General features: G+C 47.2%; 1 protein-coding gene across 4 annotated transcripts; it reads right to left on the bottom strand.

The window, feature by feature from the left end:
• Window positions 1-99716: 99716 nt before the first annotated feature.
• On the bottom strand, window positions 99717-210992 carry KDM1A (lysine demethylase 1A). 4 transcript variants are annotated; one of them, XM_063954187.1, is made up of 19 exons: window positions 210414-210992; window positions 141782-141947; window positions 141255-141388; window positions 139953-140031; window positions 139705-139797; window positions 139343-139449; window positions 132959-133040; window positions 132016-132110; window positions 130569-130711; window positions 130216-130306; window positions 120526-120660; window positions 120366-120439; window positions 118355-118466; window positions 118119-118251; window positions 117222-117409; window positions 101647-101761; window positions 101273-101400; window positions 101036-101182; window positions 99717-100190 (listed from the first exon to the last, which is right to left on the bottom strand). In XM_063954187.1, exons 1-19 carry the CDS (start codon window positions 210702-210704, stop codon window positions 100014-100016), a joined length of 2490 nt encoding a protein of 829 aa, XP_063810257.1. In that variant the 5' UTR covers window positions 210705-210992; the 3' UTR covers window positions 99717-100013. The 4 variants fall into 4 exon arrangements, with proteins under 4 accessions (XP_063810257.1, XP_063810256.1, XP_063810255.1 ...); XM_063954186.1 differs by having other exon boundaries at window positions 141776-141947; window positions 210414-210991; XM_063954185.1 differs by having other exon boundaries at window positions 130569-130717; window positions 210414-210990.
• Window positions 210993-288358: the final 77366 nt, after the last annotated feature.

The following is a 288358-nucleotide window of genomic DNA, read 5'->3' as shown; positions in this document are numbered from 1 at the left end:
AAATTCTTACCTCTCAAGTTCCTGTCCAAGCTGTCACTACGCTCCAGGTCCGGTTGCTATCAGCGTGGTCTACGTCTGCTGCATAATGTGGCAGATCTGCAGCCACATGTGACACAAACATAGTTTCCCTCCTAAACCAAACATGGGTGCTGCTATGTTTGATCCGGTCATCTGATTCCAGTGAGCCTATCCTGAGCATCCTGCTGTCCAGCTGATCATCCCAGCCAATCCTTGCACACTGGCTCCTGTAAGAATGCTGGGTAAGGACTGCCTAATCACCAGTGCTATGATTGTCATATACTGTATGGTTGTTTGCTCTCAGCTGCTTCCAGGTTACCTTGCTCCAGGAGATTCCACTCTGTCCTGAGACCTGAGTTCCATCCAGCTTGCAGCTCTGCCTGGCTCATCGGTGTTCCGCCATTGATACTCGGCTCCATTGGTGTTCCGCCATTGGTACTCAGCTCCATCGGTGTTCCGCCATTGATACTCGGCTCCATTGGGGTTCCGCCATTGATACTCGGCTCCATCGGTGTTCCGCTGTTGATACTCGGCTCCATCGGTGTTCTGCCATTGATACTCGGCTCCATTGGTGTTCCGCCATTGATACTCGGCTCCATTGGTGTTCCGCCATCAATTCTCGGCTCCATCAGTGTTCTGCCATCAATACTCGGTTCCATCGGTATCCATCTCACTTCCAGTGGTCAGTAACGTTGTGCTCATACATATTGGGATTTCATCAGTGGTTTACACTGCATCTAAAGTCTATTGTTGTGTGCTCACTCATATTGAGACTTCATTAGTGGGTCACACTACATCTGATATTACATCTTGGCATCAATGTTACATCTGCTACAGCATTGCCTCAGTTCCTATGCCTATGTTACTGCATTATCTGTGATACCGATTCTATTACCATCTGCTGCTATCGGCACCATCTTGCGTGCTGAATGAAAAGACTTATTTTATTTTACAATCTTCTCTGTTCTGGTCACGCCTTCGGGCCTACGCTCAAGTACACCACATCCTGGTCAATGTACAAGAACTTAATCAAAGCTCCCAGGTTCACATACCAGTCAGCCCCTTACGCCGGAGATCTCTACTGGTCAGAGTCAGACCTCAGGCGTTACAGGGGAGTTGCAATCAAATCTGTGCAAGTTATGCACTGTGATTGTGGGCTTTCTATAGGGGGTAATTCCAAGTTGATCGCAACAGGATTTTTGTTAGCAATTGGGCAAAACCATGTGCACTGCAGGGGAGGCAGATATAACATGTGCAGAGAGAGTTAGATTTGGGTGTGGTGAGTTCAATCTGCAATCTAAATTGCAGTGTAAAAATAAAGCAGCCAGTATATACCCTGCACAGAAATAAAATAACCCACCCAAATCTAACTCTTTCTGCACATGTTATATCTGCCTCCCCTGCAGTGCACATGGTTTTGCCCAATTGCTATCAAAAATCCTGCTGCGATCAACTCAGAATTACCCCCATAGTGTAGACAGCACTGATACAGAGGGGCATATTCATCATGTTAATTATCGGGGGCTGGGTGGCCCCCGACAATTAAAATTTCTGACTGCAGTGAGCGCCAGAGCAATTCATCATCGCTCTGGCGTGGAGACAGCTGTCTCCGGAAATTGACAGGGCTAGCACTAGTGCGCCTGTGTGAAGGGTGTAGTAGGGTATGCCGGCGGCCGGGCTCCTGGCGACCAGCATACCGGCGCCGGAATCCCGACTGCCAGCATAATGACAGCTGGGTGAGTGCAAATGAGCACCTTGCGGGCTCGCTGCGCTGGCCACGCTGCGGGCACCGTGGCGCGTGCCACGCTATCTATTCTCCCTCCAGGGGGATCGTGGGCCCCCAAGAGGGAGAAAAAGTGTCGGTATGCCGGCTTTCGGGATTCCGGCGCTGGTAAACTGTGCGTCGGGATCCCGACAGCCGGCAAACTGAAGACCACCCTGCGTGAACTAGGGTTCAAATCCCCAGCATTCAGCGGAAGAAGCAAGCCAGGACTGCAAAGGTGCAGGAGCATTTGACATCTGTATTGTATTTTTGGAGCTTGTGAATGAGGTTCCCATACTAGTGTATGGGAACAGCGAGCCAGTTTGGGAGTGAAAGGTAAGCAGGCAATTATCTGTGATATCTCCTGTGCTACCTTCATGATGAATGGCTCCAATGTTCATTTTCACCTACTTTTGTAGAAATTCAGTGATGATGAATATGGCTAAGAGACTTTAGTGTGGTTATTTGAACTGGTGAAATTAGCATGGCTTATAAGAAAAATGTGAAAAAACTGGCAGGTATATGGACATACAGTAGAGGGTTATTCAGGTAGCATCGCAATGCACAGCGACCGCAATTTCCCCATTCTTGCCGCTAATGTACATGCGCAGGTCTCATCCTGTGTGCACAGCCCAGTTTGCACTGGCTGCGAACACCTCTCCCTGATTGACAGGAGGTGTCTGCGGGGTAGGCGGGGGCGGCCCAGGGAAAAGGGGGGGCAGTTTGGTGGCATTAAACTGGTGGCTTGTTAACCTGTAGATTCCAAGGGCCCAGAATCTATGGGTTACCCTGAACATTAAGCTCCAGAGTGTGCATTTAACGCATATTTTTCCTCACAGCTACTGAGACTGCCCCTAGGAGTGAAAGCAAAGCCTGATTTTCTTGTAGGTAAAATAAATCAGAAAAGGGCATTTACTGGTTACACTAAATTGTGTCTGATGAAAAGGCAATTACTGACACCTATAAATCCAGCATAGTATAGTCATTTTTAAATATAAACTGTGTTGTGCCTTTTTATTGAACATGAAACAAATTGTCTTTGGAGCATACAGTATACACAGTATTTTTTAATTTTTTATTTTCTGAGCATTGACTGTGCTATGCAACAGCCCTGGTAATCCGAGTGATTATATTTGCTGAATTCTATTCTGCACATAGGCAGTTAAGTGGAACATATGGAGAGGGAGAGTGCAGGCTGAACTCACATTAAAGGGTGATTTATTATCCTGTCTAATATCCATTGTGTTTGCAATAAGCAAACTACTTTTTATTTTATTTTTAAATCCTGGAGAAGTGTAGACACCCTGCCATTGTCTGATGTACTGGACTTGTAGTTCTCTACTACTAGGGGGCTGGGTTGATTATGGCTGGACTTGCGTAGGCTATTGTCTACTACTAAAGAGTGCTGTGTAACGTCAATAACCAGTCCTCCATGCGCCTATGGTAACAACATATCATCCTGACACGACCAATATACATAAGGACGGATGATGGAGGTCATTGGAGGTAGAGTTAGGATACACACTAACAGGAATTTACATGGAATAACTGAGTTGCAAATGAGCACTTGGTAATTATCTGAAGCTTCTTTTAGGAATGTATTGAGGCACGCTATTAACCTTAATCAGTAACTCACTGCTTACTAGGAGTAATTTATAAACATGCAAACAACACTGTGATCAACAATTATCCATGTGCTCAAAGCATCATACCTCACAACATCTATGATTCAGGACAGAGCGTATGAGACAGCAGCGTCATAACTCACATTGTGGACACGCCCTGCACTTTGGAACTGCTGTGACCAGCTCTCCTCCCCTCTACAGAACACACCCATTCAAAGCCTAAAGCAATGAGCTGGAGGTGGGAAGCATTTCTGGGAAGGTGATCAGAGAAGAGAGTGGAATGAACACGGAAGCCCTGGAGCTTAGAAGACAGTGGGTATTAGTAAACTATCTATCTGAGGGGAAGATGTATTAAGCCTGGAGAAGTGATAAGTGTAAGGTGATAACGCACCAGCCAATCATTACGGGTTTGAAAAATTACAGTTAGGAGCTGATTGGCTGGGGCTTTATCACCTTACACTTATCACTGCTTTATCACTTCTCCAGGCTTAATACATCTGCCCCTATCTATCTATAGAAAAGTGAAAAACAAATATCAGCACAACTGGGAGCACTGCAGCATCAAGAGTACTAACAGGTGGCACGTGAAACACCACCCAAACTATGAGAAAGAAAAACAACTGTTACAACACTGTGCATATTAATAGTGTATCACAAACAAATGACACACAAATGTGCATAAAGGGAAACATGCATCCTTCAACCACTGGCGTAACTCCCAGAGACAACAGAGACATTTGCCGCCGGGATTCAGCTGTCAGAGGGGCCCTAAGAAAGAAAGAGGTGGGCTTCTGAACTAGAAAAGATCTCTCTCCACTCATTTCATAGTGACTTGCTGCAGTCACTGCTGACTGCTGTCCAAGCTCAGAAACCTCCTTTGAAGACCCCTACAGCTGAAGAGTTGGAATGTGTCTGATAACAGATCATAGTGTGTACAATAATCTACAGCTCTGCTGCTGTGTCTTATATGAGGAAAGAAGTTGGCTTTAAGAAACTACACTAATAATTATAATAAAACTTGTAAGGGGGGTATTTCTCAGAGTTTGGAGAGAGATAAAATTGTGAGAAAAAAATACCAACCAATCCGCTCCTGTCATTTTTCAAACACAGCCTATAACATGTAAGGCAGAAGCTGACTACCTGGTAGTTTATCTCTCACAATTTTCTCTCTCTCTGAGATCTGATAAACACCTCAGGGCTCTATTTATTATCATTTGCAGATAGCACCTGAAAATAAAGATTCATTATCGCCACAATTAACTGCAATAAGGAATCTTTATTCTCCCAGATGTACCATTGGCAAGTCGCTAGGACATCCGCACATGTGCAAGCCAGAACCACCTTCACCACCTTCTATTTTGCCTCTGGGCGCTTGTCATGAACTTACGCCCTTGCCTTCAACCAATAGAAGAAACCAGCGCCGGACTGGCCCACAGGGATACGGCGGGAAACCCCCAGTGAGCCCCACTGCCTGAGGGCCCACCCCCTCCTCTAGGGATTAGGTTCCAGACTCTGCATTTGAATGATACATTATACATATGTTACATTATGCAGCACAGGACTATGGTATAATTTTTACAGTACATTAATGTTGTAAATTATTATGCATGGAATATATATAAAGGGGCCCAGACCATACACTCTCTAATGGTTAGCCAACCCTCTGTGTTGGCTGGCCACACCCCCTCTGCAGGCTGTCCACACGTCTAATCATGGGCCCCTATTACTGCATTTCCCCAGTGGGCCCTTCATGCCCCAGTCCGACACTGGAAGAAATCCTTCACCACAAGATTCTTCTATATAATCTAGAAGCAACATATTCCATGCATGTGTAGCCAAATTTAATACTTTTAGGGATTCAATTGTTTTGTGTGTCCATAGCTCCTGTCTAAAGTGACAGTAGTTATTCAATTGTTTGTGCTACCAGCCCTGCGCTGATTGCTGCAAGTGCATTCTTCACCCAAAATGCATGGGATTAGCAACGTAAAGCAGTATCTCCTCTGCTAAATGCTGGGTGCACTGAAGTTAAAAAGTTGCACTTACAAGTAAATAATAAAATAGAACACAAAGGTCCAGCATCAGGCTTCACCAGGCGCTGAAAAGTTCATCCTCCGGAGTTAGTAATGGCGATTCCACCTTCCCACATGTGCTTAACAATTGTCAGTATAATACACTTTTATCATAGATGAGTATTGGGTTGAATCCACTTGGCCTCCTTTTAGTACATATGCTGGCCAATCGTTATGTGTCACGGTGGTCATGAGATAAACACAGCCAAGGCGAAATGGTGTGAAAATTTCGATCACACAGCTGTTTGCAAGGTAATTGACAGGAAGAGGACGTTTGGCACGCTAAAGCTGCGCTGGCCGGGAGCTACTCTTGAAGTGCAAAGGCATCGCCGCTGTGCAATGTCTTTGCACTTTTGCGGGGAAGGGGGGGGCGGCACTGACATGCGGGGCGGACTAGCCCTGTGCTGGGCGTCCTCCAGCATGTCTGAGTTCATGATTGTAGCTGTGCTAAATTTAGCACAGCTACGATCAACTCGGAATGGCCCCCCAAAAGCGGTATAATTGGCTGTTTACCATTCTCGATTAAGATGAAAGTTTTCCGTATGTCTGAATTTAGCCTAAATACATATTTATTAACCATCTGGTTTTTGCACCTTCATTTATCGAGGCTTTATTATTTATTTATTACCAGTTATTTATATAGTGCACACATATTCCGCAGCGCTTTACAGAGAGAATATTTGCCCATTCACATCAGTCCCTGCCCCAGTGGAGCTTAAAATCTATATTCACTATCACATGTACACACACACACACACACACATTCACGCTAAGATTAACTTTGTTGGGAGCCAATTAACCTACCAGTATATTTTTGGATTGTGGGAGTAAGCCAGAGTACCCGGAGGAAACCCACGCAAGTACGGGGATACTATATAAACTCCACACAGTTAGGGCCATGGTTGGAATGGAAACCATGACCTCAGTGCTGTGAGGCAGTAATACTAACCATCACACCATCCGTACTTTTATCAAAGTAAACTCAATGAGCCTTAAGCTAGGTATACTGTCCAATTTTTTGAATGTCCCGATTTTTCTGCAAATCGAAGGCCCCAATATACTGTATAAGCTACACACTAAGGGGGGGGTATCCTTTTACCCGTGGTAATTTGCTCACGATAAAATCCTGATGGTCATTATCAAACTATTAAATTACTAGGTGATTCATCGTGCCCTACTGGCGCTCTTCACACCATTGTAAGGGGCTATGCCCCCTTAACCCTTACACGCCCTTGGGGGAGGGGCGGGTGCATGGGTGCCGCAGGTGGGGGAGGAGTGGTTGCGGGGGTGCTGCAGTTGGGGTAGGGGCGAATGCAAGGGTGCTGCAGGTGCGGGAGAGGGTCCGGAGACACCCTGGGTGGTGGAGGGGGGGTGTGGGGGTGCCACGGATGGGGCCCGGAGGTACTGCGAGTGGAGGAGGGGCAGGTATTGCTTCTCCTGCTTCTCCTCCTGGAGCAGCTATGCTGCTGTCCTCCCTTAGGCAGTGGCTCCACAACACAACACCTGGGCTGCCAGCCTGGAAGCCCCGAGATGGCTAATGTAACGGATAGAGTGGGTGATATTGCAGAGGGTCATGTCTGGACACTGAATCAATGTAAAAGGTGACAGTGCTGTGCAGTGCAGTGGGTGTGCAGTGTCACTGACACTGCACAGCACTCTCACCTTTTACATTAATTCAGCGAGTCAGTCAGTTCTGCCAGCCAGTCACTATTGTTAGCGCTGGTGTCCTAACGCGCCGCATTACAGGGAAGAAGAGGCACTCAATAAACTACAGCTCCCAGCAGCACTTAGCGCCAGAATGCTTCTGCGCTGAGGACTGCTGGTAGCTGTAGTTTATTTAGTGCGTCTACTTCCCTGTAATGCGGCGCGTTAGGACACCAGCGCTAACAATAGTGACTGGCTGGCAGAACTGACTGACTCGCTGAATTAATGTAAAAGGTGAGAGTGCTGTGCAGTGTCAGTGACACTGCACACCCACTGCACTGCACAGCACTGTCACCTTTTACATTGATTCAGTGTCCAGACATGACCCTCTGCAATATCACCCACTCTATCCGTTACATTAGCCATCTCTGGGCTTCCAGACTGGCAGCCCAGGTGTTGTGTTGTGGAGTCAGGGCCTCTGGGGATCTGGGCGTGGCTGTGGCGGGAGGCACTTCTGTGATATCACGCACAGAGGAGGCTCTGGGGCTTAGAGAGTATGCAGCGCAGGGAGGGCTATGAAGGCCTTCTGCTGCGCCGCTTTCATACACATCTATGCCGGTGGCTGCAGCAGCTTTTGTTCCACCTGCGCCGCGGCTAGGGAGTGGGGATTGTTGATGCTGGATGGGACAGGTGGACTGGGAGTAAGACATAGGACGCTACAGTAAAAGGTTTTTTGCCCCCCCTATCTACATCACAGAGACTTGCTGCAGATGCAATGGCATATCCTCCAACTGTACCTTTTTTGCAGGTACAGTATCTTTTTTTTATGCTCTGTACCGATTTTTGGCTCTACAAACTTCCTTTGAAAGTATAGGAAAAGGGCCATGGACACGTCCCTTTACCTGTGGGCCTATTTGGGGTGTGGACCTGGAGCTGCAGCTCCATCAGCCCCATTATTAATCCTGCTATGGGAACACACAGCAGCCAAAGGGCAGAGCCTCCCATTGAATGTAACCTGTGTGGGAGGGTGTTTCTCGCCCAGTCAGCTGTGGACTGGTGTGATAGACCTGCTGCTAACCCAATGAGAGCTCCTAGTCACGCCCAGCATTATCCACACAGTCACAGAGTGACAGATCTGGGCTATTATACAGGAGATAGGCTGTTAGCTTCATGCAACAAATTGCCCTATATTGCACAAAGCACATAGCTTTGTGGCAGCTCTCATGGAAAAAATGGTACTTAACAGGGGTTTTTGCCTGCCTGAGTGCTAGCATCAGGGCTCATAGGATAGCCCTGGGCGAGTCGGTTAGCTTACTGTGGCTAATTACATAATGCCCTAACTGATTTAAAAAATAAAATAAACCTGCCTTTTGGATACTACGGGGGAAATTTACTAAGCTCCCGATTTTGACCGAGATGCCGTTTTTTCATCAAAGTGTCATCTCGGTAATTTACTAAACACTAATCACGGCAGAGATGAGGGCATTCGTAATTTTTTGCAAGTCCAAGTAAAAAATTACGAATGAATACACCATCGGTCAAAACGCGGCTGTTTAAGTATGAATCTCGGTCATTTACTAAGAAGTGCAAAGCAAAAAACAAACAAACACTGCCGTGAAAAATTACAACTCGTAAAAAAGTGCTAAAAAAAAACAGACCTTTTTTTTTTATTCGTGATTGGATAGGCATGCACGGATCCATGAGATCCGTGCATGTATATCAGTGGGAAGGGGTGGGAAAGTGCTTATTTTTTCAAAAAAAATTGCGTGGGGTCCCCCCTCCTAAGCATAACCAGCCTCGGGCTCTTTGAGCCGATCCTGGTTGCAGAAATATGGGGAAAAAAATGACAGGGGTTCCCCCATATTTAAGCAACCAGCATGGGGCTCTGCGCCTGGTCCTGGTCCCAAAAATACGGGGGACAAAAAGAGTAGGGGTCCCCCGTATTTTTAAAACCAGCACCGGGCTCCACTAGCTGGACAGATAATGCCACAGCCGGGGGTCACTTTTATATAGTGCCCTGCGGCCGTGGCATAAAAAATCCAACTAGTCACTCCTGGCCGGGGTACCCTGGGGGAGTGGGGACCCCTTCAATCAAGGGGTCCCCCCCCCCCAGCCACCCAAGGGCCAGGGGTGAAGCCCGAGGCTGTCCCCCCCCATCCAATGGGCTGCGGATGGGGAGGCTGATAGCCTTTGTTGTAAAAGAAAAGATATTGTTTTTAGTAGCAGTACTACAAGGCCCAGCAAGCCTCCCCTGCATGCTGGTACTTGGAGAACCACAAGTACCAGCATGCGACGGAAAAACGGGCCCGCTGGTACCTGTAGTACTACTACTAAAAAAATACCCCAAAAAAGACAAGACACACACACCGTGAAAGTATAATTTTATTACATACATACACACATACATACATACTTACCTTAAGTTCCCACGCAGGTCGGTCCTCTTCTCCAGTAGAATCCAAGGGGTACCTGTTGAAGAAATTATACTCACGAGATCCAGGGGTCCAGGCTCCTCGGGAAATCCAGGGGTAATCCACGTACTTGAAAAAAATAACAAAACGGTGTCCCGACCACGAACTGAAAGGGGACCCATGTTTGCACATGGGTCACCTTTCCACGAATGCCAGAAACCCACTTTGACTTCTGTCTAAGTGGGTTTCTTCAGCCAATCAGGGAGCGCCACGTTGTAGCACTCTCCTGATCAGCTGTGTGCTCCTGTCCTCACTGACAGGCAGCACACGGCAGTGTTACAATGTAGCGCCTATGCGCTACATTGTAACCAATGATGGGAACTTTCTGCCCTGCGGTTGACCTAAAGTGACGTCACCGCTGAGCAGAAAGTTCCCAGCATTGGTTACTATGTAGCGCATAGGCGCTTCATTGTAACACTGCCGTGTGCTGCCTGTCAGTGAGGACAGGAGCACACAGCTGATCAGGAGAGTGCTACAACGTGGCGCTCCCTGATTGGCTGAAGAAACCCACTTAGACAGAAGTCAAAGTGGGTTTCTGGCATTCGTGGAAAGGTGACCCATGTGCAAACATGGGTCCCCTTTCAGTTCGTGGTCGGGACACCGTTTTGTTATTTTTTTCAAGTACGTGGATTACCCCTGGATTTCCCGAGGAGCCTGGACCCCTGGATCTCGTGAGTATAATTTCTTCAACAGGTACCCCTTGGATTCTACTGGAGAAGAGGACCGACCTGCGTGGGAACTTAAGGTAAGTATGTATGTATGTGTGTATGTATGTAATAAAATTATACTTTCACGGTGTGTGTGTCTTGTCTTTTTTTGGGTATTTTTTTAGTAGTAGTACTACAGGTACCAGCGGGCCCGTTTTTCCGTCGCATGCTGGTACTTGTGGTTCTCCAAGTACCAGCATGCGGGGGAGGCTTGCTGGGCCTTGTAGTACTGCTACTAAAAACAATATCTTTTCTTTTACAACAAAGGCTATCAGCCTCCCCATCCGCAGCCCATTGGATGGGGGGGACAGCCTCGGGCTTCACCCCTGGCCCTTGGGTGGCTGGGGGGGGGGGACCCCTTGATTGAAGGGGTCCCCACTCCCCCAGGGTACCCCGGCCAGGAGTGACTAGTTGGATTTTTGATGCCACGGCCGCAGGGCACTATATAAAAGTGACCCCCGGCTGTGGCATTATCTGTCCAGCTAGTGGAGCCCGGTGCTGGTTTTAAAAATACGGGGGACCCCTACTCTTTTTGTCCCCCGTATTTTTGGGACCAGGACCAGGCGCAGAGCCCGATGCTGGTTGCTTAAATATGGGGGAACCCCTGTCATTTTTTCCCCCATATTTCGGCAACCAGGATCGGCTCAAAGAGCCCGAGGCTGGTTATGCTTAGGAGGGGGGACCCCACGCAATTTTTTTTTTTTATTTTACAGTGTTTAATTAAAAAAAAATAGAACCCCAGCACGGATCACACAGATCCGGCCGAGATTAATTGTAAAAAAGTCGGCAGTGTTTTGCTAATCACTGCCGTAAAAAACACAAAAAAAACACGAATGACATCGACATCGGAAGAAAAGAAAAACCCGAATACGACAGCTTAGTAAATCCATCGTAACAAATTCAAAAAGTTGCAGTTTTACACTTTCGATGTCATTCGTGATTGAACTTTGACCTGAAATGGGAAAATACGAATCTTAGTAAATTTACCCCTACGTCTGCTTTTTTCATTTTGTTTTTTCTCCCTCTCCCTCTCTTTCAGATTTTTGCTACAGTTTGAGTGTAAGTTGTCATATCTGCATTTACAATTAGATACTGTATATTCTTTTGTCTTTATTGTTATTAGTATATTGAATTGTACATTTCTATTTTTCTCTTTTATCTTTTTTTTTCTTCTTTTTCTCTCATTTACTTTAGCAGAGTCCGAAGCCCTATCGGTTTCCAGCAGCTTACTGCCTCGTCTTTCTTCAATCATGCCGCTCACGTGCCTGTCCATCAATGTTAAGGGGCTGAACACCCCCCAGAAGCGCTCTCATCTACACAGGTCTCTTAAAACTTTAAAAGGTGACGTGATTTTTTTACAGGAGACACATTTAAAATCGGCCTCCCATCCCTCCCTGACATCTAAACGATTTCCCATGGCCTGGTACTCCAATAATACAGCAAAAAGAAATGGGGTAGCTATCTTAGTCAGAGGGTCAGTTCCTAGACTGTAAATGTGACACTGAAGGTCGTTATATAATGGTGAGAGGAAAAATTGGACACGAGGAGGTTACGTTGGCTAATCTGTATTCTCCAAACACAGCCCAATCTAAATTTTTCCGCAAGTTCTTCCACGATCTTTACTCATATAGACAGGGTAAGACACTTGTCGGTGGAGATTTCAATATGGCTCTTACATACATGGATAAATCTAGCCCCTTGCGTAAGGGTCGAACCCAAAACTCTTCTGTACTGCACAGGGGTATGGCCGAGGCTGGTCTGTTTGATGTCTGGCGTTTCATCAATCCGACCACTAGGGATTACACTTTTTATTCCAATCTGCATGATGTGTATTCTCGCATTGATATGTTCTTGAGCTGTGCACCTCTCTCCCAGACGGCCCGCGCTTCCTCTATAGTCCCACTTACTTGGACTGACCACGCGGCTTTGACTGCGATATTTGACATATTTGATATCCCTGACGGCAGACCGACATGGAGACTTAACGAAACCCTATTGAAGATTCCTAAGTTTCAGGATTTAATAAAAACTAAGCTCCAGGAATATTTTGATATTAATGTAGAAGACGACTGCACTATAGCTACAATATGGGAAGCTCATAAGGCGGTTATTAGAGGTTCAATTATTCAATTTGCGTCCCGCCGCAAGAGGAACCAGGAAAACCAAATTGCTTTATTAACAGACAACATTGCAAAACTAGATCGGGAACATAAACGCACACACTCTAAGAAAATACTAGCTGAACTTTCTAAGGCTCGTGCTGACCTACAATCTCTTTTGGCGGAAAATATTGAGCGCTCACTTCGCTGGGCTAATCAATCGTTTTACGACAAAAGCAACAAAGCTCACACTTTGTTGGCTAATCGCTTACTCGCCAAGAAGGCTAACCAATGCATCCATACTATTAGGGAACCCTCAGGCAACGTTACCTATGACCCTAAGAAAATTAATAGTATCTTTTCTGACTATTATAGAGCACTCTATAACCTTGACCCTCCGTCCGACCCCTTGGCACATGCCGTTCAGGTTCAACAATATCTAGATTCATGCGCTCTCCCTCGATTAGATGAAGCGACTAACTCTGCTCTCAGTGCAGATATTTCTGCTGAAGAAATCGAAGCGGCACATAAAACCCAGAAACCTTCTAAGGCTCCTGGCCCGGACGGCTACCCGATGGTGTACTACAAAACTTTCGCCCCTCAGCTCATTCCCCATATGGTCTTTTTGTTTAACAAAATAATGCAGGGTACCCCTTTTCACACTGATTCCACGACCTCTCGCATTATAGTTATCCCGAAACCCGAAAAGGACCCCACGTATTGCTCAAATTATAGACCCATTTCATTGATAAATACCGATCTCAAGCTTTTTGCCAAGGTACTGGCGTCTCGCCTGAATACTGTGTTGCCGTCATTAATAGACCCTGATCAAGTAGGATTTATTCCCGGCCGCAAGGCCTCGGACAACACCAGACGTATTGTTGACTTAATTCATCATATAAACTCAACGAAAACACCAACGATTGCTTTGGCACTTGACGCCGAAAAGGCGTTTGATCGTATTTCTTGGCCTTTTTTGTTTTCTACATTATCCACGTTTGGCCTTCATGGTCATTTCATCACTGCAGTAGCGGCCCTATATTCTAACCCCTCGTCTATGGTCCTGACCAATGGATTAAGCTCACCTTGGTTTAGTTTAAAGAACGGCACTCGACAGGGTTGCCCTCTCTCACCCCTACTTTTCGCCTTATGTATTGAACCTCTTGCAGCACGTATCAGACTCAACACTGATATTGGGGGTATTACTGTGGGGCAGAGCTTGTATAAAATATCTCTGTTTGCGGATGACGTGCTCGTGACTCTTTCTAATCCTCTGATTTCTCTCCCTAACCTACAGAAGGAACTACTTTTGTACGGTTCCCTTTCTGGTTATAAAATAAATCATACCAAATCTGAGGCCCTTGCGTTTAACGTTTCATCCCATACTAATTTGGCTTTGACCTCCTCTTTCCCCTTTCTCTGGAGACCCTCGGCTATCAAGTACCTTGGCATATTTATCACTAAATCCTACACTAGCCTCTATCGGGCTAATTATGTTCCTATAATTAAAACGCTCACTCAAGACCTAGATAAATGGGATCGATTATATATCTCATGGATTGGACGGATTAACGCCCTAAAAATGAATTTCCTTCCCCGTATCCTCTACTTGTTCCAAACCGTTCCGACAATGGTGTCCCGAGTGACTTTGGCTTCCCTGCAAACACTGTGCAACAAATTTATTTGGGCTCATCGTAAATCTCGAATAAGACGAACCATATTGACCAAGAGCGCAACCTCAGGCGGTTTGGGATATCCTAATCTTCAGGCTTATTTCTCTAACGTCCTAAGTGGATGCTGGGGACTCCGTAAGGACCATGGGGAATAGCGGCTCCGCAGGAGACTGGGCACATCTAAAGAAAGCTTTAGGACTATCTGGTGTGCACTGGCTCCTCCCCCTATGACCCTCCTCCAAGCCTCAGTTAGATCTTTGTGCCCGAACGAGAAGGGTGCACACTAGGGGCTCTCCTGAGCTTCTTAGTGAAAGTTTTAGTTTAGGTTTTTTATTTTCAGTGAGACCTGCTGGCAAAAGGCTCACTGCATCGAGGGACTAAGGGGAGAAGAAGCGAACTCACCTGCGTGCAGAGTGGATTGGGCTTCTTAGGCTACTGGACATTAGCTCCAGAGGGACGATCACAGGCCCAGCCTGGATGGGTCCCAGAGCCGCGCCGCCGGCCCCCTTACAGAGCCAGAAGGCAGAAGAGGTCCGGAAAATCGGCGGCAGAAGACGTCCTGTCTTCAACAAGGTAGCGCACAGCACTGCAGCTGTGCGCCATTGCTCTCAGCACACTTCACACTCCGGTCACTGAGGGTGCAGGGCGCTGGGGGGGGGGCGCCCTGAGACGCAATAATAAACACCTTGGATGGCAAAAAATGCATCACATATAGCTCCTGGGCTATATGGATGCATTTAACCCCTGCCAAAATACATAGAAAAACGGGAGATAAGGCCGCCGATAAGGGGGCGGAGCCTATCTCCTCAGCACACTGGCGCCATTTTCCCTCACAGCTCCGTTGGAGGGAAGCTCCCTGTCTCTCCCCTGCAGTCACTACACTACAGAAAGGGTTAAAAAAGAGAGGGGGGGCACTAATTACGCGCAGTATTAAAGATACAGCAGCTATAAGGGGAAAAACACTTATATAAGGTTATCCCTGTATATATATAGCGCTCTGGTGTGTGCTGGCAAACTCTCCCTCTGTCTCCCCAAAGGGCTAGTCGGGTCCTGTCCTCTATCAGAGCATTCCCTGTGTGTGTGCTGTATGTCGGTACATTTGTGTCGACATGTATGAGGAGAAAAATGATGTGGAGACGGAGCAGATTGCCTGTAATAGTGATGTCACCCCCTAGGGGGTCGACACCTGAGTGGATGAACTGTTGGAAGGAATTACATGACAGTGTCAGCTCTGTATAAAAGACAGTGGTTGACATGAGACAGCCGGCTACTCAGCTTGTGCCTGTCCAGACGTCTCATAGGCCGTCAGGGGCTCTAAAGCGCCCGTTACCTCAGATGGCAGATATAGACGCCGACACGGATACTGACTCCAGTGTCGACGGTGAAGAGACAAATGTGACTTCCAGTAGGGCCACACGTTACATGATTGAGGCAATGAAAAATGTTTTTACACATTTCTGATAATACGAGTACCACCAAAAAGGGGTATTATGTTCGGTGAGGAAAAACTACCTGTAGTTTTCCTGAATCTGAGAAATTAAATGAGGTGTGTGATGATGCGTGGTTTTCCCCCGATAACAACTGATAATTTCTAAAATGTTATTGGCATTATATCCTTTCCCGCCAGAGGTTAGGGTGCGTTGGGAAACACCCCCTAGGGTGGATAAAGCGCTCACACGCTTGTAAGGGCTCTACCCTCTCCTGAGATGGCCGCCCTTAAGGATCCTGCTGATAGAAAGCAGGAGGGTATCCTAAAATGTATTTACACACATACTGGTGTTATACTGCGACCAGCAATCGCCTCAGCCTGGATGTGCAGTGCTGGGTTGGCGTGGTCGGATTCCCTGACTGAAAATATTGATACCCTAGATAGGGACAGTATATTTTTGCCTATAGAGCATTTAAAAGATGCATTTCTATATATGCGTGATGCACAGCGGAATATTTGCCGACTGGCATCAAGTCAAAGTGCGTTGTCCATTTCTACCAGTAGAGGGTTATGGACACGTCAGTGGTCAGGTGATGCGTATTCCAAATGGCATTTGGAAGTATTGCCTTATTAAAGGGAGGAGTTATTTGGGGTTGGTCTTTCAGACCTGGTGGCCACGGCAACAGCTGGGAAATCCACGTTTGTACCCCAGGTCGCCTCTCAACATGAGAAGACGCCGTATTATCAGGCGCAGTCTTTTCGTGGACAAGCGGGCAAAAGATTCCTCATTTCTGCCCCGTGACAGAGGGAGAGGAAAAAGGCTGCAGAAATCAGCCAGTTCCCAGGAACAGAAACCCTCTCCCGCCTCTGCCAAGCCCTCAGTATGACGCTGGGGCTTTACAAGCAGAATCAGGCACGGTGGGGGGCCCGTCTCAATGAATTTCAGCGCGCAGTGGGCTCACTCGCAAGTAGACCCCTGGATCCTTCAGGTGATATCTCAGGGGTACAAATTAGAATTCGAGACGTCTCCCCCTCGCCGTTTCCTAAAGTCGGCTTTACCGATGTCTCCTTCTGACAGGGAGACTGTTTTGGAAGCCATTCACAAGCTGTATTCCCAGCAGGTGATAACAAGGTACCCCTCCTGCAACAGGGAACGGGGTATTATTCCACACTGTTGTGGTACCGAAGCCGGACGGCTCGGTGAGACCGATTCGAAATCTAAAATCTTTGAACACTTACATACAGAGGTTCAAATTCAAGATTGAGTCACTCAGAGCAGTGATTGCGAACCTGGAAGAAGGGGACTACATGATGTCTCGGGACATCAAGGATGCTTACCTTCATGTCAAAATTTACCCTTCTCATCAAGGGTACCTCAGGTTTATGGTACAGAACTGTCACTATCAGTTCAGACGCTGCCGTATGGATGGTCCACGGCACCCCGGGTCTTTACCAAGGTAATGGCCGAAATGATGATATTCCTTCGAAGGAAGGGAATTTTAGTTATCCTTTACTTGGACGATTCCCTGATAAGGGTAAGATCCAGGGAACAGTTGGAGGTCGGTGTAGCACTATTTCAGGTAGTGTTGCGGCAGCACGATTGGATTCTCAATATTCCAAAATCGCAGCTGGTTCCGACGACTTGTCTTCTGTTCCTAGGGATGATCCTGGACACAGTCCAGAAAAAGGCTTTTCTCCCGGAGGACAAAGCCAGGGAGTTATCCGAGCTAGTCAGGAACCTCCTAAAACCGAGCCAAGTCTCAGTGCATCAATGCACAAGGGTTCTGGGTAAAATGGTGGCTTCCTAAGAAGCAATCCCATTCGGCAGATTCCACGCAAGAACTTTCCAGTGGGACCTGCTGGACAAATGGTCCGGGTCGCATCTTCAGATGCATCAGCGGATAACCCTGTCACCAAGGACAAGGGTGTCCCTCCTGTGGTGGTTGCAGAGTGCTCATCTTCTAGAGGGCTGCAGATTCGGCATTCAGGACTGGGTCCTGGTGACCACGGATGCCAGCCTGCGAGGCTGGGGAGCAGTCACACAGGGAAGGAATATCCAGGGCTTATGGTCAAGTCTGGAGACATCACTTCACATAAATATCCTGAAGCTAAGGGCCATTTACAATGCTCTAAGCTTAGCAAGACCTCTGCTTCAAGGTCAGCCGGTGTTGATCCAGTCGGACAACATCACGGCAGTCACCCACGTAAACAGACAGGGTGGCACAAGAAGCAGGAGGGCAATGGCAGAAGCTGCAAGGATTCTTCGCTGGGCGGAAAATCATGTGATAGCACTGTCAGCAGTATTCATTCCGGGAGTGGACAACTGGGAAGCAGACTTCCTCAGCACGACCTCCACCCGGGAGAGTGGGGACTTCACCCAGAAGTCTTCCACATGATTATAAACCGTTGGGAAAAACTCGACAGGTATTGCGCCAGGTCAAGGGACCCTCAGGCAATAGCTGTAGACGTTCTGGTAACACCGTGGGTGTACCAGTCAGTGTATGTGTTCCCTCCTCTGCCTCTCATACCCAAGGTACTGAGATTGATAAGATGGAGAGGAGTAAGCACTATATTCGTGGCTCCGGATTGGCCAAGAAGGACTTGGTAACCGGAACTTCAAGAGATGCTCACGGAGGATCCGTGGCCTCTACCTCTAAGAAGGGACCTGCTCCAGCAAGGACCCTGTCTGTTCCAAGACTTACCACGGCTGCGTTTGACGGCATGGCGGTTGAACGCCGGATCCTGAAAAGGCATTCCGGATGAAGTCATCCGTATCCTGATCAAAGCCAGGAAGGATGTAACCGAAAAAACATTATCACCGCATTTGGCGAAAATATGTTGCGTGGTGCGAGGCCAGTAAGGCCCGACGGAGGAAATTCAACTGGGTCGTTTCCTACATTTCCTGCAAACAGGAGTGTCTATGGGCCTGAAATTGGGGTCCATTAAGGTTCAAATTTCGGCCCTGTCAATTTTCTTCCAAAAAGAACTAGCTTCAGTCCCTGAAGTTCAGACGTTTGTAAAAGGGGTACTGCATATACAGCCTCCTTTTGTGCCTTCAGTGGCACTTTGGGATCTCAATGTAGTTTTTGGGTTCCAAAAGTCACATTGGTTTGAACCACTTAAATCTGTGGAGTTAAAATATCTCACATGGAAAGTGGTCATGCTGTTGGCCCTGGCCTGGGCCAGGCGCGTGTCAGAATTGGCGGCTTTATCCTGTAAAAGCCCTTATCTGATTTTCCATTCGGACAGGGCGGAATTGAGGACTCGTCCTCAGTTTCTCCCTAAGGTGGTTTCAGCGTTTCACCTGAACCAACCTATTGTGGTGCCTGCGGCTACTAGGGACTTGGAGGACTCCAAGTTGCTAGACGTTGTCAGGGCCCTGAAAATATATGTTTCCAGGACGGCTGGAGTCAGGAAAACTGACTCGCTGTTTATCCTGTATGCACCCAACAAGCTGGGTGCTCCTGCTTCTAAGCAGACTATTGCTCGTTGGATTTGTAGTACAATTCAGCTTGCACATTCGGTGGCAGGCCTGCCACAGCCAAAAATCTGTAAATGCCCACTCCACAAGGAAGGTGGGCTCATCTTGGGCGGCTGCCCGAGGGGTCTCGGCTTTACAACTTTGCCGAGCAGCTACTTGGTCAGGAGCAAATACGTTTGTAAAATTCTACAAAATTGATACCCTGGCTGAGGAGGACCTGGAGTTCTCTCATTTGGTGCTGCAAAGTCATCCGCACTCTCCCGCCCGTTTGGGAGCTTTGGTATAATCCCCATGGTCCTTACGGAGTCCCCAGCATCCACTTAGGACGTTAGAGAAAATAAGAATTTACTTACCGATAATTCTATTTCTCGTAGTCCGTAGTGGATACTGGGCGCCCATCCCAAGTGCGGATTGTCTGCAATACTGGTACATAGTTATTGTTACCAAAAAATCGGGTTATTGCTGTAGTGAGCCATCTTTTCTAGAGGCTCCTCTGTTATCATGCTGTTAACTGGGTTCAGATCACAAGTTGTACGGTGTGATTGGTGTGGCTGGTATGAGTCTTACCCGGGATTCAAGATCCTTCCTTATTGTGTACGCTCGTCCGGGCACAGTATCCTAACTGAGGCTTGGAGGAGGGTCATAGGGGGAGGAGCCAGTGCACACCAGATAGTCCTAAAGCTTTCTTTAGATGTGCCCAGTCTCCTGCGGAGCCGCTATTCCCCATGGTCCTTACGGAGTCCCCAGTATCCACTACGGACTACGAGAAATAGAATTATCGGTAAGTAAATTCTTATTTTTAACGCCTGTCAACTTTACCACGTAGTGTCCTGGCATTCCCCCCGAGGGATCAGAAAATGGGTCGATATTGAGAAGTCAATGTATCAGGGTATTCCCCTCGACTCCCTTCTGTGGCTCCCCAGGTCCTGCAGACCAGCCTCGGCCTATTCAGTCCCCACGATTAAATTCACCCTCGGACTATGGGAAAAACTCCGTGCCACTTATAATCTTTCTTCATACCCCTCACCGCTGTCACCTATCTGGGGCCACCCCGCCTCCCCCCCGGGAAGCGAACGAAACGTGGCAGCCCCATGGCAAATTCAGGGTGTCACGAGATTTATCCATGTTAAAGGCCATTCTGCACCGACTTCTTTTAGAGATTTTCAAGAACGCTTCGGTATTCCATCCTCGTGTCACTACCATTATATTCAAATTCTTAGCTTTCTTAAATCACAACTTAAAACTACTCCTCTGAGACCACCCACCTCCTTTGAACATATGTGTTTACTTTCAATTGGCAAAAAGGGGAACATCTCAACAATTTATAACTCTATTTTGGCTTCAGTTCCTCCTCCCCGAGAACCCCATGAATTGGCTTGGGAATCAGATCTCTCCCATCCATTGGAAGACGATCAATGGGAAGACATTAGATTGCGTACTGCTAAAGCTTCTATTAGTGTGGCACTTAAGGAGACATGTTACAAAGTTTATACCAGATGGTATCTAGTCCCCTCTAGGCTTCATTCCATTTTCCCTGCGACCTCGAATTTATGCTGGAGACTCTGTGGAGAGGAGGGCACCTTTTTCCACGTCTGGTGGACTTGCCCCTCTATTCGCCCCTTCTGGAACACAGTTGGAGCGCTCATCGCTCAAACTTGCGGACATAACATAGACCTCTCTCCTGAAATTGCTTTACTTCATGCCCCTGTGCCGTCACTACCCAAACTCCATGATAAGCTTGTTATGCACTTCTGCATGGTGGCTAAATCTCTGATTGCTAAAAGTTGGAAGGACCATAAACCACCCTCCAAGGCAAAACTGATGGCTAGGATTAATTATATAGCCAATATGGAATATATTACCAGTCTGAGGAATAACACTGTGGCCCAATTCCACAACATTTGGTCCCCGTGGTACCTCGCGCGCTCTTTATTAATACCCGGATTCTGCTAATACCTCTGCTATCCTCCTCTTCTATTGTCTCTGCTTGGAATTGCAACCGACTTCCCGTTTCCTTATCTATAACCTTCTCAACTTTCCCCTTCTATTCTTACACTTTTTCTTTCTCTTTCCTCTTTTCTCTTTTTGTTTTTACTTTTAACAAGTTTTCTCTCTGTTTTGGTATAGGTTCTAAACTATAAATATAAAATAAAGAGAGACTGATCATGTACACCTTTGCATTTACACAAGGTATATACTGCTATCACTTGATAGCCTATATTGTCATGGAACTGTATATTTCCTCCTAATATTATCTGGAAATTTTTATTTTTATTTTTTATTTATCTTTTTTGTGTTATAATTCTATGGCAATATGTGGACGAATCTTTTATCTGCATATTCAACATCTTGACCTGTACATGTATAACTTCGATATTGTTTCGGTTATTGATCACTCTCAATAAAAATCCTAACTTTAAAAAAATAAAAATAAACCAACTTTCTGCCATACTACAGTGAATTTGCTTATATAGTAACATAGTTACTGAGGTTGAAAAAAGACAATTTGTCCATTGGGTTCGACCTGTTAGGGATCTCCTACACTGATATTTTTAAGACTAATTTTAACTGTGGTGAATGTTTAGCAGCTATGTCAGGAAGATGATGTAGTCATGGAAAAATGTTGGAAATACGGTTAAATTATCGAAAACGCCCACACACTGCAAGATATGAGGTAATTGAGACTGAGATTTTCTGCCTTGCCAGACTGATCCAATAACCGAAGGAGCATGTTTTTTACCCTGATTTCTCTGATTTATCAGGCAAAATGCCGACACGATCAATCATACACACTATACAGAAAAATAGGCTGTGCACCAGATTATTGCCAAATTAGTCTAATAGTATAGTGTGTTCCTAATTTATGCTGGATTTACAAGGTCAGCTGAAATACCTGTCAGAACAACAGGCATTTATGTGACATCCTGACACTCATGAGATAGCCATAGTGTATGTGGCCACAATATCTGGGTTCCTGCCATGTGACGAAAGAGGGGAAATGTCGACTGCGTCGACAGTGCCTGATGCAGCCAACTTGCAAAAATGTCCAGTCGGATGGGCATGCTGGTCGATTCAGCACGACCGACTGTTCAATAGCACACAGTACAATTATGTATATGTATAATTAGCTGAATACCCGTACTTTGCTACTGGATGAGGATGGTAAATTAGAATTATAGTTGTTCGTTAATTTACTGTTGGTTGGAGATCTAGAATATAGGCATATCATGCTTCCCTGACCCACTTTGTGTAGTGGCCGGACTCCTTTTTGGTCCCCCAAGGGACCCTGCTCTTTCCACTATACAACTCTGTCTGTGGATTCTTGCTGCCTCCATTCCCCTCCTCACATCATGTCAGTGCCCCTGTGAAATGATCGATTTATTTACAGTTCCTTATATAGCGCAGCACATTATGCATCTCCTGATATACTGTTTGCTGCTGGGGGACCCTGCTACTTCCACTTTATAATTCTCAGTGTGTGGGTTTGTGATACCTCCATTCCCCTCCTCACATCATGTCACTGCCACTGTCACATGCAGCCCTGTCCTGCCCGACATTTCATGCATCTCCTAATATACTCTATTCTGTTGTGGACCCTGCTCCTCCCACTATATAACTGTCAACGTGTGGCTTCCTGCTACCTCCATTCCCCTCCTCACATCATGTTACTGCCACATGCAGCCCTGTCGTCACTGACATATCATGCATGTCCTGATATAGTCTGTGGTGCTGGCCCACCTCTAGGGATGCCAGGAATGTGTTACCCCCACAGTGTTTGTTCCCAGATTGTAAGTCATATGTGTACCAAGTTTGGTGTAAATTGCACCAGGCATTCCAGAGTTATGCTGTCTGCTGAAATACTCTGTGCTGCTGCCTCACCCCTAGGGGTGCTAGGAGTGTCTTACCCCCACAGTGCTTGTTCCCAGCTTGTAAGTCATATGTGTACCAAGTTTGGTGTAAATTGGTCCATTCATTCCGGAGCTATGCTGTCTCCTGATATACTCTGTGCTGCTGTACCACCTATGGGTGCTAGGGGTGTCTTACCCCCCACAGTGTTTGTTCTCAGATTGTAAGTCATATGTGTACCAAGTTTGGTGTAAATTGGTCCAGGCATTCCGGAGCTACGCTGTCTCCTGATTTACTCTGTGCTGCTGTCCGCACCCTAGGGGTGCTAGGAGTGTGTTACTCCCACAGTGTTTGTTCCCAGATTGTAAGTCATATGTGTACCAAGTTTGGTGTAAATTGGTCCAGGCATTCCAGAGTTATGCTGTCTCCTGATATAATCTGTGCTGCTGTACCCCCTATGGGTGCTAGGGGTGTCTTACCCACACAGTATTTGTTCTCAGAATGCAAGTCATATGTGTACCAAGTTTGGTGTAAATTGCTATAGGCATTCTGGAGTTATGCTGGAACATACATACATACACACATACATTTTTGCCAATTTCCGTGGATGGACAGTGACATTTGTAAAACCGGTTCTTAGCAAGCACCTGGGACCTAAGGAGAAGCTACCTGCCAAGTTTCAAGATTGTAGGCCTTGTGGTATGTATGTATGTATGTATATCTATATATATATATATATATATATATATATATATATATCAAACACATATGCCCCGGCACTCAAATTACCTATCTTGGTCGTGCTGTGCTCCGGTGCCCTCCTTAAGTGGAATGCGCCCCTAAATATGCATTGTTTGGAGGGAGGCGGCACTCTGGAGACTGTAAACAGTCAAATCTCACCAAACAACAGTGTTTATTCTGTCAACGTTTCAGGGCTCCAGCCCCTTCCTCAGGACATAACACACAGCAAAACAGTGTGCATATTTATAGTTACACTTATGATTGCTACTATAAATATGTGCACTGTTTTGCTGTGTGTTATGTCCTGAGGAAGGGGCTGGAGCCCCACATATATATATATATACAAACAGAAAGTTCAGCACTCACCAAAGCAAGCTCACTTATTTTCACAACATCAATAAATAAATGATGGGGGTTTAGTTAGTGAATTGGCCAATGCACGAAAGCCTGCAAACCGCTCGCCAAGGTACCCCAACTAGAGATGAGCGGATTCGGTTTTACTCGGTTTTACTCGGTTCTCAAAACGGCATCTTATTGGCTCACGGATGTCACGTGTTTTGGATAGCCAATAAGATGCCGTTTTGAGAACCGAGTAAAACCGAGTAAAACCGAATCCGCTCATCTCTAACCCCAACTTCATGCAGGTCCTACACTATCACGGAGTCTCAAAAATTAAAACCTCGCATCTTTGTCACACATAATATAACTGCAAATATGCCCACTTGGTTTAATGTGTATCTGCCAAATACTCCATGGCTTTTAAAGGTACACTAGTCACTTGACACTGGCTGATAAATTACTAAATAAAAGCTGACTCAGGTTTAAGATAATTGGGCTTGCATAGGGGTGCATGAACAAACCTTATGGCCACAGTTAATGAGTTAACCAAAGATTAACCCTACAATATACAACAAATATAAAACCACAGCACTCACCACCCCAGAAGCGGGGTGCAGTGTCTATGAGTGGTGAGGGCAGACACTGCACCCCGCTTCTGGGGTGGTGAGTACTGTGGTTTTATATTTGTTATATATATATCTATATCTATATATATCTATATATAGCTATAAGACATAAAAATTAAAATTTGTCCTTCTGTCGTTCTATACAAATCCACAGTTTACAAGCGATGATCGTGAAATTTTACATACGAGCGTATTAAAACATGGCAGAGGCAACTAAAACAATTCGAAATCCCTAGCACCCCTAGGGAGCAGACAGCAGGACAGAGTATATCAGGCGACAGCATATCTCCCAAATTGTTGGAGCAATGTATTCAAAAATTGGTACACATAAGCCTTACAATCTGGCAACAAACACTGTGGGGGAAGACACCTCTAGAGGTGGGACAGCAGCACAGAGTATTTCAGCAGACGGCATAACGCTGGAATGCCTGCAGAAATTTACAACAAACTTGGTACACATATGACTTACACTCTGGAAACAAACACTGTGGGGGTCAGACACCCCTAGCACCCCTAGGGGTGGGACAGCAGCACAGAGTATGTCAGCAGACAGCAAAACTGTGGAAGGCATGGAGCAATTTACACCAAACTTGGTACACATCTGATTTACAATCTGGGAACAAACTCTGTGGGGGTTAGACACCACTAGCACCCCAAGGGGGTGGGAAAGCAGCACAGAGTATTTCAGGAGACAGCATAACTCCGGAATGCCTGGACCAATTTACAACAAACTTGGTACACATATGACTTACAAGCTGGGAACAAACACTGTGGGGGTAAGACACCCCTAGCACCCCTAGGGTTGAGGCAGCAGCACAGAGTATGTCAGCAGACAGCAAAACTGTGGAAGGCCTGGAGCAATTTACACCAAACTTGGTACACATCTGATTTACAATCTGGGAATAAACTCTGTGGGGGTTAGACACCACTAGCACCCCTAGGGGGTGGGAACGCAGCACAGAGTATTTCAGGAGACAGCATAACTCCGGAATGCCTGGACCAATTTACAACAAACTTGGTACACATATGACTTACAAGCTGGGAACAAACACTGTGGGGGTAAGACACCCCTAGCACCCCTAGGGGTGAGGCAGCAGCACAGAGTTTTTCAGCAGACAGTATAACTCTGGAATGCCTGAAGCAATTTACACCAAACTTGCTACACATATGGCTTACACTCTGGGAACAAACACTGAGGGGGTAACACACCACTAGCACCCCTAGGGGTGGGTCAGCAGCACAGACTATATCAGGACATGCATGATATGTCAGTGATGACTGGGCTGCATGTGACAGGGGCAGTAACATGATGTGAGGAGGGGAATGGTGGTAGCAGGAACCCACACAATGAGAGTTATATAGTGGAAGTAGCACGGTCCCCCAACAGCACAGAGTATATCAGGAGATACATAATGTGCTGGGCTATATAAGAGACTGTAAAAAAAATCGATAATTTCACAGAGGCACTGACATGATGTGAGGAGGGGAATGGAGACAGCAGGAAGCCGCAGACTGAGAGTTGTATAGTGGGAAGAGCAGGGTACCTTGGGGGACCAAAAAGGGGTCCGGCCACTATACAAAGTGCGTCAGGGAGCAAGATATGCCCATTCTCATTTACCATCCTCATCCCGTAGTGAAGCACGGGTATTCAGCTATCTACAATGTTATTTATACTGTGTGGTTAATATTTACATTTATTTTTGTAAACAGACATTCTTAAAATCCCGGGCAACGCCGGGTACTCCAGCTAGTGTGTATATATATTAGTGATGAGCGGGTTCGGATCCTCGGGATCCGAACCCGCCCGAACTTCACCTTTTTTTTGCACGGGTCCGAGCAACTCGGATCCTCCCGCCTTGCTCGGTTAACCCGAGCGCACCCGAACGTCATCATCCCGCGGTCGGATTCTCGCGAGATTCGTATTCTATAGAAGGAGCCGCGCGTCGCCGCCATTTTTCACTCGTGCATTGGAGATGATCGTGAGAGGACGTGGCTGGAGTCCTCTCAGTTTCTATGTTCGGTGGGCTGCAAATATCTGTGCTCAGTGTGCTGCAAATATCTGTGCTCAGTGTGCTGCAAATATCTGTGCTCAGTGTGCTGCAAGTGCAAATATCTACGTTCTCTGCCTGAAAACGCTCCATATCTGTGCTCAGTGTGCTGCAAATATCTGTGCTCAGTGTGCTAATTGCTTTATTGTGGGGTCTGGGGACCAGCAGTATTATATAGTAGGAGGACAGTGCAGAGTTTTGCTGACCAGTGACCACCAGTATTATACGTTCTCTGCCTGAAAAACGCTCCATATCTGTGCTGCATTGTAGTATATAGTAGGAGGACAGTGCAGAATTTTGCTGACCACCAGTATAACTATATATATAGCAGTACGGTACAGTAGTCCACTGCTCTACCTCTGTGTCGTCAAGTATACTATCCATCCATACCTGTGGTGAATTTCAGTTTTGCACAGTTTGCTGACCACCAGTATATAATATATAGCAGTACGGTACAGTAGGCCACTCCTCTACCTACCTCTGTGTCGTCAAGTATACTATCCATCCATCACCTTTTTTTTGCACGGGTCCGAGCAACTCGGATCCTCCCGCCTTGCTCGGTTAACCCGAGCGCACCCGAACGTCATCATCCCGCGGTCGGATTCTCGCGAGATTCGTATTCTATAGAAGGAGCCGCGCGTCGCCGCCATTTTTCACTCGTGCATTGGAGATGATCGTGAGAGGACGTGGCTGGAGTCCTCTCAGTTTCTATGTTCGGTGGGCTGCAAATATCTGTGCTCAGTGTGCTGCAAATATCTGTGCTCAGTGTGCTGCAAATATCTGTGCTCAGTGTGCTGCAAGTGCAAATATCTACGTTCTCTGCCTGAAAACGCTCCATATCTGTGCTCAGTGTGCTGCAAATATCTGTGCTCAGTGTGCTAATTGCTTTATTGTGGGGGCTGGGGACCAGCAGTATTATATAGTAGGAGGACAGTGCAGAGTTTTGCTGACCAGTGACCACCAGTATTATACGTTCTCTGCCTGAAAAACGCTCCATATCTGTGCTGCATTGTAGTATATAGTAGGAGGACAGTGCAGAATTTTGCTGACCACCAGTATAACTATATATATAGCAGTACGGTACAGTAGTCCACTGCTCTACCTCTGTGTCGTCAAGTATACTATCCATCCATACCTGTGGTGAATTTCAGTTTTGCACAGTTTGCTGACCACCAGTATATAATATATAGCAGTACGGTACAGTAGGCCACTGCTCTACCTACCTCTGTGTCGTCAAGTATACTATCCATCCATACCTGTGGTGCATTTCAGTTTTGCACAGTTTGCTGACCACCAGTATATAATATATAGCATTACGGTACAGTAGGCCACTGCTCTACCTACCTCTGTGTCATCAAGTATACTATCCATCCATACCTGTGGTGCATTTCAGTTTTGCACAGTTTGCTGACCACCAGTATATAATGTATAGCAGTACGGTACAGTAGGCCACTGCTCTACCTACCTCTGTGTCGTCAAGTATACTATCCATCCATACCTGTGGTGCATTTCAGTTTTGCACAGTTTGCTGACCACCAGTATATATAATATATAGCAGTACGGTACAGTAGGCCACTGCTCTACCTACCTCTATGTCGTCAAGTATACTATCCATCCATACCTGTGGTGCATTTCAGTTTTGCACAGTTTGCTGACCACCAGTATATAATATATAGCAGTACGGTACAGAAGGCCACTGCTCTACCTACCTCTGTGTCGTCAAGTATACTATCCATCCATACCTGTGGTGCATTTCAGTTTTGCACAGTTTGCTGACCACCAGTATATATAATATATAGCAGTACGGTACAGTAGGCCACTGCTCTACCTACCTCTGTGTCGTCAAGTATACTATCCATCCATACCTGTGGTGCATTTCAGTTTTGCACAGTTTGCTGACCACCAGTATGTAATATATAGCAGTACGGTACAGAAGGCCACTGCTCTACCTACCTCTGTGTCGTCAAGTATACTATCCATCCATACCTGTGGTGCATTTCAGTTTTGCACAGTTTGCTGACCACCAGTATATAATATATAGCAGTACAGTACAGAAGGCCACTGCTCTACCTACCTGTGTCGTCAAGTATACTATCCATCCATACCTGTGGTGCATTTCAGTTTTGCACAGTTTGCTGACCACCAGTATATATAATATATAGCAGTACGGTACAGTAGGCCACTGCTCTACCTACCTCTGTGTCGTCAAGTATACTATCCATCCATACCTGTGGTGCATTTCAGTTTTTGTGCGCAGTATATATAGTAGTAGGCCATTGCTATTGATAAATATATTACTGGCATATAATTCCACACATTAAAAAATGGAGAACAAAAATGTGGAGGTAAAATAGGGAAAGATCAAGATCCACTTCCACCTCATGCTGAAGCTGCTGCCACTAGTCATGGCCGAGACGATGAAATGCCATCAGGTGTCACGCGTGTACGTACACACGTGTGTGTGTGTCAGGTGTCGCGCGTGTATGTACACATGTGCGTGTGTGTCAGGTGTCGCGCGTGTACGTACACGTGTGTGTCAGGTGTCGTGCGTGAACGACACTGATGTGTCAGGTGTCGCACGTGTGTGACAGGTGTCACACGTGTAAGTACACGTGTGTGTGTGTGTCTAGGGTCACACGTGTACGTACACGCGTGTGTGTGTCTAGTGTCACAAGGGTACGTACACGCATGTGTGTGTAAGGTGTCACTCGTGTACGTACACAAGTGTGAGTGTCAGGTGTCGCGCGTGTACGTACGCGTGTGTCAGGTGTCGCGCGTGTACGTACGCGTGTGTCAGGTGTCGCGCGTGTCTGTACACGTGTGTGTCAGGTGCCGCGCGCGTACCTACACGTGTGTGTCAGGTGTTGCATGTGTACGTACACGTGTGTGTGTGTCAGGTGTCGCGCGTGTATGTACACGTGTGTGTGTGTCAGGTGTCGTGCGTGTATGTACGCGTGTGTCAGGTGTCGCGCGCGTATGTACACGTGTGTGTCAGGTGCGGCGCACGTACGTACACGGGTGTGACAGGTGTCGCGCGCGTACCGACGCGTGTGTGTCAGGTGTCGCGCGCGTACCGACGCGTGTGTGTCAGGTGTCGCGCGCGTAACGAAGCGTGTGTGTCAGGTGTCGCGCGCGTACCTACGCGTGTCTGTCAGGTGTCGCGCGCGTACCTACGCGTGTGTGTCAGGTGTCGCGCACGTACCTACGCGTGTGTGTCAGGTGTCGCGCGCGTACCTACGCGTGTGTGTCAGGTGTCGCGCGCGTACCTACGCGTGTGTGTCAGGTGTCGCGCGCGTACCTACGCGTGTGTCAGGTGTTGCGAGCGTACCTACGCGTGTGTGTCAGGTGTCGCGCGCGTACCTACGCGTGTGTGTCAGGTGTCGCGCGCGTACCTACGCGTGTGTGTCAGGTGTCGCGCGCGTACCTACACGTGTGTGTCAGGTGGCGCGTGCGTACCTACGCGTGTGTGTCAGGTGGCGCGCGCGTATGTACGCGTGTGTGTGTGCCAGGTGTCACGCGCATTCGTATGCATGTGTGTCAGGTGTAGCGCGTGTTCGTACGCGTGTGTGTCAGGTGTCGCGCGTGTACGTACGCGTGTGTGTCAGGTGTCGCGCGTGTACGTACGCGTGTGTGTCAGGTGCCGCGCGTGTACGTATGAGTGTGTGTCACGCGCGACACCTAACACACACGTGTAGGTACACGGGCGACACCTGACACACACGTGTAGGTACATGGGCGACTCCTGACACACGCGTGTTGGTACACGCGTGACACCTGACACACGCGTGTTGGTACACGCGCTACACCTGACACACGCGTGTTGGTACACGCGCAACACCTGACAGACGCGTGTTGGTACACGCGCGACACCTGACACATGCGTGTTGGTACAAGCGCGACACCTGACACATGCGTGTTGGTACACGCGCGACACCTGACACACACGTGTTGGTACACGCGCGACACCTGACACACACGTGTAGGTACACGCGCGAAACCTGACACACGTGTAGGTACACGCGCGACACCTGACACACGTGTAGGTAAACGTTCAACACCTGACACACACGTGTACGTATGTGCGCGGCACCTGACACACACGTGTAGGTACGCGCGTGGCACCTGACACACGTGTACAGACACGCGCAGCACCTGACACACACGTGTACAGACACGCGCGACACCTGACACACGCGTACAGACACGCACGACACCTGACACACACACTTGTGTGTGTGCGTGTGTGTCAGGTGTCGTGCGTGAACATACACATGTGTGTCAGGTGTCGCATGTGTGTCAGGTGTCACACGTGTACGTACACACGTGTGTGTGTCTAGGGTCACACGTGTACGTACACGTGGGTGTGTGTGTCTAGTGTCACGCGTGTACGTACACGTGTGTGTGTGTAAGGTGTCGCGCGTGTACGTACACAAGTGTGTGTGTATCAGGTGTCGCACGTGTACGTACGCGTGTGTGTCAGGTGTCGCGCGCGTACCTACACGTCTGTGTCAGGTGTCGCGCGTGTACCTACACGTGTGTCAGGTGTTTTGCACGCGCGTCCGTGTGTGTGTGTGTGTCAGGCGTCAGGCGTGTACCTACACGTGTGCATCAGGCGTTGCGCGTGTACCTACACGTGTGTGTGTGCCAGGTGTCTCGCGTGTACGTACACGTGTGTGTGTGCCAGGTGTCGCACGCGTGTGTGTGTGCCAGGTGTCGCGCGTGTGTACGTACGCGTGTGTGTGTGCCAGGTGTCGCGTGTGTACGTACGCGTGTGTTTGCCAGGTGTCGCGCGTGTACGTATGCGTGTGTGTGCCAGGTGTCGCGCGTGTACGTACGCGTGTGCGCCAGGTGTCGCGCGTGTACGTACACGTGTGCGCCAGGTGTCGCGCGTGTACGTACGCGTGTGCGCCAGGTGTCGTACGCGTGTGCGCCAGGTGTCGCGCGCGTACGTACGCGTGTGCGCCAGGTGTCGCGCGCGTACGTACGCGTGTGCGCCAGGTGTCGCGCGTGTACGTACGCGTGTGTGCCAGGTGTCGCGCGTGTGTGTCAGGTATGTGTGACTTGAAGGGCGCAGGGGACAGTACCGGGTAAAGCAACACGCAGGGGACTGTACTGAAGGGGGGGCGACATGCAGGGTGCAGGGGACAGTACCGGGGGAAAGCGACACTCAGGGTGCAGGGGACTGTACTGAAGGGGGGACTGTATGGGGGAGCGGCATGCAGGGCGCAGGGGACTGTGCGGGGGCTGACACGCAGGGCGCAGGGGACTGTATGGGAGGTGACACGCAGGGCTCAGAGTACTGTACAGGGGGGGTGACATGCAGGGCGCAGGGGACAGTACAAGAGGAAAGGAACACGCAGAGCGCAAGGGACTGTACTGAAGGGGTTGACACGCAGGGTGCTGACTGTACAGGGGTGGGCAACATGAAGGGCGCAGGGGACTGTACGGTGGAGGTGACACACATAGGGCGCAGGGGACTGTACCAGGGGAAAGGGACACGCAGGGCACAGGACTGGGTGAAAGCGACATGCAGTGGACTGTACGGGGGCGACAGGCAGGGTACAGAGTACTGTATGGGTGGGAGAACAACACACAGGGTAGTGTACGGGGGTAGAGTGACATTCAGGACACAGAGGACTGTACATGTAAGGGGGGGTGTGGCACGCAGGGAACAGTGCAGGGGAAAACGACGCGCAGGGCACAGGACATGGAGAAAGCAACATGCAGGGTGCAGAGGACTGTACTGAAAAGGGGGCCACGCTGGCTGCAGGGAACTGTGTAGGGGGGGGGGGGACACGCAGGGAGCAGGGGACTGTATGGGGAGCGACACCTAGGGTGCAAGGAACTGTATGGGGAGCAACACACAGGGCGCAGGGGCAGAGCTGGATTAAGACTTCGGGGGGCCCGGGGAACGTAAAACAGGGGGGGCCCTCAGGTCTAAAATTAAAACCACAATACAAATGCATACATTACATACATATATATATATATATACACACACACACATACATACACATATATATATATATACACACACACACACACACACACACACATATATATATTTATATATATATATATCCATTAGGTCCACACTCACTGCTGCAGTCCACATATATATATATATATATATATATATATATATATATATATATATACATACATACATACATACATACATACATACAGGTTGAGTATCCCTTATCCAAAATTCGCACATTTTTGATTCCCCTACTGAGACACTGACATATATTTATACAGGTTGAGTATCCCTTATCCAAAGTGCTTGGGACCAGAGGTATTTTGGATATCGGATTTTTCCGTATTTTGGAATAATTGCATACCATAATGAGATATCATGGTGATGGGACCCAAGTCTAAGCACAGAATGCATTTTATGTTTCATATACACCTTATACACACAGCCTGAAGGTCATTTTAGCCAATATTTTTAATAACGTTGTGCATTACACAAAGTGTGTGTACATTCACACAATTCATTTATGTTTCATATACACCTTGGCCCTCATTCCGAGTTGATCGGTCGCAAGGCGAATTTAGCAGAGTTACACACGCTAAGCCTACGCCTACTGGGAGTGTATCTTAGCATCTTAAAATTGCGACCGATGTATTCGCAATATTGCGATCACAAACTACTTAGCAGTTTTAGAGTAGCTCCACACTTACTCTGCCAGTGCGATCAGTTCAGTGCTTGTCGTTCCTGGTTTGACGTCACAAACACACCCAGCGTTCGCCCAACCACTCCCCCGTTTCTCCGGCCACTCCTGCGTTTTTTCCGGAAACGGTAGCGTTTTCAGCCACACGCCCATAAAACGCCGTGTTTCCGCCCAGTAACACCCATTTCCTGTCAATCACATTACGATCGCCGGAGCGAGGAAAAAGCCGTGAGTAAAAATACTATCTTCATAGCAAAGATACTTGGCGCAGTCGCAGTGCGAATATTGCGCATGCGCACTATGCGGAATTTCACTGCGATGCGATGAAAAATACCGAGCGAACGACTCGGAATGAGGGCCCTTATACACACAGCCTAAAGGTCATTTAATACAATATTTTTAATAACTTTGTGTATTAAATAGAGATGAGCGGGTTCGGTTTCTCTGAAACCGAACCCGCACGAACTTCATGTTTTTTTCACGGGTCCGAGCAGACTCGGATCCTCCCGCCTTGCTCGGTTAACCCGAGCGCGCCCGAACGTCATCATGACGCTGTCGGATTCTCGCGAGACTCGGATTCTATATAAGGAGCCGCGCGTCGCCGCCATTTTCACACGTGCATTGAGATTGATAGGGAGAGGACGTGGCTGGCGTCCTCTCCATTAGAAATTAGATTAGAAGAGAGAGAGAGATTGTGCAGAGTCAGACAGAGTTTACCACAGTGACCAGTGCAGTTGTTGTTAGTTAACTTTTATTTATTTTAATATATATCCGTTCTCTGCTATATCCGTTCTCTGCCTGAAAAAAAACGATACACAGCAGCAGCCAGTCACACAGTGTGACTCAGTCTGTGTGCACTCAGCTCAGCCCAGTGTGCTGCACATCAATGTATAAAAGGCAAAGCTTATAATAATTGTGGGGGAGACTGGGGAGCACTGCAGGTTGTTATAGCAGGAGCCCCCAGGAGTACATAATATTATATTAATTTAAAATTAAACAGTGCACACTTTTGCTGCAGGAGTGCCACTGCCAGTGTGACTAGTGGTGACCACAGTGCCTGACCACCAGTATAGTAGTATATTCATTGTTGTATGTATTGTATACTATCTCTTTATCAACCAGTCTATATTAGCAGCAGACACAGTACAGTGCGGTAGTTCACGGCTGTGGCTACCTCTGTGTCGGCAGTCGGAACTCGGCAGGCAGTCCGTCCATCCATAATTGTATTACAATATATACCACCTAACCGTGGTATTTTTTTTTCTTTCTTTATACCGTCATAGTGTCATACTAGTTGTTACGAGTATACTACTATCTCTTTATCAACCAGTGTACAGTGCGGTAGTTCACGGCTGTGGCTACCTCTGTGTCGGCAGTCGGCAGGCAGTCCGTCCATCCATAATTGTATTATTATTATAATATATACCACCTAACCGTGGTTTTTTTTCCATTCTTTATACCGTCGTCATAGTGTCATACTAGTTGTTACGAGTATACTACTATCTCTTTATCAACCAGTGTACAGTGCGGTAGTTCACGGCTGTGGCTACCTCTGTGTCGGCAGTCGGCAGGCAGTCCGTCCATCCATGATTGTATTATTATTATAATATATACCACCTAACCGTGGTTTTTTTTCCATTCTTTATACCGTCGTCATAGTGTCATACTAGTTGTTACGAGTATACTACTATCTCTTTATCAACCAGTGTACAGTGCGGTAGTTCACGGCTGTGGCTACCTCTGTGTCGGCAGTCGGCAGGCAGTCCGTCCATCCATAATTGTATTATTATTATAATATATACCACCTAACCGTGGTTTTTTTTCCATTCTTTATACCGTCGTCATAGTGTCATACTAGTTGTTACGAGTATACTACTATCTCTTTATCAACCAGTGTACAGTGCGGTAGTTCACGGCTGTGGCTACCTCTGTGTCGGCAGTCGGCAGGCAGTCCGTCCATCCATAATTGTATTATTATTATAATATATACCACCTAACCGTGGTTTTTTTTCCATTCTTTATACCGTCGTCATAGTGTCATACTAGTTGTTACGAGTATACTACTATCTCTTTATCAACCAGTGTACAGTGCGGTAGTTCACGGCTGTGGCTACCTCTGTGTCGGCAGTCGGCAGGCAGTCCGTCCATCCATAATTGTATTATTATTATAATATATACCACCTAACCGTGGTTTTTTTTTCATTCTTTATACCGTCGTCATAGTGTCATACTAGTTGTTACGAGTATACTACTATCTCTTTATCAACCAGTGTACAGTGCGGTAGTTCACGGCTGTGGCTACCTCTGTGTCGGCAGTCGGCAGGCAGTCCGTCCATCCATAATTGTATTATTATTATAATATATACCACCTAACCGTGGTTTTTTTTCCATTCTTTATACCGTCGTCATAGTGTCATACTAGTTGTTACGAGTATACTACTATCTCTTTATCAACCAGTGTACAGTGCGGTAGTTCACGGCTGTGGCTACCTCTGTGTCGGCAGTCGGCAGGCAGTCCGTCCATCCATAATTGTATTATTATTATAATATATACCACCTAACCGTGGTTTTTTTTCCATTCTTTATACCGTCGTCATAGTGTCATACTAGTTGTTACGAGTATACTACTATCTCTTTATCAACCAGTGTACAGTGCGGTAGTTCACGGCTGTGGCTACCTCTGTGTCGGCAGTCGGCAGGCAGTCCGTCCATCCATAATTGTATTATTATTATAATATATACCACCTAACCGTGGTTTTTTTTCCATTCTTTATACCGTCGTCATAGTGTCATGCTAGTTGTTACGAGTATACTACTATCTCTTTATCAACCAGTGTACAGTGCGGTAGTTCACGGCTGTGGCTACCTCTGTGTCGGCAGTCGGCAGGCAGTCCGTCCATCCATAATTGTATTATTATTATAATATATACCACCTAACCGTGGTTTTTTTATACCACCTAACCGTGGCAGTCCGTCCATAATTGTATACTAGTAAACTATCCAATCCATCCATCTCCATTGTTTACCTGAGGTGCCTTTTAGTTCTGCCTATAAAATATGGAGAACAAAAAAGTTGAGGTTCCAAAATTAGGGAAAGATCAAGATCCACTTCCACCTCGTGCTGAAGCTGCTGCCACTAGTCATGGCCGAGACGATGAAATGCCAGCAACGTCGTCTGCCAAGGCCGATGCCCAATGTCATAGTACAGAGCATGTCAAATCCAAAACACCAAATATCAGAAAAAAAAGGACTCCAAAACCTAAAATAAAATTGTCGGAGGAGAAGCGTAAACTTGCCAATATGCCATTTACCACACGGAGTGGCAAGGAACGGCTGAGGCCCTGGCCTATGTTCATGGCTAGTGGTTCAGCTTCACATGAGGATGGAAGCACTCAGCCTCTCGCTAGAAAACTGAAAAGACTCAAGCTGGCAAAAGCACCGCAAAGAACTGTGCGTTCTTTGAAATCCCAAATCCACAAGGAGAGTCCAATTGTGTCGTTTGCGATGCCTGACCTTCCCAACACTGGACGTGAAGAGCATGCGCCTTCCACTATTTGCACGCCCCCTGCAAGTGCTGGAAGGAGCACCCGCAGTCCAGTTCCTGATAGTCAGATTGAAGATGTCAGTGTTGAAGTACACCAGGATGAGGAGGATATGGGTGTTGCTGGCGCTGGGGAGGAAATTGACCAGGAGGATTCTGATGGTGAGGTGGTTTGTTTAAGTCAGGCACCCGGGGAGACACCTGTTGTCCGTGGGAGGAATATGGCCGTTGACATGCCAGGTGAAAATACCAAAAAAATCAGCTCTTCGGTGTGGAGGTATTTCACCAGAAATGCGGACAACAGGTGTCAAGCCGTGTGTTCCCTTTGTCAAGCTGTAATAAGTAGGGGTAAGGACGTTAACCACCTCGGAACATCCTCCCTTATACGTCACCTGCAGCGCATTCATAATAAGTCAGTGACAAGTTCAAAAACTTTGGGTGACAGCGGAAGCAGTCCACTGACCAGTAAATCCCTTCCTCTTGTAACCAAGCTCACGCAAACCACCCCACCAACTCCCTCAGTGTCAATTTCCTCCTTCCCCAGGAATGCCAATAGTCCTGCAGGCCATGTCACTGGCAAGTCTGACGAGTCCTTTCCTGCCTGGGATTCCTCCGATGCATCCTTGCGTGTAACGCCTACTGCTGCTGGCGCTGCTGTTGTTGCCGCTGGGAGTCGATGGTCATCCCAGAGGGGAAGTCGTAAGCCCACTTGTACTACTTCCAGTAAGCAATTGACTGTTCAACAGTCCTTTGCGAGGAAGATGAAATATCACAGCAGTCATCCTACTGCAAAGCGGATAACTGAGTCCTTGACAACTATGTTGGTGTTAGACGTGCGTCCGGTATCCGCCGTTAGTTCACAGGGAACTAGACAATTTATTGAGGCAGTGTGCCCCCGTTACCAAATACCATCTAGGTTCCACTTCTCTAGGCAGGCGATACCGAGAATGTACACGGACGTCAGAAAAAGACTCACCAGTGTCCTAAAAAATGCAGTTGTACCCAATGTCCACTTAACCACGGACATGTGGACAAGTGGAGCAGGGCAGGGTCAGGACTATATGACTGTGACAGCCCACTGGGTAGATGTATGGACTCCCGCCGCAAGAACAGCAGCGGCGGCACCAGTAGCAGCATCTCGCAAACGCCAACTCTTTCCTAGGCAGGCTACGCTTTGTATCACCGCTTTCCAGAATACGCACACAGCTGAAAACCTCTTACGGCAACTGAGGAAGATCATCGCGGAATGGCTTACCCCAATTGGACTCTCCTGTGGATTTGTGGCATCGGACAACGCCAGCAATATTGTGTGTGCATTAAATATGGGCAAATTCCAGCACGTCCCATGTTTTGCACATACCTTGAATTTGGTGGTGCAGAATTTTTTAAAAAACGACAGGGGCGTGCAAGAGATGCTGTCGGTGGCCAGAAAAATTGCGGGACACTTTCGGCGTACAGGCACCACGTACAGAAGACTGGAGCACCACCAAAAACTACTGAACCTGCCCTGCCATCATCTGAAGCAAGAAGTGGTAACGAGGTGGAATTCAACCCTCTATATGCTTCAGAGGTTGGAGGAGCAGCAAAAGGCCATTCAAGCCTATACAATTGAGCACGATATAGGAGATGGAATGCACCTGTCTCAAGTGCAGTGGAGAATGATTTCAACGTTGTGCAAGGTTCTGATGCCCTTTGAACTTGCCACACGTGAAGTCAGTTCAGACACTGCCAGCCTGAGTCAGGTCATTCCCCTCATCAGGCTTTTGCAGAAGAAGCTGGAGGCATTGAAGAAGGAGCTAACACGGAGCGATTCCGCTAGGCATGTGGGACTTGTGGATGCAGCCCTTAATTCGCTTAACAAGGATTCACGGGTGGTCAATCTGTTGAAATCAGAGCACTACATTTTGGCCACCGTGCTCGATCCTAGATTTAAAGCCTACCTTGGATCTCTCTTTCCGGCAGACACAGGTCTGCTGGGGTTGAAAGACCTGCTGGTGACAAAATTGTCAAGTCAAGCGGAACGCGACCTGTCAACATCTCCTCCTTCACATTCTCCCGCAACTGGGGGTGCGAGGAAAAGGCTCAGAATTCCGAGCCCACCCGCTGGCGGTGATGCAGGGCAGTCTGGAGCGACTGCTGATGCTGACATCTGGTCCGGACTGAAGGACCTGACAACGATTACGGACATGTCGTCTACTGTCACTGCATATGATTCTCTCAACATTGATAGAATGGTGGAGGATTATATGAGTGACCGCATCCAAGTAGGCACGTCACACAGTCCGTACTTATACTGGCAGGAAAAAGAGGCAATTTGGAGGCCCTTGCACAAACTGGCTTTATTCTACCTAAGTTGCCCTCCCACAAGTGTGTACTCCGAAAGAGTGTTTAGTGCCGCCGCTCACCTTGTCAGCAATCGGCGTACGAGGTTACATCCAGAAAATGTGGAGAAGATGATGTTCATTAAAATGAATTATAATCAATTCCTCCGCGGAGACATTGACCAGCAGCAATTGCCTCCATAAAGTACACAGGGAGCTGAGATGGTGGATTCCAGTGGGGACGAATTGATAATCTGTGAGGAGGGGGATGTACACGGTGATATATCGGAGGGTGAAGATGAGGTGGACATCTTGCCTCTGTAGAGCCAGTTTGTGCAAGGAGAGATTAATTGCTTCTTTTTTGGGGGGGGTCCAAACCAACCCGTCATATCAGTCACAGTCGTGTGGCAGACCCTGTCACTGAAATGATGGGTTGGTTAAAGGGTGCATGTCCTGTTTTGTTTATACAACATAAGGGTGGGTGGGAGGGCCCAAGGATAATTCCATCTTGCACCTCTTTTTTCTTTTCTTTTTCTTTGCATCATGTGCTGATTGGGGAGGGTTTTTTGGAAGGGACATCCTGCGTGACACTGCAGTGCCACTCCTAGATGGGCCCGGTGTTTGTGTCGGCCACTAGGGTCGCTAATCTTACTCACACAGCTACCTCATTGCGCCTCTTTTTTTCTTTGCGTCATGTGCTGTTTGGGGAGGGTTTTTTGGAAGGGACATCCTGCGTGACACTGCAGTGCCACTCCTAGATGTGCCCGGTGTTTGTGTCGGCCACTAGGGTCGCTAATCTTACTCACACAGTCAGCTACCTCATTGCGCCTCTTTTTTTCTTTGCGTCATGTGCTGTTTGGGGAGGGTTTTTTGGAAGGGCCATCCTGCGTGACACTGCAGTGCCACTCCTAGATGGGCCCGGTGTTTGTGTCGGCCACTAGGGTCGCTAATCTTACTCACACAGCTACCTCATTGCGCCTCTTTTTTTCTTTGCGTCATGTGCTGTTTGGGGAGGGTTTTTTGGAAGGGCCATCCTGCGTGACACTGCAGTGCCACTCCTAGATGGGCCCGGTGTTTGTGTCGGCCACTAGGGTCGCTAATCTTACTCACACAGCTACCTCATTGCGCCTCTTTTTTTCTTTGCGTCATGTGCTGTTTGGGGAGGGTTTTTTGGAAGGGACATCCTGCGTGACACTGCAGTGCCACTCCTAGATGGGCCCGGTGTTTGTGTCGGCCACTAGGGTCGCTTATCTTACTCACACAGCGACCTCGGTGCAAATTTTAGGACTAAAAATAATATTGTGAGGTGTGATGTGTTCAGAATAGGCTGAAAATGAGTGTAAATTATGTTTTTTGAGGTTAATAATACTTTGGGATCAAAATTACCCCCAAATTCTATGATTTAAGCTGTTTTTTTAGGGTTTTTTGAAAAAAACACCCGAATCCAAAACACACCTGAATCCGACAAAAATAATTCGGTGAGGTTTTGCCAAAACGCGTTCGAACCCAAAACACGGCCGCGGAACCGAACACAAAACCAAAACACAAAACCCGAAAAATTTCAGGCGCTCATCTCTAGTATTAAACAAACTTTGTGTACACTGAGCCATCAGAAAACAAAGGTTTCACTATCTCTATTCTACTCTAAACATTCCGTATTTCGGAATATTCCGTATTTCGGAATATTTGGATATGGGATACTCAACCTGTATTATATTATATATCTATATAATATATCTACATATACACATAATATATAATATATATGTCATTATCTCAGTAGGGGACCCAAAAATGTGGGATTTTGGATAAGGGATACTCAACCTGTATGTATATGTGTGTATGTATATATATATATACAGGTTGAGTCTCCCTTATCCAAAACGCTTGGGACCAGAGGTATTTTGGATATGGGATTTTTCCGTATTTTGGAATAATTGCATACCATAATGAGATATCATGGTGATGGGACCTAAATCTAAGCACAGAATTCATTTATGTTACATATACACCTTATACACACAGCCTGAAGGTCATTTAATACAATATTTTTAATAACTTTGTGTATTAAACAAAGTTTGTGTACATTGAGCCATCAAAAAACAAAGGTTTCACTATCTCACTCTCACTCAAAAAAGTCCGTATTTCGGAATATTCCGTATTTCGGAATATTTGGATATGGGATACTCAACCTGTATATATATATATATATATATATATATATATATATATGATACACACTGTATAATTTGATCTAGGGGAGTACCGGGCACTTTGGAGATAGCTAGATAGATAGATAGATAGATAGATAGATAGATAGATAGATAGATAGATAGACATACAGTAGTACATACATATAAATCGATATTTGGGACTTGGTCTCTTAATTACCGCCACTGTTTAATTCCTGGAAGTGCCGCCTGTCTCTGCCAGTTGTATTTGTGTTAACAGTGGAGAACTGAGTGCTAATTTTCTACAACTTTATACACACACATAAAAAAAAATATATATATATTTATATAGACACACACATTTATACATACACGTACGTACGTACGTACGTACGTACGTACGTACGTACGTACGTACGTATATATATATACACATACACACACACTTATATGCACACATGTATTCTTTATATATATATATATATATATATATATATATATGTGTGTGTACTGTATATAGGAACCTCAACTTCAAATTTAATTAATAACAAAATACAGCCTGTCTTACGTTTGCTTGATGGCAAAGACTCACAGAACAGTAGGAGAAGAGCTTGAAGTTCTCTCCTCCGACAAACACATCCACATAGCATGCTGTGACTGTGTGCAGTGCACGGCACGCTTGAAATCCTGCTTCCCCTGGCTGCCGAGTGACAGCTCAGCTGTCCAATGGTATGTGCAGCAGCAACCTGCGGCTCCGTGACTGGCTGGAGTGTAGGCTGCAGATACACACACCATTGGACAGCTGAGCTGTCACTCGGCAGGCAGCCCAGCAAAGCTCTGCAGCTGTGTGTTAAGCGGTGTCAGAGGGGAGTGCCGTGCTGCGGATCATATCAGTACATTGATCCGATCTGTGGCTTGTGGTGGGGGGCCCTTTCAGATTGGGGGGCCCGGGGTACTTAACCCCAGAACCCCCCCCCCCCTTAATCCGGCTCTGCGCAGGGGTAGCCAACACGCAGAGGGCTGTATGGCGAGGCAACACACAGGCGTAACGCAGGGCGCAGGGGACTTTATGTGGGTAGCGACACGCAAGGAGCAGGGGATTGTACAGAGGACGACACACAGGGAGCAGGGGACTCAATGGGGGCGACATGCAGGGGACTGTATGGGGGGGTGACATGCAGGGCGCAGGGGAGAGTACTGGAGGAAAGCGACATGCAGGGCGCAGAGGTCAGTACCGGGGGAAAGGGACACGCAGGGCGAAGATGGCGACATGTAGGACGCAGGGGACTGTACTGAAGGGGGCGAAACACAGAGCACAGGGGACCGTACAGGAGGGCGCAGGGGACTGTATGGGGGGCAGCATGCAGGGCGCAGGGGACTGTACTGGGGGGGTGACACGCAGGGGACTGTACGGGACAACACGCAGGGCATAGGGGACTGTATGGGGAGGTGACACACAGGGCACTGTATGGGTGGGGGAGACGCGCAGGGGACTACCAGGGTGAGCGACATGCAGGAGACTGTTTGGGGGGCCATACACATGGGGGAGGGGATGGCACACAGGGGGCGATTTGTAACAATCTGGGCAGCACTCACCTGGTGAGAAGGAACTCTTTAGAGTGATCCCAGGTGCGCCCTGTCACCGGCTCTGCTGTAAGCATTCTTCGACGACTCCTGTCAGCATGCACTGCTTGCATGACTGCAGATCAGTGGTTCTCCTCACACCCCTATATAAAAAATGTTTTATATATATATATATATATATATAGTGGAACGCAACACTCAGGGCACAGGGGACTGTACTGAAGGGGGCAACAAGCAAGCAGGGGACTGGACGGGGGCGGCACGCAGGCACGGGACTGTACGGGGGATCGACACTCAGGGGATCAGTACTAAATCCCGCTGGACGGGATCCCAGCGGTCGAAATACCGACGCTGGAATCCCGACCACAGAATCCCGACAGGGGTGGCGAGCGGAGCCGGACACACAGCGGGAGGAGGGAGGAGTGGCCGGACACACAGTGGCGGGGAGGTTGGCCGGACACACAACGGGAGAGATGTGGAGGGGGGGGGGGGAGTGTGGCCGGACACACAGCGGCAGGGGGCGGTGGCTGGACACACAACGGGAGAGGGTGGCCGGACACACAGCGGCAGGGGTGTGTGGCCGGACACACAATGGTAGAGGAGGGGAGGGTGGCCGGACACACAGCGGGGGGGGGGGGGGGGGGGCGGACACATATCGGGAGGAGTGGCCGGACACACAGCGGCAGGGGGGGGTGGCCGGACACACAACGGGAGAGGAGGGGAGGGGGGGAGGGTGTCCAGACACACAGCGGCAGGGGGCGGTGGCCGGACACACAACGGGAGAGGAGATGAGGGAGGGGGTGACCAGACACACAGCGGCAGGGGTGTGTGGCCGGACACACAATGGTAGAGGAGGGGAGGGTGGCCGGACACACAGCAGGGGGGGGGGAGTGGACACACAGCGGGAGGAGTGGCCAGACACACAGTGGCGGTGGGCGGCGGCCGGACACACAACGCGAGAGGAGATGAGGGAGAGGGTGGCCGAGCACACAGCGGCAGGGGTGTGTAGCCGGACACACAATGGTAGAGGAGGGGATGGTGGCCGGTAACACACGGGGGGGGGGCTACACACAGCGGGAGCAGTGGCCGGACACACAGCGGGGAAGGCCAAGATGGCAGGCGGCGTCCACAGCAGGAGACATAGACGGTACTGCGGGAGCTCCCGGTCGGGCCGTGAGGAGAGGAACGGAGCCCGGCGGTCAGTGGCTGTCCGAGACGCCTCCTACTCCCAGCCGCACCCCGTCAGGAGCGAGATGAGGGAGGGGTGGCAGAACATACAGCAGCAGGAGTGTGTGGCCGGACACACAATGGTAGAGGAGGGGAGGGTGGCCGGACACACAGCAGGGAGGGGGTGGTGGTTGCCGGACACAGCGGGAGGAGGCGGGGGTGGCCAGACACACAGCAGGGGAGGGGAGGGAGGCCGGACACACAGCAGGGAGGGGGGTGGTGGCCGGACACACAGCAGGGAGGGGGGGGGTGGCCGGACACAGCGGGAGGAGGCGGGGGGTGTCCGGACACAGCGGGAGGAGTGGCCGGACACACAGCGGGGGGGCCAAGATGGCGGGCGGCGTCCACAGCAGGAGACATAGACAGTACTGCGGGAGCTCCCAGTCGGGCCGTGAGGAGAGGAACGGAGCCCGGCGGTCAGTGGCTGTCCGAGACGCCTCCTACTCCCAGCCGCACCCCGTCAGGAGCGAGATGAGGGAGGGGTGGCAGAACACACAGCAGCAGGAGTGTGTGGCCGGACACACAATGGTAGAGGAGGGGAGGGTGGCCGGACACACAGCTGGGAGGGGGGGGTGGCCGGACACAGCGGGAGGAGGCGGGGGTGGCCAGACACACAGCAGGGGAGGGGAGGGAGGCCGGACACACAGCAGGGAGGGGGTGGTGGCCGGACACACAGCAGGGAGGGGGGGTGGCCGGACACAGCGGGAGGAGGAGTGGGGGTGGCCGAAAACAGCAGGAGGAGTGGCCGGACACACAGCAGGGGGGGGCAAGATGGCGGGCGGCGTCCACAGCAGGAGACATAGACAGTACTGCGGGAGCTCCCAGTCGGGCCGTGAGGAGAGGAACGGAGCCCGGCGGTCAGCGGCTGTCCGAGACGCCTCCTACTGCCAGCCGCACCCCGTCAGGAGCGACAGCAGCGTGCAGCCCACGGCACCACAGACCCGGAGAGGAGACGCAGGCAGCCGCCAGGGATGGTCCAGCGGTATGGCGGGCGGCCGGACACACAGCGGGAGGGGAGGGTGGCTGGACACACAGCAGGGGAGGGGAGGGTGGCCAGACACATTCAGGGGAGGGGAGGGGGGGTGGCCGGACACACAGCAGGGAGGAGGGGGGTTGGCTGGACACACAGCAGGGAGGAGGGTGAGGTGGCCGGACACACAGCAGGGAGGAGGGGGGGTGGCCGGACACACAGCAGGGGAGGGGGGGTGGCCTGGACACACAGCAGGTAGGAGGGGGGGTGGCCGGACACAGCAGGGGAGGGGAGGGTGGCCAGACACACAGCAGGGGAGGGGAGGGTGGCCGGACACACAGCAGGGGGGGGGGGCGGACACACAGCAGGGAGGAGGGGGGTTGGCTGGACACACAGCAGGGAGGAGGGGGGGTGGCCGGACACACAGCAGGGAGGAGGGGGGTGGCCGGACACACAGCAGGGGAGGGGGGGTGACCGGACACACAGCAGGGAGGAGGGGGGGTGGCCGGACACAGCATGGGAGGGGAGGGTGGCCGGACACACAGCAGGGGAGGGGAGGGTGGCCGGACACACAGCAGGGGAGGGTGGCCGGACACACAGCAGGGGAGGGGAGGGTGGCCAGACACACAGTAGGGGGGGGGGCGGACATACAGCAGGGAGGGGGGGGTGGCTGGACACAGCGGAGGAGGGGGGGTGGCCGGACACAGCGGGAGGAGGGGGGGTGGCCAGACACACGGGAGGGGAGGGTGGCCGGACACACAGCAGGGAGGGGGGGTACCTGGACACAGCGGGAGGAGGAGGGGGGTGGCCGGACACAGCGGGAGGAGTGGCCGGACACACACAGCAGGGCGGGGGGACACAGCAGGGAGGAGGGGGGGCGGCCAGACACAGCGGGAGGAGGGGAGGGTGGGCGGACAAACAGCAGGGAGGGGGGGCAGACACACAGCAGGGGAGGGGGTGGACGGACACACAGCAGGGGAGGGGGTGGCCGGACACACAGCAGGGGAGGGGGTGGCCGGACACACAGCAGGGGAGGGAGGGGGTGGCCGGACACACAGCAGGAAGGGGAGGGGGCCAGACACACAGCAGGGAGGGGGGGGGGCGGACACACAGCAGGGAGGGGGGGGGCGGACACACAGCAGGGAGGGCGGGAGGGGTTTCACACAGTGGAAGTGGAAGCTGGGTACACAGTGGGGGGCTGCCTGACAGAACTCACCCAGCGCTGCGCAGCTCCGGCTATCTCCTCCCGCTTCATGGACCTCAGTGAACTCACAGCCTCACACCTCGGGAACCGCTGTCTGTCCTCCTGCAGCTCCATGTGACTCCTTCCCTCTCTGTCTCCTCGTGCCCAACTGCCAGTGTATAGGCTACTAGAGCTACTCTCTGTACACCCCCTACTGGCGGCCACTGCGCAGGCGCAACAAATTGAAATGCCCTATCTCTATAATTGGGCATATTTCTCTTAATTAAAAAAAACCTATAACTTTCTGAAAAACCACAACCCCAAAAGGCACTACCCTGGGGCATACTCTATCTAATAAAACAAACCCCAAGTCTTTCTTTGTCCTCTACCCTGAGTTATGCCTTCCCAAAAATCTTTCCATTGACTATATGGGGAAACCATCATCAAAAGCCACACAGGAAGTCGCAGAAAAAAACTGACAGTTGAAACTTTAGGTTACTCCCAATTCCTCATTTTTTATTATTTTGCCCTGAAATTTGGCATGCAGCACCGGGTGACGATTCTATGCTCCCATGTCAAATTTCAGCTCAGTACGTCCAATCACTTTTGAGGTGTAGCCCCTCAAACACCATGCCCCCATCTCAGAAGTTCCCTATGGGAGAATTCCGTTTGTTCGATTCAGCCTTATTATAAGGGCACGACCGTGCCCTTATAATATATATATATATATATATATATATATATATAAAAGAAAGAGGAACGGCGGCACTCAGAGTCTTTCACTTCCAGGTATATTAAAGCAAAAGGTGCATTTATTCGTCAACGTTTCGGGGGACGAACCCCCCTTCCTCAGGACACTGCAAATATATATTTATATACATACAGTCAGGTCCATAAATATTGGGACATCGACACAATTCTCATATTTTGGGCTCTATACACCACCACAATGGATTTGAAATGAAAAAAAAAAACAAGATGTGCTTTAACTGCAGACTTTCCGCTTTAATTTGAGGGTATATATACATCCAAATCAGGTGAACGGTATAGGAATTACAATGGTTTCTATATGTGCCTCCCGCTTTTTAAGGGATCAAAAGTAATGGGACAAACTAAACATTCCTAAATCAAACTTTCACTGTTAGGATTACTAGGTTTCTCTGTGTGTGCATACCTGAAATGAGGTCAGCTGAAGCCAGGTGAAAATTAAACAAGGTTTATTGTAGAAAAGAACCAGTAAAATATCAGCATACAGAAACCGGATCCTTGATTAACATGGAACAGAACACAATATTCCCAGATAATTGTAATGGCTTGTTATAGAAACAGGGAGGATGATTATGCTCGAGTATAGGTATAGTCCAGGTTAATTACAGAGGTGAAATGAACATGAAGAAATCCGGGTTTAAACCAAGCAGGGGGAAAATTACATACCAAAACGTAGTAATCAGGCAGGGGTGGAAACAGACTGCAAATAATAATTCAGGAATGCAGATGTTGATCCAGCAGGGTTAGAAGTCTTGTAGCAAGGCATATGTAACGGCAAACTGCAGGAAATGTCTCCAAGATGTAGGTATGGCAGAAGCAGGACAGGATTACTGGAGAGAGCCTAGTCACACTCCAGACGGAACCACAATGATCTGAACATGAATGCTGGTGAGCTGGAGCTAAATAGCAGCACAAGGTGTTGGCCACAGCTGCTCACAATCAGGTAATCAACCTGCAGGGACAGAGTGTGCAACTGCCATTCAGACCTAAGGCAGCAAATGAGACCCCTAAAGGCAGGAATGAGACAATGCAAGGCAACAGAAACACACAGACATTCCTAACATTATCCCCCCCTTAAACAGGCAGATTCCAGATGCCTAAAAGTTCACCTTCTCTTCTTTTTTCCTCTCCTCTTTTTGGGTTGCCTAGACCTATTTGAAGGTGTCACAAAGACACTACTCGGCAGTACAGGTCCATCAATTATAAGTCTAGAATCCTCCAGAAGCTCGCTCTCAGAATCAGAGCCACAACCCAACGGCAGTAGTGACCCCTTATTTTCTTGGATCGTATCAAGAGCGGTTGGTAAATTTGTAGAAGCCAAACTTGCCGAGCAATCTGCGTGAACACCTAAAGATACGTGCCCACATCTCAAAAACTGAGGGTGCTGCCCACACTGCAAAGGCAGGTTCTCAGACGGGCACACTTTAATAGATTCATCCAGGAGAGCGTGGACAGTTGGTGGACTGAATCTTTGGGACACTGCCTTGAGGAAAGCGGGCAAATCTCGTAAAACTGGATCTTCCGCATCTACAAGACCGCTTACCCACTTCAAGGCCCCCCCTCTGAACCTCATACATATGTTAGCAATGATATCAATAGGTGAAAAGTCATCAAAACTCAGATAGTACTTGAAGAGAGCTATACACTGAGAGATATCTCCATCAAAGTAAGGCAGTTCCTCAACGGCTTGGCTTTCCAAATTAGATGTTACATCAGGGAGGATAGACAACCATGGCCTCTCAGACAAGATGGACTCTTCTTGGACCTTAGACAGGGAAGTCTCAGATGGCCCCGGCAGGGCAGACACCTCGGGCAAATCTTGGATCTCGGGCATGGCAGGCACCTCTATCTGGGGCTGAACAGGCGGAGCCCCCTCCTGGGGCTGGACAGGCAGAGCCCCCTCCTGGGGCTGGACAGGCAGAGCCCCCTCCTGGGGATGGACAGGCAGAGCCCCCTCCTGGGGCTGGACAGGCAGAGCCCCCTCCTGGGGCTGGACAGGCCTTGGCACGACCTCTGGCAAGGCGGACACCTCTCGGACCTCTGGCAAGGCGGACACCTCTCGGACCTCTGGCAAGGCGGACACCTCTCGGACCTCTGGTAAGGCGGACACCTCTCGGACCTCTGGCAAGGCGGACACCTCACGGACCTCTGGCAAGGCGGACACCTCACGGACCTCTGGCATAGCAGACTTGGATGACTGAGTGACCCTGAAAGACAAAATAACATTTGGACTAACCATTGACACGGCAGTGCTTATTTGCCCAATAGACGGAAAAACAGCGTCCTCATGCCATGAGGCAAGGGCAGACAGGTCCTCATGCCGTTAGGCAAGGGCAACAGAGACCTCATGCCGTGAGGCAAGGGCAACAGAGACCTCATGCCGGGAGGCAAGGGCAACAGAGACCTCATGCCGTGAGGCAAGGGCAACAGAGACCTCATGCCGTGAGGCAAGGACAACAGAGACCTCATGCCGTGAGGCAAGGGCAACAGGGACCTCATGCCGTGAGGCAAGGGCAGCAGGGACCTCATGCCGTGAGGCAAGGGCAGCAGGGACCTCGTGCCGTGAGGCAAGGGCAGCAGGGACCTCATGCCCAAAGGCAAGGGCAGCAGGGACCTCATGCCCAAAGGCAAGGGCAGCAGGGACCTCATGCCCAAAGGCAAGGGCAGTAGAGTCCTCATGCCCAAAGGCAAGGGCAGTAGAGTCCTCATGCCCAAAGGCAAGGGCAGTAGAGTCCTCATGCCCAAAGGCAAGGGCAGTAGAGTCCTCATGCCCAAAGGCAAGGGCAGTAGAGTCCTCATGCCTAAAGGTAAGGGCAGTAGAGTCCTCATGCCCAAAGGCAAGGGCAGCAGGGCCGGACACCCCTCCTGGGGTCGCTGGGCCGGACACCCCTCCTGGGGTCGCTGGGCCGGACACCCCTCCTTTTGAAATTTGAGTGCCACAATGGCATAACTGAGCAGAATTAGGCACTATGGCAGAATGAGGAAAGTTCTTTTTAGGTTTGCGAGCAGGACATAATTGAATAAAGTGTCCAGACCTGCCACAATAAAAACAAAGTTTTTTATCCCTTCTGTGTCTTTTTTCTTCCTCAGAGAGGCTGGGTCGTGGAAAGCTACAGAACTTGCCTTTGCTTGGGATTGGAAAACAGCGGCCAGAATTGAGAGCACCAGACTCATATTTTTCCCTTTTCCCCTGCATCTCCTTAAAGGGAACTGGTAATCTTATTGAATATTCAGGCAGAGCAGACAGTATCTCTGAAGACAGGGTTTGAATATTCTCCAGTTTCTCTCTGAAATCCACTAGCAATGAAGAACCCACGAACGGCATAAACTCGAGAGGCAGGGAATTTTTTTTAAATGAAGCCATTTTATGAAATTCAGCTATACCTCAAACTCCTGCACACGTTTATTTGGGCAGATCATTCTGTTAGGATTACTAGGTTTCTCTGTGTGTGCATACCTGAAATGAGGTCAGCTGAAGCTAGGTGAAAATTAAACAAGGTTTATTGTAGAAAAGAACCAGTAAAATATCAGCATACAGAAACTGGATCCTTGATTAACATGGAACAGAACACAATATTCCCAGATAATTGTAATGGCTTGTTATAGAAACAGGGAGGATGATTATGCTCGAGTATAGGTATAGTCCAGGTTAATTACAGAGGTGAAATGAACATGAAGAAATCCGGGTTTAAACCAAGCAGGGGGAAAATAACATACACTTTTTAATAAATTGTTGCAAATCCTTTGCAGTCAATTACAGCCTGTAGTCTGGAATGCATAGACATCACCAGATGCTGGGTTTCATCCCTGGTGATGCTCTGCCAGGCCTCTACTGCAAATGTCTTCAGTTCCTGCTTGTTCCTGGGAACTTTCCCTTCAGTTTTGTCTCCATCAAGTGAAATGTATGCCTAATCGGATTCAGGTCAGGTGATTGACTTGGCCATTGCATAACATTCCACTTATTTGCCTTAAAAAACTCTTTGGTTGCTTTCGCAGTATGCTTCGGGTCATTGTCCATCTGCACTGTGAAGCGCCGTCCAATGATTTCTGAAGCATTTGACTGAATATGAACAGATAATATTGCCCGAAACACTTCAGAATTCATCCTGCTGCTTTTGTCAGCAGTCACATTATCAATAAATACAAGGGAACCAGATCCATTGGCAACCATAGATGCCCATGGCTGTAGACCTCCGAGACAGGATTGTCTCGAGACACAAATCTGAGGAAGGGTACAGAAAAATATCTGCTGCTTTGAAGGTCCCAATGAGTACAGTCATTCGTAAATGGAAGAAGTTCGAAACCACCAGGACTCTTCCTAGAGCTGGCCGGCCGTATTACCTGAACTACCGGGGGAGAAGGGCCCTAGTCAGGTAGGTGACCAAGAACCCGATGGCCACTCTGTCAGAGCTACAGCATTCCTCTGTGGAGAGAGGAGAACCTTCCAGAAGGATAACCATCTCTGCAGCAATCCACCAATCAGGCCTGTATGGTAGAGTGGCCAGACGAAAGCCACTCCTTAGTAAAAAGCACATGGCAGCCTGCCTGGAGTTTGCCAAAATGCACCTGGAAGAACTCTCAGACCATGAGAAACCAAATTCTCTGATCTGATGAGACAAAGGTTGAACTCCTTGGTGTGAATGCCAGGCGTCATGTTTGGAGGAAACCAGGCACCGCTCATCACCAGGCCAATAACATCCCTACAGTGAAGCATGGTGGTCCCAGCAACATGCTGTGGGTATGTTTTTCAGTGGCAGGAACTGGGAGACTAGTCAGGATAGAGGGAAAGATGAATACAGCAATGTACAGAGGCATCCTGGGTGAAAACCTGCTCCAGAGTGCTCTTGACCTCAGACTGTGGCGACGGTTCATCTTTCAGCAGGACAATGACCCTAAGCACACAGCCAAGATATCAAAGGAGTGGCTTCAGGACAACTCTGTGAACGTCCTTGAGTGGCCCAGCCAGAGCCCAAACTTGAATCCTTGAATCTTTGGAGAGATCTGAAAATGGCTGTGCACCAACGCTTCCCATCCAACCTGATGGAGCTTGAGAGGTGCTGCAAAGAGGAATGGGCGAAACTGCCCAAAGATAGGTGTGCCAAGCTTGTGGCATTATATTCAAAATGACTTGAGGCTGTAATTGCGGCCAAAGGTGCATCAACAAAGTATTGAGCAAAGGCTGAGAATACTTATTTACTGTACATGTGATTTCTTAGTCTTTTATTTTTAATAAATTTGCAAAAATCTAAAAAAAAACTTTTTCATGTTGTCATTATGGGGTATTGTGTGTAGAATTTTGAGGGGAAAATTAATTTATTCCAGTTTGGAATAAGGCTGTAACATAACAAAATGTAGAAAAAGTTCAGCGCTGTGAATACTTTCTGGATGCACTGTATATACAAAATTTATAAAATGCAGACACAATAGAAGATAGTGGGACTGTACCTGTAAAACATGCACAGCAAGTAGAGGGGGGAGGATAGACTATACCAGAGGTTCTCAAACACGGTGCTCTATGCACCCTAACTGTCCAGGTTGCAAGTATATCCATGGTTGCACAGATGGTTAAATCAAATTGAGAACTAATTAAGTCACCTGTGGCACAACAGATATACACTGCTCAAAAAATAAAGGGAACACTAAAATAACACATCCTAGATCTGAATGAATGAAATATTCTTATTAAATACTTTGTTCTTTACATAGTTGAATGTGCTGACAACAAAATCACACAAAAATTATCAATGGGAATCAAATTTATTAACCCATGGAGGTCTGGATTTGGAGTCACACTCAAAATTAAGTGGAAAAATACACTACAGGCTGATCCAACTTTGATGTAATGTCCTTAAAACAAGTCAAAATGAGGCTCAGTAGTGTGTGTGGCCTCCACGTGCCTGTATGACCTCCCTACAACACCTGGGCATGCTCCTGATGAGGTGGCGGATGGTCTCCTGAGAGATCTCCTCCCAGACCTGGACTAAAGCATCCACCAACTCCTGGACAGTCTGGCGTTGGTGGATGGAGCGAGACATGATGTCCCAGATGTGCTCAATTGGATTCAGGTCTGGGGAACGGGCGGGCCAGTCCATAGCATCAATGCCTTCGTCTTGCAGGAACTGCTGACACACTCCAGCCACATGAGGTCTAGCATTGTCTTGCATTAGGAGGAACCCGGGGCCTACCGCACCAGCATATGGTCTCACAAGGGGTCTGAGGATCTCATCTCTGTACCTAATGGCAGTCAGGCTACCTCTGGCAAGCACATGGAGGGCTGTGCGGCCCCCCAAAGAAATGCCACCCCACACCATTACTGACCCACTGCCAAACCGGTCATGCTGGAGGATGTTGCAGGCAGCAGAATGTTCTCCTTGGCATCTCCAGACCCTGTCACGTCTGTCACATGTGCTCAGTGAGAACCTGCTTTCATCTGTGAAGAGCACAGGGCGCCAGTTGCGAATTTGCCAATCTTGGTGTTCTCTGGCAAATGCCAAACGTCCTGCACGGTGTTGGGCTGTAAGCACAACCCCCACCTGTGGACGTCGGGCCCTCATACCACCCTCATGGAGTCTGTTTCTGATCATTTGAGTAGACACATGCACATTTGTGGCTTGCTGGAGGTCATTTTGCAGGGCTCTAGCAGTGCTCCTCCTGTTCCTCCTTGCACAAAGGCGGAGGTAGCAGTCCTGCTGCTGGGTTGTTGCCCTCCTACGGCCTCCTCCACGTCTCCTGATATACTGACCTGTCTCCTGGAAGCGCCTCCATGCTCTGGACACTACGCTGACAGACACAGCAAACCTTCTTGCCACAGCTCGCATTGATATGCCATCCTGGTTAAGCTGCACTACCTGAGCCACTTGTGTGGGTTGTAGACTCCGTCTCATGCTACCACTAGAGTGAAAGCACCGCCTGCTTTCAAAAGTGACCAAAACATCAGCCAGAAAGCATAGGAGCTGAGAAGTGGTCTGTGGTCACCACCTGCAGAACAACTCCTTTATTGGGGGTGTCTTGCTAATTGCCTATAATTCCCACCTGTTGTCTATTCCATTTGCACAACAGCATGTGAAATTGATTGTCAATCAGTGTTGCTTCCTAAGTGGACAGTTTGATTTCACAGAAGTGTGATTGACTTGGAGTTACATTGTGTTGTTTAAGTGTTCCCTTTATTTTTTTGAGCAGTGTATTTAAAACCTGGATCACTAGGATGCCTTTAGGACCGCGTTTGTGAAACTCTGGACTATACTGAAGAAGTGGGTTTTGGGAGAGTCCTAGAAAGATGCAAAGTTGAGAAGAGTCTGGTCAAGCAAGGTAGAGAGTTCTATAAATTTGAAGCAGCGGGTGAGAAGTCTTGGAGGTAGGAGTGAGAAGTTATCCGTGAGCAGAGGCATAGGTCAAATCAAAGAGAGCGATTGTATGGTGTGATGATGTCAGACATGTATGTTTGTAATTGGTATGAGTTTTGCAGATATGGGTAATAAGCTTGAACTGTTTCTGGAGGTATTGGGGAGCCAGTGTAGGAAATTGCAGAGTGGTGGGGCAGTGAGAGGTCAGTCTCATTGCAGCATCTAGGATGGATTGTAGAGGGAGGGAAAGACTTCAGGAGGTTGCAGTAGCCAAGATAATGAGAACAGTTTTGGACATATTAAATTTAGTTAAGAGGTGGGACATCCAATGGAGGTGTAGTTAAATATAAAGGATTAAAACAAAAGGACAAAGATCAGTGGAGGAGATGAAGGTGTGTGTGTCATTGAATGGAAGTGGTAGTGGAGGCCAATGAAGCATCTTAGTTCACAGGGGGAAGGGGTATAAAGATCAAAAAGCAGAAAGCATGAACATAGGCTTGTAAGACCCAGACAGATAGTGAAAAACAGAGAGAATGTGCCAGTAGTAGAAACACTGAAGTAGCATTCGGAAAGGAAGTGAACCTGGAAAAAGCAGTGCTGTGGTGGCCAAGGGAGTGAAATATCATTGGTCTCTCTGGTGAGGGCAGTCTCTGTAGAGTTTAGAGGCTATAATACCAATTGCTTAGGGTCAAGGAGAGAGAGTGACTTGAGAGAAATAGGTCAGGTAGTTGTACACAAGCCAAGACAGTGTGTTGTATCTTACAGACTTGGGTAGGTATATGCAACCAAGCAGTCACACACACGCTGAGAAGGGGTAATTGGGGGGGATGAGGAGACAGAGGAGGAATGTCATATGTTGAGGAGTCAGGGACACAGCTATCCCAGGACTCGCATCAAAAATTGTGATTTGGACACAGACAAAATTTCTCCAGTCATGCGTCTAGGGCGCACTGTACATGCATCCCGATGTCAACCGCCGGCTGGAACACATCAAAGCTATTCCTGGGTGGTGACTTTAATTGGGGGCGTGTGTTGTAAGATGATGCTCCACTGGCCCCCAGTGGCCATTGAACATTCTGAGCAACCACAGTTACATAGTAACATAGTTGGTGAGGTTGAAAAAAGACTAGTAGTCCATCGAGTTCAACCTGAATTATATTGCATGCCCTATTCTATTTAGGTTAAAAGGCTATATCCTCATATATCTTTTTCCGTTAGGAATTTGTCTAACCCATTTTTAAACGCGTTGACTGAGTCCGCCATTCCAACCTTCTCTGGCAGTGTATTCCATATTCGTATTGCCCTTACAGTGAAGAATCCCTTCCTGCACTGAGTATGAAATTTCCTCTCCTCAAGCCTTAGCGCCTGTCCGCGCATTTTGTGTAGCGGTCTCTTAGTAAACAACTCACATGATAGCTCCGCATACTGCCCCTTTATATATTTGTAAATATTAATCATATCTGTCCTTAGTCATCTCATTTCTAGTGTAAACATATCTGACATAGAAAACCTCTCCTCATAGTCCAGTGTTTCGAACGGGATCCGGTCTGAAGGTCGACACTGTCTAGGTCGACAATGTTTAGGTCGACCACTATAGGTTGACAGTCACTAGGTCGACATGGATGGAAGGTCGACAGGGTTTCTAGGTCGACATGTGCTAGGTCGACAGGTCTAAAGGTCAACATGAGTTTTTCACATTTTTTTCTTTTTTTAAATTTTTTCATACTACGATTGGAACGGTAATCTGTGCCGAGCGAAGCGAAGGCACCATGCCTGAAGCATGGCGAGCGAAGCGAGCCATGCGAGGGGACGCGGTGCACTAATTGGGGTTCCCGGTCACTCTACGAAGAAAATGACACCAAAAATAAAATTAAACCTCATGTCGACCTTTAGACCTGTCGACCTAGAAACCCTGTCGACCTTCCATCCATGTCGACCTAGTGACTGTTGACCTATAGTGGTCGACCTAAACATTGTCGACCTAGATACTGTCGATTTGATGAACCACACCCGTCTCGAACACCTTAATCAATTTGGTAGCTCCCCTCTGAACCTTTTCAAGTTCTAATATGTCTCTTTTATAGTGTGGTGCCCAGAACTGTACACAATACTCAAGATGCAGCCGTACCAATGATTTGTACAGTGGCAGGATTACGCTCTCATCCCTTATCTCAATTCCCCTTTAAATGCATGCTAACACCTTATTTGCCTTTGTTGCTGCACTTTGACATTGTGTGATGCCGCTAAATCTACTATCAATCAACATCCCCAAATCCTTTTCTCATACAGTTTCCCCTATTTTTCCCCCTTTTAATTGGTAGGTTGCATGTTTATTCTTAGTACCAAAGTGCATAACTTTAAATTTTTCCACATTAAGGGGTTTATTTACTAAGCCTTGGATGGAGATAAAGTACCAGCCAATCGGCTCCTAACTACCGTGTCACAGGCTGTGTTTGAAAAATGACAGTTAGGAGCCGATTGGCTGGTACTTTATCTCCATCCAAGGCTTAGTAAATAGACCTCTTTACCTCATACACCATTTCATTGCCCAAACTTCCAGTTTAAATAAATTGCTCTGAAGAGATTCCACATCTGACTTTATTACCCTACATATTTTAGTATCGTCTGCAAAAATTGACACTGTGCTTTCTAGTCCTTCTCCTAAATCATTAATATATTAAATAATCGTGGCCCCAGCACAGAACCCTGCGGTATTCCACTAATTACGTTAGCCCAGGTGGAAAACATCCCATTAAACGCCTCTCGCTGTTCCGTTATCAAGCCAATTACTCACCCATGTACAAATAGTGGCTGCTTTACAGAGCTCCCTTAATTTGAAAATCAGCCTCCTGTGAGGTACTGTGTTGAAAGCTTTTGCAAAATCCAGATAAACCACATCTATTGTGTTACCCTGGTCGAGACTGTTGCTATCTCATAGAAGCTAATCAAATTAGTTTGGCATGACCTATTTCTCACAAAACCATGCTGGTTCTTATTAATAGCATGGGAGTTCTCCAAGTAGTCCTGTATGCTGTCCCTTAGTATACTTTCCAATAGTTTTACCCCTATTGATGTCAGACTAACCGGTCTATAGTTACCAGGATGAAGTTTAATACTCTTTTTAAATATTGGGACTACATCCGCTATACGCCAGTCATTTGGTACCATGCCTGATCTAAGTGATTCAGTGAAAATCAGATACAGCGGCCTTGCAATTTCAGTATTTAGCTCCATCAGAACCCTTGGATGTTGGCCATCTGGACCAGGAGATTTATTAGTCTTAATTTTTTTTTAATCGTTCACGGACTATTCCCTCAGACATATAAGTATTAAGCAATTGGCCTTTATCAATACTATTGTTATTCACTAATCCCACAATCTGGTCCTCTCTAGTAAACACTGATGAGAAAAATTTGTTCAATATTTTAGCTTTTTCATTGTCGTCATTTATCAGGAATCCCGGTTCGTTTTTTAATGGTCCTATATTTTCTTTTTTTTAGCCTCTTACCATTTATGTACTTAAAGAATTTTTTAGGGTTAGTGTTACTTTCCTTAGCGATTTGCTTTTTGTTTTCTATTTTAGCTGCCGATTTCCTTTTTGTATTTTTTGTTACTTTCTTTGTAGCACTAGAATGACTCCACCTTCCCGTCTGATTTGAAAGCTTTGAATGTTCGCCTCTTTTTATTAATTTCTTCCTTAACTTTTTTTTTTTTAGATTCTTTATTTTCAATTTTTCAGCAGACAAGAGAAAAGAAAAGCACAAATAGTTTGGACATCTCAGATACAAGGCATTAAACAATGTGACTATTTGTCTCTTGTATAACAAATGTTTAACAAATAGGTTTCTGTGTGATTTACAAAAACAGAAAATAACAATACTGAATCAAATAATAAGAGGTGGGAGGGAAGGATGGGTAAGACGAGGGTTGGGGTACAGGTAAGTCAGTTAGTGTGTGATACTCGGGGGGCTGACATTAAGCATGGTTCGTTGGTGTCAGCGCGGTATATTCTCGCGTGGTCTTAAATTCAAGCCATGGATACCAGGTCGATGTATATGTGGAATTTTTTCTAGAGCAGTGTGGTGGATGTCCTCCATATGCATGTAAAAGTCCACTCATTGACACCATTCCCAAATCGTAGGTTCTGCTGTTGAGCGCCAGTGTACTGGGATCACCGCTCTCGCAGCGTTACTTTAATGTTTCAGTAGGGAGTTTTATATCTGGTCAGAGGAATATCGGAGTGTGACAGCAGCCAGAAGTCAGGACCGTTTGGTACATCACACCCCACTATTTTGGATGACATTTTTATAATTTCGTGCCAGAACGGGCTTATGGGGGAACAATCCCACCAGATATGTGTGCCCCTGTCTCCTACACATCTCCAAAACAAAGGTGATACAGATGGTTAACATTTATGGAGTAAAGTGGGGCACCTATACCACCTTGTTAATAGCTTGTACTGAGTTTCACTGACTTCCAGGCTAGTGGAACATTACGTTATCATAGTACTGTACATTCTAAAAACAGAAGGTTGTGTAACAAGATCAAATGCACCTATGAGCAGCCTGTTAGATAAGTAGGTGTAGTAGCTTCACTCAAACTACCAAACAATAGACAAAAGGAACAAAATCACCACTTTTTCCTTCGGAACTGTTGCCAAGACAAAAGACAATTTCAAGATTCCACCTCCTCCAGTGTTCCTCCAAGCAGTAAATCTCTTACAGCTCCCAAGTACACTCAAAAATAGAAGGAAAGAGATCTCACAGTGTATCACCCCTTCATAAAATTAAAATGCAGGGTTTAATGATATAGCCCCCTACCGGAAATGGGGGTCTACTAAATATGTAGACAATAACACATTCACTGGAGCGGCTTCAGCCAATCATGATCCTACTTCTTCCATCAATGAACTGTCAATATTCACCCGTTGTATATGTGGGATAAAGGAAAAGCTTCCACTAATAAATTTCATAAAAAAGAACAATATTTAAAATGGACTCTCACCAGGTTATATGGTCTACCCAGCAAAAAAGTAGACAAATGCACATAGATTTTAACAGTGTCACAGGCGTCCCCAGGATATCCACTGTACCATCTGACCATGAGAGAACTTCATACAACAGTCCTCATCCAACGCGTTTCGATATCAAAATATCTTCCTCAAGGCATGAGGAGGAAGTGTAGGTAAGGAAAAGTAGGAAAGTGTATCAAATGGCGCAATGCAGCTAGAGTACTTGAAGGTTTAAAAATAAATGTCACCACATTTAAAGACTATAATCGAATACAACAAGTATAAACCTTCCTAGTACATACAGCGCAAAAAGAGAAAAATAAAAAGGGGGATACGTTCCTGGTTCAATGTGCAGGATCAGATGTCTCTGGCTGGATCCTCCAAATAGGTAATATCCAGTTTGAATATTCCAAATATGAATCATAAAATAAAAAAACAACCAATGTGTAGTAATTCACAATAATAAACTGTAAAAAGTCTCTGAAGAAAAGGGAAAGCAAGGGTCTAGATCCAGCGTACCCCACTCACTCAATAAATGGTGGATATATATATATCAAGGTATCTTTGTGCAGTGAACTGCCGTATCCATACACCCTTAAAGTGCGCAGTGAGGGTAGGTATAGAGTAATTCGTCTGATACAGTGCGTACCCCGAAACTCACAGGAGACAAGAAGATATGAAGTACATCAAGGTATCTTTAGAGTGTGTGATTTCTCATACACAGCGTACCCCAACTCACTCTTAACGATGTGGAAAAATTCCTATCAAGGTATTTTTAAACGATTTCCTCGAACAATATTTCTTTCTCAAGAGAATCCCATATATCCTCGATGTAATGTATACAGGGAGAAACAAAAAGGAAAGGCCAATGTGTAGGATGTATTCAATAATGCAGGAACTTTTAAAACAATATCCTCTTTAACTATTTTAATTAAGCTGTTAGAGTGATATGTATTGACCTTATAAATTGGATCCTTAATATAGAAATGTTAAGTGGAAAAACAGATGGAGTGGCGTACCCCAACACTCACAGCAACACCACAAGTGTCAAACACATCACGGTTTCTTTATAATGTGCAACAATCTTCATATATTGCGTACCAGGACTCACACATGCAAATGAGGCGCCGTTCCTCTCAAGGTATCTTTATGCGGTATATCAGGCACTTCCAATCCAAATCACGGTTTTTCCATAAAAACATAGGTTTATTGAACTACATAGAGCTCCACACCGGAGTATACAAAAAGTACAAAAGCACAAATGGAAAAAGAGTCCAATAAAAATTATTCCACAAATAAAAAATAAAAAAACTTTGAAACAAAAAAAGTAAAATCCATGTAGGTTCTATAAAAAAAGGCTACTCACACTCCTTGGGATATAATCAACGCGTTTCGGTCTATTGGACCTTTATCAAGATATAACAGGAGTGTCTGGGAGTGCAATATTTAAAGTACAGGCAGCCAATGAATATCCACCAGAAATGACATCATTCAATTAAATTGGTATAAACTTGTTTATAGTTAAACAGATATGTCATCGCAGATGCTAACTACATACTTTTACTCTCCTTTAAACAAACATCTAGTCCGCCATCCTGTTCGTAACACAAACTCACATATACATAAGTATTTAACTACACTTTATTTATCCGCGCCGGGCGGAAGTTCCGGTCCACCGAAGGTAGTTGGGAGATGTAGTTCTTTAGAGTAATGGTACACTGTTCTCCTGCGCGACTTCCGGTAAACGTAGTGCCGCGTGATCGGTGGAACTTGAGTTCTGCTGGGGTTTCATGGGAAGTGTAGTTTATGTCGCTATTCAAAGCGGAAGTAGAGTCCGTGGATGTTGTCTGAGAATTATGGGAAAAGTAGTGAGAGCACCTTGCGTTAAAAGAGGATAATCCATAGAATACATTTATAGATCACATAATACTTTATGTTAAAATATATATGGAAAATATCTTACATGAAATAGAAGTTAATAGTGTTAAAAAAATAGGCATGAATTATTTACTTTAAAAATTAAACGCAACGGAAGAACATCACAGCTAGTGCCAACATAAATTAATTACAAAAAAACCACTTGAGTTCAAAGTCGCAATTGAGACCGTGCGGGCTCAAGGTGTTGTAATTATAAATATAACTCATTTCTGTTTTGGCCAAGGCACAGGCTGTATTCCTGTTTCTCAAAGACCCTTTTATATATCTTATACCAAAAAAAACCTGTAATATCAGATACCAAACAGTTATGTGTGTTCTTAAAATGTAAAGATAATGAATGGGTATCCAGTCCCTTCTTTACATTTCTAATGTGTTCCCCCATTCTCACTTTTAGGGGGCGTGATGTTCTTCCAATATAAAATAAATTACATTTGCACCTAATGGCATAAATGATGTTTTTGGTGTTGCATGTTATAAAATCACCAATATCAATATCCATGTTGTTGATGGAAACATTGGTGATTTTACTGCATCCCTCACTTTTAATATTTTTGCAACCGATGCAGCTTCCACACCTGAAAAAACCTTTGGAAAGGATTTTTGGTCCAGAAGGTGAAGAAGGGAGTACACTAGAAACCAATTTGTTTTTTAAATTGGGCGCTCTCCGATATATATAAACCGGTTTGTCAGGTACAAGGGATCCAATAATCGGATATCTTTTTATAAGGCCCCAATGTTTCTTAAAGATATGTTCAATGGACTTATATTGAATGTTAAACTCCGTAATAAACGCCCATTCGTATCTATCACTCTTTGTATTCTTTATATTGTGCGCTAAAAGGTCCTTACGCTCTACTTCATTAGTCCTTTCTCTGGCTTCCTTTATTTTATCTTTATTATAGCCACATATTTCGAATTTTTGAACCAGACTTGATGCTTGGCTTTGAAAAGTAGCTTCATCACTACAATTTCTTTTTAGCCTCTTCAATTGACTCACAGGGATTGAATTGAGCCAGTTTTCATGGTGACAACTGGTGGCTGTAATATACGCTCCACAATCCGTGGGCTTAGAAAAAGTTTTAGTGTTGATTTTCTGTTCCTTAATGTAGACCGTAATGTCCAAAAAGTGTATAGTCTGTTGATCCATCTCAAAAGTAAGGTTAATATTCCTATCATTTGAGTTAAGTATTGTACAGAAATTCTTTAATGAAGTCTCGTCTCCCCTCCATATGAAAAAGATATCATCTATATATCGTGCATAGGACACCAGGTTCACTCCGAGAACGTGGTTGGACCAGATGGATTTAGTCTCCCACAACCCCATAAAGAGGTTGGCGTAACTCGGAGCGAACCTGGTGCCATTTGCAGTCCCTGTCTTCTGAATGTAAAATTGATCCTTGAAAAGGAAAAAATTATTGTAAAGAATAAATTGGATCCCCTCAATAACAAGGTTTTTCATGTCTCCTGATAAATCAGACTGATTCAGAAAAAAAGATACCGCCTCTACTCCATGTTTGTGATCTATAATAGTGTAGAGGGAGCTAACGTCGGCTGTTACAAGCCAATCACCGTCCCTCCATTCAATGGTTTCTAGCATGGTAAGAAAATCTTTAGTATCTTTTAAGTGTGATTTATTGGGAAGTACCATTAATTGCAATAAGAAATCAATAAACTGCGATAAGTTGGCTGTTATAGACCCAACTCCTGAAATTATAGGCCTTCCTGGCGGGTCAATCAGGCTTTTATGGACCTTTGGAAGAATATAGATCACAGGAGTCACTGGATTTTCAGACAGAATGAATTTGGCTTCCTTATCACTAATAGTGCCACTCCTTTCATATTTATCAATTAGGTCTTTTAGTTTGGACAGAGTCGATTCAGTTGGATTATTTCTCAACTTCCTATAAGTAGAGGAATCATCGAGGTGCCGCATAACTTCATCCTCGTATTTATTCAGATCCATTACGACTACCCCACCCCCCTTATCAGCGGGTTTAATGATAATGTTCTTATTCTTCTTCAAATCACCCAGGGCCTTTCTTTCCTTTAAAGTCATATTAAACTTTTTTTTAGGTTTGGACTGCAACCCTTTTAAATCCTCCAAAACAAGCGCTATAAATGATTCTATAAAAGGACCCTGTACATGTCTAGGAAAAAAGACCGATTTGGGTTTAAAAGGGGTGATGGAGTTCTGGGCCTGGGTGATTTGAAGAAGTTGAGGAAGTCCCGAGAATTGACGGGACGAAACGCGTTGACGTCATCACCCGTTTTCAACCGCTGCATGTGTGACTGTGTCTTTGGCCGCTCTCGCCTCTCCTGCCGTTCTCAGCTGTGCCGGTTTCCTGCCGCTCACCTGTGCCGCATCCTCTGTGCCATTTGGCTGCCGCTCACAGTGTGCCTTATACACTCAGGATACTTACACCTACGGCTCATTGCTACTGTGGCTCCCTGAACGCTGCTTATTGCAGCGCCGACAACTTGTCAAAGTCTCCACTACCGCGGACTGTGTGCTTGTAAACGCTGCCCATCAGCCGGGAACTCCAAAAGGTATTTACCTTAAAACCAATCCTTGCACTTGTGCTATAGTGCTTAAACGGAGGACATTCCCAGGAAAGGGTAAATATAACCCCATTTGATCGGGCAAAACACATCAGGAAGGACTAATCCTGCACTGGGACGCAAGTGATAGGTTAAGTGGAGACCTTTATATTATCATCTATATATTTATAAACTGGCATATAGTGATGAGAAAAATGTGGCACTAACGGCAAACTAAACAGATGATCATTGTTTCATACTAATTGGTTACCTTTGTAAGGAATACGGGTTTAATTAAGTTAAAGCGGCTTTACGTTATAATATTCTATTAAATAAGGAATGCATTCCGGTTGAAATATACTACCAATTGAGCTGATACATTTTATTGTATGTTTTAACAAATGTATTTATTTAAGTGTAATGTGATTTGTTTCTAGTAAAAGAATAGAATTTAACAAGTCTCTTGGTTTTCAGTAAAGGCAAATACTCACTTTTCATCACTGTATTTGGAGTCACTGAAGCGCACAGACACATCCTATTGTATTCCAGTGTGTTTTCCAGGCTCTTGCAAAGCTCTAGTTTGTGCAGCTAGTGTCCACCTAATACAAGTGAATTAATTTAACATAGTATTTTGCGCCTGGGATTTGGGTGTCAAGCACATCCACTTGTTGTTTTTTGACTATTATAGATCACAAACATGGAGTAGAGGCGGTATCTTTTTTTCTGAATCAGTCTGATTTATCAGGAGACATGAAAAACCTTGTTATTGAGGGGATCCAATTTATTCTTTACAATATTTTTTTCCTTTTCAAGGATCAATTTTACATTCAGAAGACAGGGACTGCAATGGGCACCAGGTTCGCTCCGAGTTACGCCAACCTCTTTATGGGGTTGTGGGAGACTAAATCCATCTGGTCCAACCACGTTCTCAGAGTGAACCTGGTGCCCTATGCACGATATATAGGTGATATCTTTTTCATATGGAGGGGAGACGAGACTTCATTAAAGAATTTCTGTACAACACTTAACTCAAATGATAGGAATATTAACCTTACTTTTGAGATGGATCAACAGACTATACACTTTTTGGACATTACGGTCTACATTAAGGAACAGAAAATCAACACTAAAACTTTTTCTAAGCCCACGGATTGTGGAGCGTATATTACAGCCACCAGTTGTCACCATGAAAACTGGCTCAATTCAATCCCTGTGAGTCAATTGAAGAGGCTAAAAAGAAATTGTGGAGGGTTACCACCTGCGCACTGAGGTAATGTCAACCCCCTATTGGGTGTGGCGAGCTGCTGATGTTTGTAGGTGATCTAACCTACTGGAAAAGTTTGCAGAGTATAAACAACACAGCGCTCAACCCCTGATAAGAACTAATGCAGTATCGGTGTTCACTTTATCTATGTGTTCTTATTCATGATAATAATAATAATAATAAATCACAAGTGTAAATCATACTCTGTATTGATGTTGAAAAAGTGCTGATATCAGTTTGATGTAACAATTAAACTTTTATTTCTGGAGTCACAGTGCTCCTTGTAGATACTTAGTAAATATAAGGTTAACTTTATAACTAATTGGGGTTATTTCAGTCCATGCAATTGCGTGAAATTTCTCCTGTAAAATAATTATCAGGAGTACTTGACCTCTTTCAAAGGTCCAAATTAATGTGTCCAGATTAACTAGCCGAAAAAAGCATGAAAACAACATAAAAATAAAATTAAGAATAATGAAAAAATAAAATAAAAATAAAAACGAAAAATAGAAATAAAAAGGGTCCAATTGCTGATCGCAAAAGTCAATATTAAATGTGTTATCACTGCCCTAATTAGGGTCGTCTTTTAGTCCTGCTGATCGCAGTAAATTTCCTGGTATAAATGTCAATGGAGATGTGAGTTGGGGGATATATGTTCTGGGAGTGCGGCGTCCCGTAACCCTCAGGTGCATATACTTACCCTTCTTCTTCTTGTCGTCTTAGCCTCTCGTCCCCCGCTGTGTCCGTTCGTCTGTCCCTCCGTCTCTCTCCCCGCGGCCGGCGCAGAGCCCCTGTGTGCAGCCTGCTCCCAGAGGAAGGCCAATTAAGGCTGAAACGCATTGGAGAAAAATGACACATCCAACACATCTAACACCTAGCATCATTCGAACACCCGCTGTAAAGATCAGCCGCTTCCAGATCCCACAGTCTCCTTCACTGGCCAGTGAAGTAGAGCCGCCGTCGGTACTGCAGCGCGCCGGGGACCGAACGCCCGTAACAGGCTGACAGTGCCCGGAAGTGCCGTAGCCGCCGGTGATTCCGTCGCCCCGAAGGTCCGTGCCTCGGTGTGCAGGCTGCACACAGGGGCTCTGCGCCGGCCGCGGGGAGAGAGACGGAGGGACAGACGCACCCCCAGAACATATATCCCCCAACTCACATCTCCATTGACATTTTACCAGGAAATTTACTGCGATCAGCAGGACTAAAAGACGGCCCTAATTAGGGCAGTGATAACACATTTAATATTGACTTTTGCGATCAGCAAATGGACCCTTTTTATTTCTATTTTTCGTTTTTATTTTCATTTTATTTTTTCATTATTCTTAATTTTATTTTTATGTTGTTTTCATGCTTTTTTCGGCTAGTTAATCTGGACACATTAATTTGGACCTTTGAAAGAGGTCAAGTACTCCTGATAATTATTTTACAGGAGAAATTTCACGCAATTGCATGGACTGAAATAACCCCAATTAGTTATAAAGTTAACCTTATATTTACTAAGTATCTACAAGGAGCACTGTGACTCCAGAAATAAAAGTTTAATTGTTACATCAAACTGATATCAGCACTTTTTCAACATCAATACAGAGTATGATTTACACTTGTGATTTATTATTATTATTATCATGAATAAGAACACATATATAAAGTGAACACCGATACTGCATTAGTTCTTATCAGGGGTTGAGCGCTGTGTTGTTTATACTCTAAAAAGAAATTGTAGTGATGAAGCTACTTTTCAAAGCCAAGCATCAAGTCTGGTTCAAAAATTCGAAATATGTGGCTATAATAAAGATAAAATAAAGGAAGCCAGAGAAAGGACTAATGAAGTAGAGCGTAAGGACCTTTTAGCGCACAATATAAAGAATACAAAGAGTGATAGATACGAATGGGCGTTTTTTACGGAGTTTAACACTCAATATAAGTCCATTGAACATATCTTTAAGAAACATTGGGGCCTTATAAAAAGATATCCGATTATTGGATCCCTTGTACCTGACAAACCGGTTTATATATATCGGAGAGCGCCCAATTTAAAAAACAAATTGGTTTCTAGTGTACTCCCTTCTTCACCTTCTGGACCAAAAATCCTTTCCAAAGGTTTTTTCAGGTGTGGAAGCTGCATCGGTTGCAAAAATATTAAAAGTGAGGGATGCAGTAAAATCACCAATGTTTCCATCAACAACATGGATATTGATATTGGTGATATTATAACATGCGACACCAAAAACATCATTTATGCCATTAGGTGCAAATGTAATTTATTTTATATTGGAAGAACATCACGCCCCCTAAAAGTGAGAATGGGGGAACACCTTAGAAATGTAAAGAAGGGACTGGATACCCATTCATTATCTTTACATTTTAAGAACACACATAACTGTTTGGTATCTGATATTACAGGTTTTTTTGGTATAAGACATATAAAAGGGTCTTTGAGAAACAGGAATACAGCCTGTGCCTTGGCCAAAACAGAAATGAGTTATATTTATAATTACAACACCTTGAGCCCGCACGGTCTCAATTGCGACTTTGAACTCAAGTGGTTTTTGTAATTAATTTATGTTGGCACTAGCTGTGATGTTCTTCCGTTGCGTTTAATTTTTAAAGTAAATAATTCATGCCTATTTTTTTAACACTATTAACTTCTATTTCATGTAAGATATTTTCCATATATATTTTAATATAAAGTATTATGTGATCTGTAAATATATTCTATGGATTATCCTCTTTTAACGCAAGGTGCTCTCACTACATTTCCCATAATTCTCAGACAACATCCACGGACTCTACTTCCGCTTTGAATAGCGACATAAACTACCATGAAACCCCAGCAGAACTCAAGTTCCACTGATCACGCGGCACTACGTTTACCGGAAGTCGCGCGGGAGAACAGTGTACCATTACTCTAAAGAACTACATCTCCCAACTACCTTCGGTGGACCGGAACTTCCGCCCGGCGCGGATAAAAAAAAAAGTGTAGTTAAATACTTATGTATATGTGAGTTTGTGTTACGAACAGGATGGCGGACTAGATGTTTGTTTAAAGGAGAGTAAAAGTATGTAGTTAGCATCTGCGATGACATATCTGTTTAACTATAAACAAGTTTATACCTATTTAATTGAATGATGTCATTTCCGGTGGATATTCATTGGCTGCCTGTACTTTAAATATTGCACTCCCAGACACTCCTGTTATATCTTGATAAAGGTCCAATAGACCGAAACGCGTTGATTATATCCCAAGGAGTGTGAGTAGCCTTTTTTTATAGAACCTACATGGATTTTACTTTTTTTGTTTCAAAGTTTTTTTTTTTTTGTGGAATAATTTTTATTGGACTCTTTTTCCATTTGTGCTTTTTGTATACTTCGGTGTGGAGCTCTATGTAGTTCAATAAACCTATGTTTTTATGGAAAAACCGTGATTTGGATTGGAAGTGCCTGATATACCGCATAAAGATACCTTGATAGGAACGGCGCCTCATTTGCATGTGTGAGTCCTGGTACGCAATATATGAAGATTGTTGCATATTATAAAGAAACCGTGATGTGTTTGACACTTGTGGTGTTGCTGTGAGTGTTGGGGTACGCCACTCCATTTGTTTTTCCACTTAACATTTCTATATTAAGGATCCAATTTATAAGGTCAATACATATCACTCTAACAGCTTAATTAAAATAGTTAAAGAGGATATTGTTTTAAAAGTTCCTGCATTATTGAATACATCCTACACATTGGCCTTTCCTTTTTGTTTCTCCCTGTATACATTACATCGAGGATATATGGGATTCTCTTGAGAAAGAAATATTGTTCGAGGAAATCGTTTAAAGATACCTTGATAGGAATTTTTCCACATCGTTAAGAGTGAGTTGGGGTACGCTGTGTATGAGAAATCACACACTCTAAAGATACCTTGATGTACTTCATATCTTCTTGTCTCCTGTGAGTTTCGGGGTACGCACTGTATCAGACGAATTACTCTATACCTACCCTCACTGCGCACTTTAAGGGTGTATGGATACGGCAGTTCACTGCACAAAGATACCTTGATATATATATATCCACCCTTTATTGAGTGAGTGGGGTACGCTGGATCTAGACCCTTGCTTTTCCTTTTCTTCAGAGACTTTTTACAGTTTATTATTGTGAATTACTACACATTGGTTGTTTTTTTATTTTATGTTTCATATTTGGAATATTCAAACTGGATATTACCTATTTGGAGGATCCAGCCAGAGACATCTGATCCTGCACATTGAACCAGGAACGTATCCCCCTTTTTATTTTTCTCTTTTTGCGCTGTATGTACTAGGAAGGTTTATACTTGTTGTATTCGATGAGGAGGAAGTGCCTTAGACTGCTTTTTATACCCAGTCTAATTGCCAGTAAATCCTATTTCCAGACATGGAGTCTCTATCCATACTAAAACCTATATTATCCCCACATACACTCTGGTTCATCTAATCCACTTCTGTTTACCTAAAAAGCCTCCTTGTGCCATCTTTCCCGCCATTTTACCGCAGGACCGCGTCACTTCCGGTCTGGAAGTCGGAGGTCCGTACTTCATATCCCTCCTCATTCTCTACTTCCGCTTCCTGTATGTTATTCGACCAGCATCAGTTTGTCCTTAATACAGCAAGTTCATGAATGGATTCATTCCCATAGAAAAATGTTCTTAAGACTGGCGGTGGCCATTTTGGAGGTTACAATCCCATCGAAACCCATTATATACTTCCATTTAGAAGTGGATCATTTTCTAAACAATAAAAAACGTATTAATGAACATACTGAAAATTTTTTAATCCAACAATACATCATTAACTTTTCTTACAGCATACTTTTTTACGACCCACATTAAGAAGTATACAAAATCTACACTGCTCAAAAAAATAAAGGGAACACTAAAATAACACATCCTAGATCTGAATGAATGAAATATTCTTATTAAATACTTAGTTCTTTACATAGTTGAATGTGCTGACAACAAAATGACACAAAAATTATCAATGGAAATTAAAGTTATTAACCCATGGAGGTCTGGATTTGGAGTCACCCTCAAAATTAAAGTGGAAAAACACACTACAGGCTGATCCAACTTTGATGTAATGTCCTTAAAACAAGTCAAAATGAGGCTCAGTAGTGTGTGTGGCCTCCACGTGCCTGTATGACCTCCTTACAACCCACACAAGTGGCTCAGGTAGTGCAGCTCATCCAGGATGGCACATCAATGCGAGCTGTGACAAGAAGGTTTGCTGTGTCTGTCAGCGTAGTGTCCAGAGCATGGTGGCGCTACCAGGAGACAGGCCAGTACATCAGGAGACGTGGAGGAGGCCGTAGGAGGGCAACAACCCAGCAGCAGGACAGCTACCTCCGCCTTTGTGCAAGGAGGAACAGGAGGAGCATTGCCAGAGCCCTGCAAAATGACCTCCAGCAAGCCACAAATGTGCATGTGTCTACTCAAACGATCAGAAACAGACTCCATGAGGGTGGTATGAGGGTCCGACGTCCACAGGTGGGGGTTGTGCTTACAGCCCAACACCGTGCAGGACATTTGGCATTTGCCAGAGAACACCAAGATTGGCAAATTCGCCACTGGCGCCCTGTGCTCTTCATAGATGAAAGCAGGTTCTCACTGAGCACATGTGACAGACGTGACAGAGTCTGGAGACGCCAAGGAGAAAGTTCTGCTGCCTGCAACATCCTCCAGCATGACCGGTTTGGCAGTGGGTCAGTAATGGTGTGGGTTGGCATTTCTTTGGGGGGCCGCACAGCCCTCCATGTGCTCACCAGAGGTAGCCTGACTGCCATTAGGTACCGAGATGAGATCCTCAGACCCCTTGTGAGACCATATGCTGGTGCGGTTGGCCCTGGGTTCCTCCTAATGCAAGACAATGCTAGACCTCATGTTGCTGGAGTGTGTCAGCAGTTCCTGCAAGGTGAAGGCATTGATGCTATGGACTGGCCCGCCCGTTCCCCAGACCTGAATCCAATTGAGCACATCTGGGACATCATGTCTTGCTCCATCCACCAACGCAACGTTGCGCCACAGACTGTCCAGGAGTTGGCGGATGCTTTAGTCCAGGTCTGGGAGGAGATCCCTCAGGAGACCATCCGCCACCTCATCAGGAGCATGCCCAGGCATTGTAGGGAGGTCATACAGGCACGTGGAGGCCACACACACTACTGAGCCTCATTTTGACTTGTTTTAAGGACATTACATCAAAGTTGGATCAGCCTGTAGTGTGTTTTTCCACTTTAATTTTGAGGGTGACTCCAAATCCAGATGTCCATGGGTTAATAAATTTGATTTCCATTGATAATTTTTGTGTGATTTTGTTGTCAGCACATTCAACTATGTAAAGAACAAAGTATTTAATAAGAATATTTCATTCATTCAGATCTAGGATGTGTTATTTTAGTGTTCCCTTTATTTTTTTGAGCAGTGTATTTATAAAAGTTTAAGATTTTAAGAACTCATAAAAACCATTTTAGCTCAAAATCTTTATTGAGCCCCATTGGAATCAAGGTTCTATACTTATAAATAAATTGCATTTCTGTTTTAGCTAAAAATTGTGCACATTCTCTATTTCTAACCCCTGATATTACCTTTTTTAAACCATAAAAGTTATTTATATGAGCAACATCACATTGATGGACCTGTTTGAAGTGCATCGACAGTGCATGAGATTCAACTCCTTTCTTTATATTTCTTAAATGCTCTGTTATTCTCACTTTTGATGGTCTACTGGTCCGTCAGATATAAAATTTATTGCAGGAGCATTCAATTCCATATATTATTAGAGTGACACGTTTTAAATTCTTTTATCTCAACATTCCTTCCATTGATATCCACACTTGTTTTTTTATTTCCAAATGTATTCTTAATGCTCCTGCAGCCCATACAGGATCCACATCTGTAAAAACCAACTGATGTGATATTACCCTGTTTTGGAGATGAGGGACATAAACTGCTCACTAATTTAGATCTTAAATTAGGAGCCTTTCTAAAAATACATACTGGAACAGTGGGTAAGTCTTGCCCTATTACAGGGTCTTTCTGAAGCACTCTCCAGTGCCTCCTCAAGATGTTCTGTACTTGCTGATGTTGCGACGTATATGTAGTCATGAAGGCCCATTTATATTTTTCATTATCAATATCTTTATGTCCTTTTTTACCTGCTATTAAGTCCTTCCTCTCAATTTTTGAGACCGTTTCTAAAGTTGTCAATAATGTTGTTTCCTCATAGCCACAAGATATAAAGTTTTCCTTCATCTCTAATGCCTGTGTTCGAAAAACTTCTCGACTAGTACAATTCTTTTTGAGACGTTTAAATTGTCCAACTGGAGTCGAGTCCAGCCAATTTTTGTGATGGCAACTTTCCTTATTTATATATGCCCTCGAATCCGTTGTTTTGACAACATTTTTGGTCTTAATTCGGCCTTCTTCTATATAAATTCTTAAGTCCAAAAAATCCACGGTCGCTGTACTAATATTGAAAGTTAGGACTATATTGAGATCATTAGTATTCAAGAATGTGCAAAACTGTTTTAAAAATTCCTGATCACCTTTAGTACTGTACATTGTTTCTTCCAGTTGATATGTATACCCTATGGATAAAGTCAGAATCCCAAGCCATGCAAAAAGAGGGGGTATCAGGAAATGTACCACGCAGAACAATTTGATAGACCTTGGAGATTACGTGTGTAGGGGCCGAAATCTGTGTGCATAGTTTCTCAAAAGGTGCGAGTTCCCTGTTGAGAGTCAGGTCCTTTCCCTGTGATTGGACAAAACAGAGTTGTAAGTAGAACTAGAAGTCCTTGGGGGGTACATTTTCCGATTCGCATATATTCGAAAAGGATCTAATTATGGCTCGATTATATCTGATGTGCCCGTTCTAGTCCAATACGTTTCCATCTGGTAGCTATCTCCCCTGACAGCCCTGGAGAGAATGTAGGGTTACCTATGATGGGCTTATTGGTTGAAAAGGCATATTTAAACCTAATCGATTTCCAGATATCTAGAGTAGCCTACTGTGGTGTACGATTTTCTCGATTTTGGGGAGCAATGGAATGTATCTGAGGTTCTTTTGTGTGGAGCAAGATTCGAGCGTTACCCACTGTTTCCTATTTGATTCCGGGCGTGTCCAGTCTAGAATTCTATAAAGTATGGAGGCCTGGTAGTAGGCCGAAATCAAGGCTAATTGTTGGCCCCCTTGTGACTTACTTCTAAAGAGGTAGTTGTGTTTGAATCTGGGTCTCCCCCCCAAAGTGACTGATTGCTTTATGAGTTTCCAGCAAGAAACGATGGGGAAGTTTAAGGGGAATTGTCTGGAAGATATACAACACTCTGGGTAATACATTCATTTTAATCATATTCATATGGCCGAGCCATGAAAATCTCTGCGTGAGCCACTGTGCCATCTCGTGTTTAATCTTTCTCAGTAAGGGGTCATGGTTGATGGCAGTTGTTCGCTGGAGGGAAGAGGGCATTAGTACTCCAAGGTATTTGACATGTGATGGGTGCCACTCAAAGGGGAAGGAAGCTTTTAGGGCCGATGTGACTTCTGTCGAGAGGGATATATTTAGAGCCCTGGATTTGTGTCAAAGTCAGAAAAATATCTCTATGCACACTGCCATATTTGCACCTCACACAGGTCTGCGCTGCGCATGCGTGAGCTCTCCCGTGTGTGCGCATACTCGCTGTTGCGGGCACCCGCGGGTGCGCGGTATGTGCATTTACGGTAGAGTTCATGTGTTCGTAGCGTGCGACCCAATCGTTACATATTTCCACTATATAATGTATTTTGTAGATCATGGTCCCTTTGATAGATTCTGAAAGTTTGGTTAATATAGAATGTTCATGAACAGAGAAATCCCCCTTTGTTTGATACGAAGGGTCAGACAGGAGTAATACAGTGGTGTTTAGTACCCATCGGAAGAGTATTTAATTAGCAATATTCCGGTGTTGGTTTGAAGCGGATTAATCGCTCGTGCGAATAGTTATGGACATAAGAAGTTTATGAACATTTACTGTATTTGCACTTACTTATCCATGCGGCGGGAAACCCAGTTTCCCTCCCACCTGAGCTGTTGGAAATAGTCACGGCCCACCTGTATGAATCAACCTATGACCTTTTGTTATAATGCGAGGAGGAATTCCTGTGTCCAATGAACAATGAGATTGTAGGGACCATTGAATTGTATTGTGTGTGGGGCATAAATAGACAAGCCGATCACATCCAGCTCTCACTCTTCAACGGTTATCATTGCTGAAAATCGGGAGCTGGATGTCCAGAGGCGCATGCGATCGTTTCCTTTGTGCGTAAGTTTTCTCCGCAATCATATTGTCTTTCTTGATGTTATGGGCCATATCTCTCTCTCTCTTCTTCTCTTTCTCTCGTACTCTCTTAAACATAATAGTATTGTATTGTATTTCCTGTGTAGTTATCTGGTTAGGTAGTCTATGTTATATTGTAGTGTATGACTTGTATTGTATTAATTCTTTTGCAAGTATAACATCCATAATATATATATTAGGCGTTGGACTCTAAGCACGGTATCTGTGTATTTCTTATAGTGTTAAGTATTCACAGAGCGTCGGTGACGCTCAAACAGCTTTTAGGTTAATAAGGTTACACTGTGTTGCATCTACACCCTATCTCTACACTAAGGTTTTACAGCATATTACATTGTTTTTGGTTTAGATTTAAAGGTTTAACATTGTGAGCGTCAGCGCCGCTGGTGATCTCCTCGTGGTCCCGAGCGTCCGCTACGCTATAGCGAATCATTACGTTAGTCGGCAGCCAATAGCGTGCCTGCCTGTGATCCCTCGGCCGTGAGCGAACGTGACGCTTGAGCGTCTCGACCACGGCTAAGCGATCGTTACGCAACGAGCGTACCCTTACGGTACTCCATACGTAAATAGCGTACAGTGTTCTTAGACCTCATAAAGGGTTTTATATAAGATAAATATTTAGCTTTATCAATTGGCGGCTCGTCCTGTCCTTCACATATCTCTGCTAGGTAATTTCAGCAGACATTATCCAGCAGCAAAGGGCGGGAGGTCATATTCCTCGTAGTGCTATTTGGATAAGCGTCTGCTTCGCTTAGTAAAGGGTGCTGAAGGAATCCGGAACCGGAGGTAAGAACAACACGCTAGTGTCTTTTAAAACTGTTTATTTCTGTCTTGCGTACACACGCACATATCTGCATTTTTTTTTCATTCGTGTATTTTCATATATCACTCTCCTGTTTGCCATTTTATAATTGATAAAACGTGCTAAGAGAGATTTGTCGCTATTTCATAGTTAAAGTGTAAAACCCACATGCAACTCTACCCAAGGTAAAAGGAGAGATTGGTGTGTTGCGCGGTAGACGATCGAGGATCATCTACATTGATAAAAGTGTTAGTTGTGTTGCGGTGGACATTGGTTTTGTGTACACGTGTCTCTAACAAAGGGCTGAGACTCGCGTACGCCAAGGCCGACGCACGCAGCGTAAATTACGCAACGGAGCGTCTGGGTACGCCCACGTAACTCAAGTCACACGACAGTTGATTTTTAAGTAGCGCAACAGGCGATAAATAGCGCAACAGGCGATAAGTAGCGCATCAGGCGATAAATAGCGCAAATCTATTTTAAATCCGAAATTTAGATTAACAGATCCTTCTCCAAATTCACAACACATCTGGTCTAAAGAAAATTTCTGCGCAGAAATAGAAATAGAAGCAAAAGTGTACGTGTGGTGAGTGTTTTGTATATATAAGTTTATACAATCTTACAGGTTGAACCACAAGAAGTCGAGTTCTCGCAGAGGTACATACATGTAAGTGACGTGCATGGTGGCTAGGGAGGCATCTCTGGTTAAACATAAAATTTGAGCAGTAGAGAATAGTAGACCAGGAGGTCATACTACAGACCGGGAGGTCCAGGTACAGCAGACTAAGAAGTCTGCCATAAAAGAGAAAAGGGCACAACCCAGGGGGTTGGTGCAAAACCCATATAGGCCAATAAAGCTCTGGCTGAAGGAATTCGCAGCCGAAATTTTCGATTCCACTGGTCGCTCAGCACATAAGATTAGTTGCTTATGTGCTGAACGATTGTACCGCACGTAATTGTGTACATTAGTTAATCTGACCAGTACCATTTGTGTACGATCCCGGTCATAAAACTATTTGTACACTCTGATGTGATTTGTGTAATTTTTTATTTTCTGAAGGGAAGTTCGCTGGTCACTCAGGAATTGTCCAACAACCAATAGTTACTGGAAAGAGTAAGTGTTCTGCGGATATCCCTCGCATGTTCCAGTAAATAGAGGTTCATAGGGGCCCTGGGTCGAGTACGCCAGCACTAAGGCAGTGTGTGGGTCGTATTGGTCGGCGTGGGCGAGTGAGTGGGGTACTCGGTAAACCGCCACCGTCAGCCTATCGTGAACATTTTGGTTTTTGTAAGGGTTCGCTGAAGACCCTGAAATAAGGTCAGAGGTGGTGAAAGCAACGCCTGCAAGTTATGGGGGCCAATTGTTCAGGAAGGGGGCGATCAACCTCGGTTCGGGTTGATTCAGTAAACCGACCAGTCGGGTCGGCAAGGTACGTAATGTGTGAAAAATATGGCTCACATACAGAGGTTTTATGTGATGAATGGGAGAGAATGACAGTGCATGACGGGGAGAAATTCCCAAGAGTAGGTAGCTTTAGATCAGAAGTGTTGCAAAATTTAAGGAGGAGGATATGTCTCATTAAATCAACAAAGAGACGAATCCAACATTATGATTATTTACAGTTATGGCAACAGGAGGGTGAAATACAGAGAGGATTGGCTCTGGCGGCGGGATCTAATCCTATCAAGAAATTGATAGCGACAGCCCCGCCGCCACCATACATATCGGGAGAGAAATTGGTTGCGGAGAATGACGCATTAGGGTGTAACAAACAAACACTTAGCAACTGTGTAAATGTTAATAAGTTAACTAATGCAAGTATTAACCCGTGCAAGTTGTACCCTGTTTTGAACTTTCCCCAGGAGTGTGATCAAGAGGACGAATCGGCAACAATATCGGCGCTCTCTCTAGCAGCCACCATAGCAGAGACAACAGTAGGCACGGCTCCACCCACGAGATTAGTAACAAAAGCCCCTAGCGGAGGGATAGGTGAGGTCGTATCTACAGGTAAGTACGGCACCATACACTATGCTGAAACCATTTCACCACAGGCTGTAGAACCTACACAGAGTGATGTTAGTAAACTTAATCCTGTTAGGGTAATAGCAGTGCCAAATGGGAAAACTGACACGACAGGAATCACACCTGTTAGGAACATTGCCATGTACAGCCCATTTTCCCGAATGGAATTAAGAACCATAGTGTCTGAGTTCCCTGACCCTAGGAAAGACTTAGTTGCCAGCCAGAAATACATCAGAGACCTAGGGAACACTTTAGAGCCCAATAACAAAGACTGGCAGGTATTGCTGAGGGCATGTTTACCCTCAAATGTCGACGCAGCTCAATTTTTGGCTGACTGTGGATTAGATCAGGATGTACCTCTTACAGATGTGTACAACAAAGACAACGTAAAAAGAATAAGTTTACAGTTAAAGGAGTATTTCCCAGCGGTAGTTAAGTGGAACAAGATTTTCTCCATTAGACAGAAAGAGTCAGAAACTGCTGCAGAATATTTTCACAGGGCATTACTAGAAATGGCAAAGTACACAGGTATAGAGGACATTAAAACAAACATAAACCATCGAGAAGTAGCAGTATCTGTACTAATGGATGGGTTAAAAGAGACATTAAAGACAAGAGTACAGACCACGCAACCATGTTGGCGAGGTCTGTCGGTGGCTACTTTGAGAGAGGCTGCTATTGATCACGACCGGAATATCACCCGACACAGGGAGTCCCAAGGTGATAAGTTAATGGCCGTAAGTATACAGGCCCTGACCACAAGGCAGCCTTTGTATAAATCACCAAACCCTGTGGGTAAGTCAAATATGGTAACTTGTTTTTCATGTCATAGACAGGGACACATGGCACGAGACTGTAGAGTGAAAAATTCACAAAACTCATATCAACCCCCTAGACAACGACACGACACACGACATTGGGAGCAGGGTCCGCAAAGACGGAGTTATGAGCCACATACAGGGGAAACAAAAAGATACCCCCCGAACAGAGACTGGCAAGCCACTGGTAGTTCCCATTTAACCCCTTCACAAGCAGTTGCTGCCAGCGGGATTCAGGGAGGTCACCATACCCAATAGGGGTGTGGCCATACCTGTAATCTGCAGCCAGTAAAATTGATTGCAAATCTTGGAAGTGAACCAGAAATTGCAATCAATGTAGCTGGTAAATCATTAAACTTTCTTGTAGATACAGGGGCGGCCAAATCAGTGATAAATTCGACAGTGGGCATGAGAACCACTGGTAAGACAATTCCAGCCATAGGGGTAACGGGAGTAGTCCAGCACTACCCTGTTAGCAAACCAGCCGAGATTACAGTAGGGCCGTTACATACCAAGCATTCCTTTTTGCTAGCTGCATCGGCACCGACTAATCTCCTGGGAAGAGACTTATTGTGCAAAATGGGGTGCGTCATTTATTGTACTCCTGAAGGTGTATTCTTGGACATACCTGAGAATCACGCTCAGGAAGTGCGAGACATGTTAGACTCCCCGTCAAAATTAATGTCACATACCATTATGACAAATAGGACTCCATCCCAAGTAGAAGAAATGACATCCCAGATACCAGAGTCACTTTGGACTAAAGATGGACAGGACACTGGATTAATGGCAAACGTAGCTCCGGTAGTTGTACAAGTAAAAGATGGTAGGATAGCTCCAAAAATCCCACAGTACCCTCTGAAGCCAGAGGTGGAGTTAGGAGTTTATCCCGTAATAGAGCGCTTGCTACAACAGGGCATTCTGGTAAGAACGTCCAGCACTGCCAATAGTCCCATCTTCCCTGTTAAAAAGAGTGGGGGGAGCGGTTACCGGCTAGTGCAGGATCTAAGGGGGATTAACAAAATAGTTGAGAGTCAGTTCCCCGTAGTGCCAAATCCAGCTGTCATCCTTATGCAAATCCCTCCCACTGCGAAATTTTTCACTGTTATTGACCTCTGCTCCGCTTTCTTTTCGGTACCTCTGCACCCTGACAGCCAATACTTGTTTGCATTCACATACAGAGGAGTCCAATACACATGGACTCGATTACCACAAGGTTTCATAGACAGTCCAAGTATCTTTTCCCAGGCTTTGCATGATTGTTTACAGTCTTTCCAACCAGAGAGTGGATCAGTATTAATACAGTACGTGGATGATTTACTACTGTGTTCTGATTCATTGGAAGCATCCCTGAAGGATACGAAACAGCTCCTGTTTCATCTTTCAGACACAGGACACAAGGTTTCCAAAGACAAGTTGCAATTATGCCAAACTAAGGCAAAATATTTGGGACACTGTCTAACACAAGGACTGAGACACCTGACCGCTGATAGAATTCAAGCAATTAGAGACATGACTCTGCCACAAACCCAGCAACAGATCAGAACATTTTTAGGAATGTGTGGGTATTGCCGTAACTGGATCCCAGGGTTTTCCATTCTAGCGTTACCTTTGCAGGAGATGATCTCCTCAAACAAACCTGATCGGATTTTGCATACAGATGAGTCCGAGATGGCATTTGAGAGACTTAAACAGTGCCTAACGCAGGCACCAGCATTAGGTATGCCAGACTATGGGAAACCCTTTGAGCTGTACGGAACAGAAAGTGCTGGTTGCGCGGCAGGCGTCTTAACCCAAAAGCACGGTGATGCCAGCAGGCCGGTAGCATACTACAGCGCTCAGCTAGACACGGTAGCGCGATCCCTCCCCACATGCTTGCGAAGCGTTGCTGCGATAGCATTGCTAGTAATGAAAAGCGAAGATGTAGTGCTAGGTCACAACCTCACAATTCATACACCACATGCAGTGTCAGCCTTGCTAAATTCTGCCCAAACCAGGCACGTCTCATCAACGCGGTTTACAAGATGGGAATTGGCACTAATGGCCCCCGTAAACATCACCATAAGGAGATGCAGTGCATTAAATCCTGCAACATATCTCCCAGGTGTGCCTGTACAGGCACAAAGGGTGGAGGATGAGAATGGTGGGGAAGGAGAATTTAACACAAAGGAAGACACACATGATTGTATGGAATATTTGACCCAAAATTTTACCGCAAGGCCTGACATCAGTGACAATCCACTGGAAGATGTAGATCTAACTTTCTACAGGGATGGTAGTTGTCACAGACAGTCAGACTCGGGAGACTTGTGTACTGGATACGCAGTCGTAGATGACCAAGGCACCATAGAAGCGGAACCGCTAGGCCCACCTCACTCAGCCCAGGTTGCTGAACTGGTCGCCCTAACCAGAGCATGTGAATTGGCTAAGGGCAAATCAGCCAATATCTACACCGACTCTAGATACGCATTCAGGGTAGTCCATGATTTCGGAGCCCTATGGCGCCTCAGAAATTTCATGACGGCAGCTGGTACACCGATAGCGCATGCAGCTCACATCAAAAGGCTTCTAACAGCGATACAGGAACCCGACAGAGTGGCTGTTATCAAGTGTAAAGCACACACATATAGCCAAGACCCAGTATCACTTGGTAACAGCCGAGCAGACGAAGCAGCTAAGTTAGCAGCTGGTACCCCCAGACAGACAGACACCACACAACTGATGGTATTTAATACCATCAACACACAAAAGTTGTGTGAGATGCAAAATTTGTGTTCCACACAGGAAAAGGCAGTCTGGAAGGCAAAGGGATATGGCCAGGAGTCCTCAGGACTCTGGACGGATGGACAAGGTAAACCGGTGGCCCCCAGAGCATATCTCCCATGTTTAGCTGAGGCAGCTCACGGGCTGACTCATCTGGGCAAGGAGGGAATGTGCAAGTTGGTAAGAGCATATTGGTGCGCCCCAGGATTTTCATCTCATGCAGGTAAGAGAGCAATGTCATGCCTTACCTGTTTGAGAAAGAACATCGGAAAAACAATACCAACAGAACCATCTCATATCCCACCTGCAGGCGGCCCTTTCCAGGTAATACAGATTGACTTCATTCAATTACCCCCTTGTCGAAATTTGAAATATATACTTGTTTGTATAGATGTTTTCTCAAATTGGGTCGAAGCATTTCCTGCGGCCACAAATACCGCCATGTTTACTGCTAAGAAAATTGTGCAGGAATTTGTATGTAGGTATGGGATCCCTAGAATAATTGAAAGTGATAGGGGTACCCATTTTACAGGTGATGTCTTTCAAGGAATGTGTAAGTTGATGGGAATTGATAGCAAGCTGCACACTCCATACCGTCCACAGGCGAGTGCGAAGGTAGAAAGAGTGAACAGCACTATTAAAAATAAACTGAGCAAAGTTATGGCAGAGACAGGATTGACATGGCCAGAAGCTCTACCCATTGTACTGTATAGCATCAGAACCACTCCCAGGTCCCCTCTTAATCTGTCTCCCTTTGAAATCTTGTTTGGTCGACAACCGCATGTTATGATTAACCCTCAGGATGATTTGAAGTGTAACAATGAAGTGACTGTAAAGTACTTGATTAACATGAGTAAACAGCTAAGGAATCAAAATGATAATTTGAAGTTAGTGATTCCTGATTTACCAGATAGTAATTGTCATGACATTGAACCTGGGGATTATGTAATGATACGGAATTTTCTACGCTCAGGTTGCCTTATTGACAGATGGGAAGGACCATACCAAGTCTTATTGACTAGCACTACAGCATTGAAAGTTGCCGAGAGAGAGACTTGGGTTCATTCGTCCCATTGTAAGAAGGTTGCCGATCCAGAGAGGTCCCGTGATAAGGAACAGACGGTAGAGGAAGTTGTATCACTGGAGTGTCTGTTCCAGGAGGACTGAGGCGGCACCTGAGCATTGAGAATCACAAGATCAAAAGCAGTTGTCGATTCCCTGTTCCCTTTTATTGTTTTTCTCCACTTCCCATCCCCCCTCCCTCAAATTATTTTTCCCCCTTCTCATTTTTCTTCGTTTCCTCCTATAAGATGGACTTGCCCCAAGAGACTGTGATCCGGATTTTCCTGTTGACCATGATGTTGACCAGAGCAGTCTGTTCCGGCGAGAATACCATGGAGGTCGAGAGAGGTTCTGGAATGGGTTCTGATGACAGAGATGGAGGCGTAGTTTTCCGAGAACAACATAATCAACAAGCAAAGGCGAGTATCAGAAAACGATCCGATAGCATTGACCATAGAAGGAATTGTGAAGGATTGTTAGCTGAAGAAAACTGTATCTGTAGGCTCTGTGACAACATAGTTGAGGATGGGTGCATCAAGAAATGCCAATCCAGTTTTAATATCCACATGGACCGGCATCCCTTGAGTGACTATCACTCCTTAGTGGGTAGTGTGTTAAATCAAACAGATTGTTGGGTATGCTCTCAAGTACCTCAAGGTCATAGCAAATCAGGACTAGTACCATTTCCTTTAACGATAGGGGAGGTACTTGAGCTAAGTGGTGGGAGGCCGGTGGACAGGAGGTTTAATATCTCCAGTCCTCCTAGTTTGAAGCTCCACCAATATCATGTGGATAGATCCCTCATATGTTTTAACATTTCCAATCCCCGAAAGCCGGGAAATTGGGAAGTGTCATGGAGTAACCAAACCATGACCTTTTCATATAGAGCAGATAGAATGCCTACAGATACAGAGCTTGTACGCCACATAGCCAGTAGAGGAAAATCTTTCCGATATAGGTATACCCTAGGGAATAGGATTACGAGAGTTGGAGAGGTATCACCAGGATACTGTGCACATATCGTACAAGCTGATACGTGTACTAGACAGATGGGAGAATTAGGGTTAGGAGATTTCACATGGAAGATGTGTAATATGGTTATGTCCTACTCCGTCCCATATGTTCTCCCCGATGATGCATATTTCATATGCGGGAGGAAGGCGTATAAGTGGCTTGCCCCAAACTCTGAAGGATTGTGTTATATTGGAAAAGTACTGCCTGAAGTAATGACTGTATCACATGCCAAAATGAAGGATATACACCGTGTTGCCCAAGCTCCTTATACTCACACCCATTACGAGCACGTAGTTAAACGGCACCTGATAGAAAGAACAGAGCATCCGGCCTCTGACATGATCCATGAATCCACCGGGATTCAGGTTCTAATCGCGTTAGATTTCACTCGCACTGCCAGAGGAGTGTTGAATTATAAATACATATCTGCGCTCGCAAATTTGTTAGACAATATCACAGAAATGTATGATGACACGTTTAGGTATACTGGAAGAGAACTTCAAGCTTATAAAACAGAACTAGTTCAGCATAGAATGATTCTCAATTATCTCACGGCAGTGACAGGTGGATATTGTGTCACACTGGCAACGCAGTACGGCGTGAAATGTTGCACATATATTACAAATAGTACAGAGGACCCGGTCGAGGTCATAGACCAAAAGATGGACGATATTCTCCAACTGAAGTGGGAATTTCGCAGGAGACACAATCTCACCCTTGCTGCTGTGAGTAATGAGCTGACTGGTTGGGTGACATGGTTGAACCCGCGAAATTGGTTCTCTGGTTTAGGAGAATGGGCTCAAGGAGTCATAATGGATGTAGGGAAGTTTCTCCTATGTATCTTAGGTGTTATCATAACGATTGGCATGATATTTAGATGCGGACAGGCTTTAACGAAGTGCAAACGAAGTACCAGGGTGATGAGTTTAAGGAGTGAGGAAACTGTAATTCCAATGGATTTGATTTATGACCCAAATGTAGAAACAATGATGTGATGAAAATGCGATTTCTACGGTCCGTTTCTTTCACCTGTTTTTCCGTTTTCCCCAAGGTAAAAAGACCCACTTGGACAAGGAATTTGATGAGCCGATATACAGACAACGGATGGATTAAAGAAGAAGTTTTGACAACCTGATACACAGATTTTTGATGAACTTTGCCATAGATCCCCAGTTTCCCTAGAAATTTTAAAATTACGCTAGCCCAACACTTTTGTAAATCTATGGACATTGACAAAGCTTTTGCTCGCACCTTATGGGCAAAAGCACAAAGAAGACTGCATTCAACAGACACCGAACAAGACTTCAACCGACAAATGTTCATTTACCTGACATAGAATACCACTGCATTTACCGTAATTATGTCTTTTCTTCATCTCTACAACCTTCAGGTAATTACACACATAGTATAGGGAATACAGGCACAGATACCAGCAATCACATATTCCCCCATTCATGTATCATCAACTAAAATGTGCTCCCCATTTTGTTCAAAATCCGAAAAGAGCTCGGTAAAGTTTGACAGCCCATCCACAGACCCGTACTACGGGATAAGAAGGAATTCAAATGTATACTTCGCAATACCTCGAAGCTTGATTTAAAACACGTACGGCACGATGATACATGACCCCCAAGCACGGATTCATACACACATGCTTCTGCTATCACACTAGGTCATACCCTTTTCCTACCTTCTCCTCTCCTCCCCTACCCAACCATGTAAATGTATTAACCCCTGACATATATTTTTCTCGTTTTGAAATGTTTTAGGAAGTGGCAGTTATTGTTGACTGCCAAAGGGTGGACTGTCAAAGTCAGAAAAATATCTCTATGCACACTGCCATATTTGCACCTCACACAGGTCTGCGCTGCGCATGCGTGAGCTCTCCCGTGCGTGCGCATACTCGCTGTTGCGGGCACCCGCGGGTGCGCGGTATGTGCATTTACGGTAGAGTTCATGTGTTCGTAGCGTGCGACCCAATCGTTACATATTTCCACTATATAATGTATTTTGTAGATCATGGTCCCTTTGATAGATTCTGAAAGTTTGGTTAATATAGAATGTTCATGAACAGAGAAATCCCCCTTTGTTTGATACGAAGGGTCAGACAGGAGTAATACAGTGGTGTTTAGTACCCATCGGAAGAGTATTTAATTAGCAATATTCCGGTGTTGGTTTGAAGCGGATTAATCGCTCGTGCGAATAGTTATGGACATAAGAAGTTTATGAACATTTACTGTATTTGCACTTACTTATCCATGCGGCGGGAAACCCAGTTTCCCTCCCACCTGAGCTGTTGGAAATAGTCACGGCCCACCTGTATGAATCAACCTATGACCTTTTGTTATAATGCGAGGAGGAATTCCTGTGTCCAATGAACAATGAGATTGTAGGGACCATTGAATTGTATTGTGTGTGGGGCATAAATAGACAAGCCGATCACATCCAGCTCTCACTCTTCAACGGTTATCATTGCTGAAAATCGGGAGCTGGATGTCCAGAGGCGCATGCGATCGTTTCCTTTGTGCGTAAGTTTTCTCCGCAATCATATTGTCTTTCTTGATGTTATGGGCCATATCTCTCTCTCTCTCTCTTCTTCTCTTTCTCTCGTACTCTCTTAAACATAATAGTATTGTATTTCCTGTGTAGTTATCTGGTTAGGTAGTCTATGTTATATTGTAGTGTATGACTTGTATTGTATTAATTCTTTTGCAAGTATAACATCCATAATATATATATTAGGCGTTGGACCCTAAGCACGGTATCTGTGTATTTCTTATAGTGTTAAGTATTCACAGAGCGTCGGTGACGCTCAAACAGCTTTTAGGTTAATAAGGTTACACTGTGTTGCATCTACACCCTATCTCTACACTAAGGTTTTACAGCATATTACATTGTTTTTGGTTTAGATTTAAAGGTTTAACATTGTGAGCGTCAGCGCCGCTGGTGATCTCCTCGTGGTCCCGAGCGTCCGCTACGCTATAGCGAATCATTACGTTAGTCGGCAGCCAATAGCGTGCCTGCCTGTGATCCCTCGGCCGTGAGCGAACGTGACGCTTGAGCGTCTCGACCACGGCTAAGCGATCGTTACGCAACGAGCGTACCCTTACGGTACTCCATACGTAAATAGCGTACAGTGTTCTTAGACCTCATAAAGGGTTTTATATAAGATAAATATTTAGCTTTATCATTTGGTAAAATTGTTTCTGAAATTGGATAGCTTTCTAAATTGGTTAAATTATTCATAAGATTTGGGAGGGAGGTCGTCGGGTTTGTCCGGATTGAAGCAGGTCATCCGCAAATATGGCGAAGCGGTGGTCTACATTTCTGACCTGCAGGCCCGAAATGGTGGGATTCTGTCTGATCGACCGTGCTAGGGCTTCCGAGCCCAAGACAAACAGCAGGGGCGAGAGCAGACATCCCTGCCTGGTTCCGTTTGATATTTTTATTGGATCAGAGAGGGTCCCATTAACCCTAAACTGTGCCGTTGGACACCGATAGAGTGCAAGCACTTTTTGAAGGAACATGTCACCTAGTTTCCGCAATATTGCCTCCATAAAGGCCCAGTCTACGCGGTCAAATGCTTTCTCGGCATCAGTAGAGAGAAGCATCATTGGGGAGTTATTAGCTTGAGCATGTGCTATTAAGATAAACACCCTGATGGTGTTGTCTCTTGCTTCTCTACCCGGCACAAAGTCGACTTGGTCAGGGTGAACAATCTCCGGCAGGAGCGGGCCCAGACGGTTGGCAAGAAGTTTGGCGTAGAGCTTGACGTCTATGTTAAATAATGAGATGGGTTTGTAGCTAGACGGGAGTGAGGGTTCCTTACTCTCCCTTTGGTATCACCGTAATGTGTGAACCAAGAAATTGGCTAGAGAAAGGGTTCTCCACTGAGACTGCATTGCAGGCCCGCAAAAGGAGTGGGACAAGTTTCTCTTCAAATGCCTTATAAGTTATTGGAAAACCATCTGGTCCTGGGCTTTTGCCAGAGTGGGAGGTCCCTATGGCTGCAATCAGCTCAGTTTCTGTAAAAGGGGCTTCTAGCGCCCGGGTCACCTCTAGAGGAAGATTAGGTAAAGAGACTGTGTGCAAGCATTTCTCTAGCTCTAGTTTATGAGCTGCGAGGTCTGGAGGTTAGCGTTGTATTGTCAGGTTATACAAGTCTGTATAATATTCGTGAAATATGGCAGCTATGTCCTTGTTCCTGGCATGGAGGTTCCCATTAGAGTCTTTCAATTTCATTATAAATGTAAGATACCTCTGTGCTCTGAGTGCCCGAACTAGTAACTTCCCTGGCTTATTTCCCCATCTGTGATATTTATGACGGCACCATCTGAATGCGCGACGGGTACCATCATCAAGTAATTTATTTAAAGAAGCATGTGCCTTTTGAAGTTCCACTAGTGTATCGTGTGTGAGAGAAGCTTTATGTGTTTGTTCCAATGTCTGTATTTTGGACAGCAGAGCTAAACGGCACTCGTTCTATTTCTTTTTAATATACGCACCAATCTGAATGCATTTACCCCTTAAAACACACTTATGGGCTTCCCAAATGGTTACCGACCGGTGAACAGTCATCTGTAGTGTTTAGCAAAATATACTCATCTATAGCCATCTCTTGTTAGGTGCGGCAGTCGGGGTCCCGGAGTAGCTGCTCATTAAACCGCCATTGCCACTGTGCCGGTAGTGAACTACGTAAAGATAGCGTAAGCGTAATAGGGAAATGGTCTGAGACTACGATTTGGCCAATGGTAGCATCTAACATATCCAAGTGTCTGTGGCTCACACAGAGATAGTCAATATGAGAATATGAGTTGTGGGGGTTCGAATAGAAGGTGAAGTCCCTGTTGGCAGGTTGGAGGAGACGCCATGAATCTACTAATTGGAAATCGTGTAAGATCTACTTAAAATGCTTAGCTTGTTTCAGCGATATCCTAGAAGTAGCAGCTGAGGAATCAATCGCTGGTTCTAGTGTTCAATTAAAATCCCCACCCACTATCAAGACACCCTATATACAATCCACGATGGATCCAGACTACGCCTGAAAACTGTATCTGGTTCTGGTTAGGGAACTAAAGATTAACAAAAGTAAACACCTGTTGATTTGCTGTGGCTTTAATCATCAACCCTCTTCCATCTCCTATCGCTCTTTCCGTTATATCACTGATCCTAAGGTGTTTAGCGAATAAGATAGCTGTCCCTCTCGATTTTGTGCCCGAACAGTCATTAAAAAAGCCTACAGGGAAATTACGGGAGCGGAGACCTGGCGATGCCCCCTTCTTAAAATGTTTCTTGTAGAAACACCACTTCTGCTCTCTCCGTGTGTAATGTGTGCATTAAACGCGATCTCTTCTCAGGGATGTTCAAAGACCAGATTTTCAACTTCGCCATTGTTGTATAATGTGAGTGACACCATTATATGGATATAGCTCCTGTCCCAAAATGGGCCCATAGCTGGTGATATCGTCGACAGTACCTGAATGGAAAAGAGGAGGGAGGGGAGGATAAGGAAAACACAGAAGTGAAACAAAAACAAGCAAACGTAGGTCTGGACATGTGTAAGCAAGTAATGCAAACAGAGTAAACAGATAATCCGACCTGTTGTAGTCATCAAACGTATAGCAAAAATATCAACATTGTTAATACAGAACAAGAACGCTCTGCATGTAGAGAAAAGGGTTGTATAGTTGGCTGCGCTGTGATATGAAGCTGCTCAGGTTATTTAGAGGTGAGTTATTTGGATTTTTTCTTGGACCGAGCGCTGTCTGTTCTAATGTTCTATGTGATGTGTAGCAACTAAAAAGTTTCAATGTGTATCAATTAACGAATAATGGTGAAAAATAAAAAATAATAAAAAACAATAATGAAAAAATAATAATAAATGAAAAAAATGAAAATAAAAATAACAATAAAAATAAAATAAAAATAAAAATTAAAAAAATAATAAGAAGGGGTTAGGGAAGGAGAACAGTGCAATGTTTACAGCTCCTTTTTTTGCGGAGTTTTCTTCAAACACCACCAACTTTACCGGAAGCCACTCCCGGTTACGACCTCCGCAAAAAAAGAAGAAAACAACAGGGTAAGATAGGGATAGTCTTCTATTAAGAGACTGTTTTTTCCTTTCCTGAATTAGTGTCAAAAAACTCCAAAAAGCTCCAAAGGAGCTGTAAACATTGCACTGTTCTCCTTCCCTAACCCCTTCTTTTTATTTTTTTAATTTTTATTTTTATTTTATTTTTATTGTTATTTTTATTTTCATTTTTTTCATTTATTATTATTTTTTCATTATTGTTTTTTATTATTTTTTATTTTTCACCATTATTCGTTAATTGATACACATTGAAACTTTTTAGTTGCTACACATCACATAGAACATTAGAACAGACAGCGCTCGCTCTGCATGTAGAGCCATGGGCATCTAAAAATGGCCCACAGTCACAGAAATTTACAGCAGAGCCGGGGCAAGAGGGGAGTAGTGAGTGTGGTACCCCTACGTAACATCTTAAGAACTTTGAAAAATAAAAGCAGACTATGGGGGTGATTCCGACTTGACCACAGCTGTGCTAAGTTTAGCACAGCTACGATCAGGAACACAGACATGCGGGGGGGGGGGGGGGGGGGACCCAGCACAGGGCCAGCCCACCCCACATGTCATTCCCTGCCCCGTCGCAGAAGTGCAAAATGATCGCACAGCGGCGATGCTTTTGTACTTCAGGAGTAGCTCCCAGCCAGTGCAGCTTTTGTGTGCTGGCTGGGAGCTACTCGTCGTTGCCCATCACGCAGCCGCTGCGGCCTGCCCCCCGCACGGTCCGGCCATGCCTTCGTTGGCCGGACCGCACCCACAAAACGCTGTGCCGCCCCCTCCCACCCATCGACCACCTCTACCTGTCAATCAAGCAGAGGCGATCACTAGGCAACGTCAGCCATGCGCCGGCGCATGCGAAGTTCTGACCTGATCGCTGCGCTGCAAAGAACTGCAGCGAGCGATCAGTTCAGAATGACCCCCTATATTCGAACAGCCATTTCAACAGGCAGAAGGGTACGTTTGTAATGGGGGCTAATGCAACCTAACCAGTACTCAAAATAATCAACAATAATATTAGCACTGATTTACAGTAGCCTTCAGCACGGCCACCAGATTCCTATGTGGTGGTCAAACCATTAAGGAAGAGGTCAATAAACATATTAGTAAACAGGTAACCGTCTATATGGCTCATACGGATATGAATATGCAGTCAAAGGAGAAGAACTTAGACAAGTCAAGTATCCTCACGTGACACCCCAGTCTGGTTGGTTCTGGAAAGTCTTCGGGAGTGGCCCGTTTTCTTCCAGGCCTCTCTCTGCGGTTGGGCTGAAGGGGGTGTAAGGGGATCTAGCCAATTTGGTAAATTAATCTCCGGTAGACCAACAGTCTTACAGAATTGAGGAACGTCTTCATATTCCTGTAAGGTGATGCGGGCACCTTCCTGTGTCACCTGGATACTTAGTGGGAAGTCCCACCAAAATTTAATCTTCCGTTTCTGGAGGGACCTCTGTTGCAGAATGTGCCATGATGGTCTTGGAAAACCTGCCATTTAAGTCTATGGTTGATACCTGTCTAGATCTTCGTATATCTTTTTTTATGAAAATAGTGTAACCGATAGATGACGTTGTGAGGTCTCTCAGAGGGGGGGGGGCCTCGGGCAGCGAGCTCAATGGGCCCTGTCAAAAAGAATTTGTGAGTCTGCAGAGGCGACCAGTATCTCTTTGAATATCTTCGTTAAAGCGGCTATGATGCCTTGGGGCGGTACGTCTTCAGGGATGCATTTAACTCGGAGATTGTTTCGACGACCCCTGTCATCCATATCCGTGAGTCTGCATGCAGCGTTCCTGAGAGAGCGGGAGTGACGCGATATCAGGTCATGCAGATATGCGATTTTGGATTCAATACCATCTGTACGTACTTCCAGCGTCTCCACTCTATCTCCCACCTGTGTTAAATCAGCTTGTACGGCAAAATTCTGGACTGGATAGAGTCTTGAATTCGTTTCTCCAGTGACTACAAATCTTGTTGAAAATCCTGGCGAGTCGGGAGAGAACGCAATTGTGCTAGTAAGGCGGCCATGTCGGTGGAGTCAGCCACAGAGGTTGTCATTGGAGCGGATTGATGCTGCTCCTTGGCAACGCCACCGTCCATCACCATTCAAGGTGTCCAGTAGGGAAGCTGGTGATCCGTTATTGAGAACAGAAAACCCAGTTGTGAGTGTGCACCATGTGAGGGAGGTGTGAAGCTACAGAAATCACAGCCCTGGTAGGATCCCAGTCAATTAAGGTTACGATCATGTAATTATCCCAACGGCCCACAAGAGGGAGAGCCAGGCTCATTTATTCCATTCCAGTAATCTGTTATAGGTTTTACAGAATAGGGTGAGAACAGGGTGGATAGATGCAATGTAGAAGTGGTGCAGATGAGGATAGTCTGCACATATATAAATAAAAGAAGAAAAAAAATAAGATTTTACTTACCGGTAAATCTATTTCTCGTAGTCCGTAGTGGATGCTGGGGACTCCGTAAGGACCATGGGGAATAGACGGGCTCCGCAGGAGACATAGGCACTTTAAGAAAGAATTTAAATTATGGTGTGCTCTGGCTCCTCCCTCTATGTCCCTCCTCCAGACCTCAGTTAGAGAAACTGTGCCCGGAAGAGCTGACAGTACAAGGAAAGGATTTTGGGAATCCAGGGCAAGACTCATACCAGCCACACCAAATCTTATTTTCTCTAACGTCCTAGTGGATGCTGGGGACTCCATAAGGACCATGGGGATTATACCAAAGCTCCCAAACGGGCGGGAGAGTGCGGATGACTCTGCAGCACCGAATGAGCAAACACAAGGTCCTCCTCAGCCAGGGTATCAAACTTGTAGACTTTGCAAAGGTGTTTGAACCTGACCAAGTAGCCGCTCAGCAAAGCTGTAATGCCGAGACCCCTCGGGCAGCCGCCCAAGAAGAGCCCACCTTCCTTGTGGAATGGGCCTTAACTGATTTAGGCAGCGGCAACCCAGCCGCAGAATGAGCCTGCTGAATCGTGTTACAGATCCAGCGAGCAATAGTTTGCTTTGAAGCAGGCGCCCCAAGCTTGTTGGAAGCATACAGGATAAACAAAGATTCTGTTTTCCTGACCTTAGCCGTTCTGGCTACATAAACCTTCAAAGCCCCGACCACATCCAGTGACTCGAAATCCTTCAAGTCAGTAGTAGCCACAGGCACCACAATAGGTTGGTTTATATGAAAGGATGAAACCACTTTCGGCAGAAATTGTGGGCGGGTCCGCAATTCTGCTCTATCCGCATGGAAAACCAGATAAGGGCTTTTATGTGACAAAGCCGCAAATTCTGACACACGCCTAGCCGAAGCCAAGGCTAATAGCATGACCACCTTCCACGTGAGATATTTTACTTCCACAGTTTTGAGTGGTTCAAACCAGTGTGATTTCAGGAAACTCAACACCACGTTAAGATCCCAAGGTGCCACTGGAGGCACAAAAGGGGGCTGAATCTGCAGCACTCCCTTTACAAACGTCTGAACTTCAGGCAGAGAAGCCAGTTCTTTTTGAAAGAAAATGGATAAGGCCGAAATCTGAACCTTAATGGAACCCAATTAAAGGCCCAAAGTCACTCCCGACTGTAGGAAGTGAAGGAAACGGCCCAGCTGGAATTCCTCCGTAGGGGCATTCCTGGCCTCACACCAAGCCACATATTTTCGCCATATACGGTGATAATGTTGAGCCGTCACATCCTTCCTAGCCTCTATCAGCATAGGAATGACCTCATCCGGAATGCCTTTTTCTGCTAGGATCCGGCGTTCAAACGCCATGCCGTCAAACGCAGCCGCGGTAAGTCTTGGAACAGACAGTGCCCCTGTTGCACAAGTCCTGTCTTAGAGGCAGAGGCCACGGGTCCTCTGTGAGCATTTCTTGCAGATCTGGATACCAAGTCCTTCTTGGCCAATCCGGAACAATGAGTATTGTTCTCACTGCTCTTTTTCTTATGATTCTCAGCACCTTGGGTATGAGAGGAAGAGGAGGAAATACATAGACCGACTGGAACACCCACGGTGTCACCAGTGCGTCCACAGCTATCGCCTGAGGGTCTCTTGACCTGGCGCAATATCTCTGCAGCTTTTTGTTGAGGCGGGATGCTATCATGTCCACCTGTGGCAGTTCCCACCGACTTGCAATCTGCGTGAAGACTTCTTGATGAAGTCCCCACTCTCCCGGGTGGAGGTCGTGCCTGCTGAGGAAGTCTGCTTCCCAGTTGTCCACTCCCGGAATGAACACTGCTGACAGTGCGCTTACGTGATTCTCCGCCCAGCGAAGAATTCTGGTGGCTTCTACCATCGCCACCCTGCTCCTTTCGCCGCCTTGGCGGTTTACATGAGCCACTGCGGTGATGTTGTCTGACTGAATCAGAACCGGTTGGTCGCGAAGTAGGGACTCCGCTTGACGTAGGGCGTTGTATATGGCCCTTAGTTCCAGGATGTTGTTGGAAATTTCTTCCGTGTGACTGCCCCCCACCCTCGGAGGCTTGCATCCGTGGTCACCAGGACCCAGTCCTGAATGCCGAATCTGCGACCTTCGAGAAGGTGAGCACTCTGCTGCCACCACAGGAGAGACACCCTGGCCCTGGGGGATAGGGTGATTAACCGATGCATCTGAAGATGTGATCCGGACCACTTTTCCAGTAAGTCCCATTGGAAGGTCCTCGCATGGAACTTGCCGAAGGGAATGGCCTCGTATGAAGCTACCATCCTTCCCAGGACTCGAGTGCAGTGATGCACTGACACCTGTTTTGGTTTTAATAGATTCCCGACCAGTGTAATGAGCTCCTGAGCTCTCTCTATCGGGAGATAAACCCTTTTCTGGTCTGTGTCTAGTATCATGCCTAGGAGAGGCAGATGAGCTGTAGGAACCAACTGCGACTTTGGAATATATAGAATCCAGCCGTGTTGCCATTACACTTCCAGAGAAAGTGATACGCTGTTCAGCAACTGCTCTCTTGATCTCGCTTTTATGAGGAGATCGTCCAAGTACGTGATAATAGTGACACCTTGCTTCCGCAGGAGCACCATCATTTCCGCCATTACCTTGGTGAATATTCTCGGGGCCGTGGAGAGCCAAAACTGAAACGTCTGAAATTGGTAATGACAATCCTGTACCGCAAATCTTAGGTACGCCTGATGAGGTGGATAAATGGGGACATGAAGGTATGCATCCTTTATGTCCAGAGTCACCATAAAATCTCCCCCTTTCAGGCTTGCAATGACCGCTCTTAGCGATTCCATCTTGAACCTTTTCAGGTATATGTTCAGGGATTTTTAATTCAACATGGGTCTGACCGAACCGTCTTGTTTCGGGACTACAACATGGTGGAACAATAACCCCCTCCTTGTTGAAGGAGGGGAACCTTGACCACCACCTGTTGAAGATACAATTTGTGAATTGCAGTTAACACTGTTTCCCTCTCGTGGGGGGAAGCCGGCAGGGCCGTCGGTGAGGGGGCATCTCCTCAAAGTCCAGCTTGTATCCCTGAGACACAATATCTATTGCCCAGGGATCTAACAGGGAGCAAACCCACTTGTGGCTGAACTTATGAAGGCGTGCCCCCACCGGGCCTAGCTCCGGCTGTGGAGCCCCAGCGACATGCGGTGGATTTTGTAGAGGCCGGGCTGGACTTCTGTTCCTGGGAACTAGCTGTGTTGTGCAGCTTCTTTCCTCTGCCCCCGCCTCTGGCAAGAAAGGACGCACCTCGGACTTTCTTGTTTCTTTGTTCGAAAGGCTGCATTTGATAATCTCGTGCTTTCCTAGGCTGTGCAGGAATATAAGGCAAAATATCAGAATTACCAGCTATAGCTGTGGAGACCAGGCCCGAGAACCCTTCTCCACACAATCCCCAGCCTTCCATATGCCTCTTAAGTCGGCATCATCTGTCCATTGCATATTCTACAGGACACGTCAAGCCGAAATCGACATAGCTTTGACTCTAGGACCCAGTAGACTCATGTCTCTTTGGGCATGTTTTATATATATATATATATATATATATATATATATATATATATATCTTAAGACAGCATCTTTAATATATATATCTCTATATATATCTCTATATATATATATATCTCTATATATATATATCTCTATATATATATCTCTATATATATATATATATATATATATATATATATACACATACTAGGGTCTCAATCTCTGCTGATAAGGTACCTGTCCACGCTGCCACAGCGCTATAAACCCGCGCCGACACAATCGCCGGTCTGAGTAGTGTACCAGAATGTGCACGCTATCTGCAGGATCCCTGAGAATAGCTGTTAAGTCAGGGCTACCTTTTGGGCAAACGTGACACCCTAGGAAAAGATTCCCATCGTATCCTGGCCCTAGTGGGGAAAGGATACTCCCTGAGAATTCTTTGTGGGAAACTGCAGTCACTTGTCTGGAGATTCCCGCCCTTTTTCTTCATGAGAGGAGGGAAATTTACCTCAGCTTTCTTCCCCTTAACATGTGTACCCTTGTGTCAGGGACAGATGAGTCATCAGTGATATGCAAATCATCTCTTATTACAATAATCATATATTTAATACTTTTCTGCCATTTTGGCTGTAACTTTGCATTATCGTAGTCGACACTGGAGTCAGACTCCGTGTCGATATCAGTGTCTATTATTTTGGATAGTGAGCATTGAGAGACTCTGAAGGTCTGCGACATAGGGACAGACATGGGTAGATTCCCTGTCTGTTCTCTAATCTTTTGTGCAATAAATTCACCTTAGCACTTAATTACACATATCCATACAGGTGTCGGCATTGTCGACGGAGACACCCTCTCACACACATATTTGCTCCATCTCCTCCTTAGGGGAGCCTTTTACCTCAGACATGTCGACACACACGTACCGACACACCACACACTCAGGGAATGCTCATCTGAAGACAATTCCCTCATAAGGCCCTTTGGAGAGACAGAGAGAGAGTATGCCAGCACACACCCCAGCGCTATTAACCCAGGAATAACACAGTAACGTAATGTTAACCCAGTAGCTGCTGTTTATATTGATTTTTGCGCCTAATTATGTGCCCACCCTCTCTTTTTACCCTCTTCTACCGTGTAACTGCAGGGGAGAGGCTGGGGAGCTTCCGCTCAGCGGTGCTGTGGAGAAAAAACATGGCGCTGGTGAGTGCTGAGGAAGAAGCCCCGCCCCCTCGACGGCGGGCTTCTGTCCCGCTTTCATGTACAATATTTGGCGGGGGCTCATACATATATACAGTGCCCAACTGTATATATGCAAACTTTTGCCAAAGAGGTCTCTAATTGCTGCCCAGGGTGCTCCCCCTGCGCCCTTACAGTGACCGGAGTATATGGGTGTAGTGTGGGAGCAATGGCGCACAGCTGCAGTGCTGTGCGCTACCTCAGTAAAGACTGGAGTCTTCTGCCGCCGATTTCGAAGTCTTCTTGCTTCTTTCACCCGGCTTCTGTCTTCCGGCTCTGCGAGGGGGGCGGCGGCGTGGCTCCGGGATCGGACGACAAAGGGTGAGATACTGTGTACGATCCCTCTGGAGATAATGGTGTCCAGTAGCCTAAGAAGCAGGACCTATCTGCAGAGAGTAGGGCTGCTTCTCTCCCCTCAGTCCCACGATGCAGGGAGTCTGTTGCCAGCAGAGCTCCCTGAAAATAAAAAAAAACCTAACAAAATACTTTCTTATAGCAAGCTCAGGAGAGCTCACTAAACAGCACCCAGCTCGTCCGGGCACAGATTCAAACTGAGGTCTGGAGGAGGGACACAGAGGGAGGAGCCAGAGCACACCAGAATCTAAATTCTTTCTTAAAGTGCCCATGTCTCCTGCGGAGCCCGTCTATTCCCCATGGTCCTTACGGAGTCCCCAGCATCCACTAGGACGTTAGAGAAAACAAAAAACACTTTTAAACAGGGGTGAGTAGCAGTGCAATACAGTTCCTTTATGGGAGGTCACTCAATATGGTATATAGGATGCAGACACTGTATGTAATGGAAGGAACTCACCCACCTGTGTGGGCAGCACCACCCGACAGATTGCACTGGAAGGTAACAGGGGCTGCAGGGATAGCACAAATAGGCCACAGACCTGTCAGTGACCTTATATAGCTCTGCTTTAGGCTCCAAGCAGGCTCTCCCCCCAAGATGGCTGGAAAGGAATCCCCCTCCAAGATGGCCACCGGGATCCGCTTCTGCAGACAGGGAGCTCCTCCAGGGGACCACAGCTCCACACAGCCACCCCTGGACACCTCTCTTCCCTGGCCAGGGGATCGGGAGCCGGGCAGCGCAGGTCTCTGCTGCAGGTGAGCGCTACTTCTGTAGTGCCACGCCGGCCGCCGGGTCTCCACTTCTGGTCCACGGCTCCCGGAAGCCCGTACTGGCCACACCACGAAATCTAGCTCCCGGCTTCAGAGGAGCAGGTAGGCTGGGGTCCGCTGGGAGGACCAGGAACGGTCCCGGGGCACAGGCCGCTCACTCAGCATCTCAAAGCAGGCAGGGGTGTCAGGGGCACAGCAAATACACCCTGCAGTAGTGTAAAACTGGTCTATTTAGACCTAAAGCAATGGGAGCTCAGCTGGCACAAGTCCTCGTCCTTAGCCTGCCAAGCCACACCCCTTCCTTAACTTTTTTGTTTAAACAACATTGGTTTGAATTTAATACTCTATATATCAATCTATGTCCTTTAGTACGTTTTTCAGCATGTTAAAATTAGCTTGTTTTTTTTTTTAAAGTGAAGAGTCTTAGTTGTACCATTAGAGTGCTGCATTTGAATGCTAATGTTGAATGTGATCATATTATGATCACTGTTACCCAAGGTCTCGCCTACCGCGGTATTCGCTATTATCTCCACGTTGTTAGTAACAGGATCTATATAGTCCCTAATCTGGTTGGTCCCTTGACTATTTACGACAAGTAATTATCCTTTAGCATATTTAAGAACCTTTTTCCCCTAGCTGTATTACATGATTCGTTGGCCCAATTTATGTCCGGATAATTGAAGTCCCCAATAATTAGGACCTCCCCCAGCACTGTAGCTTTCTCGATTTGCATCAAGAGTTGCGCTTCCTCAGTTGCACTAATATCAGGCGGTTTATATCATGCCCCCATTAAAAGTTTTTTTGTACTTTTCTTTCCCATAGAAATTTCAACCCATAATGATTCAATAATATCTCCAGTTCCCTCGTAAATACCCTCCTTTAAGTATGGTTTTAGAAATGGTTTAACATAAAGACATACAACACCTCCTTTTTTAATAGCCCTGTCTCTTCTGAAAAGAGTATAACCCTCACCCAATTGTGGGAATCATCCCACCATGTCTCAGTGATACCTATAATATCGTATTATTCCTTCATTACAAGCATTTCTAATTCCCCCATTTTGCCTGATCGGCTTCTTGCGTTTGCAAGCATACATTTTAGGTTAGTTAATCCCTTATCTATTTGTCTATTCATTGGTATCTCTTCCCTTCTTACTTTAGTATTCCCTGATTTTCCAATTTTTGCTGTTCTTCCCCTCCCCCTTTCTCCACCCCCATTATACTTAATACCTCCCCCCTTACTGCACTCACTAATGATCCCGTAGTTTCTTTCTAATCCCTCCCCCTAGAAATCTAGTTTCAAAGCTCCTCCAACCTTCTAACCATCCTGCCCCCCAGCACTGCTGCCCCCTCCTCATTCAGGTGCAATCCATTGCGACAAAAAAGATGGTGCCTGACTGAGAAGTCTATCCAGTGTTCCAGGAACACAAACCCTTCTTTACTACATCAGTCTCTAAGCAGTCCCTTTAATTTCCTATGGTATGGTCGATGTCTGCTTGATCGTGCAACTATTTGCAGACCGCAGCGGATTTGAGCCGCAGCCAGTGAGCACCTCAAGCAGCCCATCAATTGTAACATTTGCATAAATTTTCCATTAGCGGCTGCGACCTTTATTGCATTAGTGCCATCTCTGAATCAGGTACACTATAAGGACACTTGCAGCACCTCAGTTTGTGCTTCTACATGTATGTCATGTACTCTAACATCTGGATCCTGCACTCTCAAGTTTAGTGTTGATATAGCAGAAGCACCAAGTTCAACACATTCTTACTAACATGCACAATAATGATGCCCCTTTATGCAGTGCAGGGAAACATTAAAAAGCTGGTGAACACAATGCGCTGTTCCAGAATGACACGTTGCATCCAAATGAACTCTCTCCAAAGAAAAATATATTTTAACCAATCAGAGTGTGCTTGTAGAAAAAAAGTAATCTTAGCTGTCACTGACATAACACAAGAAGCAATGCCTGAAGACTGAGGGGTTTTCCCAGTGCCATGAAAACTCTAGCAATGATATTAGTAAGGCTTCTGAGGGGACGTACATGCAATAGGTACCTGTGAACTGACCAGATAAGTAGAACGGGAAGTGGAGCAGAATGTGCCCAGCAAGATAACTATTAAGTAAAGTTTGCACAGGGTGCAATGACCATATATGGTCTGCGTACTTTGCTGCACATGTCTAGTGAAACTACCACAGACATAGTAGTTCAGATTGCATAGTGTGTGGTCCCATTTCAGAAACAGTTCCATCTTTTGTTCGAGTCATAATTTTGAAATAAAATGAAGCTCCGTTGATCTTTCATAAATAACTTTAATATAAAAATACTTGATGAGACAGTAAATGTAACTTGCTAAAATAAAAATAAAAAAACAAAAATCAAATTATTCTACGCCAGTATAATGTTTATTTAAACATTAGGAGGCAAAATTCATGATGCAAAAAATAGCTGTTAATGCTAGAGAATACCGATTATGATTCACCCAACAAGTGTTTAAACACCAGGATTCAATGTCTTGTTATAAAATACGCAGAAGTAATAAAATTCATCAAATACTTCTTGACGGCCAGCTTGGTATGTAACTTTTCAAGAAACGCTTCTGCAGCCAGAAATGTGTGCAAGGTGTAGAGGAGTTATCCAGTCTAAAGAGGTCAGCAATCCAAGGTCCTTCTAGATTTGACTACATAGCTGGTGCAGGAACCCCAGGGGTGGTCTGACGAGGTAGATTATAAATGACACCAAGGAACTGATCAGCAATACGCCCAGCCTCTCTTAGACCACTTAGAAGAGCTCCATGAACAGTGGCTGGATAATTTCGGATGGTGTGCTCCCCAGCAAAGAACAAGCGTGGAATTGGCTACGGGAAAAAGGGTTAATGTTAATAGGTAAATACATGAGCAAATCTCATCACTTATCTAGAGAGAGAGAGAGGGAGAGAGAGAGAAAGTTAGAAGAGTGGAGTGAAATAATGTAAGCATCAACCTATCTTTGGAAAGTCGTACAAAGTACAAAACGTTGAACTACTTTCCTTGGAGAATCAAGAGCAACATAACAATATACTCCACCTGCAATACATTTGCCACCTGTACTAGACAGTCAGCCTGGTCTTTGATACTAGATAAAAAGTTTATTTGCTCAGTGGATCTGTGGACTGTTAACTGTCTGATTCTACTGCGGATTAGAAATATTGCGGCTTCGTTCTGCAGGCTGGAATATTCCAGCTTCACAGATACAGAGATATATATATATATATATCAGTTCTGAATTAAAAGTAAGAAGTAGCACTATAGTTATGAGTAAATTTTATGGGGACAGATTTTTTTTCCAGAGATAAAACACATTTCTGCTTATAGGAACCACACACACAAAGGGGGTAATTCCAAGTTGATCGCAGCAGGAAATTTTTTAGCAATTGGGCAAAACCATGTGCACTGCAGGGGAGCAGATATAACATTTGCAGAGAGAGTTAGATTTGGGTGGGTTATTTTGTTTCTGTGCAGGGTAAATACTGGCTGCTTTATTTTTACACTGCAATTTAGATTGCAGATTGAACTCACCACACCCAAATCTAACTCTCTCTGCACATGTTATATCTGCCCCCCCCCCCCCCCCCTGCAGTGCACATGGTTTTTCCCAACTGCTAAAAAAAATTCCTGCTGCGATCAACTTGGAATTACCCCCAAAGTGTTGAACTGTGCTTACCTGTGGTGCTCCAGGAATAGCAGGACCTGGAGTAATTGGTTGAGCCATTAAATCATAGTCATTCCCAGAGGAACCTGCTGCTACATATGAGTAGGATCCACGAGCCCATGGATCAGCACGCCAGCGGCTGACAACGGTCTCTTTTGGCTAAAGGTGATAAATAAATACAAATCATACACTTAGCTTTGAAGGAGACACATATTACAACAAGCACCGTGCTAGCCGTGTATAGCATACCTGTGGAACTGCACTGCTTCCAAATATCCCTTTCAGAATGGCCAAACAACGTCCGACTATAACATCATCGCTGATATTTTCCATTATTCCTGCAGCTTCTCCAGCTACGAGTGCCAGGAGTATTGGAGCTGTTAAACAAGCAATTACATATGAGCTATACCATGTGATGCAACATAAAGCTTTTGTTCTACTACAACAAAATAACATTTACTTGTGTTTCCATGATTTACCATTTTAAGCAAACACAACAGCAGTAAACAGTCAGCAAACTGATGACTAAGCTTGAGAAGTTCATCAAAATGAACATTTCAAAATGTTAAATTGAACAGCTGTTAGTTTACAAGACTAACAGCAAGAAGTCAAAATTATTTTACCTTTATAAAGGTTCCAGAATAGGAATAACTCCCCTCTGCTTGCAGTCGTGCTTCCGACATGGCCAAATAAATTCACAGTAGGGTCCCAAAATACTCTGTCAAAACAGAGTACAACCTGGAAAAAAACAGACACACGTTTACTCCTACCCTGAATTTCCAGTCAAGATTTAACACTTGGCCAGACCACATTTCACTTGATACATGTCCTTTAAACTGAGAAATATTTAGCTGCTTTGTGATCCCAGTACAATCCACATATTTTGTTTGGGAAAGGACGAGAACACTGAAATAGATAACTTTATCAAGTGAGTTATAGCCGCACAAAAAAAAAAAAAAAAAAACAAGCACACATCCAAAATAAAACAAAAAATTCTTCCCATGCCTTTATGCAGTTACTGCAACCCCAGAAATGTGTTTCTCACTTATCAAGGGGGATATTAAAGCTAGCAACTTTCCATTTTATTTTTGTTAAAATATGCAATAGGCTAATTGGCTCAATTCATATCAAATGGTCCAGAATTTAATTGGTTGCTTGACCATTTTAAATTTTTTTATTTGTGTGTGTGTGATGATCCCTGTAAGTTAGTGGTCAGAAACCATTACTTTATTTTTATTTACTTTTATATGAAGATGGCAGACATTTTTGTATCATGGCGTATGACATTTTTCACTGTTGCAGACGTTTGGGAATAACATTTCAGAGCTGTAATTTTTTGTGGGAACAGCTATATACTCAAACTAGCAATTTCAAAGTGCTTTAATAAAAAAAGCAGACAAGATAACTCATACTGAAATACAATCCAAAAAATAGACTTTTTTTTAAAATCTGACAATTAACTATGGGCTTAAATTTCAGTCATAAGGAAGTGAGGTAGGGAAATAGATTTATGACAAAAAATGTAGCCTGAAAAATAATGGCTTTTATCCCAGCTTTCCGTGATTTTTGAGCCAAGATATTTCATTTACCCCAAATGTCCGCAACAGTTGTCATACGCCATGATACAAAAAATAGGATTTTGGTACTTACCAGGTAAATCCTTTTCTTCGAATCCATAGGGGGCACTGGAGTACTCTTGGGATATGGACGGCTTCCGCAGGAACAGGGCACTGAATATTTAAATTTATAACACTCAACCCCTCCATATCCCAGAGTACCTCAGTGTTTTTTATTGAGCCGAACAGGAGCTATAGAGGTTGACAATGGAGAATTACATATAACATAACGGACAACAATAAAGTTGACACATAACGTTACTGACAACTAAACAGTTGACACCATAACCGATAGAACTTGATAATTTGAACCAGTCGGTGAGAGTGTTACCATAAGATCCCCTGAACTTACCACAAACCAGGTAAAACTGCTCTGGGTGGGCGTCCAGTGCCCCCTATGGATTCAAAGAAAAGGATATACCTGGTAAGTACCAAAATCCTATTTTCTTTTTCATCCACTAGGGGTCACTGGAGTACTCTTGGGACGTACCAAAGCTTCCCCCGTGGGCGGGAGAGCTGTTTGGCACCTGTAACACTAGGCGGCCAAAGCTAGATGCTGATGCCGCAAACGTATCAAACTTGTAAAAGCGCACAAACGTGTGCACTGAAGGCCATGTAGCCGCACGGCAAAGCTGCGTCGTAGAAGCTCCACGACCAGCTGCCCATGAAGTTCCCACAGAACGTGTGGAATGAGCTGTTACTGATGTAGGCGGCTGTAACCTAGCATGTAGGTAAGCCTGACGTATGGTCAGTTTTATCCATCTGGATAAGGTCTGCTTAGAAGCTGGCCAACCCATCCTGGCAGCATCATAGAGAACAAACAACGTATCCGTCTTACGAACTGTAGACGTTCGGGATACATAAACACGTAATGCGCGTACCACATCCAGAGTTCCAGAATGTCCTGTTAACACAGGAACTACTATTGGTTGATTGATGTGAAAAGATGACACTACCTTTGGTAAGAAAGAGGGACTTGTCTGAAGTTCCGCTCTGTCATCATGAAACACCAAATACGGTGGCTTGCATGACCAGGCACCCAAATCTGAAACACGCCTTGCCGAAGCTAAAGCTAGGAGAAATTTTTTTTCCAAGTGAGAAACTTAATATCCACTTGTTGTAAGGGTTCAAAATATGAAGACTGTAAGAAATCTAAAACCAGATTCAAGTCCCATGGCGCTATAGGTGGAATGAATGGAGGCTGTACTCTGAGGACACCTTGCAGAAAAGTGTGTACCGACGGCAATAGAGCCAATCGTCTTTGAAAGTAAATTGACAACGCAGATACCTGCACCTTTAGTGTAGATAAACGCAGTCCTCCATCTAACCCCGTCTGTAGAAATAACAAAAGACGGGATAACTTGAAAGATGATGTCGGAAACTTCCGAGCTTCACACCAACCTATAGAGGCACGCCAAATTCTGTAATAATGAGCTGCCGTAACCGGCTTCCTAGCTCGTAACATGGTTAGTATAACCGATTCTGGAATGCCCTCTCTTCTTAAGAGGGCGGTCTCAACAGCCACCCCGTCAAACGCAGCCGCGCTAAATCGGGGTAAAGGAACGGACCCTGCTGTAACAGGTCCGGACGTAGTGGGAGCGGCCAAGGATAGTCTGCGAGTAGTCCGCGGAGATCCGAGAACCAAGCTCTCCGAGGCCAATGAGGCACCACTAGTATGACTGTGACAGCCTCTCTTTTGATCCGTTTTAGCAACAGAGGGAGCAGCGGAAACGGTGGAAACAGATACACGAGGCTGTACGGCCACGCGATTGTGAGAGCATCCACCGCCACTGCCTTTGGATCTCTCGTTCTGGACACATACTGGGGCGTTTGGTGATTGTGGCGAGATGCCATCAGGTCCACTTGAGGGTAACCCCACCTTTGGACCAACAAGTGAAACACTTCTGGATTTAATGCCCACTCTCCTGGATGACATTCCCGACGGCTGAGCTAATCCGCCTCCCAGTTGTCCACTCCCGGAATGAACACTGCCGACAATATCACTTGGTGATATTCGGCCCAATTGAGGATTCGAGCTACTTCCCGCATTGCCATGCGGCTTCTCGTTCCTCCTTGTTTGTTGATGTACGCGACTGCCGTCGCGTTGTCTGACTGCACCTGGACAGTCTGAGACCGAAGCATGTGTACTGCTTGTCGTAGCGCATTGTAAATTGCCCGGAGTTCCAGGACATTTATAGACAGCAATCTTTCGTGATCCGCCCAGAGACCCTGGAGCTGACAATTTTGAACTACAGCTCCCCAACCTCTGAGACTCGCGTCCGTCGTTAGAATTATCCAATTCCAGGCGCAGAATCGTTTCCCTGCGGTTACATTGTGTACTTTGAGCCACCAGAGTAGAGATACCCTTGCCCGTGGCGACAACCTCACCCTGTGGTGAATCTGCAGATGCGAGCCCGACCACTGTGCGAGCACATCCAGTTGAAATGGACGTGAGTGAAATCTTCCGAACTGAAGCGATTCGAAAGCCGCCACCATTGTGCCTAAGAGGCGAATGCACAAATGTACTGAGACTGTGCGTGGCTTGAGCACTAATTGTACCAGATGACGAATCATCTGTACTTTTTGTTCTGGTAGGTAAATTCTTTGATTTACCGTATCGAGAATCATACCTAGGAATTGAAGTCGTTGAGACGGAATTAGATGTGATTTCTTGAAGTTGACAATCAAACCGTGGTGAACCAGTACATTGTACGTTAACAACGCATGTTGGAGGAGCATCTGTTGAGACGGAGCTTTGATGAGCAGATCGTCTAAGTACGGAACTATTGTCACTCCCAGGGATCTGAGATGAGCTATTATCACAGACATCACTTTGGTGAATACCCAAGGCGCTGACGAGAGGCCAAACGGTAGAGCCTGAAACTGGTAATGGTTCTGGCGTATTGCAAAACGCAAGAACCTCTGATGAGGTGGCCAAATCGGAATGTGTAAGTACGCATCCTTGAGATCTAGCGCAATCATGAATTCCTGTGGCTCTAAACCTGCAATTACTGACCGCAGAGATTCCATCTTGAATCTGTAGTAAGTGACGTACTGATTGAGACCCTTTAAGTTCAATATGGGCCTGACGGAGCCATCCGGCTTCGGTACCACAAACAGACTGGAATAATAACCCTGACCTTGTTGTTGTACCGGGACCTGAATCAAAACTGCCGAATCCAGTAGGGACTGAATGGCAATTTGCAGAACCGCCCTCTTGTCGTCCGAGAGAGGTAGTCCTGTCTTGAAAAACCGCAGTGGCGGAAGACAGTCGAACTCTATTTTGTAACCTTTTAACATTAAATTGCGGATCCACCCATCTGTGGATGTCTTGAACCACGCCAAATGGAACGTCTGAAGGCGTGCTCCCACAATTGGAGATCCGAGATGGGCTGGGAGCCCGTCATGCCACTGGCTTGTCGGTGACCTTGGCGTCCTGACGACTGGTGGTGGTTTGTTGGAAACCACGTCCTCGTCTACCAGGCGTGGCTGTTCCTCTGCCACACCCGCGAAAGGGCTGAGGTCTAAAGGATTTGAACGCAGGTCCAGAGTACCTCCGTCTTGGTACCGTTGGAGGCAATGGTAAGAAAACAGACTTTCCTCCCGTGGCCTCAGAAATCCATTTGTCCAATTCAGGACCAAACAACTTCTCGCCCACGTAAGGTAACGCCTCTATACCGCTTTTGACCTCTGCCTCCGCTTGCCAAGAACGCAGCCAGAGTGCTCGTCGTACTGTAACCAGTGACGATGAAATGCGAGAAGTGAGCTGACAGACGTCAGTAGAAGCTGTACATAGATACTCCGCAGCCTCACAGATTTGATCAGCAAGAAGTATAAGGTGATCGTCATGTAGGGCAGACTTGAGTTCTGTTATCCATACTATGAGCGCCTTAGTGACCCAAATGCCAACCAACCCGGGTCTCAGCAGCACTCCTGCTGCTATATACATGGACTTTAGCATAGTTTCTATTTTGCGATCTGAATGGTCTTTAAGCGTAGTAGCAGTTGGCACTGGTATGGTTAATTTCTTGGTAAGTTTTGACACAGACGAATCAATTATTGGTGGATTCTCCCATGTACATGTCACCGAGTCTGGAAACGGGTAACTAGACTTAAATCTGCGAGGTATAGAAAACCGTTTATCTGGATTCTTTCGTGTTTCTACTAACATCTTATTAAGAGATTCCGAAACAGAAAAACACATCGGAGATCTCTGTCGTTTAGTAAATACGACTTCATCATTTGTCAGAGGCTCCTCAGTTTCTGTAAACTTCAGAGACTGACGCACCGCTCTGATGAGATTATCAATGCCTGGACTGTTAAAATCATCACTATCTGACTCCACTTCGCCCTCCTCACCGTCATCTTGCGCAGTGAGGTCTGGCATGGAATCGTCAGAATGCAACATAGCAGAAACTGGTAAATCATAAGACATACGAAATTTATCCCGTCTACCCAAAATGGATTTGGACTTTTGGCAAGGCTGAGACGCCTCCGGTAGTTCTGGCGGTCTCACCCTAGACTCAGATCTTGCCGCTTCCCGCTCTTGTCGAGCGGCGGTCAATTCGGATTGCAACTCAGCCAATACATTGGCTAGCATTTCCCATGGAGGGTCCGGGGATGAAACCGGCTTTAAAACCGGAGCAGAAATTGTATTCGTAACTGAATTCACAAAACATACTGTACATGTGGTAGATCCATCCGGTAACACACTGTTACAGACCTTGCAGTGAAACTACTTTTTAGTTTTTGCTGGTGCCTTACTCATTATGCAGACAGACAATACAATATACAAAGACAGACACTTGCACGACTCAGTAAAATAGTACTAAGGTGTGTGTAATATATAAATATATATCTGGCCAAGTGCAGTACACGTGGCCAGTACTATGAAATGTGATCCCAAATTCCCACTAACACCCCTGCGCCTCCGGTGGAGTAGAGATGTAGGACAGGAACGTTCTGGAATCACAACAGGAAGCATGGTTAAAATGGCCCCCATGCCATGCTTACAGTCTAATCACAGTACAGGTTATAATCTTGTGAAACAGATATATAACCTGGGATAGTGTAACAAAAGTCTAATAGTCTATGCTTTCTATATCATCTATGCAGCCTAGCATACTGCTGCTTTTCCCCTCCGTGCAGCTGCGTGCTCCTGCTGCTAAATACATGTGCTGTGAGCTTCTCTCTCCCCCCCCCCTGTATGCTCCGTGTACTGGAACACCAGGAGCATGTAAAAGGGCCGGGGAGCGGGAGCCGGAACGGCCAGCGGGAGCCAGGTAGCGGGACGGGCTGCGGCGCCGGGGAGCGCGCTCCCTCTACGCGGCGGCGGGCGGCTTACTATGCGGCTCTGAGCAACGGCGGCGGCCATACATTGTCTCAGAAACAGTGTCCCCACACAGCGGGGCGGCAGCGTGAGCTGACCGCCCCGTCCACCAACATACCTGGACTCCTGTGGTGAGGCAACGACGGGGCTTCTCTGTAAGCACCGGCCAGCCTTTTCTGCAGGATGTCTGCTCTGGCTGCGAGGGTGCTCTTTTAGTGAGGAGCAGCTTCCACTATCCCGGACCCTCGCCTTTTGGAAGGGGTAAAGGGATGTGGTAAAGTGAAAAAAGAAAAAATCAGAAATAATAAAAAAATAAGATTTTACTTACCGATAAATCTATTTCTCGTAGTCCGTAGTGGATGCTGGGAACTCCGTAAGGACCATGGGGAATAGCGGCTCCGCAGGAGACTGGGCACATCTAAAGAAAGCTTTAGGACTAGCTGGTGTGCACTGGCTCCTCCCCCTATGACCCTCCTCCAAGCCTCAGTTAGGATACTGTGCCCGGACGAGCGTACATAATAAGGAAGGATATTGAATCCCGGGTAAGACTCATACCAGCCACACCAATCACACCGTACAACTTGTGATCTGAACCCAGTTAACAGTATGATAACAACGAAGGAGCCTCTGAAAAGATGGCTCACAACAACAATAACCCGATTTAGTTAACAATAACTATGTACAAGTATTGCAGACAATCCGCACTTGGGATGGGCGCCCAGCATCCACTACGGACTACGAGAAATAGATTTATCGGTAAGTAAAATCTTATTTTCTCTGACGTCCTAGTGGATGCTGGGAACTCCGTAAGGACCATGGGGATTATACCAAAGCTCCCAAACGGGCGGGAGAGTGCGGATGACTCTGCAGCACCGAATGAGAGAACTCCAGGTCCTCCTCAGCCAGGGTATCAAATTTGTAGAATTTAGCAAACGTGTTTGCCCCTGACCAAGTAGCTGCTCGGCAAAGTTGTAAAGCCGAGACCCCTCGGGCAGCCGCCCAAGATGAGCCCACTTTCCTTGTGGAATGGGCTTTTACAGATTTTGGCTGTGGCAGGCCTGCCACAGAATGTGCAAGCTGAATTGTACTACAAATCCAACGAGCAATAGTCTGCTTAGAAGCAGGAGCACCCAGCTTGTTGGGTGCATACAGGATAAACAGCGAGTCAGACTTTCTGACTCCAGCCGTCCTGGAAACATATATTTTCAGGGCCCTGACAACGTCAAGTAACTTGGAGTCCTCCAAGTCCCTAGTAGCCGCAGGCACCACAATAGGTTGGTTCATGTGAAAAGCAGAAACCACCTTAGGGAGAAATTGAGGACGAGTCCTCAATTCTGCCCTGTCAGAATGAAACATTAAGTAAGGGCTTTTATATGATAAAAGCCGCCAATTCTGACACACGCCTGGTTGAAACCAGGGCTAACCGCATCGTCACCTTCCATGTGAGATATTTTAAGTCCATAGTGGTGAGTGGTTCAAACCAATGTGACTTAAGGAACCTCAAAACAACATTGAGATCCCAAGGTGCCACTGGAGGCACAAAAGGAGGTTGTATATGCAGTACCCCTTTTACAAATGTCTGAACTTCAGGTACTGAAGCCAGTTCTTTCTGGAAGAAAATCGACAGGGCCGAAATTTGAACCTTAATGGACCCTAATTTTAGGCCCATAGACAGTCCTGTCTGCAGGAAATGGAGGAAACGACCTAGTTGAAATTCCTCTGTAGGGGCCTTCTTGGCCTCACACCACGCAACATTTTTGCCAAATGCGGTGATAATGTTTTGCGGTTACATCCTTCCTGGCTTTGACCAGGGTAGGGATGACTTCATCTGGAATGCCTTTTTCCTTCAGGATCCGGCGTTCAACCGCCATGCCGTCAAACGCAGCCGCGGTAAGTCTTGGAACAGACAAGGCCCCTGCTGGAGCAGGTCCTTTCTTAGAGGTAGAGGCCACGGGTCTTCCGTGAGCATCTCTTGAAGTTCCGGGTACCAAGTCCTTCTTGGCCAATCCGGAACCACGAGTATCGTTCTTACTCCTCTCCTTCTTATGATTCTCAGTACTTTTGGTATGAGAGGCAGAGGAGGGAACACATACACTGACTGGTACACCCACGGTGTCACCAGAGCGTCCACCGCTATTGCCTGAGGGTCCCTTGACCTTGCGCAATATCTGTCCAGTTTCTTGTTAAGACGGGACGCCATCATGTCCACCTTTGGTTTTTCCCAACGGTTTACAATCAGTTGGAAGACTTCTGGGTGAAGTCCCCACTCCCCCGGGTGGAGGTCATGCTGAGGAAGTCTGCTTCCCAGTTGTCCACTCCCTGAATGAACACTGCTGACAGTGCTATCACATGATTTTCCGCCCAGCAGAGAATCCTTGCAGCTTCTGCCATTGCCCTCCTGCTTCTTGTGCCGCCCTGTCTGTTTACGTGGGCGACAGCCGTGATGTTGTCCGACTGGATCAATACCGGTTGACCCTGAAGCAGAGGCTTTTCTTGACTTAGGGCATTGTAAATGGCCCTTAGTTCCAGGATATTTTTGTCTCCAGGCTTGACCATAAGCCCTGGATATTCCTTCCCTGTGTGACTGCTCCCCAGCCTCGCAGGCTGGCATCCGTGGTCACCAGGACCCAGTCCTGAATGCCGAATCTGCGGCCCTCTAGAAGATGAGCACTCTGCAACCACCACAGGAGGGACACCCTTGTCCTTGGTGACAGGGTTATCCGCTGATGCATCTGAAGATGCGACCCGGACCATTTGTCCAGTAGGTTCCACTGGAAAGTTCTTGTGTGGAATCTGCCGAATGGGATTGCTTCGTAGGAAGCCACCATTTTTACCCAGAACCCTTGTGCATTGATGCACTGAGACTTGGTTCGGTTTTAGGAGGTTCCTGACTAGCTCGGATAACTCCCTGGCTTTCTCCTCCGGGAGAAACACCTTCTTTCTGGACTGTGTCCAGGATCATCCCTAGGAACAGAAGACAAGTCGTCGGAACCAGCTGCGATTTTGGAATATTGAGAATCCACTCGTGCTGCCGCAACACTACCTGAGATAGTGCTACACCGACCTCCAACTGTTCTCTGGATCTTACCCTTATCAGGGAATCGTCCAAGTAAAGGATAACTAAAATTCCCTTCCTTCGAAGGAATATCATCATTTCGGTCATTACTTCAGTAAAGACCCGGGGTGCCGTGGACCATCCCTACGGCAGCGTCTGAACTGATAGTGACAGTTCTGTACCATAACCTGAGATACCTTTGGTGAGAAGGGTAAATTTTGACATGAAGGTAAGCATCCTTGATGTCCCGAGACACCATATAGTCCCCTTCTTCCAGGTTTGCAATCACTGCTCTGAGTGACTCAATTTTGAATTTGAACCTCTGTATGTAAGTGTTCAAAGATTTTAGATTTTAAAATCGGTCTCACCGAGCCGTCTGGCTTCGGTACCACAATAGTGTGGAATAATACCCCGTTCCCTGTTGCAGGAGGGGTACCTTTATTATCACCTGCTGGGAATACAGCTTGTGAATGGCTTCCAAAACTGCCTCCCTGTCAGCGGGAGACGTCGGTAAAACAGACTTTTGGAAACGGCGAGGGGAATACGTCTCGAATTCCAATTTGTACCCCTGAAATATTACCTGAAGGATCCAGGGGTCTACTTGCGAGTGAGCCCACTGCGCACTGAAATTCACTGAGAACGGGCCCCCACCGTGCCTGAACTTGTAAAGCCCTAGCGTCATACTTAGGGCTTGGCAGCGGTGGAAAAGGGTTTCTGTTCCTGGGAACTGGCTGATCTCTGCAGCCATTTTCCTCTCCCTCTGTCACGAGCAGAAAAGAGGAACCCTTTTGTCCGCTTGCCAACCAGGACTGCGCCTGATAATACGGCGTCTTATTTTGAGAGGCGACCTAGGGTACATCCCCTTTTTTAAGGCAATACTTCCAAATGCCGTTTGGAATCCCTGACCACTTTACTAGAATACAAAACACTTATACTTGATGCCAGTCGGCAAATATTCCGCTGTGCATCATGCATATATAGAAAAGCATCTTTTAATTGCTCTATAGGCAATAATATACTGTCCTTATCTAGGATATCAATATTTCCAGTCAGGGAATCCGACCACGCCACCCAGCACTGCACATCCAGGCTGAGGCGATTGCTGGTCGCAGTATAACACCAGTATGTGTGTAAATACATTTTAGGATACCCTCCTGCTTTTTATCAGCAGGATCCTTAAGGGCGGCCATCTCAAGAGAGGGTAGAGCCCTTGTTCTTACAATCGTGTGAGCGCCTTATCCCCTGTAGGGGGTGTTTCCCAACGCACCCTAACCTCTGGCGGGAAAAGGTATACTGCCAATAACTTTTTAGAATTATCAATTGTTATCGGAGGAAAACCCACGCATCATCACACACCTCATTTTATTTTTCAGAGTCAGGAAAACTATAGGAAGTTTTTCCTCACCAAACATAATACCCCTTTTTTGGTGGTATTCATATTATCAGAAAAGTGTAAACATTTACCATTGCCTCAATCATGCAATGTGTGGCCCTATTGGAAATCACGGTTGTCTCTTCACCGTCGACACAGGAGCCAGTATCCGTGTCGGCGTCTGTATCTGAGGTAACGGGCGCTTTAGAGCCCCTGTATGAGACGTCTGGACAGGCACAAGCTGAGTAGCCGGCTGTCTCATGTCAACCACTGTCTTTTATACAAAGCTGACACTGTCACGCAATTTCAACAGTACATCCACTCAGGTGTCGACCCCCTAGGGGGTGACAACACTATTACAGACACTCTACTCCGTCTCCACATCATGTTTCTCCTCATACATGTCGACACAAAAGTACCGACACACAGCACAATCACAGGGAATGCTCTGATAGAGGACAGGACCCACTAGCCCTTTGGGGAGACAGAGGGAGAGTTTGCCAGCACACACCAGAGCGCTATATATATATACAGGGATAACCTTATATAAGTGTTTTTCCCTTTATAGCTGCTGTATTGTTTATACTGCGCCTAATTTGTGCCCCCCTCTCTTTTTTAACCCCTTTTGTAGTGTAGTGACTGCAGGGGAGAGCCAGGGAGCTTCCCTCCAACTGAGCTGTGAGGGAAAATGGCGCCAGTGTGCTGAGGAGATAAGGACGCCGAGAAAGGGGCGGAGCCTATCATCCGGTTTTTTTATATGTTTTGGCAGGGGTTAAATGCATCCATATAGCCCAGGAGTTATATGTGATGCATTTATTTTAGCCATATAAGGTTTTATCGATTTATTGCGTCTCAGGGCGCTGCCCCCCCAGCGCCCTGCACCCTCAGTGACCGGAGTGTGAAGTGTGCTGAGAGCAATGGCGCACAGCTGCGGTGCTGTGCGCTACCTTATCTGAAGACAGGATCGTCTTCTGCCGCCGATTTCACCGGACCTCTTCGCTCTTCTGGCTCTGTAAGGGGGACGGCGGCGCGGCTCCGGTGACCCATCCAGGCTGAACCTGTGATCGTCCCTCTGGAGCTAATGTCCAGTAGCCTAAGAAACCCGATCCACTCTGCACTCAGGTGAGTCCGTTTCTTCTCCCCTTAGTCCCACGATGCAGTGAGCCTGTTGCCAGCAGGTCTCACTGAAAATAATAAACCTAAACTAAAACTTTCACAAAGAGCTCAGGAGAGCCCCTAGTGTGCACCCTTCTCGTCGGGCACAGAAATCTAACTGAGGCTTGGAGGAGGGTCATAGGGGGAGGAGCCAGTGCACACCAGCTAGTCCTAAAGCTTTCTTTAGATGTGCCCAGTCTCCTGCGGAGCCGCTATTCCCCATGGTCCTTACGGAGTTCCCAGCATCCACTAGGACGTCAGAGAAATAAAAGTATATTCAAAATAAGTGTGGACTGAGCCACACCAGCCTGTTGCTACGATGAGCACAGAAAAAACACCGAGGTACTCTGGGATATGGAGGGGTGGAGTGTTATAAATTTAAATATTCAGTGCCCTGTTCCTGCGGAAGCCGTCCATATCCCAAGAGTACTCCAGTGACCCCTAGTGGATGAAAAAGAAATGGTGGCCATCTTCATATGAAGGCAAAATAAAGTAATGGTGGTTTCAGACTACTAACTTACAGGGGTCATCACACTACAAAAAATATTATTATTATTTTTTAAAATGGTCAAGCATCCAGGGCTGGATTGACCCAATTATGTGCAAATAACATGATTGTCATCCAGATTTCCCTTGAACTCCCGGACAAAATGATACAGTGTGCAATCTTACAAATGACAGAACAATATATTGTGCAATCAGTCAGTCATTTGGGTGTTAACAATATTTCAGGTAAATATGTAGGTAGGTAGTGCATACACACTGTGCTGAAAATCGTCAGATTGACCTGCATGTACTACCAATCGGAAGATGCGACAAACGACTTACGTGAGCACACGATAGTGCATACACACTGGACGATCTGTCTTTACGATTCGGCTCAAAATGACAAATCATCAGATTTATAACCTAATGCAGTAGTTTCCAAATTGTGCACCGTGGCATCCTGGGGTGCTTTGGGACACTTGCAGTGGTGCAATGGATTGGTGGTCCATGACCAATTCAAATTATTTATGGTCAATGTAATAGATAAACACCAATGCTGGCGGCTGCCAATCATAAAATATGTGGACAAAAGGAGCAAATATGGTCCCTCACCACATAACTGAACTTAAGGATGACAAACACAATTTACTTATTTTATATTTTCAAAATTTCTCAATAATAAACTTTTGGCCTGGGGGTACCGTGAAAACAAGTCTAATACTCTTGATTCTCACAGGCGCCGTAATTCAAAAAAAGTATAGGAACCACAGGTTGAGTATGCAGTGGAATGCCATCGGGGAGGGGAAATGGGGTGGGTGTCGAGCGCAACAAGCCCCCTGCCGTCTCCACAGGTTCTATTCCCACTCCATGGGTGTCATGGACACCCACGAGTGTGAATTAAGGTTATTAATTTTTAATGTGAGTATTCTGGGTCTTGCATGCACTACTTATTTTGAACCTGCTGGCTCTCTTTCTTTGGTGTTTGGTTACCATAATTATCAGTGATTTGTGCAACCACACATAACCATTAAGTGAATACCCCATAAGGTGTCCACTTTAACAAATTATCAACTGAGTTGATCTAACGTCAAGAGGAGCTGGATTCTGTGGCTCAAATAATGCGCAACTCAGTTCTTTATTATTTTTTCTAAATGTTTCAGTGTCCTGAGAGAGAGGAATGCTACAAACAATACTTTAGTTGATGGAGATGGAGTCTGCGGAGGTTGTGATTTCCATCTAGGTGTTCTGGGGTACTGCTAGTCCAGAAGGGAGGCCGTTGTTCAGTTTGTTACAGTTGTCCACTTGACACTTCAGACAGTTACTGGGAAGCATTTAACAGCAGCAAAATCTTTCTCTAATGGTCAAAACCATGTGCAGGGGGGGCAGGCAAAGATAACATGTGCAGAGAGAGTTAGATTTGGGTGGGTTATTTTGTTTCTGTGCAGGGTAAATACTGGCGGCCTTATTTTTACACTACAATGTAGATTTCAGTTTGAACACACCCCATCCAAATCTAACGCTCTCTCTGCACATGTTATATCTGCCCCACCTGCACAGCACATGGTTTTGTCCGTTAGAGGAAGATTTTGCTTTTTGCAATCAACATTGAATTAGGCCCTAAGAACCTATAGCTGGGCACAGATTATACCAGTGGTTCCGGGATGTAGTTATGTGACCAGTGGTCACAACACCTCCCCCTACATCCCGCACCCGGAGAATTCCGACAGTCGGCATGCCGACTAGCAGGGTTTATTCATTATTATGTTCAAATGCTCACCTAAACATCGCAAAATATTAAAAGCAAAGTTACAGAACTGTGCAATACGTTAAAGCGCAATTAAAAAAAAAATATTCACTGTACAATATGCTTTATAACAGCTAGTAATTTTCAAACTTTATTACTTCGGGTAACAAAAGATTTTATTAGCGTAAATATCCCCTTGATATTAGGTGGGGAAATTTCTCCCTCTAGTGTTGATAGACAAAAATTACAACAAAATCAATCTAATTTTTTTTTTACATATGTAACAAATGTTTATAAAACTGGATTATATGAATGTACTGTGCAACGTATTGGTTCTAGAATGTTTGTGACACTAACATTCACATAGCTGTATCACGAAGCTTTAATATGTATTTCACATTAAAGACAAGACTTCTTTCTTGGAGATTAAATATATTTCTAAAACATTTCAGTGCAGTGGATACGGACAGACAAATCTGGTAATTTAGGCAGTGGTCTAGTATGACTTGTAGCAGGAAAAATAGTGGAATTAGAAAGGCTTTGTTTCTTGTGCTTTGAGTAAGATATCTATAAGCTGGTGTTTTACATTCAAAGAATGAGGTTTGCGGTAACTGACCACAGTAATTAAGAGGAGAGGAGGTTTATTGCTTCGAACCAAACTAACTGCATGTCCATTAAGGGACGCATCAGGCTGCACGCCCTACTTTACTTTTAGGGGGTAATTCAGACCTGATTGCTAGGGTGCGTTTTTTGCAGCCCTGCGATCAGATATTTGCCGTCTACAGGGGGAGGGGTAAAGCCTGTGAAAGTGTGCGTTAGCCTCTTTAGTAGAGCTGCACAAACATCAGTTTGTGCAGTCTCTGAGCAGCCCAGGACTTACTCAGCTGCTGCGATGGAATCCTGGTGATCGGGGCCGGAGCTGACGTCATACAACCTCCCTCCAAACGCCCGAGTCCACCTGCGTTTTTCTGGACACGCCTGCAAAACGATCAGTTGACACCCACAAACGGGCACTTCCTGTCAATCACCTTGCAATTGCCCGTGCGATCATTTTTTTTCGCACCATCCTGTCACTAGGCACCGATGTCCGGTGCTGTTGTGCGAAGCGCCGGTGCATACGTATGGGCAATTCAGATATGATCGCCCACTATGCGAAAACACACAGCAGCGATCACGTATGAATTACCACCTTAATCAGGTAGACTTTCTCAGACCTCCCTTATTTCCAACATTAATCAGTTCAGTGTGATCTGCAAATGTTGTGGCTACACTGCAAGGGCGGACATACAATCATCTGAGACACATGCAAGGACCCTGGCTGCTGACTGCAGAGTTACAGTGTGCAATGAGTTTAAAAAATATACAGTATTTATAATTTTTTTAAAAAAGGATGAGGGTGGCGAATGGGTCATGGGAACAAAAAACAGAACAAAGTACCCACCTTATTTAGATTTCCAAAACCCATCCTTTGAACAGCAGAAGTTTTCCACTCTGGCAGTGGGGGTACAAACTGGACAGCAGGGGGCTGTTGTTTTAGTACACCAAGTGGTAAAGTGCAAAGGACAGCATCACACTTATAAATGAATGTTTGACTAGTAGATCGTGTGTTCACTGCTATAACCTCACATCCTGCAGTAAACAAAAACATAAGGGGATAGATAAAATATAAACACCACACAAAATCAAAACAATCCAATCATATATGCAAACTGCCAGCAAACATTAATGGATGCCCTTTTTAGACTTGACAAAAGTTTCTCAGAAATGGTGGTAGGCCTATTGATACGTCTGACATCGTAATTGAGTCATTCAAATTTAATGAACTGGTCATGGGTAACAATGGCTTAGTGTACAGAAATAGGCCTACATTACCATATTACAAAAAATATATATATAAAATGAAAAAAAAAGGCCTTTAAATAAATATATATGGTAACAATATTGTGTGCCGGCACTCTGCCCCATTATTAGACTTTGGATGTGTGCGACAAGTTTTTTTAAATAAAACTATACATCTATAAATTTTAAAAAACGTGTATACTACAATACAAAACATTCACAGTTTTTTGGTTAAACAATTTTCTAAAATATCACTAGACACTCACTAGAACAGTAAGTGGGAAAGTAGCAAACAATGCTGCTTGGGAAAAACATATTAAAGTAAGACTCGCCAAGGGACTGTTTGACTAACAGGGCTGCCATGTACTGTACATGCCATTTTCCACCTTCTACTGTTGGAGAAATGAACCAATAAATATACTGATATAAAATATGTTTTTATTAGAACGACTCATTTTGGAATCCAATTAGGCTTATAACCATTCACACATTTACATACCAGAAGCTGTGTAGCGTACTTGGCGTACAGCGGTGTTAAGTTTTATATCTAACCCTTCTGCTAGTGCTACGGGAACACAGGAATAACCATTCCGGACAGTTAAATGGCTGCCAGTGAATTCAAAGTCATCATCCTGGTAGGAAAAAAAAAATGCAAACAGAGTTGTTGATGGAGGAATCATTTGATGTAGTAGAAAAGATGCAAAGGAAGGTATCAACAAACACCAAATGGATTACCTGGTCCCAATGCTTCAGAGACAATGTAGAGAGGGGTGTAGCATTGGCAAACTCTAAATTTGCAAAATGCCAATCAAGTATCTGTCTGTCCCGCGAGGACAAGTAAACATCACTAAGAAAGAATAAAATGCAAGAGAAATACAACTGGTCAAGAAGTGCTGTCTTCTGCACATTTTTTAAGTTGAGTAATGATCAAATAACAAATAAAGTGCAATTTAAGATAAGATTATATATTGTGCACACCAGAGACTATATACGGAAAATAAATTAGATATAGACTGGAAAGTGATTTGCAAGAGTAGCTACACAAACCAGTGTACATGTAATAGACCAAGTTCACATACTTAAGTCTTGAAATCTAATACAACAGATTTTACAAAATCCCAAATTCAGTTCTTCAATCTTATACAGGAATTTAGCTTCCGGGCTTAAGTACCCTGGAACGATCCAGTTACTGCCCCGGTTACTAGCCCAGAGGCTGCACTCATCATGGATTCTGCTTACTCCTAATGTATGCGCAGAAATTCGTGTTAAGTAAGGCTCTGGGGATATTAGCAATGCGCTCAGAATTTAGCCCGGGAACTGCAGTTTGCCGTGGCTAATCCGGAGCGTTATCATTGGAAATAGTGGCCTCTTTAGCCACTAATAGCTTTTGGGCACGTAGCGTGGGAGCTTAATTGCTGAGTAACAATTTAATTGTCCCCATTTTGTCATTCTGAAAATCAAATATAAAAAAAAAACAACATAATTTTTCTTTAAATTAAATGCTTTTATCCAGAGTCCATTAGGGGGCATGCATGAAACCTAGAGGAATAGAGGCATATCCAGCTGTGCAAGTACTTTACATTCATGTAACTCCTGCCCCTCTCTCATCAGGAAGCCAGATTGCTGCAGATACTGCGCAAGGTTCCAGTGCTGCTGTCACCATTGGGTGTGATAGGAATTGTGCAAAAAAGCACCGCAAAAGGCATGGCCTAAGGTAAGCGACTCCAAGTGGGGAGAGAGAAGAATTGATATATAAGCAGCAGTCAGCCCTCCTTTACTGAAGCCTGCACACCGACAGTGGGTGCAAAGCCACCATCATAGTAAGAGCAGGGACAAGTGGAGTTACTGTCCACTAAGCCTGCAATAAGCACAACCTGTGTTCTGGGGACTGCCCTTAAGGGAAGGGACTATTGGCCTAATTCAGACCTGGATGCTACTGTGGCAGCGTTAGGAAGCCTGGTGAAGTGCGCGCATGCATAGCAGCCGGGCTTCTGCCTCTGCCGCGATCGCCTCTGCCTGACTGACAGACAGAGGCGTTCGCGGGGCAGGAGAGGGTGTTGCGGTGTCGTTAAAGGGGCGTCAACTCGGTGTTGGGTGGGCGCAATTCAGGCAACGCAGGCATGTCCGGACCGTTTGTGGGACGGGCTACGGCTGCTGCATGACATCACACACAGCCGCTGCGACATGAAACATGGCGGATATCTGTCTGCCTTCACAGCTAGGCTGCATAGTCAGAGGGCTACTTGAAACATGCAAAAGCATCACTGTCGTAAAATGCTTTTGCATATCTGCGGGGGAGCTGGATCCGGCATGCAGAGCGGACTTGCCCTTTGCTGGGCATCCCCCCGCATGTCTAAGAAATTGATCGTAGATGTGCTTTTTTGTCGCACATCTACGATCAGGTCTGAATTACCTCCTATGTTCTGGTTTCCTAATGGGAGAGAGGTAGAAAGGGGGAGGGAGTTACATAGTGTAGAAACTTCAATTGCCTGTACGCCTAACTCAGATTCTGGAAACCCTGGTTTCTAGTGTAACACAAATGCGTGAAAGAGAAAATAATGGTTTGCACTATGTTCAGAGTTCAAGTTTGCCAGATATAATGATGTGTAATGATTTTTTGGATTAAAGTTCCTGATGATTTCAATACATGCACACACATTTTTTCAATTGTTTTTGTACCAATTAGTTTATACAATGTGAACAAGGAAAATACACTACTCCAGCCCAGACAATAATATAAACTTACCTTGGAGGATTGGCTTCAAGTTCTTGCAATTTTTCTTCAAGTTTTACTTGGCTCTCTGCTAACACATCATACTCCTAGTTTATAAAAGATAAATAAAATTACACAACAGTTTTTAAGGAAAGTATAAACGGTTATTAAATGTAATGTACAATACTGATACCTTGCAGAGTGCAGTCAGATCTCTGTGCTTGCTTTTCATTAAGAACTCGGCAGTGATATCTCGAGGAGGCTTTACTTCAGAAGCTTCCTTGAATTGCTGATGAAGCTCCTTTATCTTCTCTTTTAAATTAACCATCTGTTAAAACACAAACATCATAATCACATTCTGCTTAACCAGAATAAGGTTTCACTTAAAAAGTATATAGCAGGTTAGAAAGAGAAGGGAAAAAAAAATAAGAATTTACTTACCGATAATTCTATTTCTCATAGTCCGTAGTGGATGCTGGGGACTCCGTAAGGACCATGGGGAATAGCGGCTCCGCAGGAGACTGGGCACATCTAAAGAAAGCTTTAGGACTATCTGGTGTGCACTGGCTCCTCCCCCTATGACCCTCCTCCAAGCCTCAGTTAGGATACTGTGCCCGGACGAGCGTACACAATAAGGAAGGATTTTGAATCCCGGGTAAGACTCATACCAGCCACACCAATCACACCGTACAACTTGTGATCTGAACCCAGTTAACAGCATGATAACAGAGGAGCCTCTAGAAAAGATGGCTCACTACAGCAATAACCCGATTTTTTGGTAACAATAACTATGTACCAGTATTGCAGACAATCCGCACTTGGGATGGGCGCCCAGCATCCACTACGGACTATGAGAAATAGAATTATCGGTAAGTAAATTCTTATTTTCTCTAACGTCCTAAGTGGATGCTGGGGACTCCGTAAGGACCATGGGGATTATACCAAAGCTCCCAAACGGGCGGGAGAATGCGGATGACTCTGCAGCACCAATGAGAGAACTCCAGGTCCTCCTCAGCCAGGATATCAATTTTGTAGAATTTTACAAACGTATTTGCTCCTGACCAAGTAGCTGCTCGGCAAAGTTGTAAAGCCGAGACCCCTCGGGCAGCCGCCCAAGATGAGCCCACCTTCCTTGTGGAGTGGGCATTTACAGATTTTTGGCTGTGGCAGGCCTGCCACAGAATGTGCAAGCTGAATTGTACTACAAATCCAACGAGCAATAGTCTGCTTAGAAGCAGGAGCACCCAGCTTGTTGGGTGCATACAGGATAAACAGCGAGTCAGATTTCCTGACTCCAGCCGTCCTGGAAACATATATTTTCAGGGCCCTGACAACGTCTAGCAACTTGGAGTCCTCCAAGTCTCTAGTAGCCGCAGGCACCACAAATCGGTTGGTTCAGATGAAACGCTGAAACCACCTTAGGGAGAAACTGAGGACGAGTCCTCAATTCCGCCCTGTCCGAATGGAAAATCAGATAAGGGCTTTTTCAGGATAAAGCCGCCAATTCTGACACGCGCCTGGCCCAGGCCAGGGCCAACAGCATGACCACTTTCCATGTGAGATATTTTAACTCCACAGATTTAAGTGGTTCAAACCAATGTGACTTTTGGAACCCAAAACTACATTGAGATCCCAAAGTGCCACTGGAGGCACAAAAGGAGGCTGTATATGCAGTACCCCTTTTACAAACGTCTGAACTTCAGGGACTGAAGCTAGTTCTTTTTGGAAGAAAATTGACAGGGCCGAAATTTGAACCTTAATGGACCCCAATTTCAGGCCCATAGACACTCCTGTTTGCAGGAAATGTAGGAATCGACCCAGTTGAATTTCCTCCGTCGGGCCTTACTGGCCTCGCACCACGCAACATATTTTCCCCAATTGCGGTGATAATGTTTTTGCGGTTACATCCTTCCTGGCTTTGATCAGGATAGGGATGACTTCATCCGGAATGCCTTTTTTCCTTCAGGATCCGGCGTTCAACCGCCATGCCGTCAAACGCAGCCGCGGTAAGTCTTGGAACAGACAGGGTCCTTGCTGGAGCAGGTCCCTTCTTAGAGGTAGAGGCCACGGATCCTCCGTGAGCATCTCTTGAAGTTCCGGTTACCAAGTCCTTCTTGGCCAATCCGGAGCCACGAATATAGTGCTTACTCCTCTCCATCTTATCAATCTCAGTACCTTGGGTATGAGAGGCAGAGGAGGGAACACATACCCTGACTGGTACACCCACGGTGTTACCAGAGCGTCTACAGCTATTGCCTGAGGGTCCCTGGACCAATACCTGTCGAGTTTTCCCAACGGTTTATAATCACGTGGAAGACTTCTGGATGAAGTCCCCACTCTCCCGGGTGGAGGTCGTGCTGAGGAAGTCTGCTTCCCAGTTGTCCACTCCCGGAATGAATACTGCCGACAGTGCTATCACATGATTTTCCGCCCAGCGAAGAATCCTTGCAGCTTCTGCCATTGCCCTCCTGCTTCTTGTGCCACCCTGTCTGTTTACGTGGGTGACTGCCGTGATGTTGTCCGACTGGATCAACACCGGCTGACCTTGAAGCAGAGGTCTTGCTAAGCTTAGAGCATTGTAAATGGCCCTTAGCTTCAGGATATTTATGTGAAGTGATGTCTCCAGGCTTGACCATAAGCCCTGGATATTCCTTCCCTGTGTGACTGCTCCCCAGCCTCGTAGGCTGGCATCCGTGGTCACCAGGACCCAGTCCTGAATGCCGAATCTGCGGCCCTCTAGAAGATGAGCACTCTGCAACCACCACAGGAGGGACACCCTTGTCCTTGGTGACAGGGTTATCCGCTGATGCATCTGAAGATGCGACCCGGACCATTTGTCCAGCAGGTCCCACTGGAAAGTTCTTGCGTGGAATCTGCCGAATGGGATTGCTTCGTAGGAAACCACCATTTTACCCAGAACCCTTGTGCATTGATGCACTGAGACTTGGCTCGGTTTTAGGAGGTTCCTGACTAGCTCGGATAACTCCCTGGCTTTCTCCTCCGGGAGAAACACCTTTTTCTGGACTGTGTCCAGGATCATCCCTAGGAACAGAAGACAAGTCGTCGGAACCAGCTGCGATTTTGGAATATTGAGAATCCAATCGTGCTGCCGCAACACTACCTGAGATAGTGCTACACCGACCTCCAACTGTTCCCTGGATCTTACCCTTATCAGGGAATTGTCCAAGTAAGGGATAACTAAAATTCCCTTCCTTCGAAGGAATATCATCATTTCGGCCATTACCTTGGTAAAGACCCGGGGTGCCGTGGACCATCGATACGGCAGCGTCTGAACTGATAGTGACAGTTCTGTACCATAAACCTGAGGTACCCTTGGTGAGAAGGGTAAATTTTGACATGAAGGTAAGCATCCTTGATGTCCCGAGACATCATGTAGTCCCCTTCTTCCAGGTTCGCAATCACTGCTCTGAGTGACTCAATCTTGAATTTGAACCTCTGTATGTAAGTGTTCAAAGATTTTAGATTTAGAATCGGTCTCACCGAGCCGTCCGGCTTCGGTACCACAACAGTGTGGAATAATACCCCTCCTGCAACAGGGAACGGGGTATCTTGATTATCACCTGCTGGGAATACAGCTTGTGAATGGCTTCCAAAACTGTCTCCCTGTCAGAAGGAGACATCGGTAAAGCCGACTTTAGGAAACGGCGAGGGGGAGACGTCTCGAATTCTAATTTGTACCCCTGAGATATCACCTGAAGGATCCAGGGGTCTACTTGCGAGTGAGCCCACTGCGCGCTGAAATTCATTGAGACGGGCCCCCCACCGTGCCTGATTCTGCTTGTAAAGCCCCAGCGTATACTGAGGGCTTGGCAGAGGCGGGAGAGGGTTTCTGTTCCTGGGAACTGGCTGATTTCTGCAGCCTTTTTCCTCTCCCTCTGTCACGGGGCAGAAATGAGGAACCTTTTGCCCGCTTGTCCACGAAAAGACTGCGCCTGATAATACGGCGTCTTCTCATGTTGAGAGGCGACCTGGGGTACAAACGTGGATTTCCCAGCTGTTGCCGTGGCCACCAGGTCTGAAAGACCGACCCCAAATAACTCCTCCCCTTAATAAGGCAATACTTCCAAATGCCGTTTGAAATACGCATCACCTGACCACTGACGTGTCCATAACCCTCTACTGGTAGAAATGGACAACGCACTTAGACTTGATGCCAGTCGGCAAATATTCCGCTGTGCATCACGCATATATAGAAATGCATCTTTTAAATGCTCTATAGGCAAAAATATACTGTCCCTATCTAGGGTATCAATATTTTCAGTCAGGGAATCCGACCACGCCAACCCAGCACTGCACATCCAGGCTGAGGCGATTGCTGGTCGCAGTATAACACCAGTATGTGTGTAAATACATTTTAAGATACCCTCCTGCTTTCTATCAGCAGGATCCTTAAGGGCGGCCATCTCAGGAGAGGGTAGAGCCCTTACAAGCGTGTGAGCGCTTTTCCACCCTAGGGGGTGTTTCCCAACGCACCCTAACCTCTGGCGGGAAAGGATATAATGCCAATAACATTTTAGAAATTATCAGTTGTTATCGGGGGAAACCCACGCATCATCACACACCTCATTTAATTTCTCAGATTCAGGAAAACTACAGGTAGTTTTTCCTCACCGAACATAATACCCCTTTTTGGTGGTACTCGTATTATCAGAAATGTGTAAAACATTTTTCATTGCCTCAATCATGTAACGTGTGGCCCTACTGGAAGTCACATTTGTCTCTTCACCGTCGACACTGGAGTCAGTATCCGTGTCGGCGTCTATATCTGCCATCTGAGGTAACGGGCGCTTTAGAGCCCCTGACGGCCTATGAGACGTCTGGACAGGCACAAGCTGAGTAGCCGGCTGTCTCATGTCAACCACTGTCTTTTATACAGAGCTGACACTGTCATGTAATTCCTTCCAACAGTTCATCCACTCAGGTGTCGACCCCCTAGGGGGTGACATCACTATTACAGGCAATCTGCTCCGTCTCCACATCATTTTTCTCCTCATACATGTCGACACAAAAGTACCGACATACAGCACACACACAGGGAATGCTCTGATAGAGGACAGGACCCCACTAGCCCTTTGGGGAGACAGAGGGAGAGTTTGCCAGCACACACCAGAGCGCTATATATATACAGGGATAACCTTATATAAGTGTTTTTCCCCTTATAGCTGCTGTATAGTTAATACTGCGCCTAATTAGTGCCCCCCTCTCTTTTTTAACCCTTTCTGTAGTGTAGTGACTGCAGGGGAGAGCCAGGGAGCTTCCCTCCAACGGAGCTGTGAGGGAAAATGGCGCCAGTGTGCTGAGGAGATAGGCTCCGCCCCCTTATCGGCGGCTTTATCTCCCGTTTTTCTATGTATTCTGGCAGGGGTTAAATGCATCCATATAGCCCAGGAGCTATATGTGATGCATTTTTTTGCCATCCAAGGTGTTTTTATTGCGTCTCAGGGCGCCCCCCCCAGCGCCCTGCACCCTCAGTGACCGGAGTGTGAAGTGTGCTGAGAGCAATGGCGCACAGCTGCAGTGCTGTGCGCTACCTTGTTGAAGACAGGACGTCTTCTGCCGCCGATTTTCCGGACCTCTTCTGCCTTCTGGCTCTGTAAGGGGGCCGGCGGCGCGGCTCTGGGACCCATCCAAGCTGGGCCTGTGATCGTCCCTCTGGAGCTAATGTCCAGTAGCCTAAGAAGCCCAATCCACTCTGCACGCAGGTGAGTTCGCTTCTTCTCCCCTTAGTCCCTCGATGCAGTGAGCCTGTTGCCAGCAGGTCTCACTGAAAATAAAAAACCTAATCTAAAACTTTCACTAAGAAGCTCAGGAGAGCCCCTAGTGTGCACCCTTCTCGTTCGGGCACAGAGATCTAACTGAGGCTTGGAGGAGGGTCATAGGGGGAGGAGCCAGTGCACACCAGATAGTCCTAAAGCTTTCTTTAGATGTGCCCAGTCTCCTGCGGAGCCGCTATTCCCCATGGTCCTTACGGAGTCCCCAGCATCCACTTAGGACGTTAGAGAAACAGGAGTTTTAGACAAACTAGTAAGTCCTTTGCTTGTGTAGTTTAATGGGGGATATGAAGTTGAAAACACCTAACAGACCCTCACGTGGGTCCTACCCCTGGTTTTATTTAAAGCATGGGTCTTCAACATGCAGCCTTCCAGCTGCTGTGGAACTACACATCCTAATAGGCATGCTAAAACGGAGTCAGGGCATGCTGGGATATGTAGTTCCTCAGCAGCTGGAGGGCCACTGGTTGAAAACCCATGATCTAAAGGAAATCAGCTTAGACCGGTATCCAATTACCCACAGTAACTTACCGAGGCTGACTCGCCCGGGGCTATCCCATTAGCCCCAAAGCTGGCACTTATCTGGAGAATTTTCGTATGACTCAGGCAGGTGTAACCAAAACCCTGATAATTAAGCTAAAATGCCACGATTGCTGCCCTGAAAACACATAGTTCCGCGGCTTTTAGCGGAACCTGTGTGTTTTCGTGCAATATAGGATATTTGCTGCACTAACCTCCCCCCCCCCCCCCCAAAAAAAAAAAAAACGGGCTACAATTGCATAGCTCGATAATGGCCCTCATTACGAGTTGAACGCTAGCTGCCGTTGTTCGCAGCGCAGCAATCAGGCAAAAAATCGGCACTTCTGCGCATGGTGCGCACTGCGCACGCGCGATGTACTTTCACAAAAGCCAATGTAGTTTCACACAAGGTGGAGCGACGCTTTTCAGTCGCACTGTTGACTGCTGAGTGATTGACAGGAATGGGGCGTTTCTGAGAGGTAACTGACCGTTTTTCGGGAGTGTGCTGAAAAACGCAGGTATGTCAGATACAAACGCAGGCGTGCCTGGGGAAACGGGGGAGTGGCTGGCCGAACGCAGGGCGTGTTTGTGACATCAAAACAGGAACTAAATAGACTGAAGTGATCGCAAGGTAGGAGTAGGTCTGGAGCTACTCAGAAACTGCTTGCAAAAATTTAGCCGCCGTTCTGCGATCCTTTCGTTCGCACTTCTCCTAAGCCAAGATATACTCCCAGAGGGCGGCGGCTTAGCGTTTGCACTGCTGCTAAAAGCAGCTAGCGAGCGATCAACTCGGAGTGAGGGCCAATGACCATCAATAAGATACCATCGCATTATGGCACCAAATAGGTGGAACTTAAAAGTTTCTGACCCACACATATCACAAACGAATTCTAACAGTAAAACCCCAGACACTATTGGGGAAATTCAATCAGCAGCTCAGTTGTGATCTGCAATACCAGAACAGCACATCATGGTCAGCAACACTAGTTTTTCCCCACACTTCAGTGATACCCCTTTCAGATTGCCAGCTTGTAACCTGGGTTATTGGACATGAGCGCGCAGTAGCCGGGTTGCTGTGCGGTCTGAAAGGTGCCAGGGACAATATCCAGGAACAATGGTAGCGACCAGGGTTGAATACGGATTCAATCCTGTGCAGTGTTAACGGGTTGCTGGGTAGATGCGACCCGTTTCCCATTTACACAGTATGGATGGGTTGCGCTTGGAGATAATCTGATCTCAAAGCGCCGCCTCCGCATGAGTCACCAACCCGCCAATATCCCGGACTGGGCATGCCAGTGTGAATGGGGTCTCAGCGGGCCGCACCTGGGAGCACCCGTGTACGGCTCCCGGGTGCGACCCACGAAATGCAATCTAAGATGCACAGGAAAATTAACAATGCTCAGTCTACTGTAATAGCATTCTGCGGCACAGCGCTACTAACTTAATCTGCCCGTTAGAAACTGTTGTGTCTCAGAGATTGTATCATATTACTTAGACTGCCAGCTTTGAACACGGGTTATTGCACATGAGCGCACATAACCCATGTTGCTGTGTGGTCTGAAATGGCCCATTTGGAATAATCTTCCAACTCTGGTAGTTTACAGGGTTGAACATTAGGGTGCATCAAACGCCCCATGAATTTTTAAAAGTAAGAAAAATGATTTGTCCCCATGCTACATTTTTTAGAATTGTTAAGGATATATTGCATACCAATTTTGAAGAATCTGAGATGATATTTATGTGGCCTACCATGCCCCTGAAGATTAAAGATTTCTATTTTTCTATTTATTTTATTGCTATAAATTTCTATTTATTTCATCTGAAAAAGAAATAATGATTTGATTAATGATTTGTGATTTGGATGGGAACAGCCATGATAGGCCCATGAGGCTTCATGCTGTTCCCTTTCTTTGTTATGTTCTTTTTGGGTGTGGAGGTGGACCACCTAAGTCAAAAAGTACATCACAAAAAATTTGCACAGTTGTTTCTATGCTAAAAAGGTACATTTTAAGAATCAGAATGCTTGCTGTCCCTAATGTCGGGGCGTTTGATGCACCCTATTGAACATGTGTTCAACCTGGCTCGCTGTGCTGTTTGAACTGGAAGCCGGGTCGATGCGACCAGTTTCCCATTCACTCTGCCAGGTGGCACTTGGAGATCATGTGATCTCTAAGCGCCGTTGTCACTGCTGATATCACCAACCGAGCAATATGACGTGTTCGGAACAGCGGCAGTGAGGGGCCTGAGGCGAATCGCACCAAGGAAGCACCTGTTTCAAGCTCCGGAGTGCGACCCGCCTCAGTAGATCTAAAAGGGGTATAAGTGGGAACATTTTCAGCTGTTCAATTACTTGCAATTCCAAGTGTGGCACTATAGTGTTTACACAACGGTGTCCTAAATTACAAATTATAACTGTAATGTACAGAGGACACCCATTATCTGCAGCTGCATAACACAGGTGACATCTATTGTGACAACGTAGTAGAACTGTGAGGGAAAACAGATAGTCAGGATTTTTACCTATGCTTACTCACATTAATGTAAGCTGAAACTACCTATGACACAAGTCTGGGGGCGGGCAGATAGTTAGCTAGCCAATAAAAGTTGGTAGGCTACGGAGGCTGGTAGACGGGCTGACGATCCAATGTGTCGTCCTGTCTGTTGCTGCTGCAACTGGTTCTTGATGGCTTCCCGCTGACAGTGAGTCGTTGCCCGTGATATTGGGCAGACTTGAGGGTGACAGTGGGTGTGAACTTACCACATCAACCACCATTGCTTGCTTTCATCCACCTTCATTGAATAGGAGCACTGTGTAGATTTGTGAACTGACATATTAAACCGTTTCTACAGAGTGCTGTTTTTTTCATACGAGACGAAGCAGGTTTCATTTATTGTACTATGCAGACTAAATCAAGACAACTTTAGAAAATACAAACACTCAGCTCAATTTCAAACAATTGGTGCAAGAAAATATTTCCTAAAGTAGGATTCCCAACTCTCAGAGAGATTATATGCTGAGAACGGGGAGGTTTTCAAAACCCGAGCAGTCCCCTAACACACAACGTAACACCTGAGCTAGCACATTCCCCCAAAGGGGATCTTATTTACTTATCATTGTTTTACAATATTTAAGTTTTATAGACACCCTTTTTTAATCATTATGATTTAAACGTACACCTTGAACACATTTCCTAGATAGCGAGTTTTGGTTAGACCCATTTTACACACACACACACACACACACACACACACACACACACACACACACACACACACACACACACACACACACACACACACACACACACACACACACACAAACAGTTATGCTCATAAGTTTACATACCCTAGCAGAACTTGTGATTTTCATGCCATTAGAGAATATGAATGATAACTCACAAACTTTTCTTTCACTCATGGTTAGTGGTTGGGTGAAGCCATTTATTGTCAAACGACTGTGTTTACTCTTTTTAAATCATAATGACAACAGAAACTACCCAAATGACCCTGGTCAAAAGTTTACTATACTAAATCTGTGTCAAATCTTTCCATGAAGCCCAAGGAAATCATACCTTATTTAGCAGTTCTTTCAGTTCTTCCTGAGTTTTCACTATTTTCTTCCAGTGCTCAATCTGTTCATCTTTCACATGTTTTTCCTGAAGCCTAAAAGATTAATAGGTAATTTAAAATTTTGATAGTCACAATAAATAAGTTCCTGCACTTGATTTAAAAAAAGATCTGCACTTGATTTTTTTTTCTTGTCGTTAACATGCTGAACTAACTTCTAATATATCACACTTAACACAAACGGGCTCTCACATAAATGTGCAAATAAGATCTAAGGCCCATGGTGAGCTTTCATTTCAAATTATTTTTCAAGAAAATGGAAGTGTAGATTGGGAAAGAGGGGGTGGATGCAACTTACTGTATAACAACCTCCAAAGCTTGCCCTAGTGAGACAGGCTTGTTATTAAGAATATTAAAATCCAGTTGGTGGCTGAGGTAGGATGTCGCTTCCAATAGACGGTTAAACTCCTGTTCCACCATTTCGTCCTTTTCTTTGGGCACCTGAAACTCAAAATTGAATGACAAATTTGTATACTATATAACATAACTATGAAAGCCATATTGTAATGTTTGAAGGGACCCAGGGACAATGCTATCCCAATGTCTTGAAATTACAAACTGAATAATTCAGAATAACTGTAAGAAAAACATGTGCTTAAGATGTAGCAAACTTTATTCCAAGTTTAGGTAACCTAAATCCCAGACGTTGAGTTCCCCACTGGTACCACGCCATTGTTCCCTCCACAGAGTAGCCTGGTTTACCATGCTTCACAATACTAAAAAATAAAAACATAAGACTTGATTCAGATGTGCACATAATGTCAGATGCAGAGATTTGTTGCCACTATGCATGCTGTAAAGCGATAGCGTGCGCACAAAGGACTTATTTTCAAAGCGCATGACCAGTAGTCAGTGTTTGGGGGGGGAATTGGGGTAGGTAATAGTGATGGGGGGGATGGAAAAAATGCAGACGTGTTGCCCATTTTCTGGGCATTCCTTAGTCAGCCACTGTAAATTCATCCACAGCTAGATAGGCCTCTGTGTCTTAGTAGAGCCACTCACTCAAGACAGCATAAGGTCCGATGGTGGAACCAATGCGTTGTCTGATGTTCCCACTTATGTACATGAGCAACGTATGAGAGACACTGGCAGTGTGTGTGCACAAGACAGCAGTTTCACCTGTGAGCAAAACTGCACCTGCATAAGCAACTTGCATGCACCTCTTCTTTAGGCCCGCAATTACTACAGACAGGATGTGTTTCAGCACCAGGGTCGGCCAGAGGTTGTTTTTTTGGTAAGCAAATCTAAGAGACAGTGGGTGACAGGGAGATAGTGAGTGCCAGTCCCTTGTTGAAGCTAGCTATGGCCTGCTCCCTTCTCTGTATGAGATACAGCAGTCGTGGTCTGTGCCTCTCAGTGCAGCTGCAGATAAACACATGGCAAAGTACACAGCGGGTACTCACCTCAGACCGGGAGCAGGAGAACAGAATCACAGCGCCCAGTGGAGCTTCCATGTTCTTTCCGGCCATGTGACCCCCCTTCCTCCTCCCCGGCTCAGAGTACGGCACTTTCTGTCTGAAAGCTCTGAGTCCCACTGCACGGACTCAGCGCCCTCACCAGTCTAGCACTCTACGCAGCAGTGTATGTGTTGGGCTGGTCATGTTCAGCACAAATTCTGATTAGACAGCAGGGGGGCCCTTTCCCAATTTGGGCACCAAAATACACTTCAACAGCTGCATGTGTCTTACTTTATTAATCTTAAGTATATTAGGGTAACCGCACAGTTTGTCTTTATATAAACTTACAGCTTGTCCATTAGCTTCATACAGTGGGCATTTTTGCTTTATTTTCGCCAGTTCCATATTTACTTGCTTGCTAATCACAGCCATTGGATTCCCACCTACACCAACACAGAGTTTAGCAAAATTAGCAATGGTGTGTTTTAAAAAAATAAATGGAAAAAAGAAAAAAGAAAAAAAACCACCACCAAACTTTTGAAATTCCCAGTAGGACAGGAATGAATATCGGACTTATCTACCATAACAGTAGGAAAATGCCAATTTATAACACAGCTGAACACGTTTTGGGGTTAGAATAGAATATCAATTGTAACTGGCCTAATTATGTTGATTGATAGTTACCCCTTAATTTGTAATGCAGAAAAAAAGTCCTTTATTAGTTAATTCAATCCCGAAATGAAACAGAAAATGTCTTATAGATGGGGGCTTTGTGCTGAGCTGCCATTCATGAACAAAACAGGTTACAATCAATATCCTGGCTGTAAGTAACCTGGCTACCGAAATTCCGACCCCAGTGACCCGACACTGGCATCCAGAAAACATTGGGATCCCGACGCCTGTATAACAATGGAAATTCTAGCCGTGAGGTTAGGGTTAGGCTGCAAGGGTGGGGTGGGGGGTGTGTGTGTGTGGGGGGGGGGGGGGGGTAGCTTTAGCCGCCACCCAGGGGGTTAGGCTGCAAGGAGGGAAGATTTGGGTTAGGCATCACCGGGGAGGGGGGTTTCGTTTAGGCACTAAGCGGGGAGAGTTAGGGTTAGGCTTAGGCTGTAGTAAGGGAAGGTTATGGGGGTGAGTTAGAAAGCTTAACTCATCCCTGTCGGGATCTTCATCATCGGGATGGCGGCATCAATATTCCGACTGCCAGCATCCCATGCGTAGCAATATTATACCCAACCAGGCGAAACAACTCCCAATAGTGTGTTTAGTATGCACAGAATGTCCATCTTACCAAGTCCTGTGACTACCATTGCACCTAAATCAGCAACATAATTTCCTTTACGAAATGTAGCAACTCTTCCTCCAACTCGATCCTATAATAAATAGCAATGTTAAATTTTTTGCTATAAATTAACATCCTGAAAGAGATTGACTATCAAATTAGTGACACATATTCTTTGCACAATTCTCCAGCCCAGTATTCGCTAGGATTTGAAGAGAAAAAAAAAAGAGGAGGATTTTGGTACTTACCGATAAATCCATTTCTCTGAATCCACTCCGGGACACTGGAGATTTAGAAAGCTGGGGTGTGAAGGATGCAGACCGGAGGTAACCCAATGTTAAAATAAAAAAAAATGATGCACAGCTTGCTCCTCCCCCTTCATGACCCCCCTCCCCCCCCATTTTTAAATATTGATGGAGAGAGGAGGGAACATGAAAGGTCCAAGCCATACGGGAAGGAACCAACCGTACCACAATGTCAAGCAGCAACCAAGAACTATTAACATAATAACCAATCTGTCTGAACTAATGCTATAAGAACACGCAGTCTGACAGCACCGAGGTGGGCGTCCAGTGTCCCCGAGTGGATTCCGAGAAATGGATTTATCAGTAGGTACCAAGATCCTCTTTTCTCTATCATCCACTAGGGGACACTGGAGATCTAGACAGCTGGGTGCGTCCCAAAGATACTCCCATGGACGGGTGTGCTGTCCAAAGCCTGAAGAACCAGATGACCAAAATTTGCATCTCTAGATGCAAACGCATCAAACTTGTAGAAACGAGTGAACATGTGTGCTACTGACCACGTCGCAGCTCTGCAAAGTTGGAGTGGAAGCTCCTCTAGCCCACGAAGCTCCTACTGATCTGGTAGTATGAGCACCTACCCGAAACGGCACTCTCTTACCACTGGAGATATATGCCTGTTTTATGGTTAGTCGTATCCATCTGGCCAAGGTTTATTTTGAAGCCGGCCAACCCCTCCTGGGGCCATCATACAGTACAAACAAAGCGTCTGACTTCCTAATAGAACCAGTAGCCTGTACGTACACCTATAATGCGTTGACTACATCCAAGGACAAGTCCCCCTCTGACAATCCATGGAAGGAGGGAACCACAATCGGTTGGTTTATGTGGAAACCCGAAACCACCTTGGGTAAAAACTCTGCTTTTGTAGGGAGCTCCGCTCTGTCTTCATGAAAAACTAGGAAAGGACTTTTACATGACAGGGCTCCTAAATCTGAGACCCATCTTGCTGATGCCAAAGCCAGGAGCAGGACTGTTTTCCAGCTCATATATTTGAGATCTGCTCTATCCAAAGGCTTGAAAATGGCCAATCTCAAAAATTATAGCACCAAGTTAAGAACCACCCGGGCCGTGGGAAGACGAAAAGGTGGTTGTATTCTCAACACACCCTGTAAAAATGTCTGGACCTCCTGCAAGGATGCCAGACGTTGTTGAAAAAGAATCGAGAGGGCAGAAACATGTACCTTCAAGGATCCTAATCTCAAACCTCCATCCAAACCCGTTTGGAGAAACCTCAACAGCCTAGTAAGGTGGAATTCTCTGGGGTTTCATCCCCTAAGCTGGCACCAGTGCATGTATTTCTTCCAGATTCTATAGTAGTGTGCTGCAGTGACCGGTTTCCTTGACGATAACATGGTAGGAATACCTGATTTCAGGATACCTCTGTCTCTTAGTAACCTGGTCTCAAGAACCACGCTGTCAAACGTAGACGGTTCAAATCTGGATGACGGAATGGGCCTTGTGACAACAGGTCCTCCCTTTGTGGCAGTTTCCAAGGATCTTCCGCCAGGAGCCCCATCAGGTCTGAGTACCAACTTCTGCGAGGCCAGTCCAGTGCTATTAAAATTAACCCATGCTCTTTCGTCTTTTTCAACACTCTTGGCAACAAGGGAAACAGCGGGAAGATGCATGTCCAGGGAAGTTTGTATGTCCAGGGAATCGTCAGCGTGTCCATTGCCTCTGCTGCTGGATCCCGCGCCCTGGCCACATATCTCGGCAGCTGATGATTGTTCAGAGAAGCCATTAGGTCTATCTGCGGTAGACCCCACCATCTTACCACTGCCTCGAAGACCTATGGGTGGAGACACCACTCCCCTGGATGCATATCCTGATGACTGAGGTAATCTGCTTCCCAATTGTCCACTCCTGGAATAAAGACTGCCGACAAGATTATGTTGCTCTTTTCTGTCCAAGACAGAATTCTTGTGGCCTCTTTTAAAGCCATGCGGCTTCTTGTTCCCCCGGTTTATGTATGCTGTTGTCCGACTGCACTCTCACATGCTGAGCCCATACTAGGTCCTCTGCCAGAAGAAGTGCATTGTTAATGGCTCTTAGCTCCAGTACATTTATTGGAAGACTGCTTTCCTGCGGTGACCATCGTCCCTGAAACTGATGGTTGTCCAGTACTGCTCCCCATCCTCTGAGACTGGCATCTGTCGTTAAAATTTTCCAGTCCCAGATTCCAAACCTCTTTCCCGCTGGTAGGTTCTTGCGGACCGACCACCAAATCAACAACGTCCTGGCCTGAGGCGACAAGCGAATCCTTCGGTGAAGAAGTAAATGCATGCCAGCCCCTTGTGCAATCAGATTCAGCTGAAAGGGTCTGGAATGTAGTCTGCCGTATTGGATTGCTTTGAAAGGTACTACTATCTTTCCTAGAAGCCGTACACAAAGATGCAGAGAGACCATCTGGGTCTGTAGAACCAGACGCAAAATTTCCTTGATGCCTCAAATCTGGTCTTCTGGGAGAAATACCTTCAGTTGTATTGTATCTAAAATGAGACCCAGGAATTGAATCCTCAGCGTCTGTTGCAAATTGGATTTTTTGAAATTCACAATTCAGCCGTGTCGAATCAGAAATCAATGAGCGATCTGGGCATCCCAGGACAATTGATCCTGAGAGGGTGCTTTGAGAAGAAGGTCATCGAGATATGGTATAATCGTTAACCCCAATGATCTCAATTTCGCTACCATGACTGCCTTGATCTTTGTGAAGACTCTCAGGGCCGATGATAGGCCGAACAGTAGAGCTATGAAATGGTAATGCTTCTTGCCCACTGCAAACCGTAACTATGCCTGGTGTGGGGTCCAAATTGGAACATGGAGGTACGCATTCTTTTTCCCCTTCGACACCATGAACTCTCGTTGCTCCAGGCCTGCAATAACTGACTGTATTGATTCCATCTTGAATTTGTAAACCGTCAGGAATTGACTTAACACTTTTAAATTGAGGATTGGTCTGACAGACCCATCCGATTTTGTCACTACAAAAATATTTGAATAAAATCCCGTTCCTCTTTGAGAAGCCGGGACAGGCATAATTACTTCTGTCTGAAGTAACTTTTGAATAGCCGTGTCTAAATGAGGTGAACACCGGACCAGAGTAATTTCTTCTTGACAGTGGCGTAGTTCTAGGATACGTGTTAGACAGAAAAGTAGATTTTCCCACCGTGGCCTGTAAAATCCACTTGTCTAATTCCGGACCAAACAACGCTTCCCCCTACAAAGGGGATCGCCTCAACTGCCTTCTTTGATTCGGAGCCCACCTGCCATTCTCTGAGCCACAGAATCCTTCTGGCTGATATAGCCGAAGCCGAGATACATGACGCTATCCCGCTAGCATCTTTTGTAGCTTGGCAAATGTACATGGCCGACTCCCGGATATGCTCCGCGGGTTCACTACGGTATGCCGGCGGTCGGGCTCCCGGCAACCAGCATACCGGCGCCGGGAGCCCGACCGCCGGCTTACCGACAGTGTGGCGAGCGCAAATGAGCCCCTTGCGGACTCGCTGTGCTCGACACGCTACGGGCACGGTGGCGCGCGCCACACTATTTTATTCTCCCTCCAGGGGGGTCGTGGACCCCCACGAGGGAGAATAAGTGTCGGTATGCCGGCTGTCGGGATCCCGGCGCCAGTATACTGTGCGCCGGGATCCCGACAGCCGGCATACTGAAGACCACCCATGCTCCGCTAGTCGAACTCTCTTTTCTTGGTTATTATCTTCCGCCACTGCTTGAACTATTTGACCAGCCCAAGCGACAATAGCCTTATTAACCCAAGCACTGATAATCGTAGGTCTTTGTGATGCTCCCGCAGCCAAAGAGATAATTTTAGTGCCGTATCCAACTTACGATCTGACACATCCTTTAGTGTAGTTACGTTTGGTATTGGTAAGATGGTCGTCTTTGACAGTCTAGCCACGGAGGCATCTACAATCGGTGCAACCTCCCATTTGGCCATGACTCCCTTGGGTAGTGGATAATTAGCCGTGAACGTTTTGGGAATTTGGAAGCATCTATCCGGCTGCTTCCATGCTTCTCCCATTTGATCTTGGAGAGTCTGAGGAATCGGAAAAACTGTTGCTTGTGGTTTCTGAGACTTAAATAGATCAAAGACTTCAGGCTCCTTAACTACTACTTCTTTGAAGTTAAGGACCTGTTTTAAAGCTTCAATAAGGTATTCCAGCCCCTTTACCTCAGCACCCTCCTCCTGAGAACTGATATCAATTATCGCCTCAACTGACTCCCCCTCATCCTTATACTCCAGGAGACCCTCCTCCTCTTCCTGCAGGAGAGGGTGGGGTCTCTTTACTGCTTTACGCACATTCTTTTCTAACTGTGCTGCCGGAGTAATTCTAATTAGGAATTCCTCCATAGTATTGGAAAAACCTGCAGCCCATTCTAAATGTTGCTTGCGGGATTCTGCCATTTCCTTAGAAATATCTGCCAGGGCATTTTCCCATGACCCGGATGGAACACTGCTACCAGGTTGAGCGTCCATTCCCAGACATGTGTCGCACACCCCGGTGCTGCCAACATTAGTGCTTTTTTCTCACATTTTGAACATACATAACAAGTCTTTGTGGTCTTGGTTGGTGCTTTAGACGCCATGTTAAAACATACACACCAATCAGCAGTGACCTCAGCAGTAGAGCCTTTAACACTTTTCTCCCAGCCAGCGCTAGTAGAGATAACCTGTTTCCGCTTAAAACCGAAGTCCCTGCCCTGAGGTAATATACTAACACACATTATAAGCTCTATGTTCCCTCTCTAACAGGACTCTTAATATGTCCACCCCACCTCAGAGAGGATAGCGCACTCTATCTGTGCGCCTAACAGGGAAAAACAAAATGTCCGAAACTGATTTTTCTTATTCCCCTCGCAGCCCCTGATCCCAAAACATCCGGCTGCTTCCAGCGGAGACTATGTGTTAGCCCGTCCTGCGCGCCCACAGGGAGCCCCCATTACCTCAGTGTCTCTCTTATCAGCGCGCCTTCTCTTGTAATCACTGCCGTCTGCGCACCTGACTCTCTCTCCCCCTGCTGGATGCGCTGTGACCGCTGCTCCGAGCCTCCCGTTCTGGCTGCCTGCGCAGCTCTGCCGCCGGCTGCTTTAGCAGTGACCTCAGCGGCTCTATTCAGCCATCTGTGTGTCTGCTAAATGCCCGCGGGGAGAGTAATACCTGCTGCTGGGGGGATTAGCCGCCTTGCTGCGTGCAATGCCTCCCCCTGCCCAGTTACTCACTGCTTGCCGATCCTCTGGGTGAGATGCTGGTCCCTTCCACCGGGATCTTTGTCTCACTACATACTGATAAGTATAGATTGTGGAAGCCTTCACCCTCTTTTCAGACAGGCTGGATCGGCCCACTTGTAAAATTAGAAGAGAAAAAAACTTTTGTGGAGCAAGAGCTCCTTTCCAGTGCTGCTACCTATAGCACAATTTTTCAAACTGGAGGGATGTAGGGGCGTGAAGGGGGAGGAGCCAGCTATGCATAATTTTTTTTATTATAACATTGTGCTATCTCCGGTCTGCATCCTTCACACCCCAGCTGTCTAGATCTCCAGTGTCCCCTAGTGGATGATAGAGAAATAAAGAGATAATAAAGCTAGATTGTCGTGAAAAATCCACAGCAACTGATCCCTCAGCCCTGTTATCACTCAGTTAGGCCCTAAGTGAATATAGCAAGGCAGAGTGGAGTGGGCTGGCAGTGACAAACCAGAGATTTGGGGGGAAATTACATTTCACAGAAGTGGGCAGTTTAGCCAAATACAAATCTAAGAACATACAGATGTAGCCTGCGATGCAGCTTGCTGCATGGCGTGCCAGGCTGAGACTATTCACAGCTGGCGATCGCTGAATTAATCCCATTAGGAATTAATGGTGCAATCACCGGCTGCAAACTGATGCAGCATGGCATGCCATGCTGAAAGCAGTGTTGTAGCTTGCTGCATCGCAGCAAAGATGAGCATGGCTACATCTATACCACATAAACTAAAAGCAAGAAAATACTTATATATTCCAAGACAGGCTGCAGATGCATATTAATGACTGCAGTGACACATACTCTGATATATACGTAGTGAGTACTTACCCTAGCCTCTAACAGAGTAACATCCATGCCAAAACTTTGTAACTGGCGAGCTGCCGCTAGACCAGACACTCCAGAGCCAATAATTATTACCTTGCCTGTTTTCTTAGCTAAGAAGGACAAATAACCAAGTGTCAAACTTTAGCATCGAATAAAATCTTTACTCAAATTATTATTTATATTCTTTCATGCCAAGTCAATAAGGCATCTACTTGCAAATAAGGAGTATCCTTCCCAAGCCACCTTATAAAGAATGTCACTTTTACAATCTTCAGTTATGTGAAGAGGACATGTAACAGACATCATTTAAGGTGTATTTTATTTGGACTATTAATTTTCAAATTAGGAAAACCATGATTACTCACTTGGTAAAGGCTTCAATCTTTTGTAGACGCCAAAGTTTATTAACCCATGTCTTTCAAGATAGCAGTGTATCCTGTGAACCAGCACAGAATCGCCTAAATAAAATCAGACATACAATAAAAAATTGGAGTGACAACATGTTCACAATTCAAAGCATAGTTTTCCATTTAGGTTACAGAAGGATCTTATGTAATAATTAAATGTAATATAAAAAATAAATAAGATTAAATTCAAATGAACATGGACCTACTATTATAAGGTGCTTCTAGCTGCTGAAGTGTAGCCTCAAACGTCAGTTGAACCTTTGGGTTGTCTAACCACAATTGCAACTATATAAAATAATGGGAGACAATTTTCTTAGCTGCATTATTATAGTTTTTTTTATTACTGTGAAAATAAAAAAGTATTATTTAAAACTAACAAAAAAACAAACAAACCACCATTCCAAACACAAAGGTAAATCAAGATCAGATTTTACAATCTAGTGCTTTATAAATAAACCCCATGGAACTGTGGCCGTATAAAATATTTCACATAATAACCCAAGGCCGTTGTCAGGGCCGTCTTTTCGTATGGGCTCAATGGGCACTTGCCCAATGGCCCCAGGAGTATAAGGGTCCTAGGCGGATTGCTGAGGGTCCCCTCTTTCCAGGGGTACCAGATTTTTGATAATCGGACCTGGGGAACCGGAGATATCCTACTTCAAAGTAGTGGTCCCCATCCAAGCCTGTTAATTGCTCTTCCCAGACAGATATCTTGGGTTCTGTTTGATTTATAGTTTTTCTGAGGGGATCCGCCAAAAGCTGGGACGCTCCCTTTTTGGTGGACACTGGCAGCTTTTCTCTACTATACCCAGAACCAGAGATATAAGCCTTCCAGCAGCTGGTTCCTCCTGCTCCAGCTCCACACGCCTGGTAAACAGTTTTATATTTTCTTTGATGGATTGCTCTGGCTCCTGAACTCTGATCCCCAAGTCCCCAACACCTCCTGACAGGAGGGACTCTAGTGTTTTATCCCATTCAAAGCTAAGAAATCTATTTCCAGGAACTGGAGATATCTGCAGTCAAGCAAGCTTCTCTCCCTCCAGAAAATGATGAATATTAAGCCCCCTCCACTATCCACCCTTCTCCTGCGTATTAAACACCCCCTACCACCCTGGAAGTCATGTACCAAGGCCCCTTCATTCAGCCCAATGCCCCCTTCTACAGTGTAGTGTTCTCCCTCCCGCCCCATCTCCCACCATCTGTGCAGTAAAGGAGTAATTAGCAGAAATTACTGCTCCAGGTCCTACATGCTGAGCAGAAGATAGAATACGCCCTACTGCCCGCGGGAAATCAAAGCTGCTGTTGATAGCACCCCCAACCACTACCGCTGGAGGATAGGTAGGGGCCCCAGTGCATTGTTGTGCCCAGGGGCCCACACTGCTGTTAAGACGGTCCTGGCCGTTGTCATTGTGCAGATTTTTGCTAAAACAAGTAAGTCTCATAATTTTTGTCCTGAATGCCTAGCTTCTACGGACATTCGTCCAGACCAGATGCATAGTGACACTTACAGTACGATTCCGGATGTAAAGGAAGACCTTCTGAGTTGGTTGTGGGCCACTGATAATATCGGGGAAGCACGCCGCCTCTTGGGAAGTCATTCTATCATGTGGAAGTCTGCTCTGAAAGGCCGCACCTTCCACACCTGAACATATAAATATTTCAGCACAGACATCTGCCAGGTGTATTTCCCTTTAATGATAAGGAACTATATTATGCAAGCCCCACTTATCCTTCACATAGAAATAAACAAAACCCCTTGTTCAAAAATATGAAATGTTGATCCAGGTTTTTTCCAGAATCTTTTACATTCAATTAAATTTTTTTTTTTTTTTTTTTACATTTTGCAAATGGATCTGCTAATTTTATCAATACGTCTTTGTATTCAAGGGGCATACAAAGTTACTTAATCCCAAAGTGACGTGGTTACGGATGAAAAGATTTTAAAACAGATTACATTAAAGGATGATACAAATAATTACAACTAAACTACAACACACAAACATTGAATAGTAAAGGAAAGGTTTCTGACCGTTACCTGAAGGCTCTTCCGGTTCACTGTCAATCTCTTCCTCGGGAGGAGCTTGTGGAGGGGGTGGTGGCACTTTCTTCTCCCTCTCGGCTTTTGCATTCCTCTCCTCTTCAGAGTAATATTCATCTTCAGAAAGGTTGGCAAGGCTTTCATCCATCTCTCTGTACTCCACCTAGAAATATAAAAACAAAACCTATTACCCCTCAATGTACTTCAGTTCAAAGTAAAAATGTATATAGACAAGTACAACACAGCAAAATAAAAGGTTAATAGTAAATATGCACAGTGCAGCATGTAGTAAAAGTTCTGCAATACTGTAGAGTAAAGGGGGGTACACACGGAGAGATCAGTGTTTAAAATCTAAGCAATCTGACTAGATTGCTTAGATTTTAAGCACGGATCTGCCTCATGTATCTCCCCAGCGATAGCGATGCGCAGGGGCCTGCATGGCTCAATCTAGCGGTTCGCTCTCTTCAGCGCTGTGTGAAGTGAGCGCCCCCCCCCCCCGTCGCTCAGCACATTGCGCTGTGCTGAGCGGGGGGAGAGATGTGTGCGGAGCAGTCTGTGTTAAGATCGCTCAGCACACATCTCTCCCATCAGTACCCCCCCCCTTAACAGGGCTTCCATTCCTTAGACAATCTGGGTTTCTTATAGAAGTATGTTTACTAAGCATTTTCACTCAATATTTAGCGAATACATAGGCCTGTAACTTGGAACCCCTACTATGCCCTTAAAAAGGCATGAACAAGGCATTGATACATTTGACAGGTTATAAATTTAAGAGTATACAAATACTTTTGTAATTTCTAACTGATATTTATTGGGCTTGATTTCTTTTTTAATAAAAGTCTAACTGGTATTTAAGCATATTTAATGGCCTTGAGTATAGACATATCTTAACATCACAAACTCTTGGACATTTCAGGGAGATTACACCCATAGTTATGAAGTTACCTGTGCTAATCCCTGAGGGGGAAATTCAATTGTTTTATCACTCCCATCTTAAGTGACACATGAGATAATCAATTGTTTTTGAGCACCCATCATTTATCGCCTCCTGAGGTGCGATAAATGATGGGCGCTTTAACTGCAGGACTCACAGAAGTTTGCACTGAAATGGCTGCTTTATGTGCTTGATCCTGGTGCAAAGGAATACGACACTGGGCACCCAACAATTTTATAGCTCCTGTCACCTTAGACGGAAGTGAGAATACAATTCAATACTCCCTAAATTCCTACGGTGTATGCAACAGAGGACCTAATTCAGACATGATCGCAGCAGCAAAAATTTTCTCTAATGGTCAAAACTATGTGCACTGCAGGTGGGGCAAATATAACATGTGCAGAGAAAGTTAGATTTGGGTGGGGTGTGTTCAAACTGAAATCTAAACTGCAGTATAAAAATAAAGCAGCCTAAAAATAAAGCAGCCAGTATTTACCCTGCACAGAAACAATATAACCTACCCAAATCTAATTCTCTCTGCACATGTTGTATCTGCCCCACCAGCAGTGCACATGGTTTTGCCCATCAGTGAAAGATTTTGCTTTTGCGATCAGGTCTGAATTAGGCCCTAATACTTTAATTCTAGTTGTGAAAACATGAAAATATTGGTTTTGGAAGTGGTAAAATAGGACTTTGAAAATAGGAAACTGGGGTACATTTAGTACCATGGGGTATAGACAGGTCCACTAGGAGCCATGGGCACTTTAAGAATTGGATAGTGTGGGCTGGCTTCTCCCTCTATGCCCCTCCTACCAGACTCAGTCTAGTAAACTGTGCCCGAGGAGACGTACATACTGTGAGAGAAGGATTGATAAGGACAGTGGCGAGATTCCGAACCAGCACACACAAGAGGAAAGCCAAACTAACCAAACTTCAAACAGGAACAGCAACGGCTGAACCAGCATTACTTAACCAAGCAACAGTGCAGGAAGAACGAAGCACTGAGCGGGCGCCCAGTATACTGTACTGACTACGAGAAAAGGATTTACCGGTAGGTAATTAAAATCCAATTTTCTCTTACGTCCTAGAGGATACTGGGGTCCATTTAGTACCATGGTGATGTACCAAAGCTCCCAAACCGGGTGGGAGAGTGCTGAGGTTCCTGCAGAAACGATTGACCAAACTGAAGGTCATCAGAGGCCAAAGTATGAAACTTGTAAAACTTTGCAAACGTGTTCGAACCTGATCAAGTAGCTTCTCGGCAGAGCTGTAAAGCAGAGACACCCCAGGCAGCCGCCCAGGAAGAACCCACCGACATAGTAGGCTTGTACAGATTTTGGACACGGCAAACCTGCCGTGGAATAAGCATGCTGGATAGTAAGCCTGATCCAGCGAGCAATTGTCTGCTTTGCAGCAGGACACCAAATCATATTGGGATCATAAAGAACAAACAGAGAGTCCGTCTTTCTGTGACGAGCAGTTCTTTTCACATACACCTTCAAAGCCCTCACGACATCCAAAGACCATGAAGTAGCAGAGGTGTCGGTGACAACTGGAACCACAATAGGTTGGATGATGTGAAACGCAGACACCACTTTAGGAAGAAACTGCTGATGAGTTATGAGTCAAGCTCTATCCTCATGGAAAATTAAATAGGGACTTTTGTGAGACAAAGCCCCCAGCTCCGACACATGTCTTGCTGAAGCCAAGGCCAACAATGACGGTCTTCCACGTAAGATATTTCACGTCCACCTCCTGTAACGGCTCAAACCAGTCCGATTAGAGGAAATGCAGCATTACATCAAGATTCCAAGGTGCCGTGGGAGGCACAAAGGGAGGTTGGATGTGCAGAACACCTTTCAAGAACGACTGGACCTCAGGGAGAGAAGCCAATTGTTTCTGAAAGAAAATGGATAAGGCTGAAATCTGGACTTTTATGGAGCCCAGACATAGGCCCACATCGACTCCTGCTTGTAGAAAAGTAGATGAAATTCCAACGCAGAAAATTTTCTGCTCTCACACCAAGAGACTGTCGAAGTCAGAAAATATTACAACACACACATTACGTACAAACACCACATAGATGGCCTCCGTGTGCGTACGTATTCGGCTGTGCGTGCACATATTCGCAAATTGCGTATGGTCGCTCCCGCGGTCCTGCGCATTAGAGCGTGGTATGAGTAATTACAGTGGAATTTGTACTCGCATGGAAAAGCCACAAAGACATATCATAAATCTAATCTATATATTGCATAAATCCCACACTGTCTGCTTCCTTTTCTAAATAGCATGAAGATCGGTCACACATAAATTAAAACTCCCAGAGACTAAAATACAACGGCCTTATTTACACTAAGCTTTGAAATTCTATGAAGAAGGCAAACACCTTTGTTTACTAGGGTAGCCGAGTTTCTATTTAAAGCAATAAGAACTGGATTGTCATTGTCTCACACCTGAAGACAAAACAAACAAAGAGACAATACCCAGAAACCCAGGCTGATAGAAACTCAATTAGCAATAGCTAACAAAAATACAAACCAGACATTTAGAAATCTGAGATACGAACATTCATAGTCTAAACCTAAACTCTTGGAGATGTATGTGTTTGTGTATATATATATATATATATATATATATATATATATAATTCCTAACAAATTGTAATAGCAGGAGTGTGTGTGTGTGTATATATATATATATATATATATATATATATATATATATATATATGTGTGGATATATGTATATCTTGAGGATGGAAATAGATAATCATATCATGTGTGGGATCATATTGTTCAGAGTCACGTAAACATTAATCTGGTGGGAATAAGAATATTACTATATATTACCACATTAAGTTATTAATAATACCAGATTTATGTATGATTAATGTGATGGGTTTAACTGGTCATGGGGCGGGAACTTAGATGCAAACAACAGAAACCACATCTCAAGTCCTAGCCATCGCCCACTTCTTGAGCTGACCAATGATCTCCGGTGCACAGGATATGTCCCACCCCCGAACCAATGGAAAAAGAGCACACAGTGTCTATTGTATTATGTTTTGATCTACTGTATAAAGAGCCAGCTGCATGCCAGGTCACTATCACAGACTCTGAAGGTCATCACCCTTAATGACTGAGTACCGGACCGGGAAGCGCAGGCGAAACCAAAAGTATGTACCATTGACTGTAGCCATTATTCTGTTGTATTGTATTGCTTTGTTATTGTAACCCCCTTTCAGTAACAATATGTTGTGGTGTCGGAACCCGGCATTTTAAATACAAATCTGGTGTCGTGTTTTCCTTCCCTGCTAAGGTTTAAAGTATATTACTATCGCATGCATAGCTGTTAAGGGTTCACGGTGTATCTTTGGGTGTGTACGCGCGGAGTGTACTTTGTACAGCCAGCGTGGCATTTGTACGCAAAGTCCGTACACGGTACGGGACTCTGTACGCTAATGGTGTAATAAGTACGTAGATTGTGGATTAAGTATAGCGGCCGCAGCGGCTTCATTTAAAGTATATGAAATGTCTTTTTAAAGTGTTGCTTTTAGTCCTGTATGTAAATCAGCGTTTACAAGACGTATTTCTTCCAAATACGATGGTAATGCTTAGACTACTTATTCTCTTTAGAATTCTTGGGATCAGAGGAAGTGGAGGAAACACGTACACCCTCTGATAGACCCATGGAGTCGTCAGGGCGTCTACTGCCACCGCCTGTGGGTCTCGACCTGGAACAATACCGCTTGAGCTTCTTGTTGAGACGAGAGGCCATCATGTCGATCTGTGGATATCCCCATCGACTTGTCAAGCACCTAAACACCTCCGGGTGAAGGCCCCACTCCCCCGGGTGCAGGTCGTGTCTGCTGAGGAACTCTACTTTCCAATTGCCTACTCCCGGAATGAAGAACACGGACTACGCCACAGCGCTTCTCTCTGCCCAGAGGAGAATTCTTGACACATCTGACATTGCTGCTCTGCTTTTCGTTCTGCCCTGTCTGTTTATGTACGTTACTGCCGTCACATTGTCCGACTGGACCTGAATGGCCTAATCTTGAAGAGGATGTGAGGCCTGCAGAAGGGCGTTGTATATGGCCCTGAGTTCCAGAATGTTGATTGGAAGGACGACTTCCTGACTGGATCATCTTCCTTGAAACTGCTCCCCCTGAGTGACTGCTCCCCAACCTCTGAGGCTTGCGTCTGTGGTTAACAGAATACAATTCTGAATTCCGAACCTCGATGAGGTGAGAAGTCTGTAGCCACCACAGAAGGGAGATCCTGGCTTTTGGCGACAGACGGATACTCTGGTGCATGTGAAGATGTGATCCGGACCATTTGTCCAAATCATTGTACACAGCTGCTGGGGTGGCCCAGAGACTCACTATTGCATATGCGTGGATCACAAAAGCCATTGCAAAATGGTCAGGTAACCTAATTGAGGGGTTACAAAGCAAATGGGTTTAGGATAAATGACAATAAGCAGGCGCCTGAATCAAATAACAAAGATGTAGCAATACATTCCTTATATGATGAAGGGTCTCTTCATAGTTCCATTCTCTTTTGACAGATGAATTCTCATCATGTGGGAAAAGATTAGAAATACATCATGTGTAGTACAATTAATTTAATAAAATGACATACACATACATAAAACTCAAAGGAAGATAAAAGATAGATCCCCCAGTTCTGGTACATATGGTTCTGATAGCACAATTACCAGAGTTCGTTGAGAACTGGTGTGAAGCAGCTCTCAAACAGGCAAGAAGGTAAAAAGTCACCAGATGGTCTTCCTGGGTAGACAGTCTGTGAATGCCCTCGGGTAACAAGTGTTGCAGTCCAAACGATCAGAAAATCGGGGTCCAGATAATCAGCCGACGCGTTTCGACCCAAGTGCTCTGGGTCTTTCTCACGGCAGAATGAAAGTCTTTGCAACAGAACTAGCTTATATACCCCCTAAAGTTAATCCCCTACCTCTGTCCAATAAACCTCTATGGGCTAATCAAAAGATCTCAATATTCCTTTATATACTATTTAGAGGTGCATCCATATGTCAATCACATATATGCATGACCAGTGGTTAAACCAGATGGAAACCACACCCCATGTCTCTGAATGCGCGGGATCTCAAACTCGCGGCGACGTCATCTCCTTGGCAACCAACGTGCTGCCGGAAGTCGTCATGTCAGATCCGCCGGCGGCTCCCCCGCATCGATTCCCCTAGCAGCCATACCAAGGCACTCCCGGAAGCTGCCATACGGAGTCCGCTGGCATCATCCCCACGGCGACTCCGCTGCTATGGCAACCTGTGAGGCGTCCCCGCAGTTGACTCCTCACCGCACACACAGGACCCGTAACGTCACATCCGTTTTAACAGCTTCTCCCGGCCTGCCGTCTCCATAATGCATTGTTGCCATAGCGATCGCTACAAACAAGTGAACACTCCCCATAGTCCAGGAAGCCTAAGTCTTTCCATTGTTCTTAATGAGGTCTAAAAAACAGACAAAAAGCATGCGATGTATATTAAGTATGAACAATAAAAACCTTCAAAAGAGTATGTGAAATCTGAGAAATACAGCAGCATATGGTTAAACAAAAATGTCATAAAAACCACTAACAAATGCATGTAGAAATATCAAGAAAGGGTTGGAGACCCATGCCCTCTCCAGCCATTTCAAAACGGTTCATAATTGTTCGGTCTCAAATATTGTGAGATTTGCTGGAATTAAATTGGTGAGGTGCAATTCTCACCAAAAGGATAGTGCCTCCCTACTAGCTAAATGCGAAATGAAACTGATTTTTTATTTTAACACTCTTCACCCGCTAGGCATTAATAAAGACTTTGAATTAAAGTGTTTTTTATGACATTTTTTAACATTGAATTATATGCTGCTTTATTCATCAAATTTTACATACTCTTTGGAATGTTTTCATTGTATACACTCATTTTTATCACATGATTTCTGTCTGTTTTTAGATTTTATTAAGAGTATTGGAAAAATCTAAGCTTCCTGGACTATGGGGAGTATGCATTTGTTAGTGGTTTTTATGACCTTTTTTTAACCATATGCTGCTGTATTTCTCAGATTTCACATACTCTTTTGAAGGTTTTTATTGTTCATACTTAATATACATCGCATGCTTTTTGTCTGTTTTTTAGACCTCATTAAGAACAATGGAAAGACTTGGGCTTCCTGGACTATGGGGAGTGTTCACTTGTTTGTAGCGATCGCTATGGCAACAATGCATTATGGAGACGGCAGGCCGGGAGAAGCTGTTAAATCGGATGTGACGTTACGGGTCCTGTGTGTGCGGTGAGGAGTCAACTGCGGGGACGCCTCACAGGTTGCCATAGCAGCGGAGTCGCCGTGGGGATGATGCCAGCGGACTCCGTATGACAGCTTCCAGGAGTGCCTTGGTATGGCTGCTAGGGGAAACGATGCGGGGGAGCCACCAGCGGATCTGACATGACGACTTCCGGCAGCACGTTGGTTGCCAAGGAGATGACGTCGCCGCGAGTTTGAGATCCCACGCATTCAGAGACACGGGGCGTGGTTTCCATCTGGTTTAACCACTGGTCATGCATATATGTGATTGACATATGGATGCACCTCTAAATAGTATATAAAGGAATATTGAGATCTTTTGATTGGCCCATAGAGGTTTATTGGACAGAGGAAGGGGATTGGCTTTAGGGGGTATATAAGCTAGTTCTGTTGCAAAGACTTTCATTCTGCCTTGAGAAAGACCCAGAGCACTTGGGTCGAAACGCGTCAGCTGATTATCTGGACCCCGTTTTTCTGGTCGTTTGGACTGCAACACTTGTTACCCGAGGGCATTCACAGACTGTCTACCCGGGAAGACCATCTGGTGACTTTTTATCTTCTTGCCTGTTTGAGAGCTGCTTCACACCAGTTCTCAACGAACTCTGGTAATTGTGCTATCAGAACCATATGTACCAGAACTGGGGGATCTATCTTTTATTGCGTCTTCCTTTGAGTTTTATGTATGTGTATGTCATTTTATTTAATTAATTGTACTACACATGATGTATTTCTAATCTTTTCCCACATGGTGAGAATTCATCTGTCAAAAGGGAATGGAACTATGAAGAGACCCTTCATCATATAAGGAATGTATTGCTACATCTTTGTTATTTGATTCAGGCGCCAGCTTATTGTCATTTATCCTAAACCCATTTGCTTTGCACTACTGTTGAGGTGTTTGGAGAGACACTGATTTTGGTTATTTGATTTAGTAGGCAGCCTTAGTGCGCAGTCTTTTCACCACTCTTCCTTTTTTTGCCATAATTGAGGGGTTAGATCCCTTATCTAGGGGGGATGTTGTCTTACTCCTGCAGCATATACAGGACTCTGCGAACTTTATGGTGGAAGCCATAAAGGAAATAGGCATGCCACCGCTATGGCAGTGTCAGCATGCAGAGGCTTGTGGCTACGCCAGTGGACTGCTGACGCGGATTCCAGGAAAGGCGTGGAAGGCCTACCATTCACAGGAGAGTCCTTGTTCGGAGATCAATTAGACAAATGGATCTCCACAGCTACTGCGGGTAAGTCTACGTATCTTCCTTCCACAGCCCCCCCCCAACCAGGAAGACTTATTCAGCTTCTAAGTTACAGTCCTTTCGGACCGCCAAGTTCAAGGGCAAATCCAGAGGTGCTTCTACGTCCTCCAGTGGCGCAAGGTGTAAACCAGCAACAGCAGGTGCTCAGAAACAGAGCTCAGGCTCTGCTTCCTCAAAGATTTCAGTATGACGGTGGACCGCAATGCCTGGAAGGCTGTCAGTTGGGAGCTCGCCTACAATTCTTCAGTCAAATCTGGTCAAATTCGTGCCAGGATCCCTGGGTCATAGATCTTATTTCCCAGGGCTACAGACTGGAGTTCCAAGAGCTCCCACCTCAGATTCTTCAAATCAGGCTTGCCAGTTTCACAAAAGGCAAGTATAACTTAACAACATGCCATGCAAAAACTGGTACAGACTCACGTCATTGTTCCAGTTCCACCTCATCAGATAACAAGGGGTACTATTCCAACTTGTTTGTAATACCGAAACCGGACGGTTCGGTAAGACCAATTTTGTGTGTGTACACACTACAAACGATGTCAAACGATGTCTAGGAACAAAGTCATCACTGGAGTACAAAACCACACAATATCGCCTCATCAAGACTGCATGCAGTCCGACATACACCGTTGCATGCGACCCGCGGGAGTGTGCATTGTACGTCTGATGCTGCGTACACATTATACAATATCATACAGAAACAGTGATCGCAAAAACGCGATATGGCGCGTTTTTTACCCGTTTTTGAAGACACGGGACTCCAGTATACAAAGTGGGAGGGTCACCGGGGACGCGCTCCTCATTCCGCGAATCCGTAAGGGGGATTTGTTTGATTGACATGCTGGCCTCGTGGTGAATGCTAGAAAGAGGAGGTGGAGCCAGTTCCCCCTCCTCTTTGGCGCCTGGCTGATTGCGGATGCCGGCTGACTCGCGGTGTCTGTAAGTGTATCGGGGGGGGGGGGGCGGGGGTTGTCACAGGGATGAGAGGTGCTGGCAATGTGCAGGGATCGGCGTCCGTGATCTAGTGGCTAAAGCTGGGCAAAGTGACTGGGGCTTCCCGCGGTGCCGTCTGAGGCAGTGGCCGCGCTGCCGCTCTTGCCTTTGATGTGTTCTCTCAAAGCAAGAGCGGCAGCGCGGACACTGCCTCAGACGGCACCGCGGGAAGCCCCAGTCACTTTGCCCAGCTTTAGCCACTAGATCACGGACGCCGATTCCTGCTGACGTGGTGCGCTCGAATCCCGTGAGTCTGTCCGCTATGGAGACCCGGTGAACTTGGTGGCGGTAATGTATAGCTGCGGCCGTGACGCGTGTTAGTCACGGCCGTGTCAGTCACTATGCCTGGGTTTGCTACTACTGCACCCATCCTGCTACCACCACTACTGCACCCATCCTGCCCCCTGCTACCACCACTACTGCACCCATCCTGCCCCCTGCTACCACCACTACTGCACCCATCCTGCCCCCTGCTACCACCACTACTGCACCCATCCTGCCCCCTGCTACCACCACTACTGCACCCATCCTGCCCCCTGCTACCACCACTACTGCACCTATCTTACCCCCTGCTACCACTACTGCACCTATCCTACCCCTACTGCACCCATCCTGCCCCCTGCTACCACCACTACTTCACCAATCCTGCCCCCTACCACTACTGCACCTATCTTACCCCCTTGCTACCACTACTGCACCTATCCTACCCCCTGCTACCACTACTGCACCTATCCTACCCCCTACTGCACCCATCCTGCCCCCTGCTACCACCACTACTGCACCCATCCTGCCCCCTACCACTACTGCACCTATCTTACCCCTGCTACCACTTCTGCACCTATCCTACCCCCTACTGCACCCATCCTGCCCCCTGCTACCACCACTACTGCACCCATCCTGCCCCCTACCACTACTGCACCTATCTTACCCACTGCTACCACTACTGCACCCATCCTGCCCCCTGCTACCACCACTACTGCACCCATCCTGCCCCCTGCTACCACCACTACTGCACCTATCTTACCCCCTGCTACCACTACTGCACCTATCCTACCCCCTACTGCACCCATCCTGCCCCCTGCTACCACCACTACTGCACCCATCCTGCCCCCTGCTACCACCACTACTGCACCCATCCTGCCCCCTACCACTACTGCACCTATCTTACCCCTGCTACCACTTCTGCACCTATCCTACCCCCTACTGCACCCATCCTGCCCCCTGCTACCACCACTACTGCACCCATCCTGCCCCCTACCACTACTGCACCTATCTTACCCACTGCTACCACTACTGCACCCATCCTGCCCCCTGCTACCACCACTACTGCACCCATCCTGCCCCCTGCTACCACCACTACTGCACCTATCTTACCCCCTGCTACCACTACTGCACCTATCCTACCCCCTACTGCACCCATCCTGCCCCCTGCTACCACCACTACTGCACCCATCCTGCCCCCTGCTACCACCACTACTGCACCCATCCTGCCCCCTGCTACCACCACTACTGCACCCATCCTGCCCCCTGCTACCACCACTACTGCACCTATCTTACCCCCTGCTACCACTACTGCACCTATCTTACCCCCTGCTACCACTACTGCACCTATCCTACCCCCTACTGCACCCATCCTGCCCCCTGCTACCACCACTACTGCACCCATCCTGCCCCCTACCACTACTGCACCTATCTTACCCACTGCTACCACTACTGCACCCATCCTGCCCCCTGCTACCACTACTGCACCTATCCTACCCCCTACTACTACTGCACCCATCCTGCCCCTGCTACCACCATTATTGCTCCCATCCTGCTACCAGTACTGCACCTATCCTACCCCCTACCACTGCTGCACCTATCTTACCCCCTGCTACCACTACTGCACCTATCATACCCCCTACGACTACTGCACTCATCCTGCCCCCTACCACTGCTGCACCTATCTTACCCCTTGCTACCACTACTGCACCTATCATACCCCCTACCACTACTGCACCGATCCTGCCCCCTACCACTGCTGCACCTATCTTACCCCCTGCTACCACTACTGCACCCATCCTGCCCCCTGCTACCACTACTGCACCTATCCTACCCCCTACTACTACTGCACCCATCCTGCCCCCTGCTACCACTACTGCTCAAATCCTGCTACCAGTACTGCACCTATCCTACCCCCTTCCACCTCTACTGCACCCATTCTGTCCCACATACCCACACAGTGCCCATTATATACACCCCCATACCCACACAGTGCTCATTATTCACAATGCCCAGTATACACACCCCATCATACGCACACCCATACCACACAGCGCCCATCATACGCACACCCATACCACACAGCGCCCATCATGCGCACACCCATACCACACAGCGCCCATCATGCGCACACCCATACCACACAGCGCCCATCATGCGCACACCCATACCACACAGCGCCCATCATACGCACACCCATGCCACACAGCGCCCATCATACGCACACCCATGCCACACAGCGCCCATCATACGCACACCCATGCCACACAGCACCCATCATACGCACACCCATGCCACATAGCGCCTATCATACGCACACCCGTGCCACACAGTGCCCATTATACACACTTACAATGCTCATAGCACCCTCTATACCAACACACACGCCAACATACGCACCACCCATACCCACACAGTGCTCATTATACACCCCCCCCCCCCAGCGCCTAGCATATGGGTACTCCATACCCACAGTGCCTATGATACATCCCCCCATACACAGTGACCAGCAAACAAACTCCCATATCCACACACAGTGCTCAGCATAGACACAAACAATCCCCAAACCAAAGCAGTGCCCAGCATACGCACACACCTCGTGTTATAGCGGTAGGGCTTCAACAAGGACACAGAGAAGCTGATCTTAAAAGTTGACGGGGAGCAGGACTCACCGAATCCTGGGTACTGATGCCTCCCTACCCCTAACACTGCCTACAGCACTTCCTGCACCTAACCCCCCATTTGCCCCGCAATACTGCCATAACTGCTGTCTACCATGTGGGGTGGTCTAATGCTATGTGGGGAGGCATAAGGGGAGCTCAAAAGCATACATTGCTATGGGACCCAGAAACTGTGAAGTAGGACCCCAATTTTTTTAAAGTGAGGGGTCCCCGGGACCCACAATTTTTTCTGCTCAGCGCGATCACTGCAGAAACTAATGGGCCTACACATTAGGCAATATGCTGCCCGACGGCCGACCCGGCGGGGGGGGGGAGTGAAGTTTCTTTACTCCCCCCCCCCCCCCCCATTACCCGGCCCCATAGCAATGCCTGCTAATATGGACGAGATTGACCATATTGGCCTGCATATATAAGCAACCCGGCACCAACGATGAATGAGCGCGAGGCCGCACATCGTTCATCGTTGGTGCATACACACTGAAAGACAAGAACGATATTAATGAACGAGAACGTTCATATCGCCTAATGTGTAGGGCCTTTAACAAGATCCTTCAAATCGTAAATGATATTGCATAGTGTGTACGGGGCATAAAAGTGTAAAATACTATATAATGTGCACTAATAAAAATGTGTTATGGAGGATTACAGAAATCAGTAATAAACTATAAAAAGTACTGAATAAAAATAGAGCATTCAGTATATAACAAATAGGACGTACCATCAATGATAAAAGCAGGAATCTATCAATGGCCAATTTTTGTTCAAATGTTATAGTCACCCAACACTGAAATAATTAACCAGATCAAACTATCCAATGTATAGAAAGTTCATTTATTTTAAAATCAGGCAATTCTGTTGGAAAAAAAATAGCTGCATTTCCCAGGATGTATGTTCCCAGGATGTTTCCCATCCATATATGGCTCAGGCAAATAATTTTTTTGTTTGGTGCGGTAGGAGCCGGACCATGGTCAGAGGGCTGCTGTTCTTGGCAGCCCTAAGCTTTCTTATTTTATTTTTATAGTCTTACTGTGTTTTTGAGTGATCTTTCTTAACAGCGTCTTATACGCATATTAGAAAGAGTCGCTCCAACAACTCTCCGCCAGGTCGCAACAATGCTTACCCATGTGTACAGTGCTGTCTCGACTGGCGTCTGTGTCGGATATACTAGCAGGTCCAGCAGACGTTACCAGGCTGCGGCCGGAGCACGGGGAGAAGGTAAGGCATCGGTTCCACGTAGTCGGGGAATATGGACACAGCCGCACTGTATTGGGAGGAGACTACCAAACAGTAGCTGACGCGCCGCCACCACGGGTGCTCCAGCGCTAGGCCTTAGGGATCATAAGGCACCAAGATTAGTATGAGGCTGCGATCCTTAGGGTTGTTGTCAGTGGTGGGGAGTTAGACGCTCTCCTGGTCGACCCTCCCTCCAGTTCATGACCAGTTTCCGCGAGTCTCCCGCCATGAACGGTTGCCTTACTACCGTCTCAGACGCTACCACGAGGGGTCTCGGTCGCAGCATAGGCGGCTGCATTTGTGTTCACTAAGTGCTACCGCGAGGAGACCTGGTCGCAATACAGGAGTCTGTATGGCCGGTGCGTCTGTATGCACAGTGTGTCTGTGTTCACTAAAAGTTCCCGGAGCGGCAGTGTACACTAGTAGCGTCTCGATCCACTCAGGGTTCGCTAACGTATTGATCGATCTTGGAAGTGAGGCGAGTCTCCCTGTATCCCACTCTACTGAGTACGGGTTATACAGCACTAAATTTCTATCTACTTTGTCAGTATGAATAGTTAAGTTTAAGTGTCTATTGCATACGAGTCTGTGTACATTACTGTGGTTTTCTTTGCATTGCGTCTGAATACTTTAAGATCTGTATAAAACAGAATTCAGTAATATTTACTCCTACATACTTTCAAATGTGTTTGTAGTTGATTATGTGCTCAAAATGACTGACTGCTAGTGTGATTGCTGACTTTAATATATGTTTGTCAGTTGCTTCTTCTGGTCCTCAATGCTGGTGCATAGGTAGGGTCAGATTGATATCACTTTAGAAAGTTAAAGTGATTACAGTCACAAATTGTGTAGTACACTGTTAAAGTGCTTTATTATGTCTAAGAGCGGCAAAGGTGACGAGGGTACACTCACAGTAACGCCAACACTCATATCATGCTTGTCTTGCAAAACTGTATTATCCTCTCAGGATCTGGTACAGGATGGTTTATGTGCAAATTGTTTTGCGTTTCAGTAGATTACAAAGCAGATCCCTGTTCAACGTCACGTATAGATATCGCCCGAGGTGGATCTGTTTAAACAAACCTTGTCAAGTATAGCTGAACGGGTAATTCCTACAGCTTCGCTACCAGGAATGGGGTACACTAATAACCCATACATGCAGCTCCCTACCTACAGTATATCTTATCCCTCACCAGCTTCTCCAAAGAGACAAGCTGACAAACCAAGTGTAAAGTAAACCGTCAACTTCACAGATTACACAGGATGATTCATCTGATGATGAAAGCTCTATATAGTCTACTTCGGCATACGAAGAACAAGTAGAAGGTCTCAGCTCAGTGGATATAGCGGAGTAAATTAGAGCAATAAAGGCCATTCTATCCTTAGAGGATTCAGCAAAGCGTGTGTTAAAAACCAAGGCACCTGTATTTAAACGGCCCAAAGCAGGTAAGACTGAGTTTCCAGGTTCAGACCAGCTAACGGAAATCATGGAAGATGCTTGGGCTACACCCAGAAAAAATATAAAATTCCCAAAAAATAAGAATTTACTCACCGGTAATTCTATTTCTCGTAGTCCGTAGTGGATGCTGGGAACTCCGTAAGGACCATGGGGAATAGCGGGCTCCGAAGGAGGCTGGGCACTCTAGAAAGATTTAGGACTACCTGGTGTGCACTGGCTCCTCCCACTATGACCCTCCTCCAAGCCTCAGTTAGGACACTGTGCCCGGACGAGCTGACACAATAAGGAAGGATTTTGAATCCCGGGTAAGACTCATACCAGCCACACCAATCACACCGTACAACTCGTGATACTATATCCAGTTTGACAGTATGAAAACAACTGAGCCTCTCAACAGATGGCTCAACAATAACCCTTTAGTTAGCAATAACTATTTACAAGTATTGCAGACAATCCGCACTTGGGATGGGCGCCCAGCATCCACTACGGACTACGAGAAATAGAATTACCGGTGAGTAAATTCTTATTTTCTCTGACGTCCTAGTGGATGCTGGGAACTCCGTAAGGACCATGGGGATTATACCAAAGCTCCCAAACGGGCGGGAGAGTGCGGATGACTCTGCAGCACCGAATGAGAGAACTCCAGGTCCTCCTCAGCCAGGGTATCAAATTTGTAGAATTTTGCAAACGTGTTTGCCCCTGACCAAGTAGCTGCTCGGCAAAGTTGTAAAGCCGAGACCCCTCGGGCAGCCGCCCAAGATGAGCCCACCTTCCTTGTGGAATGGGCATTTACAGATTTTGGCTGTGGCAGGCCTGCCACAGAATGTGCAAGCTGAATTGTACTACAAATCCAGCGAGCAATAGTCTGCTTAGAAGCAGGAGCACCCAGCTTGTTGGGTGCATACAGGATAAACAGCGAGTCAGATTTTCTGACTCCAGCCGTCCTGGAAACATATATTTTCAGGGCCCTGACAACGTCTAGCAACTTGGAGTCCTCCAAATCCCTAGTAGCCGCAGGGACCACAATAGGCTGGTTCAGGTGAAACGCTAACACCACCTTAGGGAGAAACTGGGGACGAGTCCTCAATTCTGCCCTATCCATATGGAAAATCAGATAAGGGCTTTTACATGATAAAGCCGCCAATTCTGACACTCGCCTGGCTGAAGCCAAGGCCAATAACATGACCACTTTCCACGTGAGATATTTTAGATCCACGGTTTTTAGTGGCTCAAACCAATGTGATTTTAAGAAACTCACACGTTGAGATCCCAAGGTGCCACAGGAGGCACAAACGGGGGCTGAATATGCAGCACTCCTTTCACAAATGTCTGAACTTCAGGTACTGAAGCTAGTTCTTTTTGAAAGAAAATCGACAGAGCCGAGATCTGTACTTTAATGGAGCCTAGTTTTAGGCCCATATTCACTCCTGCTTGCAGGAAATGCAGAAATCGACCTAGTTGAAATTCCTCTGTTGGGGCCTTTTTGGCCTCGCACCATGCAACATATTTCCGCCATATGCGGTGATAATGATTTGCCGTAACATCTTTCCTGGCTTTAATAAGCGTAGGAATTACTTCTTCCGGAATACCCTTTTCCTTCAGGATCCGGCGTTCAACCGCCATGCCGTCAAACGCAGCCGCGGTAAGTCTTGGAACAGACAGGGCCCCTGCTGTAGCAGGTCCTGTCTGAGCGGCAGAGGCCACGGGTCCTCTGAGATCATCTCTTGAAGTTCCGGGTACCACGCTCGTCTTGGCCAATCCGGAACCACGAGAATTGTGTTTACTCCTCGGTTTCTTATTATTCTCAATACCTTTGGTATGAGAGGCAGAGGAGGGAACACATAAACCGACTGGTACACCCACGGTGTCACTAGAGCGTCCACAGCTATCGCCTGAGGGTCCCTTGACCTGGCGCAATATCTTTTTAACTTTTTGTTGAGGCGGGACGCCATCATGTCCACCTGTGGTTTTTCCCAACGGTTTACCAGCATCTGGAAGACTTCTGGATGAAGTCCCCACTCTCCCGGGTGGAGGTCGTGTCTGCTGAGGAAGTCTGCTTCCCAGTTGTCCACTCCCGGAATGAACACTGCTGACAGTGCTAGTACATGATTCTCCGCCCATCGGAGAATTCTTGTGGCTTCTGCCATTGCCATCCTGCTTCTTGTGCCTCCCTGTCGATTTACATGGGCGACTGCCGTGATGTTGTCTAACTGGATCAGCACCGGCTGGTGTAGGAGCAGGGATTTTGCTTGACTTAGGGCACTGTAAATGGCCCTTAGTTCCAGAATATTTATGTGAAGGGAAGTCTCCTGACTCGACCATAGTCCTTGGAAGTTTCTTCCCCGTGTGACTGCCCCCCAGCCTCGAAGGCTGGCATCCGTGGTCACCAGGACCCAGTCCTGTATGCCGAACCTGCGGCCCTCTAGAAGATGGGCACTCTGCAGCCACCACAGTAGAGACACCCTGGTTCTTGGAGACAGGGTTATTAAGCGATGCATCTGAAGATGCGATCCGGACCATTTGTCCAATAGGTCCCACTGAAAGATTCTGGCATGGAACCTGCCGAAGGGAATTTCTTCGTAAGAAGCTACCATCTTTCCCAGGACCCACGTGCAGTGATGCACCGATACCTGTTTTGGTTTCAGGAGGTCTCTGACTAGAGATGACAACTCCCTGGCTTTCTCCTCCGGGAGAAACACTTTTTTCTGGACTGTATCCAGAATCATACCCAGGAACAGTAGCCGTGTCGTCGGAACCAGCTGTGACTTTGGGATATTCAGAATCCAGCCGTGCTGGTGCAGCACTTCCTGAGATAGTGCTACTCCCACCAACAACTGTTCCTTGGATCTCGCCTTTAGTAGGAGATCGTCCAAGTACGGGATAATTAAAACTCCCTTTTTTCGAAGGAGTATCATCATTTCCGCCATAACCTTGGTAAATACCCTCGGTGCTGTGGACAGTCCAAACGGCAGCGTCTGGAATTGGTAATGGCAATCCTGTACCACAAATCTGAGGTACTCCTGGTGAGGATGGTAAATGGGGACATGCAAGTAAGCATCCTTGATGTCCAGGGATACCATGTAATCCCCCTCGTCCAGGCTTGCAATAACCGCCCTGAGCGATTCCATCTTGAACTTGAATTTTTTAATGTATGTGTTCAAGGATTTCAAATTTAAAATGGGTCTCACCGAACCGTCCGGTTTCGGCACCACAAATAGTGTGGAATAGTAACCCCGGCCTTGTTGAAGTAGGGGTACCTTGATTATCACCTGCTGGGAATACAGCTTGTGAATTGCCGCTAGCACCGCCTCCCTGTCTGAGGGAGCAATCGGCAAGGCAGATTTTAGGAACCGGTGGGGTGGAGACGCCTCGAATTCCAGTTTGTACCCCTGAGATACTATTTGAAGGATCCAGGGATCCACCTGTGAGCGAGCCCACTGATCGCTGAAATTCTTGAGGCGGCCCCCCACCGTACCTGGCTCCGCCTGTGGAGCCCCACCGTCATGCGGCGGACTTGGAAGAAGAAGCGGGGGAGGACTTTTGCTCCTGGGAACCTGCTGTTTGTTGCAGCCTTTTTCCCCTACCTCTGCCTCTGCCTTGAGGGCGGCCGTATCCGGAGACGGTAGTGCCACCTTTTTAGACAAACGTGTGAGCGCTTTATCCACCCTAGGAGGTGTTTCCCAACGTGACCTATCCTCTGGCGGGAAAGAGAACGCCATTAGTACCTTCTTAGGAATTACCAATTTTTTATCAGGGAAAGCCCACGCTTCTTCACACACTTCATTTAATTCATCTGATGGGGGAAAAACTACGGGTAGTTTTTTCTCCCCAAACATAATACCCTTTTTAGTGGTACCTGTATTTATATCAGAAATGTGTAACACCTCTTTCATTGCCTCAATCATGCAGTGAATGGCCTTAGTGGGCATCAGGTTAGACTCATCGTCGTCGACACTGGTGTCAGTATCAGTGTCGACATCTGGGTCTGCGGTCTGAGGTAGCGGGCGTTTCAGAGCCCCTGATGACCTTTGAGACGCCTGGACAGGCACGAGCTGAGAAGTCGGCTGTCCCACATTTGGCATGTCGTCAAATTTCTTATGTAAGGAGTCTATACGTGCACTAATTTCTTTCCATAAGCTCATCCACTCAGGTGTCTGCCCCGCAGGGGGTGACATCCCTTCTAAAGGCATCTGCTCCGTCTCCACATCATTATCCTCATCAAACATGTCGACACAGCCGTACCGACACACCGCACACACACAGGGAATGCTCCAACAGAGGACAGGACCCACAAAAGCCCTTTGGGGGGACAGAGTGAGAGTATGCCAGCACACACCAGAGCGCTATATAATGCAGGGACTAACCGAGTTATGTCCCCTATAGCTGCTTTTTCTATATAAATGTATACTGCGCCTAAATTTAGTGCCCCCCTCTCTTTTTTACCCTTTTCTGTAGTGTAGACTGCAGGGGAGAGCCAGGGAGCTTCCTTCCAGCGGAGCTGTGAGGGAAAAATGGCGCCAGTGTGCTGAAGGAGATAGCTCCGCCCCTTTTCCGCGGACTATTCTCCCGCTTTTTCCTATATTCTGGCAGGGGTATTTTCCACATATATAGCCTCTGGGGCTATATATTGTGGTATTTTTGCCAGCCAAGGTGTTATTATTGCTTCTCAGGGCGCCCCCCCCCTGTGCCCTGCACCCTCAGTGACCGGAGTGTGAAGTGTGTGTGAGGAGCAATGGCGCACAGCTGCAGTGCTGTGCGCTACCTTGGTGAAGACTGATGTCTTCTGCCGCCGATTTTCCGGACCTCTTCTTGCTTCTGGCTCTGTAAGGGGGACGGCGGCGCGGCTCCGGGACCGAACACCAAGGCTGGGCCTCCGGTCGATCCCTCTGGAGCTAATGGTGTCCAGTAGCCTAAGAAGCCCAAGCTGGCTGCAAGCAGGCAGGTTCGCTTCTTCTCCCCTTAGTCCCTCGCTGCAGTGAGCCTGTTGCCAGCAGGTCTCACTGAAAATAAAAAACCTAATTTCTATACTTTCTTTCTAAAGGCTCAGGAGAGCCCCTAGTGTGCATCCAACCTCGGCCGGGCACAAAATCTAACTGAGGCTTGGAGGAGGGTCATAGTGGGAGGAGCCAGTGCACACCAGGTAGTCATAAATCTTTCTAGAGTGCCCAGCCTCCTTCGGAGCCCGCTATTCCCCATGGTCCTTACGGAGTTCCCAGCATCCACTAGGACGTCAGAGAAAATTAGATTCCAATTATCCTTTTCCAGCTGGGGACTTTTTAAAATGGAAAATGGCTCCCAAAGTAGATACACGTAATTCGATTAGTGAGAAAATCTATATTGCCTTTGCCATCAACGTCATTGGATGATGTCACGGATAGGAGAGTGGATGGTTTTCTGAAAACCATATTTTCTCTGTCTGGGGCAGTCATAAGGCCAGCCATGGCTGCAGCTTGGATGGCAAAAGCAGTTGCTGCCTGGATAGAGGTACTGGAAGACGGTCTTTTAGCACCTTCAAGGGAGCACGAATCCTATATAGCTCATATAAAACAGGCTGCAATATTCTTGGAAGAAGCAGCATTAGATATGGGCACTATCGCCTCCAGGGCATCAGCGTCAACAATAGCTGCTCGCAGGTTACGTACATGGAATGCCGATTCAGAATCCAAGAAGGTTCTGGAATCTTTGCCTTTTACTGGATGTATTCTGTTTGGTAAAGAATTGACAGATATTCTGGAGTCAGAAGCAGACTCCAAGAAGGTCAAGTTTCTTTCCACATAAAACCCCAAAACTTAGGGGTCCCGCTTTTCAGCCCTTTGGGTCACAAGGAAAAGCAAAAGGAAAAAGTGATCGTAAGCAGCCCCAATATAATAAATTTGGTAAGGCGAAAAAGCAATGGGCTACCAGAACGCCAGCATCCAAACCAGAGAATAAGCCATCAGCTTAATGGTGCGGGCCTCCTCCCGGGGGACCCCATAGTAGGGGGCCGACTTCTTCAGTTTGCACAGATATGGCAGCAGTCTACAACAGATGCCTGGGTGCAAGAAGTGGTATCTCTAGGTTATGTTTTTCCCTTCAAGAAGCATCCTCCTCGAAGGTTCTTCTGCACCAGCCCATCTCGTGTAGAGACGAAGGCCAGGGCTTTGCAAGAAGAAGTTCAGAAATTGCTTCAGTCAGGAGTAATCATTCCAGTACCCCCTGCACAACGGGGACAGGGGTTTTACTCTAACCTGTTTTTGGTTCAGAAGCCAAATGGGTCATTCCGGCCAATTCTCAATCTCAAAATGCTGAACAAATACATTTGGGTCCCAGGGTTTTACATGGAGACGTTACGCTCCATAGTTTTGGCCATGGAACCAGGGAATTATATGGTATCCCTGGATATTCAGGATGCTTACATGCATGTTCCTATAGCACTGTCCCATCAGTGCTATCTTAGGTTCGCTATCCTTCAGCAGCATTTTCAGTTCCAGGCATTACCGTTTGGGTTAGCCATGGCACCCAGAGTATTTACCAAGATCACGGTGGTTATGGCAGCTTATCTCCGCAAGCAGGGGATAAGAATTTTTCCATACCTCGACGACCTGTTAATTCTAGCACAATCACAGGAATTGCTCTTGGGCCATCTCCAACAGTCAATAACATGTCTGCAGAGGCAAGAATGGCTCATAAATTGGGCAAAATCGTCTCTAGTTCCCTCACAACGGATGACTCACTTGGGGGCCGTACTGGATTCAAGTCTGCAGAAAATAAGAATTTACTCACCGGTAATTCTATTTCTCGTAGTCCGTAGTGGATGCTGGGGACCCCGTAAGGACCATGGGGAATAGACGGCTCCGCAGGAGACTGGGCACATCTAAAGAAAGATTTAGGTCCATCTGGTGTGCACTGGCTCCTCCCCCTATGACCCTCCTCCAAGCCTCAGTTAGGACACTGTGCCCGGAAGAGCTGACACAATAAGGAAGGATTTTGAATCCCGGGTAAGACTCATACCAGCCACACCAATCACACCGTATAACTCGTGATAGGAACCCCGGTTAACAGTATGATAACAACGGAGCCTCTGAACAGATGGCTCGCAATAACAAACCGATTTGTGTAACAATAACTATTTACAAGTATTGCAGACAATCCGCACTTGGGATGGGCGCCCAGCATCCACTACGGACTACGAGAAATAGAATTACCGGTGAGTAAATTCTTATTTTCTCTGACGTCCTAGTGGATGCTGGGGACTCCGTAAGGACCATGGGGATTATACCAAAGCTCCCAAACGGGCGGGAGAGTGCGGACAACTCTGCAACACAGAATGAGAGAACTCCAGGTCCTCCTCAGCCAGGGTATCAAATTTGTAGAATTTTGCAAACGTGTTTGCCCCTGACCAAGTAGCAGCTCGGCAAAGTTGTAAAGCAGAGACCCCTCGGGCAGCCGCCCAAGATGAGCCCACCTTCCTTGTGGAATGGGCTTTTACAGATTTAGGCTGCGGTAGTCCCACCGCAGAATGCGCCAGCTGAATAGTGCTACAAATCCAGCGCGCGATAGTCTGCTTAGAAGCAGGAGCACCCAGTTTGTTGGGTGCATACAGGATAAACAGCGAGTCAGTTTTCCTGACTCCAGCCGTCCTGGAAACATAAATTTTCAGGGCCCTGACTACGTCCAGTAACTTGGAATCCTCCAAGTTCCTAGTAGCCGCAGGCACCACAATAGGCTGGTTCAAGTGAAAACGCTGATACCACCTTCGGGAGAAACTGAGGACGAGTCCTCAACTCTGCCCTATCCATATGGAAAATCATATAAGGGCTTTTATAGGACAAAGCCGCCAATTCTGACACACGTCTGGCCGAAGCCAGAGCCAACAGCATGACCACTTTCCACGTGAGATATTTAAAATCCACAGTCTTAAGTGGTTCAAACCAATGAGATTTCAGGAACTCCAAAACCACATTGAGATCCCAAGGTGCCACTGGGGGCACAAAAGGAGGCTGAATACGCAGAACTCCTTTGACAAAAGTCTGAACTTCAGGCAGTGAAGCCAGTTCTTTCTGGAAGAAAATCGACAGGGCCGAAATCTGGACCTTAATGGACCCCAATTTGAGGCCCAACGTCACCCCTGCTTGCAGGAAATGCAGGAATCGACCCAGTTGAAATTCCTCCGTTGGGGCCTTCCTGGTCTCACACCAAGCAACATATTTCCGCCAAATGCGGTGATAATGTTTTGCAGTGACATCCTTCCTGGCTTTGATCAGGGTAGGGATGACTTCCTCCGGAATGCCCTTTTCTCAGTACCTTGGGAATGAGAGGCAGAGGAGGAAACACATAAACCGACTGGTACACCCACGGTGTTACTAGAGCGTCCACAGCGATCGCCTGAGGGTCCCTTGACCTGGCGCAATATCTTTTTAGCTTTTTGTTGAGGCGGGACGCCATCATGTCCACCTGTGGTCTTTTCCACCGGTTTACCAGCATTTGGAAGACTTCTGGATGAAGTCCCCATTCTCCCGGGTGGAGGTCGTGCCTGCTGAGGAAGTCTGCTTCCCAGTTGTCCACTCCCGGAATGAACACTGCTGTCAGTGCTAACACATGATTTTCCGCCCATCGGAGAATCCTTGTGGCTTCTGCCATTGCCCTCCTGCTTCTTGTGCCGCCTTGTCTGTTTACATGGGCGACCGCCGTGATGTTGTCTGATTGGATCAGTACCGGCTGGTTCTGAAGCAGGGGCCTTGCTTGGCTTAGGGCATTGTAAATGGCCCTTAGCTCTAGAATATTTATGTGAAGCGAAATCTCCTGATTTGACCACAGTCCTTGGAAATTTCTTCCCTGTGTGACTGCGCCCCAGCCCCGAAGGCTGGCATCCGTGGTCACCAGGACCCAGTCCTGTATTCCGAATCTGCGGCCCTCTAGTAGATGAGCCCTCTGCAGCCACCACAGCAGCGACACCCTGGTCCTTGCCGACAGGGTTATCCGCTGTTGCATCTGGAGTCCTTGCGTGGAACCTTCCGAATGGAATCGCTTCGTACGAAGCTACCATTTTTCCCAGGACTCGTGTGCATTGATGTACCGACACCTGTCCCGGTTTTAGGAGGTCTCTGACTAGAGATGACAACTCCTCGGCTTTTTCCACTGGAAGAAACACTTTTTTCTGGTCTGTGTCCAGAATCATTCCCAGGAACAGAAAACGTGTCATCGGGACCAGCTGTGACTTTGGAATATTGAGAATCCAGCCGTGCTGTTGTAGCACTTCCCGAGAAAGTGCTACCCCCACTACCAACTGTTCCTTGGACCTCGCCTTTATCAGGAGATCGTCCAAGTACGGGATAATTAAAACTCCCTTCTTGCGAAGGAGTATCATCATTTCGGCCATTACATTGGTAAAGACCCTCGGTGCCGTGGATAACCCAAACGGCAGCGTCTGGAACTGATAGTGACAGTCCTGTACCACAAATCTGAGGTACTCCTGGTGAGGAGGGTAAATGGGGACATGCAGGTACGCATCCTTGATGTCCAGGGAGACCATGTAATCCCCCTCGTCCAGGCTCGCAATAACCGCCCTGAGCGATTCCATCTTGAACTTGAACCTTTTGATATAAGTGTTCAAGGATTTTTAATTTAAGATGGGTCTCACCGAACCGTCCGGTTTCGGTACCACAAACATTGTGGAATAGTAACCCTTCCCTTGCTGAAGGAGGGGTACCTTGACAATCACTTGCTGTGAATACAGTTTTTGGATAGCCACCAACACTGCCTCCCTGGCAGAGGGAGTTGCTGGTAAGGCAGATTTTAGAAAACGGCAGGGGGGGGGGACGTCTCGAATTCCAGCCTGTACCCCTGAGATACTACTTGAAGGGCCCAGGGATCCACCTGTGAGAGAGCCCACTGTGTGCTGAAATTTCTGAGACGGGCCCCCACCGTACCCGGATCCGCCTGTGAAGCCCCAGCGTCATGCTGTGGACTTACTGGACGCGGGGGAGGACTTTTGCTCTTGGGAACTGGCTGTATGCTGCAGCTTTTTCCCTCTACCTTTGCCTCTCGGCAGAAAGGATGCGCCTCGAGCCCTCTTGTGTTTATGGGGCCGAAAGGACTGTACTTGATAATACGGTGCCTTCTTTTGCTGTGGGGTAGCCTGTGGCAAAAATGTCGATTTCCCAGCCGTAGCTGTGGAAACGAGGTCTGAAAGACCATCCCCAAACAGTTCCACCCCCTTATAAGGCAAAACTTCCATGTGCCTTTTTGAATCGGCATCACCTGACCACTGCCGAGTCCATAACCCCCTTCTGGCGGCAATGGACATTGCGCTTATTTTTGATGCCAGCCGGCAAATATCCCTCTGTGCATCACGCATGTATAAGACAGCGTCCTTTATATGCTCTACTGTCAGCAAAATAGTGTCCCTATCCAGAGTATCAATATTATCCGACAGGGAATCTGACCACGCAGCAGCAGCACTGCACATCCATGCTGATGCAATCGCTGGTCGCAATATAATGCCCGTGTGTGTATATATAGCTTTTAGGGTAGCCTCCTGCTTTCTATCAGCAGGATCCTTTAGGGCGGCCGTATCCGGAGACGGTAGTGCCACCTGTTTTGATAAACGTGTAAGCGCTTTATCTACCCTAGGGGACGTTTCCCAACGTGACCTATCCTCTGGCGGGAAAGGGTACGCTGCCAATAACCGTTTAGAAATTATCAATTTCTTATCGGGGGAAGTCCAGGCTTCCTCACACACCTCATTTAATTCCTCAAATGCAGGAAAAACTACTGGTAGTTTTTTCTCACCGAACATAATACCCTTTTTTGTGGTACCTGGGGTACTATCAGAAATGTGTAATACATTTTTCATTGCCTCAATCATGTAACGGGTGGACCTATTGGAGGGTACACTAGTCTCATCGTCGTCGACACTGGAGTCGGTATCCGTGTCGACATCTGTGTCTGCCATCTGAGGTAGCGGGCGTTTTAAAGCCCCTGATGACATTTGAGACGCTGGAACAGTCACAAGCTGAGTAGCCGGCTGTCCTATGTCGTCAAACCTTTTATGTAAGGAGCTGACACTGTCACGTAATTCCTTCCATAAGTCCATCCACACAGGTGTCGACCCCTCAGGGGGTGACAACACATTTACAGGCATTTGCTCTGCCTCCACATCATTTTCCTCATCATACATGTCGACACAGCGGTACCGACACACAGCACACACACAGGGAATGCTCTGACAGAGGACAGGACCCCACAAAGCCCTTTGGGGAGACAGAGGGAGAGTATGCCAGCACACACCAGAGCGCTATATACCACAGGGATATCACCTATAAAGAGTGTTTTCCCTTATAGCTGCATATATATATTATACTGCGCCTAAATTTGTGCCCCCCCCCCTCTCATTTTTACCCTTTCTGTAGTGCAGGACTGCAGGGGAGAGCCAGGGAGCGATCCTTCCAGCGGAGCTGTGAGGGAAAATGGCGCCAGTGTGCTGAGGGAGATGGCTCCGCCCCTTTTTCGGCGGGCTTTCTCACGCTTTTTGTGTTATTCTGGCAGGGGTAATTTACACCTATATAGCCTCTGGGGCTATATATGGTGTCAGTTTTGCCAGCCAAGGTGTTAATATTGCTGCTCAGGGCGCCCCCCCCCCCCCCCCAGCGCCCTGCACCCATCAGTGACCGAAGTGTGTGGTGTGCATGAGGAGCAATGGCGCACAGCTGCAGTGTCGATTTCTGCACTTCCTGCAAACAGGAGTGTCTATGAGCCTCAAATTGGGGTCCATTAAGGTTCAAGTTTCGGCCCTATAGATTTTCTTCCAGAAAGAATTGGCTTCAGTTCCTGAAGTCCAGACGTTTGTCAAGGGAGTATTGCATATACAGCCCTTGTGTGCCTCCAGTGGCACCGTGGGATCTCAACGTAGTGTTGGGATTCCTCAAATCATATTGGTTTGAACCACTCAAATCTGTGGATTTGAAATATCTCACATGGAAAGTGACCATGCTGTTGGCCCTGGCCTCGGCCAGGCGATTGTCAAAATTGGCGGCTTTGTCTTACAAAAGCCCATATTTGATTTTCCATTCGGACAGGGCAGAACTGCGGACTCGTCCCCAGTTTCTTCCTAAGGTGGTGTCAGCGTTTCACCTGAAACAACCTATTGTGGTGCCTGCGGCTACTAGGGACTTGGAGGACTCCAAGTTGCTAGACGTTGTCAGGGCCCTGAAAATATATATATATATATATATATATAATTCCAGGACGGCTGGAGTCAGAAAGTCTGACTTGCTGTTTATATTGTAGGCACCCAAAAAGCTGGGTGCTCCTGCTTCTAAGCAGACTATTGCTCGTTGGATTTGTAGTACAATTCAGCTTGCACATTCTGTGGCAGGCCTGCCACAGCCAAAATCTGTAAATGCCCATTCCACAAGGAAGGTGGGCTCATCTTGGGCGGCTGCCCAAGGGGTCTCGGCTTTACAACTTTGCCGAGCAGCTACTTGGTCAGGGGCAAACACGTTTGCAAAATTCTACAAATTTGATACCCTGGCTGAGGAGGACCTGGAGTTCTCTCATTCGGTGCTGCAGAGTCATCCGCACTCTCCCGCCCGTTTGGGAGCTTTGGTATAATCCCCATGGTCCTGACGGAGTCCCCAGCATCCACTTAGGACGTTAGAGAAAATAAGAATTTACTTACCGATAATTCTATTTCTCGTAGTCCGTAGTGGATGCTGGGCGCCCATCCCAAGTGCGGATTGTCTGCAATACTTGTACATAGTTATTGTTACAAAAATCGGGTTATTCTTGTTGTGAGCCATCTTTTCAGAGGCTCCTTCGTTGTTATCATACTGTTAACTGGGTTCAGATCACAGGTTGTACGGTGTGATTGGTGTGGCTGGTATGAGTCTTACCCGGGATTCAATATCCTTCCTTATTATGCACGCTCGTCCGGGCACAGTATCCTAACTGAGGCTTGGAGGAGGGTCATAGGGGGAGGAGCCAGTGCACACCACCTGATCCTAAAGCTTTTATTATTGTGCCCTGTCTCCTGCGGAGCCGCTAAACCCCATGGTCCTGACGGAGTCCCCAGCATCCACTATGGACTACGAGAAATGTATTTTTCGCCATACAGGTATTATACATTGCTGCCCAGGGCGCCCCCCCCCAGCGCCCTGCACCCTCCGTGACCGCTGTGTGAAGTGTGCTGACAACAATGGCGCACAGCTGCAGTGCTGTGCGCTACCTGATGAAGACTGAGAGTCTTCTGCCGCCTGGTTCCGGACCTCTTCATCTTCAGCATCTGCAAGGGGGGTCGGCGGCGCGGCTCCGGGACGAACCCCAGGGCGAGCCCTGTGTTCCGACTCCCTCTGGAGCTATGTCCAGTAGCCTAAGAATCCAATCCATCCTGCACGCAGGTGAGTTGAAAATCTCTCCCCTAAGTCCCTCGATGCAGTGAGCCTGTTGCCAGCAGGACTCACTGAAAATAAAGAACCTAAAAACTTTTTCTAAGCAACTCTTTAAGAGAGCCACCTAGATTGCACCCTTCTCGGCCGGGCACAAAAACCTAACTGAGGCTTGGAGGAGGGTCATAGGGGGAGGAGCCAGTACACACCATGTGATCCTAAAAGCTTGCTTTTGTGCCCTGTCTCCTGCGGAGCCGCTATTCCCCATGGTCCTGACGGAGTCCCCAGCATCCACTAGGACGTTAGAGAAAATAAGATTTTACTTACCGATAAATCTATTTCTCATAGTCCGTAGTGGATGCTGGGCGCCCATCCCAAGTGCGGATTGTCTGCATTACTTGTACATAGTTATTGTTACAAAAAATCGGGTTATTATTGTTGTGAGCCATCTTTTTTAGAGGCTACTTCATTGTTATCATACTGTTAACTGGGTTCAAATCACAAGTTGTACGGTGTGATTGGTGTGGCTGGTATGAGTCTTACCCGGGATTCAAGATCCTTCCTTATTGTGTACGCTCGTCCGGGCACAGTACCTAACTGAGGCTTGGAGGAGGGTCATAGGGGGAGGAGCCAGTACACACCATGTGATCCTAAAAGCTTGCTTTTGTGCCCTGTCTCCTGCGGAGCCGCTATTCCCCATGGTCCTGACGGAGTCCCCAGCATCCACTACGGACTATGAGAAATAGATTTATCGGTAAGTAAAATCTTATTTTACCTCGGGACAAGATAGACAAGGTACAGTCAAGGACTCAGGAGTTGTTACACAGTCAAACAATATCAATCCATGCAGCTATGCGACTGATGGGTTTGATGGTGTCAACATTCGACATGGTGGAGTATGCACAATTCCACCAAGACCCCTGCAGCGTCTGATTCTGGCCAGATGGAATGGAATACATCAGACAATAAAGAAACAGACTACTTTCACACGAGGTAAGAAAGTCATTAGCCTGGTGGCTACAAACATCACATCTAGACAAAGGGAGACCCTTTTGGATATCAGATTGGGAGATTCTGACAACAGATGCCAGTCTTCAGGGCTGAGGAGTGTCCGAAAGATTATGGTTCCAGGGACAATGGACCACAGAAGAAAGTTGCCTGCCAATAAATCTGTTAGAACTTTGGGCCATATACATGCCACTGATTCAGGCAAAGGACACTGTTCAAGGAAGACCAGTCCAAATCCGCTCGGACAATGTAACTGCGGTAGCGTACCTCAACCATCAGGGAGGAACGCTCAGTCAAACAGCAATGAAGGAGGTAAGTCACATACTAAAATGGGCAGCATTGTCCACAGAATTTGTTCCGGGAGTCCTAAACTGGGAAGCAGACTCTCAGTTGACACACCATTCAAGCAAGCGAATGGGCTCTACACCTAGAAGTCTTTCAGACTCTGGTAGACAAGTGGAGTTTGCCAGAGAATGATCTCATGGCATCCCATTTGAACAACAAAGTACCCATATACGGGTCAAGAACAAAGGATCCCGAAGCGATCTTAGTGGATGCCCTGTCAGTGAAATGGGACTTTCATCTTTCATCTGGCGTATGTTTCCTCCGATCATCCTGCTACCCAGGGTGGTGAGGAAGATAAAAGAAGCAAAGGGTGCCGTGATTCTAATAGCCCGGCTTGGCCCAGAAGGCATTGGTACACAGATCTGCAGAGAATGTGGATGGATGCTCCACTTCTAATCCCTCAACATCCAGATCTAGTGATGCAGGGTCCTTGTTATCACAGGCATCTGGATCGACTATCATTGACGGCGTGGCTCTTGAAACCTCTATCCTGAAGTCAAGAGGATTCTCACAACAGGTAATTCAAACAATGCTCAGAGCAAGGAAACCCTCCTCAAGCTCGCATTTATCAACGAATATGGCAGGCCTGTATTCATTGGTGCAGTGAAAGAAATATGGACCCAAAATCTTTCCAAATTTCTAGGGTCATAGATTTCCTTCAGGCAGGAATGGATGGAGGTTTGAAGGTGGCTTCCTTGAGAGTACAAGTATCAGCATTGACTGCATGGTTCCAAAAGAAAATTGCCAATTACAGGATGTGCGTACTTTCTTCTAGGGAATGCTGCACATTCAACCTCCTTTTGTTCCTCCTACAGTGCCTTGGGACTTAAAATTAGTCCTGAAAGCCCTTCAAGTTGCTCCATTGGAACTACTTAATAAAGTGGATCTTAAATGGTTGACAGCTAAAGTTCTCTTTCTACTGACTATGGCATCAGCTAGAAGAGTGTCAAACTTAGGAGCGCTGTCGTGTTGTTCTCCTTTTCTGATTTTTTTATCCAGATAAAGCAGTTCTTAGAACTAGGTCTGGGTATCTTCCTAAGGTGGTTTCTAAATTTCACCTTAATAAAGAAATTGTAGTCCCAGTTTTTCAGGTATCAGGACTTTCTGCGGGAGATGTGTAGCTGGACGTAGTCCTGGCATTAAGGATCTACGTGGATCGTACCAGTGCCATCAGAAAGACAGATTCTTTCTTCTTTCTCTACGGTTTTCACAAGATAGGATGGCCCGCTACTAAACAGACGCTGGCAAGATGGCTTCGAAAGACGATTTCAGATGCTTATTTTCGAGCTGATCTCCCTGTTCCGGCTAATGTCTCTGCTTACTCTACTCGTAAGGTAGGTCCTTCATGGGCAGCACAAAATGGTGCTTCAGCAGAACAGATATGCAAGGCAGCCACATGGTCTTCCATTAACACATTCATTAGACATTATGCCTTGGATACCTTTGCCTCTCATGACGCTGAATGTGGGCGTAAGGTTCTCCTGTTCAATCAGGAGCGTCCCCACCACTAAATTGCTTTGGGAAATCCCATTGTTATCCTGCCAGAGAAATATCATTATCAACGGTAAGTTCTTACCATAACGTATATTTCTCCTAAGTCCACAGGTTCCACAGGGATCCCACCCTGACGCACCTGATTTGAGGATCTTTCTACTCACTAAACCTTGTACAGAGGGGTGTGCATGTGTGTTCTTCTCGCCTGATTAGGGCTCTACATGATACTCCTGCATAAATGCTTTGGAATACAACTGATTTGCCTGAGCCAGTGGGTGGGGATATATGGAAGGGCACGTTGCATCCTGGGAGGACTGAAAGCTTGTGATCGTTTGGTACCAATCCGCTGTCGCTCTATCATATCCCATTGTTATCCTGTGGAACCTGTGGACTTAGGAGAAATACCGTTATCAACGGTAAGTTCTTACCATAACGTATATTTTGACATGTATATGTTCCCATCAGGACAATTCCTAAAGATGTAGGAGGAGCTGTATGTTGAGAGTATCAAGGACAAATGCTGTGTTTAACTCCTGTCGTGTCAGGAACCAAATAAAATGGTTAACAATGCCAAAACTAGACACCCATGTGGTCATAGACAGCAAGGTCAAGCAATGGTGGCACAATGGGAAGAGCACGACTGCAGTCGCTCTTGGTTAGCTGTGAACAGCCAGAGAAGGACTCCTGAAATTGTCAACTTATAAGTAAGCCATACAGTAAGTAGGAGTGCGATATCTCCTACCAGTGTGACACCAGACAGAAACCATTGTCCACGTTTTTCAAAGTGGTGCTAAGGTACATGTAGTTTAATTGGAAGATAAAGGGGCTCAACACAACTGGGTCAGCAACAGATGTTAAATCAGAATCCACTCCAACATACATTAAATAACTCATTAGAAGGAACATAATAAAATCCTGATCATTACTGAGAGGTAAAGTGCAAATGATCCAGCTGGCCATAGAGCCTGGAGATATGCAATGCCACAGATCAATGAAGGCTGAAGTATACAATATGAGGAATCTAGCAGCGCCAATGTATTGCATGCCTTTCTAATGATCACAAAAACGCGCCATGGCGCATTTTTTACCCGATTTTGAAGACCTGGGACTCAAGTTTCCAAAGTGGGTGGGTCCCCGGGGACGCGCTCCTCATTAGCCAATCTGACTGATTGATGCTGGCCCCGGCTGAATGATCTAAAGAGGAGGTGGATCCTTTCCCCTCCTCTTTAGCGCCTCTCCTCTCCTGTCCTGTGCATGGCGCTGCTCGCGGCGGGTGAGTGAAGCGGGTCTAAGTTGCTCAACAGGGGGATTGCCACAGCGTCTGGGGAGTGCTGTCGATGTGGCACAATGCAGGTACCGGCGTCCGTGATTGAGCAGGTAAAGCTGGGCTTAGTGAGAGGGGCTTCCCGCGGTGCCGTCTGAGGCGGTGGGCGCATTGCCGCGCTTGCTTTGAGGGTTCCTCAAACCAAGCGCAGCCAGAGCCTCAGACAGCACCGCGGGAAGCCCCTCTCACTAAGCCCAGCTTTACCTGCTCAATCACGGACACCGGTCTGGAGTCTCTGGCGGGAGGGGGGCTGGCTATGCGGTAGCTGCCTGCCTGTGTCCGCTGCGGGTGATTAGGTGCCGGCCGTGACGCGTGTTAGTCACGGCCATGTTAGACTGGTCTTGCTGAGGGGGCCGGGCTTCCCACGGTGCCACGATCTGAGTGGAGGTAGGTTGGCTATGCAGTGGTGACTGTCTTTTTACTATTATGACCGCTGCGGGGTTCCCGCGGGGAGCTGATATGGTGGGTGGACCACTTGTGAACGCCAATGGGGGCTCCCCATGGGGTCCGGCATGGCACAACTCCCTGGCAAAGTGTACAGCTAACTGCCGGGGAGTGTGTGTGTGTGACAGTCAGGTCGCGGCGTGCTGCAGGGGGTGATTAGATGCCAGTATAGCCTGGTCCTGGGGCTACCTTATGTAAGTCCTATGCAATCTGGTCCTAGAGCTCTGTAAAAATAAGTAAGCAGCCATGGGGGTCCTCGGTAACCATAATGCTGTATAATGTCTGTTCCTGTCCAAATGTGGTGGGACTACAAGTCCCAGCATATCTTGTCAACTGGATGTGCTTGGACTTGTAGTGCCATCACAGCTGGAGAGGCCTTGCCAAGCACGATATTGCTAATTATGTATAGGTGTTTTGTGGAGAGTTTCAGTTTTTAAATGCATTTATTACATGCCATGTTGTTTAGGTTGGCATTACCTAGCTAGCAGCAGGAGTATTTGTTTCAAAATGACAATTGATCATGTCTTTTTTTTTTTTTTTTATATGGTAAGGAAAGGTTTTAATTTTCTCCATAATATACTACTGAGGTCACCATCTGCTAACAGCCTCGGATTTACGTTCACATCATTAAATGTTAGTTGTCCTGGCGCAGTGTGTCGAACGTGCTGGACCTGGCGCAGTGTGTCGAACGTGCTGGACCTGGCGCAGTGTGTCGAACGTGCTGGACCTGGCGCAGTGTGTCGAACGTGCTGGACCTGGCGCAGTGTGTATATGAGGTTCTACCTGGTGCAAAGTGTATAAGCAGCACTACTGTGTGGTGTAATGTGAATTGGCACTATTATGTGGTCACGCCCCTTCCCCGTGAAGCCACGCCCCTAAAATTTTGCAGCGCGCATTGCCTATACTTTATGTCTGGGAGGTGGGACACCAATTCACTTTCTGCCTAAGGGCACCAAAATGTCTAGTTACACAGCTCTGGTGCAGTGTGCCTGCATGCTACACAGCCCATCAGCACTGTCACCCCCATCCCCCCACCTTGCAATACTTTTGTAGTGTCCAAATAAGATTAATAAAAACCTTCATTCCGATGGGACCCAGAAAAGGATCGGTTTTAAAAGTGAGGGGTCCCTGGGACCAACTTTTTTTTTGTCTCAGCGCGATCACTGCCTTTCTACCCACTGGTTACATATCAAACAGGAGTTTCAACTGTTTCAGGTTACATGGCTGATCAGACTAACCCAGGGATGGCTGTATAAATAACACAGACACACACACACACACACACACACACACACACACACAGACACACACACTATGGAATAGACTTACTAACACTTCCAAAAAGGAAAAATGAAAGTGTTGCCTAGAGCAACCAATTGGATTCTAACTATAATTTTTCTATAATGTACTGAAGAAATGATAGACTAACGATTGGTCGCTAGGGAAAACACCTCCACTTTTCCTTTTTAGAAGTTTTAGTAAATTTACCCCTATGTTTCTTAGGCAGGATAATGGTCTGAAGGCCAGCAAATTGACCAGAGTAGTTTAGGGACATATATAAAGAACAATAAATGGTCTTACACTGCCTGTAACAGATTATTTAAAAGTAGTAACCTAGATTAACCTGGTGTGTGCACTCTGTTCATATATAGCCAGCCACCTACATTGGCACAACCCTCCGGAGCACAGCAGAATGCAGTCTTGCAATGTCCAGGGAGGTCTGCTATCGTAGTTTTGAGGATTGGCGATCTCTTGAAGGCTGATGTCTGCATGGTATCAGCGCTTGGCCAGTAGATTCGGGCCACAACAGTTCGCTGCCATGGCAATTTGGTGTGCTTTTGAATGCTGCCTTTATATTGATCCCGCAAACTGTCTGTTATAGGCCCTACACACTGGCCGATTTTCTGAAAGATATGAACGATCTCGTTCATAAATGAACGAGAACTCGTTTATATCTTTCAGTGTGGAGACTCCAGCGATGAACGATGCGCGGCCCCGCGCTCGTTCATCGCTGGTCTCCCGTCGGCTGTGCATGCAGGCCAATATGGACGATCTCGTCCATATTTGCCTGCACTTCAATGCAGCCGCGTGACGGGGGGAGTGAAGAAACTTCACTCCCCCCGTCACTGCCCCCCCCGCCGCCGGGTCGCTCGTCGGCCGTTTCGGCCGTCGGGCACCTCGGCGGCGCATCGTCAAATGAGTAGGGCCCCTTACACTGGCATTGCTCTCCCTCTGCTGGTGATGTCATTTGCCAGCTCTCTATTTAGGGCAATTAGCCCTAAACATCATTGCTTGGTTATTTCAGCAAGCTCCTGGTGTTACTGTACCTTGGTGATCTCCAGAGAGAGAGAGAGAGAGAGAGAGAGCTTGAACTAAGTTATTTGATACTGGATTAGGGGTTACTTGCTAAAAAAACAAAAACACCCACTACAACCTTCACAGATCACAAGAATCTGAAATATTTTAAACACAGCCAAGTGGCTTAAATCTAGAGAACCACGTTGGGTGCTATTCTTTTCACATTTTAAATTTGTGGTATCTTTCTGACCAGGGTCACACAAGGAAAAGCAGATTCTCTTTATCATCAGGTTGAGGACTTCTAGGATGAATCCTTTCATAATTTTTCTATTCTACCTGCAAGCAAAATAGTAGTTTCCAGTGTTTTCAAACCTGGCTTGCAAAGGCTAAAAACGAATAGAAGGGCTTGGCTGCTCTCCATGTCCAATACCCTGGTGTGCAAAGATTACCAGACAGATGTTGCTATCTTATTTGCACTTGTTTGTACCCAATTCAACTCTTAAACAATACTTTAATAAATGTCATGGTACCATTACAGCTGGGTATACTGGAATCCATGAAACCATAGCACTGGCGTCTTGTTATGTTTGAAGACCACAACTGTTCAAAGTTAAAGTTGATCTCAACTTGTTCAGTCTGAACAATATAAGACATAATACTTTGCCTTCAGGTCTTTTACAGGGTGGTCTTCAGTATGCCGACTGACGGGATCCCGGCGCCGGCTTACAGACACTTATTCTCCCTTGTGGGGGTCCACGCCCCCCCCTGGAGGGAGAATAAAATAGCGTGCCGTGCCCGTAGCGTGGCGAGCGCAGCGAGCCCGCAAGGGGCTTATTTGCGCTCACCAGACTGTCGGTAAGCCGGCGGTCAGGCTCCCGGCGCCGGTATGCTGGTCGCCGGGAGCCCGACCGCCGGCATACCATACTGAACCCCTTTTACAACCTCTACCAATACCTCGAGGTACATGGAGAGACTTGTCCATAGATTTACTGGTATATTCAATTAAAGTCGGATCCATTCCGACATGTATTTGTCGGAATGGATCCGACAACCCCTATTCAATCCCATCTAAAATTCAACTTTTTCAAGTCGAATTTTAGATGGGACCAGAAGGAGGTGAGGGGGGGGGGGCCAGCCGCGGGGGGACAGCTAGCGGCAGCCAGAGGAGATCAGCACTACGGAGTAGCGCTGCAGCAGGATGTCACTCACCCGCCCGCCCTCACGGCAGCTTCCAGCAGCGTGCTGGAGCCGGGTGGAAGCTGCCGTGAGGTCGGGCGGGTGAGTGACATCCTGCTGCAGCACCGATCTCCTGTATCCCGGGTCCATCTCATTCGAAAAGGGGGCCAAAACCTGTCGGATTTGGCCCCGTTTTCGACATCAACACGTGGATTGGCAGCTATTCCGCCGATCCAAGCTCTGAATAGGTCGAATCAGGATTCGACCTTAAAAACTGGCGTCTTTTCGACAGATGGCAGTTTTCGACTGCAATTGAATATACCCCTTAATATCTAATCTCTCCTCAAAGTTTCACAGCAGTAATAGTGATAGCTGGCAGATTCTTAAAGGTGGTCCACTTTGTGTCCTTATACAAAGTTACCCAGTGCCTCTCAAATTGAAATATTGATCATCATATATTTGAGTTACACAAACAGCTGTTTTAGAGACAACGCCAGTTTACCTCCGACTTTCATCTTCAAACAAATCGCCACACCAAACAGGTCAACCAATGCTTGGATCAATACATTAGAGTCTATTCAAATCATCAACAAAATAATTTGGTTGATCTTTTACCGTCAGCTGAACTTGCATATAATAATGGAGTCCAAATTCTACAGGTTTCAGTTTTTTCCTTCAACTGCAGATACCATCTGTAGTCTATTACAGAAACTGCAATGAAATCTGGTATTCCAGAGGTGGAAGGTTACGTAAAACTCTCCAACACACAGGAAAACATCTTGTCGGGAACCTCCAAGGGGAGAAGTCAATTGCTTTTGGGCGCCTGTAAGTAATGGGTGCCCGACAAGTGCCATTCAATTATTTTGCCGATGGGCGCGAGTGTTGTGGCCACACATTATTTCTGCTTGAACCCACCTGAGGTGGAGGACAGAAATCTGGTCAAAGTTAGCCTACTGGGTGCTCAAAATTCCGTTTCGGCAATGTGCCCAACACTTCACAGGTTTAGCCACTTTACATGTCAGAACCCTGGGCGCAATAAGTAATGGGAGCCCGCGGCACTTGCGCCCACCTGATGAACAGTTGAATATCGCCCGTCGAGTACCCATTACTTACACCCCCACAAAAACAATTGCCCCCCCCCAGAAGTTCATTTAAAAAAGAAGAAGAAAAAAAAAATGTAATAGTTCTGTGGCAGACATCTTTTAATTTCTTCAAATATAATCACTGGGGACAGGGTGTAGCTATGCACAAGGATTTTAAGGCCTTCAATATTTGCTAAAACATTTATTGGGCTATTCTCTGTGTTATCCACTCCTGCTCTTTCTAGTTATACACAGTTCACTAATAGTATGCAATGTGTTCATCCAGTATTTCATCTCTCTCAAATCAAAAGACTGTTCCAGGGTTCAGATATGGAGTACCACCTCAAACAGCGAGAGCTGGCACACATGTTGAGTACAGTGTAAAAAGGATTCTTTACGCAAGTCACGTTACGAGTCAGGCTTAACGCTTAACCATTTAACTGACGATTTATTTTGCCGAAAACCGCTGCAAAATTGTCGGATTCTTTTTTATGAGTGAATTAGGTGAAGAACATGAATTTAACCCTATCCCAAATGATTTTAGTAAAAAAAAAAAAAAAAAAGATTTTACTCACCGGTAAATCTATTTCTCGTAGTCCGTAGTGGATGCTGGGAACTCCGAAAGGACCATGGGGAATAGCGGCTCCGCAGGAGACTGGGCACAACTAAAGAAAGCTTTTAGGTCACCTGGTGTGCACTGGCTCCTCCCACTATGACCCTCCTCCAAGCCTCAGTTAGGACACTGTGCCCGGACGAGCTGACATAATAAGGAAGGATTTTGAATCCCGAGTAAGACTCCTACCAGCCACACCAATCACACCGTATAACTCGTGATACTATACCCAGTTTAACAGTATGAAAACAACTGAGCCTCTCAACAGATGGCTCAACAATAACCCTTTAGTTAACAATAACTATGTACAAGTATTGCAGACAATCCGCACTTGGGATGGGCGCCCAGCATCCACTACGGACTACGAGAAATAGATTTACCGGTGACTAAAATCTTATTTTCTCTGACGTCCTAGTGGATGCTGGGAACTCCGAAAGGACCATGGGGATTATACCAAAGCTCCCAAACGGGCGGGAGAGTGCGGATGACTCTGCAGCACCGAATGAGAGAACTCAAGGTCCTCCTCAGCCAGGGTATCAAATTTGTAGAATTTTGCAAACGTGTTTGCCCCTGACCAAGTAGCAGCTCGGCAAAGTTGTAAAGCCGAGACCCCTCGGGCAGCCGCCCAAGATGAGCCCACCTTCCTTGTGGAATGGGCTTTTACTGATTTAGGATGCGGCAGTCCAGCCGCAGAATGCGCCAGCTGAATTGTGCTACAAATCCAGCGAGCAATAGTCTGCTTAGAAGCAGGAGCACCCAGTTTGTTGGGTGCATACAGGATAAATAGCGAGTCAGTTTTCCTGACTCTAGCCGTCCTGGAAACATAAATTTTCAAGGCCCTGACTACGTCCAGTAACTTGGAATCCTCCAAGTCCCTAGTAGCCGCAGGCACCACAATAGGTTGGTTCAAGTGAAAAGCTGATACCACCTTAGGGAGAAACTGAGGACGAGTCCTCAATTCCGCCCTATCCATATGGAAAATCAGATAAGGGCTTTTACATGACAAGCTGCCAATTCTGACACACGCCTGGCTGAAGCCAAGGCCAATAACATGACCACTTTCCACGTGAGATATTTTAAGATCCACGGTTTTAAGTGGCTCAAACCAATGTGATTTTAAGAAACTCAACACCACGTTGAGATCCCAAGGTGCCACTGGAGGCACAAACTGGGGCTGAATATGCAGCACTCAATTCACAAACGTCTGAACTTCAGGTAGTGAAGCTAGTTCTTTCTGGAAGAAAATCGACAGAGCCGAGATCTGTACCTTAATGGAGCCCAATTTCAGGCCCATAGTCACTCCTGCTTGTAGGAAATGCAGAAATCGACCTAGTTGAAATTCCTCTGTTGGGGCCTTTTTGGCCTCACACCAAGCAACATATTTCCGCCATATGCGGTGATAATGCTTTGCAGTTACATCTTTCCTGGCTTTAATCAGCGTAGGAATGACTTCCTCCGGAATGCCCTTTTCCTTCAGGATCCGGCGTTCAACCGCCATGCCGTCAAACGCAGCCGCGGTAAGTCTTGGAACAGACAGGGCCCCTGCTGCAGCAGGTCCTGTCTGAGCGGCAGAGGCCATGGGTCCTCTGAGATCATCTCTTGAAGTTCCGGGTACCACACTCGTCTTGGCCAATCCGGAACCACGAGTATTGTTCTTACTCCTCGTTTTCTTATTATTCTCAGTACCCTTGGTATGAGAGGCAGAGGAGGGAACACATAAACTGACTGGTACACCCACGGTGTCACTAGAGCGTCCACAGCTATCGCCTGAGGGTCCCTTGACCTGGCGCAATATCTGTCTAGTTTTTTGTTTAGGCGGGACGCCATCATGTCCACCTGTGGCCGTTCCCATCGATTTACAATCAGCGTGAAGACTTCTGGATGAAGTCCCCACTCTCCCAGGTGGAGGTCGTGCCTGCTGAGAAAGTCTGCTTCCCAGTTGTCCACTCCCGGAATGAACACTGCTGACAGTGCTAGTACGTGATTTTCCGCCCATCTGAGAAACCTTGTGGCTTCTGCCATTGCCATCCTGCTTCTTGTGCCGCCCTGTCGATTTACATGGGCGACTGCCGTGATGTTGTCTGACTGGATCAGTACCGGCTGGTGTAGAAGCAGGGATTTTGCCTGACTTAGGGCATTGTAAATGGCCCTTAGTTCCAGAATATTTATGTGTAGGGAAGTCTCCTGACTCGACCATAGTCCTTGGAAGTTTCTTCCCTGTGTGACTGCCCCCCAGCCTCGAAGGCTGGCATCCGTGGTCACCAGGACCCAGTCCTGTATGCCGAATCTGCGACCCTCTAGAAGATGAGCACTCTGCAGCCACCACAGCAGAGACACCCTGGTTCTTGGAGACAGGGTTATTAGGCGATGCATCTGAAGATGCGATCCGGACCATTGGTCCAACAGGTCCCACTGAAAGATTCTGGCATGGAACCTGCCGAAAGGAATTGCTTCGTAAGAAGCCACCATCTTTCCCAGGACCCGCGTGCAGTGATGCACCGATACCTGTTTTGGTTTCAGGAGGTCTCTGACTAGAGATGACAGCTCCTTGGCTTTCTCCTCCGGGAGAAACACTTTTTTCTGGACTGTATCCAGAATCATACCCAGGAACAGTAGACGTGTCGTCGGAACCAGCTGTGACTTTGGAATATTCAGAATCCAACCGTGCTGGTGTAGCACCTCCTGAGATAGTGCTACTCCCACCAACAACTGCTCCTTGGACCTCGCCTTTATTAGGAGATCGTCCAAGTACGGGATAATTAAAACTCCCTTTCTTCGAAGGAGTATCATCATTTCCGCCATTACCTTGGTAAACACCCTCGGTGCCGTGGAGAGTCCAAACGGCAGCGTCTGGAATTGGTAATGGCAATCCTGTACCACAAATCTGAGGTACTCCTGGTGAGGATAGTAAATGGGGACATGCAGGTAAGCATCCTTGATGTCCAGGGATACCATGTAATCCCCCTCGTCCAGGCTTGCAATAACCGCCCTGAGCGATTCCATCTTGAACTTGAATTTTTTTATGTATGTGTTCAAGGATTTCAAATTTAAAATGGGTCTCACCGAACCGTCCGATTTCGGTACCACAAACAGTGTGGAATAGTAACCCCGTCCTTGTTGAAGTAGGGGCACCTTGATTATCACCTGCTGGGAATACAGCTTGTGAACTGCCGCTAGCACAGCCTCCCTGTCTGAAGGAGTAATCGGCAAGGCAGATTTTAGGAACCGGTGGGGTGGAGACGCCTCAAATTCCAGTTTGTACCCTTGAGATACTATTTGCAGGATCCAGGGATCCACCTGTGAGCGAGCCCACTGATCGCTGACATTTTTGAGGCGGCCCCCCACCGTACCTGGCTCCGCCTGTGGAGCCCCACCGTCATGCGGCGGACTTGGAAGAAGCGGGGGAGGACTTTTGCTCCTGGGAACCTGCTGTTTGTTGCAGCCTTTTTCCCCTACCTCTGCCTCTGGACAGAAAGGACCCGCCTTTTCCACGCCTGTTTTTCTGAGTCCGAAAGGACTGTACCTGATAAAACGGCGCCTTTTTAGGCTGTGAGGGAACATGGGGTAAAAATGCTGACTTCCCAGCAGTTGCTGTGGAAACTAGGTCCGAGAGACCATCCCCAAATAACTCCTCACCCTTATAAGGCAAAACTTCCATGTGCCTTTTTGAATCTGCATCCCCTGTCCACTGGCGAGTCCATGAGCCTCTCCTAGCAGAAATGGACAATGCACTTATTTTAGATGCCAGCCGGCAGATCTCCCTCTGTGCAGATCTCCCTCTGTGCATCTCTCATGTATAAGACTGAGTCTTTTATATGCTCTATGGTTAGCAGAATAGTGTCCCTGTCTAGGGTGTCAATATTTTCTGACAGGGAATCTAACCACGCAGCAGCAGCACTGCACATCCATGCTGACGCAATAGCTGGTCTAAGTATAATGCCTGAGTGTGTATATACAGACTTCAGGATCGCCTCCTGCTTTCTATCAGCAGGTTCCTTGAGGGCGGCCGTATCCGGAGACGGTAGTGCCACCTTTTTAGACAAACTTGTGAGCGCTTTATCCACCCTAGGGGGTGTCTCCCAACGTGACCTATCCTCTGGCGGGAAAGGGAACGCCATTAGTAACTTCTTAGAGATTACCAATCTTTTATCAGGGAAAGCCCACGCTTCTTCACACACTTCATTTAATTCTTCTGATGGGGGAAAAACTACGGGTAGTTTTTTCTCCCCAAACAGAATACCCTTTTTAGTGGTACCTGGGTTTATATCAGAAATTTGTAACACCTCTTTCATTGCTTAAATCATGCAACGAATGGCCTTAGTGGACATTAGACTAGACTCATCGTCGTCGACACTGGTGTCAGTATCCGTGTCGACATCCGCGTCTGCCATCTGAGGAAGCGGGCGTTTTAGAGCCCCCGATGGCCTTTGAGACGCCTGGACAGGCACGAGCTGAGAAGCCGGCTGTCCCGCATTTGGCATGTCGTCAAATTTTTTGTGTAAGGAGTCGACACGTGCACGCAATTCCTTCCATAAGTCCATCCACTCAGGTGTCTGCCCCGCAGGGGGTGACATCCCTTCTATAGGCATCTGCTCCGCCTCCACATCATTATCCTCATCAAACATGTCGACACAGCCGTACCGACACACCGCACACACACAGGAAATGCTCTAACAGAGGACAGGACCCACAAAAGCCCTTTGGGGAGACAGAGTGAGAGTATGCCAGCACACACCAGAGCGCTATATAATGCAGGGACTAACTGAATTATGTCCCCTATAGCTGCTGTTATATATACTGCGCCTAAATTTAGTGCCCCCCCCCCCTCTCTTTTTTACCCTTTTCTGTAGTGTAGACTGCAGGGGAGAGCCAGGGAGCTTCCTTCCAGCGGAGCTGTGAGGGAGAAATGGCGCCAGTGTGCTGAAGGAGATAGCTCCGCCCCTTTTTCGCGGACTATTCTCCCGCTTTTTTATGGATTCTGGCAGGGGTAATTATCACATATATAGCCTCTGGAGCTATATATTGTGGTATTTTTGCCAGCCAAGGTGTTTTTATTGCTGCTCAGGGCGCCCCCCCTAGCGCCCTGCACCCTCAGTGACCGGAGTGTGAAGTGTGTATGAGGAGCAATGGCGCACAGCTGCAGTGCTGTGCGCTACCTTGGTGAAGACTGATATCTTCTGCCGCCGATTTTCCGGACCTCTTCTTGCTTCTGGCTCTGTAAGGGGGACGGCGGCGCAGCTCCGGGACCGAACACCAAGGCCAGTTCCATGCGGTCGATCCCTCTGGAGCTAATGGTGTCCAGTAGCCTAAGAAGCCCAAGCTAGCTGCAAGCAGGTAGGTTCGCTTCTTCTCCCCTTAGTCCCTCGCTGCAATGAGCCTGTTGCCAGCAGGTCTCACTGTAAAATAAAAAATAAGAATTTACTTACCGATAATTCTATTTCTCGGAGTCCGTAGTGGATGCTGGGGTTCCTGAAAGGACCATGGGGAATAGCGGCTCCGCAGGAGACAGGGCACAAAAAAGTAAAGCTTTACTAGGTCAGGTGGTGTGCACTGGCTCCTCCCCCTATGACCCTCCTCCAGACTCCAGTTAGGTACTGTGCCCGGACGAGCATACACAATAAGGGAGGCATTTTGAATCCCGGGTAAGACTCATACCAGCCACACCAATCACACCGTACAACTTGTGATCTAAACCCAGTTAACAGTATGATAACAGAAAGGGCCTCTTAAAGATGGCTCCTTAACAATAACCCGAATTAGTTAACAATAACTATGTACAAGTATTGCAGATAATCCGCACTTGGGATGGGCGCCCAGCATCCACTACGGACTCCGAGAAATAGAATTATCGGTAAGTAAATTCTTATTTTCTCTATCGTCCTAAGTGGATGCTGGGGTTCCTGAAAGGACCATGGGGATTATACCAAAGCTCCCAAACGGGCGGGAGAGTGCGGATGACTCTGCAGCACCGAATGAGAGAACTCCAGGTCCTCCTTTGCCAGGGTATCAAATTTGTAAAATTTTACAAACGTGTTCTCCCCCGACCACGTAGCTGCTCGGCAGAGTTGTAATGCCGAGACCCCTCGGGCAGCCGCCCAAGATGAGCCCACCTTCCTTGTGGAGTGGGCTTTTACAGTTTTAGGCTGTGGCAGGCCTGCCACAGAATGTGCAAGTTGAATTGTGTTACAAATCCAACGAGCAATCGACTGCTTAGAAGCAGGTGCGCCCAACTTGTTGGGTGCATACAATATAAACAGCGAGTCAGATTTTCTGACTCCAGCCGTCCTTGAAATGTATATTTTTAAGGCTCTGACAACGTCCAACAACTTGGAGTCCTCCAAGTCGCTAGTGGCCGCAGGCACCACAATAGGTTGGTTCAGATGAAATGCTGATACCACTTTAGGGAGAAAATGCGGACGAGTCCGCAGTTCTGCCCTATCCGAATGGAAGATTAGATAAGGACTTTTATAAGATAAAGCCGCCAATTCAGATACTCTCCTGGCAGAGGCCAGGGCTAGTAACATAGTCACTTTCAATGTGAGATATTTCAAATCCACCTTTTTCAATGGTTCAAACCAATGGGATTTGAGGAAATCTAAAACTACATTTAGATCCCACGGTGCCACCGGAGGCACCACAGGAGGCTGTATATGCAGTACTCCCTTGACAAAAGTCTGGACCTCAGGGACAGAGGCCAATTCTTTTTGGAAGAATATTGACAGGGCCGAAATTTGAACCTTAATGGATCCCAATTTGAGACCCATAGATAATCCTGATTGCAGGAAATGTAGGAAACGACCCAGTTGGAATTCCTCCGTCGGAACACTCCGATCCTCGCACCACGCTACATATTTTCGCCAAATGCGGTGATAATGTTTCACGGTGACTTCCTTCCGTGCCTTAATCAAGGTAGGAATGACTTCTTCTGGAATGCCTTTCCCTTTTAGGATCTGGCGTTCAACCGCCATGCCGTCAAACGCAGCCGCGGTAAGTCTTGAAAAAGACAGGGACCCTGCTGTAGCAGGTCCCTTCTCAGAGGTAGAGGCCACGGTTCGTCCGTGAGCATCTCTTGAAGTTCCGGATACCAAGTCCTTCTCGGCCAATCCGGAACCACTAGTATTGTTCTTACTCTTCTTTGCCGTATGATCTTCAATACCTTTGGTATGAGCGGCAGAGGAGGAAACACATACACTGACTGGTACACCCAAAGAGTTACCAGTGCGTCCACAGCTATTGCCTGTGGATCTCTTGACCTGGCGCAATATTTGTCCAGTTTCTTGTTGAGGCGAGACGCCATCATGTCTACAATTGGTCTTTCCCAACGGTCTATTAACATGTTGAAGACTTCTGGATGTAGACCCCACTCTCCCGGATGAAGATCGTGTCTGCTGAGGAAGTCTGCTTCCCAGTTGTCCACGCCCGGGATGAACACTGCTGACAGTGCTATCACGTGATTCTCCGCCCAGCGAAGAATCTTGGCAGCTTCTGCCATTGCACTCCTGCTTCTTGTGCCGCCCTGCCTGTTTACATGGGCGACCGCCGTGATGTTGTCCGACTGAATCAACACCGGCTTTCCTTTCAGGAGAAGTTCCGCCTGGCTTAGAGCATTGTAGATTGCTCTTAGTTCCAGAATGTTTATGTGAAGAGACTTTTCCAGACTCGTCCATACTCCCTGGAAGTTTCTTCCTTGTGTGACTGCTCCCCAGCCTCTCAGGTTGGCGTCCGTGGTCACCAGGATCCAATCCTGAATGCCGAATCTGCGGCCTTCTAATAGGTGAGCCTTCTGCAACCACCACAGAAGTGACACCCTTGTCTTTGGTGACAGGGTTATTCGCAGGTGCATCTGCAGATGCGACCCTGACCATTTGTCCAACAGATCCCTTTGGAATATTCTTGCATGGAATCTGCCGAATGGAATTGCTTCGTAAGAAGCCACCATTTTTTCCCAGGACTCTTGTGCATTGATGTACTGACACCTTTCCTGGTTTTAGGAGGTTCCTGACCAGATCGGATAACTCCTTGGCTTTTTCCTCTGGAAGGAAAACCTTTTTCTGAACCGTGTCCAGAATCATTCCTAGGAACAGCAGACGAGTTGTCGGGATTAAATGGGATTTTGGAATATTCAGAATCCACCCGTGTTGTCTTAGCACCTCTTGAGATAGTGCTAAAGCTGTCTCCAGCTGTTCTCTGGACCTTGCCCTTATTAGGAGATCGTCCAAGTATGGGATAACTAATACGCCTTTTCTTCGAAGAAGAATCATCATCTCGGCCATTACCTTGGTAAAGACCCGAGGCGCCGTGGACAATCCGAACGGCAGCGTCTGAAACTGATAGTGACAGTTTTGAACAATGAACCTGAGGTACCCCTGGTGTGCGGGGTAAATCGGAACGTGTAGATACGCATCCTTGATGTCCAAGGATACCATAAAGTCCCCTTCTTCCAGGTTCGCTATCACTGCTCTGAGTGACTCCATCTTGAACTTGAACTTTTTTATGTAGAGGTTCAAGGACTTCAGATTTAGAATAGGCCTTACCGAGCCATCCGGCTTCGGTACCACAAATAGAGTGGAATAATACCCCTTTCCTTGTTGTAATAGGGGTACTTTGACTATCACCTGCTGAGCGTACAGCTTGTGAATGGCTTCCAACACCCTCTCCCTTTCGGAAGAGACGGTTGGTAAAGCAGACTTCAGGAAACGATGAGGAGGATCCGTCTCTAATTCCAACCTGTACCCCTGAGATATTATCTGCAGGATCCAGGGGTCTACCTGCGAGTGAGCCCACTGCGCGCTGTAATTTTTGAGACGGCCGCCCACTGTCCCCGAGTCCGCTTGAGAGGCCCCAGCGTCATGCTGAGGTTTTTGCAGGAGCCGGGGAGGGCTTCTGTTCCTGGGAAGGAGCTGCCTGTTGGTGTCTCTTCCCTCTTCCTCTGCCTCGTGGCAGGTACGACAAACCCTTTGCTCTCTTATTTTTGTAGGAGCGAAAAGGCTGCGGTTGAAAGGTCGGTGCCTTTCTCTGTTGGGGAGTGACTTGAGGTAAAAAAGTGGATTTCCCGGCAGTAGCCGTGGCCACCAAGTCTGATAGACCAACTCCAAATAACTCCTCCCCTTTATACGGCAAAACCTCCATGTGACGTTTTGAATCCGCATCGCCTGTCCACTGTCGTGTCCATAAGGCTCTTCTGGCTGAAATGGACATAGCACTCACCCGAGATGCCAGTGTGCAAATATCCCTCTGTGCATCACGCATATAGATAAATGCATCCTTTATTTGTTCTAACGACAGTAAAACATTGTCCCTATCTAGGGTATCAATATTTTCAATCAGGGATTCTGACCAAACTACTCCAGCACTGCACATCCAGGCAGTTGCTATAGCTGGTCGTAGTATAACACCTGCATGTGTGTATATATTCTTTTGAATAACTTCCATCTTTCTATCTGATGGATCCTTAAGTGCGGCCGTCTCAGGAGAGGGTAACGCCACTTGTTTAGATAAGCGTGTGAGCGCCTTGTCCACCTTAGGGGGTGTTTCCCAGCGCGCCCTAACCTCTGGCGGGAAAGGGTATAATGCCAATAACTTTTTTGAAATTATCAACTTTTTATCAGGAGCAACCCACGCTTCATCACACACGTCATTTAATTCTTCTGATTCAGGAAAAACTGTTTGTAGTTTTTTCACACCATACATAATACCCTGTTTTACGGTATCTGTAGTATCAGCTAAATGTAACGTCTCCTTCATTGCCAAAATCATATAACGTGTGGCCCTACTGGAAAATACGTTTGAATTTCTACCGTCGTCACTGGAATCAGTGCCTGTGTCTGGGTCTGTGTCGACCGACTGAGGCAAAGGGCGTTTTACAGCCCCTGACGGTGTTTGAGGCGCCTGGACAGGCATTAATTGATTGTCCGGCCGCCTCATGTCCTCAACTGACTGTTTAAGGGAAGATAAACCATCACGTAATTCCACAAATAAAGGCATCCATTCTGGTGTCGACCCCCTGGGGGGTGACATCTGCATATTTGGCAATTGCTCCGCCTCCACACCAATATCGTCCTCATACATGTCGACACCCCGTACCGACACACACCGCAAACTCACAGGGAATGCTCTAATGAAGACAGGACCCACTAGCCCTTTTGGGGAGACAGAGGGAGAGTCTGCCAGCACACACCACAAAGCGCTATATATACAAGGGATATCCTTATATTAAGTGCTCCCTTATAGCTGCTTTAATATATAATATATATATATATATATAGCCATTAATGTGCCCCCCCTCTCTGTTTTACCCTGTTTCTGTAGTGCAGTGCAGGGGAGAGACCTGGGAGCCGTCCTGACCAGCGGAGCTGTGACAGAAAATGGCGCCGTGTGCTGAGGAGATAGGCCCCGCCCCTTTTTCGGCGGGTTCTTCTCCCGCTATTTTTCCAGTCAGGCAGGGGTTAAATATCTCCATATAGCCCCTATGGGCTATATGTGAGGTATTTTTAGCCTTGTATAAGGTTTATATTTGCCTCTCAGAGCGCCCCCCCCCAGCGCTCTGCACCCTCAGTGACTGCCCAGTGAAGTGTGCTGAGAGGAAAATGGCGCACAGCTGCAGTGCTGTGCGCTACCTTATGAAGACTGAGGAGTCTTCAGCCGCCGGTTTCCGGACCTCTTCACGCTTCAGCATCTGCAAGGGGGTCGGCGGCGCGGCTCCGGGACCGGACTCCACGGCTGGGCCTGTGTTCGATCCCTCTGGAGCTAATGGTGTCCAGTAGCCAAGCAGCAAATCCACTCTGCATGCAGGTGAGTTTACTACTTTCCCCCTAAGTCCCACGTTGCAGTGATCCTGTTGCCAGCAGGACTCACTGTAAAGAAAAAAACCTAAACTAAACTTTCTCTAAGCAGCTCTTTAGGAGAGCCACCTAGATTGCACCCTTCTCGTTCGGGCACAAAATCTAACTGGAGTCTGGAGGAGGGTCATAGGGGGAGGAGCCAGTGCACACCACCTGACCTAGTAAAGCTTTACTTTTTTGTGCCCTGTCTCCTGCGGAGCCGCTATTCCCCATGGTCCTTTCAGGAACCCCAGCATCCACTTAGGACGATAGAGAAAACCTAATTATATACTTTCTTTTTAGAAGCTCAGGAGAGCCCCTAGTGTGCATCCAACCTCGGCCGGGCACAAAATCTAACTGAGGCTTGGAGGAGGGTCATAGTGGGAGGAGCCAGTGCACACCAGGTGACCTAAAAGCTTTCTTTAGTTGTGCCCAGTCTCCTGCGGAGCCGCTATTCCCCATGGTCCTTTCGGAGTTCCCAGCATCCACTAGGACGTCAGAGAAATATATATTTTTTTTTTCTTCAAACATCGATCGGGAACATTGCGTCCATCAGAACATCAGGAACAACACGGCTCTCATTTTGGGGTGGCTTGGGAGGGTTCATTTACACTCCCCAGCGGCTGCCATTGTCTGCAGCCGCTGGATGGGGGGGGGGGATCCTGCCGTGCTGACCAATCAGCAGTACTCGGCAGCACGGCAATCGGGAAAGGGGGGGGGGGGGGGAGAAGAGGGGGGCTGAGGGACCTTTCCGTCCCTCTGACAGCAGCAGCGGAGGGAAGTTTCTCTTTCCTGCCGCTGCTAACACTCTCTATCTGACTGGTCGCATCCTGTGCGACCAGTCAGATAGAGCACTTGCAGGCATAGTGCGACCATGCCAGGCAAGTGGTTAATTATATCAAAGGGATTTGGGATATTTGGAAGGATATGAAAGAATGTTCCTGGGAACCTGTGAAGAATGTTCATACTCTTTGACTGCTTCAGCATTTCTTTAATCAGAATCCCAACAATACTGTAAATTGCACTCAGGGGAATGGTGTACTGTCGCAACTCACCAAAGCATAGCTGGTTGATGTCTTGCAAGGTCCAAAGAGGCCCATGAGATGGCAGTCTCTTGGCGGCTTAGGTCTGCATGGTATAAGCACTTGGCCCAAAGATACTGTACAGGTCACAGTAGTTCACTACCATGGCAGCATGGTGTGCTTTGGAATTCTGCCTGCATCCATTTATCACAGCATATAATCTGTGTTACGCTGGCTCCACATTCACTTTGCCGATGACATCGTCATCTGCTGGCTTCCTATAAGGGCAATTACCAGTCCGTGCTTGTCTATGTCAGGAAGCTGGTGTTTCTATGCCTTGTTCCAGAGCTCTTATTCAGCCTAGTTATGTACCAAACTCTACCTGTACACAGGTGAAACTCAGAAAATTAGAATATCGTGCAAAAGTTCATTTATTTCAATAATTCAACTTAAAAAGGTGAAACTAATATATTATATAGACTCATTACATGCAAAGTGAGATATTTCAAGCCTTTATTTGTTATAATTTTGATGACTGTGGCTTACAGCTTACAAAAAACCCAAATCCAAAATCTCAGAAAATTAGAATATTACATAAAGTCAATAAAAAAAAAAAAAAAAAAAGGATTTTAAATACAGAAATGTTAGCCCTCTGAAAAGTATAATCATGCATATGTACTCAGTACTTGGTTTGAGCGCATTTTACATGAATTACTGCCTCAATGCGGTGTGGCATGGATTCTATCAGCCTGTGGTACTGCTGAGGTATTATGGGACACCAGAGTGCTTCAATAGCAGCATTCAGCTCTTCTGCATTGTTCGGTCTCATGTCTCATCTTTCTCTTGGCAATGCCTCATAGATTCTCTATGGGGTTCAGATCAGGCAAGTTCGCTGGCCAAACCAGCACAGTAATCACACGGTCACTGGACCAGGTTTTGGTACTTTTGGCAGAGTGGGCAGGTGTCAAGTCCTGCTGGAAAACGAAGTCAGAATGGCCCTGACCGAACCATCCGGTTTCGGTACCACGAAAAGGTTCGAATAGTAACCTGTGGTTTGCGAATGAGGAGGAACTGGCACAATGACATGTGCCTCCACCAACTTTTGGACAGCTACTTGTAGGGCAGTGCTGTCTGCCAGCAGGGCTGGTAAGCCCGATTTGAAAAAACGATGAGGAGGGAGATTTTGAAATTCCAGCCTGTATCCCTGGGATACAATATTTATTACCCAGGGATCCAGGCCGGACGATACACAGACGTGACTGAATTGTCTGAGTCTCGCTCCCACCTCCAGGCCGCGCAGTCCACCGTCATGCAGAGTACTTTGGCGTACCTGAAGCAGGCTTTTATTTCTGGGAACCTGCAGCGGCAGGTTTCTTGGACTTAACTCGACCTCCCCTAAAGAAGGTATTGGACGGTCTGGCCTTTCTAGGCTTGTTAGGCCGAAAGGACTGTGCTGCTAATGAAGAGAAGCATTTCTTCGGAGCAGGTGCAGCTGAGGGAAGAAACGGAGACTTACCCGCTGTAGCCATGGATATCCACGTGTCTAAAGCTTCCCCAAAGAGAGCCTGACCTGTATAGGGTAGGGACTCCACGCTCATTCTGGATTTCACATAGGCTGACCACTGTCGCAGCCACAGTCCCCGACGAGCTGAAACAGACATGGAAGAGATTCCCGCAGCCATGGAACCCAGGTCTTTCATGGATTCTACCATAAAACCTGCTGAATCGTGAATGTTGCGTAAATATAATTCAACAACACCCTTATCCATCGTATCCAAATCCTCCAGTAAGGTAACCGACCACTTTACTATTGCCTTTGCAATCCATGTACTAGCAATAGTGGGACGTAATATGGCCCCTGAAGCAGTGTACATTGATTTAAGTGTGTTATCAATCTTTCGATCAGCCGGCTCCTTTAAGGCGGTAGATCCCGGCACAGGTAAAACCACCTTCTTTGAGAGTCTGGACACAGATGCATCAACATTCTGCGGGTTTTCACATTTTTTTCTATCCTCCTCAGGGAAAGGAAACGCCACCTGTACCCGTTTAGGGATCTGGAATTTTTTCTCAGGGATTTCCCATGCTTTCTCAAACATAGCATTCAATTCCGTTGACGCAGGGAAGGTTAGCAAGGCTTTTTTATTTTCAGTGAAAAAAGCCTCCTCAACCCGCTCAGGTGTGGTATCATTACTATGTAACACATCCCTGATAGCCTCTATCAATTGCACCCCCTTTGCAAGAGATGCAGACCACCGCAACACATCCCCATCACCGTCTGGTGTTAGAATCGGTATCAGTGTCATCCTGCGTGACATACACAAGCGCACGTATGTGGGAGTATATAGCGGAGCGTCCCGAGGTACCAGAATCGGGGCATACTGCCAAAGAGTTCTGTAATACCTGGGTTGCAGATTCATTACTTGCAACCCTGTCAGAAATCTGAGAAACCCAAGATTTGATAGAAGAAAACCACTCAGGCTCCCTTGCTGGTATCTGTGCTAAACCAGTGCTATCCTGATTACATGGAATGGGATCAATCTGGGAGGACAAATCCTCTGTAGCATATGACACAGTGTCCCTGGACATAGCTAAAAGGACCCAAGAATGGCAAGAGAAACACAGAGATTGGAGCCAACCCACACACAGCGCTTTTTTACCAAAGGGAGACCCCTTTTCAGCACTGACTGTGTACCTTAATAGGATACACAGTCGTATTGCAGCCCCCCCCCCCCCCCCCCCCCCACACACTTCTACAACCCCCCAGTACCATTTGCAGATAGCTGGAGTTGCTGTGGAGGGACCTGATTCTCTTTGTCAGCGCTGTGCAGGCAGGAAAATGGCGCTGAACGCTGCTGGGTCCGCTCTGAGGAGAAGCTCCACCCTCAAAATGGCACTGTCTTCCCGCTCTTCATCAGATTATACTGGCCTGATGATTTAGTGCTGGCTGAGATCTGGGGACCCCGACAGGCTTCTGGACCAGTGTAGGGTGTCGCGCTGGCTCAGGGTGCCCCTCATAGTGCCGCACCATGTACCGCTGAGCCATCCCCGGAGTGCAGTTAATATTGCGCTCCTACCCTGCTGCCGCCATCTTCACACCGACCCCCCGCTTGCTAGGGGGGGGTCGGTATCTCACTCGCCACAGATTCTTCAGCTCTGCAAGGGGGTGGCGGCATGCTGCTGGGGCAAGCGGTTCCCTGTGGCGGAGAACGATCAGACCCCTCTGGAGCTCAGTGTCCAGTCAGCGGAGACAGTGGCTCAGTCCCCTAAGTCCCTCGCTGCAGGGAGGCTGTTGCCAGCAGCCTCCCTGTAAAAGCAATAGACTCTAAAAAATAACTTTTACCAGGAAAAAACTCAGGAGAGCTCCTAGCTGTGACCGGCTCCTCCGGGCACATTTTCTAAACTGAGTCTGGTAGAAGGGGCATAGAGGGAGAAGCCAGCCCACACTCTCAAACTCTTAAAGTGCCAATGGCTCCTGGTGGACCAGTCTACACCCCATGGTACTTATGTGGACCCCAGCATCCTCTAGGACATAATAGAAATGGAGAGGCCTCTCTTTCATACATTCGGGGGACCTTTTATATATGTGTAAACCATGAAAACAGGCATTTTGGGGGAATATCACACAATTATTATTTGACAAATAAGCACTTTAGTATACAGAGCCATAAAACAAAATGCATTCACTGTACAACCTGCATAAAATGTGAATAAAAAGGACATCAAGATTGATTAAATGTAATCATTTGAAAATAGGATTTTGATAACCTATCGGTAAATCCTTTTCTCCTAGTCCGTAGAGGATGCTGGGGACGACATCAAGACCATGGGGTATAGACGGGATCCGCAGGAGACATGGGCACTCTTAAGACTTTTCATTGGGTGTGAACTGGCTCCTCCCTCTATGCCCCTCCTCCAGACCTCAGTTGTAGGAACTGTGCCCAGGGAGACTGACATTTCGAGGAAAGGAATTACTTAAATAGTGGTGAGATATTTACCAACTCACACCCTCAACCATGCCGCACACATAGCATTCAACGTAACATATGACAACAGGCATGAACCAATTGCAGCAACATGCTGAAACCAAGATAACACAACTTGTGTAACTCTAATAACTAAACTGCAGGTAAAGTACGCACTGGGACGGGAGCCCAGCATCCTCTACGGACTAAGAGAAAAGGATTTACCGGTAGGTTATCAAAATCCTATTTTCTCATACGTCCTAGAGGATGCTGGGGACGACATCAAGACCATGGGGTCTATATCAAAGCTCCAGTACGGGCGGGAGAGTGCGGATGACCCTGCAGCACCGATTGACCAAACTTGAGGTCCTCATCGGCCAAGGTGTCAAACTTGTAGAACAGGCTTTTTCAACCAGTGTGCCGTGGCACACTAGTGTGCCGCGACCAGTTGCAAGGTGTGCCGCGGAGTCAGAGACGCTTCCTGCACCTTCAGAGCAACCTGTTGGCCCGGGCTCTACTTAGAGGATTAATCGTGCCCCGGTCGTGACCTATGCCTTGAAGACGCGTCAGTGTGACATCATAGGTCACAGCCACCACGTCTCACCAGCCAGCCCACCCGCCTGCATACACATCTTCCAGTTCCCACCCGCATACAAAACTTTCCCTGCCCACCACATCCACTCCTGCCCGACCACCCGCTGCTCAGTATTTGCTCTCCACTACGAACAACTGAGGGAGAGGGAGGACAACAGCTGACTGACAGGGGCTAATATTAGTTATCTTATTTCTCCTGTGTGGAGCAATAGGATTTATGTGGGGAGCACAAAGTGAATAATTTAATAGGATTTATATGGGGAGCAGTGTGATATTTTTTTCTGTGTAGGCCAATGTATGTGTGGATTTTTTTTTTTACTGTGAGGGCCAATGTGTGTGTTTTTTTTCCCCCCATAGAGAACTGATGGTGCGCCTTGGCAATTTTAAAATATTGTTCGGTGTGCCGCGACTTAAAAAAGGTTGAAAATCACTGTTGTAGAACTTAGCAAATGTGTTTGACCCTGACCAAGTAGCTGCTCGGCAAAGTTGTAATGCCGAGACCCCCGGGCAGCCGCCCAGGATGAGCCCACCTTCCTAGTGGAGTGGGCCTTTACCGACGTCGGTAACGGCAATTCAGCCGTAGTATAAGCTTGCTGAATCGTATTTCTAATCCAACGTGCAATAGTCTGCTTGGAAGCAGGACAGCCAATCTTGTTGTGATCATACAGGACAAAAAGAGTCTGTTTTCCATATATGAGCCGTTCTAGCAACATAGATTTTCAAAGCTCTAACCACATCTAGAGATTTTGACTCAGTGAATGTGAGTAATTACTGGCACAACAATAGGTTGGTTTATGTGGAAAGATGAAACCACCTTCGGAAGAAAATGTCCTCAACTCTGTCCTATCTTCATGGAAGATCAGGTAAGGGCTCTTGTGAGACAAGGCAGCCAATTCAGACACCTGCCTTGCGGATGCCAAGGCCAAAAGCATCACCACTTTCCAAGTGAGAAACTTCAACTCTATCTTTTGTAAAGGTTGAGACCAATCCGATTGAAAGAACTGCAATACCACGTTAAGGTCCCATGGTGCCACTGGAGGCACGAATGGAGGCTGGATGTGCAGAACCCCTTTCACAAAGGGCTGAATCTCTGGAAGAGAGGCCAATTGTTTCTGGAAGAACACTGACAAGGCCGAAATCTGGACCTTGATTGATGCCAATCGGAGGCCCGCCTCCACACCATCCTGCAAAAAATTGAGAAAACGTCCTAAATGAAACTTTTCCGTAGGAGCCTTCTTGGATTCACACCAAGATACATATTTTCTCCAAATACGGTGGTAATGTTTCGACATTACTCCCTTTCTGGCCTGAATAAGGATCCCCACCCTCGGGAATACCCTTCCTGGCTAGGATACGGCGCTCAACAGCCATGCCGTCAAACGTAGCCACAGTAAGTCTTGGTACACACACGGCCCCTGCTACAGCAGGTCCTCTCGAGGAGGAAGAGGCCGAGGATCTCCTATGAGTAACTGTTGAATATCTGGGTACCAAGCTCTCCTTGGCCAGTCTGGGGCAATGAAGATTGCTCGAACCCTTGTTTTTCTTACGGTCCTGAGTACTTTTGGGATCAGCGGAAGTGGAGGGAAAACATACACCGACGGAAACGCCCACTGGGTCACCAGTGCATCCACTGCTACTGCTTGAGGGTCTCTCGATTTGGAACAGTATCTCTGAAGCTTCTTGTTGAGACGAGACGCCATCATGTCTACTTGAGGAACTCCCCAAAGACTTGTCACCTCTGCGAAGACTTCTTGGTGGAGGCCCCACTCTCCTGGATGGAGATCGTGTCTGCTGAGGAAGTCTGCTTCCCAGTTGTCTACTCCCGGAATGAATATTGCCGACAGAGCTTGTAGATGTTTTTCTGCCCAGCGGAGAATTTTTGTAGCCTCCGCCATTGCCGCTCTGCTTTTCGTACCGCCCTGCCTGTTTATGTATGCGACTGCTGTTACATTGCCCGCCTGGATCTGCACAGGACGGTCTTGAAGAAGATGTACCGCTTGTTGAAGGTCGTTGTAAATGGCTCTTAGCTCTAGAACGTTTATGTGAAGGCGGGCTTCCTGTTGTGACCAACGTCCCTGGAAGTTTTCTCCCTGAGAGACTGCTCCCCAGCCTTGGAGACTTGCATCCGCAGTTACCAGGACCCAGTCCTGAATCCCGGACCTGCGTCCCTCTAGTAGGTGAGAGCTGTGTAACCGCCACAGGAGCGAAATCCTGTTTTTTGACGACAGGATCATCTTTCTGTGCATGTGTAGGTGTGACCCCGACCACTTGTCCAACAGGTCCCACTGGAATACTCTTGCATGGAACCTGCCAAACTGTATGGCCTCATAGGCCGCCACCATCTTCCCCAACAACCGAATGCACTGATGGATCGACACACAGGATGGTTTCAATATCTGTTTTACCATTTTCTGGATTTCCAGAGCCTTTTCCAGCGGAAGAAATACTCTCTGAACTTCTGTGTCCAGAATCATCCCGAGGAAAGACAACCTTGTCGTCGGTTCCAACTGTGACCTTGGGTAATTTATGATCCACCCGTGCTGTTGGAGTATTCGCAGAGAGAGTGTAATGTTTTGTAACAACTGCTCCCTGGATATTGCCTTTATCAGGAGGTCGTCCAGATAAGGAATTATATTGCCTCCTTTCTGGACGAAGGAGAACCATCATCTCCGCCATCACCTTGGTGAATACCCTCGGCGCCGTGGAGAGACCGAAAGGTAACATCTGGAATTGGTAATGGCAATCCTGAACCGCGAATCTCAGATAAGCCTGGTGAGGAGGATAAATGGGAACATGCAGGTAAGCATCCTTTATATCCACCGACACCAAGTAGTCCCCCTCCTCCAGACTGGCAATCACTGCCCGAAGTGATTCCATCTTGAACTTGAACCTTTTTAAGTAACCATTCAGATCCTTTAGATTTAGGATCGGTCTGACCGAGCCGTCCAGCTTCGGAACCACAAAGAGGCTTGAATAAAAACCCCTCCCTTGTTGTGACAACGGTACCAGGACTATGACCTGGTCTTGACATAATTTTTGGATTGCCGCGGTTACTGCTTCTCTTTCTGACGGAGAAACTGGCAAGGTCGATTTGAAAAATCGGCATGGGGGAATGTCTTGAAACTCCAGCTTGTACCCCTGGGACACTATTTGCAACACCCAGGGATCCAGGCCAGACAGAATCAAATCCTGGCTGAAGAGTCTGAGACGTGCCCCCAACCGAGCGGCCTCCCGAAAGGGAGCTCCAGCGTCATGCTGGGGATTTGGCAGAAGTAGGGGTAGACTTCTGCTCTTGGGAACCTGGAGCCGCTGTGGGCTTCTTTCCCCTTCCCTGCATTTGCGGGTGATAGGTCTTTTTTGCCGGTGCAGGCGCAGAGGGCAAAAATGTTGACTTACCTGCGATAGCCACCGAGACTAACGCATCCAGGCCATCGCCAAATAAGGCCTCACCTTTAAATGGGAGCGCCTCCATGTTTCTTTTGGAATCTGCATCCGAGTTTCACTGGCGAATCCACAACGCCCGCCTAGCCGATACTGCCATGGTAGCGGCCTGTGAACTCAAGAGTCCAATATCCTTCATTGCTTCCAGCATGTAGGCGGCAGCGTCCTTGATATTCCCTAACTTAAGGAGTATCTCATCTTTATCAATCGTGTCAATTTCTGATGACACGCTTTCTGACCATTTTTCAATAGCGCGACTCACCCATGCGCAGGCAATAGTGGGCCTAATCAGTGTACCATTGGTAACATAAATGGATTTCAATGTCGTTTCCATTTTGCGGTCTGCCAGTTCTTTAAGAGAAGCCGTGCCAGGAGCAGAGAGAATTACCTTCTTTGTCAACCTGGAAAGTGCACTGTCTAACACAGGGGGTGACTCCCACTTTTTCCTGTCCTCAGCCGGGAAAGGGTAAGCTATGTGAATCATTTTGGGAATACGAAATCTTTTATCAGGATTCACCCACAGGGGGGGGAACGTGACTTTGGACTTCTTTTCCTTACATAAATACGCCTTCTCCTGAGGTACAGGAGTGGTTTCTGTAACCTCCAACACGTCCCTTATAGCCACAATCATATATTGTATATTTTTTGCCAATTTATGATCTCTCTCTCTGGACTCACTATCGTCGACACAAGAGTCAGAATCCGTGTCGGTATCAGTGTTTACAACATTTGCAAATGGTCTCTTACGCCCGCATAAGGAATAACAGAATCCTGAAAAATCACATCTTCCACAGATTTTCTCCAGCATGCAGCCTTAGATTCAGACTTATCTAATCTACGGTTAATCAGATGCATACGGTCACGTATCTCTTTCACCCATGCAGGCTCTTGGTGTGCCGGTAGCGCCACCACATTACAACTCTGTGTCCCTAAAATGTCTTCCTCCGGGGAGGAACTCCCTGCCTCAGACATGCCTCACACGTGTACAGCACACCAACAGACACACTGGGACTTATTTTGGGGACAGACCCACAGTAAAATCTGTCAGAGGGACACAGTTTAGGAGCAGCCAGTTCACAATCCCAGCGCCAGTATTTCCTGTGAACACAGTATGTCCACAACCTAACAGCGCTTTTTAAATAGTAATATACACTATCAAATGCACCACAATCGCTTTGTGCCCCCCCTTAATAGCACCCTGTACTTGTCAGAAGTGGAGGAGAGGACCAGCGTGTTCTCTGCAGCCTGAGGAGAGAGAGAAAATGGCGCTGAGTAGTGTGCTGACTGCCCGAGGAAGAAGCTCCGCCCCCGCAATGGCACGTCCTTACACTCATACAAACACTGTAATATTTATACTGGCGGGGGCAGGGCTGTGCCAGCGGCAACTTATGCCCCCTTTTAGCCAGTTTGAGGTATTTTTCTTGCTGCCCAGGGCACCCCCCCTGTAGTGCCTGTGTGTGTGGGCAGCAATGGCGCGCTGCACTCCCGCCAGCCGCACCGCACCTCAGCCGTCACTTACTTGATAGAAGATCATTCTTCTTATACTCACCTGTCTTCTGACTTCTGGCTCTGTGAGGGGGGTGACGGCGTGCTGTGGGAGTGAGCATCTAGACACGGCTAGCGTTCAGTTCCCTTCAGGAGCTAATGGTGTCCTGTCAGCCAGAAACAGAGCCATGAAACTCTGAGGAAGTTGGTTCTGCTTCTGCCCCCTCAGTCCCACGAAGCAGGGAGTCTGATGCCAGCAGATCTCCCTGAAAATAAAAAACCTAACATAAGTCTTTTCAGAGAAACTCAGTAGAGCTCCTCAGAGTGCATCCAGTCTGCCTGGGCACATTTCTAAAACTGAGGTCTGGAGGAGGGGCATAGAGGAAGGAGCCAGTTCACACCCAATGAAAAGTCTTTAGAGTGCCCATGTCTCCTGCGGATCCCGTCTATACCCCATGGTCTTGATGTCATCCCCAGCATTCTCTAGGACGTATGAGAAAAGTAAATAAGATGTAACTAGTACTGTACTACAAAGTAGAAAAGCTGCAAGCTAATCATTTTGAGATCACCTTTATACATTTGCATATGTGATAAAGTAAGCTCAAACACAGGAATTTCTACCCAAAGACCTTTAGTCACCATTACGTGAAATTCATAATGTATTGTATGTGAAAGTATTACTACTAACTTAACTTTAGTTTTCTGGATATCAAACAACAAATACCACACAAATATGTCAAGCTATAAACTCAACTGTGTCTACAAGAGTATGCAACGTCACTGCTGTTTTCATTCTACCTCTGCTGACAGGATAAAGTCAGGATCCTGACACTACTCGACCCCGGCATCCTGAATAGTGTCACAGGCCCAGTGTCGGAATCCCGACCGTGGGATCCAAACGATTGTGTGCTGATTCGCAGGAGAGGTAAGACACGGAATTCTGAGCATCGGGATGCCACAGTCGGTATTCTGACCACTGGCATATCGATTCCAACCACTGCTGACCACATTCAAAGTAGCTGCTTGCAAATCAACGTTGATATTAAGTTTAACCAGAGCTAGTGCAGCAAATATAGAGCTGTTTAGTCTCTGCCCAAAGCAGATGGAAATATAACATAAATGCCACTGAGAATATCCATATTTATCCGTTGGGCAAAAAGTCAGGAGGCCCAAAAATTGAAAGTGCACACACAGATGATAAGAGGACTTCCTGTTGGTTATTCCCAGCTCAGCCTGACAATGTTTTCCTTGCCAATAGACACATTTTAGGTTGATTGTAAAAAGTAACATCCATCATATCACAGTGATTAACGTGAAAATGCATATTATTATTATTAATAAAAAAATACCAATGATCTGTAAATCAAACTCAATTTTAAGACTGGAAAATGACATTCTATTACAACAGACTTAAATAGCAAAGCAAAAGCAAACGAGGAAAGCAAACGTAAACGAGGAAATAATACTTCATTTCTTTTTCCACAACTAATATATATATATATATATATATATATATATATATATATATATACACACACACACACACACACACACATACATACACTAGTAAGTATTCCTTTTTTCATTTGCTATTGCATGCATTTCTCTTTACAATTTGATTTAAAATTCTATTAATACAAAGTGCCATATTATCCTAGCCCTGTGCCTTTGTTAGAATAAGTGATCATTAATCAACTGTTTGCTGCAGCAGATGGTTCACAAAGTCTCTTTCATTCTGCACAAAGCCAGGAAGCATAGTGCAGTGTGGTATCCGGACTCTGGGTCAACACCCATTAGGTCGACACAGCCATTAGGGTGACATGAAAAAGGGTCGACATGAGTTTTTCACTTTTTTTGGTGGACTTTTTCATACTTTACGATCCACGTGGACTAGCCTCCTATCAGATGTGCTAGAGGCTAATACCCCTTTTCCACTAGCTCTAAAAACATGGGTAAATGCGTGGGGGCGCGCATTTACCCGTGTTTCTTTCTAGTGGAAACGGCCCCCCCTGCAAATTCCCGGATCAAGTGATTCGGGAATCCTACCCAGGTAGCTTGCCGGGTTGAACACGTGTTCAACCCGGTAAGCTGTGTAGTGGAAACGGAAGCCGTGTCAATGCGACACAGCTCCCGTCCACACCGTATGGAAGGGCGGCGCTGGGAGCGCGCCGCCCCTGTCGCGTCAGCAACCCGGCAATATGCCGGGTTGGTGAGCACTGTGGGAAAGGGGGCTGAGCACGGGCCGCAGCCGAGTAGCACCCGTGTCAGGCTCCTGGCTGCGACCCGTGCTCAGGTGGAAAAGAGGTATAATACAGTAAAGCAATTTAAACATGCATGGGATAGACATAAGGATATCCTTACAAAGAAATAAGGATGAAATAAGTCTTGAGATAAAAATGTGGTTAAAAAAAAAAAAAAAAAAAAAAAGGCAGACTAGATGGGCCAAGTGGTTCTTATCTGCCGTCAAATTCTATGTTGCCCGCAGCATGGCTAATTGGGGTTCCCGGTCACTTGACGGAGAAAACGACACCTAAAAAAACTCATGTCGACCTTTTATCAAGTCGCCCTTATGGCCGTGTCAATCTATTTCTTGTGTCGACCCTGAGTCCCATACCCGTGCAGTGTACACTAGTAGGCAACCAGGAATGCTGCGCTGTACATATTGGCAATACCTGGCACCTCACAATAGTGGCAAGCACACCATAAACCTAGTGCAAATATATTGAAACTAGTTACCAGCTTGTCAAAATGACATAACAATAATGTGTGCGCGGTCGAACGATGCAACACCTGCGTGCAAAACACCTGAATGCCCCCCACAGATGTGAGGAGCAGCATTAGCCTTTTATTATATAGGATGTAATGACTACAAGCGGGATGTACAAAGGGAAAAAATAAGAATTTACTTACCGATAATTCTATTTCTCGTAGTCCGTAGTGGATGCTGGGGACTCCGTCAGGACCATGGGGAATAGCGGCTCCGCAGGAGACAGGGCACAAAAGTAAAAGCTTTAGGATCAGGTGGTGTGCACTGGCTCCTCCCCCAATACCCTCCTCCAAGCCTCAGTTAGGATACTGTGCCCGGACGAGCGTACACAATAAGGAAGGATTTTGAATCCCGGGTAAGACTCATACCAGCCACACCAATCACACTGTACAACCTGTGATCTGAACCCAGTTAACAGCATGATAACAGCGGAGCCTCTGAAAAGATGGCTCACAACAATAATAACCCGATTTTTGTAACAATAACTATGTACAAATATTGCAGACAATCCGCACTTGGGATGGGCGCCCAGCATCCACTACGGACTACGAGAAATAGAATTATCGGTAAGTAAATTCTTATTTTCTCTAACGTCCTAAGTGGATGCTGGGGACTCCGTCAGGACCATGGGGATTATACCAAAGCTCCCAAACGGGCGGGAGAGTGCGGATGACTCTGCAGCACCGAATGAGAGAACTCCAGGTCCTCCTCAGTCAGTGTGTGCCCCTGACCAAGTATCAGCTCGGCAAAGTTGTAAAGCCGAGACCCCTCGGGCAGCCGCCCAAGATGAGCCCACCTTCCTTGTGGAATGGGCATTTACATATTTTGGCTGTGGCAGGCCTGCCACAGAATGTGCAAGCTGAATTGTACTACACATCCAACTAGCAATCGTCTGCTTAGAAGCAAGAGCACCCAGTTTGTTGGGTGCATACAGGATAACAGCAAGTCAGTTTTCCTGACTCCAGCCGTCCTGGAAACTATATTTTCAGGGCCCTGACAACATCTAGCAACTTGGAGTCCTCCAAGTCCCTAGTAGCCGCAGGTACCACAATAAGCTGGTTCAGGTGAAACACTGACACCACCTTAGGGAGAAACTGGGGATGAGTCCGCAGCTCTGCCCTGTCCGAATGGACAATCAGATATGGGCTTTTTTGAGACAAACGCTGCCAATTCTGACACTCGCCTGGCCGAGGCCAGGGCCAACAGCATGGTCACTTTCCCTGTGAGATATTTCAAATCCACAGATTTGAGCGGTTTAAACCAATGTGATTTTAGGAATCCCAGAACTACGTTGAGATCCCACAGTGCCACTGGAGGCACAAAAGGGGGTTGTATATGCAGTACTCCCTTGACAAACTTCTGGACTTCAGGAACTGAAGCCAATTCTTTCTGGAAGAAAATCGACAGGGCCGAAATTTGAACCTTAATGGACCCCAATTTGAGGCCCATAGACACTCCTGTTTGCAGGAAATGCAGGAAACGACCGAGTTGAAATTTCTTCATGGGGCCTTCCTGGCCTCACACCACGCAACATATTTTCGCCACATGTGGTGATAATGTTGTGCGGTCACCTCCTTCCTGGCTTTGACCAGGGTAGGAATGACCTCTTCCGGAATGCCTTTTTCCCTTAGGATCCGGCGTTCAACCGCCATGCCGTCAAACGCAGCCGCGGTAAGTCTTGGAACAGACATGGTACTTGCTGAAGCAAGTCCCTTCTTAGCGGCAGAGGCCATGAGTCCTCTGTGAGCATCTCTTGAAGTTCCGGGTACCAAGTCCTTCTTGGCCAATCCGGAGCCACGAGTATAGTTCTTACTCCTCTACGTCTTATAATTCTCAATACCTTGGGTATGAGAAGCAGAGGAGGGAAGACATACACCGACTGGTACACCCACGGTGTTACCAGAAACGTCCACAGCTATTGCCTGAGGGTCTTTTGACCTGGCGCAATCTTTTCCAACGGTTCACAATCATGTGGAAGACTTCCCGATGAAGTCCCCACTCTCCCGGGTGGAGGTTGTGCCTGCTGAGGAAGTCTGCTTCCCAGTTGTCCACTCCCGGAATGAACACTGCTGACAGTGCTATCACATGATTTTCCGCCCAGCGAAAAATCCTTGCAGTTTCTGCCATTGCCCTCCTGCTTCTTGTGCCGCCCTGTCTGTTTACGTGGGCGACTGCCGTGATGTTGTCCCACTGGATCAATACCGGCTGACCTTGAAGCAGAGGTCTTGCTAAGCTTAGAGCATTGTAAATTGCCCTTAGCTCCAGTATATTTATGTGGAGAAAAATCTCCAGACTTGATCACACTCCCTGGAAATTTTTTCCCTGTGTGACTGCTCCCCAGCCTCTCAGGCTGGCCTCCGTGGTCACCAGCATCCAATCCTGAATGCCGAATCTGCGGCCCTCTAGAAGATGAGCACTCTGTAACCACCACAGGAGAGACACCCTTGTCCTTGGAGATAGGGTTATCCGCTGATGCATCTGAAAATGCGATCCGGACCATTTGTCCAGCAGATCCCACTGAAAAGTTCTTGCGTGGAATCTGCCGAATGGAATCGCTTCGTAATAAGCCACCATTTTTCCCAGGACTCTTGTGCAATGATGCACTGACACTTTTCCTGGTTTTAGGAGGTTCCTGACGAGCTCGGATAACTCCCTGGCTTTCTCCTCCGGGAGAAACACCTTTTTCTGGACTGTGTCCAGAACCATCCCTAGGAACAGCAGACGTGTCGTCGGAAACGGCTGTGATTTTGGATATTTAGAATCCACCCGTGCTGTCGTAGAACTACTTGAGATAGTGCTACTCCGACTTCCAACTGTTCTCTGGACCTTGCCCTTATCAGGAGATCGTCCAAGTAAGGGATAATTAAGACGCCTTTTCTTTGAAGAAGAATCATCATTTTGGCCATTACTTTGGTAAAGACCCGGGGTGCCGTGGACAATCCAAACGGCAGCGTCTGAAACTGATAGTGACAGTTCCGTACCACGAACCTGAGGTACCCTTGGTGAGAAGGGCAATTTGGGACATGGAGGTAAGCATCCTTGATGTCCAGGGACACCATATAGTCCCCTTCTTCCTGGTTCGCTATCACTGCTCTGAGTGACTCCATCTTGATTTGAACCTTTGTATGTAAGTGTTCAAAGATTTCCCATTTAGAATAGGTCTCACCGAGCCGTCTGGCTTCAGTACCACAATATAGTGTGGAATAATACCCCTTTCCTTGTTGTAGGAGGGGTACTTTGATTATCACCTGCTGGGAATACAGCTTGTGAATTGTTTCCAATACTGCCTCCCTGTCGGAGGAAGACGTTGGTAAAGCAGACATCAGGAGCCTGCGAGGGGGAGACGTCTCGAATTTCCAGTCTGTACCCCTGGGATACTACTTGTAGGATCCAGGGGTCCACTTGCGAGTGAGCCCACTACGCGCTGAAACTCTTGAGACGACCCCCCACCGCACTTGAGTCCGCTTGTACGGCCCCAGCGTCATGCTGAGGACTTGGCAGAAGCTGTGGAGGGCTTCTGTTCCTGGGAATGGGCTGCCTGCTGCAGTCTTCTTCCCTTTCCTCTATCCCTGGGCAGATATGACTGGCCTTTTGCCCGCTTGCCCTTATGGGGACGAAAGGACTGAGGCTGAAAAGACGGTGTCTTTTTCTGCCGAGATGTGATTTGGGGTAAAAAAGGTGGATTTTCCAGCTGTTGCCGAGGCCACCAGGTCCGATGGACCGACCCCAAATAACTCCTCCCCTTTATACGGCAATACTTCCATGTGCCGTTTGGAATCTGCATCACCTGACCACTGTCGTGTCCATAAACATCTTCTGGCAGATATGGACATCGCACTTACTCTTGATGCCAGAGTGCAAATATCCCTCTGTGCATCTCGCATATATAGAAATGCATCCTTTAAATGCTCTATAGTCAATAAAATACTGTCCCTGTCAAGGGTATCAATATTTTCAGTCAGGGAATCCGACCAAGCCACCCCAGCGCTGCACATCCAGGCTGAGGCGATCGCTGGTCGCAGTATAACACCAGTATGTGTGTATATACCTTTTTAGGATATTTTCCAGCCTCTCAGCTGGCTCCTTGAGGGCGGCCCTATCTGGAGACGGTACCGCCACTTGTTTTGATAAGCGTGTGAGCGCCTTATCCACCCTAAAGGGTGTTTCCCAACGCGCCCTAACTTCTGGCGGGAAAGGGTATACCGCCAATAATTTTCTATCGGGGGAAACCCACGCATCATCACACACTTCATTTAATTTATCTGATTCAGGAAAAACTACAGGTAGTTTTTTCACACCCCACATAATACCCTTCTTGTGGTACTTGTAGTATCAGAAATATGTAACACCTCCTTCATTGCCCTTAACATGTAACGTGTGGCCCTAAAGGAAAATACGTTTGTTTCTTCACCGTCGACACTGGAGTCAGTGTCCGTGTCTGTGTCGACCGACTGAGGTAAATGAGCGTTTTACAGCCCCTGACGGTGTTTGAGACGCCTGGACAGGTACTAATTTGTTTGCCGGCCGTCTCATGTCGTCAACCGACCTTGCTGCGTGTTGACATTATCACGTAATTCCTTAAGTAAGCCATCCATTCCGGTGTCGACTCCCTAGAGAGTGACATCACCATTTCAGGCAATTGCTCCGCCTCCTCACCAACATCGTCCTCATACATGTCGACACACACGTACCGACACACAGCACACACACAGGGAATGCTCTGATAGAGGACAGGACCCCACTAGCCCTTTGGGGAGACAGAGGGAGAGTTTGCCAGCACACACCAAAAACGCTATAATTATACAGGGACAACCTTTATATAAGTGTTTTTCCCTTATAGCATTTTAATATATATACATATCGCCAAATAAGTGCCCCCCCTCTCTGTTTTAACCCTGTTTCTGTAGTGCAGTGCAGGGGAGAGCCTGGGAGCCTTCCCACCAGCATTTCTGTGAGGGAAAATGGCGCTGTGTGCTGAGGAGAATAGGCCCCGCCCCCTTTTCGGCGGGCTTCTTCTCCCGTTTTTCTGAGACCTGGCAGGGGTTAAATACATCCATATAGCCCCCAGGGGCTATATGTGATGTATTTTTAGCCAGAATAAGGTACTATCATTGCTGCCCAGGGCGCCCCCCCCCAGCGCCCTGCACCCTCAGTGACCGCTGCTATGAAGTGTGCTGACAACAATGGCGCACAGCTGCAGTGCTGTGCGCTACCTTATGAAGACTGAAGAGTCTTCTGCCGCCGTTTCTGGACCTCTTCACTTTTCGGCATCTGCAAGGGGGTCGGCGGCGCGGCTCCGGGACGAACCCCAGGGTGAGACCTGTGTTCCGACTCCCTCTGGAGCTAATGGTGTCCAGTAGCCTAAGAAGCCAATCCATCCTGCACGCAGGTGAGTTCACTTCTCTCCCCTAAGTCCCTCGTAGCAGTGAGCCTGTTGCCAGCAGGACTCACTGAAAATAAAAAACCTAACAAACTTTTACTCTAAGCAGTTTTTTAGGAGAGCCACCTAGATTGCACCCTTCTCGGCCGGGCACAAAAATCTAACTGAGGCTTGGAGGAGGGTCATAGGGGGAGGAGCCAGTGCACACCACCTGATCCTAAAGCTTTTACTTTTGTGCCCTGTCTACTGCGGAGCCGCTATTCCCCATGGTCCTGACGGAGTCCCCAGCATCCACTTAGGACGTTAGAGAAATGCAACAAAAACCCTGTTTTCAGGGCATCGCGGCGATCACTGGCGATGTAACTTAGTACATCTGTCATCTTGCCTGAAGACCATAAAGAACAGAGGGCAAGCTGGGTTGCAGTATGAAAAAGACATGACATAACATATCAATATAATCCATAGGACTATAAACACTAAGGGTAAAGAGAAGGTAAACAATGGCTAGCAGAAGCATTCAGCTGGCTACTGCTAACAACCAGCTGCCCTCACAAAATTAGGAGCCACACCAGGCACAGGAGACAGAGACGGTCAGTGGCGGTGCCTCAGGCTCCTCGGACATAAGGAAGATGCAGAATAGCCTGCTGGGAACAGATCCAAGTTACAGCAAGTTGCAAGCAGTCCCCAGTGTGTGAGCAGCAGCAGCAGCGGCGGTGTACACGGCGTTGCCCGCACGCACAGCTGGATGCACGACGCTGCGGCCAGCAGTACATCAGGGCGTCAGAGGCTGAGCACGGCGCTGTGCACTAGTGTGGCCATGTTGCATTTTGGTGTTATGGTGACACAGGAGCATCCACCTCACACTCACCTTCGCTCTCTTTCTGCGGCTAGTTCGTCGCCCTTCGGGGGTCTCTGGTTGCCCCCCGTCCGCTCCCGCCATGATCCCGGGTACAGAGGGGCCTCCGTGTTCGGCCCCGGGAGAGGACCTTTCTTTCTTCCTCGGGGTCCTTTCCATAGGCGCCCCAGTATCCGGGGAGACCATGATCCCGGAGGAGGACGAGGAAGACGATGAGGAGGAGGACGAGGAGGGGGCCGGCGGAGGGCACTCGGTGCCGTTCTCACCACCCCCACTCGACTCGGACTTCTTTGCAGCGAGCATCTAGCTGAGATGGCGGGTTCGGGATCAAGTGAATGGGTGGGCTGTGAGGGCAGACGATGATGGGCGATGTAGTGCACGCTGTACCCCGCACACTGGCGGCCGGAGCTTTGTGTCTGCTGGAAGCGCGGCACCGGGACACACGCACACCAGCAGCAGCACTCGGTGCGGGGAGCGCGCAGCCCGCTCACACTCCGCCCACTACCTACCAGCGCTCACCCTCAGCCTGCTGCTAGCTCATTGTCTTCTGCTCCTCACCTGCCACCCCAGCCATGGCTGCCACACATTACCCCCAGTATCTGGCACTTCGTCTACCACCATGTCTTTGCTTATTCTTCAAGTGCTTTTTTGTTGAAGCATTTCCCCTCGGCCTTAGGAGCAGATGACTCTTTATACAGCCATAACTATGTGACAGTGGGCAGTAAATGCACTCATACACGCTGGTATTTCATTTCCAGAGGTAAATTTACTAAAGTGTGGGTTTTTACAACGGGAAATGTTCCCCATAGCAGCAAATCAGCTTCTACTTATCATTCATCTAGCATCTTATAGATTATAATAGTTAGAATCTGGTTGCTATGGGCAACGTCTCCACTTCTAAAAACCCGCACTTAAGTAAATTTCAGGGACGAGCAGGTAGGGGAGGTAGGTAGTGCCTCCCCTGCCATTCCTGATTAAAATAATACAAAGAAGATACTTATGACACGTATTCTGTGTAGTGATGAGCGGGTTCGGTTCCTCGGAAACCGAACCCCCCCGAATTTCACCCATTTTACACGGGTCCGAGGCATACTCGTATTCTCCCGTATAGCTCGGTTAACCCGAACGCGCCCGAACGTCATCATCCCGCTGTCGGATTCTCGCGAGATTCGGATTCTATAAAAGCAGCCGCGCGTCGCCGCCATTTTCACTCGTGCATTGGAAATGTTAGGGAGAGGACGTGGCTGGCGTCCTCTCCGTTTATTCATTGTTGATGCAAATATTTGTGCTTGCTTATATCTTAATTGTGGGGACTGGGGAGCAGCTGTATTATATAGGAGGAGTACAGTGCAGAGTTTTGCTGACCAGTGACCACCAGTATACGTTGTCTGCCTGAAAAACACTCCATATCTGTGCTCAGTGTGCTGCATATATCTGTGGTAACATAGTACATAGTTACCACAGATATATAGGAGGAGTACAGTGCAGAGTTTTGCTGACTAGTGACCACCAGTATACGTCTGCCTGAAAAACACTCCATATCTGTGCTCAGTGTGCTGCATATATCTGTGCTCACACTGCTTTATTGTGGGGACTGGGGACCAGCAGTATTATATAGGAGGAGTACAGTGCAGAGTTTTGCTGACCAGTGACCACCAGTATACGTTGTCTGCCTGAAAAACACTCCATATCTGTGCTCAGTGTGCTGCATATATCTGTGGTAACATAGTACATAGTTACCACAGATATATAGGAGGAGTACAGTGCAGAGTTTTGCTGACCAGTGACCACCAGTATACGTTGTCTGCCTGAAAAACGCTCCATATCTGTGCTCAGTGTGCTGCATATATCTGTGCTCACACTGCTTTATTGTGGGGACTGGGGACCAGCAGTATTATATAGGAGGAGTACAGTGCAGAGTTTTGCTGACCAGTGACCACCAGTATACGTTGTCTGCCTGAAAAACACTCCATATCTGTGCTGCATTGTAGTATATAGTAGGAGTACAGTGCATAATTTTGCTGACCACCAGTATATAATATATAGGAGTACGGTACAGAAGGCCACTGCTCAGGGACGTGCAGGCAGGGGAGGCAGTGCCTCCCCTGTCATTAAAGGGATTAAAAAAATATAGAGAAGATACTTATGACATGTTCTGTGTCATAAGTATCTTCTTATAGTAACCTATTGTGTTTTAGCATTAAAAAAACGATTGCAGAGGCACCTTGAATGGTGCCTCTCGCTACTAATTGTAAATTGCCGGAAGCAGGGGGCGGGCAGGGGGCGTGGCCATGCAGAGGGCTGTAAAAGCCCATTAAAAAAAGCATTAGAAGCGGCACCTATAGAGGTGATTGGGCAGCAGCAGCAGATGCAGCAGCAGCACTGACAGTGACCTGCATGCGGCTGTCACAGTCAGTGCTGCTGCTGTTACAGGGAGAGAGGATTGAGTGCCAGGCCAGCCAGTGTCTTATGCTGCAGTTAGTGGCAGACAGTGCATGTAAGTGTTTAGTTTACACACACTGTCACTCCACTGATTTATTACCGATGTCCACCACTGTCCAGGTCTTTCATTAACTTATTAGCGCCACAATCGCGGCGCTGCTAAGTTATTGAAATCCCTGAACATTACCACACACACAGTCAGTACTAGTACATTAATTCCCCCCCCCCCCCTTCCCCACTCGAATTACACCTTGTTATTATTAATTTCAGCGGCGGGCAGCGGGACTTATGCGGCGGCGGGGCTTGTGTGGCGGAGCCGGGACTTATGCGGCGGCGGGCGGCCGCGGCGGGACTTGTGTGGCGGCGGCGGCGGGGCTTGTGTGGCGGGCGGCGGATCTCAGCGGGCCTTCAGCAGCGGGACTTCTGCGGCGGACGGCGGAACTCAGCGGGCATTGTGGCTGCAGGTCTGGATCATGGATCCAGTCCCTGCAGCCATTAAGGCAACTTGGTTGAGGGTCCTTCCATGCAAAAGAGCTTAAAGCCTACCGCCCACCAGGTGAAGACGTTAGAAGTCCTGGGTGAGGGCAGCAGCCATGTAAGAGCTTACAGGCTGCTGCCACCCAGGTGAAGACGTTAGAAGACGTTAGAAGTCCTGGGTTCGGGCAGCAGCCATGGAAGAGCTTACAGGCTGCTGCCACCCAGGTGAAGACGTTAGAAGTCCTGGGTGAGGGCAGCAGCCATGTAAGAGCTTACAGGCTGCTGCCACCCAGGCGAAGTCGACGGAAGCCCTGGTGTGTCGGCGGCCGCGCAAAAGAGCTATATGGCCGCCGACCCGCCAGGCGAAGACGGCGAAAGCCCTGGTGGGTCGGCGGCCGAGCAAAAGAGCTATATGGCCGCCGACCCGCCAGGCGAAGGTGGCGGAAACCCTGGTGGGCGCTGGCCCGCCAGGTGAAGACGGCGAAAGCCCTGGTGGGTCGGCGGCCGCGCAAAAGAGCTATATGGCCGCCGACCCGCCAGGCGAAGGTGGCGGAAACCCTGGTGGGCGCTGGCCCGCCAGGTGAAGACGGCGAAAGCCCCGGTGGGTCGGCAGCCGCGTAAAAGAGCTATATAGCCGCCGACCCGCCAGGCGAAGGCGGCGAAAGCCCTGGTGGCGAAGGCGGCGGAAACTCTGGTGGGCGCTGTCCCGCCAGGTGAAGACGGCGAAAGCCCTGGTGGGTCGGCGGCCGCGCAAAAGAGCTATATGGCCGCCGACCCGCCAGGCAAAGCTGCAGATAAATAAAATACTTTAAAAAGACAGTGTTTTGTTTTTTATTTTAATATTTCCATTACAGGGGGACTATAGGTACCAGCGGGCCTTTAATGCCTTGCATGCTGGTACTTGTGGTTCTCCAAGTACCAGCATGAGTGGCAGGCTTGCTGGGACTTGTAGTCCCATTGTAAAGGACAATATTGCTTTTACATAAGCTATCAATCCTGCACCCACCGCCCAGGGGTGTGGGGGATAGCACCGGGCTTCAGCAAAGGCCTAGGGTACCCTGGAGAGGGGGACCCCTGTATTGGGGGGTCCCTATTTCTCTAGGAACCTGTGGCCTTTGCTGACTAGTTAGGGGGGGCTGAATGCTTTGGCCACGGGACACCGTAAAGTGTGTCCCCTGGCTGTGGCATTACCCGCCCTTACTGGAGGAGCCTGGTGCTGGTTCTAAAAATATGGGGGATCCATACAATTTTTTCCCCCCATATTTTTTAGAATCAGGCTGGCTCCTAGGGCCCGGTGCTGGTTCATTAAATAGGGGGGACCCCTACATATTTTTTTTTCTTTCAGGTCCATAGTATATACGTGTGTAAATCTGGCTCTGGTACCAGCCAGTGCCTCACCAGCAACTGACCTCACCGCACGCCACTGCTGTACCTACCTCTGTGTCGTCAAGTATACTATCCATCCATACCTGTGGTGCATTTCAGTTTTGCACAGTTTGCTGACCACCAGTATATAATATATAGCATTACAGTACAGTAGGCCACTGCTGTACCTACCTCTGTGTCGTCAAGTATACTATCCATCCATACCTGTGGTGCATTTCAGTTTTGCACAGTTTGCTGACCACCAGTATATAATATATAGCATTACGGTACAGTAGGCCACTGCTGTACCTACCTCTGTGTCGTCAAGTATACTATCCATCCATACCTGTGGTGCATTTCAGTTGTGCGCAGTATATATAGAAGTAGGCCATTGCGACTTCAGCTCCGCTGACCAGGTCCCCTCACAACCAATTTCACGGCGCTAGTCGCCTCCACACCACTGCCAGCCACCACCGATTACCAGGGGAAAGTGTCCGTTACATGGACAAATATATTACCGCCATGCCGTCCTCCCAAGAACCGCGGAGCAAAGGACAAGGAGAAGCGCCGGGTGGATACCAAGATGGCGCCGGACGCCAGCACAGTCACAGCGTGCTCCTCTCCTGCCATCCTGCCTCAGCGTGTCCGCTCTCCTGGGATCGAGGCACAGCACCTTTCAGAGGGTGAGTCTCCCCCCTGCTCCCCTACATTATCAGATACAACAGACAGGGTGATCCAACATATGGATCGTCCTGTTACATATGGGGATATGGTGCAGGCAGTTAGATTGGCTATGGACCCCCTTCTGAAAGCGCAGACTGCTCAAATAAATCTGCAATTGGCATCACTCTCACAGAGAGTTCTAGACACTGAGCATAGGTTGGGGAAGAACTTTGCAGACGTCAGTTCTTTAAAACAACAAGTTTCTGCACAAGCAACTGAAATACATCAGCTGCACAATAAGGTACAGGATTTGGAGAACCGTTCACGCAGGCAAAATCTAAGAATTGTAGGTCTACCTGAGGAGGTCAAGGGTCAAGCGCTCTTTGATTTTATCCGAATAACCCTGCCATCCTTGCTCAAAGTATCTGACAGATGCCACGATTTAATAATAGAAAGAGCACACAGACTGGGGCCGCAGCGCCAACAAGAGGGAGCGCGTCCACGCGCTGTTATTTTTAAAAGCCTTAATTATCTGCACAAAGAATTGCTCTGGACGGCATCACGTAGATGCAGAGACCTGACATGGAATGGAAACAAAATCCTCATTTTCCAAGACTACTCTGCGGAGTTATCCAAGGCGAGAAAGGATTTCGCTCCTATCTGCTCACAACTAGTGCAAGATGGATGTAAATTCGCTCTTCTTTACCCGTCACGCCTGCGTATCTATGATGGGTCATCCTTCTTAGACTTCCTAAGCCCAGCTGACGCAAAGGCTTATCTCCATGAGAATGCTCGCTCAAGATCACACATGTCTGAATGTGAATGATTTGTATGATTCTAAGCTGTTTTATTTCCACAGATCACTGATCTACCGTTAGATGTATGCTATTTGTGCAATTATCAGTACTTATCTTACTAAGTTATACTGTCTGATGTGCACTCCGCTTACCTCCCCCCCCCCCCCCACCCCACCCTCCATGACCTAGGGCTCTAATAGGAGCCGAGTACATTAGGCTGGCAGGCTCCACATGACTTTCACGTGAGGTGCCCCGGCTTAGGAGTACACATGGTACAGTGCTTCTGATATAGGAGCACGGATCTTATCTTCTAACAGTTTGATGAGGAGAATTCCTCATTAGGAATGTTTATATGTAGGTTTGTTAGTTGGTTTCTTTTTCCCCAGTTATCCTCCCCCCCACCACCACCTCCCCCTCCCTTACCTCATACGCTGCCTGAAAATGTTCTTAACATACTGCCTGTTGGGTTGCTTCACGCCACTCCTTTTTCTAGATGACACAGACACTTAAATTGGGCTGCTGGAATGTGGGTGGCATAAACTCGCCCCAAAAACGTAAGCGCATTTTAATTTATCTCTGTAAATTACACTTTGACCTAGTGTATGTACAGGAAACCCACCTAACCCCCCCTGAAACCCTGAAACTGAATATGCTAGGCTGGGTGGTGCTCGCCTCGGCCTCCTATAACTCCAAAGCAAGAGGGGTGGCTATACTGGCGAGACGACACTTTCCTGTGGAGGTGTCTGATGTAATTTCGGACCCCCTTGGCAGATATGTCTCTTGTACTTTAAAGATTGAACATCAGCTATTTTATTGCATGAATGTATATGCTCCTAATATTTATGAAAGAAAGTTTTTTGATCAGATCATAACCATCCTTACCCCACGACTTCATATGTTTGTTTTGCTAGGAGGTGACTTTAACCTGATCTCAAACATACACCTAGATAGACAACAACCGCGCACTGGCAGAAGAAAATTGCCCACTTTGGGGGTCCCAGAATTAGCACGACAACTGCAACTGCTAGATCTGTGGCGTGTATTACACCCCACGGACAGAAATTTTTCATGCCTATCTGCTGCCAAACATACAATGTCCCGTATTGATTATATCTTAGTTTCCATCAAACTCTTATCAACTACGCTCATAGTGTTATGATTCCAGTACTCCTGACCGGAGGAGATCTCATGGCAGTGGCCAGAGTACTGGAAGGGAATGCTGGTTACGGGAGCTGGAAAGACTAGTTGCCCCTGGCGCCCTAACTCTATTGTCTCACCCGTGCTATCGGAAATCCCTTGCGAGACTATGGTTTCTTGAGCCCCTGGCAGCCACGTTTGAAAGGCGGATTATGTCTGCCCAACTCCGGTGCCCCCCGGTCTTAGTGAGAGACAAAGGGAAATCCGAGGCAGGATGATGACAAGAGGACCTCTGACTGACAACAGGCCAGGGGCAACAAGCTAACTAACCAAACCAGAAGTATGCGCGGAAAAACCGCCAGATAAAAGGACAACCAAAATCCACTATTCCGTTACTCCTACCCAGCACCGCTGGATACCAGAGTGGATCTGTGGGAGCGGAATCCTCCGCATAAGCTCCGAAACACAAATAATAAATAATAAGTAATAAAGCGGCCAAGCCGCAACACACGGCTACGCCGTGACTCACGAACACCACTGGATGTTTAAAGGTGCTCAGTCAGGACTCCAGGAACAGATGACAACTTCCGAGTACAGGACAACTGAGGACAGGAACGACCGGGTACAGCAGGACTGGAAACACTCTCAGCAAACAGATACAGCATGCAGGAAGCTATTACCGGCGTCTGTGAGAAGCCCTGGGAGTGTACTTAACAGGGAGTCCTCCAATCAGCTGTTTAGAGGCTGATTGGACTAAATGCCGTGCAGCTGCCTTGCTGCACGGCCAGGAAACAGGTGCCCTTATTAATTTGAATGGACCCAGCAACGGGGAACGCGGTCCGCCAGTGGCGTCCCCGTTGCTAGGGTCCGTGCGGCTCCGTGCGCCCGGCGTCTAGCGTTGCCAGGGAGCCGGCGGCTGTACGCGCACGGCGTCCCTGGTTGCTAGGCGCCGGGCCGCACCGACGAGCGGACCCCGGCGCCTAACAGTACCCCCCCCTTGAGGAGGGGTCAAGGAACCCCTAAAGCCAGGTTTCCGAGGAAATTCCCGAAAAAATGCCCTCTTGAGCCTCGGGGCATGGAGATCCTTATCCAGGACCCAAGACCTTTCCTCTGGACCATAGCCTTTCCAGTGCACCAGAAAATAAAGCCGACCCCGGGACAATTTGGAATCGAGAACCTTCTCCACCAAGAACTCCTGATGTCCCTGTACATCTACTGGTGATTTCCCCTGAGAGATCTTCCGAGGAAATCTACTGGAAGAAACGTATGGTTTCAACAGGGAGCAATGGAACGTATTTCCGATCCGGAGAGCTCTTGGTAAACGTAACCGGAAAGCAACTGGATTGATTTTTTTAATAATATGAAATGGTCCAATAAATTTGGGGCCCAATCTAGCTGAGGTTTGTCGAAGTCTAATGTTACGAGTCGACAACCATACCCTGTCTCCCACCTTAAAAGTGCAAGGACGCCGGAGCCTGTCAGAAATTTTTTTCTCTCGAAATGCCGCTCTTCTGAGAGCAAGGTGCACTTTTTTCCAAATGACTCTGAGATGAGAGGTTAAGGTTAGCGAGGAAACAGAAGAATGTTGAAAAAAAGAATTAGCTCTGGGGTGAAAACCAAAAACTGAAAAGAATGGAGACACATTAGTGGAGGAATGACAAGAATTGTTGTAAGCAAACTCCGCCAAAGGAAGAAACTCGGACCAATCATTCTGGAGTTTGGCTGAGTACAAACGCAAATACTGTTTTAATGATTGATTAACTCGCTCGGTCTGCCCGTTGGATTGGGGATGGTAGCCGGATGTTAAAGACAATTTCATCTTTAATGAGGCACAAAAATACTTCCAGAATTGTGCAATGAATTGTGGACCCCGATCAGAAACAATATCAGTGGGCAACCCATGAAGTCTGAAAACATGGCGGAGAAACAAAACAACCAATCCCTGGGCAGATGGCAGTCGGGGAAGAGCAATGAAATGGGCCATCTTGCTAAAACGGTCCACTACCACCCATATGACTCGGAATCCGGCTGACAGAGGGAGGTCTACCACAAAATCCATGGAAATATGAGACCATGGCCTGAGAGGAACATTTAAGGGCATAAGTTGCCCGATAGGCAAGGAACGGGGAACCTTATGCTGTGCACAGACCTGACAAGAAAAAACAAACTCCTTAATGTCTTTAGAAAGACCAGGCCACCATACTGAGCGGGAGACTAATTCCAAAGTCTTAGAGATCCCCGGATGCCCGGCAACTTTGCTATCATGAAACTCAGTCAAAACAGTAGCTCTCAAAAACTCAGGGACGTAAAGACGACCAGCAGGAGTATTTCCAGGAGCTTGATGTTGAAGCTGCTTTAACTGGGTAAATAAATCTTGTGTGAGGCCTGCCCAAATGACTGAAGACGGAAGTATGGGAGTAACAGGACTGTTATTATGAACTGGAAGAAAACTGCGTGACAGGGCATCCGCCTTGGTATTCTTGGAACCTGGCCTAAAAGTGATAATAAACTTGAAACGAGTAAAAAATAAAGCCCAACGAGCCTGCCGGGCATTCAGCCGCTTAGCTGATTCGATGTACTGAAGATTTTTGTGGTCAGTCAATACTGAAATGGTATGTGTTGCTCCCTCAAGCCAATGCCTCCACTCCTCGAAAGCCCATTTAATAGCCAGTAACTCCCGGTTACCAACATCGTAGTTGGATTCAGCGGATGAGAATTTCCTGGACATAAAGGCACAAGGATGTAGTTCCAGAGAGTCCGGATCCTTCTGAGATAGGATAGCCCCCACTCCAACCTCCGAGGCATCAACCTCAACAATGAAGGGCAATTCTGGGTTGGGATGTCTGAGGACTGGAGCTGAGACAAAAGCTTGTTTCAAGGCCTGAAAGGATAACTCAGCTTCACGTGACCAGTTGGTAGGATCCGCTCCCTTCTTAGTCAGTGCCACAATGGGAGCAACCAGGTCGGAAAAAGAATGAATAAATCTATAATAATTCGCAAACCCTAAAAAGCGCTGAATTGCTTTTAAGTTGGTGGGTTGCGCCCAACTAAGGATGGCTTGGAGCTTCTTAGGTTCCATACAGAATCCCCGAGGGGAAATAATGTACCCTAAAAAGGATACCTCCGTGACATGAAACTCACACTTCTCCAGCTTGGCATATAGATGATTTTCACGTAATTTTTGAAGAACCTGACGCACCTGGGTAACATGTTGTTCAATTGAATCAGAATAGATCAGGATGTCGTCTAAGTAAACGACCACGAATCCTCCTAGAAAATCACGGAGCACATCGTTAATGAGATCCTGGAAAACTGCCGGAGCGTTAGACAAGCCGAACGGCATCACCAGATACTCGTAGTGACCCGACTGAGTACTTAAAGCCGTCTTCCACTCATCTCCCGATTTGATTCGAATGAGGTTATACGCTCCCCTCAGGTCAATTTTAGAAAAAATCACAGCCGAACGCAGCTGATCAAAGAGGACAGAAATCAGCGGCAGAGGTTAAGTATTTTTAACTGAGATCTTATTCAGGGCTCTAAAGTCAATGCAAGGTCTGAGTGATCCATTTTTTTTCTCCACAAAGAAGAAGCCTGCACTTAAAGGGGATTTAGATGGCCTGATAAATCCTTTCCCTAGGCTCTCCTTAACATACTCATTCATGGCCGCAGTTTCTGGCCCGGATAATGCATATAACCTTCCCTTTGGCAATGTGGCACCAGGAATTAGCTCAATAGCACAATCATAAGGCCGATGGGGAGGCAGAATGTCCGCATTGCCCTTGGAAAACACATCAACAAACTCCTGGTATTCCACGGGAATGAGTTCGGGAATGGCAGCAGCTATTCTGACGGGAAACGTAATACATTCCTTATTACAGATGGTACCCCATTGTGAAATCTCCCCCGACTGCCAATCAATGATGGGATTATGAAAGGCCAGCCAAGGGTGACCCAGAACCACAGGAACTGCTGGGCAATGGGTAAGGAAAAACTCAATCTTTTCGGAATGAAGAGCTCCTACCGTAAGTAGTACAGGGGGTGTACAGAGGGAAATAACCCCATTGGACAAGGGACTCCCATCTAAACCATGCATGGTGATACACCTACCCAAGGCTAACTGAGGAATACCTAAGGCCTTGGCCCACGTTAAGTCCATAAAGTTCCCTGCAGCTCCACTGTCAACAAAAGCCGACACCGAAGAACTGAGGCTGCCAAAGGAAACTTTAGCTGGGACTAAAAGGGAGTTATTCGAGGAGATAAGCTGCAGACCAAAGTGAACCCCCTCACAATTCACTTGGTCGAGGCGTTTTCCCGACTTGTTCGGACAATTACGGGCAAAATGTCCCTTACCCCCACAGTACAAACAAAGACCAGAGTTTTGCCTTCTGGCTCTTTCTTCTGGAGACAGCCGGGAGAGACCCATCTGCATGGGCTCCTCTACGTCCTCAGGAATGGAAAATACACATGGAGTAGACCTGACAGGTGCTCCTTTTTCAGCCCTCCGCTCTCTGAGACGACGATCAATCTTAATAGAAAGCTCCATGAGTTTATCGAGAGTCTCAGGAGCGGGATACTGAAGGAGACTGTCTTTTATAGACTCTGATAAGCCGAGGCGAAACTGACTGCGCAGGGCTGGGTCATTCCAGCCACAGTCGTTCGACCAACGGCGAAACTCTGTACAAAAAACCTCTGCAGGATTTCTACCCTGTCTGAGAGCGCGTAACTGACTCTCAGCGGATGCCTCTCTATCAGGGTCATCATACAAAAGCCCTAAAGACCCAAAAAAGGCGTCTACTGACAACAACGCCGGTTCCTCTGCTTTTAAACCGAATGCCCAGGTCTGAGGATCCCGCTGGAGCAAAGAAATAATAATTCCGACCCGCTGAGATTCAGTACCTGAGGAGATCGGTCTTAAACGAAAATAAAGTTTACAGGATTCTTTAAAATTAAAAAACTCCTTCCTATCACCAGAAAAATGGTCAGGCAAGTGCATTTTTGGTTCAGGGACTACCCTCGGGGAAGTTCGTAAAAGATCTTCCTGCGACTTCACCCGAAGGGAAAGATCCTGAACCATCTGAGTAAGTTCTTGAATCTGGCTGACTAGGAGCTGACCAGGATTTGGCCCTAAACCTGTGGGATTCATGAGGCCGATAACTCTTACAAAACTGAATAAGTAAAAAATTAAACCCTGTTTAATTTTAAGTTTTGGTTTGGCCGGTAATAATGTTACGATTCCAGTACTCCTGACCGGAGGAGATCTCATGGCAGTGGCCAGAGTACTGGAAGGGAATGCTGGTTACGGGAGCTGGAAAGACTAGTTGCCCCTGGCGCCCTAACTCTATTGTCTCACCCGTGCTATCGGAAATCCCTTGCGAGACTATGGTTTCTTGAGCCCCTGGCAGCCACGTTTGAAAGGCGGATTATGTCTGCCCAACTCCGGTGCCCCCCGGTCTTAGTGAGAGACAAAGGGAAATCCGAGGCAGGATGATGACAAGAGGACCTCTGACTGACAACAGGCCAGGGGCAACAAGCTAACTAACCAAACCAGAAGTATGCGCGGAAAAACCGCCAGATAAAAGGACAACCAAAATCCACTAGTCCGTTACTCCTACCCAGCACCGCTGGATACCAGAGTGGATCTGTGGGAGCGGAATCCTCCGCAAAAGCTCCGAAACACAAATAATAAGTAATAAAGCGGCCAAGCCGCAACACACGGCTACGCCGTGACTCACGGACACCACTGGATGTTTAAAGGTGCTCAGTCAGGACTCCAGGAACAGATGACAACTTCCGAGTACAGGACAACTGAGGACAGGAACGACCGGGTACAGCAGAACTGGAAACACTCTCAGCAAACAGATACAGCATGCAGGAAGCTATTACCGGCGTCTGTGAGAAGCCCTGGGAGTGTACTTAACATGGAGTCCTCCAATCAGCTGTTTAGAGGCTGATTGGACTAAATGCCGTGCAGCTGCCTTGCTGCACGGCCAGGAAACAGGTGCCCTTATTAATTTAAATGGACCCAGCAACGGGGAACGCGGTCCGCCAGTGGCGTTTCCGTTGCTAGGGTCCGTGCGGCTCCGTGCGCCCGGCGTCTAGCGTTGCCAGGGAGCCGGCGGCTGTACGCGCACGGCGTCCCTGGTTGCTAGGCGCCGGGCCGCACCGACGAGCGGACCCCGGCGCCTAACACATAGCTGATATGGAGCCAATACATTTATCAGATCACGCATTGATCTGGATTCAAATCCAACTCTCACGGGATAAGGGCAGCTATATCAACTGGAGATGCCCATCTACATTGGCAACCTCCTCCAAGCTGAAGCAGGCGGTTCTAGATGCATGGGTTACCTATGACACACATAATGAAGACACTAAACAAACACACCCCATCCTCTTCTGGCAGGCTTCCAAAGCTACTATAAGGGGCGAGATTATCTCGCACTCTTCTACAATTAAAAAGCAGCTAACTAAACAATATTTAGAAGCACACGATCTGGTCTCGAAGACGTTCCTCTCCTTCGCAGCCAATCCCACCCCACAGCATAGATCCGCTTATCAAAAGGCCAAATCAATTCATGAACAGGTATTTATTAAGATGGAGATGTCTTACTCCTTTTCCAGAGATGCTAAATTCCACAAATTTGGAAATAAGTCAGGCAAGCTCCTATCAAACATGCTCCAGGGTATCCGCCCCCCCCCCCCTCCATAATTCATCCGCTTACCACGGATAATGCTCAGATAGCGCAAGTACTACTTGACTATTATCAAAACCTATACTCGGCCCTGCACTCTGACACAGTCCAGGAAACTGAGTTTTGGGAAAGCCTAGCACTACCACAGTTACCTACAGATAAAAGCCTAACTCTGATTTCTGAGATATCCCAACAAGAAGTGAGGGATGGTATAGCACATCTTAAAAGGGGAAAAGCGCCAGGCCCAGATGGCCTTACGGCGGATTATTACAAATTATTGGCAGATCACATTGTACCAATTCTGACTAAAGTTTATAACACAATTCTCTTCACTAACGCACTTCCCATTTATTTTAACAGAGCACTCTTAAGACTCCTGCCGAAACCAGGAAGGGACCTCTCCGATCCAGGTTCCTACCGTCCCATCTCACTCCTCAATTTAGACTACAAAATCATGACCAAAATCTTAGCAGATAGATTGAAGCCCCTTTTACCGACCCTAATACATACTGACCAGACGGGCTTTATCCAAGGTAGGAACCCAGTTACAAATATCCGGAAGGTCTTGGCTGCGGTGAGTGATTCCCAGGGTGCCACGTCAAATTCAGGGAGAGCAATACTGTCTCTTGATGCAGAGAAAGCTTTTGACATGGTACACTGGGATCACCTATTCCGTTCCCTTTCCAAATTTGGATTCCCAATTCAATTTACACACTTCCTCCAAACTTTATATACAGACTCAGCATCCAACATACTATGTAATGGCACTCTATCCGACCCTTTCCCCATTTTGAGGGGCACTAGACAGGGATGTCCCCTATCCCCCTTACTATTTGCGATTGCATTAGAACCCCTGGCAGTCGCCCTGAGACAATCCCCCCTATACCAGGGCATAGCGATAGGCTCGGCTGATCTTAGACTATCATTATTTGCGGACGATATGCTGCTCTTTTTATCACATCCTGAACATTCAATCCCCACGGCCATCTCGATCATATCCAAATTTAGCTCCTTTTCGGGATACAAAATAAATATTAACAAATCTGAATTATTAGTTCTAAGGGGCCCGCCACCTATTTTACCCCAAACGGACGGTGCGTCATCGATCAAGTTAGCTGTCTCCCATATTAAATATTTAGGCATCCAGATCCCCCATACCCTCACAGATCTCTATAAACTGAATGTCCGGCCGATCCTATCGTTACTAGAAAAGTATCTTAAACAGTGGCATGATTTACCCCTATCCTTATTGGGTAGAGTGGAAGTTATAAAATCCATCCTTCTTCCAAAGTTAACCTATATTATGCAACTTTTACCTATTAAAATAACTAAGGCAGACATTAAGTCCCTCAATAGTGCATGTACGAAGTTTATCTGGCAATCTAAAAAACCGAAAATAGCTCTCAAAAAAATGTGTCTCTCCAAAAAGGATGGCGGGTTGGGTTTCCCTGACCTATCATTGTACACTCAAGCCATACACTTCCGATATGCCATGGATTGGCTGCTGGAACGCAGTCAATACACAAATTATGAAGTGGAATGTGCCTTGTTCACTCCATTATCTCCAGGGGCCTTATTACATGTTCCCAAATCGGCCATAGACAAACGGGTATATAACCATATTTTTCTCAGAGATACTCACTCTGCCTGGCGTTTTCTACACACCTCGCTTGGTAGGGACCCCCGTTACTCCCAGTGGCTACCGATATGGGGTAACCCTATGTTTAGCCCGGGCATCGAAAACGCTGCCTTTCACCGATTTAGACAAAAAGGCCTGAAAGCTATGTCCCAGGTGTTCGACCCAGGGGGTCACATTGTCTCATTCTTGCGACTACAGGCTACTTACGGTATCACACCTGCGGATTACTATGCTTATGCCCAACTAACACATTATGCTCTCACCCTCCCTACCCTACCTAAACACCATTCACCTTTAGACCCATTGGAACACATTTTCCATAAATGTACGCTAAATAAATATAAACCAAGGATCACTTATGAAACTTTATTTCTCTGACGTCCTAAGTGGATGCTGGGGACTCCGTCAGGACCATGGGGAATAGCGGCTCCGCAGGAGACAGGGCACAAAAGTAAAAGCTTTAGGATCAGGTGGTGTGCACTGGCTCCTCCCCCTATGACCCTCCTCCAAGCCTCAGTTAGATCTTTGTGCCCGGCCGAGAAGGGTGCAATCTAGGTGGCTCTCCTAAAGAGCTGCTTAGAGTAAAAGTTTTGTTAGGTTTTTTATTTTCAGTGAGTCCTGCTGGCAACAGGCTCACTGCATCGAGGGACTTAGGGGAGAAGGAGTGAACTCACCTGCGTGCAGGATGGATTGGCTTCTTAGGCTACTGGACACTAGCTCCAGAGGGACGATCACAGGTACAGCCTGGATGGGTCACCGGAGCCGCGCCGCCGACCCCCTTGCAGATGCTGAAGAGAGAAGAGGTCCAGAAATCGGCGGCTGAAGACTTCCCAGTCTTCTTAAGGTAGCGCACAGCACTGCAGCTGTGCGCCATTGCTCTCAGCACACTTCACACCAACGGTCACTGAGGGTGCAGGGCGCTTGGGGGGGCGCCCTGGGCAGCAATGAAAGTACCTATGCTGGCTAAAAATACATCACATATAGCCCCTGGGGCTATATGGATGTATTTAACCCCTGCCAGGTTGTCAGAAAAACGGGAGAAGAAGCCCGCCGAAAAGGGGGCGGGGCCTATTCTCCTCAGCACACAGCGCCATTTTCCCTCACAGAACTGCTGGTGGGAAGGCTCCCAGGCTCTCCCCTGCACTGCACTACAGAAACAGGGTTAAAACAGAGAGGGGGGGCATTTTTGTGGCGATATTATTACATATTAAGATGCTATAAGGGAAAACACTTATATAAGGTTGTCCCTGTAAAATTATAGCGTTTTGGTGTGTGCTGGCAAACTCTCCCTCTGTCTCCCCAAAGGGCTAGTGGGGTCCTGTCCTCTATCAGAGCATTCCCTGTGTGTGTGCTGTGTGTCGGTACGTGTGTGTCGACATGTATGAGGACGATGTTGGTGAGGAGACGGAGCAATTGCCTGTAATGGTGATGTCACTCTCTAGGGAGTCGACACCGGAATGGATGGCTTATTTAGGGAATTACGTGATAATGTCAACAAGCTGCAAGGTCGGTTGACGACATGAGACGGCCGGCAAACCAATTAGTACATGTCCAGGCGTCTCAAACACCGTCAGGGGCTTTAAAACGCCCATTACCTCAGTCGGTCGACACAGACACAGACACGGACACTGACTCCAGTGTCGACGGTGAAGAAACAAACGTATTTTCCATTAGGGCCACACGTTACATGTTAAGGGCAATGAAGGAGGTGTTACATATTTCTGATACTACAAGTACCACAAAAAAGGGTATTATGTGGGGTGTGAAAAAACTGCCTGTAGTTTTTCCTGAATCAGATAAATTAATTGAAGTGTGTGATGATGCGTGGGTTTCCCCCGATAGAAAATTAAAGGCGCTCACACGCTTATCAAAACAAGTGGCGTTACCGTCTCCAGATACGGCCGCCCTCAAGGAGCCAGCTAATAGGAGGCTGGAAAATATCCTAAAAAGTATATACACACATACTGGTGTTATACTGCGACCAGCGATCGCCTCAGCCTGGATGTGCAGCGCTGGGGTGGCTTGGTCGGATTCCCTGACTGAAAATATTGATACCCTTGACAGGGACAGTATTTTATTGACTATAGAGCATTTCTATATATACGAGATGCACAGAGGGATATTTGCACTCTGGCATCATGAGTAAGTGTGATGTCCATGTCTGCCAGAAGATGTTTATGGACACGACAGTGGTCAGGTGATGCAGATTCCAAACGGCACATGGAAGTATTGCCGTATAAAGGGGAGGAGTTATTTGGGGTCGGTCCATCGGACCTGGTGGCCACGGCAACAGCTGGAAAATCCACCTTTTTACCCCAAGTCACATCTCAGCAGAAAAAGACACCGTCTTTTCAGCCTCAGTCCTTTCGTCCCCATAAGGGCAAGCGGGCAAAAGGCCAGTCATATCTGCCCAGTGGTAGAGGAACGGAAGAAGACTGCAGCAGGCAGCCCCTTCCCAGGAAAAGAAGCCCTCCACCGCTTCTGCCAAGTCCTCAGCATGACGCTGGGGCCGTACAAGCGGACTCAGGTGCGGTGGGGGGGGTCGTCTCAAGAGTTTCAGCGCGCAGTGGGCTCACTCGCAAGTGGACCCCTGGATCCTACAAGTAGTATCCCAGGGGTACAGATTGGAAATTCGAGACGTCTCCCCCTCGCAGGTTCCTGAAATCTGCTTTACCAACGTCTCCCTCCGACAGGGAGGCATTATTGGAAACAATTCACAAGCTGTATTCCCAGCAGGTGATAATCAAAGTACCCCTCCTACAACAAGGAAAAGGGTATTATTCCACACTATTTGTGGTACTGAAGCCAGACGGCTCGGTGAGATCTATTCTAAATCTGAAATCTTTGAACACTTACATACAAAGGTTCAAATCAAGATGGAGTCACTCAGAGCAGTGATAGCGAACCAGGAAGAAGGGGACTATATGGTGTCCCTGGACATCAAGGATGCTTACCTCCATGTCCCAAATTGCCCTTCTCACCAAGGGTACCTCAGGTTCGTGGTACAGAACTGTCACTATCAGTTTCAGACGCTGCCGTTTGGATTGTCCACGGCACCCCGGGTCTTTACCAAGGTAATGGCCGAAATGATGATTCTTCTTCAAAGAAAAGGCGTCTTAATTATCCCTTACTTGGACGATCTCCTGATAAGGGCAAGGTCCAGAGAACAGTTGGAGGTCGGAGTAGCACTATCTCAAGTAGTTCTACGACAGCACGGGTGGATTCTAAATATTCCAAAATCGCAGCTGATTCCGATGACACGTCTGCTGTTACTAGGGATGATTCTGGACACAGTCCAGAAAAAGGTGTTTCTCCCAGAGGAGAAAGCCTGGGAGTTATCCGAGCTAGTTAGGAACCTCCTAGAACCAGGCCAAGTGTCAGTGCATCAATGCACAAGAGTCCTGGGAAAAATGGTGGCTTCTTACGAAGCGATTCCATTCGGCAGATTTCACGCAAGAATTTTTCAGTGGGATCTGCTGGACGAATGGTCCGGATCGCATCTTCAGATGCATCAGCGGATAATCCTGTCTCCAAGGACAAGGGTGTCTCTTCTGTGGTGGCTGCAGAGTGCTCATCTACTAGAGGGCAGCAGATTCGGCATTCAGGACTGGGTCCTGGTGACCACGGATGCCAGCCTGAGAGGCTGGGGAGCAGTCACACAGGGAAGAAATTTCCAAGGAGTGTGGTCAAGTCTGGAGACTTCTCTCCACATAAATATACTGGAGCTAAGGGCAATTTACAATGCTCTGAGCCTAGGAAGACCTCTGCTTCAAAGTCAACCGGTGCTGATCCAGTCGGACAACATCACGGCAGTCGCCCACGTAAACAGACAGGGCGGCACAAGAAGCAGGAGGGCAATGGCAGCAAGGATTCTTCGCTGGGCGAAAAATCATGTGATAACACTGTTAGCGGTGTTCATTCCGGGAGTGGACAACTGGGAAGCAGACTTCCTCAGCAGGCACGACCTCCACCCGGGAGAGTGGAGACTTCATCTGGAAGTCTTCCACATGATTGTAAACCGTTGGGAAAGACCAAAGGTGGACATGATGGCGTCCCGTCTGAACAAAAAACTGGACAGGTATTGCGCCAGGTCAAGAGACCCTCAGGCAATAGCTGGGACGCTCTGGTAACACCGTGGGTGTACCAGTCGGTGTATGTGTTCCCTCCTCTGCCTCTCATACCCAAGGTACTGAGAATTATAAGAAGGAGAGGAGTAAGAACTATACTCGTGGCTCCGGATTGGCCAAGAAGGACTTGGTACCCGGAACTTCAAGAGATACTAAGAAGGGACTTGCTTCAGCAAGGATCATGTCTGTTCCAAGACTTACCGCAGCTGCGTTTGACGGCATGGCAGTTGAACGCCGGATCCTAAGGGAAAAAGGCATTCCGGAAGAGGTCATCCCTACCCTGGTCAGAGCCAGGAAGGAGGTGACCACACAACATTATCACCGCATTTGGCGAAAATATGTTGCATGGTGTGAGGCCAGGAAGGCCCCCACGGAGGAATTTCAACTCGGTCGATTCCTACATTTCCTGCAAACAGGAGTGTCTATGTGCCTCAAATTGGGGTCCATTAAGGTTCAAATTTCGGCCCTGTCGAATTTCTTCCAGAAAGAATTGGCTTCAGTTCCTGAAGTCCAGAAGTTTGTCAAGGGAGTACTGCATATACAACCCCCTTTTGTGCCTCCAGTGGCACTGTGGGATCTCAACGTAGTTCTGGGATTCCTCAAATCACATTGGTTTAAACCGCTCAAATCTGTGGATTTGAAATATCTCACATGGAAAGTGACCATGCTGTTGGCCCTGGCCTCGGCCAGGCGAGTGTCAGAATTGGCGGCTTTGTCTCACAAAAGCCCATATCTGATTGTCCATTCGGACAGGGCAGAGCTGCGGACTCGTCCCCAGTTTCTCCCTAAGGTGGTGTCAGCGTTTCACCTGAACCAGCTTATTGTGGTACCTGCGGATACTAGGGACTTGGAGGACTCCAAGTTGCTAGATGTTGTCAGGGCCCTGAAAATATAGGTTTCCAGGACGGCTGGAGTCAGGAAAACTGACTTGCTGTTATCCTGTATGCACCCAACAAACTGGGTGCTCTTGCTTCTAAGCAGACGATTGCTAGTTGGATGTGTAGTACAATTCAGCTTGCACATTCTGTGGCAGGCCTGCCACAGCCAAAATATGTAAATGCCCATTCCACAAGGAAGGTGGGCTCATCTTGGGCGGCTGCCCGAGGGGTCTCGGCTTTACAACTTTGCCGAGCTGCTACTTGGTCAGGGGCACACCCTGGCTGAGGAGGACCTGGAGTTCTCTCACTCGGTGCTGCAGAGTCATCCGCACTCTCCCGCCCGTTTGGGAGCTTTGGTATAATCCCCATGGTCCTGACGGAGTCCCCAGCATCCACTTAGGACGTCAGAGAAAATAAGAATTTACTTACCGATAATTCTATTTCTCGTAGTCCGTAGTGGATGCTGGGCGCCCATCCCAAGTGCGGATTGTCTGCAATACTTGTACATAGTTATTGTTACAAAAATCGGGTTATTATTGTTGTGAGCCATCTTTTCAGAGGCTCCGCTGTTATCATGCTGTTAACTGGGTTCAGATCACAGGTTGTACAGTGTGATTGGTGTGGCTGGTATGAGTCTTACCCGGGATTCAAAATCCTTCCTTATTGTGTACGCTCGTCCGGGCACAGTATCCTAACTGAGGCTTGGAGGAGGGTCATAGGGGGAGGAGCCAGTGCACACCACCTGATCCTAAAGCTTTTACTTTTGTGCCCTGTCTCCTGCGGAGCCGCTATTCCCCATGGTCCTGACGGAGTCCCCAGCATCCACTACGGACTACGAGAAATAGAATTATCGGTAAGTAAATTCTTATTTAAAACTTAATAAGGATCCCACATGGAAACAAATTGTGAGACCCTGGACATCAGACTTTCCCACAGACATACAGGATGACACCATACTTAAACATTATCACTCAGTGCTAAAGATAGTACGATCCTCGGTGCTCCAGGAGGTTCATGTGAAAACCACACACAGGGCATACATTTCTCAGGGACAACGCAGCCACTATGTGCTAGAAGAAAATGGTAGCTGCCCAAAGTGCAGGATGGCATCAGCGACGTTCATACACAACTTCTGGACCTGTGGTCATGTGAAGAAATTCTGGTATAAGGTATTACACCATCTCAATGCCACTTTTACCACGCAATTGACATTACACCCTCTCCCACTTTTATTTGCTAACTTTGACGTTTGGGACCTCGGTACTCAAAGACGACAACTTATTCCTATTTTGACTGTGATAGTCACTGTAGCTAAAAAAAAATCATCCTAAATTCTTGGATTAAACATAGGCCTCCTTCACTGAGGGAAGTGATTAACTTACTTGAGAAATATATGGCATTTGATAGGTATGACGTACTGTCTGATTATTGTAATGGGTCGGTAGGATTTCATAAGAAATGGGGCTTATATATAGAATTTACCCAGAGAGTAAACCCCTAAGAACTGGTGAGGTAGCGGTAGGGAAACACCACATTCCAGACGCTTTTTTCCGTCAGGCCATACTCATCTATAGGAATGGTACTTATATGCTACACTTCTCAGGAATATAGGCAGCATTCCTAGTTAACCCCCCTCCCCCCCTTTTTTCCTTCCCCTCCTCCTTACACCCTTTGTTAAAACTGTATTTACATTCTGTATGTTTCTGAGGTTTATGAACATATCATGAGACTGCCAACTCTGTTGTTTAACAACACCCGGGCTTAGATATCATGCTTCAAACTCACCAACTGTAGCGATTCATCTAAAATGTCTTATTTTTTTTTTTAAGGGACTAAATTTACCTCTAGATGAGTTTCTCATTAGTTCCCTAACTAAATATTATCCGGTTTGACTATGCTTTGTTTTAAGAGAAGACGACTATATGTTCATGACTTTATCTTTTATAAGTCTATCATGTACAACATTGCGAAAATTTTGTTATATGAAAAACTTTGTGAAATCTTAATAAACACATTTGAAAAAAAAAAAAAAAGTAGGCCATTGCTATTGATACTGGCATATAATTCCACACATTAAAAAATGGAGAACAAAAATGTGGAGGTTAAAATAGGGAAAGATGAAGATCCACTTCCACCTCGTGCTGAAGCTGTTGCCACTAGTCATGGCCGAGACAATGAAATGCCGTCAACGTCGTCTGCCAAGGCCGATGCCCAATGTCATAGTAGAGAGCATGTAAAATCCAAAAAACAAAAGTTCAGTAAAATGACCCAAAAATCAAAATTGAAAGCGTCTGATGAGAAGCGTAAACTTGCCAATATGCCATTTACGACACGGAGTGGCAAGGAACGGCTGAGGCCCTGGCCTATGTTCATGGCTAGTGGTTCAGATTCACATGAGGATGGAAGCACTCATCCTCTCGCTAGAAAAATGAAAAGACTTAAGCTGGCAAAAGCACAGCAAAGAACTGTGCGTTCTTCTAAATCACAAATCTCCAAGGAGAGTCCAATTGTGTCGGTTGCGATGCCTGACCTTCCCAACACTGGACGGGAAGAGCTTGCGCCTTCCACCATTTGCACGCCACCTGCAAGTGCTGGAAGGAGCACCCGCAGTCCAGTTCCTGATAGTCAAATTGAAGATGTCACTGTTGAAGTACACCAGGATGAGGATATGGGTGTTGCTGGCGCTGGGGAGGAAATTGACAAGGAGGATTCTGATGGTGAGGTGGTTTGTTTAAGTCAGGCACCCGGGGAGACACCTGTTGTCCGTGGGTCGAATATGGCCATTGACATGCCTGGTCAAAATACAAAAAAAATCAGCTCTTCGGGGTGGAATTATTTCAACACAAATGCGGACAACAGGTGTCAAGTCGTGTGTTGCCTTTGTCAAGCTGTAATAAGTAGGGGTAAGGACGTTAGCCACCTCGGAACATCCTCCCTTATACGTCACCTGCAGCACATTCATCATAAGTCAGTGACAAGTTCAAAAACTTTGGGTGACAGCAGAAGCAGTCCACTGACCACTAAATCCCTTCCTCTTGTAACCAAGCTCGCGCAAACCACACCACCAACTCCCTCAGTGTCAATTTCCACCTTACACAGGAAAGCCAATAGTCCTGCAGGCCATGTCACTGTCAAGTCTGACGAGTCCTCTCCTGCCTGGGATTCCTCCGATGCATCCTTGAGTGTAACGCCTACTGCTGCTGGCGCTGCTGTTGTTGCTGCTGGGAGTCGATCGTCATCCCAGAGGGGAAGTCGGAAGACCACTTGTACTACTTCCAGTAAGCAATTAACTGTCCAACAGTCCTTTGCGAGGAAGATGAAATATCACAGCAGTCATCCTGCTGCAAAGCGGATAACTCAGGCCTTGGCAGCCTGGGCGGTGAGAAACGTGGTTCCGGTATCCACCGTTAATTCAGAGGCAACTAGAGACTTGATTGAGGTACTGTGTCCCCGGTACCAAATACCATCTAGGTTCCATTTCTCTAGGCAGGCGATACCGAAAATATACACAGACCTCAGAAAAAGAGTCACCAGTGTCCTAAAAAATGCAGTTGTACCCAATGTCCACTTAACCACGGACATGTGGACAAGTGGAGCAGGGCAGACTCAGGACTATATGACTGTGACAGCCCACTGGGTAGATGTATTGCCTCCCGCAGCAAGAACAGCAGCGGCGGCACCAGTAGCAGCATCTCGCAAACGCCAACTCGTTCCTAGGCAGGCTACGCTTTGTATCACCGCTTTCCATAAGAGGCACACAGCTGACAACTCTTACGGAAACTGAGGAACATCATCGCAGAATGGCTTACCCCAATTGGACTCTCCTGGGGATTTGTGACATCGGACAACGCCACCAATATTGTGCGTGCATTACATCTGGGCAAATTCCAGCACGTCCCATGTTTTGCACATACATTGAATTTGGTGGTGCAGAATTATTTAAAAAATGACAGGGGCGTGCAAGAGATGCTGTCGGTGGCCGAAGAATTGCGGGCCACTTTCGGCATTCAGCCACCGCGTGCCGAAGACTGGAGCACCACCAAACATTCCTGAACCTGCCCTGCCATCATCTGAAGCAAGAGGTGGTAACGAGGTGGAATTCAGCCCTCTATATGCTTCAGAGGATGGAGGAGCAGCAAAAGGCCATTCAAGCCTATACATCTGCCCACGATATAGGCAAAGGAGGGGGAATGCACCTGACTCAAGCGCAGTGGAGAATGATTTAAACGTTGTGCAAGGTTCTGCAACCCTTTGAACTTGCCACACGTGAAGTCAGTTCAGACACTGCCAGCCTGAGTCAGGTCATTCCCCTCATCAGGCTTTTGCAGAAGAAGCTGGAGACATTGAAGGAGGAGCTAAAATAGAGTGATTCCGCTAGGCATGTGGGACTTGTGGATGGAGCCCTTAATTCGCTTAACCAGGATTCACGGGTGGTCAATCTGTTGAAATCAGAGCACTACATTTTGGCCACCGTGCTCGATCCTAGATTTAAAACCTACGTTGTATCTCTCTTTCCGGCAGACACAAGTCTGCAGAGGTTCAAAGACCTGCTGGTGAGAAAATTGTCAAGTCAAGCGGAACGTAACCCGTCAACATCTCCTCCTTCACATTCTCCCGCAACTGGGGGTGCAAGGAAAAGGCTAAGAATTCCGAGCCCACCCGTTGGCGGTGATGCATGGCAGTCTGGAGCGAGTGCTGACATCTGGTCTGGACTGAAGGACCTGCCAACGATTACTGACATGTCGTCTACTGTCACTGCATATGATTCTCTCACCATTGAAAGAATGGTGGAGGATTATATGAGTGACCGCATCCAAGTAGGCACGTCAGACAGTCCGTACGTATACTGGCAGGAAAAAGAGGCAATTTGGAGGCCCTTGCACAAACTGGCTTTATTCTACCTAAGTTGCCCTCCCTCCAGTGTGTACTCCGAAAGAGTGTTTAGTGCAGCCGCTCACCTTGTCAGCAAACGGCGTACAAGGTTACTTCCAGAAAATGTGGAGAAGATGATGTTCATCAAAATGAATTATAATCAATTCCTCCGTGGAGACATTAGCCAGCAGCAATTGCCTCCAGAAAGTACACAGGGACCTGAGATGGTGAATTCCAGTGGGGACGAATTAATAATCTGTGAGCAGGGGGATGTACACAGTGAAAGGGGTGAGGAATCGGAGGATGATGATGAGGTGGACATCTTGCCTCTGTAGAGCCAGTTTGTGCAAGGAGAGATTGATTGCTTCTTTTTTGGTGGGGGCCCAAACCAACCAGTCATTTCAGTCAGAGTCGTGTGGCAGACCCTGTCGCTGAAATGATGGGTTCGTTAAAGTGTGCATGTCCTGTTTAATCAACATAAGGGTGGGTGGGAGGGCCCAAGGACAATTCCATCTTGCACCTCTTTTTTCTTTCATTTTTCTTTGCATCATGTGCTGTTTGGGGACAATTTTTTTGAAATGCCATCCTGCCTGACACTGCAGTGCCACTCCTAGATGGGCCAGGTGTTTGTGTCGTCCACTTGTGTCGCTTAGCTTAGTCACACAGCGACCTTGGTGCGCCTCTTTTTTTCTTTGCATCATGTGCTGTTTGGGGACAATTTTTTTGAAGTGCCATCCTGCCTGACACTGCAGTGCCACTCCTAGATGGGCCAGGTGTTTGTGTCGGCCACTTGTGTCGCTTATCTTAGTCACACAGCGACCTTGGTGCGCCTCTTTTTTTCTTTGCATCATGTGCTGTTTGGGGACTATTTTTTTGAAGTGCCATCCTGCCTGACACTGCAGTGCCACTCCTAGATGGGCCAGGTGTTTGTGTCGGCCACTTGTGTCGCTTAGCTGAGTCACACAGCGACCTTGGTGCGCCTCTTTTTTTCTTTGCATCATGTGCTGTTTGGGGACAATTTTTTTGAAGTGCCATCCTGCCTTACACTGCAGTGCCACTCCTAGATGGGCCAGGTGTTTGTGTCGGCCACTTGTGTCGCTTAGCTTAGTCACACAGCGACCTTGGTGCGCCTCTTTTTTTATTTGCATCATGTGCTGTTTGGGGACAATTTATTTGAAGTGCCATCCTGTCTGACACTGCAGTGCCACTCCTAGATGGGCCAGGTGTTTGTGTCGGCCACTTGGGTCGCTTAGCTTAGCCATCCAGCGACCTCGGTGCAAATTTTAGGACTAAAAATAATATTGTGAGGTGTTCAGAATAGACTGAAAATGAGTGTAAATTATGGTTATTGAGGTTAATAATACTATGGGATCAAAATGACCCCCAAATTATATGATTTAAGCTGTTTTTGAGGGTTTTTTGTAAAAAAAATACCCGAATCCAAAACACACCCGAATCCGACAAAAAATTTTCAGGGAGGTTTTGCCAAAACGCGTCCGAATCCAAAACACGGCCGCGGAACCGAATCCAAAACCAAAACACAAAATCCGAAAAATGTCCGGTGCACATCACTAATTCTGTGTCATAAGTATAATTCTCTTACGTCCTAGAGCAGGGGTGGCCAACCGGTCAGAGGCAAAAAACCAGAAAAGATCCATAGGCAATGGCAAGAGGCACTATCATGCGCGCGCCCCAAAAATGGGGGCGTGGCCTAGTTGTCACAAAGCCATGCCCCATTTTTCTGCTGCGAGGTATACTGGGCTCCACAAGTCTGGACAATGGGGTGTAGAGTAGGATCTTGATCCGAGGCACCTACAGACTCAAAGCTTTGACTGTTCCCAGAATGCACAGCGCCGGCTCCTATATCACCCCGCCTCCCAGCACAGGAGCTCAGTTTTGTAAGTTGGTGCTGCAGTAAACAGGCACTTAACAGAGGGGCTGCTCCATGCAGCCCTAAGAAAAGCTTTTTTCTGAAGAAAAAGTGAAGACTTCAGGGCAGCAGCGGTGGTAAATGTCTTGTGACATTCTCTGCTGCAGCTCCAGCTCTCCCCAGTGGCGCTGTACACTCCCGAGCCCTGCTTGCCGGGTACCTGCAGCAGAGGCTCCGATTTACTTCACGTTAGGCACACACGGCTGGGGCTCTCCAGGATTGCGTGGCCACGCTTCGGGAGGTGGTGAGTGGGTCCTGCTTGCGGGACCCGTACTTTATCGCGATCCGTCGCGGTCAGTGGGAGGCGGGCCGCGCGCGCTGGCGGTGGACACTGTGGCAGTACAGGCGATCCCACTAGATCACCAGGGCAGGGGCGCAGGTAAGGTTTTCTCTCAAAACCGATTTTAATAGTAGCCCACAGTACCCGGTGGTTTTGCCAGCAGGGGGATAAGGCTTAGACCTGAAGCCCCTCCCCCAGCCCCAGGGCGCCATTTCCCACAAATGTTCCCATCTGGAGCTGCATATCTGTCTCTCCCTCACTCCCTGTCAGTGTCTGGGCGCCATTTCTCTCAGCTTCACTGTTCCTGGGACTGCTTGGGCAAATCCTCCTGTGTAAAGCCGCCTGGTTGTCAGTGCTGTGACTTTACATGACACTTAAGTATTCTACCTGCCTTTTTAGAAAGTGTTAGTTAAGAAAGAGTGCATTTAGTCAGGGTTTTATAGTACAATTACCCTGTGATATACATCCAGTTCTTACTGTGTAGTGTTATATCTCTTGACTATTTAGCTATACAAGCAAGTCCAGTGCAGTATTATTGTCAGTAATAACCTCTGCATTGTACAAACTGTGACTATTGTGTGTGCATTTGATAGCTGAGTGGTGTCCATTTCGTGTCTTTCACTCAACTTGCTATCCCTATATTCTATAACAGTGGTGGCCAACGCGTGGCTCTTGAGCCACATGCGGCTCTTTCTTTATTCAAATGTGGCTCCCAACACTCAAAGTCACGTGACCACAAGAGATCTGTAAACCGCTGCACTCCAGCCAGACATGCAGCAGAAATACATAGACTGAGAACTGAGGGAGCCAAATACACATGGGGGAGCTGGCTGGAGTGACACAGGCGGTTACTGGCTGGAGTGACACATGGGGGGACTGAAGTATATTACGTGAATCTGGCTTTTCAATATATTTTATGTGGATCTGGCTTTTTCAATTATTTGATGTAGAAGTGGCTTTTTCATTGTATTTTATGTTGGATCTGGCTTTTTCAATGTATTTTATACCGGGGCGTGGCCTAGCAGGCACAAGATCACACCCCATTTTTGCAAGTGCGCCTTCGGCTCGAAGTCGGCTCTTTGATGTACCTAACAAGATTTCTTATCTCTTTGTCTCTGACTGGTTGGCCACCCCTGTTCTATAACCTGAGGGGACTTGGTGCGTCAGGTGTTATTTAATATTAGGATTTTCACAAAGATATACTGTATTACGTATTTTTCTCTGTGATTTAGTCACCATATCTCTCCTTTATCTCTGCTAGTGCTGACTACACTGTGCAGGGGTTTGGGCTTAGAGATATAGTGCTGCTAATAATTGTACTGTGTTACCTCATACTGCAAGTTATATCATGTCTGCTTCTGAAGGTAACGGTTCTGGGGCTGAGCACACTGCTGGTGTTGCTGAAGCCACAGACCCATATGAGGAGAATATAGCAGCTGTGGGCTCTGGTTCTGGGGGCTCTTTGCCCCCCAGTGGGACTGTGGCAATGGAGGCACATACTGACCCTCCGTGGGCTGATTTTTCCACGCTTCTGCATACGCTAGTTAAGAAACTAACACTCCCTATGGGACCCCCAATGCCGGTACAACCGTATGTGGTCCCTGCAGCTAACCCGCCGTGGGCGCATGATTTATCTGCTCAATTAAAGAAGTTGAACCAGTCCCTGACCACTAAAAAGTCTGACCAACGCTCGCCTAAACCCAAGAGGTCCTATAAGCGAGCGCTTGTCTCCTCACAATCCACTGCTGTCACTGACACCTGGTCTGATGAAGACAGCACATACACTGGCCCCACAGGTTCTGACTCAGATACGGCTGATGGGGAGGGTAGTTCACATGTGGATGTTCCTGATCTTTTGGAGGCTATTAAGTTAATTCTGCAGATTACGGATGATCCCGAGCCATCCGTTCTTCCTAAGAAACCAGATAGGTTCAAGCGCCAGAAGGTGATTAAACAGGTTTTACCTCACTCTGATCACATAGTGGATATACGTCAGGAACCCTGGGAAAGCCCAGGTACGAAGTTTGTGCCTCAAAAGAAGATGCTGGCTCGCTATCCCCTCGCGCCAGAGCTGTCTAAGAATTGGGAAACGCCTCCTCCAGTAGACTCACATGTGGCTAGGATGGTGGTTTCCTCAGCTCTACCTGTCACTACCGTCACGTCTCTAAAAGAGCCTACGGATAAACGTGTAGAGGGTTGTCTGAAAGCGATTTACACCCTCACGGGTGCTGCACAAAGGCCCACTATTGCAGCTACATGGGCTGCAGAGGCTATTGAAGCATGGGCCTTGGAGTTAGAAGCTGAAATCTCCTCTTACCATGCTAGACAATGCTTGTCATATATTGTCACAGCTTCTCGATATATTAAAGAGGCGGCTTCTGATGCCGGTATCCTAGCAGCCAAGGCCTCTACTACGTCAGTCCTGGCTTGCAGGATATTGTGGCTGAGATCCTGGTCTGTGGATCTGGACTCTAGAAAAACCCTGGAGGTACTCCCTTTCAAGGGAGATATTCTGTTTGGGGAGGACTTAAACAAGATAGTGGCTGACTTGGGTACTGCCAAAACTGCCTGTCTGCCTAATACAGCTCCTTCTTTGTCGAAGGCCAAAGGCACGTCCTTTCGCCCCTTTCGTCCTTCAGGTAAAGCAAAAGGTCAGGCGTATTATAAGCAGGCCCGCACTTCCAAACCTGGTAAGCCGAAGCCCAAAAGAGCCTGAGCTGCCCGTCAGCCAGCTGCCAAGACCGATAAGCCTGCCTCATGACGGGGCGGGCCTCCCCCTGGGGGATCCCAGGGTGGGGGGCCGGCTTCTAGGGTATAACCAAGAATGGTTGAAGACCACTTCAGATGCCTGGGTACGGGAAGTCGTCACTCGAGGTTACGCCATAGCCTTCAAAAACCGACCCCCTCATCGAGTTTGCCAGACAGACGTCCCGTCGGACCAGACAAAGGCAAACACTCTGCATTCGGTGGTACAGACCCTCCTGGATACAGGAGTCGTAGTACAGGTGCCTCTTGCTCAGAGGGGCCGGGGGTACTATTCTCCGCTGTTTCTAGTCCCGAAACCGAATGGGTCCTCCCGGCCCATTCTCAACCTCAAAGCACTGAACAGGTTTGTGAAGGTTTCCAAGTTCCGTATGGAAACCCTTCGCTCTATAGTTCTGGCCTTGGAACCTGGGGACTACATGGTCTCCCTGGACATACAGGATGCTTACCTGCATATTCCTATAGCAGTGTCACATCAACAATACCTGAGGTTCGCTATTGGCAACCTACATTACCAGTTTGGGGCGTTACCTTTTGGTTTAACAACGGCTCCGCGAGTCTTCACCAAAGTTATGGTGGTGATGACGGTGGTACTCCGCCGTCAAGGGGTCAGGATACTGCCGTATCTGGACGACTTGTTAATCCTGGCAAATTCCTCAGATCTTCTCCTATGTCATCTGGATATGACGGTCCGGTTTCTACAAGCCCACGGGTGGCTCATCAACTAGAAGAAATCCTCCCTGGTCCCTGCTCAGAGCATGGTGCACCTGGGAGCGCTGTTGGACACTCACAACCAGAGGTTGTTCTTGTCTCAGGAGAAAGTCCTGAAGCTTCAGGACAGGATTTGTTGCTTCCTTTCTCGTCCGCAAGTGTCGATACATTCGGCGATGCAGGTGCTGGGCCTCATGGTGTCAGCATTCGACATGGTGGAGTATGCTCAATTCCATTCTCGCCCCCTCCAGAAGCTGATTCTAGCCAAGTGAGATGGCCTGCCTCACCGGATCAGGTCTCAAATGATCTCATTGACTCCGGAGGTCCGTCTGTCGCTGCTCTGGTGGCTCCAGGACCAACAATTGTGCAGGGGCCGTCCCTTTTGGATATCCAACTGGGTCCTGTTGACAATAGATGCCAGTCTAAGAGGTTGGGGCGCGGTGCTGGAGCAGCACTCCTTACAGGGTCGGTGGACCAAGGAGGAATCTCTCCTCTCGATCAACATTCTGGAGTTGCGGGCGGTCTTCAATGCGTTGAACCTGGCCCAGCATTTAATTCAGAACCGTCCTGTGCAAGTACAGTCAGACAACGCCACCACAGTGGCTTACATAAATCATCAAGGCGGCACTCAAAGCCGTTTGGCAATGAAGGAAGCCTCACGGATTCTACAGTGGGCAGAACGCCATCTACCGGCTATATCGGCAATATTCATTCCGGGAGTCCTGAATTGGGAAGCGGATTTTCTCGGTCGTCAGGACGTGCATGCCGGTGAGTGGGGCCTCCATCCAGAAGTGTTTCAACTCCTCGTGGAAAGGTGGGGTCTTCCAGATGTGGATCTGATGGCGTCTCAACACAATCACAAGGTTCCGGTCTTCGGAGCAAGGACAAGGGATCCTCAAGCAGCATTCGTGGATGCGCTGGCGGTGCCGTGGAGGTTTCAGCTGCCGTACGTGTTCCCTCCGGTGTCACTCCTGCCCAGTGTAATTCGGAAGTTCAAGCAAGACAAAGGAACTCTGCTTCTCAAAGCTCCGGCGTGGCCCAGACGGCACTGGTTCTCAGACCTGCAAGGCCTATCGTCAGAGCATCCACTTCTACTTCCACAACGCCCAGACCTCCTCGTTCAGGGCCCTTGTGTCTACCAGGACCTAGCCCTGGCTCTTGAAGCTTCCGTCTTGAGGGCTAAGGGTTTTTCTGAAGCGGTCATTAAAACTATGTTGCGGGCCTGGAAACCGGCTTCTGCTCGGATTTACCATAGGGTCTGGCATTCATACTTTGTTTGGTGCGCATCTAACAATTATGACGCTTCCAAGTTTAGTACAGCCAAACTTTTGGCTTTTCTGCAGCAGGGCCTAGATTTAGGCCTGCGTCTGTTCTCCCTCAAGGTTCATATTTCTGCCTTGTCGGTGTGGTTTCAGAGAAAAATTGCGACTTTACCTGATGTTCATACTTTCACTCAGGGTGTGTTGCGTATCCAACCTCCCTATGTGCCCGCCTGTGGCTCCTTGGGACTTGTCGTTGGTTTTGGAGGCGTTGCAGGAGCCTCCATTTGAACCTCTTGGTTCAGCTGACCTTAAGTGGCTTTCCCTTAAGGTGGTGTTCTTGCTGGCTATTGCCTCTGCTAGAAGAGTGTCGGATCTGGGTGCCTTGTCTTGTAGTTCCCCATATCTGATTTCTCTTACGTCCTAGAGGATGCTGGGGACTCCGTAAGGACCATGGGGTATAGACGGGCTCCGCAGGAGACATGGGCACTATAAAGAACTTTAGATGGGTGTGCACTGGCTCCTCCCTCTATGCCCCTCCTCCAGACCTCAGTTAGATCCTGTGCCCAGAGGAGACTGGGTGCATTACAGGGGAGCTCTCCTGAGTTTCTCTGAAAAATAATTTTGTTAGGTTTTTTATTTTCAGGGAGCACTGCTGGCAACAGGCTCCTTGCATCGTGGGACTGAGGAGAGAGAAGCAGACCTACTTAAATGATAGGCTCTGCTTCTTAGGCTACTGGACACCATTAGCTCCAGAGGGTCGGAACGCAGGTCTCACCCTCGCCGTTTGTCCCGGAGCCGTGCCGCCGTCCTCCTCACAGAGCCGGAAGATAGAAGCCGGGTGAGTATTAGAAGAAAGAAGACTTCAAAGGCGGCAGAAGACTTCAGTTCTTCTCTGAGGTAACGCGCAGCGGTAACGCTGCACGCCATTGCTTCCACACACAACACACACTGCAGGCACTGATGGGTGCAGGGCGCAGGGGGGGCGCCCTGGGCAGCAATAATAAACCTCTAGGACTGGCTAATATAGTTATATAGGCTGCGGAGGGAGTAGATTATACAATCCCCCGCCAGTATTGAAAATTTGAGCTGGACCGAAGCCCGCCGCTGAGAGGGCGGAGCTTGATCCCACAGCACTAACCAGCGCCATTTTCTCCACAGCACACTGCAGAGAAGCTGGCTCCCCCGACTCTCCCCTGCTGAACACGGTGACAGAGGGCAAAAAGAGGGGGGGCTTATAATTGGCGCAGTGAGTGTATATTGATATATATAAAAGCGCTGTTTATCTGGGAATTTGATTTCCAGTGTCAGTTGGCGCTGGGTGTGTGCTGTCATGCTCTCTCTCTGTCTCTCCAAGGGGCCTTATTGGGGAACTGTCTCCATATACATATATCCCTGTGTGTGTGGGGGTGTCTGTACGCGTGTGTCGGCATGTCTGAAGCGGAAGGTTCATCTAAGGAGGTGGAGCAGATGATTGTGGTGTCTCCGTCGGCAACGCCGACACCTGATTGGTTGGATATGTGGAATGTTTTAAATGCAAATGTGACTTTATTACATAAGAGATTGGACAAAGCAGAGTCCAGGGATAATGCAGGGAGTCAATCAATGGCTTTGACGGTGTCACAGGGCCCTTCAGGGTCTCAAAAACGTCCCCTATACAAAATAGCAGACACTGATACCGACACGGATTCTGACTCCAGTGTCGACTACGATGATGCAAGGTTACACCCAAGGGTGGCCAAAAGTATTCATTATATGATTATTGCAATAAAAGATGTTTTGCATATCACAGATGACCCCTCTGTCCCTGACACGAGGGTACACGTATTTAAGGAAAAGAAACCTGAGGTAACGTATCCCCCATCTCATGAGCTGAAAGCGCTATTTGAAAAGGCTTGGGAAACTCCAGACAAGAAACTGCAGATTCCCAAGAAAATTCTTATGGCAAACCCTTTCCCTGCCCAGGACAGGGTACGGTGGGAATCCTCGCCCAGGGTGGACAAAGCTTTAACGCGCTTATCCAAGAAGGTGGCGCTACCGTCTCCAGACACGACAGCCCTCAAGGATCCTGCTGATCGCAGACAGGAAACGACTTTAAAATCAATTTATACACATACGGGTGCTTTGCTCAGACTGGCAATAGCATCGGCTTGGGTTTGTAGCGCGGTAGCAGCTTGGACAGATACCTTGTCAGCTGATATTGATACCCTTGATAGGGATACCATTTTATTGACCTTAGGTCACATCAAAGACGCAGTCTTATATATGAGAGACGCTCAGAGAGACGTTGGGCTTCTAGGTTAGAGGGCCAACGCCATGGCGATTTCGGCTAGGCGAGCACTGTGGACCCGCCAATGGACGGGTGATGCCGACTCAAAGAGGCATATGGAAGTTTTGCCTTACAAAGGTGAGGTTTTATTTGGGGAAGGTCTCGCGGACCTGGTTTCCACAGCTACCGCGGGTAAATCTACTTTTTTGCCTTATGTTCCCCCACAGCAAAAGAAAACACCACAGTATCAGATGCAGTCCTTTCGGTCGCATAAGTCCAGAAGAGGTCAAGAGGCTCTTCCTTCCTCGCCAGAGGTAAGGGTAGAGGGAAAAGAATGCCTGCTACGGCTAGTTCCCAGGAGCAGAAGTCCTCCCCGGCTTCTACTAAATCCACCGCATGACGCTGGGGCTCCACTGAGGGAGTCCGCGTCAGTGGGGGCACGTCTTCGACTATTTAACCACGTCTGGGTTCAGTCGGACGTGGGTCCTTGGGCGATGGAAATTGTATCCCAAGGCTACAAGCTGGAATTCGAAGACGTGCCTCCTCGCCGATTCTTCAAATCGGCTTTACCAGCTTCTCCCCCAGAGAGGGAGATATTTTTAGCTGCAATTCAAAAGCTGTATCAACAGCAAGTGATTATCAAGGTTCCCCTAATACAACAGGGAAAAGGGTATTATTCAACCCTGAACAACAAGGAGAAAAGAAGACTCTTTTTTGGGTGCACTCTTAGTTTGTTATTATTCAACCCTGTTTGTGGTCCCGAAACCGGATGGCTAGGTCAGACTCATTCTAAATTTAAAATCCCTAAACCTGTACTTAAAAAGGTTCAAGTTCAAGATGGAATCGCTCAGGGCAGTTATCTCCAGCCTGGAAGGGGGGGGTTTTATGGTGTCACTAAACATAAAGGATGCATACCTTCACGTCCCCATATATCCTCCTCATCAGGCATACCTGAAATTCGCTGTACAGGACTGTCATTACCAGTTTCAGACGTTGCCGTTTGGGCTTTCCATGGGCCCGAGGGTTTTCACCAAGGTAATGGCGGAAATGATGGTGCTCCTGCGCAGGCAAGGAGTCACAATTATCCCGTACTTGGATGATCTCCTGATAAAAGCGAGATCAAAGGAACAGTTGCAGAAAAGCGTGTCGCTCTCCCTGAGAGTGCTGCAGCAGCATGGTTGGATTCTAAATCTACCAAAGTCACAGTTGATTCCAACGACTCGACTATCTTTCTTAGGCATGATTCTGGACACGGAACAGAAGATGGTTTTTCTCCCAAAGGAAAAAGCCCAGGAACTCCAGAACATGGTCAGAGACCTGCTAAAACCAAAAAGAGTGTCAGTCCATCAATGCACTCGAGTACTGGGGAAAATGGTGGCGACCTACGAGGCCATCCCCTTCGGCAGGTTTCATGCGAGGACTTTTCAGTGGGACCATCTGGGCAAGTGGTCCGGGTCCCATCTTCAAATACATCAGAAAATAACCCTGTCCCCCAGGGCCAGGGTGTCTCTCCTGTGGTGGCTGCAGAGTGCTCACCTTCTAGAGGGTCGCAGGTTCGGCATTCAAGACTGGGTTTTGGTGACCACGGACGCGAGCCTCCGAGGATGGGGAGCAGTCACACAAGGAAGGAATTTTCAGGGACTATGGTCAAGCCAGGAGGCTTGTCTACACAGCAACATACTGGAATTAAGGGCCATATACAACGGCCTACGACAAGCGGAGAATCTTCTTCGCGACCTACCGGTTCTGATTCAATCCGACAACGTTACAGCCGTGGCTCATGTAAACCGCCAAGGCGGGACAAGGAGCAGAGTGGCAATGGCGGAAGCCACCAGTATTCTGCGCTGGGCAGAAAATCACGTAAGCGCTCTGTCAGCGGTATTCATTCCGGGAGTGGACAACTGGGAAGCAGACTTCCTCAGCAGACACGATCTCCATCCAGGAGAGTGGGGACTTCATCAAGAAGTTTTTGCAGAGATAACAAGTCTTTGGGGACTTCCTCAAATAGACATGATGGCATCACGCCTCAACAAGAAGCTTCGGAGGTATTGTGCCAGGTCAAGGGACCCTCAGGCAGTAGCGGTGGACGCCCTGGTGACACCGTGGGTGTTTCAGTCGGTCTATGTGTTCCCTCCTCTTCCGCTCATCTCAAAAATATTGAGAATCATAAGACGAACAAGAGTGCAGACAATACTCATTGTTCCAGATTGGCCTCGAAGGGCCTGGTATTCGGATCTTCAGGAAATGCTCACAGACGATCCGTGGCCTCTTCCTCTCAGAGAGGACCTGTTGCAACAGGGTCCCTGCGTGTTCCAAGACATACCGCGGTTACGTTTGACGGCATGGCAGTTGAACACCGAATCCTAGCTGGGAAAGGTATTCCGGAGGAGGTCATCCCTACTCTGATAAAGGCTAGGAAGGAGGTGACGGCGAAACATTATCTCCGTATCTGGAGGAAGTATGTATCTTGGTGTGAAGCTAAGAATGCTCCTATGGAAGATTTCCACTTGGGCCGTTTTCTCCACTTTCTACAGACTTGAGTGGATATGGGCCTAAAGTTAGGCTCCATTAAGGTACAGATTTCGTCCCTATCTATATTCTTCCAGAAGGAATTGGCTTCTCTCCCAGAAGTCCAGACTTTTGTAAAGGGAGTGCTACACATCCAGCCTCCTTTTGTGCCCCCAGTGGCACCATGGGACTTTAACATGGTGTTACAGTTCCTAAAATCTCACTGGTTTGAGCCTCTTCAAACAGTTGAGTTAAAATTTCTCACTTGGAAGGTGGTCATGTTGTTGGCCTTGGCATCTGCTAGGCGGGTGTCCGAATTGGCGGCTTTGCCTCATAAGAGCCCCTATCTCATTTTCCATGTGGATAGAGCTGAGTTGAGGACTCGTCCTCAATTTTTGCCTAAGGTGGTGTCATCGTTTCATATGAACCAACCTATTGTGGTGCCTGTGGCTACGGGAGACTTGGAGGATTCCAAGTTCCTTGATGTAGTCAGGGCCTTAAAAATTTACGTAGCCAGGACGGCTCGGATTAGGAAAACAGAGGCACTGTTTGTCCTGTATGCAGCCAACAAGGTTGGCGCTCCTGCTTCTAAGCAGACTATTGCTCGCTGGATCTGTAACACGATTCAGCAGGCTCATTCTACGGCTGGATTGCCGTTACCAAATTCGGCAAAGGCCCATTTCACTAGGAAGGTGGGCTCTTCTTGGGAGGCTGCCCGTGGCGTCTCGGCTTTACAGCTTTGTCAAGCGGCTACTTGGTCGGGTTCAAACACTTTTGCAAAATTCTACAAGTTTGATACCCTGGCTGATGAGGACCTCATGTTTGCTCAATCGGTGCTGCAGAGTCATCCGCACTCTCCCGCCCGGTCTGGAGCTTTGGTATAATCCTCATGGTCCTTACGGAGTCCCCACCATCCTCTAGGACGTAAGAGAAAATAAGATTTTAAACCTACCGGTAAATCTTTTTCTCCTAGTCCGTAGAGGATGCTGGGCGCCCATCCCAGTGCGGACATATTTCTGCATGACTTGTATATAGTTGTTGCTTACATAAGGGTTATGTTACAGTTAAGATCAGTTGTTGGCTGATACTGTTTTGTTCATACTGTTAACTGGTTGCGTATATTCCAGGTTATACGGTGTGGATGGTGTGGGCTGGTATGAATCTTGCCCTTAGATTAACAAAAATCTTTTCCTCATACTGTCCGTCTCCTCTGGGCACAGTTTCTCTAACTGAGGTCTGGAGGATGGGCATAGAAGGAGGAGCCAGTGCACACCCATCTAAAGTTCTTTATAGTGCCCATGTCTCCTGCGGAGCCCGTCTATACCCCATGGTCCTTACGGAGTCCCCAGCATCCTCTACGGACTGGGAGAGAAAGATTTACCGGTAGGTTTAAAATCTTATTTTTTCACCGTGACCAGGCGGTTCTTAGGACTCGTCCCGGATATTTACCTAAGGTGGTTTCTTCGTTCCACCTTAATCAGGAGATTGTGGTTCCAGCCTTTGTCTCTCCTGATTTGTCTCCCAAAGAGCGGTCTTTGGATGTGGTACAGGCTCTCCGTATCTATGTGAAGAGAACTGCTTCTATTCAAAAATCTGATTCTCTCTTTGTTTTGTTTGGATTTCACAAACGTGGCTGGCCTGCTCACAAGCAGACCCTGGCCAGATGGATTAGAATGGTGATTGCACATGCTTATGTGAAGGCTGGTCTGTCAGCTCCTGCTCACATTACGGCCCATTCTACTCGGTCTGTTGGACCTTCTTAGGCGGCTCACCGTGGTGCGACCCTTGATCAGTTGTGCAAGGCGGCTACGTGGTCCTCCGGGAACACGTTCATAAGGTTCTATGCCTTCGATTCTGCCGCTTCCCAGGATGCTTCCTTTGGACGCCGGGTTCTTGTGCCCGCTACAGTGCGTCCCCTCCCATAAGGAACTGCTTTAGGACATACCCATTGTCCAGACTTGTGGAGCCCAGTGTCCCCTGCAGCAGAAAACGAGTTTTATGGTAAGAACTTACCTTTGTTAAAACTCTTTCTGCAAGGTACACTGGGCTCCACAAGGCGCCCACCCTGACGCACTTAGCTTCTTTGGGTTGATATGGCATTAGCCGCTGACACTTCTCTTGTCGTGAGAGTGTGGTGTATGTGGCTACTAACCGTTGTCGTCTCTTTTCCTGCTACTGCATTGGGCTGGTTGACTAAAACTGAGCTCCTGTGCTGGGAGGCGGGGTGATATAGGAGGTGGCGCTGTGCATTCTGGGAACAGTCAAAGCTTTGAGTCTGTTGGTGCCTCGGATCAAGATCCTACTCTATACCCCATTGTCCAGACTTGTGGAGCCCAGTGTACCTCGCAGAAAGAGTTTTTACAAAGGTAAGTTCTTACCATAAAATGCGTTTTTTAGCGCACACTTTTCGGTATGACGTTTGTAGGAGTGTGACCCTTGTGTCATAACCCCGTTTAGTCATGTTGTACAGTGCCACATACATATAAAAATGCCAAAAAATGGGTGCACCCACAGTGCCAGATACATATATGCCCCCACAGTGCCAGATACATATATGCCCCCACAGTGCCAGATACATATATGCCCCCACAGTGCCAGATGCATATATGCCCCCAGTACCAGATACACATGTCCCCACCGTGCAAGATACATATATGCCCCACAGTGCCAAATACATGTATGCCCCCACAGTGCCAAATACATGTATGCCCCCACAGTGCTAAATACATGTATGCCCCCACAGTGCCAGATACATATGCCCCACAGTGCCAAATACACATGTCCCCACAGTGCCTGATACACATGCCCCCACGGTGCCAAATATGCCCCTAGTGCCAGATACATGTTCTCAGTGCTAGAGATGAGCGCCTGAAATTTTTCGGGTTTTGTGTTTTGGTTTTGGGTTCGGTTCCGCGGCCGTGTTTTGGGTTCGACCGCGTTTTGGCAAAACCTCACCGAATTTTTTTTGTCGGATTCGGGTGTGTTTTGGATTCGGGTGTTTTTTTCAAAAAACCCTAAAAAACAGCTTAAATCATAGAATTTGGGGGTAATTTTGATCCCAACGTATTATTAACCTCAAAAAACATAATTTACACTCATTTTCAGCCTATTCTGAACACATCACACCTCACAATATTATTTTTAGTCCTAAAATTTGCACCGAGGTCGCTGTGTGAGTAAGATAAGCGACCCTAGTGGCCGACACAAACACCGGGCCCATCTAGGAGTGGCACTGCAGTGTCACGCAGGATGTCCCTTCCAAAAAACCCTCCCCAAACAGCACATGACGCAAAGAAAAAAAGAGGCGCAATGAGGTAGCTGACTGTGTGAGAAAGATAAGCGACCCTAGTGGCCGACACAAACACCGGGCCCATCTAGGAGTGGCACTGCAGTGTCACGCAGGATGTCCCTTCCAAAAAACCCTCCCCAATCAGCACATGATGCAAAGAAAAAGAAAAGAAAAAAGAGGTGCAAGATGGAATTATCCTTGGGCCCTCCCACCCACCCTTATGTTGTATAAACAAAACAGGACATGCACACTTTAACCAACCCATCATTTCAGTGACAGGGTCTGCCACACGACTGTGACTGATATGACGGGTTGGTTTGGACCCCCCCCAAAAAAGAAGCAATTAATCTCTCCTTGCACAAACTGGCTCTACAGAGGCAAGATGTCCACCTCATCTTCACCCTCCGATATATCACCGTGTACATCCCCCTCCTCACAGATTATCAATTCGTCCCCACTGGAATCCACCATCTCAGCTCCCTGTGTACTTTGTGGAGGCAATTGCTGCTGGTCAATGTCTCCGCGGAGGAATTGATTATAATTCATTTTAATGAACATCATCTTCTCCACATTTTCTGGATGTAACCTCGTACGCCGATTGCTGACAAGGTGAGCGGCGGCACTAAACACTCTTTCGGAGTACACACTTGTGGGAGGGCAACTTAGGTAGAATAAAGCCAGTTTGTGCAAGGGCCTCCAAATTGCCTCTTTTTCCTGCCAGTATAAGTACGGACTGTGTGACGTGCCTACTTGGATGCGGTCACTCATATAATCCTCCACCATTCTATCAATGTTGAGAGAATCATATGCAGTGACAGTAGACGACATGTCCGTAATCGTTGTCAGGTCCTTCAGTCCGGACCAGATGTCAGCATCAGCAGTCGCTCCAGACTGCCCTGCATCACCGCCAGCGGGTGGGCTCGGAATTCTGAGCCTTTTCCTCGCACCCCCAGTTGCGGGAGAATGTGAAGGAGGAGATGTTGACAGGTCGCGTTCCGCTTGACTTGACAATTTTGTCACCAGCAGGTCTTTCAACCCCAGCAGACCTGTGTCTGCCGGAAAGAGAGATCCAAGGTAGGCTTTAAATCTAGGATCGAGCACGGTGGCCAAAATGTAGTGCTCTGATTTCAACAGATTGACCACCCGTGAATCCTTGTTAAGCGAATTAAGGGCTGCATCCACAAGTCCCACATGCCTAGCGGAATCGCTCCGTGTTAGCTCCTTCTTCAATGCCTCCAGCTTCTTCTGCAAAAGCCTGATGAGGGGAATGACCTGACTCAGGCTGGCAGTGTCTGAACTGACTTCACGTGTGGCAAGTTCAAAGGGCATCAGAACCTTGCACAACGTTGAAATCATTCTCCACTGCACTTGAGACAGGTGCATTCCATCTCCTATATCGTGCTCAATTGTATAGGCTTGAATGGCCTTTTGCTGCTCCTCCAACCTCTGAAGCATATAGAGGGTTGAATTCCACCTCGTTACCACTTCTTGCTTCAGATGATGGCAGGGCAGGTTCAGTAGTTTTTGGTGGTGCTCCAGTCTTCTGTACGTGGTGCCTGTACGCCGAAAGTGTCCCGCAATTTTTCTGGCCACCGACAGCATCTCTTGCACGCCCCTGTCGTTTTTTAAAAAATTCTGCACCACCAAATTCAAGGTATGTGCAAAACATGGGACGTGCTGGAATTTGCCCATATTTAATGCACACACAATATTGCTGGCGTTGTCCGATGCCACAAATCCACAGGAGAGTCCAATTGGGGTAAGCCATTCCGCGATGATCTTCCTCAGTTGCCGTAAGAGGTTTTCAGCTGTGTGCGTATTCTGGAAAGCGGTGATACAAAGCGTAGCCTGCCTAGGAAAGAGTTGGCGTTTGCGAGATGCTGCTACTGGTGCCGCCGCTGCTGTTCTTGCGGCGGGAGTCCATACATCTACCCAGTGGGCTGTCACAGTCATATAGTCCTGACCCTGCCCTGCTCCACTTGTCCACATGTCCGTGGTTAAGTGGACATTGGGTACAACTGCATTTTTTAGGACACTGGTGAGTCTTTTTCTGACGTCCGTGTACATTCTCGGTATCGCCTGCCTAGAGAAGTGGAACCTAGATGGTATTTGGTAACGGGGGCACACTGCCTCAATAAATTGTCTAGTTCCCTGTGAACTAACGGCGGATACCGGACGCACGTCTAACACCAACATAGTTGTCAAGGACTCAGTTATCCGCTTTGCAGTAGGATGACTGCTGTGATATTTCATCTTCCTCGCAAAGGACTGTTGAACAGTCAATTGCTTACTGGAAGTAGTACAAGTGGGCTTACGACTTCCCCTCTGGGATGACCATCGACTCCCAGCGGCAACAACAGCAGCGCCAGCAGCAGTAGGCGTTACACGCAAGGATGCATCGGAGGAATCACAGGCAGGAGAGGACTCGTCAGACTTGCCAGTGACATGGCCTGCAGGACTATTGGCATTCCTGGGGAAGGAGGAAATTGACACTGAGGGAGTTGGTGGGGTGGTTTGCGTGAGCTTGGTTACAAGAGGAAGGGATTTACTGGTCAGTGGACTGCTTCCGCTGTCACCCAAAGTTTTTGAACTTGTCACTGACTTATTATGAATGCGCTGCAGGTGACGTATAAGGGAGGATGTTCCGAGGTGGTTAACGTCCTTACCCCTACTTATTACAGCTTGACAAAGGGAACACACGGCTTGACACCTGTTGTCCGCATTTCTGGTGAAATACCTCCACACCGAAGAGCTGATTTTTTTGGTATTTTCACCTGGCATGTCAACGGCCATATTCCTCCCACGGACAACAGGTGTCTCCCCGGGTGCCTGACTTAAACAAACCACCTCACCATCAGAATCCTCCTGGTCAATTTCCTCCCCAGCGCCAGCAACACCCATATCCTCCTCATCCTGGTGTACTTCAACACTGACATCTTCAATCTGACTATCAGGAACTGGACTGCGGGTGCTCCTTCCAGCACTTGCAGGGGGCATGCAAATAGTGGAAGGCGCATGCTCTTCACGTCCAGTGTTGGGAAGGTCAGGCATCGCAAACGACACAATTGGACTCTCCTTGTGGATTTGGGATTTCAAAGAACGCACAGTTCTTTGCGGTGCTTTTGCCAGCTTGAGTCTTTTCAGTTTTCTAGCGAGAGGCTGAGTGCTTCCATCCTCATGTGAAGCTGAACCACTAGCCATGAACATAGGCCAGGGCCTCAGCCGTTCCTTGCCACTCCGTGTGGTAAATGGCATATTGGCAAGTTTACGCTTCTCCTCCGACAATTTTATTTTAGGTTTTGGAGTCCTTTTTTTTCTGATATTTGGTGTTTTGGATTTGACATGCTCTGTACTATGACATTGGGCATCGGCCTTGGCAGACGACGTTGCTGGCATTTCATCGTCTCGGCCATGACTAGTGGCAGCAGCTTCAGCACGAGGTGGAAGTGGATCTTGATCTTTCCCTAATTTTGGAACCTCAACTTTTTTGTTCTCCATATTTTATAGGCAGAACTAAAAGGCACCTCAGGTAAACAATGGAGATGGATGGATTGGATACTAGTATACAATTATGGACGGACTGCCACGGTTAGGTGGTATAAAAAAACCACGGTTAGGTGGTATATATTATAATAATAATACAATTATGGATGGACGGACTGCCTGCCGACTGCCGACACAGAGGTAGCCACAGCCGTGAACTACCGCACTGTACACTGGTTGATAAAGAGATAGTAGTATACTCGTAACAACTAGTATGACACTATGACGACGGTATAAAGAAAGAAAAAAAAATACCACAGTTAGGTGGTATATATTATAATAATAATACAATTATGGATGGACGGACTGCCTGCCGACTGCCGACACAGAGGTAGCCACAGCCGTGAACTACCGCACTGTACACTGGTTGATAAAGAGATAGTAGTATACTCGTAACAACTAGTATGACACTATGACGACGGTATAAAGAATGAAAAAAAAACCACGGTTAGGTGGTATATATTATAATAATAATACAATTATGGATGGACGGACTGCCTGCCGAGTGCCGACACAGAGGTAGCCACAGCCGTGAACTACCGCACTGTACACTGGTTGATAAAGAGATAGTAGTATACTCGTAACAACTAGTATGACACTATGACGACGGTATAAAGAAAGAAAAAAAAATACCACGGTTAGGTGGTATATATTATAATAATAATACAATTATGGATGGACGGACTGCCTGCCGACTGCCGACACAGAGGTAGCCACAGCCGTGAACTACCGCACTGTACACTGGTTGATAAAGAGATAGTAGTATACTCGTAACAACTAGTATGACACTATGACGACGGTATAAAGAAAGAAAAAAAAATACCACAGTTAGGTGGTATATATTATAATAATAATACAATTATGGATGGACGGACTGCCTGCCGACTGCCGACACAGAGGTAGCCACAGCCGTGAACTACCGCACTGTACACTGGTTGATAAAGAGATAGTAGTATACTCGTAACAACTAGTATGACACTATGACGACGGTATAAAGAAAGAAAAAAAAATACCACAGTTAGGTGGTATATATTATAATAATAATACAATTATGGATGGACGGACTGCCTGCCGAGTGCCGACACAGAGGTAGCCACAGCCGTGAACTACCGCACTGTACACTGGTTGATAAAGAGATAGTAGTATACTCGTAACAACTAGTATGACACTATGACGACGGTATAAAGAATGAAAAAAAAACCACGGTTAGGTGGTATATATTATAATAATAATACAATTATGGATGGACGGACTGCCTGCCGACTGCCGACACAGAGGTAGCCACAGCCGTGAACTACCGCACTGTACACTGGTTGATAAAGAGATAGTAGTATACTCGTAACAACTAGTATGACACTATGACGACGGTATAAAGAATGAAAAAAAAACCACGGTTAGGTGGTATATATTATAATAATAATACAATTATGGATGGACGGACTGCCTGCCGACTGCCGACACAGAGGTAGCCACAGCCGTGAACTACCGCACTGTACACTGGTTGATAAAGAGATAGTAGTATACTCGTAACAACTAGTATGACACTATGACGGTATAAAGAATGAAAAAAAAACCACGGTTAGGTGGTATATATTATAATAATAATACAATTATGGATGGACGGACTGCCTGCCGACTGCCGACACAGAGGTAGCCACAGCCGTGAACTACCGCACTGTACACTGGTTGATAAAGAGATAGTAGTATACTCGTAACAACTAGTATGACACTATGACGACGGTATAAAGAAAGAAAAAAAAATACCACGGTTAGGTGGTATATATTGTAATACAATTATGGATGGACGGACTGCCTGCCGAGTTCCGACTGCCGACACAGAGGTAGCCACAGCCGTGAACTACCGCACTGTACTGTGTCTGCTGCTAATATAGACTGGTTGATAAAGAGATAGTATACAATACATACAACAATATACTACTATACTGGTGGTCAGGCACTGGTCACCACTAGTCACACTGGCAGTGGCACTCCTGCAGCAAAAGTGTGCACTGTTTAATTTTAAATTAATATAATATTATGTACTCCTGGGGGCTCCTGCTATAACAACCTGCAGTGCTCCCCAGTCTCCCCCACAATTATTATAAGCTTTGCCTTTTATACATTGATGTGCAGCACACTGGGCTGAGCTGAGTGCACACAGACTGAGTCACACTGTGTGACTGGCTGCTGCTGTGTATCGTTTTTTTTCAGGCAGAGAACGGATATAGCAGAGAACGGATATATTATATTAAAATAAATAAAAGTTAACTAACAACAACTGCACTGGTCACTGTGGTAAACTCTGTCTGACTCTGCACAATCTCTCTCTCTCTTCTAATCTAATTTCTAATGGAGAGGACGCCAGCCACGTCCTCTCCCTATCAATCTCAATGCACGTGTGAAAATGGCGGCGACGCGCGGCTCCTTATATAGAATCCGAGTCTCGCGAGAATCCGACAGCGTCATGATGACGTTCGGGCGCGCTCGGGTTAACCGAGCAAGGCGGGAGGATCCGAGTCTGCTCGGACCCGTAAAAAAAACATGAAGTTCGTGCGGGTTCGGTTTCAGAGAAACCGAACCCGCTCATCTCTAGTTCCCACAGTGCCAGATATGCCCCCAGTGCAGACACACATGCCCCACACAGTGCCAGATATGCCCCCAGTGCAGATACACATGTCCCCACAGTGCCAGATATGTCCCTACAGTGCCAGATATGCCCCCACAGTGCCTCATCCCCCCCCCCCCCCCAAAATAAAGAAGTGCTGCTCACCGCGCTTCTCTGCTGCTGCTGTGAGGGGAAGGAGAGCGCAGCGTGCGCTTCTCCTAGCAATATTTTCTTGAATCTGAGAAAATTGAGGAAAACTAGTATCCCTGGTGATATCATTCAGATATAAGATACCTCTATCTCACCAAGGAGCAAACAGTGTTTTATTTGTACCAGGAGGGAATGCAGGGTTGTGTAATATTGGGATGATAGGGGATGGGGCTGGGGCCAAGCCGTATTTCCTATTGGAAGTCCCAAACCATTAGTGAGCTGGAGACTATGGGGTGGGATGCTATATTTCTGGGGCGGCAGGATTTCGAAAGCCAGAGAAGAGAGAGTAGAGAGACCCACTTTGGCGGCTTCTATAGATACCCAGACCCTTCTAGATTCGGGGTTGCACCATTGTACGCAGTGAGAAAGTTGTGTGGCTAAATAATATCTTCTGAAATCTGGGATGCCTAGACCGCCACTATATGTGGGGCACTGTAAGAGTTTCAGTCGGACGCGGGGACGCTTATTCGCCCATATGAATTGTGACGTGTGAAATTGTAAGAATTTAAAAACAGATGGAGGGATAAATATCGGGAGGGTCTGGAATAGGTAAAGTATCCGAGGGAGCACGTTCATCTTCACTTTACCCTACCTATTCAGGAGATAAAGAGACTAGACCAAGAAGACAGGTCCGACTTAATTCGATCTAAAAGCCTAGTTTGCTTGGTAAAGTTGATGGTAATGCGTTAGAAAAATACCTAGGTATTTGGGCCCTCATTCCGAGTTGTTCGCTCGCAAGCTGCTTTTAGCAGCTTTGCACACGCTAAGCCGCCGCCTACTGGGAGTGAATCTTAGCATAGTAAAATTGCGAACTAAAGATTCTCAAAATTGCGATTACACACCTCTTAGCAGTTTCTGAATAGCTTCAAACTTACTCGGCATCTGCGATCAGTTCAGTGCTTGTCGTTCCTGGTTTGACGTCACAAACACACCCAGCGTTCGCCCAGACACTCCTCCGTTTCTTCAGCCACTCCCGCGTTTTCCCCAGAAACGGTAGCGTTTTTTCGCACACACCCATAAAACGGCCTGTTTCCGCCCAGAAACACCCACTTCCTGTCAATCACATTACGATCACCAGAACGAAGAAAAAACCGTGAGTAAAATTCCTAACTGCATAGCAAATTTACTTGGCGCAGTCGCACTGCGGACATTGCGCATGCGCATTCGCGACTAATCGCTCCGTTGCGAAAAAAAAATAACGAGCGAACAACTCGGAATGACCCCATTAATCTTTTGCTTGTGCCATTGAAATGGAAAGGAATTTTCCAAAGAGAGCTTAATCGGGCCGGGGATTTAAAAATTCAACACTTCAGTCTTACTCGTATTAAGTTTATAACCTGAATGTTTAGAGTAGAGGTCTATCTCAGAAAGGAGCGGCCGTAACGACTGGGAAGGGGATCCCAGTTATATTAGGACATCGTCAGCATACAACGCTATTTTATGTTCAGAAGGGCCCACCCACACTCCAGCTATATCTACATTAGCTCGGATCCTTGCTGCCAACGGTTCCTTAACTATGGCAAATAGCAACGGGGAGAGCGGGCATCCCTGTCTGGTGCCGTTATTGATACTGAACGCGGAAGAGGTGAGGCGAGTAACAGAAACCGTGGCAGTAGGGGATCTGCAAAGTGCCAAAACACTTTCTAAGAATTTGCCAGAAAAGCCCATTCTCCGGAGTACCGAGAAAGCGAAGGGCCAGGAGATCCTGTCAAAAGCCTTCTCGGCATCCAGTGCTAGCAACAACGAGGGTAGCTTCTGCTTATGGATAGAGTAAATCAAATCCATGGCTCTCCTGGTATTATCGGAGGCTTGGCGGCTAGAGATGAAGCCCACTTGGTCCGGGTGTATCAGTTGTGTAAGTAGGGGAGCCAAGCGGATGGCTAAGATTTTAGCGTATATCTTAAGATCTACGTTCAGCAATGAAATTGGGCGATAGTTGGAACATTATTTATTTATTTATTTATTACCAGTTATTTATATAGCACACACATATTCCGCAGCGCTTTCCAGAGAATATTTGGCCATTCACATTAGTCCCTGCCCCAGTGGAGCTTACAATCTATATTCCCTACCACATGTACACGCACACACATTCATGCTAGGGTTAATTTTGTTGGGATCCAATTAACCTACCAGTATATTTTTGGATTGTGGGAGGAAACCGGAGTACCTGGAGGAAACCCACGCAAGTACGGGGAGAATATACAAACTCCACACAGTTGGGCCATGGTGGGAATCGAACCCATGACCTCAGTGCTGCGAGGCAGTAATGCTAACCATTACACCATCCGTACTGCCCATTACGTTTGATCCCTCTCCGGCTTCGGAATCACAATAATGTCGGCTTGCACAGTCGCTGGCGCAAATGCTGCTCCCTCCAGAACACTATTAAAGGGCGAGGTAAGGTGTGGAGCCAATTCCGTATGGAATGTTTTGTAATACTGAGCGTTAAAGCCATCTGGACCAGGAGCAGCCGACGATCGCATAGATTTGATAGCAGCAACCGTCTCTTCCAACGAGATATCCGCATTAAGAAGAGAAATCTGCTGTTCTGTCAGACATGGCAAGGGGGTACCCGACAAGTATGAACGTGCTCCCTCAGGACCATCGGAGGGAAGAAGGGAGGGCAGGGAGATTATATAAGGAGCTATAATAGTTTCGAAATTCCTCCACCATCATGTTAGGATCATAAGTGAGTGTGTCTAATGTAGAAGAATATAATTTGTCTATCATTCCCATAGCTCGCTTACTTCTTAACTTATTAGCTAAGAGACTATCTATTTTATCCGCTTTATCGTAACATTTTTGACGGAGCTTCTGTAGTATAGCTGCCGCTCTTCACGATAAAAGGGTATTTAACTGACCCCTGAGATTATTTATCTGGCAGAGTAGGGAGTCACACCGGACAGTTTTGTGTTGGGCTAAAAGCGCAGAAATGTGAGATTCCAATGAGGAAACTTCCTGCGCTGCTTTGTTACGTATGGCTAAGGCCTTAGACATAAAATGGCCGCGAATAGTGACTTTATGTGCCTCCCAAACTAGATCAGGAGAGACTTCTGGGAGAGGCGTTTTCCTCAAAGAAGAATTTCAGCTTCAATTTAGTGTCTGAGAGAGTGGAGGGGTGCGAAAGAAGGGTATCATCAAGACGCCATTTACGGGTCTTATTAGGGGTTCTATAGCAATCTACCAGGATATACACCTCTGCATGGTCCGTCCATGAACAGGGAGTGATGCCTGAATCAGATATCAACGTCGAAAGTGAGTGAGATACATGTATCATATCTATTCGAGAGTAATGCTGATGAGGTGCAGAAAAGTGGGTATAATCTCTAGCGTTGGAGTGTTTAAGACGCCAGGTGTCTCGTAAGTCAAGCTGTGTGAGGGAGGATGTTAATGTGAGGGCGGCATCAGACGGAGAAGCTTCCTTCTTATTTTTAGGAGGAGTAGATTTATCTAAGAAAGGATCAATCACAGTATTAAAGTCCCCACCTAAAATAATGTGGCCCTGCGCTACCCTTTTAAGATGCAAAAAGAGTGTGCGAAAAAAACGGGATTGGTCTTGATTAGGGGCGTATACAGACACAAGTGTTAGAATATCAGTGGGGAGCGTGCCAATCACTATTAGGTATCGGCCGTCAGGATCAGCTATGGTTGTGGTGTGTACAAATGGGACATTACGGTGGATCAGTATAGCTACCCTCCGTTTTTTACAGTCAGCAGAAGTAAAAAAGGTTTGGGTGAATTGCTTACTGTGAAGTTGAGAGTGTGCACCAGTGATATGGGTCTCTTGAAGGAAAACTATATCAGCTTTCTCTCTCCGACGAGCGGACAACATCACTGTACATTTTTTGGGAGAATTAAGCCCATTAACATTTATAGAAAACAATTTAAGTGCCATGTGATACCAAAGAACAAAAGAGTAGCAATGGAAACCCATCCCGGGGAAGAAGGTAAAGGAAAGAAGATGAGAAACAACAAGAAATGAGAATCAAAGATATAGGAGAAGAGAAAGTGATAGAGAACCCATATGGGAGAAAACCCTGAATTATAGGGTCCCATTCAAGGACCGCTACACAAATATGAAACATTATACTTTGAAGTAACAAATAAAGGGAGCAAGGGGGTAGTGGGAACAGCAAACGAATGCAGGAGAAGCCGGTCCCTCTGGACCGCAATAGTTAAGTCAGCTGGAGCCGAAGATATAATAATGTAACCCAGAATACGAAAAACAATAAACAAAAACGAACTGTGTCATAACCAACAAAAATTAAAAGGGAGGGAAGGTAGGAGAGGGAGGGGGTGCAAGGGGAAACAAGGCAAACGAGATAAGCCCAGCACAGTAGTACAAAGCTAGGCGGAACATATAACAAATACTAAATCTTGATGAGCAATATCAGAGCCTATGACATGCACATTAAAAGATGTAGGATAATAGCAAAAGTCTCCTCCTGTCAGGAGACACATCCCTAAAGGGTTGAAGACTGTCCAATTGTAGCCAAAAAATGTCCGCCAAAATCAAGGAGGGTCGTTGGTGTCATTGCGATGACGAGTTACCCTCGTCCATTCAGGCGGTGGGATCTGGGAGCAACGTAGCCCGGAGGAAGAGGCAGCCCCACTATCAGGTGACGGTACAGGGAGGAGACCAAGTTTAGCCAACAGATCCTGACCTTGGGATAAGGTTTTGACGGAGTGAGTAGAATTGTTCGCTGTAACTTGTAACATGAAGGGAAATCCCCATCTATATCGTATTTGTTGTTGGCGTAGTATCCGAGTAACAGGCTGGAGGTCCCGTCTCTTTTGAATGGTGGAGGGGGCCAGATCCTAAAAAACTTGCAGCTGCATATCCCGGAAATCGATCACCGGAGAATCTCGTAGTGACATCAGAATACGTTCCTTTGAACGAAAATAATGTAGACGAACTATGACATCCCTGGGCGGTTGTGTCAGAGTAGGTTTCGCTCGGAGCGCTCTGTGGGCTCTATCACAAAGACAATCGGCATCTGAAAGGTCAGGCAAAACGTGTTGAAAAAAGTCAGAAAGGATGGGAGAGCAGAGCTAAGGGTTGATTCCGCAACATTGCAGATGCGCAAATTGTTACGGCGGGAGCGTTTCTCTTGATCTTCTTGACGTTCTTTGAGGTCCTCCAGCTCATTATGGAATCTGGAGAATTACGAATCAAGAAGTTGTTGAGAGCGGCAAAGGTCGTCCGTCTTCGATTCAAGAGCGTCTGTATGATTACCAAGAGCCGTGAGATCAGATTTGAACTCTGCAATAGCCGTGGAGAGTTCTTGCCTGAAGGCGTATTGTACCCCTTCAAGTAGACTGGTCATAACTGCTTGGATCTGTGTGTCAATACCCGTCTCCGATGAGCAGGGGGAGGAAGGAGAATCCGTGAGCAATGCAGGAGTTGGGGGGGCCTTAGATTTTTGCCCAAAGAAATTAGTGGGGGCCTGCGTGTTTTTCTTGTTTCTTTGCGCCATTATGGGAGAATGAAGAGGGCAAGCGAGGTATCACAAATGTAAAAATAGACACAGACGTTGTTTGTTGGATGAATATTAAGTGGAAAAGGGAGAGGTATAATGAAAACTATCACGGTCCAGGTAGGACAAATAGCATAGCTAGGCTGGCATCCTAGATAGTGCAGAGGGGGAGATGAGGGCCGGTGACCCTATCGCTATCCTCCCAGGAAAGCTGACCTGTAGTGAGCGGCACTTTTAGTAATTGACAGCGTGACTCCAGAGCCAGGGAGAGCAAGGACCAGGCAGCGTCGGGGGGAGGGACAAGAGTAGGTGGCCCCACAATCGTATCTGGACGTCTGTGTGTGACTGTCCCCTGGAGCTGTCCGCTGTGGTGGGGCATTGAAGCCCGTCCCCGGTCAGGTCCGCTGGAAGGTAGTGTGCAATGCCGGGAACCGGCGTTTATGACACGTCTCCAAAGGCCTCTCCCCGGGCGGCTAGCAGACAGCGTGTGGCTTGATAAGATGAAGGCTGCACTGTGGCTCCGGGAGATTAGAAGCTTTTAAAAGTTAGCGGAGCCCAGGGCAAACAGGTCATGTCTCCTCAGCAGCTAGGCCACACACCCCACTTCAGCTTTCAGTGTGGAGTATCTGGGGCCCAGGTTATTCAAATGTGGGTCCTGAGTGTGTCCCTAGCAGTCGCCAACTAACTCCCAGTGGGGCACCTCACCTCGGGTCCCCCACAGCGTGCCGAGCAGCTTCCCCGATCATGGGAGGGGTAGTCAGGTCGGCTCCTGTCCCGCCAGTGGCGCCGTGTAAAGATCGAAGGAGGTCCCGCTGCCGTTGCGGCACTTCCGGTGTCGCGGGATGGGTCCGGCAATCGAGGTCCCGGCTTTAGGAGGTGAACAGGCCACAACCCGCGGGGACCGACCTAACAGCCCCCTGGCTCCATGAACTGTCACACCGTGTGTCAGGGGCTTAGGCTGGCCGGGAGAAGTGGAACAGGGCCGTTGGGCACTGCAGCTAAGGCTATTTTCTTGCCCTTACTGCAGGAGCTCCTGCACAGTGCGTCCTCACGATTTGCTTGCTAAGCCACGCCCCCGGCACGTCTATCTTAAATTCGGCGCCGGCTCGTGAGCCAATCAGGGCTCATGGTCCGGCAGCCAATCAGGAGCCTTAGCTGCCGGTCCGTGAGCTCTGATTGGCTCACGGGCTGACGGTGAATTGAAGATAGACACCGCCGCTGGAGACCTGTGCGCCGGGCTGTGAGTGTCGGGCAGCGGTGGCCGGGAGCGGATCGAGCCACATGCGGAGGATGAAAGAGCCGCATGCGGGTTGGCCACCCCTGTCCTAGAGGATGCTGGGGTCCATTTTAGTACCATGGGGTATAGACGGTTCCGCAGGAGCCTTCGGCACTTTAAGACTTTTCAACAGTGTGAACTAGCTCCCCCCTCTATGCCCCTCCTCCAGACCTCAGTTTAGAAAATGTGCCCAGGAGATTGGATTCACACTAGTGGAGCTCTACAGAGCTTTACTGGAAAAAGACTTTTCTTAGGTTTTTTATTTTACAGGGAAGCTGCTGGTCAAACAAGTTTTAAAACCAGCACGCATATCGATTCATCATTGCATCTGCTGGGGAAGATGGTAGCGGCCTACGAGGCTCTACACTTTGGCCGATTCCACACCAGGGTGTTCCAATGAGACCTACTGGACTAGTGGTCCGGATCGCACCTACACATGCACCGGAGGATAATCCTGTCAACAAAAGCCAGTATTTCACTCTTGTGGTGGCTTCAAAGTTCTCACCTCCTTGAGAGACGCAGGTTCGGGATTCAGACTTGGATCCTGGTGACCACAGATGCAACCCTCCGAGATTGGGGAGCAGTCATGGTCAAGTGAAGAAGTACTCCTTCACATAAACATTCTGGAATTGAGAGCTGTGTACAACAGCCTTCATCAAGCGGCATACCTTCTTCAAGGTCGTCCCATACAGATCCAGTCAGACAATGTAACAGCAGTAGATTACATAAACCGCCAGGGCAGAACAAAAAGCAGAGCGGCAATGGCAGAGGTGACAAAGATACTCCTCTGGGCAGAAAGACATGCAAAAAGCTCTGTTGGCAATTTTCATTCCGGGAGTGGACAACTGGGAAGCAGACTTCCTCAGCAGACACGATCTCCATCCAGGAGAGTGGGGACTTCATCAAGAAGTTTTTGCAGAGATAACAAGTCTTTGGGGACTTCCTCAAATAGACATGATGGCGTCACGCCTCAACAAGAAGCTTCGGAGGTATTGTGCCAGGTCAAGGGACCCTCAGGCAGTAGCGGTGGACGCCCTGGTGGCACCGTGGGTGTTTCAGTCGGTCTATGTGTTCCCTCCTCTTCAACTAATACCAAAAGTTCTCAAGATCATCAGAAGAGCAAGGGTTCGAGCAATTCTCATTGCTCCAGACTGGCCAAGGAGGGCTTGGTATCCAGATCTTCAGGAGATATTACTGAAGATCCTCAGCCTCTTCCTCTTCGCGAGGACCTGCTTCAGCAGGGGCCGTTTGTTTATCAAGACTTACCGCGGCTGCGTTTGATGGCATGGCTGTTGAGCGCCAGATCCTAGCCCATAAGGGTATTACCAATGAAGTAATTCCCACACTTATTCTGGCCAGGAAAGGGGTAAGGTCCAAACATTACCATTGTATTTGGATAAAATATGTATCTTGGTGTGAATCCAAGAAGTCTCCTGCGGTGAGTTTAAATTAGGACGTCTTCTCCTATTTCTACAGGTGGGTGTGGATGCTGGCTTGAGATTAGGGTCTATCAAGGTCCAAATTTCGGCCTTGTCCATTTTCTTTCAGAAACAGTTTCCTTCCCTTCCTGAGGTCCAGACGTTCGTAAAGGGGGTTCTGCGCATCCAACCTCCCTTTGTGCCTCCTGCGTCGCCATGGGATCTTAATGTGGTGTTGCAGTTCCTTAAATCGGACTGGTTAGAACCTCTACAAGAGGGAGAGTTTAAGTTTCTCACTTGGAAAGTGGTCATGCTGTTGGCCTTGACCTCAGGCAGACGAGTGTCTGAATTAGAGGCTCTGTCACAGAAGAGTCCTTGTTTGATTTTTCATAAAGATAGAGCTGAACTGCGGATGCGTCAGCATTTTCTTCCAAAGGTTGTGTCTTATTTCCATATCAACCAACCTGTGGTGGTGCCAGTGGCTTCTGACACCTCAGCCATTTCAAAGTCCTTGAATGTCGTCAGAGCGTTGAGGACTTATGTTGCAAGAACGGCTCGGATAAGGAAAACAGAATCTTTGTGTGTCCTCTATGACCCCAACAAGATTGGGGGTCCTGCTTCTAAGCAGACTATTGCGCGCTGGATCAGAGGTACCATTCAGCACGCTTATTCCACGGCAGGATTGCCGTTACCAAGTTCGGTAAAGGCCCACTCTATAAGGAAAGTGGGTTCTTCCTGGGCGGCTGCCCGGGGTGTCTCGGCATTGCAAATTTGACGAGCAGCTAATTGGTCAGGGGCAAACACGTTTGCTAAGTTTTACAGGTTTGACACCTTGGCTGGTGACGACCTTCAGTTTGGTCAGTCAGTTCTACAGGAACATTAGCACTTTCCTGTCCATACTGGGAGCTTTGGTACATCCCCATGGTACTAAAATGGATCCCAGCATCCTCTAGGACGTAAGAGAAAATAGGATTTTAATTACCTACCGGTAAATCCTTTTTCTCGTAGTCCGTAGAGGATGCTGGGCGCCCCACAGTACATTTTATCTTCTTACACAGGTTCTCATGTGTTAAGAGGTTCACTGCTGTTGCATTATGCATGCACGTTAGCATGGGTTATCTTGAAAGCCATGTTAGGTGACATGTTTTGTATGGTGTGAGCTGGTGTGAATCTCGCCACTAGTTTAATGTCAATTTTTCTCTCGGAGTTGTCCGTCTCCTCGGGCACAGTTCCTATACTGAGGTCTGGAGGAGGAGCATAGAGGGAGGAGCCAGTTCACACTGTTGAAAAGTCTTAAAGTGCCGAAGGCTCCTGCGGAACCGTCTATACCCCATGGTACTAAAATGGACCCCAGCATCCTCTACGGACTACGAGAAAAGGATTTACCGGTAGGTAATTAAAATCCTAATTTTTTACATTATGTAAATTTTTTTAGATTGTAAATGGCTGTTTAAATACATTTGTGCTGCACCGAGAATGGTGCCTCCCGCTGCGCATTGTAATCGGCTGGAAGCAGGGGGCGGGCAGGGGCGGGGCCAAGCAAAGGGCAGTAAATGCCCATTGAAACAAGTAATGGAAGCGGTACCTGCTCAAGTGTCGCAGAACAGCAGGGATGTGCTTTCAGCCTATCTGAAAAGCATGCCCCTGTCACTGTGGTTACTGGGCAGCAGCTGCAGCACTGACAGTAACTGCATCTGGCTGTCATTGGCAGTGCTGTACAGGGCAAAGGACGTGCATAGGAGTGGCAGCATCTGAGTGCGGCTCTCCCCTCTCCTTCGTCTTCCGCCGCCACCGTCCTCCCAGGCAGCAGCATAACCAGGTCAGGACTCTCTCTCTCTCTCTCTCTGCGGCTCTCCCCTCTCATTCGTGTTCCGCCGACTCCTTCCTCCCAGGCAGCCGCATAACTCTCTGCAGCTCTCCCCTCTCCTTCGTGTTCCGCCGGCTCCTTCCTCCCAGGCAGCAGCATAACCAGGTCGGGGACACCCGCCGGCTCCTTCCTCCCAGGCAGCAGCATAATGTGGATTAGAACAAAGTAAATATTTTTACAGGTACCCCTATTGAATTCTACATGGACAAGTGGACGTGATCGGCGTGAGATGTAGGTAAGTGTGTAAGTGTGTTTTAATAAATTTTTACTTTCAGGGTGTGTGTGTTGTGTTTTTATTTGGGTATTTTTGTTGTTTTAGAACTACAGGTACCAGTGAGCCCGTTATTTCCCCGCATGCTGGTACTTGAGGTTCTCCAACTAACAGCAAGTGGGGGAGGATTGCTGGGCCTTGTAGTTCCACAACAAAAAACAATATTCATTTGTTTGACACACTTATGGCTATCAGCCCGGCATCCACCGCCCAGGGGTGCTGGGGACAGCCTCGGGCTTCAACCCTGGCCCTTGGGTGCCTGGAGAGGGGGACCCCTTGATTTAAGGGGTCCCCACTCCTCCAGGGAACTCCAGCCAGGGGTGACTGGTTGCGGGGATAATGCCACGGCCACAGGGACCTACATAAATGTGTCCCCCGGCTGTGGCATTATCTCCCTGGCTAGTGGAGCCCGATGCTGGTTACGGGGGACCCCTACATTTTTGTCCCCCATATTTTTGGACCCAGGACAGGACTAAGAGCCCAGTGCTAGTTGTCTAAATACATTGAACCCCTGTCCAATTTTTTCACAGTATTTAAACAACCAGAACTGGCTCAAAGAGCCCGAGGCTGGTTATACTTATGAGGGGGGATCTCATGCATTTTTTTTTTATATTTTTTATCTCATTCAGACCCTTTTTCATTAAGTTAATGGAAGCACTGGACAGCAAAATTGCTTTCATATCCTCTCCCACTCCCTTCCCAGTACCAAACACTAATTTTTATTTTTTTTCTATAAAAATGTACAATGTATCACAAGTATGATGAGCAGGCAGGCAGCGGGCATTGGCGGCATCGGACTGAGATGCAAATTAGTGGCGGAGTGCTGGGTCAGTTGATGGTGGGCGAGTTTGTAAGCTATTGGCAGTGGCAGCGGGAATCGGCTCATGGGCAGTAGCGGGAACTGGCTCGGCAGTGGTAGGAGTCATCGGCAGGATTCAGCGGACATTATGGCTGTAGTGCCTCACCAACCACTGACCTCACCGCACTCCACTGAGGTGTAGCCATGCTGATCCTGGCTACATCTGAGGTAAACGTGCACCCTTGGCACAGCTATGCGCGCCTGTGCCTAGCCATGCCAAGCTGCGGCATTTGCCGCTCCCATCCATGTGAATGGGGCACACACGTCTTAGAAGTCCAGATATACACGGTGCGGTCGCGCCTAACAAGGCGCAATTGCTGTAAGATGTAGCCACGACGAGAATGGCTACATTTGTACAGTTGTAATCCCTGTTAGCATCAGAAATGAATGCTATGGTGGTTATTTCTGTCGTCCGTCCCCCCCCCCCCTCACTTCCATTCATCTCTTGCTCTCTTTCTTCACTCTCTCACCATTGATGTGTAGATGCGTTTTTCTCCGGCTGGGTAAATAGGTCAAATTAGCAGATTTGAGGCGACAGAAGGGATGACTGGGTTAGGCAAGGTTAGTGGGTGGGCGGGTGGTCTGGGCAAACTCTGCATAGTCTCCTAATGCCTAGAGCAGTGTCTTTCAACCACTGTGCCGTGGCACACTAGTGTGCCCTGAGCAGTCTCCAGGTGTGCCGCCATAGAAGCACAGCCAGGCCCGTCAGTGTTTTTTGCTGCTACTGAGGCCCTGGAACGATCAATACTGGTGGGTTTAGTGGTTGCAGACCCAGTTCTAATTTTGAGCCCAGGCAGTGTTGGGCTCTTCTGGCTTTCTCGGGCATTACCTATGGAGAAGATGCGACATGACATCCTAGGTCACGCAACTGCACCATGCATCACCATTATATTTGAATGTGCCTTGGCAATATTTAAATCTTGTTCAGTGTGCCGCGAGTCGTAAAATGTTGAAAATCTCTGGCCTAGAGGGACGGGCAGTCCTTCAGCAATGGGTCCCCAGAGGTTTCCTCCACAAGGGTTTTTTTCCTCTCCTGAGTGCTGAAGGATGACTCTTCATGAGTCATGAGGCTCCCGCCATCTTGTTCCTCTTATAGGACAAGTTTGTAAGATTATTGGACCAATCTTAGTCTGAAATTACCTATTTTAGAATGAATAATTTGAATAATTACAAAATAATAATAATAATCATCATAAGACTAAGAAGAAGAAGAAGAAGAAGAAGAAGAAGAAGAAGAAGAAGAAGAAGAAGAAGAAGTGGCTAAATTTTACTTAAAATAAAAATAGACATTTATTTTTTAAATATATTTTGCTTGACGTTGTCTTTATTAATAAATTCTCTCAAAAGGGGAAGAATTGACCTATTTGGGGAGACAAATATATTAGGAGAGTTCAGAAACATGCATTGTTTATTCTACACAAGAGATTACCAGGCGAGGTAACCATGGCCCTCATTCCGAGTTGTTCGCTCGCTAGCTGCTTTTTGCAGCATTGCACACGCTAAGCCGCCGCCCTCTGGGAGTGTATCTTAGCTTAGCAGAATTGCGAACGAAAGATTAGCAGATTTGCGAATAGAAATTTCTTAGCAGTTTCTGAGTAGCTCCAGACTTACTCAGCCATTGCGATCAGTTCAGTCAGTTTCGTTCCTGGTTTGACGTCACAAACACACCCAGCGTTCGCCCAGACACTCCCCCGTTTCTTCAGACACTTCCACGTTTTTCCCAGAAACGCCAGCGTTTTTTCGCACACTCCCATAAAACGGGCAGTTTCCGCCCAGAAACACCCACTTCCCGTATATCACACTCCGATCACCAGAACGATGAAAAATCCTCGTTATGCCGTGAGTAAAATACCTAACTTTTGAGTAAAATAACTAAGCGCATGCGCTCTGCGAACCTTGCGCATGCGCAGTAAGCGACTAATCGCAATATAGAGAAAATCGGCAACGAGCGAACTACTCGGAATGACCACCCATGTTGGGTGCACTACTTAGGTTACACTGTGCGATAAGCAAAACATGGCAGTAAGGCATACAAGGGTAAAATAAAAAGCAAGTAACAGGACACCTAGTTCTGCTGCTTACACAGTAAGGAAAATGGTCGTACTCTGTAATTGCTTTTAGATAATTTTCTCTTTTAAAAAAGTTTTAAAGTGAGCTGAGGTGAAAATGACAAGAGAGGGTCCAGTAACATTTTTAAAGTAGGATTTTAATACCTACCGGTAAATCCTTTTCTCCTAGTCCGTAGAGGATGCTGGGGACTCCAAAAGGACCATGGGGTATAGACGGGATCCGCAGGAGACATGGGCACACTAAAAGACTTTGACTGGGTGTGAACTGGCTCCTCCCTCTATGCCCCGCCTCCAGACCTCAGTTATAGGAACTGTGCCCAGGGGAGACGGACATTTCGAGGAAAAGGATTTTTTTTTGTTAAGCTAAGGGTGAGATACATACCAGCTCACACCACCAACACACCGTACAACTGGATTAGCAGGAATACCAGATAACAGTATGAACGAAAAAACAGCAACAAGCTGAACATAACCGGTACACAACTATCGTGTAACCGAAAACAACAACGCATAATACAACTGCAAGTAACAGTACGCACTGGGATGGGCGCCCAGCATCCTCTACAGACTAGGAGAAAAGGTTTTACCGGTAGGTATTAAAATACTATTTTCTCTTACGTCCTAGAGGATGCTGGGGACTCCAAAAGGACCATGGGGTCTATACCAAAGCTCCAGAACGGGCGGGAGAGTGCGGACACTCTGCAGCACCGATTGAGCAAACATGAGGTCCTCCTCAGCCAGGGTATCAAACTTATAGAACTTAGCAAAAGTGTTTGAACCCGACCAGGTAGCTGCTCGGCAAAGTTGTAGTACCGAGACCCCTCGGGCAGCCGCCCAAGACGAGCCCACCTTCCTGGTAGAATGGGCCTTAACTGACTTCGGCAATGGCAACCCAGCCGAAGAGTGATCATGCTGAATCGTATTACAAATCCAGCGTGCAATAGTCTGCTTGGAAGCAGAATTTCCAATCTTGTTGGAAGCATACAGGACAAACAGTGTTTCCGTTTTCCTAACAAGAGCCGTTCTGGCGACATAAATCTTTAAAGCTCTTATGACATCAAGAGACTTTGGGACTGCGACAGCCACCGTAGCCACAGGTACCACAATAGGTTGATTTATGTGAAACGAAGAAACCACCTTCGGCAGAAATTGTTGACGAGTCCTCAATTCCGCTCTATCCACATGAAAAATCAAATATGGGCTCTTGTAAGAAAAAGCCGCCAATTCTGACACTCGTCTGGCAGACACCAAGGCCAAAAGCATGACCACTTTCCAAGTGAGAAACTTTAACTCAACCTTTCGCAAAGGTTCAAACCAGTGAGACATAAGAAACTGTAACACCACTTCAAGATCCTACGGTGCCACGGGTGGCACAAACGGAGGATGGATATGCAGCACTCCCTTCACGAAAGTCTGAACCTCAGGAAGGGCGGGCAATTCTTTTTGAAAGAAAATAGATAAAGCCGAAATCTGCACTTTGATGGAACCCAATTTCAGGCCTGCATCCACGTCTGCCTGCAAAAAATGGAGGAAACGACCCAAGTGAAACTCCTCCGCAGGAGCTGCTTTGGTTTCACACCACGACACATATTTTCTCCAAATACGGTGATAATGTTTTGCCGTGACCTCCTTTCTAGCCTTAAGGAGAGTGGGGATGACTTCCCCGGGAATACCTTTCCGAGCTAGGATTTGGCATTCAACCTCCACGCCGTCAAACGCAGCCTCGGTAAGTCTGGAAATACGCATGGCCCCTGCAGTAACAGGTCCTCTTTTAGAGGAAGCGGCCAAGGATCTTCTACGAGGAATTCCTGAAGATCCGGATACCAGGCCCTCCGTGGCCAATCTGGAACGACGAGTATTGCCTGAACCCTTGTTCGTCTTATAATCCTCAACACTCTTGGAATGAGAGGAAGAGGAGGGAACACATACACCGACTGAAACACCCACAGAGTTACCAGGGCATCCACTGCACTGGCTTGGGGGTCCCTCGACCTGGAACAATACCTCGGAAGCTTCTTGTTGAGGCGAGACGCCATCATGTCTATTTGAGGAATTCCCCAACGCCTTGTCACTTCTGCAAATACCTCTTGATGAAGGGCCCACTCTCCGGGATGGAGATTGTGTCTGCTGAGGAAGTCTGCTTCCCAGTTGTCCACACCCGGAAGGAAGACTGCTGACAGAGCACTCACGTGCTGTTCCACCCAGCGGAGAACCCTTGTGGCCTCCGCCATTGCCGCCCTGCTCTTTGTTCTGCCCTGGCGGTTTACGTATGCCACCGCTGTTATGTTGTCCGACTGGATCAGGACAGGGAGACCTTGAAGAAGGTTCTTCGCTTGCAGGAGGCTGTTGTAAATGGCTCTTAACTCGAGAACATTTATGTGGAGACAAGATTCCTGGCTTGACCATTTTCCCTGGAAACTTCTTCCTTGTGTGACTGCACTCCAGCCTCAGAGACTTGCATCTGTGGTCAGCAGGACCCAATCCTGGATTCCAAATCGGCGTCCCTCTAGAAGGTGAGAACCTTGCAGCCACCACAGGAGAGAAATTCTGGTCCTGGAAGATAGACTTATTTTCCAGTGCATGTGCAGGTGAGACCCGGACCATTTGTTCAGCAGATCCCACTGAAACACCCGGGCATGAAACCTGCCAAACGGAATAGCTTCGTAAGCTGCAACCATCTTCCCTAGCACTCGAGTGCATTGATGAATCGACACTCTTGCCGGTCTCAGAATCTCCTTGACCATGGTCTGGATTTCCAGAGCTTTGTCCGCTGGAAGAAACACCCTCCGTAGTTCCGTGTCTAGAATCATGCCCAAGAAGGGCAGCCGAGTTGTCGGAATCAAGTGAGACTTTGGCAAATTTAGACTCCAACCATGATGTTGCAGAACCGTCAGGGAGAGTTCCACATTTCTTAGCAACTGCTCTTTTGATCTCGCCTTTATCAGGAGATCGTCCAAGTATGGGATAATTGTGACCCCTGCTTGCGTAGGAGTACCATCATTTCCGCCATCACCTTGGTGAAGACCCTCAGGGCCGTGGAAAGCCCAAACGGCAACATCTGAAATTGGTAATGACAATCCTGCACCGCAAATCTTAGGAAAACCTGATGAGGGGGATATATCGGGACGTGTAAGTAGGCATCCTTTATGTCAACTGACGCCATAAAATCCCCCCCTTCTAAGCTGGAGATCACAGCTCGAAGAGATTCCATCTTGAACTTGAAAGTTTTCAAGTATGGATTGAGGAATTTTAGGTTCAGAATCGGTCTGACCAAGCCGTCCGGCTTCGGCACGAAAAAGAGTCTCGAATAGAACCCTTCCCCCCGTTGGGACGGGGGAACCGGGACAATGACCCTCTGTTGACACGGCTTTTGTATCGCAGCATTTACCACTTCCCTTTCTGGAAGAGAAACTGGCAAGGCCGACTTGAAAAAGCGGCGGGGGGGGGGGGGGCATCTCCTGAAACTCCAGTTTGTACCCTTGGGACACTATGTCTAAGACCCAAGGATCCAGGGCCGATTGAAACCAGACCTGACTGAAGATTCGGAGACGGCCCCCCACCGGCACGGAATCCCGCAGGGGAGCCCCAACGTCATGCGGTGGACTTGGTAGAGGCGGGGGAGGACTTTTGGTCCTGGGCGCCAGACAGAGCAGGTGCCCTTTTTCCCCTTCCTCTAACCTTTGAAGCGAGGAAGGACGAACCCTTTCCTTTTTTGTATTTATTAGGCCGAAAGGACTGCATCTGATAATGGGGCGCTTTTTTCTGTTGTGTGGGAACATAAGGAAGAAAAGATGACTTACCCGCAGTAGCGGTAGACATCAGGTCAGCAAGGCCGTCACCAAACAAGACACTACCTTTAAAAGGGAGAGCTTCCATAGCCTTCTTGGAGTCTGCATCAGCATTCCATTGATAAATCCACAGCGCCCTCCTGGCCGAGACCGCCATGGCATTGGCTCTTGATCCCAAGAGGCCAATATCCCTCGCCGCATCCAGGAGACGGAAGCGCCACCTTTTTGGACAGTCGGGACAGAGCCTTGTCCACATTGGGAGACGACTCCCATTTCTCCCTGTCGTCAGAGGGGAAAGGATATGCCATAAAAATTCTCTTGGGAATCTGCCACCTTTTGTCAGGCGACTCCCAAGTCTTTTCACAACGAGCGTTCAGTTCATGAGAGGGGGGGGGAAGTCACCTCAGGCTTTTTTCCCTTATACAAACAAACCCTCTGATCTGGAACAGGGGGCTCTTCAGAAATATGTAAAACATCTTTAATAGCCACAATCATGTACTGAATACTCTTAACCACTTTCGGATGTAAACTAGCCTCATTGAAGTCGACACTGGAATCAGAGTCTGTGTCGGTATCTGTATCTGCCATCTGGGTAAATGAACGTTTTTGTGACCCTGAGGGGTCTGTACCTGAGACAAAGCGTCCTCCATGGATTTTCTCCATGTTTGTGTCTGAGAATCAGATTTATCTAACCTCTTAGACAATAATGCCACGTTTGCATTCAATGTACTCAACATAGTCACCCAATCAGCAGTCGGCTGTGCCGACAGAGTCATTCCCAACTCTTTCTCCGCTCCCCCAGTAACTTCCTCCGGGGAGGAACACTCAGCCTCAGACATGTCGACACGCAGTACCAACACTCCCACACTCACACCGGCCAAAAGGGGACAGACCCACAGGGAAGCCTGTAGAGAGAACACAGAGGAAGTTTGCCAACTCACACCCCAGCGCCCATATACTACTAAATAAATAATATATGTTGGCTGCGCTGTAATATATAAACATATATAGCACCAAATTGTCTGTGCCCGGAGTTGGTAAGCTGTGCGGCTAAGCCCCGCCCCTTCCCGGCGCGCTGTAGTCCCGCTTAAATTTTAATTCTTTTATACTGGCGGTGGTATCGTACACGGTGCCCAGGCACCGAATATGCATCTCTTGCCAGTGAAAGATCCTCAGTAACTTGCTGCCCAGGGCGCTCCCCCGGCAGCGCCCTGCACCCTGTGAGTGCCGTTGGTGTGTGTGTGGGAGCATGGAGTGCAGCGCTGCCGCTGCGCTGTACCTCCGTTACTGAAGTCTTCTGCCGTCACTGAAGTCTTCTGTTCTTCCAATACTCACCCGGCTTCTTTCTTCTGGCTTCTGTGAGGGGGGTGACGGCGCGGCTCCGGGAACAAGCAGCTAGGCGCACCAAGTGATCGAACCCTCTGGAGCTAATGGTGTCCAGTAGCCTAAGAAGCAGAGCCCTTAACTCAGAAGAAGTAGGTCTGACTTCTCTCCCCTCAGTCCCACGAAGCAGGGAGCCTGTAGCCAGCAGGTCTCCCTGAAAATAAAAAAGCCTAAAGTCTTTACCAGAGAAACTCAGTAGAGCTCCCCTAGTGTGTGTCCAGTCTCTCCTGGGCACAGAATCTAAATGAGGTCTGGAGGAGGGGCATAGAGGGAGGAGCCAGTTCACACCCAGTCAAAGTCTTTTAGTGTGCCCATGTCTCCTGCGGATCCCGTCTATACCCCATGGTCCTTTTGGAGTCCCCAGCATCCTCTAGGACGTAAGAGAAATAATAATATTTAAAAAAAATCTATATCTGACCAAAAAAAAAAAAAGTATAATAATTCTCCAACACTTCGAAGATGATAAGCTCATATTGTGAATTGCATAAAATATTTATATGAATCCCACGTAATCACTGTTACACACTGGTTCTCAATGAGCGGAGGTTGAGACGAGAGGGGTGTAATTCGGCTCCCCTGCTGATGAATGTATGCAACAGGTAGCAGTGCAGGATCACTGGAAGTGTTGTGGATCCAGAGCCGGCCATAGGCAAACTAGGCAATTGCCCAGGGCATTTGATATGCCTAGGGGCATCAGCAGCTTCTGCTGATTAAAATGATATGCGGCATGCCTATATTCTGTGTGTAGCATTTCATATGCAGATACAGCCACAGTCTCACATAGTATATAGGTATGCTGCATATCATTTTAATCAGCAGAAGCTGCTTGTGCATCCTAGCCACATAGCAATGCAAATAAGATGCATTTTCATAAAAAAAAGGTGCCCGACGTTAGCATTGAGGCAAGATTTATGAGGACACATCTGTATCCAAGCAGAGGCAGAGGTCACAGTGTTAGTGGCAGTGTGAGTGCTGTGTACATGTGAGTGGGTTGGTTGTGCAGTAGTGTTCGGAATATGTGTAAGGAGCATTATGTGTGTCATGTAAAAATGCATTAATAATGTGCAACATATGTGTAAGGGGCACTATGTGTGTCATTATGTGTATAAGGGCATTAATAATGTGCGGCATATGTGTAACAGGGTACTACTGTATGTGTGTCATTATGTGTATGGGGCACTAATAATGTGCAGCAAATGTGTAGGGGGCACTATGTGTGTCATTATGTGTATAAGGCCATTAATAATTTACGGCATATGTGTAAGGGACATTATGTGTAAAAGGGCATTAATAAAGGTTGACATAATGTGTAAGGCGCATTATGTTTATAAGGACATTAATAATTTGTCTCATATGTGTAAGGTGCATTACTGTGTGGAATTATGTGTATAAATGCATTACTAATGTGTGGCATTTTGTGTATAAGGCGCTCTACTATGTGGCATTGCGTATAGAAAGGGCACTACTGTGTCATCTAATGTGAATAAAGAGCAATATGGTGTGATGTAATGTGAATAAGGAGCCATTCAGTGTGATATACTGTGAATAAGGGGCTCTACTGTGAGGAGTAACGTTTAAGGTAAAGTGATATTACTGTGGGATGTAATATGAATTATGAACACTATCACATGATCAAATGTGAATAAATTTGCAGTATTGTGTGGCGTAATTGGAATTGGGGTTACTATTGTGTGGCTATGCCTCTTGCCAGCAAAAACACACCCCTTTTTGGGCCAAATGTGCGAACTGTGCAGTATTTTGGGTCAACAGCCATCTTGGTACAGGGAGTGAAGCCTCCATGAAGGAACAGTATGGAATCTGCACAGTAGCACTCTCCCCTTTCAACACTTTTTACATACAAATAGGATAATAATGATTAAACTCCCACATAGTCATCTAAATGGGATGTAGTCACCATCCCGGCGGTCAGCATACTGCCGTCGGGATCCCGGCCACCAGAATGCCGGCAGGGGGCCGAGGACTATTCCCACTTGTGGGTGTCCATGACATCCATTGAGTGGGAATAGAATATGTGGCGAGCGCAGCAAGCCACCGAGCCCACAATGTGGAGAACGCTGCGAGCCCGCAAGGAGCTTCGTTTCGCTCGCCCCCATGCCAGCATTCTGGCAGCCAGGTATCCCGACATTGGTATGCTGACCACCAGGATCCCGGCTACTGGTCAACCATACCCAACGCACCTGAATGACTACTTGTGCCTGGTGTAGGATTTTCAAATATGTGTAGTTTACTGTATGCAAGGATTTAAAACCTTGTAGGAACTGAGATTTAAGGTGTATTACATGTAGTTAAAAAAAAAGTAGTTCATTTTATTGCAGTAGTTTCCAAACTGGGGGCCGTGACACCCTGGGGTGCCTCGGGAAAGAGGGGGGGGGGGAGGTGTTAGGGGGACCTTGCAGTAGGGCCATAGTTTGGTGGTCCAGGACCAATTCAAATTATTTATACTTAATTAAATTGGCAAAACCAGTCCCTCACGACATAACTGAACCTAAGGATGACATATCATAAACACAATTGACTTCATTTTATATTTTTTTCTGAATTTCTGAATAAGAAACTTTGGCCTAGGGGTGCCGTGAAGCTAATTCTGATACTCTAGTGCAGGAGTGTCACACCCGCGGCCTTCATGCCTCCCCTACCACATTCTTTTGCGGCCCACGGGCAGGGGTCGGGCAGGGGTCCTTTAGCGACCCGACCACCTTACTTGCAGCGAGGGCAGGAGAGTGCAGCACGCGCTTATCCTGCTACTCAGTCCGGTCTCCAGCGGAGGTGTGGGTATCTTAAATCAGTTCGTGAGCCAATCAGAGACCGTGGACCATCAGCCAATCAGGAGCTGTGCCAGAGTCTTTGCTTTGTATGTGCGGAACCATCTTCCCGAAGATATCACTGGGAAGATGGCGCCCCTTCCACTGGCTGCAGCAAGGGCATACTGGGGAGGGGTAGCAAACTGGGGCCCCTACCAGGCCCCTCCAGCAGCCCCTCCAGCAGCCCCTCCCCCAATGCACGTCTTTCTGAGTTTTTGGGGCGTTTTTATAACAACATGGTAATGACACTGTAGCACAGAGATTTTCAACCTTTTACCACTCGCAGTACACTGAACAAGATTTAAATATTGCCAAGGCACACTCAAATATAATGGTGATGCATGGTGCAGTTGCGTGTCCTAGGATGTCATGTCGCAGCTTCTCCATAGGTAACACCTGAACAGGCATGGCGACAGGGGGGGGACAAAGGTAACACTTGTGCAGGGCCCCGAGGTTCAGGGGGGCCCCAAGTATTAAGGACAGAAATAAAGGGGGCCACAGTGCCAATATTGCTTTTTAAAGTGTATGCTCCAGCTGCTCAATTTAAGCAGGAAACCAATTAACAGGCCACCTAAACCCTCCCCCCTCCTTTTACCCCATCCCTTTGTCCAGTCCCTGTGGTCCATACTATATTGCCATCGTTATGCATGTCGCTGCGCTCAGTCTTTTCTGTATGACCCTGCCACCACCACCACCGAAGAGCAGGGTAGCCCAGTATGAAAACCACCTGCCAGGCTCACTGACAGGCTGAGTCAAAAGCTCTATTTTTTTTTTAAAGATCCCCTCTGCCAAGTTAAGGGAGGTTGAGGGGGCCCCAGAGATATCAGTGTACTGGGCCCCAAGAGTTCTGTTTCTGGCCCTGACCCTAACCCATACCCCAAAACTAACCCTAATGGCTGCAGTAAAAATCAATGTTTCTATGTTTATAGTGTGTTGCAAAAAATTATCTGTGAATCCAATGGTACCGTAAGTGCGGTATATACTTGCACTTCTTTGTGGGACGAGAACTTCTCCCCTAAGTGAATTCAGCCCTATGAATAGAGGTTGTCTGATCCCTATGCAGCAGTCACAGAAAGGGTTAATCTCTGCAGTTTGTCACACAAATTACATTGTTGCATTTTTCCCCAGAAGTTGAGCTCGGAGCTGTAACCCACAGACCAGGTGCAATAATTATGCTGGGTACACACTAGACCAGTGGTTCTCAAACTTTACCCTGGGGTGCCTCAGGACACTTGCAGGGGTGTCTTGGATTGATGGTCCAGGACCAATTCAAAATATTTATAGTCAGTGTTATAGGCAAAACCAGTGCTGGTGGCTGGCAATCATAATATATGTACACAAACAGAAGCAATTCTTATCCCCTACCGCAGGGCCAGTGCTAGGGTGTTTGGCGCCTCCCTGCAAACTATACATTTGCGCCCTCTCTCCAGTACTTAATAAAGGGACATCGCGCGCCTTCAAAAAGAAGGTGTGGTATCACAAGGATGGGGCATGGCCACACAATAGAAACCCAATTCAAAGTACGCCACACAGTAGCACAATCTTATTGTCATTACACTGCATGTAGTAATAATGATAATGCCCACAGTCGAAGTATCCTTTATACACATGCCCACCATATCAGTGCTGCTTATACACATAATAATGCCAACAGTAGCAGTGCCGCTTATATACATGCCCACGGTAGCAGTGCCACTTATACACATGCCCATGGTAGCAGTGCCACTTATACACATGCCACAGTAGCAGTGTCGCTTATATACATGCCCATAGTAGCAGTGCCGCTTATTTACATGCCCACGGTAGCAGTGCTCCTTACACACATGCTCACAGTAGCAGTGCCACTTATACACATGCCCACAGTAGCAGTGCCGCTTATATACATGCCCACGGTAGCAGTGTCACTTTATCTGTGCTGCTTATATACATGCCCACAATAGCAGTGCCACTTATATACATGCCCACGATAGCAGTGCCACTTATATACATGCCCACGGTAGCAGTGCTGCTTATATACATGCCCATGGTAGCAGTGCCACTTATACTCATACCCACGGTATCTGTGCTGCTTATATACATACCCACGGTAGCAGTGCCACTTATACACATACCCACGGTAGCAGTGCCACTTATATACATGCCCATGGTAGCAGTGCCGCATATACACATACCCACGGTAGCAGTGCCACTTATATGCATGCCCACGGTAGCAGTGCCGCTTAAAAAAATATTCAGACAAAATTGGAAGCACACACTTGCAACAGAAGGATTCATAAAATGTCTGTAGAGAACAAGGTTTTCAAGGAGTTAAACTCACTGTTGTGTTGGGCTGCCCTGAACCCAGACAAGTGCATCAACATGTAGAGGAACTGTTCCTTGCTTAAATCACCAGCAGCAGGAACAGAAACTGAAACTAGACAGCCCCTGCGGACAGGAGTTTCAGACTGTTATGTAACCCCTCCGGCCACTGCGTGCTCTACTCTACTGGGAGGGAGGACCGGAGAGGAGATCAGTGGGTGGTCTGGACTGGAGCTTCATTCTGCCGGCGCCGCTGAAGCGCTGCCTGTCACAGAGTCTGACAGGTGCAGCGGAGCCAGCAGCAGCGCACAGCAGCAGGGTCGCAGATCTGGGAGAGCGCCTCTCTTGCCCAGCACCTCCCTGCTTTGCAGACTGCTGAGCGGGTAGCGCCGGCTTTGCCCTACCATATTACTGAAACTAAGGATGACAGAGAGCGAGAAAGAGAGAGAGAGAGAAATATACTATTTTGTTTTAAAGCTCCCCTCTGCCAAGTTAAGGGGGGTTGAGGGGTACTGGGCCCTAAGATTTCTGTTGCTGGCCCTGCACCTGAGCCACATCTGAGAAAGCCAGAAGAGCCCAACAATGCCAGGGCCCAAAATTAGAACTGTCTCTGCAACCACTAACCAACCAGTATTGATCATTCCAAGGCCTCAGTAGCGGCAAAACACTGACGGGCCTGGCTCTGCTTCTATGACGGCACACCTGGAGACTGCTTTGCGGCACAGTAGTTAAAAAACACAGCTGTAGCATATGCAGAATCAGACCAATCGGATTATGTTTGTGCTTTTCACAGATTTACTCAGATTTTTTCATCGTTTTGTCCTTAAATGAGGTTATCACTGAAACACTGTAACAGTAATAAACAACATAACAACAGTGGAAATTGGGTTCATACAAAGCCTTACATAGCCAAAGATAAATAGGGAAACCCTACAATAAAAATCTATACGTATAACAAAACGGTAATAAGCCCTACACACTACGCGATAACACTGAAATCGTTCATATCTTTCAGTGTGTAGGCACCAATGATGAACGATGCGCGACCCCCGCGCTCTTTCATCGTTGGTGCTGGCTCGTTTATACATGCATGCCAATATGTATCTTTAAAATAAGTCACTGCATAAATACACTGATGGCCTTCATTTAAAACATCATGATGCACAGACATACCTTTCTTAGATAACAATATGTAGCTGTAATCCCGTAGCAGCTTCTTTGTTCCTTACAGATCCCTATTTCCGTATATTGTAAGGAAAGGAATGGACTTGCTTACTCTAAAACTGATGTTTTATTAAAACTTTAAGGGGTATATGCAATTGCGGTCGAATTGCCGCAAATGTCGAAAAACGGGGCATTTTTCGACAAAAAAAACCTGTCGAATTGGATTCGACAATGCAATACAGTACTTTTCGACAAAAAACCTGCCGTTTCAGATTCGACATTTTGCAATTCGACATTTGTCAAATTCGACATGTCTGCAATGGTAAAAATGCGGCTTTTCGCCAAAAGTATATTCAATTGAAGAATGTCGATTCGACAACAGTGCTTTTCGACAGTAATTTCGTCAATTTCATTCCGCCTCATTTTGCTGTCGTGATCTAATAAAAAAAAATTCAAACATGTTTTTTTTTGTGTTTTTTTGATTGCTAATAGCATATCTTTTTATATTAGAAGGGATTATCTACTTGGTTTGTCTATTTAGGAGCCACAAGTATTATTTAATAGATTTTTTTTAAAGATTTTTTTTTTTTTTACTGACTAAAATAATATGGGGAGATCAGTGCATGTTTTTCAGTGGGAAGGTGTGGGAATGGGTTAAAATTACAGAAAAAAAATGCGTGGGTTCCCCCCTCCTAAGCATAACCAGCCTCGGGCTCTTTGAGCCGGTCCTGGTTGTAAAAATACGGGGGGAAGAATTACAGGGGATCCCCCGTATTTTAACAACCAGCACCGGGCTCTGCGCCTGGTCCTGGTGCCAAAAATACGGGGGACAAAACACGTAGGGGTCCCCCGTATTTTTCACACCAGCATCGGGCTCTACTAGTCAGAGAGATAATGCCACAGCCGGGGGACACTTTTATATAGGTGCCTGCGGCCCTGGCATTAAATCACTAACTAGTCATCCCTTGCCGGGGTACCCTGGAGGAGTGGGAACCCCTTAAATCAAGGGGTCCCCCCCTCCAGCCACCCAAGGGCCAGGGGTGAAGCCAGAGGCTGTCTCCCCTATCCAAAGGCGGCGGATGGGGGGCTGATAGCCATGTGTCAAAAAAAAGAATATTGTTTTTTTGTAGCAGAACTACAAGTCCCAGCAAGCCTCCCCCGAAAGCTGGTACTTGGAGAACCACACATACCAGTATGCGGGGGGGAAACGGGCCCGCTGGTACCTGTAGTTCTACTACAAAAAAAATACCCAAATAAAAACAGTACACACACACCATGACAGTACAACTTTATTACAAACATGCACACCAACATACACACATACTTACCTATGTTGACACGAAGGGTCGGTCCCCTTCTCCATGTAGAATCCAAGGGGTACCTGTAAATAAAATTATACTCACAACAATCCAGTGTAGATCGGTCCTCTTCTTGTTTGTAATCCACGTACTTGGCAAAATAAAAAAACGGAAAACATGGACCACGCACTGAAAGGGGTCCCATGTATACACATGGGACCCCTTTCCTCGACTGGCGGGACCCCCCCGTGACTGCTGTCAAAGAGGGTCCCTTCAGCCAATCAGGGAGCGCCACGTCGTCAGGGAGCGCCTGTCGAATTGTGTTGAATCCAAAAACGGTCGAATTCCGACCGGAATTCGACCGCAATTGCATATACCCCTATAAATGCCGGAAATAATGCATTAATGGCCTGTGTGATGGAATAACATCCGTTTACATACAAAACAAAGCCATCATATGTAAAAACCAGCAGTGGTGAATGGACATACATAAAAAATAAAGGCAGAGAGCTTTTTCTATTTTTTATGTATGTCCATTCACAGTAGCGGATCTTGCCACGGGCAAGCAGGACTTTTGCCCGGGGCGCCGCCTTCCGGAGGGCACCGCACCATGGCAAGATCCGCTGCTGCTGTGGTGCACCCCGCTGCCGCGGCCTGCTGTCCGCTGTGAAGGGAAACTAGACGCTACGCCTCTAGTTTCCCTTCCTGGAGATGATCTTCACTGTAATGATGTGCGGTGCGCGTTGACGTCATCGCGCACTGCACAGCAAAGGTCCTCTCCACGAAGGGAAATAGACGCTTAGCGTCTAGTTTACCTTCGTGGAGAGGACCTTTGCTGTGCGGTGCGCGATGACGTCATCGCGCACCACACATCCTACAACAGTACAGGGGGCGTAACTGACCATGCCCCCTGTATGAAGCCACGCCCCTAATGCCGCCCGGGGCCCCGTAACCGGCCCTGTCCATTCACCACTGCTGGTTTTTACATGTGGTGGCTTTGTTTAAAGATACCTTGATAAGTCTAAAGTACCCCACTGCAGTGTGAGTTTCGGTACGCTGTACCTATGCATATTGATATCCTGTGCACCTTTTGAGTGTAATCATGCTGTGTTGTAAACGTACTACACCATATACAGGTTGAGTATCCCTTATCCAAAATGCTTGGGACCAGAGGTATTTTGGATATGGGATTTTTCCGTATTTTGGAATAATTGCATACCATAATGAGATATCATGGCGATGGGACCTAAATCTAAGCACGGAATGCATTTATGTTACATATACACCTTATACACACAGCCTGAAGGTTATTTTAGCCTATATTTTTTTTATAACTTTGTGCATTAAACAAAGTGTGTCTACAATTACACAATTCATTTATGTTTCATATACACCTTATACACACAGCCTGAAGGTCATTTAATACAATATTTTTAATAACTTTGTGTATTAAACAAAGTTTGTGTACATTGAGCCATCATAAAACAAAGGTTTCACTATCTCACTCTCACTCCAAAAAGTCCGTATTTCAGAATATTTCGTATTTATGAATATTTGGATATGGGATACTCAACCTGTATCTTTTATCTTTTTTTTCAGAGTTTAACCGCATCATAAAATGGAAACTTATACAAGTATCAAAGACTAAAGAAACTGCTACGTGTTATGAACCACTTCATCCTGTGTGAGTATGGTACATCTTTCGTTTTGGGAAAGACGAAGTTGAAGTATCTGATTTTGTCGGTTCACACTGGATGTTAAAGCTAAAGATACCTTTATGACCTCATCACTATGTGAGTTTAGGTACACTATACCTGTTATATGGATTCAGTATATTCATCTTTATACTCTTTAGTGGGGGGTGTCTCCAGAAATATCAAATATACTACACTATATTTTCTGTTTTCTGGTTTTACTTTTGAGGATCTTTGTTTTGACGGATGATGGATTCCATATATTAATGAGAAACCGATAAAAAGAAAATTGGGTTACATCATTGTATTTAATGTACTAAAGGACTAAAGGTGCATACACACGGAGAGATTTTGGCTATGAGAGATTTTGACTAACTTTTCCCTTGAACTGGCAGTAGGAGATTTTGACTAACTTTACCAGAGATTTTGTCTAACTATGCAAGAGATTTTGGCTATGGGAGATTTTGACTATCTCATTTAAATAAGGGGATGAGTGTCATATATAGGATGAATTTACAGGGTGGCTGGTATTTAAATAGCTAAAAGTAAAAAAAAAAAAATTTGCGTGGGGTCCCCCCTCCTATGTAAAACCAGCCTCGGGCTCTTTGAGCCAGTCCTGGTTGTTAAAATACAGAGGAAAAAATGAGTAGGGTTCCCCCATATTTAGACAACCAGCACCGGGCTCTGCGTCCGGTCCTGGTTTAAAAAATACGGGGGACAAAACATAGGGGTCCCCCGTATTTTTAAAACCAGCACCGGGCTCCACTAGCCAGGGAGATAATGCCACAGCCGGGGGACACTTTTATATTGGTCCCTGCGGCCGTGCCATTACCCCCCCAACTAGTCACCCCTGGCCGGGGTACACTGGAGTGAGGACCCCTTAAATCAAGGGGTCCCCCCCTCCAGCCACCCAAGGGCCAGGGGTGAAGCCCGAGGCTGTCCCCCCCCATCCGTGGGCAGGTGGATGGGAGGCTGATAGCCTTTCAATAGTAATATTGTTCTTTACAGGAGGCCTATAGGTCCCAGCAAGCCTGCCCCAGCATGCTGGCACTTGGAGAACCACAAGTGCCAGCATGCCCGGACATAAAGGGCCCGCTGGCACCTGTAGTCCACCTGTAAAGAAAATATAAAAAAAAAAACACAACACATTCTTTTAACAATCCTTTATTAAACTGGGTCTTCACCTGGGGGCGGCGGCCTTTAAGCTCTTTTGCATGGCCGCCGCCTTCCCAGGGCTTCCGGCGTCTTCACCTGGGAGGGCGCCACCTCCCCAGGGCTTCTGGGGTCTTGCTCCGGCGTCTTCACCTGGTGGGCGGCGGCTGCTAAGCTCTTTTGCATAGCCGCCGCCCATCCAGGACTTCCACGGCGTCTTCAGGAGCTCTTCTCCGCTCCTCCTCCGCCGTCGGACTGAAAGCCGCTGCCTCGCGCTGACTTATATAAGTCAGCGGGAGGGGGCAGGGCGATGACACGGCGAGCCGTGATTGGCTCGCGGCGGCCATCTTGAATTTCAAAAATGACGCTGAGGCGCCATTTTTGAAACTGGTACCGCTCCGCTGCCAAACTCTGCAAGAGAAAGGTAAATTTCCGCCGCCCGCACCGCTGCTGCAACCCGCCGCCGCCCGCACCGCCGCCGCCCACACCGCCACCCGCACCGCCGCCGCCCACACCGCCACCCGCCGCCGCCCGCACCGCCGCCGCAACCCGCCGCCGCCCACACCGCCACCGCAACCCGCCGCCGCCCGCACCGCCGCCACAACCCGCCGCCGCCCGCACCACCGCCGCCTGCAACATCGCTATCGCTGGGAAAAATCGCTGGCCTCTTAAAGTATTAGCGATTTTGACTAACTTTTGCAGCGACATAGCCAAAATTGACTTGCCTGCACTGACTATTTTTCCCAGCGATAGCGACCTAGCGGGGACGCGCATCGCTATCGCTGCCTGTATACACACGGAGCGATCTGCACTAACTTTCTGAGCGATTTTGACTATATAGTCAAAATCGCTCAGTTATATCGCTCCGTGTGTATGCACCTTTAGCCAGTCTGGTGGGGTGTGTGAGGTCATGCTGTGATGTCATAATGGCAACTGCCTATACAGTGCTCTGCTGTTGCTGTCTCTTGCATATGCCTCAGAGGCCTGGCAGGGCAAAGCACACTGGTAGAAGGTTAGTGACTGGACAAAGATAAGAGCAGCTTAATTCGAATCGTCGGCAGACTTTTAGCATGACTATTATAATATATGACTTATGAATTTGGGGATAGCATAGTATTGGATATAAACAAAATCTCACACCTGCTGGGACAGTACCGTTACCTAACAACCACAAGCGGCTGCAAATGGGCCATTGGAGATATTGGAAGAGCGCTGTCTAGATGGGCCTATAATGTTCCTAATTAAATCCTTTATGTGCGGCTGCACCCGTAACGTCTCTTTGGAGTTGTTTGGTGAACCTATAATGTTGCAAATTAAATCCTTTACTCTCTCTCTGCCTGCTTAAATCCCAGTGTGCCAGTATTGCAGGCTGATCCAATTCTATTAATGTAAAGAGATGTAAAAGAATTATATTGTGCTTTAATCATTACTTTTGTTTTTATCCAATACTATATACAGGTGTAGCAGGGATGTGCAGTCAGGGGAGGCAGGGGAGGCAGTGCCTCCCCTGTCATTCCTGATTAAAATAATACAAAGAAGATACTTATGACACATATTCTGTGTCATAAGTATATTTTTTATATTATGTTAATTTTTTTAGATTGTAAATGGCTGTTTAAATACATTTGTGCGGCACCGAGAACGGTGCCTCCCGCTGTGCATTGTAATCGGCCGGAAGCAGGGGGCGGGCAGGGGACGGGGGCCAAGCAAAGAGCTGTAAAAGCCCATTGAAACAAGTAATGGAAGTGGCACCTGCCCAAGTGCCGCAGAACAGCAGGGATGTGCTTTCAGCCTATCTGAAAGCATGCCCCTGTCACTGTGATTGGTCACTGGGCAGTAGCTGCAGCACTGACAGTGACTGCATCTGGCTGTCACTGGCAGTGCTGTACAGGGCAAAGGACGTGCATAGCAGTGGCAGCGTCTGAGTGCGGCTCTCCCCTCTCATTCGTGTTCCGCCGGCTCCTTTCTCCCAGGCAGCAGCATAACTCTCTGCGGCTCTCCCCTCTCCTTCGTGTTCTGCCGGCTCCTTCCTCCCAGGCAGCAGCATAACCAGGTCGGGGACTCCTGCCAGCTCCTTCCTCCCAGGCAGCAGCATAACCAGGTCTCTCTCTCTCTCTCTCTCTCTCTCTCTCTCTCTCTCTCTCTCTCTCTTTCTCTCTCTCTTCTTTTCCCCTCCTGTGGATTAGAATGAAGTTTGTAAATATAATTTTCATTTTCACAGGTACCCCTATTGGATTCTACATGGACAAGTGGACGTGATCGGCGTGGGATGAAGGTAAGTAATCTCTCTCTCATTTTTACAGGTACCCCTATTGGATTCTACATGGACAAGTGGACGTGACCGGCGTGGGATGTAGGTAAGTATGTGTGAGTGTGTAAATGTGTTTTAATAAATTTTTACTTTCATGGGGTGTGTGTTGTTTTTATTTGGGTATTTTTGTTGTTGTAGAACTACAGGTACCAGCGAGCCCATTATTTTCCCGAATGCTGGTACTTAAGGTTCTCCAAGTACCAGCAAGTGGGGGAGTCTTGCTGGGCCTTGTAGTTCCACAACAAAAAACAATATTCATTTGTTTGACACACTTATGGCTATCACGCATTTTTTTTTTTAACCCATTCAGACTCTTTTCCATTAAGTTAATGGAAGCCCTGGACAGCAAAA

This window comes from Pseudophryne corroboree, chromosome 2, assembly GCF_028390025.1.
Source record: "Pseudophryne corroboree isolate aPseCor3 chromosome 2, aPseCor3.hap2, whole genome shotgun sequence".
Classification (NCBI taxonomy): Eukaryota; Metazoa; Chordata; class Amphibia; order Anura; family Myobatrachidae; genus Pseudophryne; species Pseudophryne corroboree.
This window is presented reverse-complemented; position numbering and strand designations above follow the sequence as displayed.

Coding starts and splice junctions, on each gene's coding strand:
- KDM1A (XM_063954184.1), bottom strand. CDS start 210,704: ATGCTCGCTGCAAAGAAGTCCGAGTCGAGTGGGGGTGGTGAGAACGGC. Junction 139,450..139,704: donor AAGATTGAAGCCTTTACCAA/GTGAGTAATCAT, acceptor TGTCCTTCTTAG/CTAAGAAAACAGGCAAGGTA. Junction 132,111..132,958: donor AATGGTAGTCACAGGACTTG/GTAAGATGGACA, acceptor GTGTTGGTGTAG/GTGGGAATCCAATGGCTGTG.